This window comes from Ammospiza nelsoni, chromosome 10 (assembly GCF_027579445.1).
Source record: "Ammospiza nelsoni isolate bAmmNel1 chromosome 10, bAmmNel1.pri, whole genome shotgun sequence".
Classification (NCBI taxonomy): domain Eukaryota; kingdom Metazoa; phylum Chordata; class Aves; order Passeriformes; family Passerellidae; genus Ammospiza; species Ammospiza nelsoni.
In genome coordinates this window covers 14,468,258-14,726,967 of record NC_080642.1, presented here as the reverse complement: position 1 = coordinate 14,726,967, position 258,710 = coordinate 14,468,258, and the positions used below count along the sequence as shown (strand labels likewise).

The 258,710-nt window shown below is 39.5% G+C and overlaps 8 protein-coding genes across 17 annotated transcripts; 4 read left to right on the top strand and 4 right to left on the bottom strand.

The window, feature by feature from the left end:
• Positions 1-3,042: 3,042 nt before the first annotated feature.
• On the bottom strand, positions 3,043-37,834 carry XRN1 (5'-3' exoribonuclease 1). Its single transcript, XM_059479011.1, has 43 exons — positions 37,672-37,834; positions 34,811-35,043; positions 33,442-33,539; positions 32,990-33,099; positions 32,775-32,885; positions 32,467-32,549; positions 30,285-30,372; positions 29,994-30,162; positions 29,713-29,780; positions 28,300-28,434; positions 27,278-27,341; positions 26,431-26,536; positions 25,706-25,795; positions 25,393-25,549; positions 24,955-25,074; positions 24,236-24,405; positions 23,320-23,440; positions 23,129-23,227; positions 21,928-22,031; positions 21,301-21,432; positions 19,885-20,047; positions 19,631-19,744; positions 19,066-19,164; positions 18,792-18,907; positions 17,772-17,918; positions 17,369-17,458; positions 16,267-16,402; positions 15,483-15,539; positions 14,724-14,856; positions 13,572-13,641; positions 12,301-12,526; positions 11,542-11,643; positions 10,802-10,897; positions 10,460-10,574; positions 9,869-9,933; positions 9,378-9,488; positions 8,919-9,044; positions 8,448-8,604; positions 7,905-8,080; positions 7,581-7,694; positions 7,383-7,500; positions 6,237-6,388; positions 3,043-6,036 (listed from the first exon to the last, which is right to left on the bottom strand). Exons 1-43 carry the CDS (start codon positions 37,744-37,746, stop codon positions 5,746-5,748), a joined length of 5,307 nt encoding a protein of 1,768 aa, XP_059334994.1. The 5' UTR covers positions 37,747-37,834; the 3' UTR covers positions 3,043-5,745.
• A 1,084-nt stretch (positions 37,835-38,918) lies between these two features.
• ATR (ATR serine/threonine kinase) lies at positions 38,919-77,827 on the bottom strand. The gene is made up of 47 exons (XM_059479146.1): positions 77,769-77,827; positions 77,025-77,116; positions 75,975-76,118; positions 74,525-75,414; positions 73,373-73,560; positions 71,968-72,162; positions 71,520-71,746; positions 70,645-70,797; positions 70,304-70,496; positions 69,455-69,714; positions 68,866-69,056; positions 68,660-68,760; positions 68,171-68,342; positions 67,348-67,515; positions 66,551-66,745; positions 66,022-66,207; positions 65,472-65,564; positions 63,938-64,068; positions 63,602-63,745; positions 62,662-62,755; positions 61,818-61,943; positions 60,161-60,367; positions 59,842-59,955; positions 58,809-58,924; positions 57,816-57,936; positions 56,802-56,939; positions 55,568-55,775; positions 54,899-55,077; positions 53,873-54,037; positions 53,423-53,514; positions 52,760-52,851; positions 52,206-52,383; positions 50,829-51,005; positions 50,284-50,443; positions 49,591-49,770; positions 48,148-48,290; positions 47,652-47,749; positions 46,347-46,579; positions 45,494-45,628; positions 44,680-44,880; positions 44,216-44,359; positions 43,404-43,554; positions 42,575-42,731; positions 42,296-42,449; positions 41,244-41,395; positions 40,888-40,993; positions 38,919-39,592 (listed from the first exon to the last, which is right to left on the bottom strand). Exons 1-47 carry the CDS (start codon positions 77,825-77,827, stop codon positions 39,419-39,421), a joined length of 7,977 nt encoding a protein of 2,658 aa, XP_059335129.1. The 3' UTR covers positions 38,919-39,418.
• A 19,862-nt stretch (positions 77,828-97,689) lies between these two features.
• On the top strand, positions 97,690-119,522 carry PLS1 (plastin 1). Its single transcript, XM_059479159.1, has 15 exons — positions 97,690-97,799; positions 100,018-100,181; positions 101,295-101,424; positions 102,941-103,073; positions 103,966-104,047; positions 104,931-105,096; positions 105,192-105,334; positions 106,381-106,476; positions 107,754-107,949; positions 112,578-112,656; positions 113,703-113,817; positions 114,548-114,681; positions 115,566-115,689; positions 117,726-117,850; positions 118,306-119,522. The coding sequence occupies exons 1-15, from the start codon at positions 97,730-97,732 to the stop codon at positions 118,439-118,441; spliced, it is 1,893 nt and encodes a 630-aa protein (XP_059335142.1). The 5' UTR covers positions 97,690-97,729; the 3' UTR covers positions 118,442-119,522.
• An 847-nt stretch (positions 119,523-120,369) lies between these two features.
• TRPC1 (transient receptor potential cation channel subfamily C member 1) lies at positions 120,370-138,323 on the top strand. The gene is made up of 13 exons (XM_059479334.1): positions 120,370-120,626; positions 121,759-121,913; positions 123,131-123,232; positions 124,070-124,272; positions 125,030-125,161; positions 126,417-126,612; positions 127,560-127,896; positions 129,408-129,547; positions 131,594-131,737; positions 134,312-134,487; positions 134,630-134,831; positions 135,352-135,546; positions 136,404-138,323. The coding sequence occupies exons 1-13, from the start codon at positions 120,491-120,493 to the stop codon at positions 136,629-136,631; spliced, it is 2,346 nt and encodes a 781-aa protein (XP_059335317.1). The 5' UTR covers positions 120,370-120,490; the 3' UTR covers positions 136,632-138,323.
• A 2,347-nt stretch (positions 138,324-140,670) lies between these two features.
• Positions 140,671-163,129, bottom strand: PCOLCE2 (procollagen C-endopeptidase enhancer 2). The gene is made up of 9 exons (XM_059479245.1): positions 162,932-163,129; positions 161,983-162,091; positions 154,338-154,593; positions 152,639-152,763; positions 149,600-149,736; positions 148,159-148,313; positions 145,365-145,448; positions 142,840-143,007; positions 140,671-141,233 (listed from the first exon to the last, which is right to left on the bottom strand). Exons 1-9 carry the CDS (start codon positions 163,021-163,023, stop codon positions 141,097-141,099), a joined length of 1,263 nt encoding a protein of 420 aa, XP_059335228.1. The 5' UTR covers positions 163,024-163,129; the 3' UTR covers positions 140,671-141,096.
• A 20,663-nt stretch (positions 163,130-183,792) lies between these two features.
• PAQR9 (progestin and adipoQ receptor family member 9) lies at positions 183,793-191,304 on the bottom strand. Its single transcript, XM_059479394.1, has one exon. It carries the CDS (start codon positions 191,302-191,304, stop codon positions 190,084-190,086), a length of 1,221 nt encoding a protein of 406 aa, XP_059335377.1. The 3' UTR covers positions 183,793-190,083.
• A 7,220-nt stretch (positions 191,305-198,524) lies between these two features.
• On the top strand, positions 198,525-241,515 carry U2SURP (U2 snRNP associated SURP domain containing). 10 transcript variants are annotated; one of them, XM_059479192.1, is made up of 29 exons: positions 199,397-199,446; positions 206,333-206,380; positions 206,804-206,821; positions 209,140-209,238; positions 209,858-209,972; positions 210,369-210,502; positions 211,682-211,723; positions 212,501-212,568; positions 213,833-213,927; positions 214,012-214,044; positions 214,147-214,229; positions 214,612-214,777; positions 215,192-215,403; positions 216,339-216,382; positions 219,630-219,734; positions 220,922-220,988; positions 221,078-221,241; positions 222,336-222,498; positions 222,996-223,075; positions 224,100-224,187; positions 225,767-225,889; positions 226,789-226,945; positions 227,288-227,383; positions 227,952-228,018; positions 228,980-229,142; positions 235,101-235,211; positions 237,667-237,785; positions 239,582-239,749; positions 241,005-241,515. In XM_059479192.1, the coding sequence occupies exons 1-29, from the start codon at positions 199,402-199,404 to the stop codon at positions 241,141-241,143; spliced, it is 3,012 nt and encodes a 1,003-aa protein (XP_059335175.1). In that variant the 5' UTR covers positions 199,397-199,401; the 3' UTR covers positions 241,144-241,515. The 10 variants fall into 10 exon arrangements, with proteins under 10 accessions (XP_059335180.1, XP_059335176.1, XP_059335179.1 ...); XM_059479191.1 differs by having other exon boundaries at positions 214,012-214,047; XM_059479197.1 differs by lacking the exons at positions 199,397-199,446; positions 206,804-206,821 and adding an exon at positions 198,525-198,737 and having other exon boundaries at positions 214,012-214,047.
• Positions 241,516-253,066: 11,551 nt separating this feature from the next.
• Positions 253,067-256,168, top strand: CHST2 (carbohydrate sulfotransferase 2). Its single transcript, XM_059479533.1, has one exon. It carries the CDS (start codon positions 253,067-253,069, stop codon positions 254,354-254,356), a length of 1,290 nt encoding a protein of 429 aa, XP_059335516.1. The 3' UTR covers positions 254,357-256,168.
• Positions 256,169-258,710: the final 2,542 nt, after the last annotated feature.

Below are 258,710 nucleotides of genomic sequence, written 5' to 3'. Positions count from 1 at the left end.
AGAAAGAAAACATGATCCGGACACTGTCTTGATATTTTCTAGGACCAGATTATTAAATAAAATTTACAAATTAACTGTATTTTGAATAGTTAACTAGTTTTGGTTTTTTTTTTTTATAAAGTATTCTCAGGTGCATTTCTGTTGTGTTGGAGCATCTTCATTCACCTAAGGCTTCCAGTATGAATCAAAGTTGCCAGTGGCACTGCTAAAAGGAATCTAGATACTGAAATATTACAGAGCAAGACCCAAAATTTGCAGTGCATGGGGGTTTTATCTTCTCTTCCTCAGCTGTTTTTTTGGTCAAGGTGCATCTATCTTCCTACTGCCTCCTCAAACTGTGAGTTACCCTTTTACCCACTTACTTAGCTCTATCTTTTTAACGAGTTTTAGTATTATGAAAGCACTGACATGGGGCCCTTTGTCAGTTTGCACACAAACAAGAAAGAGCCCACTAATTTCTGTTGCTCCATTGGCTGGTGCAGCCCACATCCATCATTCATTAAGACTCATCTAAAAACTTAACAGACCAACTAAAATGAAAATGATGATTTTTATGCAGATGTTGCAATAATTTACCATATGACCCTTTCTCATCAGTTCCTCCTGTACTCCTGCAGAAGTTACCACTCTCCTCGAAGTCAACACACAGAACCACATGCAATGACATCACTTGATGAATAATGTTAGATTTGTGGGTCATTTGAGCTTTAGGCAGTCATGGGATGTTTCTTAAGGGGTTCCATTCTTGCTAAATCATCCCACACTCACACTACAAACTGTACCAACCCAGCTGTTCTTGGGGCTCCATCATGAACTATTATGAAAAATAACATACAGGAGAATGCCAACCAGATTAATTCCTTGATAAGGTTCATAATGTGGCAACACAGTTTGGCATGACCCAGAGGGAGCAAGTAATAGGAGACTGGTTAATCCAGGATTATCACTAGAGATTGCACATCAAATCTGTGCCCACATGCAGGAGGATTTGCACTGTGCCTCAGGCACAAGTGGTCCTTCCTTTCTGTCAGCTCTGCAACACAAGTAAACTCTGACAGGAAATGAGGTGGACTTTAGGAGAATTAAGCTGTAAGCCAAGAATCTATCTACCAAAGCAAGTGAAGTGAAAACTGGTGTACTTACTCTGTTAATGTTTCATTATTTGCCCATTATTTTTCCTCGGCCTAAAGAATATCTGCATTTGGAGAAGAGCAATGTCTATTAACAAGACAGTGTCCATCATCCTCTGGATGTCTCTTAAAGAATTATTGTGTGGACTGAAAATGACATAACTATGAATAATTTTAAGAAAATGAGTGATTGAGTTCCTGTATATATATATGTGTGTGTGTGTGTGTGTGTGTATGTACATACATATGATGGTACTGTGTAACTAGAAAATTCAGGGCTGAATAGCTCTTTAAAAGAACATTTATTTCAAGTCTAGAAATTAATGAAAAAATATTAAAAAGAGAGAAAAATGGCCATCAATGAAGCTTAATTAGAACAAGAAAAATGGATATACTAAAAGCTAAAGGGATGAAAAAGCACTTAAGAACCATTGTTTCAGTAAGATCTAGCCATTAAAAATAACTGCAATTACACAAAATACAGGACTAAGTGTGATTATCAACTTTCATACATCACTGCCAATGCACTGATGCTTTATTGACCAAGTTTTACCAGAAAAAAAAAAAGTTTTAATGAAAAATGCTTTTTCTGTACTTTCAAATAACAGGAACCAGGTTTACTATATGCACTTGATGACATTGTGACCATTCCTTTGATTTGTAATGTATTTCAAAGCAGAAATAAAACAGAAAATTTGTAAATTATAGAAAAATAAAGAGTAAACATCCACTTAAAAACTGACAGCAATAAGGAACTGTTGTTGGAACCATGGATTCTTTTAATAAAGAATAGCCACTTACCTCATGATATCAGATTCTTCAAAACATTTATCAGTTACAGTCTCAATATTCAAGGGTCCTCATGCACCTGAATTTGAATTCTTTTGGCCAAGAGTGTGTATTCAGACTGCCCTTATGCCCTTGATGTCACTGTGTCCCCTTTCCAGATACAGAAAGAGAAGAACATAACTGTCTCTCAGTAGTAAGGAAGGCGGATTATGGAATACATAAGGAGTTCACAATTGCAAATAGAATTAAAAACATCCTTATTGCAAGTACCAATTACTTCTTTGAGATTCCTCACCTTCAGGGGTCATCTATATAGTAGTTCAGATCAACTCAATTAAATTAAACAGAAGTCCTGTAATTTTTGAATGGGAGCATCCATGCAAGATTTACTCTGCAATAACTGATAATATTTTCAAGTTATCCCTTCCTTTAAGTTGCCTGAATTTTCTTTAGTGCTATATATTGAGATGGCAGAACTCACCATGCAGGGTAACAGCAGTTAAGACTTCATTGACTTATCATTTGAAGACAGTTTATGAAATCTAAGATTTTATCTTGGTGTCTTTAAGTTGAGCAATATGACCTGAGTGTTTACAGCAGACTTGTTCTATACAGAAGCACCAAGTTGCATACACACTTACATGAATTTGCAGCAGCTGGTCATGCTAAGAGTGTACTCCAGTCTTTATGTTTGTTGCTTTAAACAAGCTAATTCATACTAAAATGTGTAAGAAAGACATTAACATTGTGCTTCTCAGCCACCAGCTGGTTCTCCACCTTGTTAACAATCACTAGGACTGAGCTTACTGGAAAATAATGACTTTTCTATGGGGTTGGGTTTTTTTAATCTATTTGGTGACAAGGCCAAAAAATTTTTGGAAGATCGGTATCCTGTTAAATGCTTTTAATTGCAAGGTGACCAACAGCCTTTTGAAAAAAACTTTGTATTTTGATCACAGTTACAGTTGAAAGCCATCAAGAAACAGTCAGGAGGGCAGGTCCTACTTTTGAGATCACAGAAACTGAGTTTCATGAGATTTGATTCATATTGTAAACTTCTGGGTTGGAGCATACACAAGTTCCCACAAAGTATTTGGAAATAAAACAGTGAAAATAGGTAATGTTTGTTGTTTCAATATTTAATCCAAGCAGACACAGACAGTTTATAAAATTACTCTATTGCATTAGAGTTCTATATAGCATTTAAGTTTTATGAATGCTTTTCCTTCAGTGTAGCATATATTCATATACCAAAATATCTTTGCACAGTCTTTGTGCAACTACATGCTAAAAATCTGCAAATGCACACTTAACACAAAACAGCACAAAAAATACATTCTGTATCCATTCATATGCAAATTTAAAACATTTCACTTGGCAGATAAACAATGAAAAGTTATTTTAAAAAAATCAGAAACTACAAAAATGCGCACATAAAAGTCTTCCCTTTTGGATTTTTAGTAAAATACTGCTCTGTATAAGATCTAATGAAAAACTCCAGTGCTTAGAAAATACTTTATATCTATGAGAAAAAGAAATGCCTAAATTGATATCTGTATGAGCTAAACATTATGACCTTGTTAAAATATAATAATAAAATCAAAGGGGACATGGCAATGATCAATGCAGATGTCACACCTACCAGGACATGTAAAACTGTAATTAACTGGGCACCAGGCAGTCACTTTCATAGAATAGAAAAACTAAAAATTAGGGACTAATACAATATGCAGCAGTTACAGAATAAAGGGTTTAACCACCTAAATATACTACATATAGCAATTCCAGGGAGCAGAAATCTTAGTCTGAAGTAGAATAATTAATAAAAATTGCTGTGTTCACTGGTACATAAGAGTATAGTATCCTCCATAACTTTGTTTCTCAAAAATTGGCTGTAGAGACACATCAAAATGCTGTGATGCAGAGTCTAACACAGCCTCATCTCTGTCACGGAAATTTTCAAATAGATATTTTCTCTTCTGATCAGATCATTCAGATAGATACAGTGGACCAATTAAATGTCACATAACCACTTGTAAAATATTGGCATGGCAGCATCATATCAGTCTCATGTTGCTAATAAGGGCAAAAACCCCAAAAAAGACAACTTTTCCTTCACAGAATATGGCTTTGAACCTCTTGAGATTAGATGACTATAAAGACAACAACAAAATCAGTGTGATCTCAGACTATATGTAGTCTATTCCACAAGTTTTGTGATATTAAGTAAAATAAAATTGCTTAATCTTGTTTCTGCCTCTGTGATCCTTTTTATAGGGCTTGCTGCTATTCTACAAATACTGCTGAGCCAACAACTGTTTTGGAGAAATGAAAATTAAGGAACACCGTAACACAGTAATAATGTGAAACTTCATACTACACCAAGAAATGGAGGCAAAAAAACATATGAAAGAAAGTTTATGGACTTGCAGACCCAGAATGAAACCTGTTCAGAAGCAACAAAATAAATCACTCAAGACTGCTTTACTTCTGGTTCCTGGGCCTTAGAGAAAAAATACTTCGTTTTCTAGAACAGATGAAAAATGAAATTTAATCGATGCCAGTAAGCAGCACCAACAGAGGTTTCCAATTTTTTCTTAAGATGAAGATTTTATATTAATGTCCATAAGATTGGTACATGTGGGTTAAAAAGAATACAAGGAGCTCTGAACCTTCTTTTTTTCCTATATGAACAAAGAATCCCATAGTTCTGTCCAAAAATTCAAGTCAGCTTTTTGTCTGAATATTCTTATGGAACCAATAGCAACACTTCCTGATAATTTAATTTTGCAACACAGAAATTCTCTCAAAAAACTAAAAAAAAAAAAATATTAAACGTCATTAGTAACAAAAAATAACCTACTATAGAGAAGGGTTCAGGGCACAAACTATTAGAGGAAGAAATGGACTTTGAGTAAACATAACTTTGACAGCCATTCAGCAAAATGGGTTGTCTTTTTGTCTGGCCATTTTTATAGTTTAGAAAAAAAAACAAGCTATCACTAGCATTTAGGAGGCTATGCTATTAGATAACTTAGTTATTTTATCATCAGAAAACAAGTAAATTGGTAAATTAAAAAACAGTTAAATGTACTTTACCAAAAGGATCTCTACTTTGCAAATATATTTTTTTTTATTCAACACATCCTATAAATTAATCTCCTGGAACAGATTGTGCAAGAGCAACCAGTTTTGCCACTCCAATACCAGACGCACAATAACACCTATGTTCTGAAAGCTGTAAAGCTGTTGCTCGCTAGTACAAAACCCAGCAGTTCCTACTTAGAGTGGATTTGGCAGTTTCTTTGTAGTCAGCTTTTTGTTACACTGATTCAACTCAAAAGGACCTGGAGTGCCAATATAAAAACTGCATTTAAATAATTTTTACTTTCTGTCTTACTACACTATTTAAAATCAAGCTAGAGTACAAAATGTCATGCTAAACACTGTTAGATGCCCAACTTATTACTGTTCCACATCCCTCCCAAAAAGCACATCCAACCTGAGTTAAGGCTGCCACTGTTATTGCTCCTTACCCGATATTGTCTGTAAGCCACTGTTTAGAAACCTAGGCACAAGGGATGGCATGGCAACCCTAACTCAGGTTTTCCTGGCTTTTGCCATTCTAGGTGAAAATAAAACAAGTTTTTAACATAATTTTTATGGTTTTACTGACAACCTGAAAACCATAGCAAAAAAAAATGTATTTCCTTCTATATTATACTTAAAGTGGCTGGTCTTTTTAATAGAGATTTCTGATTTTTTTAAATGAGAGAACATAACAGTGGGGAAAGAATTAAAGATAAAATACACCTAGCTACCAGATTTATTCTGAAGATTTTGGAGCGCCAAAATTGACAGCCAGTTTTCTTGGCTTTCGCTTGCTGGAAGTGTTTGGTGTTGATTTGTTATGAGGAACACTTGGAGTAGCCACATTGTCTTGAAATGAAACAGTGGACTGAGCAGCTTGAGGAGATTTTAAAGGAGCTGAAGAACTATCTTGCTGAATGTGGTCAGAAGACATTGGCTGTTCATTCTTTAGTGGTGCAGCTTGAGGGGAACTCTGAAACTCCTTGAGTTCAAAATTTTTCTTGCTAGCAGCCCTTTTTTTAGTTACCTTTAAATTAAATAAATATTATTTAACAGAATGCATTATCAAAAACTGAAAATATTCCACTTTCAGAAAACATGCATACGTATCTTAACAATAATTTTCTAACACTAAATACTACTTCACAATGGGGGTGTTGTTGTATTAATCTTGTAGTCACATTGTTTTACAGAAATACAACATTAAGACAAACCTGCTGCTCTTACCTGCAGAGGTATAAACTGGTTGTGAGAACCAACTGGTATAGTTCCTGCAAGAGACACATTTCCTGGGTAGGTGCCAGGATAATAATGCTTAGGCACTGGAGTACTCCAGGACACTGGACCAAACATGTGAGATGATGGAGGCATCATATTAGCTATGAAAACAAGAAACTTTTAGCTCTCTTTCCTCAAAAAAACCCCAAACAAACAAACAAAAAACCCAAACCTGCCAAGAGCCCAGGACTACTCCAACTACAGCTGTCTGCATGTTGTTTATCTTTCCAGCAAAGCCTCATATGCTTCATATTTACTTCAAAATAGCTAAGTATTTATTTATTTATTTATTTATCAAAAGCCCCCAAACAAAGAGAACTACACCTAAATAACAACACAAATAAGAGCAGTAAAGTCATGGTATCTGCATTCCAGAGTGCACATAATGTGGGATCTCCACACTTCAGCTGAGCCAACTGTATCAGCAGAAAGCTGCAAGTTTAGGCCATCATTTTGGAACACAGCAACAACAGACAAACCCCATGGAAAAGAGATGTAGCAGCTGCTGTATGGGTTTCTCATTAACTGCTAGTTGTGATGGGAACTTCAGTAAAATAGAAACCAACTGGGAGCCAGAATACAAAACAACAGCAGCAGGACTTTTAGCAGTTTTTGGGGAGTTACTTACCATGCTCATGTTTGGTAGTGTACAAATGTGATGTAGCACTTGAGTGAAAGTTGGTAATAGATGAATAATAACAGTATTGCATGGAGAAACATTAACTACATGGCATGAGGGGAAAATCCATGTAAAAAATCAAGGAGGCTATTTCTTACTAATTCTGGACTGGGACTACCTACTTTCAAGTAATTACTGTTGTTTTGAAAGAAAAAAAACTGGAAAAAGCACCTAAGACTGAATAGATCAATACATTATTGAGGAAATCATTAACAGGGATGTTTCTTCACACTGAATTAGTCTGCACATTGATGCAAAGAGGATCATGAACTGTTTTCAAAACTGTTCAGACATACAAGCACACTTGAAGACCAGAAAATGGGGCTTTCTGGAGAGCATTAATTTTCATATAAAGAACCACCATAATTAGAGGATATATTGATATTATTTGCAATGTGTACTGGTCAAACACCTACCAGGGGGCTGTGCAAATACTGGAGGAATTGATCCAGGGGGTACAGGAACTCCTAGTGGCTGGTAATTTGGAAACACTGCTGGAGGCGGAGGCGAAGCAAAGTTCGCTCCTATAGAACCCTAGGAGGAAGGAAAAAGAGGTTTACCAACAGATGCAGTGCACAGAGACAAAGATTTGCAGAGATTTTTCCCATCCTCACCAAGCGCTGCAAAGCAAAAAGCGCAGCTTTCTCCTTTGCCTCGGCCTCGGAATGACACTGCGGGCCGTGAACCAACAAGCCATTGGACAGCTTTATGTGGCAAACTGTCATGGTCTAGAAAAAAGACAGAAGATTTTTGAGGCAATGTGTATTGCTAACAAACTGTGAGACAGAAACAGAGATTTGTTTGTTTGTTTTTAAAAAAGGCAACAAAGGGAGATAAGGTTTATTTTCAGATAGATTTCAGCAGTCAGTCGAAATATTTAATATAGAACAGTTGACAGAAAACTGAGAACTTGTACTTTTGCAGAAAAAACATTTTACCTGTGGTGTTTTTAGGAAAGAGAAATCTGGTTGTGACATTCCAAGAAGAGAACAAACACGAGAAAGCTCAGAAACAGTAGAGAGTGCAGGCTGTGGACAAGGGAAAGTGTGACCTCCAGTTTCTATTGCTGGTGTGTTCTGGGGCCCTCCAGGGCTATGCTTGTTCATATAGGCAGCTGACAAAAAGAAAAAAAAAAAAAAAAAGCTGTATCAGAATTATTTCCTTCACTGAAAGGATAGTAACTTGGTTATTAGCACAAAAAAAAAAAAAAAAAAAAAAGAAAAAAAAGAAAAAAAGAAAAAAGAAAAAAAGAAAAAAAAGAAAAAAAAGGCTTACTTGATTTTTCCCTGGTATTTTCATATTGTTTAACAAAAACCAAGAAACTATAGCTGAAGAAAGTTTTAGATTCAAATATAGAAGTAGAATTAAAAAATATGAAAATTTTATTACTATATTTTGATAAACAGTACCCTGCTGAAACTGTGTTCTAAAATGTCACTACAAGGTGAAGCTCTGAATTATGAGCTGATGGTTACACATACCCATTTTTTTGGTTGGTCTGTATTGCACAGCAGCTCCATGGCAATCCTGTCTACTAGAGGGAGCAGGAACATCATTAACTTGTGATTTCACTTCATTCTTTGTTTGCAGATCTGAGCCATCTATCTTCAAAATCTCTTTCAGCATCTGTGTTCCTTTCTTTAAAAATAAAATAAACCACTCAGGAACATGCTGGCATCCAGACAACATGACCTTCTAAACATTGATTATCATAATTGGCAACAGAATCTGGCTTTTTATTTTCTAATCAGTTATATTTTATCAAAGCAAAGGTAACAGCATCTTAGCATAAACAAAGATGTTTGCTAATTTTCTTTGAGAATAGCTAATTAAAAATCATTAAAACATTTTAAAAAGCAGTATGAGGTTTCATGGAGATTCTTTAAATAGAAGCACTGATGCTAAGACACAGATGCTCAACTGCAATGTAATGATTCCTGCAGTATACAGACCATAGCAAATGACTGTGGTGACAGATGTTCCTCGTTTGTAGCTCTTGCTTCCTTGGAATAAGTCTGCACTTCATTTTCTTTGGGAATTTTCAAGGAAGCTAGAAGCCTTTCCAGTTCATTGTCCTTCTAAAATTAAAGAAGAAAAAAGGTACATCAACTAAGTGTGTTTATAAGCAGATGCAAGAGGAAGGGTATATCAATTTGAGGTTCATTTTATTCTCATTTAGATTTTTCCTCTCAGGTTGGGCAGGTCACAGTCATGTCTGTTCAGAGTGTGAACAGATACCAGAGACTGCATCAAGTTCTGCATATTAAAACTAAGAACAATTAAATCACACAGGTTTGTTGCATTTTTTAAACATGAATTTGCACTCAAACAACTAGGAACAATTGGAACAAAATGGACTGGAAACTGAATTTACTCAAAGAGCACAAGACAGTCAACTCCTTAGATCCTACCTTTCCACCTGGGCAGGGACCATCAACTGCAGCCTTCTGAATTAAAGGCGTGTTGGGACTTCCATTCCTCTTCAAAAGCTTGACATTGTACTTATTCACACCTGTAAAATTCTGAAATAAATTGCAGCCATTATTACTGAATACTCTATTATTCATTATAACACAATCATATTAGAAATGCAGCTGCAAAGAGCTTTCACAAGCTAATATTCTTAGAGGATTTCAGCTTATTGAACACCTAGAATTTGTGTTTTCCATTACAGCATAGCTTTTAGAATCTAAAAGGAATAGTAAAGTTGTTTTGTATCATCATATATTTATTGCTCTCTCATATTCTGTCTATAAACCTCTAATAAAAAAAATATCTCCAAAACAAATTTGTTGACTAAAAGAATCAACTAATATGACAGTTAAAGACAAATCTGTAACATGATAAATCACATCAAGAGTAAAATGAAAAGAATAGTTTAACTCAGTACAGACAAAATTACCTGTTGGTTTGACATTTTATTATGTGGTTGACTTTCACCTCTTGTAGTTTTGGATTCTTCTTTAACTACAAAAGAATGCATTATTTTAAAATGCTCTTAAAAACAGTAATAGTCAAGACATAAAACAATTAGTAACTCCATACAAATACACAGAGTTGCATTAATGAGAATGGTTTTATCAAATGTTTAATTTTTACTTCATAGGTAATTTGGTGTATGCTTTTCTTCTAGGATAAAGTAAAATTAAGTACATCCAATAATATATCTAATTTTCTATTCTACAAATATGATCACAAACAGATTTTCAAAGACACACATGGTTTTTGTTTGGTTTTTATATTAGATAGGTGGCAAGTCAACAGAACACAGGACAACTTACCTAAAAGGCTTGGGATTATGTGTGGAACAATCTAATATACACACCAGGGATATCATTTGACAATAGCAAGTGCAAAGTAGTGTTTATAAAACTAAAATAAATTATTTCCTGTCAGTAACTACAAAAAAAGAAAAAAGCTCTTCAGACAATTCAATGAAGGTCAAATAAAGCAAGCAGTTCCCCTAAGCAAAGTTTCTAATAACAGTACTTACATTTTTTATAAGGCTCCTGTTTTCTTTGCTGACATTTAAAGCTGCCATCATTGAAGCCTGGCTTATGAAACTGATGGCCAGGTCCCAGCTTGATTTCCTGAGGTAGAACTGCACCCTAGGGTTTCAAACATCAAAGCTTAACCAGAAAACTAAGTATTTATTATTTACATAGTAGTGCCCTATGATCACCCCTTTGCAGAGCTATGCATACTCCATGTAACACCACTTGCATCCAGAGGATTTATTTGTAACATCAAGTTTTCTGATACAATGAACTGATGTACGAAATTAGATACCTCCATATTTTGAATGCAGAGATCTGTTAAAAGTTTCTATACAAACCTTCTCATGCATGTTTTGTTGAATGTGATGAGACTTCCCAGAACTCTGCAATGACTGCCATATGCTGCAGAATTCATCATCTTGCTTACTCTGTGCCTGACAAAATAAAAAAACAAGACCCCAGACAAACTCAGCAGCGATAAATTCAACTTTTGAACAGCCAAGTATATACCAAGACATTCTGGAAATTGTAAGGTTCAAGTTTAACAGTCCTCAGATGACAGATATTTTCATACTGACACTAGTGCAAGTTTCAGGTAATTAATTATGAAACAAGCTGTGGTAGTGGATTGCAGTTACAATTTTTACCAAGAATCACTACTAAAGTGAAATGAAGTTAGTGTGATGATTAAGTATAATGAAACTCAGGTAACAGTTCAGAATGGTTTCAAAAGCATGCTTTCATACTGGGAGTATTCTTGGATTGTATTATTAATGATTTATTTTGTAAGGCCTTGACAGCAAGGTTCAATTACTTCATTACAGGTATGTTATTGCAGAACTGAAGCCCAGCTATGCAAAAAACACTTTAAAAAATCTAGTATCTAAACAAGGATAACACAGGATATTATATTCATTCAACAACTGTGAGCATTTCTGCTCCAGTCTGTATCTGAACTACAACATGTGATGTACTAAAACAAAGCAATTTATTAATCATGAGAAAATGACACCCACCCTGAACAGAGGGCCAAAACAGAGACATTTGGGTCCGATAGTAAATGAATCCGAACACTCACTTTATTTTTCTGATTGCCACTCAGAAATGATCCTTTCTGGGGTGAGTTAGAGTTGCCCTGATTTTCAGCCCTGAGATTGTAATGCTGTCTTCCATTCAGTTGCTAAATCATTGAGAGAGAGAGAAAAAAAAATCAGAAGTGTTTCATTGTCCTACATTTTCTTTTGGAAAGTACTTTTTCTTGTATAGACTTGAAAAACACGAGATAACTGTTTTCAAACACACCTACAGCAACATGAAGTTATTAATTAAGGTTTCTTTAAAGAAGCCTCTTGTTAAAAAAATAAAGTGTCACTAAACCACCAAGAAACTCAATTCAAAACTTGTAATTTTTCCTCCTTTATTGTAGTTTCAAAGTAAATTATAACCAAGAAGCAAAACTGATAGGGAAATCATGTCTTCCTTTTCTATGCATGGACAAAGAGCCTATAAGGAAGCATTAACTGGATCAAAGCTTTAAGGAAATAATTGCATCTCTGTGCAAACACACTATCTGACACCAAATAACGTGTCACTGCTCCACACTAAGTATCTGTCTCTCAGAAAAGCAACTGGAGTTACTCAGAGCAAAACCACTGTCAATAAGGAAATTTTAGTCCTTTTCATTATTAGATTAATTCATTTCTCCAGCATAACAATTATTCTACTTTTAATATATTGACATAAAAACTAAATTTAGTTTGTACCAATGAAGATAACCACGTCAATATTTCAGATTCTAGGGAAAAACAATTGTGTACAAATGCGAGAAAAGTCTTACTTGGGTAGGAACAAAAAGGGAACGAGGAGAATGGTTGAGGCCTCCCAGATGCACTTTTTGTGAGCATACAGATGACAGATCAGATGCATATGAGTTGTAGTTACTCACTGCTGGCTGAGGTTTAACTATGGCCATCAGCTTTTGATTTCCCATTTCTGACCGACTACCATGAGACAGGTTAATTAAGGCACTTGAGGGCAGGCGATAACCTCTGGCAGGTGAGCACCTTGAGAAAAGAATTCCACAGTTGTTTCATGCACTTTAATTGTTGCCAAAAGACAATGACTCAAGTCTGAACAACAGAAGCTGGAAACTATGCAATATTGAAATCTAGCAGCATTGCAGACAACCTGAAACCCATGGCTCCCCTTTGCCCTCTGGCTGTCAAACAGTAACTAGCACTACTCTCAGTTTATATTGTACCTTTCAGTGCCGAGCTTAAAGAAATTTTTAAGATGAGTGAATTGTTATAGCACAGTTCTGTAGTAAATATTTCTGTAAAAGAACCAGAAAACAATATTCTTTTATTTTTACAGAAATGAAAACTGAAGTTTCAGGTTCAGTAGCAGAATTACAAATTGAAGTTAAGCAGCATTTCTGAACACTGAGTATTATCTGTGTTACAGGACATGCAAGGGCTGTAATTGCTGAATGCAGGTAGTAGGGAAGAATTCCCTCTAACTTCCATCATTGAAACCTTAGGTAAGAACAGTAAAAATGAAGCTGGCTGGGTATATCTGAGCACTTAGAAGATCAGGTGTTTACTTCAATACAGAAGAGTTATCACACTTACAAAAACAAAAGCAGCTCCACCTCCTGAAAAACAGGTCAGGTTTTTAATGGTAGGAATTTAGTGTCTAACTATCAACTATTGAGTTCAGAGTCCCTCCTTCAGAGGAGCAGATGCCTTCTGCCTGGTTTTTAATCTACATGTCAAATACATACTGGTAAGAACGTATTTTCTACATATTTTTTTAGAAAGCCATCTGGATCTGGTGCTTTATTCTGCTGGTTCATATTTTCTTTCTGCAAGTCAGAAGTTCATACACCAAAAAAGCCTATAGAGCATTTCCACAATATAACACGCTTCACAAAAAATTATCACTACTCAAAGAGAATCAAAAACCACAAAAGAAATAAAAACTGACCAACACTGCCAAGAAACAAAATTTCAAGAAGAGGCATTAAAAATACTCAACCAAACCAAAGCCAACAATTCCATGCCATCTATGCCAATAGCATGAATTGACTCCGAACTCTGCCACACAAACCTGATAGTGAGGCCTCCAAGGAATTCTTCATCAAACAAAACTTCAAAGAGCACATCTGTTTCTCTAGTAGCTACAAAAAACAAAGCACAACATCATCCTATGCAGTTATGGCCATCTATATTATGTAAATATCTATCTATACTAGTTATACAATAAATAATGAAAAGACTAAAAATGAACAACAGACCTCCAAATAATTTCTGAATAATTTCATTAACAGGAATTTGGAAATGCTTCCAAAGGTCTCACATGTCTGCCCTTTAAGACAGTGCATTCACCTTACCCATGTGCATTTAGAGAACTGCACTTTATAGCACTATGTCACACTTGTCAGAAATTGGCAGAAAGAGAGGCAAGCCACTTCTACATTCAGGCAGTCAGAAACTAACAGCTATAATATTAACTTCTTGCATAATGATAGACTAATACACCTTCAAAATTATAGTAGTATTTAGGAACTATGGAGAAAAGAGTATTTTTTTTAAACTGCACTCTAGTCTAGTCTCTTTGAAATTCTGTTAGATGCAAACCGAATGAGAAAGCAGCTACTGAAATGGCAGGTAAGAAGACCATTTTTAATACTCCATCTGAAACTGCTACACTCTGTAGGGATCAAAAAATCCTTCTTGAAATAGATTTATGGTTAATTTTCTTGTCAAACAAGCTATTAATCTATGCCAATTAATGGAAATGGAATATTACAGAATAAAAATACAAATTCAAAGTAAAACTATTTAAGACAAATCACATCTGATAAAGCTTTATGTTTGATGTAAATATTAAGGCTAACACTTGGTGTTATGTCTACTCCACTTAACTTTGCCTATGTTTTCCCATAACTTCATTTTGTTCTTTTTCTGATCTGCCTTCTTTATATTAAGAAGAAATGAGGAGTAATTTTTAATTCATATAGGAAGGATCATAGGGTAAGTAATTTCTTTGTCAAATAACAGCTGTGTAACACATGAAATTAAAACACAAGGTAGGTTTTATTCAAAACAATAAATATGTTATTAACAGGTTCAAGTTGCATATGCTTCATAGCAAGAAATATGTGCACTCACAACCATTACATTAAGCACTACCCTGAATCCTGCTTTCCTAGTACTAGCTGAGCTGTTATGTAGTTATAATCATGAAGAAAAAAATTACCTCCTTTAATTCCAATAATGGTGCCTCGTAGCCCAACAGGAACAGAAAAGTTCTCTCTGACATTGACAACTCGGTCAAACAGCCTGTACTCTGCATCTCGATCTGGAACAACCCCCTTCTGCTGTTCTAATGGCTGCCAATAACCAAGAGACTGTGTTAATGTATGCAAAACAATCAGAATTACAATAAAAATGCATTTATAACAATATCTGAGACACACTGTAAACTTTCTAGGGAAAAAGAACCTAGAACAAAGCAAACTTTCTTTTTCTCTTCTTGCAACTCTCACTACTGCTTCTGCCTGAAAATGTGTTGTATGCTAGCTGATGAAGAGGATCAATTCAGACAGAACTAAAACATCACATGTAACCTGCCTGTATCAGTAACATGGGCAAGAGGAACAGTTGGTCTTACGTGAAGAACTGAATAAAAAGTAAAACATGGGAAAAGAGACAGCAGAAAGCACATTTTATTTTGCCTTCATTACAGAGCCAGTAAAAACTGCATAGATATAAAGGGCAGGAGGTAGAAAAAACCTTTAACTCAATGCCTGACATAACAGAGTTTGTAGTTACAAGAAATTCTCTCTCCTTGTAGAGACAGACTGCTGTTTCCAAAATTATTTTCTAGAAGGCATAACAAAATGTTTCCTTTTGTCAATACTGTCATAAAATTCTATTCTCCTTAAGTGGGTAAGCTTAGGTAAAATAAATTTGATCTGGAGAACTTAAACCCCCCCAACCCGTTGATATCACTTACTCTGAACAGCAAATGGGGTTTCACAGTTACTCGCACCTTCTTGTTGCTCTTCCTCTGCTAAAGGAAAGGAACAGAAAGTCTTTACAAACCAGTGTAGAACAAGCACTGGAATATGTAAAACAAAACTCCTGAAAAGATCATGTAGAATTCTTTAACTTCTTTTAGATAATGGTATAGAGCTTTAATGAAGTCTTTAGAATAAGTCTAGTTTTTAAAGCATGTTGGATTCCATACCAAACCATTAGTTGTCTAATTCCAGATTTCACACCAATTTTCTAAGATGTCCTTGCAAGTTGTTTCAAAAAACATCAGCCCATGATTTCATTTGGCTTTGTCCCTAGCTTTTACTTTAGTAATTTCCTTGGCCACTTTTTTCATCGGTGGCCTTCAGAAAAAAACTTTAAATTTTGTGCAGACCAAAGAGAAACTGCAAGGGAAGAATAGCTGGGATTTCAAATAAAAAGATCATTTTAATATTTTTCAATATATATATATATATAGTGATACGTGTTCCTTTACAAAACCACCAAAAGGCACAGCTCAGAGTACGTACCACTGCTGATAAATCATCGCTAAAGGAGTGAATTTCTCACAAAGATTAATAATGAGCTCTTCTGAATTTCTGGGATAATACTACAAATCCAGATTTTACATTATATTCTGCGTCCTTTTTCTTTGGAATGGCAAGTAATCTTCAATTGTCTTATTTAAATTCAAGAACCTCAAAAATAACGAGCACTGCTTTTTGGTCCACCCCTGCTCACAATGACACCAAGCTGTGTACCTTGCATTTCTCTACTTCTTCTTCAATTTTCTCAACAATGGCTGCATCCAAAATTTGCAAGTCACAGGATGAGCGAGACAAAGCAGACACAGGATGTCCTTTTAACCAGGCAACAATTTCTTGCACTTTCTCAGCTCTGAATAAAAAATGGCATGAATGAAAGCTTTTAGCTGCATGAACCAGGCATTTTACTGTGTTCCCTAATTTAATCAGTCAAGTATTATCATACAGGCACACTGATTGTAGATATTCATTAAGTAATCGAATCTAAAAGTTCTGTATGACTTAAGAAAGAATTACACAGTACTGTTTCAAAACTATAACACAAAGCTTTGTTTCAGGAAAAAAAATTATTATAGTAATTAAAAGCATTCAGCAAATTAAGCTTGCATCCAACCAACCAACAGTGTCCAGATGTGATTACTGGTTCTGTGACCAGCTGTTTCTCACAACACAGGAAGAAAGAACTTCACAGGGGAAGACTCTTTGGTAAAATGGAATAAAAATCTGAGATTCTTCTACAAGAGGAGTCCCACAATGGTGTATCATGAGGTAAGAGTCCTGTAGATTTACTGACTGAAGCCAATGGATTTGGTTTTTTGTCTAATAACGAAAGCTTTTTCAAGTTACCATACTCTGTCTGGAAACAAGGCTGCTATTTTTCTCCCATGTAAATGTATACTAAAAATGTAAATGTATACTAAAAATGTGCAAAATACTTCAAACTCTGTAGAATTTATTTTTCAAATTCCAAGTGGTTTTAGACAATTACCACAATTATTGGTTATTTTAAAAACACATTTATGACTGGTCATAGCTGTGCTTACTCTAGGCTATTTTAAAAGCAAGAAGTATGAAATAGCCACTGAAAATGATATTTCTCATGTACAGAACTTGAGGTTGAAGTCTGGCAGAAACTTGGACTCCATGACTGAAAAGTACAGCATTCAAATAATGCTTTCAGCCATCACTGAACAATCAAGCTGCTGGAGGAACAGCAAGGTTTCATTTACACAGCAGCCAGTGCACAATCATTACCAATTTCACAACTGTCAGTCTTTATTCTCCTTATTGTAGAAAAGAGATAAGGACCATGGCTTACCCATTCTCATCCTCTCCAGGCCAAATGTCATCTTCATAGCAGATATCTTCCTGGCTGTTCTTGGCTACATAATTAAATAGTTCAGGCACCCTAAAAACCCCCAAATATATGGAAGATAACTTTAGTTTCACATCAGCATAGACCACAAGAAAGCCTCATCAAAATCAAGTCTGCTGGGCTTCAAAAACTGTAAAGCCCAGATGGGTTATTTTTTACTTAATTTAGTATCATACTACTAAATTTCCAAAGGCAAGCTGCTAACATAATTACTCTATCCCAAAATAGAACACTGGAATAAAATAAACAAACTCATTGTTGTTAGAAGATCTGTGACAAGAGGACAAATCCCTACAATTGATACAAAGGTGGGTAATTTGGATGAAGCTCATATCCAATCATTTACCTTTCTAAATACTCAGCAAGTAGTTGTTCTACTGCAGAAGAATACATCCATTCATTTCCAACTTTCTTAGTATAGCCAGGAACTTCTTCATTTTTCTTGTTGAACTTCAGGTTTAGCCCCACATTTGCTTTGTGATCACCATGAGGACTGGAAAGAAGAAAAAGTTCATTAACTTGCAGTATGTGTGTGTATTTACATACATTTAAAAAAACCTCATAAACATGCATTCAAGGCCTTAAAACACAGAAAAATTAAATTTATTGTATTGTTTACTTGTTGACATTGTGTCAGCTGTAAATGTCACAGGGCAAAAGCTGTGCTATGCTAGCTGTCCACCTGTGTGCCTATACTTCTTTACAGAGGAGGGTAGGAAATATTTTACATTTCTTCCTTAATTGAGATATAATCAACCACAATCAACTTAGCACTTCCCAAGGTGCAGAAGGATGTCCTTGAACAATCCATCAGGAAGAAATGTACACATTAGATCACAAGAAGATGCTAAGGCATCCATCAACCATATCTTTACAGAGGAACCACAATTTGACATTCACAGGACTGCATGGATTTTATGTATTTTATGTAGTCTCCTTTATGTATTTTAAGCAGTCTTAAGTAGTTCTGAGAAGAAGCTACAGGTAAAATTAATCTCCCTTTATAGTAGCAGTAATAAATACAATTAAATGAGATCCTGATTCCACTTTTTTATTCTCAGTATGGCAAAGTCAGTTTAAACTCCTAATTCACTTTTGCAAATGGCTAACCAGGAAAGTCAATTTTATGTCTGTCTACAATATGAAAGCAAACAGAACTGCCCAGTAAACAAAAAATTAACACATGCTTCTGATAGAAAAAAAGCACTGCATATCAACTTAGTTTACAGAAAATATACTTTAAAGAAAGCTTCAAATCACAAGAGTGTGCACTTGAAAAAAACAGCACTTAAACACAGCAAAAATTCTGTAGTTATGGCAGAATTTAGAAGCTTCTCTACAGTCAAAATTCACAAAAAGAACTTACTTCTTCTTTGATCCTCTTCCAATAAAGATACTCCCTGTAAATCTGGAGACAAGATATCCACTTACTCCAAGACGGCTGGCCAAAATATATGCAGGATTGTATTTCACAGAATATTTCTTTAAAACAAACAAACAAAACATATTGGCAATGTCTAAAAGAGTTTTTATACAAATGGCAAATTAATTATATGGAAACATCCCTGAAAGACATTTACCACTGCAAAATCTACTTGATACATTGTTTAAGCTTTTACTAGAAAAGCAGAAGCACTCACATGCTGGTTCTGTATTAAAGTATCAAGCTGGGGTTCACAGGGAATATTAAAAACTACCCGGATTCTGCCTTCTGGGATCACATCATGTGAATCAAGAACCTTGGAGAGAAACACAATAGGTTACAAATGCTAGAAAAATGCTATTTAAAAATAGCAGTCTTTGGATAACACACCTCATGTTCTACTTTATCAACAATTCTGCTGCAGTAGGCACAGGGATGCTTTGGGACTCATCACCTTGCCTTGACCTGTACCTTGCTTCCTCATAGAGCCAATCAGTCAGCCTTAAACTAAAGGAATTCATGACTGAAAATAACACAAATGGGAACTTTATGTATTATCCCAAAGAACTAATAAAAATAATCCTGCATTCAAGTTCTTACACAAGAAGAAGAACAGGAAAAACACAAGATCCCTCTCTTGCTCAGACTAAACCACCAGGGAATCCCAGATTAAAAATTTCAGCTAGCAAATGGTCACTACTGTCACACAACATCTTAGATTATTTTAGGTTTACAAAAAGAAAAAATCTACAGGGAAAAATTAAGAAATTACTGGAACTAACTTCTCCCATGCAGCCATAGTAAGGAGATCCCAGCATGAAGGCTGTACTTCCAGGAGGAAACAAATCATCCAAAGTTTTGATGCTTGAAAAACGTGAGTCAAAGGCTTTGATATCCTACATGAAAGAGACAATAGTGGTGATCTTAAATATCATTCAGTTCCAGTAGAGTAATTACAAAGTTTATATAAATAGACAGTTTAAACATAGTCTGAGTTTGAAATAATTCAGAGATTGTACTGAACTTGTATATTTACCTTGACAACTGTTTGGTAAACGAAGGGAAGAACTTGTTTAGACCACTGCTTCTCCAAATAAACTTCTCCATTTTGGTTTAGTTGATACCTATTACCAGTGAGTAACTGAGCATATACCACTACTGATGTTTCATGGATAATTATTCCTTTCCTTCTCTGGTACCTGAATACAAAGCAGAACATTTAGCTTGATTACAATAAACAGAACTGAACTAAGAGGGTAGAATTAATTTACTGAAGTAAAATTAAATTTAAAAAAAAAAAACACTCTTTAAAAGAGGCTTCTAATAGTTTTCTTATTTTACAAAAAATACCCAGAATAAATGGCTTAACCAGTTGTTTACCTGCTGTTGCACAGCCATCACTACAGAGCTCAGAGTATTAATTTAAGCACATTTAATCTTTACAGTAGAAGAGTTAGGGGTAATTAAATCAGTTGACTCAAATTCAAATGACAGATAATGAAATGCAAATCTGGTGCCAGATTGATTTTTGCCTTTTTGCTTTTATATATTCTCTATAATCTTTACATATACTTTTGTAGCTCTCTAGCCTGTCACAGTATTCATAGCTAGCCTTTCACCTACTCTGTTAGACAGAAAGACAAAATAAATTCCTGGGCAGCTCCAAGCTGGAGGTCCAAGGTTAGATTCTCTGGGAAGCCAAGGTTGAAACCAGCTCTCCAAGACACATTTTCATAAACAAAGTTTAGTTCCTGTCTAAGGAGGGTGGGAGGGAGGAATTCAGAAAGGGTTGAACTGAGGAGGAATTGCCTCATCACTTATGACTCTAACTGGGGATTCTTGTCAGTTATGCTAATTGGCTAAACACAACAATTGTGTGTGCTTTATGCTCCAGGTGCATCTTCAGCTGCTTTCCATCTAGTGTGCTGTGCACCTAAGGATCCTTAGACAAGTAACCCCTTTTTATCACATAACTGTGTCTGGCTCGTGATTTTAGGACCAGCAAGGAGGCATCAAAACCACAGCAACTAATTTATAGTCTACTGAGCACCCACACTCTAGAAGAGCAAGAGCTGTTGTCAAATTTAACAAAGCTAAGCTAGTTGAGTTGCAAATTGGTTCTGTATTGCTTCATCCTACATGCTTCCTACAACTGAAGATTGCTAACACCAGAACAGAAAATTGAGAGGGAGAATAAATACTGAAACTCATTCACTTTAGAGTTCTTTTGCAACAGCATCTAACTTTAGTTACCTCAGAACAGACTCCATATATTCTGAAATTTCAACATAAGCTCTTTTATGTTGTTGTTTTAAATTTAAGCAGACTTGATTAACCTTTATCATCAAGTATGCAGCAACTCTTCTGTGCTACTTAGGTCTGCAATACAGGAACAAAACACAGGCCAAGACATAAAATGCAAAGCTACACTTTAATTTTTGAAGTTACTTACTGCTCTGAAATGCCTTGAACTTCTTTTACCCACATGCTTTGCTCCTTATCTCCAACATAAGCCACTTTTGTTGGGGGCACTGCATTTCCCATGTAAAGCTTCTGTGTGCCATGTGGTTCCTCCAAATAAAACCTTGAGAATATTACGACAGATAAAAATTTAACCAAGTAAGATTAACCTAGACATAACCAATTGTGAGCAAAACTGAAAACAGTTAGAAATTACTTGTTAAGGATGTGAAGACTTGCAGCATTGTTTTCTGTATCCTTTCCACAATGGGCCACAGCATGTTTTTAATACAAAATACCAGTATATATGTTATTTATAAAGGAGGATTGTATAGAAATGTTCACTGTGTGGATTTCTGTGCATGCCTTTTTCCCTCAGAACTAAGAAGAAGCTCTTCCCAAGCTTCTACATCTATGACAAACAGTGAAAGACTAGACTGTTACAGAGGCAACCAAACCTCAGAACAATGTTAAACATTCTTCACCAAGCAGCTTTGTTACATTTGGACTAACTAGTTGTTGGTTTTACAATAAAATTAAAATTTCTGTGCAGCCCAAGGAACTTAACTTGAACAAAACCAATAAGACAACAAAGAACTACATATTATGTAACTCTTACTTAGTTTCTCCATCTGACACTGCAACAACTCTGGCTTCTTCAAGGTGGGGCCAGTTAACAAAAACTCGCTTTCCAAGTATCGAACTGGCAACATTTTCTACCATCTGAAAAAAAACCCAGAATTATTATTACTAATTGTTTAACATACTAGAAGATTTTTGTTACAGTATTTTCAAGCTGCTTTTGCAATAAAAACTGCAGTAGTTTAATAATAGATTTTCTTGCAGAATAAAAAACTCATTTTATCTTACTAAAATATATTTGATACAGATTACATAATCCCTGATTAAAAATGTGGCTCTTAACATGTTGTATGTGTTATTTGAAAGACCTGGCATAATTTGAATGTCTCATAGAGGTTTGCTAAGTACTTCTTTTGTTAAATGACTTAGAACTATTTGTGTCTCTGGGACACAATAAATATAACGACTATTTGAGATTACCAAAGTATTTTGTATGATATATTTTACTTATATATCACATAGAAAAAAAGGAACAACTTTTATGTCCACAACTTGCTAGCATCTGTAAATTCGGCCTCACGTTATGTTCTTTTTTTCTAATGAGTCTCTGCTATTTTTTAATATATTAATTGGGCCCACTTTATTTTTCTTGCCATGTATCTTGAATATGTACTCTCCCTATCCCTCTACTGTAAAATCATATCATATTATATTGTTTTCCTCCTCTCTCCTTTATTTTATTTACTTCTGAATTTTTTCTGTTCTGCACTTGTCATTTGCTACTTTGACTCTTCTCTCTGATTCCCCTATCAAAGAGCCTCATTAGAGGGGAAGGCATTAAGTCTGCTTTGTTGATTAAAAGGAAACACTTTTTCTTTTTAAGTGGCCATCTCTTCAGGCAGACAAAAGAAAAACACCACTGCTCTGGAGACTGCTTCCCTGCATTTATACCATTCATTAGCCACCAGCTCCTTACCCAAGAACACCTAAATGCTACCACAGAGAAAGGCCAGAAACTCAACTAAGGACACTGATCCTTCATACTGTGAAGTCTGGAAAACAATAAATGATTTTAGCAGATAACCAAAATTCCAGATTGTTTCCCACACAAATTCAGCATTTAAACACCTCAAATCTGACCATTTAACAAATTCAGACTTCTTAGCAAGTATTTTGTCCAGCTGTGGGGTTTTTTTGTTTGGTTGGTTTTGGTCTTTTATTAGGAGCTGAATGCTTACCTGGTCCTTTGAGTTCTCATCAACTATGATTTCCAACATCATGTTCTCTCCATGGCTGCTTTGCTGAAACACTTGCACACCACTTTTTTTAAGATAGAACTGGGTAAAAACAAAACAACATATAAAACTTAAGTTCTAACATAGTTATCTACTACACACAATTGAAATGCTGGAAGAGAAAAATCGTTTACCTTATGTTTAATGTGCTTTAAAGTAGGAAATCCACAAAAATACAATGCACTCTTGTTGATTTTAGTTATCTTATTATGGGTTATTTCTACATGCCAAGCATCCAAAGGTATTGTTTTATACCTAAAAAAGAAGTGGCACAACATTTGCTCATGCAGATCGACCTACACCTCTAGAAAAAAATCATTACTCATTCACTCATTAATTGACAATCCCTTTGCTTTCCAGCAACTAATTCATGTCACTTGGAATATAGAGAAATGACTATAAAATCTCCATGCTACAGAGACACTATTCATTAGGAAAAAGACAAAACTTCAGGATATATGGCAAACTCACTCTTTTAAATAATTGTAATTACTGAATTCTAACTAGCAATGGTTCTATATGGTATCATTCATCTTCACAACTGTCCATTCTTTACCAACTGTAATCCAGCAACAGGCCTTCCTCCTGTACTCTGCTTTAAGTCTGACTACTGTTAAGCTTATGTTTCCCTTTCATCTTCAGTTTGTGTGAACTAAAGCTGGCTACTCTCAGTGAGAAAGTGAAAAACAAATTTGTGTTTAATTCTCTGCACTGGATCCAAATGCTTACATTTAAAAAAAATCACTCTGGAATTAGCATGCCAGTAAATGATCACTATTTATCAGATTTTCATCCTCTGTCATACAAAGTTGAGTCTTTCTCTGGATTGCTCTTGACAACTTAGTACTGGTTCATCTGTTTCGCAAAGTAACATCAGAAGGGACAAAAACTTTTACTGTACCATCCAAAGCAGGCAACATCTAATTCAATATTTTTCATTTCTCAGTTTACATATTGACATATGCAAGGTTTGGTTAAAATGTTAGTAAAAAAATCTAAAAATCCTCCAACTACTTTTAGCCTGCTGTAGAATAGTTACTCCAGCATTACCTCGTGTGGCATCGTTCTATTGCAGGGAATTTCTCTGGCCATGGTGACAGGTACTGGAAATCAGCATCTTTGTCATACCAGTACATCAAGCAAGCACTGTGAGTGTTTCTTTGTTTCTCCTCTTCTTTTAGGCCCTTATTACAGGATTCCATGGCCTGCAGCAGTCGTTTCTAAATTTGAGAGGAATTAGTACATGTGAAACTGGCAACAAAAGTTAGCATGGAGAAAACTACACTGGCAAAGTAACCCAAGAAATCCAGATACCCTATGTGCTCAGTGTCCAGCTGCAGCCTTGCCCTTTCTCATGTCCTTGATCAAAATGCTCACAGAACAATTACAATGGAATGGCTTTGGAGAATAATCACCTTTCTGCAAGCCTGTTTCCAAAGGCTGGCCTTGTTTAACACTGTTAGCCTATATGCAAAGTACCCTTTTATTGCTCTCCATTAATGCTTCCCTATTACTGGTGTTTTAAAAACATTAACAACACCAAGTCCACAGCCATTACTTAGGACTTCTGCTCCCTAAAACTAACTTTGGTTGTGATTACTTAATCTAGACTTACTCCCCAAGCAGCAAACATTTATATTTTTTTCTGTGGTGCTATAAAGTGTTAATTTAAACTTCCATTTAACTGCATGAATACCTGTTGATAAATTAAGAAATTCAGAAGTTTTGTAATGCAGCTTTTATGGATAGCAGATGGTGAAAGAACTTACCTCATCAATAAAGGGGATTAATACTACAGCTTCCCATTCCTGCTGTTTACCATTTAGGTCAGTTTTAAAATCAGGTGGGTAATATTCTATAATAGGAGAGTCTTGACTAGTCATCAAATGCTAGGAAAATACAATAGAGATGATATCAAAGGCAATTTAGCAGTAATTGCAGGAAGTGACAATGGAATGCTGTACAAGAATGAAACATTTAACTGACCTAGCTGGAAATTGCTTAGCAAATGTAAAATTCTGTATTTATTACTAACTTGACAATGCATTACATATAGTAACAAGCAGAATATTTAGCCGTACTTCTAAAATGTAAAAATTGAATTTAATTAACAAGACACGCAAAACCACCAAGAACAGAGTAAAATAAAATAAAGCAGACAATGAGTAAGCAGTAGATGGATAATGCAACTTAATTCTATATCTTACCTGGTAACATTTAGGTAGCAGATCTTTGCTAGCTGCTGGAAGTACAGCAAGAAGCTGTTCAAATGGCATGAAAGGTTTTCCAAGTTCAAACTTGATTTTGAGTTCACTGATGTTGTGAATATCTGACAGGTAAGGTGCATAATGATAAGGGTAATACCTGCAGGTTAAAAAATCCCCAAAGTGATATGACTAAATTAGAGCACAGCAGTGTTCACAGATCAGAAACAAACCAAACTCCATTAAATGTTCCCAGCATAGAAGATGAAATACCACTCTATCTTTCAGCAGTCTCCCATTTAATGTTTTTTCTTACCAGCTCCATGATTGAACTCCATGGTAATAATAATGCAAAATCCATTGTATTGCCTGGACATAACATTCAGCTTGATCAGCTAAGAAGGCACTTAAAAGAAAAAGGAAAGATACCTATTAGTTTTCTCATTTTCGCTGGTATATAAAAAGTACTTAGCACCTTGTACATATGAATGAATGTAGAACATTTTGAGAACCTAGTAATATCATGATTTTCTAGATTCATGTCCTCTCTGGTCCTCAAATACTTATTACAGAAAACTTGATTTGCAGCTCTTGCTGCATTAGGCAAAATCACCATTGCAGTACTCTGCCAGGTGTTCTCTGCTTTTGACATGGGATGAATATTCTGTCTTTTACTAGAATCAATGTTGAAGGTTGGCAGGGACCTTACAGATCATCTTGTTCCAACCCCCTGCCCACCTTCCTTAGACCAGATTGCTCAAAGCACCATCCAAGCCCCGGCCTTGGACACTTCCAGGGATGGGACATCCACAACTCCTCTGGTCAACCTGCTCCAGTGCCTTGCCACTCTCACAGTAAATTTCTTCCTTATTATCTAAATTAAACCTACCCCCTCTCAGTTTGAAGCCACTATGCCTTCTCCCATCACTACACACTCTTGAAAAATGTCTCTAATACACATTTACAAATGTATGCCTCGAATACATATCTACAAAGACTTGTCTTCAGCATTTAGGAATAAAAAAAGAAGTATATACTTACTCAGACACTACTTCTACACCCATTTTAGTCATGTAGTAAGTTCTTTTGTATTGCCTAAACTCAGTTTCAAACAGATCATCATCTTCTGGTTCATCTTCCAATGTGGCTGGAAAACCACATTGAAAAAAAAGGATTAACATTCACTTCTCTACTACAGTAAGGTTTGAAAAAATTCACTTCTGACATTAAGCCTTAACTTTATTCCTCAATTCAAAACTATAGGTACTCACACCTTTCTTGCACTGAAAATAACATGAAAGAATCAAACAAAATCTTTACCCACAAAAATTCTGGAATTTTTAAGACAGGCAACCCATTTTTTCGCCCAATTACAAGAAAAGAGAAGATAATATAAGCTGTCATAAAAAAGTCCGAGAAAACATTAAAAAGAATTTTAAAATTTAATTATGTTTAGCAACATCACCTAATATCATGCAGTAATTTTCATACATTTTTGACAATAATTTCAGAACATGAGACAGAAACATTTCCTACAAGTAGAATGAGTTTAAAACCAACCACAACCAAAAATCCTAAAGCTATACAAAAATCTGTTCCCTTGTCCCCCCATCTAAGAAAATACCTATGCATACAATTATCAAATCCATAGTATTGTTGAAGGTTTGTTCATTAATTCCTTTAACTCATCATGGAAATACAGGGCAAGGAAGAAGCACCTCTAAAGCTTTAGCCCCACTCTCTCACCAGAGTAGTTCCACTTCCAAACAGATGACTGCATGTCTTGCATTCAGAGTAAGCTCATCTCTGACATGCAATTCTTACAGTTCTTTAAAATCTATACACATATTTTTTGTTATGTGTGCATGGAAAAATTATTTGCACTTACTTTTAGAGGTCACTTCACCTTCATTTTTTTCTAAAGCAGCCAAAGATATAGAATTTTCCTGAGCCTATTAAATTAAGATTTGAGATAATGTAAAAATACAGGTTAATATGCACAAACCCCATTCAAAACTTGCAACTCAAAATGCTACAATCAAAATGTATACATATTATTTATTTTAAAACCCATTTCCTTCTCTTACAATTGCTTCAAGAAAATTATTTAAGCAGACAAGAAGGACAGATCAGACAAAAGGAGCAGTGTCAAAACGTTAACTGCTTCTCAAAAAATACCTGAATATTTGTGTTCCAAAATGCTACTCTTTCCAAAATTGCTCTGTACACAAAGAACAGGATAACAATATACAAAGACAGACTGCATGCAGAGGAATTTTCTCCTGCTGCTCTACAGTCTGCTGAAGCATATAGTGAAGGGCAGTCAGTGGAAGTGGTGGTGGGGAACTCGACACTGAGGCAGAGCCAGGATGCTGTTAGGTAGTAGTACACATGTATACAAGGTGCTGTTTCTTCTTAATTGGTGATATCTAGAACTGCAAGTTTAATACTGATCTGAGAGAGCTCACCAATTAAATTGCTTGCTCCCTATTTGCTGTCCAGTGGTTAGCCAATACCAAGACATACATGAATGTTCTATCAGTGTATCTGAAATACATGGAACTTGCAGCAGACTATACATTAAAAATTAAGATTACAAAGCATAGCAGGTTTGATCATAACACACACAAAAGTTAAGTTCTGCTGTTTGTGAAGAACAGCAAAGCATTAAATACAGGTTTACCAGACTTTTAAAATCATGAGCACCTGCCCCTGACTGACCCATTTCATCACCCACAACCAGCAGTGCATACAGGCAGAATGCAAACTATTACAATTTACACTACCTTTTCTGGTTTGAAAAAAAATCTCAAAACAGAGGCTTATACCACTTAATTAGTCTAAGATTAAATTACTGATTTGCAAAAAGTAACATTCTTATTTCTGATATTGTGCATATAATACACTGACCTTTTGTTTCTTTTGTTTATTTTTTCTGGCTTCCTCTGCTGCAATCCCAGCTGCTTCATTGAGGTATTTATTGCCCACTTTACTTTCAAACCATTTTAGGTCAACAAAGACTTCACTGAAGTGCTCACGATCGAACTGTGAGATTAAAGTAAATTGGCAAACATTTGAGGGATATCAAATTTAGAATGACAGATTAACAATGTCTTTTTAGTACATGCATTAGATTACATCTAGAGTAATCTGTACAGAAACATTTTGCCCTAGAGATACAACTAAACAGATTAGATTAATACCAAAAATCCTATTTCTCAGCAATTTGTAACACACAGCCAAGCGATATTTTGTTTTCTTTCAGTATGGCAGCAAGGAAAACAAAACAGAATTAAATAACAAAAAAGAATTAAATAACTTCTACACTTCACTATCAACTCTAGCAGTGCACATATAAGGTCTGGTTAATACAGCCTTGTGCCACAGATCTAACACTTTCCCAGCTCTATCCAAGAATCAGAAAATAAGGCTGAGGCAGGGCCAACAGATGATCTCTCTCTTTGCAAGTTCAGCAGAAGGTTTAATCCTTTCCATTTCTATATGGCTATAGCCTACCTCATCTCTAGGATGGATTACTGCACTAACACTTAACAAGATTACCTTCTGTACACTAACTAGTTAGTTCATGAACAACACTGATGTCTGTCCCTCAGATGCTCCTTGATCTTTACCAGTGATTTTCATTAAAAACTTGGAAACAATTCTTCCCCTCCAAGACCTTCAGACAACTTGCTCCCCAGGAAACTACAGCAGGGGAAACAAAGAATATCACTGTGTTCAGCAAGCTTTTAGAATACACAGAAATCACAGACAATTCTGAGCTGGAAGAGACCCACAAGGATCACTGAGTCCAACTGGTATGTGAGCAGCCCTAGAGGGATTGAACCCAGGTGAATTACTGGCATCTGCTCCAGAGGGACTGAACCCACATCCCTGGCATTACTGGCACCTGCTCCACAGGGACTGAACCCACATCCCTGGCATTACTGGCACCTGCTCCACAGGGACTGAACCCACATCCCTGGCATTACTGGCACCTGCTCTAACCAGCTTTGCCTGATACTGCCACACACTTTAATGGGAAGTGAGTACCATGACTCTACTGGTGAGTCTTCGTTTGACTTGCAGTACCAAAAGCACTGTGCTGGCTAAAGCACAGATCAAATGATTCAATCTTTTTCCTCTTATGCTCTAAGATCCGACAACAACTGATAGGATTCCATCTGTTCAATGCTATAACAGCTGATTAAACCACCTGTAAATCACAGCCATTTAACAGTTCATTACAACTACAGTATGGTGTATTTTAGGGTACCATACTGAGTGTAAGTTCAACACTCTATAAATTTCAAAGTTACTTACATCTGACAATCTTGTAAGATATTTCTCAAAACGTTCTAAATTCAGATGCCCATTTTCATTGATGTAACCTGTTGAGAAAATTAAACATGTTTTTGAAGTAACGATTCAACAATTTTAAGATTTGCATTTAAATGATGCACAGGTAATAAAATGTAATCTTGCTGCTTCTCTAAGGAAAGTGCATTAAATGCTAAACATTATAATGTGAAAAAAAGGTCAATAAATACAAATACATCAGTGTTAATGCTTCTACTTTCCACAGCTGAACTTAGTTTTCTCACCTCCCAGTTCTGGCAAAATAGCCATGTATGTTCTATAAAGTAGCGGCAGTGCATCATGATTAATGTGTAAATGAGGTAGATGAGGAATAAAATCATTTCCTACAAGGAAACCCATTAAAATCCAATCATCTATTATCCTTTCAATATCATATTCAAAAGAAATCTTGTCCTGGAGGAAAAAGAAAAAGGATAAAAGAACAACACTCAGGAGTATACTTTTTGTTGTCATTTTTGCATAAAGACTTCACACATTCACACATTCTTTCCCATCTCAGCTCCATTAGAACTTACTTTTACTGGAGAAAATTCATAATCAATATATTCTCTCATCAGTGATAAGTGCAGTAAATGAAACGTGGTTTCCTCTGGTGCACACACTCTGTAAATTATTCAGACCACCAAGTTAATTATTTATAAACACACTTTCAACATTAATATTAATAAGTCCAAGGTTACCCAAACACAAGAAATTTTACTAGGATTCTATCTTTGTAGAAATAATGTATAAACATTTCCTTGAATCTATTTTGAGATTATATATAAAATTTTGCAGTAGCATCTTCTGAACACCAGGTGTGATTGTATAGAGAAGAACTAACTTGGAGAACAGCTCTGTGGAGTTCCAAGCTGCAGTAACTATTTCCTAAATCCTATTTCCTTATCCCATTGCTCAAAAAAGAGACAAACTAGTCTAACTTGGCACCAAGCCTCACCATTTTAGGGCATTTTCTAACTAGTCTGAATGAGAACAGAGTACACGAATTTCCATCTAAACCAGCTGGGTTACATTTGTAGTCACTTGAAATGGTTCTTGTAAGAGATGAATATGCTCAACTTGAAAATATGCTCTGTATGTATCATTTCATGGCTTCAATGCTGCCCTAGAACAACAACAAACCAACTGTTTGTTTATGGCATAGCCAGTACATATTCTGCCTTCCCTTTTTCTCTTCACTAAAACTACTCATAAAAACCCAAGCCAACATTAGCCCCAAATCAGTTAATACCTACAGCAAAAGATTAATGAGCTAAATGATGTATTTCCAATTAATAAAGGACTATTTCACCTTGTAGATACTATAACTAGCTGAGACAACCCAATGACAAACCAGCATAAATACTTGTACCTTCACACATAAAGAGGAAATTTCAGAAATGATCTCAAAAGGAACATGTGTGGGATAGCCTTCAGATGCAGGACAAACTCATGTAAGACAAACTCTGAGCTACACTGGACTTCAGAATCAATTGTGCCATTTTTAAAATGCAATTTTCATATTGGTATTAAAGAACTTTGCCAACCAGGTTGATGCCATAAGACTCTAGAGACATTCTGCCCTTACTCTTCATTGCACTGGACTTTGAAATCCTGATAAGCCAAGCAATTTCGCTCAATAAAAACATTCACGGTGAGATATAAGTTTGTAGATATTTTTAGGATTTTCACATTTCGAACTGTAAGTATCCACAAAAGTGACAGTATTGACAGAAGGCAATTCCTGTAACTTACAAAAGTAAATTCTTGTAATGAGCAAATTATTCAGAAATTACAACATGGAACAATGCTTGGGGGGAGGGAATAAATAACACTTCGCTCTTTGATTTCATACTTTCACTAATGAATCTTTCAAAAAGTAAATCACACTCTTATTTTACATTATTTTATTTTTGACAAAGGTAAAACCAAGGTTTCACTTTGATTAGATGTAAGGTCTTTAAAAATATTGCAGTGCTGCATGCCAACACTACCCACGAGTATTAGTGGAATGTTGACTGCAAAGACTGAAAAGAAAGCATATTTCTGATGTTCATCATATTGTCCTTGGCAATAAAATATTCCTTTATTAGCAAAAATTACATATTTCTCTAAACATTTAGGATTTATTCTGTGTTTTCCTTACTGTCAGAAGTATTTTTTTGTGTCTCCCCCATTTTCTACCTTTATGTACCCAATATATGCTTAAAAGTCCTTCAAAGAAGGAACCCAGCCCCAGTAACAGTTATAAATTATTCCTGTATTACTTCAGGAATAACTGAAAACCTCAGATATAAATATATATATATATACATACACATATACATATATACATTTTTGAAAGTTAATATCTGCTTAACACAGTTATGGAAACAATGTCAATAGAGCCCAGGCTGCTCCATTACTACATGAAGAAAAAAGTAAAACATACCAAAGTTTAAAGGATTAAAGGAATCAGCTGTTCTGACAGCATACATTTTTTCATGTAAACCAATTGAAATGCACAATTCAGCATGTTGATTTCTCTAATTTCATGACTATTCTAACCCAAAGAATAAACTAAATTACTATGTTTCATTAAATTACTAGACTTCATAAATTACTATGCAATCAATAAAAGAAAACCCAAATCACCACACACACCTGTTTTAGTCACCCAGTATGTTTTGGATTTAATTTCATCATAAATAAAATAAGAGTAAAGTTAAATCAATTCACCTTTGAGCCTTTTTACCACCAAATCTGACTTCTTCTCTTAAGAGCGCAAAGTGTGCCTCATGACTTGTTAATCCCAGCATTATCTATTACAAAGAGATATCAGAAAGATCTTACTTTTTAATGTCTTTTAAATCTTAAATAAAAAAATGTTGATGTTTGGTTTCATTACAAATTCAAAAGTTGGCAGGAATACAAAATGACATGCTTGTTTCAAACCATTTTAAAATCCCATGAGCTTAGGAAGATATCAAAAATGTAGATACTTGACAAATCCCTGTTGTTGTTTGTATTATTTTAATTGCACATACCAAGTCAGCATCTAAGCCATAGAGACAGTGTCTTGTGTTTGGATCATGATGGGGCTTTGCTTTTTCTGATCTGATGAACTCCATAATTTTATGCTCACCTTCCCCTGGGGTCTGGACACCAAAACAAAAAAAAAAAAAACCAACAAAATCAGCAGTAAGGATTACCCTATACAAAAAAATGTATTTAAAATATGATAATAAGAAAATATAATGACCTCATGGCCTGATAAGTAGACTGTTATTCCTTGCCAGGATTTGTCTGTGGAAATCTTCATATTTACAAAATATTTAAGATGCTCGTTCAATCTGGCCATGAATTCAGTTCCTGAAAACAGAAACATAAGTTAAAAATTTTCACTAGTTTGCATTGACATATCAGAAGTATTAAAAAATGTCAACAAATAAAACTTCTGCCAGAAATGAAGGGATGACTGGTTTCTTTCCTAAGACATTTCATTTTTTACATAGTAATCTAAAAAATTTTTAGAATGAGACAAAATTCCAATCCCACTGAATGTTACAAAAACTTCTGTACAAACTTACTTAAGCCTTTATTGATTCTGCCTTCTATTTTTTAAAAACACATGCCTAAAGATAGGAAAACAGTACCAAAATACAGATGACAAACCATAAGCACTTAATTTAAATAATCAACAAGTTATCTTACCTGGTGTAATGCAGTTGGAGTCAAATCTGGCTTCTGTAGGGAGAGTTTCTCCCTTTTCCAATGCCTTTTTTATTTTGTCCTCTGCCTCTTTTGCTGATCTAAAACAAAACAGCATTGGAGAGAGAGTAGAGAACAAATCTTCTTCTTCAAATGTTAATATCCTAGTACAGCTTTTTGACAAAATATAGTTGAATACTTAGAGTGCTTAATAAATAAAAATGAGAAAAAATGAATACATGAATAGTTTGGACTTATTTCTGATACAACTTAAGTGGCTTAAAAATAGAAATGTGAAAATCTGTTACTATTCAAATGCAGTTAGCATTTAGATTAACAAGGTGATCATACAATGGCTGATCACAATGAATGGCTATTAATGTTGAAACAACAGGAATATTTATTATCTAAACATCTGAAAATGCTACCCCAGAACAATAACTGCTGTTGAACAGAGTTAGACAAAGTTAACAAAAGTTAAACAAAGCAGCAGGTGTGGAATTCCAAGGGAGTCACGAGTGAACAATTTACCATGCCCAGTAATGGAGAAATTAAACATCATGCTAGACTTTCTCGGCCAAGAATTTCCTATTTCTGGTTTATTTCTGAACCAGAAACAAAGTAACCACCAAAGTCTTTGGTTTTTGTCTGGCTCTCAATTCGGCTACAATTTTCTATTTAGAACTCTTAATCTCTGCTTCCTATCAACCTCCTTTATTCCTTAAAGCAAAAACTACATCAAAAACCAAATCACAAAAAAAATTCCCTTGCTTTCTCTTGTTCCTTTCCTGCAGCTTGTTGATGCTGCATTTCACTCACCATCCTGGTACTGTCAGACCACTGGCTGTTTTTCCTTATAGCAATCTTTAAAAAGCCTCCAAATCTCCCAAAACATTAGTGCAATTCTTAATGTACTTGTAGCTCTGTATCTGAGCTAGCTTGGTAACTGGTATGAATTGGAAATCAGTTTCATTAGAAACTTGATTTTTTCTATGACTTCTACTACAGCTACCAAACAGGCATATCTAGAACTAGCATTCATAAATATCAAAGACTCTCACAGGTTCTGAAGCATTTGGAAACATCTGAAAGAGCTCCACTGCAGAGCTGTTTCACAGAAAATTCCTTAAGAAAAAGCTCCCTTTGTCACCAAGTGCCACATACACAGAGAAAAAATTCACATAGCAAGCAAGCTTTCCTTTTGGAATCCTGATTTTAACATTTTACAGGTAGTTACCCTCATTCAATTAAAACTACTGTCAAAGGCACAACCACTCACCATCTCTCTTACTTTGCATGGCACACATTTCAGTAAGTGGGTTCTTTTAGGTGTTTACTATTCTCAAGACAGAGTCAGCACCGATCCTCTTACCTAAAACGTCTCCCACGCTGCTGATTCATTTTTGCTCTTGGAGCTACTCCATCAACTGCCATGAAGAAAACCTTCCTTGGTTTAATAATGCGAAACAGTACTTCCAAATAGTGAAAAATATTGGCAAAAATCTTATCTTCTGAGATTCTGAAGTGGACATCGTCATCATTTGGATGTGAACACTGATGTATAATGCCATTCATGTCCAGGTACAAGTTGTCAAATTCTGGAATCTACAAATGCCACAGTTAGTATCAGCTGGTGAAGGCAGGCACTGCCCAAGGCACACCTGAGAGCACTCTGGAAATGAGCTGAGGTGGGAAGACCTCTGTGGAACCTCCTGCACACCAACAGGCAGAGTGAGAGTATCTGGGTTTGCCTGCACATGCAATCTGTAACTATGGTTTTCCTCAGTGAGCCAAGTCAGCTGAACAGATTCCTTCTTTATCCTGGCTGTTTCTTATCCTGGAACCTCAGGACTTTTGTCCCTCTGCTCAGACTATCTTCTACATTGTAAAATGGAAAAACAAACCAAAACCACTGTTTTCAGGAAGATTTTTTCTTCTTTTTTGTAAGCCTGCACATTTAAGCGATTCAAACTTTCATAGCTGCACTACAAACAATAAAAATGGAGTATGCAATTTCCAACAATATTTCCAAGCAAAGCTGGTGTAAGAACCTTTAGAGTTCTCCCCCTGTTCAGCAGCTCCTACCCCAACCACTGCACGCTGTCTCTTCAGCTATGCTTGTGAGCATCTTTGAGTCTGGAGAGTGGAAATTAGCACCAAAAGCAGAGTGGGCAATAATAACATACATTTCTTACCCAGACTTTCCAAACAGATTTTCTTTTTCCATCTAGTCCTCTGCTCTTCTAACAGCCTTATCTACAGCAGTTACACTTTCTTTTAAAGGAAAAAGAAAGCCTTCCCAAATGTACACAAGCAACATACAGAGAACAAACACTGGTAAATGTATGACACAAAGGGGTCAGTACTACCTCGGTGTTACCAAAAGGCACCACAAGAGCACTGACATTAAATAAATCTATTCCCTAATCCCCCAGTAAAACTGTTCACAAAATCCCTCCATCATCACACCTAGGAAAAGGCACTGCCAGCTTGTTACAGTTTTCTATAGCACTGCTGCTGACACATCATTAAAGTCACCTGGTTGGGCTTGCATTTATCCTCCAGATGCAAGAGAAATGTAACTGTCTTAGAAAGAGGAAATGGTGAAGAGAAGAAATTCGAGGCAGGATCAGGAATGATCCCCACTCAACTGCTGTAACTAGTCTGTTGTTGCACATCATGATCTTTAGAATGGTTAAACTCAGTAACCAAACTGCTCTCCATGCTTTCAGATGAGTGAGCAGGGCAATGCACAGGCAGCATTTTAAAGAGACAAAAACTAAAGCTTTTACATGGAAACAACAGACATAAAAGGTCCTACGTTTTCTTCAAGAAGCACAGCTATGATTTAACAATAATGCTGTTTTACATAGATAGGCCTTTCAATTTGTTGGTTTGGGTTTTTTTTCCGACTCTTAGCATATAATCTAGATGCCAATATGTGTCAGTTTGTATATTCAAGTGACCTGGAAGGGTTAAGTAATGTTTACTGTTTATCTTAAGAGCTCTAACTGCCTCTTTCAGGAGGCACCAAGGGTAGCACCCCTTCTGCCATTCCCCTGGTTAGAGCAGACACTGCTGCCTCCTCAGCTTGCCACAGTTCCTCAGCACAAGTTTAAAGATGTGTGAGCAGCCCAGGCTTCTAAGGAAACAGCAGAAAAGGCAGCATGACCTGCTGCTGCCCTGCTACACAGATAGCTTTAGACACTTCAGAGAAGGCCAACAGATCACAAGAAAAGACCTAAGCTTTAAAAAACTGCTTTAAAACTAGCAGGTAAGGCCAAACATGCAGGCTGGGAATCACTTGAGCTGGGCATCTTAGTTACCCTGACACAACAGCTATTTAATCTTTAAAAATCACAGGTGTTTAGGGAAAACGTATCAATATTCAAACACACTCTCAATTATCACCTATCTCAGACCATCCTTATTCAATCTACAAAACCACATCTGTGACACCAGCTGAAAATGATGATTAGAAGCGCTTGTATCCAACAGGTACCAAACGTGCTATCTCTGAAAAGATGACGTCTTGGTCCAACTGTTGGAAGTATGATTTACGGCTTTCGTTTCCCAGGCTTGAACACACTTCCCGGTTCAGCTGCTAACACAAACTGTCCGACACAGGCAACAACAAGGAAACGCAGCCGAGCTGTAAAACCTGTCCCTCGTCATTACCGCGCCATTGGCCGTCAGCAGCTGGAACTTTTCTGAGCCCAACAAGGAGCAAACTCCGACCTTGGGCTCCCCGCGGGTGCTGAGGCAGCACCGCGGAGCTGCCGAGGGGACCCAGAGCGAGGGGAGAGCCCGGCGGGGCAGCCACGGGCCGGGACTGCCGCGGGCCGGCCATTCCCCGGGGGAACGGGGCACTCCGGGTCCGGGACTGCTGAAAGCACCGCCGGCCCTCAGCCGCGGGCTCCGGGCACTGCCGCCCGCCAGCGGGGGGCTCGGCCCGGACAGACGGGCTTGTCAGGGGGCACCGAACGCATCGCCCGCTTCCCAGCGATCGCCCACCGCCCTCCCACCACTTTCGGCCGCTCCCGCTGAGCCGCAGCCGCCCCCCTGCGCCGCCCCGGCTGTGGGCGAGCCGGCCTGGGCCGGGACTCGGTCCCGCAGGGCCGGCCGGGGACGAGGCCCGGCCGCTCGCCCCCCTCCCTCATCCCGCCGAGGGGCCGGGGCAGGACCCCCCGGGGCCGGCCGGTGTCAGGCAGCGCCGCTCCGCCCCCAGCTCACCTGATGCTCCTTCAGCACCTGGCTGAGGCAGGGGTACCGCTCCGAGATCCACCGGTAGAACTTGGGGACCCCCATGGCCACAGCTCCCCGCCGCCCTCAGAGCCCCGCCGGAACCAAACACCGCGGGCCGCGCTCCGCCCTCCTTCCGGCGCGCCGCACTGACAGCGGCCGAGCGCCCGCACCACCGACAGCGAGCGGGCACAGAGCGGCGTCGGAGCGGGGCGGGCCCGGCCGCGGCGGGGCGGGAGCGGGGCGGGAGCGGGGCGGGCCCGGGCCGGCTCCCACCCCTCGGCTGCCTCACCGCCGCTGGCGGCACGCAGGGCCTGGACGGCGGCGACACGCGGGACCCCCGTACCCTGCCCTGCCCCAGCTTGGGCCCCGTCCCCCCGCCCCGGGCAGCAGCTCTGCGCCCCGCGCGGTGGCAACGCCCGCTGCAACAGCTCCCTGGGCAGCTCTCTGCGCTCCCATAAACTGATAAAAACTGAGAAAAACAACGTCAGCACTCAAACACAACACCGGAAAAGATCACTTTATGTTCCAAGTATTTCACTAGGAAAACTCGTCACGTTTGTGGGACAGTGACAACACTTCTAGATTACCCAGTAAATAAACAGAGAAACAAACGCCCTAGAAGCGGTTGCAAACCTATTATTTTACTTTCCCAAACCTCTGGATTTCAGCTGAAGAGAAGAAACAGGCGAGTGTCACACCACCTTGTGAGCCTATGTTCAAAACCTAACAGCACTCTTTTGTCTCTCAGAATAGCAGAAACAAAACCACTGTACAAAAATTCTAATGATAGCCTACTGTAGGTTAAAAGGGTATAATTTTTCCCTATTTCCCCCCGCCCTTCATTTCCCTACAATTTGGATGCCTAGAAAGCAAGCACTTATGTAAGACAGCATTTGCCTTTCAACCATATTTTAGTCTACCCCCTGTGCTAAAACACCTTTTCTGAAATGGAGTCAAAAAACACCCCTAGAGCTGTGCTTGTTCCAGGGGAGGAAGAGAGGCAGAGCAAGGCTCTCAGGAGCTTTGAGAGTCACAGCTCCAACCACCTGCCGGCTGGCCTGGCCTCACAGCCACACTGACAGGGTTCCTCCATCTCCCAGCTTTGTGCCTTGTCCTTCAGGAGGGTTTTTAGCACTCAAGGGCTAAGGAAACAGGTTCAGAACATAGAAACAACTTTACCAGTTTATTCATGCTAAGATTTAAGATCACAGAAGCTTTCCTAGAGATAACCAGGCAACATGGAAGAAAGTTGAAGAAAAGTCTACTGCTGGAAAGAAATATTAATAATTTTTAGAAAGCCCTTCTGTATATGAGTACAAAAGCTGAAATAACCACTTTACATCCTATCAGTATAAAACTTCATTGTTTTATTTTCTAATCTAAACCAAATGAGAAATGTGTTTACAAAAATATACAGTACTTTATAGTGCATCTGTCAACATCATGAAAATCTTTCATATAGTCAGAGCCTTGCATAGTCTAATTTTTAAGCAGTTCTTATGTATTGCCTACTGTGTGTGTTCAAAAGGTAAGTCCTTGCACCTTACACATCTGCATTCATAGCATCCGTGCAAGGGCACTGTACATTTTACACAGATTTTGGAAGACCATAAACCTGTTCTTCTCCCTGCAGCCAAAAATCAACAGAAGTAACCAGGTACCACTGGCTGATTCCTTCCCAACAATATTATAGCTTCAGCACTTGTGGATGGTACCATTCCAAAGGGAACAAATATCACATATATGGAGCCCAGCCCATGTACATCTGGCAGAGCAGGTTGTCATCACTTGCTTCTTGAATGAGGTAGTGAACATGCCCTTCAATAGATAAAGGTAATCCTTTGATTCTGTTCCTAGTCTTAATGACACCTTGCAGCCGTTGCTCTATATCAAGGACATGGGTTTTGGCCTGGAAGGAAGAAAAAAAAAATTGTACTATTCATGAACTTCCACTTCTCAAAATAAAACCAGTATTTCTTAGGATGTGTTTGAAATCACATTATAATTTAATACAAAATCCAGATGCCTATACCAGCTACACTGAAAACAAAGGTTACTCACTTTTACGAACAATTCTCCAGAATGAATATATTATTGGTCAAGCTATAACTTTTGCCTTACATTTTTACAGTTTAAAGTTACCAAAGGAGACTGAAAGAGCTATATCTTTATATTTGGGAATTGTTAGAAAGCTTTATTGCATACAATTAATTTCAAATAAATGCAACATTTTCCTAGCCTTGTTCCTGGAATGCTGGTTAAAATTTAAGTCTGGGAAATTTAGGTTAAAATTTGAGCATCTCAAAATGAGCTGTTCCAAGGCCCACTGGAGTTGCTAGTTCATACCAATTACACTCACACATTTGCTTTTAAAGCTCAAGCATAACATTGGCACTCCTCCAGAAAAAGCAGTTAACATATACAATTATGTGGGTGGTCTTGTAAAAAAAATTATTGTAAAAGAATGCAGACTGGTTAGTAACTGTTTGAAGACCAGGAGATTTTCTGTGCTAAAATAGACCAGGTAAGTTCTTTGTTGTCATACAGTTTCAATGATGTAATTTTTCCTTATCTTAGCTGTTGTGTTTGTCAGTGCTCCCTAAGTATTGCCTGTTATTACACATTTATTTTCATTAAATAGTCCTTAAAAAAATAGAAAGGGACAAATCAGAAATTTTGCACAGAGGGAAGATAATAAAAATTAAGCTATACTTTGGATCAATAATACAGTCTTCAGCAGCAGCTAATAAAGAAACAGTATGAAATCTTAATTTTAATCACATAATTATTTATATGTACCAAGGCACATATTTATTCAATAATAAACGTCCACTCAGGAAAAGCATAAAAATACACATGGAAAGGACTCCAGATGTCACCATCACTGTAAATCTGGAGGACTCTGCAATGAGGGGTAACAAGATCCATTGCTTCTGCTGATGTTGTCCTTGATTTACTAATACCAACAAGAGAATTACAGTCTTTTTTGTTTGGTTCTTCAGTAGATAAATTACATTTTTTATCAGTTTAAAAGAATCTCTTTATAGATAAAAATTATGAACAGAGAGATAACAACAAGCAGAGAAATTTTTTAAATGGAAGAAAAAAAAAAAAGATGAAGTTTCAATTAGGAAATATGTAATTTGTAACAATAATGGATATTTGATGTTTGAATACTTTAGGTTGTGTTTGTTTTAAACTCACCTTTTCATTGACAACTTCTCCAGTTTCATTCACCTGGGCTTTTGTATTCCCTTTAACAGGCTTACTCCATTCCACAAGAGGATCATGGAGAAAAGTCTTTAAGACACTAAATAAATAAAAAAAATAGAAAAGGATATGATACATAAAATACATTTAATTTTCAAAACACAAACACTGTCAGGAGCCTGTAGTTAGTGCTGAATATTTCTACTGCTTTATACTGAGCTCCATGCCATGGTAAGAGTGAGCTGCAGGACAGGCCCATGCTGGAACTGGCACATTCCCCAGCAGTTGCTGTTGCACACATTTACACTACAGACAGCTCTGAGGAGTTTGCACAAAAGCAGCGGCCATACCTCATCAGAGGCTCCCTCTGGTCTCGCATCAGCCTCAGGGTGACCTCACAGGCTCTGCGGAACAGCCCCTCCGTGCCCATGGGGCCCATGCCGTTAACCATGTTGTGGGTGAGGCGGAAAGGAACGATCTCTGGAACTTCAAAAGTTTCTCCCTTTACATTGGGGAAAAAAGAGATGCCCTAAGTGTTTTAAGCAGTATTAAAGAGTAACAATTGCATTGGCTTTAGCTTTTTTCTTCCTTTTTCCATCTTTGTCAGAAGCAATTTCTGAGCTAGCAAGAGATGTTTGCTCAGCTCACAGTACTACTCAGATAAGGGGAACTTACAATGAGTAAAAGATAACATTGTCCAAATAACCTCTTTTTCCCTGTTTGAACACACTAATACAGGGTATAAAATTTCGTTCTTAAATATATATTTATGCTCTGTAGTCTCATTGCAAAATGATAACTTTTCTTTTATAATATGCAAGTTAGCTTAAAAACATTTTAAAAAATTGTTATATAGGACAATTTAGACTTACTAAAAAGAAACCAGAAGAAATAACCCAACAATATTACTACTTATTGTATCAGAATTAAAAAGGCCACATGTCCCACACCAAAAATATCTTTCAACTGGAACACCAAATCTTCAAATCCCAATCTGGCCACAATTTCTGCTATTTATTTTACAGAACTGTTGAAATTTTTCTGCTGAATTTGTGTGAGAGAGAACAAGAAATTCTCCACGGCAGCAGAATTCTGAATGTAGCAATTACAGTTTTGTTTGGAGGGTGATAGTGGAGAGAGGAGAGTCACGAACAGTGATTTGGGCTGTATCCACATCAGGTTATCAGATACTGGCTAAATCAAAAAGGTGGTTTTCATCGAATGCAGCACACAGAACTATCACATCCCAGGCTTTTTTGGGATATAAATAAAAGACAAAGTGAGACAAAGAACACAATGGATATGTTAAAGTAAAAACTTGAAAAAAGCCTCGAGACAGCAGAAATTTATAACTTATATGCATATAATACACAGAGCACATTCAGCAAGTGGCATTTCTCACCTTGTTGAAAAGGCAGTTGAAATCCACGTGCACACACTCCCCAGTGAAGGAGTCAAACAAGATGTTCTCGCCATGGCGGTCGCCCAGCCCCAGGATGTAGCCCACCATGGACATGACGGCAACGGAGCGGCAGTAGGCTGACCTGCTGTTGTACCTGGGAGACACAGCAGGCAGCTCTGAGGCACTGCTCACCTTGCTGGCCTCATCCTGGGCTGCCACTAACTCTTAGGGAAATACACAAACTGAATGTTCTTGAGCTGACCCAACCCAGTCACTCACCATGAAGTAGGGTCAGGAAATGTTCTAAGAAACCATTCATGAAAGAGAGGAGGGTGACGAGGCAGAAGGACCTCTTTGAACATTTTCAGCTTTTCAGCCAAAGGTGCTGACTTGGGAAGCATGTGCTGCCGCAGCTCTTTCCCAGTCATATAGATACCTGCAACACAATTCCTCAGTTAGGGAGAAGGAATCCCCAAATACAAAACCTTACATGTACTATTACAATATGGTAATTTAAAGAAAATAAATGTCTCTGTAAAGTTGAAATAAATGATCAAATGAAAAATAATCTATAAACCATGTTGGTTGTGGGGTACAGGGAAGTTTTTCCTCAAACTTCTATTGCACTGATCAGAAAGCTGCTTTGTTAACAAGAAATTCAAAATAAACCTGATATTTTCTCTGTAAAGCTGCTGTATTCCTAACCTTGACTCAATTGTATATTAATTATCTCACATAAATGTAACAAAAATGAAAAATAGCAAATCAAATCTAGAGAAAAAGTTCAAGTATTTTTTGTTATTCAGTGCTGCACATCCCCATGCTGCTGAAACAATTTACATCACTGTATGTAGGAAAGTATTAAGATGCCTGTGGTATCAGTACTTGTAAGGAACTTGTTAATTCCATGCTCCAGCTCTCTTCCATTTAAGAGCAAAAGTCTACCACACATATGAATAATAATACATTGCTGATAGATAAAAATACATGTGACTACATCTTCCTAGAATTTAGCCTGACTCCTGCCATTTGCTTCATTTCCTTAAAAAGATACAAGCCCATTAAAAATATCTAAAATATTTTACTATATTCTAATATATTTCTTTACCTTTTTCCTTATAAAGTTTTATCAGGATATTTCTTAGACCAGCAGTGTTATTCACCCACTCAATTATGCCACATTCATCATTTAATGGAATCACTGCGTAGGTGCGGATGTGGAGCTCTCGCCTACGAGACTCTGCATCTTTTCTTAAGCACTATTCACAAAAGGAAAATGAGATTAACACTGAACACAGATAGGATCAAAATGGATCTATAGCATTTACATTCTATCTATAACTACTTTCTAATCACACAATCTAGAATTTACAAATCTAAGCTTCACAGTCTCCAGTAGGTCAAATGAAAGCAAAATGTGCATCTGTTCACCAAAGTAAATTTAAAAAAAGAGGATTTTGCAATAAAATAGTAAAATTGTATAAATTGTACATGGCTTAAATCTCTTAAATGCAATATTTGAAATAAATCTTTCAGAGATGCTGTCATTTGCTTTAACTGCACAGAGGACATGGTACCTTAACCTTAAGCATATTGCTGAAAAGCAAAACAAAACTAAAATAAGAGGTATGGAGACACTTTAGTATGAAAAAATTAATTTACCTGTGTTTTATAAAATATATTAGAAATTAATAAACAAGAAATGCTGAGCTTGACAGCAGAAAGTCTGCAGATACTTATTTATTGTAAATAACCTGTCCTGTATATTGTAATTTGTTATTGTTTTCACAAGCCTGTTAGAAGTCGTACAGTATCAATTGCTACTGTTTTTTTTGCTTAAGCTAAATTGGATTTTTTGTTAACTCACTGTTCTGTTCTGGTCAGTAAGTGTAATGCACCTGATTGTCTCATTCATCAAACCTTATTAATAAGGGAGTTGAATTCCATCAGCCGACAGTCTTTTCTCAGATCATCTTTTGGCTTGCACATCATAATGTAGGATTTCCCATCTGAACCTTTCAAGGTGATCTTTTTTGGCTTTTGAAGCGAGGCAAGAATTTCCACCTAAAGAAAAAAGAACTTCTTAAGTAACATCTGTACCAGATTATCCAAAATAAAGTGTGTAATTGTAATAAACCATTGCAACCAACTGTGTTAGCACTTCCACGGTGCTGCAGCACATTAACCTCAGACCAAATCTTTATCTGATGCCAAGGGGCCACAGTTCCCTCAGGCTGCTGTGGCAGAAGCCACTCAGCTCAGCTTCCACAGAAGTAATTATGGAATTTCCTACTTCCTCCTCCCATTTCTAGAGAACAGAGATGCATTTGCAGCTGTGTTTGTTGAACATGAAGTGAAAAAGCAGGTGACAACTAGAGCCTTACCGCATCATCAAAGCCTGCGATGTAGGCCCAGCAGCCAGGGAAAGGGTCATGGTTAGCATGGGTACCAGGAATTGAGGGAAGAGTTGGTATCATTACAGATTGCAAGGGAATGAGAATTTCACTGAAGGTGTGCTCTTCTACTAATCTTTTCAGTGTTTTGAAATGAATACTCATGCTTAATGTTGAGTTGTTTCCATCAACCTTGGAAAAAAAGATGACCAAAGTTAGAAATAACCTTTAAAGTTAACAAACACTTAAAATAATACTGCTCTTTCATATTAACTAATAAATGGACTAGAATAATAAATGCTGATTGTAATAAGAACAGCAAGCTACATTTCAAATTAAATAATCAAGAAGTAAGTATATCTGGCTGATATGACAGACATTTTTCACTTTGAATATAAAAACAGAATAATGAAAGAATTCATTTAGTTCTACCTTCATTATCAAGTTGATTTGTTCATAAAAGTACAACTACCGTATTTTTACAATAAAACCCTGAAAATTAATGGGCATGAATGATATGTGAAAGTACAAAACAATGTGAAGTCCATGCACTGTTAAACAAGCCATTATGCACTGAAAGATTTTATAGTGTGCTCAATTAGAACTATTTTAAATGTTTTACAATTTTGTGCATTTTCTGCAAAGCATTATGAATTAATAATGATTATTATTGGTATATTATTATTCATGTAATAAATTATGATATGATTATGAATTGGCTAATGAAAGCAATCAGAAGCAGCTTTTGCATGACATTCTTGACTAATCCCCCGACATGCAGCCATTTGTTTGTTTCTGTGGGTACCGGTTTGTTGCACAGTTCCAGCAGCTTGTCTGTAAGGCGTGTGGCATCTCCAACAAATTTTGCTAAAGATTCCTTCATGTGAATAGCTTTGTTTAGAATTTCCTTACATCTATTGACTCTCATAGGGTAAGAAGACTGAAAAAAAAGCAAAGTTATAATTTATTAAACAAAGATTTGAAGAATCCCCCCCCCAGTAATTAATATTCTTTCCATATTGCTTATCATATTTAATGTCTGGAAAAGGATTGAAATTGAAATTGAAAAGTTTCAATTGAAAAGCTGAAGTGGTACTGTTGGGTGTGTGGGAGTTACTTCTGAAACCATTCTTGGGAGTCATACGACATAAAGGCCAATATTCAAGGATATGTCAGTGTATCCTGAATGTTATTTCACCATCCTCAAGAAACAGTATGCAGCCCACTTCCCAGTCTGCTTTGGAATGACCTTACTGCTAAGTAATTACTTGTAATCACAGATATCTACTAAGTTGATTCTTTGATTATAGGACTGAAAGTACTGTAACACAATTTGTAAATGCAACAAAATCTGTTGCCCATAACTACACAATTCATCAGCTATTTGTTATTCAAATTTCCTTTCCTAATTCACCATACAAGTTTGGATGCATATTAGCATTCCAATTTGGAACATTTAAACTGTAATATATGAATTAAGACTGCAATAAAATAATTTGCAGTGATGGCACTGATATCCTCTTCTACAACACTGTATCATAACAAATGAGCCTCTCAAATCCTTCTTATCAGCTTAGAGTAAAATGGGTTATATTTACATTTCTGAGAAAAACAGTTTTGTGAACTCAATAAAGGTGTAGCTATACATATCAAGGTACCTTGGACACAGCAGTCATCATCCACATTGCTTGCTGTGGATAGGCTAAGAACACCTTAGCAACAATCACCATCAGAACTGCAAAGACTTCATCATGAGAATGGCAGATTCGGGAGATGAGCTGAGAAAAGGCTGTCAGGAACTGGTAAGGTGCCAGGTGATTTGTGTGCTCTGTAATCACCTTGTTTATTTTAGCCAGATCATTTTTCATTTGAACACGTTCTGAACGACCTGCTGAAAAACGAAAAGACCATATTCCTGGTTCTCCCCACTGGAAATGGAAAGTCATTTAAATCAAGGCTAGAGAATAATATTTTGTTGGCAATTTCACGAGCCAAAAAAAAATTGAAGGCAACTAAAAAGTTCCAACTGTAAAATTCTTTTTAACACAGCATACAGTGACTGAACACATACGCTATTTAACTAAGCAGAATACCAGGAAATTGAATCCCCTCACACCCCTAAAATGACTTCTCTAAAATGATACAGTGGCATAGAACAGGCTAAAACCACTTCATGTATTTGCCTTTTAAAAGGATTCCAATGTTCTTTAGTGGAGAGGAAATGAAGAAAGTCTTTCCATGGGATGAAATTAGTACATCTGCTCCTATCTCCACCCCTGTCCCTGAGGAGCCAGCTTGAGTTTCACAGAGAGTGCAGGATCTGATGTGCCTGCAGCCAACAGTGGACCTAAGTGTGTAGAATGAGGACAAGATCAAGGAGCACACCTGTCTGCTTCACTCCACACCTGCAAGCAGTATTTGCAATTTTCATTTGTACCAGAATCTCCCACCCAAAGTGCATCTGTGGTGTTAGTTTCTCATGCCTTCATGCTATTGCCTAAAAGATTTTTTTTCCATTTTGTTACAGTAAAATGAGGTGGAAAATTTCAGAAAAATTCCTTCAAAGACTGGAACCAAAACAAATTGAAAAAAAAACCTCCAAGGCCTAACACTTTACTGTAGCAAGTGCATACAACACTATTACTAACCACTCATGAGGCAGCTTAAAAGTGGTGACCAGGGGCATGCAACGATTTTCCCTTTATCTAATGCCTTGATTTACCCAAGGAACAATGTTGTCTCACTATATACTTGAGAAAAATTCTGGAATATTTAATTGAAATAATTAATACTCTCCTGCATATTAACATCCTGTATTTTACAAGAATAGTAGTACTTTCTTGTTTCCATGTAACCTCAGGCAGTAAATCTAAACAAAAAACTGTAAATCTACTTCACCGTTCTTTCAATCATCTATTCAAAAGAATGACATGGGAACTATGTACTGGGAAAAAATGTTCTACCTTTATCACATTCATATGCTTTTGCTCCAAAGTCCAGCCATAAAGACAGCATTCTTGGCATTGACTGATAAATGAATTGGTTTCCATACTGTAGAGACCTGTGATTAAATGTTTAAATCAAAGAATGATATATATTAGAAGTAATACAAATTTTACATTCTCATTTGTTTAATATTCCATTCTAATTTTAGAAATTGATGTCAGCATTTTAATGCATCTGCAACAACCAAAAAATATACAAAGGGTTTTTTTTTTATTACTCAAAACCACAGATTAAATAATTAACTTTCTGACAAAAGACACAATTGGTTGGTCAGAAGTAAAATTAATTATGTATGAAAACAAAAAGGAAGGATGTAGTACTTTGTTTTACAATCATGCAGAAAAATTGGAGTCAGTCTGAATTGGTGAAAGACAATATATTCCTACAGAAATGCTTTTTTCCCCAGGATAATTGTCATCCTTTTACAGAAAGCAAGCCAAGTTCCCCTCTAACCTGCCAAAGTGATGAACTATGTATCTAATCAGATCTCCTTGTTTTTCCATCTTGTTGTCAGTTACCATCGGCATTAATTTATCATAGTATTTTGCAAGATAGAAATGTCCATCTTCCCATTCTGGTAAGAAAACTGTAACATCCTGCAACATCAAAATGAGACAATTACTTCTGAGAGGATGCTAACTTAAAAATAATAAATAAAAATAAATCTTTTCAAGAAACAATCTTGTATTAGTTATGTTGTACGGAGTATGTACACAATAGTTATTAATTGTTAACCCTGTAACTCCAAAATTCTAATTTTGCCTCAAGATAATTGCCTCTACAAACCAGAAGTCCATTTTCAAAATACATCTAGGTTTTGAAGACAGACAATTCATGATAAGGGATTCCTGAACTAGGAAAGATCATACTTTCTTTAAAATCAGGTTCCTGATCCTAATAACTCAGTACTGGGTTTCTCAGAGCTTTTTGAAAAGTGAAACAGTGTGATGTTACCAGTTGGACTCTATCATCTTCCTGACCTTAATGAATCTATGATTCCATATTTTTCACATTTCTCTTTTCCTTCTAAATCATGATGTTTGAAAGAAAAACATAAAATTGTGTGACGTATTAGAAAAGAAATAATTGGTGAGACGGACTTCCCTTATCTAATACTGGCTTCTTTCCTGTGCCAATACTTAGCAGAGATTACTGAGTGTTAGTGTTTTCATGGAATCCACTGAAATTTCATTTGTTTACATTATTTCAACCTTCATTTGAGTATGATACATTTACATTTTTCCCTAAATTACTTTTACAGACGTATGTTATCTAGTAAGACAGCAGTAACTCTTAGCAGTATCAAATACCAAAACTTGGACAGGAGACATGCTGCTTTTAAGGAAGCATAAACATCTGCAGCTCCTACTGTTTTAGAAGGCAATATTAATCAATGCCAAAAAGTGTTTCACAGGTATCACAAGATGAAGCATGCAGTGTTGTTTTGTTTAAGAAGATCATACCAGTTGTCCCTTTTCCTAGTTCTTCAGAGACTGGAAGCACATTTAAATCACACAAGTCACCACAAGAGAGAGAAATAACACTGAAGAGTAGTGCAATGGATCACCAAGTCAACTCTGAGTATTTGGAGTAGTCCATTTTAGTGAGGAATTCTAATCTGTGCAACCATGAGGAAAAAGCCATACTTCTGTAACTTGTTTATTCAAAAAGAATTATATGAACTGCAGTCTTCCCTGTACTCATGTGTTACATTAAACCTAGTTAAGACAGGTAAATCTTAACAAGAAGAATTGCTTCCCTGCTACAATGGATGCACTGTTTAATCCCATCTATGTTATACTTGGTTGACACTATGAGGAGCAGAACAGCAGCTTACTTAAGGAATACGTTATAATTCAAAGCTCCTGCCTTGTTAACGGCAGTATTCCAGATTACCTTATACTTTTTCATCACTGCATTGCTTTCAAAGTTAGCAGTTTCTTCCATAAATCTGCCCACCAGCAGCATTGCCCGACCATGGATGAGCTGATTTTTGCTACTGCAAGGTGCTTTATTTTCAGGGAAGCACAACTCAACTCCTTTCTGGAGAACAATTAGTGCTTCATGAACTTCACCCTATGGGAAAGACAGAAAACATTTGATATACTTTAAATAAGAGAGATGCAAAACTTCCCTCTAAGAGTTGCTTTAAGGCAAAGCTGTGTCCCCAAATGTCTTCTAGGCCATTCTGGCTGTGGTAACTGAATATTAATTACTAACTTCAAATGCTTCTTGTATTCCATGTTATCTCAGCATTGTTGTGCCTTTAGGTGTACCACAATAATTTCTATCATGTTTGCTGCCTACTTGCTGCTATTAGTTAAAAGGATGCAAATTAAGAAGAGGTGTACTATTAAAAGAATGTAAATTTGCCAGGTAATCCACCAGTGTTATACAAGGGTGCCAGGAAGGTCAGTGGATACAGAACAGGGCTGACCAGCACCTGGAGATCAGCTGCAATGTGCTGATAATCCCAACTGACATATCTTGTTTTACATATGCTGATTGTGTGCCTTTTTTTCTTGAAGAAAATTAAAAATATTATTTTCTTGCAGGTAGAAAACGAAATTCCATTTTTGTTTTCCTTACCTTGGACCAAAGCCACTTTGCTCTTTCTACATAAAGTTCTGAGAGGGTTGATTCCCCAGCATTCAGCAGAGCATTATAGGCAGTCTGGTGATGCCCAGCTTTTCTTGCAACTCTGGCACTCTGGAGCCAACACTGTCCAACAAGCTCATTGTAATCCTGGCTGCAGGGACATTTTTGCAAAAAATAAAACATTTCCATTTTGAATGCTACTTTAAAATCTGAAGTAAAAATCAATGTGTTGAAACACAAGTTGAATTTCTCAAGAAATTTTATGCTACATAATGATAATTTAAAACTATTTTAACACATTTGTTTCACCTTTTTTTCCATTTAGGCCTAGAAATAAATACACTTTCTCCCTGTTTCTTGCTTCTCTTGCCTTTAGAAACTGCTTCTCCTCCTTATTTTGAAGGTACATAATGCTGGAGGACTGCTTTTGTCTAGAACAAATTCCCTGAGTTTTATTTTCTCTCTTCTAACATATATATGGAAACCCAGAGAATCACTGAGAGTACAACACAGACAAGAAACAGTCATGTCCTCACCTTTTACTGAGACTAAGCAAAGCCCTTCTCAGTGCTAAAATGGGTTCTTTTGCTCTGTAGGAGTTTTGGGTCATTTCAATCCGAGCACACCAGTTCAGGGCATCTCTGCTGTGGTCACCATCTGCTTGCTGAAACATTGGCCCAATACTGTGTTCCAGCTCACACAGCATATGCAACCTGTGTTAGCAAAATAAAGGCAAGAAATTGGTGAGAACTGATTGCTGTTTGAGATACATGCAAATCTTACAAAGTTTTTTCAATTATCTTTCTAAAATTTGGTCCTGTAAATAATGTCACCCAGTAGGATTTATTCCAAAAAGCAAAAATGCAGCAAAAGCAAGCACACAAAATCCAGGATTTATCAACTGATTAGTTTTTTCCTCAATATTTCTTTGTCAAGCTGGCGAACAGAGAGACAATGTAGATCACCCAGAGAGGAAGTCAATCTTTAGATAGAGTACTTCTATCTATTACTTTCAGCAACAATTCTTCAGAAAATCTGACATTTTCAACAAATCCCATTTTAAAAGCAATATACTTTTACCTAAAGTGAAGTTATTCCATTTATTTTAAAATACCATTACTGTGAATATCTGTCCGTGTAAAGATGGAAAGCTGAGTGGCTGTAAATGTCCCAGTTCTCACTCACTGGCAGAGAGAAGTGGCTACAAATGTAGTGGGTACATCTGACAGAGAAAAAGTGATCCTTGAAAGGCTCCCAAGTAGCCTGGATCAGTGGCTAAAGGAAACTACTTTGAAACACTTCTTTCTCAATTCCCAAACTTAATTTCCCAAACAACACTGCAGAAATTACCAACAGAAAAGAGAATTAAGAAGTAACTAAAACATGCACTTCAACTGGCTTCAGCCAGTATCTTGCCATAAGGATGCATTTACAGTGCAGAGGAAGCATTAAGTCTTTTTTTCAAAAAGGCTACTCACTTTTTAGTCTACTGCAGCCAAATTAAAAGTTAAATAAGAAAGAAAAGGGATGGGGTATAATTCTTACTGCTCTTTCTTGATAAAAAAGAGTTTTTCAGCCTCCATACAGATCAAAAGCAATGCTCTTAAGTTAATGGAGTTACTGGCCTATTTGTAGTACTCCAAGCATGGAATTAAATTGCTGGTTTTTATTACCTGATGTTTACATTTGCTTGCTAGCTGATTTGGCAAGACCATACCACATAGTTTTATTTGGAATGTTTTTCACGGAGGATAAATACAAATTCCTAATTAATCAAAGGTTTTCAGCTGGATGAATATAAAAAAAAGGTGACAAAAAATGTACCATTTACTGTAGAAATGCAAAATTCTTGCTGCTGCATACTTGATTACATGGTTTGTGAATTTAAAAATAGTGCCATGAAAATGAGAAACCTGATAATGTGTTCATATCCTCGCTGATAGGATCCTCTTTCAAAGCTTGCTGCTGAGAGGGGCACAATCTGCTCTGCTCGAACAACCTTGAGCGTCTCGTAAAAAGCTGCTTCATTTTTCTTCTTGGCTGATAACAACAAGTGTCCCAGTCTGACACTCCAAGTAGTGGACTTCACATCTTTGGGGAGAAAAAGAAGACTCTGCTTCTTTAAGCAGCTTAACCTGACATGTTAATTTGTCTTAACATGCTACTGGAAAAATAACTTTTTCTCAGAACTCAGTAACTGCATGTTATTAACACTGTATAATTCAACTCCACAATCCAACCAGGCAGATAGACTCAAAAACTGTCACTCAAAACTTCTGCTCAAAGACTACACAGGTTACAATCAAATTAAGTTACAAAATCCAGAACAGTCAAAACCAACCCTCCTACCAGTGAAATCCAAACCAAATGATAGTAGCTGCCCCTTGATTCAAAATGATTAAACTAAAACATACAATTGTTCAGAAATGCAATGAAGTATGAATGCTTTCATGTAATGATAAGTTACCTGAGGCCAAATAATTTTCCAGTAAATCCCACTGTGATAGTTTCCAGGCTGCTTCCACTCTGTAAGTGTTCAACTCTGAAATCCATTCAGACCTATTAAAGAAAACAAAGGCAATACAATTTTGTGCTGTCTCCTCTCAGTATGTTAATCCTACATTACATTAGCAAGTGTTCTTTACATAAAACTTCTCTTACTTGAAAAGAGGCAAGATAAGCTTGCTTCTAAAGGAAGTCAGTAAAACCAAAGGACATGCACTGATTACAAATAAGATCTGTACAACATGATCCCACAAATACAACCTCCAAAGTATTTAACTTCTGTGGTACATCAAAAACTACCAGCTTTTAATCTATCTACCTATTAGACTACAGAATACCAATGGAATCAGTGACATAGGAAACAATGCAAAAATCCTATCTAAGAAATTAAAGCACATACCAACACTGCTCACAAAGCAGACAAGAACTATGAAAATTTCTGGACTTCCTGAAATAACTAATTTATAGATAAAGCACTCAAAGTTTTCTAGCTTCACACTGCTAATTCAATTATGTTTAATAAGCCTCAAATATTTGATAATGAGCAGAAATGGCTACTGATGCAGAGATTTATACCAGAGCTTCATATTATTCAAATGAACTGTGTATTAGATGCTTACAGTACCTGTTTGCAAGCACTCCATTGACCTGAGTTATTACAGCAGATAACTGACCAAGGCCTAACATGGACTTCACTGCACCATGATAGTGAATGATCTAGAAAGAGGAAAAAAACCCAAAACAACAAATGAAAACCCTACATACACATTAATTAAACTCATGGCAGTCTGAAGGAAGAAATATGCTCATTTGGGTGCTTTTTAGAATATAAAAAGGCATAATTAATTGCACTGTAAGATAAATGAACATTCAAAAAATCCAGTAAGAGATTTGTTTCAGTTCGTAAGCCACCTCCAACAGCAATAATTATTTAGCAACTGGCACAATAAACACTTAGATTTCTATTTTACTTATATATTCTGAAGAAGTTTTTTTTCCTTGGTCATCTGTGAGCTAGAAAGATTAAAAATAATAATGATATTTATTAAAAAAGAAAAATAAGGTTTTTATTTACCTGATCAGGTTCCAGTTGGATAGCCCTATCATAGCAGGCTGTTGCATCTCTCAACAAGCCAATACTTTCATGCTCAAGGATTTGTTCTTTGAGAGATGGCTCTGCCTTCCGAATGGCGCTCACCCCAGCCACTCCATCTGGCTCGTGCATAGCAGCATACAATTTCTGTACACAAACAGAATTGGATGTGGCCATTAAAAACACTCAGGTATTTCACTGATAACCTGCAGAATCACAGAACTCCTTAAACATGGGGCACACACTACTCTGTAGGACTCATTGGCAATCAATTTTTATTGAAGATGTCAGTTTTGCCAGGCTCTTTCCAAAGTTGAGCCCTAGTTCTCCTTAGTATACAGTAATATTTATGATCTCATGCTATTGATAGACTACCACATGAACTTACCTGAAGCCATCTGTATAAAGAGTAAAATAAATATCCTATTATTACATGATAGCATAAAGATGATTACTTTTGGTGAAAAAGCAACATACTAGGTTTTTTTCAAATTTGAAGTGTCACTGACAAATATAAACCATAGGGAACCACAAACAGGATCATCCCACAGGTTAAAATACTTCTTAAAAATAATTTCTATGATTTGCAATACCTTTAGCATTAGCTCTTTTTCTACTTTAGAATAAGCCACTTGGAATTTCTTCCAATGTACTTGTCACTTTTTTTTGTTAATATATTTGGCTGTATTTTCTGGCAAAAGACACAGAGCCAACTTCAAAGCAGTAAATACTATCCTATCAACAAACCCACATTTAATTATTTTCAGGAATTTACAATCTTTTATTATACAATAGAAAGCTATTAATTCCTTTTCATATAAGAAGCATGCCAAGCAAGAGAACATACTAAATATTGCTGAAACACAGATGACTGAACACTTGTGTTTAACAAGTGCACAAATAAATCTTTTCTTCTTCCCGTCAAAAAGGAGAATTTCACCAAGCTTTATTTATCATACACATTTTAATTTTAAAATAAAAAACATAAACCAAAAAGAACTTCAGAACCTGAAGAAATCCAAGATGTTCCTGAATATTTTGTTTCTTCTCTGTTATAAATGATTCAAAGTGCATCACAGCCCTGGTGTAAGCCTTGGAACGAAAGGAGGCTACAGCCAGTGTGTCCTGGGGAATGAGGTCTAGAAAACGTGTCACATTTTGATATTCTCCATAGTCCTCACTTGATGCTGTTGAAAGAAAGACATATTAAAAAGTTTGTCAACTGAGGTTTCATTTATAAGAATTAGCTTATGCATCAAAATTCAATTAACTCATTTAACAATTTAGTGAGATAATTGTACTAATTAAAGAACACTGTTTTCTGTCAATAAGAATTCATTTAAAACAATTCTGGTGAACTTTCTGCATCTTGCAAGACAGCACAGAATATTATATATTATATACATAATATATTAAGTTAAACAGTTAAACATATCAAAAAATTAACATTTCATTTTTCAAGTTTTAAATCTGTATTTCTTGCAACAGGCATTCAGAACAATCCCTTTGGGGTAGAAGGGGTGGAAATCTCAATATAACATTAAGAAATCATAAAAGAGATTACATATTATATTAATACAGCATTTGTAAATGGTCACAATGTGAAGCTGTAAACATAAATAAAATACTTCTTTAAATAATGTTAATGCCATTTTAAATAAAATAAGCATCCCATACTTTTTAGATCACTTCTGTCTTTGCTAGACTTGCCAGCATTTTTCTCAGCAATGAGTGTTTGAAACTTATGTCTGGCCCACTGAGTGAGATGATCCAGCATGGAGAAAACTGTCTGTGTGCTCAGCTGGCTCAGGTCAGATGCGCTGTCCTCGAGCCTCCTGCTGGACTGGTCATCGTGTGTCAGAACAGCCATGATCTCCATGTAAACCTACACAAAGGCAAAAGACACAAGTGAAATGGCAAAGAAATGGCAAACTAAGCAGCAGCTGTTGCCAAGGGACTCTATACAGGGACAAAGTCTTGAGGTTTCAAGACACAACAAATGCTACTGCATCTCTTCTACAAATACAATACTTGAAAATTTGGTAAGAATAAAGTTATCTACTAGTTACAAGATTACAGATCTATTTTTTTGCTTCTGTTTAAATAAATGCCCTGACAAAATATCTGTTTCTGTTTGTTTTAGTCCATAAAATATGAGTTAACATAAATAACAGATGCTCACAGAGGAAAAATCATCACACGCCTCTACACACCCACAATATTTAAACACAAATATTTTAGCTGTGAAATTTCAAATTAATGGAATGTAAGTTATACTTTTCAGTATCTTCTAATCCCTTCATTCACCCAGGACATGCTTACAAAGAGTCCTTGCAGACTTGCATCTCTCTGTACATACCTGTGCTGCTCCCAGTACAAATGGCAGCACTTGGGCACATGCACTGACAGCTCAGGCAAACTAAAGGGAAGCAGGATGACTTCTCCTCCACCCCAGCTTTGCTACAACACATCTACAGATTCTGCTCCCCATGAATGTGGCAGCTGAATAGTTTATCCACTGAAACTATAATTGTATGCAAAGAAGAGGAAAAAATTATGAGTGTGAATTCTTGGAATTATAAAAGTTCAGTTTACTGGCTGTTTGTGTTGCACACTTCCTCTTTGTACCACTCCAGCTGCTGCTGTTACTGCAGTCATGATCAAACACAAAATATCTCATCCCAGGCCCAACTGATGGAAATCTGCCGAAAAGCAGTTCCAACATAAACTTGTATGAGGATATTCAAAACCCTGTCAGAAAATTTATATTATTATTTCTATTATTAATACACAAAAAGGAGTTTAACACCTGAACAATTTATTCATGTAGGCCTACAGAGCTGAGCAGCTCTCATGAAGAACAGCTGCTGACCATTCCTGAGAAAAACACTACCATCTTTACACATCTCACCTCTTGTTGATCCTCTTGACTGCATCCCAACAAAACATAGACAAGGATGTGTGGAAGCAGATAAATTGTCACTTTGTAGTCATTTTTCATCATAATGCTGCAGCAATCAAAGACTTTTCTGGCAAGATCATGTCGCACCTATAGAAAAAATATTATATCCAGGAAAAGCATCATTACAAAAGTGCAAATACATGAACAATCAATAGGTTTCCTTTGGTTGATGAACACAAATTCCAGTCCATTAAATAATTTTAAGATACCTGTCTTCTACAGAAGGTTCATTGGACTTAAATCTGCAATACAAATACCAGATGGCAGCTGCTATTACATGTAGCAACTGCTGACAGCACAAAGACAGGCAAGCACTGCTTAAATTTCCACTTCTCCACGTGTTTTACACCATTGAGAACTTGCACTGGCTGCAGAAACAACCTTAAGGCTGAGAGTCTGCCACCACACTCAGCCTCTCTTCCACAATTAAAAGCCTGCAGAAAGTAGGATATTATGAAGACATTCAATTGTACTCTGTCTGAAAGAGGACAGTGCAGTTACTGAGCTATTGTAATTCAATTCACTTCTTACAATGGCTGATTTGGAAGTGACATTTTCAGAGGGTCACTTAGATATTGGAAAGGGAAAAGAAAAGGAAGATACAAGTATATTTTATGTGCTAAGACTGTGGAGCTACAGGGAAATCTTTCCAAAACTGAGAAGATAAATCCAGAAGTATTTCAGAAACATCTCACAAGCATTTTTCAGTGCCCTCAGTTTCACAAGAGTGTCAGGTCAAAGACAAGTTTCCTTGATTTTTAGCTTTGCTACTGCCTGTGAAGCCTTGGCAGGAAGCAGTGCTGGGGAAGGGGGAGTGCAGTACCCTGCTGTAGAAGCAGGAAAGTCCTGTAAGAGGCCTGCAGCCAGCACCCATATTCTCCCATCCACCCCTGACCTGCAGAAACTGAAATGATGTTCAAGAACTGTCTTGCAAAGAGTCTGCAGAAAGATTTCTTTTCTTACCTTTGTTATAAGATAACCTGCCCAAGTTGCTGACCATTCTGCAAAATTATCACCTAATTTGCTTAAGTAAATTGGCTTCTTCACCTTAGACCAGTTTACAGCCTTCTGATAACTCTTGTACCTGTAATTTTGAAATATTCATTTAATAAAACTAACTTTTCATGTAATACAGTAAACAATAGCACATTGTTAGTTATGAAATTCCCTCACTGGAACAATATGAAATCCTGTCTTCTGACTCTTTAAAAGTAGAATTAAAACCCCCAATTTCAGTAGTCAACATCTTTTATTCTAGAGCTCCTTAAAATGAAATATGAAATAAAAATTCTCATAACTTGATAGGTTGTTTGTAAGTATATTTTAAAGTGCTATTCGTAATCAGTTTTAAGAAATGAAGTTTGATAAACATCTGAGTTCTTGACAGGAAAAACCCAGACCATACATGAAAGCTGAGAAAATCTGTTTTCTAAAATGGTAAAGCTTATCACAGGTGAGCAAGACTGTCTTCATGAGGAAATAGAAGGGGAAACATTGATTATTTCTAGTTGAGACAGCAACATAATTTGAAGTTTATCATTACTTCAACAAAATGAATGTGAAGAAAAAGTCCAGTTAAAACTCACTGAACTCCTCCTACTTCTGTAGAAGGTAGGACTAATAGGATGCTAGTAGATTTGAGTAGAGGGGAAAGAAAAACAAAAGCTTCAAAACATCATGTAAGTCAATGCTCTAAGGACAAACAGGCAAACATGAGCAAAGTATGAGCTCCAAGTTTTGCTTGTTAGATTTAGAGAGAATTACATTCAAGTAAGTAATAATTCAGCTTTTAGTAGAAAGACCTTATTCCAATTTTGTGTATATACATACACAAAAGAATGAGAGTCACTCATACATGAAGAGTGAGAGTCACAAAACCATATATGGTTAACACTATCCTGGAGAAAAAACCCAGCAGATGTGTTAAGAAAAGCCATTCCTTTAGCTGTCATATACCTTGTGTTTAAGTGAGGTTCCAAGATCTCCTGCACATGCTCAGGAAACCTCCTCCAAAGCCTGGAGCCAGGGCAGTCAGTGTTTGTCTCTCTACAGTCATAGATGGACAGTAACTCCTGAAAAAGATGGTTTGCATCACCAAGTTAGCACTGAGGATTTTCATGACCACAGTACAAAACCCTGTGCATACACCCAAAACCCCATGTACATGACATGATCTTTCCAACCTGAATGAGTCTGTGATAAGTAATGAGAGACAAGTTATGGTATGCTTAATTCAGAAATCATAACTGAAAAACTGTTATCCAACACTGTTAATCCTCTGTTACTAGGCAAGTTTTGATTTCAACTATGGATTCCCTAGATTCTCCAGATGGTGTTTGGACCACATTATCTTGTATTCTTCACATCTGCCAATAAACCAGGACTAGAATTTAGTCTGATTCCTCCTTGTGCAGGAAGTGCACAATCTTGTGCATATGCTAATAAAACTCTTACCTGCTGACTACATAGGACCACCTATTTTCTCCTGGACTAAAGAACTATCCTGAAGTTTTCATAAAGATATTAAACACCAAAAACAGCAAGAATGAAAAAGCAAAAACCTTCATCTGCTAAATAAAACCAGCACAAAAGACTAGAGCCTGAAAATAAGGGTAGGTTCCTTTTCACTTGCTTCTTAAAAGTGTTAGCAGAAACAGAGTATTCCTAAGAAACAGTCTGCTTTTCATTTCTGCCTATGCAACCTGAACTAATTCTAAGCCACTCTCAGGATTAGTCCTTAATCCCTGTGTATGGACTGCCAGTTACCTCTAAAACATCAGATGTCTCCTATAATACTGTGACATAAAAACAAACTCATCTATCTTATCTGAGGACTAACCCAGAATACTAAGTGTACTTTCTAATTTAAACCTGTTACAGGATGAAGTTTCAAATACTTAAAAATGAAAAATTGTATTGCACGGTTCTAAGTTCAATGTTACAGAAAATAATCTGTGAAATAAAAGTAGGATCTAACCACAGATCTTACCTGAATTGCATATGCTGCAGAATCCTGAGCACGAACATTGTCAGCATAAGCAAGGAAAGCTCTGGTCAGTTCCATTAACAATCCATAGGCAAAATTTGGATCTTCCACTCCAGCCTTAATCACAAACAGAATGCCAGTTTTACTAATACAGAGTATAGCTGTATCTCTAAATAACCACTTGGAATTGTAACTCGAAACTGTTTTAGGTGAGACAGCAAGTCCAGATTTTCAAAGGGCCTAGAGAAAAGAGTTTCCCTCCTCCCAAGGACTTTTGGAAGACTCCTAATGCTAAACAAACCACTACTGCAATGCTTCTTACCACAAAAGTGAAGTGTTTTCCTTGAGTTTCACTTGTTGAAAAATCGAGCCTGCCAGGATCTATAGCTCCCAGTTCACCCAAACATTCTCCACAGAGCAGTCGTGCCTGGGAATTTGCATCCTGGCAGCCGATGAGAAGCACTGTCACCAGCTGTGAGATGACTGGCTCCACAGTTTCACTGTCTGTGACATACTTGATCAGCTTTTCCTGGGAAGATGAATAATAAAGATGAGCCATTCTCCAACCATATTTGTAAATAATCTCAGAAATCTTCAACCTGTAACTCACTTCCAATTTTTCATTTAGCCACAAGTTCAGCTTGTAACTACAGTCCAATTGCACTCATCTGCTTCTCACCTTAGGAAGGACTAAATAAACGTGTGAGGAATTTGGGCCTCAGTTAATGCTGTCATGGCAAATATTGTATTTCATTATCATACACCTCTCTACTAACTTCATTTTTTTAATTTGTCTTACCAAGTACCTTTTTTTCTTTTCTACATTATCTATATTTTTCACTTACTTATGCCTCCTCTCATGTGTTCCAATACTTCCTCCCAACTTCTCTCATGCAACTGTTGTGATACCTCCTGGGTTTCCTGCCATTTCTATCCATTTCTATTCTTATTATTTGCCATTTCTTGGACATTTCATCACTATCAAGTCCTACAAAGCCCAGGGTTTCAAGTCCTTTGATCAATGTCCATCATTTTAATTGGGTGTTCTTTCTTTTTTTGCTTTGACCCAGCTTTTATTCCTTAGTTTCACATTTAGTCCAAATACAGAAAAAAATCAAGATGTTTGTCGTTGTTATGCTTAATGAAAACTGAAACCACAGCCAACATAACAGAGCAAATAGTTTCACAAGCTGTGGAACTAATTAAGTTTGATTTGCCTCAATTATTTTGCTAGACCTCTAACTCAGCAAGACACAGCAGGATTTTGCTGACCTGAGCTGCAAGAATTATTGGTTGGCCAGGAGTACACACAATGATTGTTTGTTCTTTTAGCTGGGCTTTTTTTTTTTTTTAATTTCTGGCTAAAGAGCATCCCACAATCTTATAACTACTAAGGGTACAGATTTATTACTTTTTCTAATGGGTCACATTCACCCTTTGGGCTAATAACCACACAGAACTGTAAAGCAATGTTTTCAGCTTGTACATAGCTATAAAATGCTTTTGAATATGATCAATGGATTCAAAATTTTGAGGGTGGAAGACAAAGAAGGAAGAGAAAAAAAAAGGTCTAAGGTGTTCCAAGCACATCTTAATTCTTTCATATATTACACACACACACACTTGCTTTTATGCATGAGGCTTCTGATGCAAAAACCATACATGCCCTAAATAGACAATGAGCCCACACAACAAATTGCTGAAATGGACTTCTTAGAGACATCTTTCCTCAGAGTTGAAAAAAAAAAAATAGTACACAAGCCTTGCTAAATCAGCATCACAGCGATTTGAAAGATTTGAACGTCCACCTACACAGTGGTGTCATGAAAAAGAATCCATTTGCCCCATTATATGAAGAAACAGCTTAATAAACTAAGGAGAATAACCCAGCTCAAGTGAACACAACTAGGAGTTCTAGACTTTTGGTCCAGATGCTAATGTGATTTATTTTTAGTTCTGCTGAAGGAGGTTTTCTATACCTGGTTTCTATACAGTGTTTCTTTCAGGCTGGTAAGTGCATGAATCCGAACATCCACATTCTCATGCTGAATAGCTCTCATGGACAGCTGCAGGGCTGTCTGCAGGTCTGTGCTTTTGGAGGATTCCTGAGCAGGATATAAGAAGTTCAAGTTAACTATAACAGGAATATGACTGAAAGTATAACAGGAATATGACTGAAAGTATAACAGGAATATGGCTGAACAGCATCTCCGAGAACACAAGCAAGAATACATGGAAACAACTGCCTTTTTGCTTACATTCTCACCTATATCTATATACCGTTGTCTTCTTGCCCATTTCTAAAAATGTTTTAGTCAAAAAGCTGCTATATTTTACTTTTGGGTGAATATAATGATGGTGTAAATAAAAGTATAAAATCATAAGAAAATGCTTTGCTTAAAGTCTGTCTAAAATTAAATTATTTCTACTTTTGTTGCATCACTCCCAAAAATAATTGCTACTTCCCATCTATTTCCTAATCATTCTGAGGACAAGCAAATGAAATGGACCACAGAGTACTCCTAAGAAGAGACAAGCTTTGCTCCCTGTAAAGATAACATGGCCAAAGCTAAAACTGTTGACTTATCATTCTAAAATCTGTCACAAAAGAGAAGAAAAGTCTGGGTTCAGGAGACGCTACAGAAACAGGAATGTTGAACATATTCCTTAACCAGAATCAGAACATGCTTCAAACTATGCCTGTGATACATAAAACCAATTTTGTGTATCACAGGCAGATAAATATATTTCACATGTTTTCCTCAGTTGCCATGAATTCATTTCATGCAGTAAAGCCAAGCAAATAAATAAAAGAAGCTGTACCTTTCTGTATTCCTGAAGGACAACCTGAACTTCTTTTAGTTCAGGAAGGTCAGGTAGAAAATATATTTCATGTAGAAAGTCTCGTACTGCATCCCTAATAGTTATTAAAAAAATATTGCAAAGAATACAGCAAACATTAGTTGAATCCAAAAACCCCCATCCAAATAAAGCAATGAAGAAATCTCTTTCAATATTGCTACTATGGCCTTGTACAAGAGCCTTATTATTCATATTGCTACCTTTTATTGTGAAAACTGTTGATATGATACAATGCAAGAAAAATGAAAACCCATCAAAAGTAATCAAGCTATTAAGTAGCAACATTCCTAAAATACCCTTTTATGTTACAAAATGTAAGATGAAAAAGAATTATGACTCAACCTTATCTTCAAAAAGGTTAAGCATGAGAATGAAAGTATTTTGTATTAAACTTTGATTTTATTTTCAGTTGGTCTGACCATTTGAATGGAATGTATGAAACTTTACTCAACATAATAATCTGTGCACTTTATAATTATACATCTAATTATTGAAGAAAACAAAGAACTAATTTCCTCCCCATTTCCAATTCTGTACACTTCTCTTTAGCTTAGAGCAAATGTTAGCAATCATCATTATTCTGCAGAGGGAAGTAATTTTCCATATCAGCACAATAAACACACTGAAGAACACCTGGCAGGCTTCAGTGTCTGAATGGGCTGTAACTTGGCCACAGCATCATATATATTTATAAGGACAATATAAAAACCCCTTTTCAGATGAGGCTTGTTACATTTCAAGACCTCAACACAATTTAGAGAAGGGGCAATTTTATAGAACAGCAACTATTTAGTAGAAAAATATGTTTTCTGGTCTCAGTGCTGGATGACTTTAATTTAGGGTTATCCCCATTCCTGTTGCAGGATTTAAACCATCTAACTGAAAATATCTTGTGCAGTACCTGTTCTCCACTATGAGGAAGTGGAATATTGCTGTGGTTTCCTTGGGTTGGATATGTATGAGGGGCAATAGCACCACTATCACCTGGCTGAGCAAGGAGCCAAGGTAGGAATGGTCCAGACTTCGAACAAAGCAATCCCAGGCTCTAAACAAGAAAAGGCAACAAAAAATATAATCAATGATTCTCCTCTGCAGGAAATATTTCAGGTGAGTCGTGAGAAGCACTTTAAGCTATTTCAGCACTGTGGTTTAGATTCCTGTCCAGAACAAAACAACACAGTGCATCAAAGGACAGAAATAGCAGGGATGTCACTGTTTGGGTACACCATCAGCTCACCTGCAGCACAGTTCTGGGAAGTCATCCTTGTATCTCAGAGCTGTTCTCAGCGTGGTCATCATCTTCACTCTGACAGAACTGATGTGCTTGGGACCCATGAGTGTCATTAAAGACCTCAGGCTGTTTAAAGCCTAGACAGATGAAAATCATTTTAATGTATTAGATACTCAGGAAAACATGTAGGAGTTATATTTTCTATTAAAATCAGGCTAGCCTTGCTTAAGAAATCATACTCTAAGATATCAAAATTAGTTTGATGTTTTAATAAAGAACTTGGGTTTAGAAAAAAAAGGGGATGAATCTCTAATGACAAGATTGTAACAAAACCCTGCATTATCTAGGCTGTTGACAGATCATGAGGGAAGAACTGCAGACACCAAGGAGTTAATGATAACAGATGTCTATTATAAGACATGATTAGCTATATATCCCAAGCTGAAAAGAGAAGCCTTAGGAAATACAGAGGAAATAAACAAATTTGCATTTAAAAGAAAAATCAAACCAAGAAAACCCCAACAGAGTTGACATACAACTGCTCACAGAAGTGACTGGCAAGCATCAGGGAACAGGTAATAGCTCAGTTGTCAATGAAAGACAGAAGAGAAATACTGAGATGCAGGAGATATTTCAGTCACTGTAACACTACACCAAACAAGGTAGTAAAATGTCCAGCATGGCAGATCAGTAACACAGAATAAACCTGAGCTTGAGAAAAGGTCATGCAAGGGGAAACTCACCAAGAACAAAAACAGAAGATAGAAACAATAGCAGGTACAGCAAAAGAAGTGCTGTACAAATTAGGAAATTCAGAAAGCATGCAGAAAAGGGGCTATGAAAATGAGAACATTTTAACATGAATATCTGAAAATCAAAAAAACACCAGAGAAAATGCAGTCTGTCAAAGCAAAGGTTATGTACATTCTAGCATTGAAAACTTCCTGTAGAAATCATCTACAGTCACTCTGTGAAGAGGCTAAAAGGCCAGTCTTGTGGTTGGAAGCACTGCTTCAGTAGAATTTTCACTTTGTCTCAAGCTGTGAGCTCTAATTTCTCTAAATGCACTCTACTGAAAAGCTTAAAGGAGCTGTTCTGTGGGAACCAAAACTAATCTCTTGGATTTCCATCTTTTTACTTTACCCTTTGGTGTCCTTATATAACCCCATGCAGTAATTCCAGTTTCTCCCACATTCCCTCATCCTCCCACTGGTGTTTGTTTCACACACTAAAAATAATACACTTGGATTTCTCCCCACAATTCCTGGTTGATTGATCCTTGCATACACCATGTCTGACTGAAATATGTCCCTGCCATTATTATCTGATCATTATCTACCCGAACATTAAAGAAATCAAGAACTTTTAAGCTTACACAGAAGTCCTACCCTCAGTGAGACCACCAGTTTTAAGGAATCATTTTGGGACCCTAGTATCTTTGAGACTCCCTTGACAGTTGCATGATCACACAAGTAAATCTGGAATATTATAACAGTGCTTGCTTATTTTTGTTTTAATATTCAGAATTAAGTTTACACACCATTTTTTTATCCTCAATGCCAACACTGGAACTCAGTAACTGCATGTTAAAAAAAGCCAAGATACCAAGCAATTTAGGTTGCAGATAATCAGCCTATGGAGAGGAAAAATAAAGTTAAAACCCCAAATAATTACAATAAGTTAAAACCCCAAACAATTAACACATTTCAAAGCCTAAGAAATTAAAATGCAGGTATGAAACGCAAATTCTGAAATACATATGAGAAGAATCCCAACTACGTAGCTACTTAAGAAATACCAGTGTTATTGACAGACATCCCAATTAGGCTGTGGGTCTTGCTATTTTGTAAGATGTTAGGATTTACATGTGTGTTGTTGGTTTGTTCAGGCACTTTTTGTTTTGATTTGGTTTTATGCATACTTGGTATGAATCTCTCTGTTACAAAAACACTTCATAGGAAATCTCAGCCTTTCTTCCACTTTTCCCCTGAAGTAAGTGCTGTTTAGAGAATGGCAAATTGTCCACACTCTCACAATGGCCAAAAAGAAATTACTGAAAAAACTGAGCATGAATATTCTGATGTCCTTACCATTTGTTCTGGTGAGGTTATTTCCCTAGGTCCCTGATAGGGATCATCCTGGGAGGCAAATGAAGCCAGTATGGACAGACCATTGAAGACTTGCTGGTAGTGCTCCCCGATCCGCAGCAGCAACTCGTTGTGCAGGCCCTGGTAGTCCTGCCTCAGCAAGCTGCCCAGCTCTATCTCAGTCTCATTCTGCACTCAACACAAAGAAATATCATTTCATTTCATCACAATGTAATTACAGCACTGAGAGACAGGAGCCAGTGGGCTGGTTGGTTTGTTATAGAAGTCAAAGCTTTCAAACAGCTCAATGTTAGACAAACCAAGCTTTTAGAATTTGCTAAATTCATAAAATATCTTAGAAACATTCCTCAGAGCTAATGGAAGTGATTATAAACAATAAAAACAAAATTTCTGCATATGCAATTTCCCAACCTCTGCTTTGCAATACCTTAATTTAAATACAGCAGAAAGCTCACTATGCATCAGCTGTTGCTCCTAATCTGCAGGTGTAGCAGAGCAAATGCCAATTTACCTTGAGGTAGTGCAGTGCCCGCTCCAGCTCATCCTTAGTGCAGGAACAGACCAAATGAGAGAAGATGTATTTGAAGTTATTGATTAAAATCTCTCTTCTGTTCACATTCAATTGCTTTGCTATGGTTCTGATAAGTGTGGAGGCTGCAGGACTGGCCTTGGCTGCAAGGTCAGGAAGCAAAACTTGCAGGGTCCGCTGGTAAATGAAGAACTACAGTTAATGTAAGAACCAAACAAACAAACCCTCCACAACCCCAGGGTTAGGTTAAGTTCCATTTGAGTCAGTACCACAACATGTGTCTGGTCATAATTATCACCACAGGTATGAACAGAGAGAAACTTTCATAAAATGCATATACCTAGCAAAAATGCAGATAGAACTAATTACTTCAGGAGCTGCTTCATATAATCCATACTAAGAAACTTGTAAACAAAAATTGGGCTAGCATTTTTTGTGTCAATCTAGATTCTCCACAAAAGAATCTTAAAAAACCCCAAAAGAAGTAAAAAAGGTAGTTTTCATCTTTTTAAATAAGAAAGCTGACACCATGCAAAAATCACACCTTACAAAGGATGCCTCCAAGTGCACTAAATCATTAATATGCTTAATGAGCATTTTAAACTTTAGCTCCTTATCCACCATACTTGAATTGGCACTGTATTCATCCCTCTAACCCCCCGATAAAACTGTTCTTCTGCATGTGCTGTCTCACTTGCAGCATTCCCAAGAGAAAGTGTGGATTAAAATTGAACTTCACAAGCACAAGCACAAAAGATCAAAAGGAATGACCAACTTACTGAGAGAAAGCGATTTAGATCTGGAAAATCAAATACACTGGCAATCTCAGATAACATGTCCAGAGCCATTTCTCTCTGGTGAGCAGCTGTTTCTTTCTGCAGCTCATTGCCCTGGCATGGAGCACTCAACACCACCATCTGGCTGGAGTGCAGGGATTCCACTAGAAACTAAGCATGAAGAAAGAGGTATTTAGTATTATTTGCCCCTTGTTCACTCCCTAAAACTAAACACAAAAGTTTCACTGGTCTTTCCATGCATAATTTTTCCCTCTCATTTATTGCACATAGATCTATGATTATGACATTGCAACAGAACTGGATTGTAATCCACTTATTAATTACATTCAGTTTTGCAACTCTGGATTCAAATATTGCATTACTAAAAAATATTCAAAGTTAGAAAAGTCTGCTTTGACAATTTTCTTTTTAAACAGAACTTGTTGTCGTTAGATAATGGATAGAACAAAAACCCTAAATCAATCATGGCACAGAATTATGCCTGTGCAATGCTGACTTCAATTCCAATTTTAAACCACAGTGTCTTGCAGCAATAGTACTACAGAATGCAAGAGCCTCTGTTTCAGAATGAAGCATCTAGGGAATAAACCAGAGAAGCAACACTATTGAGGGGAGATCACAACAAAATCAAAGATTTCCCATTCCTTCCTGAATGTTGGTAGGGCCTTTTCCTTAAAATCATTTCTTTCTTGTCCTATGAAATTTCATCTTGAGAAATACTGCAATTTTGACCTTGAATTCCATTTTCAAAATATATACAAAGAACCCAAAGACATGCACTTTCTAAACCACCTACTCTTTTTACCTGACAGATTGGCTTCTTGTACTGACTGAAGAAAGCCTGCAGCTTTATGGCCTTGGCTGCTGCCAGGGCCCGGATCTCTGTGTACGCTGCTCCGGCCACCGAAGGCGACTTGGACAACAAACAGTGCAGCAAATGCAGGAGGGCAAATGGCACCAATTCTCCTTTGGATGCCCTTACAAAGTAAGCAGAAGAAAAAGGATTAAAAAGCAAAACCTGAATTGTTGCATTAATAAAATGACTTAAGAACATGCAATTGCCATCGTGCAAAATGAGTCATGCTTGTGTCTGCATGGCTTAGCTGTAGTTCCTGTGACAGGGCAGAAGAAAATGAGAAAATGAGGAATGTTCCACAGGAATCAACAGCTCTGTACAGTTGCAATGGACTGGGAAAAGAGTGACTTCAAAATAAGTAATCTTACACTTAAAGAAAGGGCACTTTGTATCACAAACTGACACAACTTGGCAATTTTCAAGATACTATCAAAATACCTTCCAATATCTCCTGTTGTGAGAATCAAGGTGTCTTTAAGCTCATTATTTCGTGACATTTTGGCATTTGTGTAGGCTTCTTTCATCCTTGAAACAAACAGCTGACACACGGGAGAACAAAAGCACATAAATGTTAGTGTTTGACACTAGTGAAACAAAACGCATAGTAAGTTAGGAACAAAACCCAAAAATAAACATGAATTCACCTCTTTTATGAATCCTTCTTCAGAGTCTAAGGATTCTAGTATGTTCTTTATACAGTTACTGAAAGCCACTCTTACATCTTTGTCTGGATCTTCCATTAGATTTAATAAAGACCCAACAAGAGTCTTCACACTGGACTCATCAGTATTAAAATCCAGGTGTTTGCAAAGATGAGGTATGTTTTCTATAAATGCTGGATTGGAGGAGGGAAGAAAAACATGCTTTTAATAGTTTTTCAAAATCTACTGAAGTGCACAAAAAAGTGAGGCAAACAAACCATAAAGCACACTTAACTTTTAACCAAAAGAATAAATACTGTGAAATCAGAGAAGAGATTTAAAATTCAGATTTTATCATGTATTACACTTTTAGATATAGCCATAGACCAAATTTAAGCCAAGGCAGCTTAAAAAGAACATCACTGGCAACATTAAATATCAGCAGTGATATCAATTGAAACACAACACTTCAATCATCAATAGAACTATTAAAAACCCAACACAGAATAAAAGGAATGGAGAAAGGTACAGATATAATGACTTAGTACCTCAGATGGAAGTGTAAAATGTTACTAAAGGTAAAGCCACATACCTAGCTTTACTGAACTGGGTGCTTTGCTCTCAAGTAGAATGAAAAAGGGCTTGAAAACACAGGCTTGCACAGAAGAGGTTTTTCCATGAGCAGAAGTCACAGTAAGGCTGCTACACAAAATATCATGAGTAACATCCTTAACAGCAGAGTCTGCTAAGGAAGGTTGTACATGGAATGGACCAGAAAGACAACAAGATAACTTCCCAACTATAGCAGCACAGGCCTCCTTGACTAGCTCAGACTCATCTCTGATTTGATTTCTGAAATGGAAACAAAAATGAAATTGTTTTAATAGGTCCTTTACCTAGAAGTTTGTTTTTCTACATTGTCTGAGTTCTCTAACTACACTGGCAGTACTATCGGGACAGCTTAAGGATCTGTCTCACTAAATCATCTCTGTCCTTTTCAGATCACCCTCACGTTCTGTTAAATGTTTGCAGCAGCACTGGGCATGGTGAGGCTGGCATGCTCTAAAGAAGAAACTGAAGACTAACACAAAAGGACAGAAGACACCAAGACATCTATAAAAAGGGCAGAGAAGCTGCAAAGATTTGAAGAGACATATGGACAAACACAAAATGGATTTTACTGACAAAAATATCTCCCTTCCCCTCCTAAATGAGGGTCTTCAGCTAGCAAAGGAACTTGCATACTGACATACTAAGTGAGCACTGTTTTGTCACACAGACATCATCATGTGCACTTATCCTGTTAATATCTCATGATTTCTGAAACTAAGATCTAATGAATTTCATTTGAAATGAACATTTCTTTTTGTGCTTATGCTCCATTTATTATATGCCCATTTTTCTTCTTGCACAAAGACAGAAAAGCTGCATTAATACATACAAAAGAGCTCTGGGAATCACGCTGCAGGACTGCACAGGTTGAAGCAGGAGAGAGAATCCTTTAACACAAGTAGCCCGAATTATTTCATGGTGACTTTGTAATGCCCAGTGATAAACTGATTTTCTCCAGTCCAGATGAATGTTTTTTGGGAAGACAGTCAGAAGGAACACACAGTGTGACTGAGTTTGGGGTGCTAAAGAGAAAAAAAAGAAAGCAAAGAGTTACCTGACCTAAATTTCTAATACCATCACTCATCATAAGAAGGCAAATAAAATAATTTTACTTTAGAATAATAATCATTCCAAAGTGGAACTAGGCTTTATATACTTTAACATACTTACAGAAACTCTGTGCAGTTTTTTGACTCAAAACTAGAGGACCAAACCCCCATATAGATGGCTTAAAAGAAGAATCATCAGGATGGCTGTAAATCCAGGGCAGAGACAGCAATCCACATAAGTCATCAAGAATCTGATCACTCAGTGGAATTTTCACTAGGGGAAAGAAGCAGCAAAACAAACATTTAAAAAACATTTATAAAACATTTTATGTTCTTAATTTGTTACAAAATATTACTCTTTCTATCAACAAAGATTAGTATCACTGTTCCCCCATGTTATCATACTTTTTAGGCATGGAACCTAAAAATCTCATTAAACAGATGACAGAATGTAACACACGAGCAGCAGAATTAATATAACTTTGGTATCTCTGGATTTGTGCAAAGATTTTCAGATGGACTACAGGGTGTCTGGTAAGCTGAACTCACAATAACATTTTAGTCTTGGTAACTGAGTCTATCCTCCATCCTAGCAGTTACTTTTAAAAAACCTGGAAGTACTCAATATTTTTGGTACCACACATGCCATGTTTGCTGAAGCTGGTCACAGGCTTTGAAATTGTTGAGTGGAAAACTGACAGCAAATTATGCTGCCTCTGTGTGCCTTTAAAAGAAAACTGCTGAAGTTTTTTCCTTTTTTATGTATTTTCACTATCCCCATGTACTCTCTTCATCAGATAAAAATCAATACAAGTACAGCCAAAGAGAAGTAAACGATGTTCATAAAGCAACGCAAATGAAGGTCTCTAAACAGAAAATAATGATTTTTTTTTTTACTTAACCTTTTTTGTAAAAGAGTTGGAATACTAGCACAAGATTAGTAACATCAGCATTCCTAATTTACAAAATACAAGACAATCTTAAAGGGTTTCTTACCTTGAGCATATAGCAAAGCATCGAAGATTTTAACTATTCTGTCAATCACTTGTTCTAGATTAACAATCTGTGTAGCAGCCTCTAACAGGTTTCTGCAGACTTTCACTACTCTTGTGGTAAAATCAGAGGAAATCCACTTGAACTGTACATTCACCATTGAATCTGAGGAGCTTGGAGTATTCTTACACGTATCAGAGTTACATGGATGAGACACTCCATGCTCTTTACTGTTAAAGCAGAAATCACATCAATGCAACAAATGCAACAAACAATATTGAATATTAACTGCTTGTAAGCCAACTTAGTATGGAAATGGGAAATGTACTTCTTCAAAATGTAGAGACCCATCCAATATTGATCCTGACATACAGGCAAGCATTAAATTACACAAATTGTAACGAGAGTTACACAAACTGTTGGTCCCACAGTTTCCCCTTGGTACTTTTACCTGATGAAATCTGCTGGGGGAGAGCAGTGAACGATGCACAGAGCAGCCAATCGCAGAACCACAGCGATCCCTTCCACAGGCTGGACAACATCCCCTGGCAGAACTTCTTCCTCAAGGACAGATATTAAGGAGGCTGCTTTCTTAGTGATGGAATTCCACAGAGCACTCCTCAGTTTCATGTTTACAGGGCTAAGTCTGTAATTTGACCATATTAATTATTTTCCAACACACACTTTATTTCAGAAAAGATAAATAATCATAGCAAAACCAGAGCTAATCCATATTTTACATAGGATTGGGAAAATACCAAATGAAGCTTTAGCTTAAGTGTGTTTTTAGGAAGGAAAAGATTCTAACTCTGAATTTTAGTATGACTCATATCAGACTTATCTGAAAGGCTATAAACATGTAACTCTACAGTCCTTGGAAGGTCTTGGCAACCATAAAATGGCAAATGTTACACCCATCATTGAGAAAGGCAAAAAAAGAGAATCCAAGGAACTATAGGCCTGCCAGCCTAATCTCACTCCCTAGGAAGATCATGAAAAAAGTTTTCCTTGAACCCATTTCTACCTGCATAAGGGACAAGAAGGTGACTGGAAACAGCCAGCATATATTTATGACAGGCAAATCGTGCACTTGATTCCCTCCTACAAGGAGACAGGCAGCTCTGTGGAGAAAAGTGGCTGCTTCTTCACACAACTTCAACTGTCTACAAAGTTAGGCCGACAAGAACTTTGTGAAGGTCTGTATGAAACGTCCTGCAACTGGCAAAAAACCCCTGATGCAATAGAACAGACTGAGAGCTGGCTAATTAACGAGCAGCTTTGGAGAAAATGACCCAGCAGGCTTGTGGAAAAGTGGAATATTAGAGCACTGTGACCTTGTTTTAGAGAAAGTCAACTACACCCTGGGCTGTACACAAAGAGTGAAGGCTGATCACAAGCCCACACCTGGAGCGCAGCATGCCCAAGCCAATTCTGAGTGCCCAAAGACAAGAAAAAGGTCAACTGCTGGCACAAGTCCAAGATAATCAGGGAGCACAGCACAAGCAGAGGCTGAGAGAATTTGTTTTGTTCATCTGAGCACAACTTGACTTAACTAGACCTGCTTTAAGTACATCCAGTGTAAGACCACAGCCACACACAATCCTGTCACACTATGTATGCTCTCAGCTTTGTTTTCAGTGTGAAAAAATGAAAATCATTTTCATTGAACCCATTCAAAACAGCCTCTTTAATAAAGTTTGGCTTGAAAATCACCAGTAGATTTTGATCCCTCAAAATATAATTTAGATTTTTTTCCCCAGAAGCTCTTTCAATCTGTTAAGAAGAAACTGCCTCAAGAAGTTGTCATTATTATTCAATATGCAAATGACTATAAAAGCAGTTACTAAGTGCCATACATTAAAGGTGCAGGAGATTTCTTTGGATGTTTTGTGGGTAGGCTCAGTCGCCGTCTTTTCTCTGGAACTTCGTCACTGCTGCTGCTCCACCCATCAGTATCTGAGCTCTCCAGCTGGTTCTGCTGGATCTCCTCAAAGATTTCTTCTGTTTGTGTTTTTAATGCTGTATAAAGTGGACTCACCAGATACTGGGATGGACAAACAACAGAGGTACCATGATGTATGCTCTGCCTTAAGTTGTGGTATTATTGCTTCTGACTTAAAATATTAAATTGCAAAATATTGTGGTAAAAAAATTCCTAAAACCTTTCATTTTAAAAAACTGAATTACAAGATGAAAGCTCTTATGAGCAACGCAGTTTCCTGTTGTGCTACCAGACAGGATGCAGCTTATTCAGCTGGTTTCCAGTTCCTGCCATAATACCTTGCTACCAAAGCCATGACACAGACACACAAAGTTTAACAAACAGGCAGGATGGAACAGAGGCACTCAGCATATCAACAACCTTGTTATGCTTCTTAACTAAAACAGGGTTTATTTAGGTTGACTGTCAGGAAGAAGTTTTTTATTAGGAGGGTGGTGACACACTGACACACGCTGTCTGGAGAGGTGGTGGATGTCCCATCCCTGGAAACGCTCAAGGTCAGGCTGGGTGGGGCTCTGAACCCTCCTCCAGTTGAAGCTTATTGCAGGGAGTTGGACTAGATGGCCTTTAAAGGTCCCTGCCAACCTAAACCATTGACTCTATTTTAATTTAAGCTTTTCTACCTGTCCCTAACAAGCATGACTAAGAGCAAATGGTTGGAAAGTAAGAGCATCTCAAACTGCTGCACATTACTTGCAAAGCTGCCCTCATATGAGTGCACTCTGGGCCTTACTTCCATCTCATATTATGATTATGGTTATGGACAGACAGTTGTGCCTGCATAGCTTATGGACAGTTTAATAATGTGAAAAACAGGAGTCCAGCTACATCCAACAGGTTTAAGAACCCTGACCTGTACGAACATGTGACACAATTGAGAAAAAAGGAGTATCAACCTAAACATGCAACTTAAAATTACATTTCCTAGATTTTCTTCTTTGCATAGGTATAGGTTTTTGTATATGACCTATTCACACAATAAATTCAGTTTTTAAAATAAACCTACCTTTTGTTCTTCCTGAGTTCCAAGCACATTCACAAAAATTCTACATATGGTACTGATACGGGCCTTTCTTATTTGTAAGGCAGATTCATAGCCAGCTGGAACAAACTCCAGAAAATACTGCAGCATGTGGCAAAAAGCAGTTTTCAGCTTTTCACACTGAAGGCACCTAAACACATCCCCTTCAAACCATGAGCAGAGCTTCTCTAGCAGCATATTCAAGTAGACAGGTTCAATAGTTTTGTAAGAATCTGCTTCAAAAGGCAGCAATGTCCTCACCAACAGTAAGAGTGGTTCTCCAAAGAGTTCTGATTCCTCAGTATCCATTTCAAGTGTTGACTGTAGAATTGCAAAAAAGACTGAGAAGAAAACACTGGCCAGCTGTTCTGGAGGTCCTCCTAAATGAATTAACTTCACTATAAACTTCATTGCCAAAGTTTTAACTTTTGGACTGCCATATTCTAACAGGGAGCAGCCTATCCCCCAGAGAATAATATCCTGTCTTACAAAAAAGATATCTGCAGCAATATTTGTCAGAATAGACATTAATACAACTTCCAAATATTCTATATTTGGCATACCCATCAGCTGTAATGGGGCCAGTCTTAAATATCCCACTTTGTCACTCATATTGCTGGAAAATCTCTGTACAGTCACTGGCCAGACCAGCCCATCTCCCCAGAGATGCTTCTGTGCATCTCTTTCATGCAAGATAATTAAGTCTTGAAAAAGATGTAGCAAGTCTTCAGTTAGTGCTTCAAAAATGGAGCCACTCTTCATTTTAAACAGAAAAAGTAAAGAGCAGATGACATCACAAATGTTCTTGTGCAATGTGTTGCAGTTTGGAGCTGCAGCAATACGGAGAAGCCTTGTTATGATCCAGTTACTAAATTCTAGGACAATAAAAGAGAATTTTTATTATTAAGATAAAAATTAAAATCTCCAGTTGAGGACCTCCTTAAGAGCAGATTGCTTACCACTAAATTTAAACTCCTTGAGATAAATGCTACAATTGTAGGCTCAGTAAACAGTCTTCACTGGGACATTTACTCAGCAAATCCCATTAAAAAAAGAGGAGAAGAGGGGGCAGAATATGGGGGTTGGGAATGGAGGACACACATTTTACACTGGTATTTCCAGACATTTTCCTCTGTTAAAAAAACACCCTCAAGCAATGAGTACAGGTAAAGCATATCTCATCCACACCATATAATAATGTATCTATACAATGGTAATGGATAATGTCAAAGTCTGTCCTGAGAAATTTCCATTATCACAAGTGTTAATCCATTCACAATATTCAAAGTCTATCATCATATTCACTCACAAATTTATAATGATGAACTTACATATCTGCCTTTTTCCCCTTTCTCTTCTTTTGGATGATCCCACTGTCTGCAAATTTAAATCCTCAAACTACCAAGCTTCAACATAACATTTTTAACAAACTCACCAATGCAACTGCATTTGGCTTCCTCCTGATTTCCATCCACATTTACAAACATAAGTGGGGAAGATTTCATGATATGTTGAATAAAATCAAGCAACATCACAGAACTTGGCTGTGAATCTGATTTCTTAATGAGTTCCAAGGCGACTTTAAAAAAATAAGACAATATTCAAATCAGCATAGCAATAAACCACTTAAAAAATTTTGTTCACACCTTATGAGGAATATTTTTAAAACATATATAAAAAATACTATGATATGGTATTAAACCTTTCAAATTATTTATTGTGAGTATATTTTTTAATCTATGAAGGTAATTGAGTGCATATTATAAGCCCTCTTTGTGACTCCAAACTGTATGAAGTATAAATTACTCATTAAATATCATTAATCCCAAATGCATTAGCATTCAGTTAAAATTCTATCCATCTGTGTGTTGAGTGAAGAAAAGCAAATACTTAACATTTCCCGAGGTTTACAGTCTTGCTAGAGAAACAATGTTGAGAATTGTTTCAAACCTCCAGAACAGGAAAGGTTTTAAATGGCAAATTCAGCTTACTAAAGCAGAAGGTTTAACAAAACGCCGGACATATCTGATGCTGCTCCATTGAAACAGGTATTTGAATCTTATCAGATTTATCCAGATCCCACAGGGATCCTATCCAGTGTTAATACAAGAAGGAAACTATCTGAGATTCAGACAAGATTTCAGTTCTGAGACATATGTGAAAATTAAGAATTGCAAGCTGTGTTACTCATGAACAGTGACATTCCATGGCACTCCTGCTTTTCACTGTTGGGAGCATTTGTATCCATACAACCCTGCAGCATTCACCCCTCCTTCCTTGGGGATGTGTGTGTATGGTTTATTTACATAGGGAACTTCACATCCCAATGGAAAATACTTCATCACTGGCTTTATTAAAAACTAAGTTATAAATGGTATTGTATTCAACTAAAGCTTTCTTTAGAGGTTCTTAACTTTCATTTTTGACAGGAATTACTTAAAAGTATAAAGCAGACAGTTTTAGATTATAGGAATGTAATGCTTACCAACATCTACCTCTGTAAGAATTCTGTCAATGAACTGGCACAGTATTTGTCTTGGTTTCTGCACAACTGCATTGTATTCCTCTGGACTAGCACTAAAATTAAAAAGAATGATATTTTGATGTTACCAATTTTAAAGTACAAAATAATTACTTGGAAGTCTGTCTCAACAGCTTAATGTTAAACATTGATTTTCTTCTAGAAGTCTTGAAAAATAAATCCAAATTGATTTCTTGGTGGTGTGTAGAGGTTTTGCGGGGGGGTGAGGGGGGAGGTGTAGGGAGTTCTTTTTCAATTTTCTTGTTTTAGTGACCGGCCTGTCGCTCAGCACTCAAGGCTCGTAGGGTCACAATTTCAGTACACAATTGTACCTCCATACCCGCTCGCTGCCTACTGCAGTGCAAAGCTCCAGTGCTGGTGCTGCCATTAAAACTGCAGAGCGCGGCAATTCCAGCTCACGGGGCTCTCAGGGAGCGCTCACAGCACACTCAGCCTCAGGCCGGGCCTCTGAGGCCCCCAGGCCGCTCCGGTCAGGATCTGTCAGCGCCCTCCGGGAGGGAGAGAGGGGCCAGGCCCCGGCAGGCGGCGGGAGAAGGGACCGGCTGAGGTGACGGCCTGGCCCCGCCGCAGGACACCTCGCACACCTCCTTCTCCCCTTCCCCGCCGCACACGCCGGGCGCGCCTCCCCCAGTGCAGCACAGCCCCGCACACACACGCCCTGCACGGCGGCCGCCGGGCCCGTCCTACCCGGCGAGCTCCCGCAGCGCGGGGATCATGGAGGCCATGCCCAGGCCCTGCTCCGCCATGGCGCCGCTTTGAATCGGGCGGCGCGGAGCGGGGCGGGCACGGCGGGACGGCGGCCGGCACGGCCCAAATCTCCTCCCCCGGCGCTGCTCGGCTTTAACCGCTTCGTCCCTGTACACGGAGCGGCTGCTCCGGGTCGGTCCCTCATGGCTCCCGCGGACACCTCGCCGCCCCAGCGGGGCTCTGCTGCACGGACAGGCAACACCCAGCAGGGGCCGAGCGCTCCCCACCGAGCCTCGGCCGGTCCGGCAGCAGCACTGAGGGACCACCCGGCCCCAGCAGGCGCCTGGTGGAGTACGGACGGGGGCTCCAGGGGATGGGCGAAAGGAAGCGCCACAGCATTGAGAGTGGCTTGGGCGAGGAGGGGCGGTAGGGAGGAAACTTCGGTGCCAAGGGAGCGCCCGGTGCAGCTCCCTCTCCGCCCGCCGCGTCCGGGCGCAGGCGGGACGCACCTGGGAGTCAGGTGTGGGACAGCCCCGCCGAGAGCGGCCCCGAGCGGTCCGGCCCGCCCCCGGCACCGCCCCGCCCGCCCGGGCCGGCCCCGCGGCAGCAGGTGGCGGCGGGACTGGCGGGGCGCCGGCGCTGCGGGACGGGCCGCGGGCAGGTGGGCAGTGAGCGGGGCCGGGGGCTGCCGGGGCCGCCTCTCGGGTGCTGCCGTGTCCGGAGCGAGCGGGGCCGCGGCGAGAGGGAGGGAGGGCGGGCGCGTTCGGCAGGTGAGCGGGCTCGGCACTCCTCCGCACAGGTAGCGGTGCGCAGCGTGTGTAAGACTTTCTGTTCTGTTATTATTGTTACTTTCTGAGCGTATGTTGCTTTACGTTATGTTTCTTTTGCGAAACGTTTACGTGTGCTAAGTACGGAAGGCGTTGATGGGATCCCCGAAGGGACGCGGTGGGCGCTGAGCGGGAGCGTGCGGCCCCAATCGGGCAGCGAGTCCCGCGCGTTCGGGGGAATAAAGGATAAAACTGGGGGTCATGGGCAGGTGCGAACCGCAGAGAGAGTACGCGAGGGGACACTCCACCCTGAGCTTTGTTTTTGTCATTAGGAGCTCCGGCTATTTGTTTATGAACTTCGCTTAGCATTCTTTCTGGGTTGAAATAAAATCCTCTTGCAGGATAATTCTGATGCCTGTTTCCACTGTGCTAGGGCTGTGTCGCTTGCATGTAAAACAACCCACGTGTCTTTCAATTACTTGAACCATTTCAGATGAATGCTCTCGGGAACCTATTGCTAATATTTCTTTCAGAGATGGTTGGTTTTGTCCTGCAAAATACATGTTTGTCATTTCAATGAAATTCTGCTGACCTTTTAAAGGCTGGTAACTTGGCAAGGACCTAAAATACTTTAAGAAACTTTATGAAACTGGGTTTGGTCTTAGTTTGTTTTTCAGCATATATTGCAATGTTTTCTACCAGCTGCCTTAATAAGATGTTAGTCCTTCTGGAGCCATTCATAGAGAAAAAGCAGGAACCATGTAGCTATATGTGGTGTGTTAAGTAGAACTTTAATGCTTAAGAAAGAACAAGTAAATCTGGGTTTTGTTATCAGTGTTGTTTTGAACACAAAATTTTCTAGACTATTTCAATTTAAATTATCTATTATTGTGAAAACAATGTTCTGAGTGTAAATTTCCAAGACTGAAATGACAGTCACACTAAGGAAGGTTTAAACTGTACTGCTTGACAGTTTGATGTAAACTCCTGTGTCATCCCTGAGAGAACAGGATACTGTTGGTATGTTAGGAAGTTCAGGAAGACTCTGTTATCCTAAAAAATAAGCTTAAGTACACTGAATCATAGGGTGATTGTTTTTGGTGATAAAACATAGGTGTGGCCCTTAAAGTGCTTAATTTTAAAAAGTGCTTTTGCATGGGAATGTTGAGTCAACAGTGAAATCATATTAGTATGGTTATTGCAGAAATACTTTCATTTGTCACAGGTAGAATGCTACATAAATTTCTTGTGCGGTTTCTGTGAGCATTTACTGAGCATGTAATTCAGGCTTTCTTTTGTTTTGTAATAAGTACTTCTAACAAATCAGGAGAGAGATCTTCTGCTCCCCGTTTTTCAGCTGAGAATTTTACTTCCCAGTTGCAAAGCCCCATCTACTGACTTCATACCATCATATTTCCCCAGCTGCCTTGGTGTTGGAAGACTCCACATGAGAGTGCCCATAGCACTGCACTGGGCTGTGCAGATGTAAGGAGTCTCACTCACACACCCTGGTGTTTCATAGACCCTCCAGGGAAGCAGCACCCGAAACACCTGCCTTCATGTCTTGCTTTTCTTAAGCACAGGATAAGCATCTCCTTGTTTCTTTCTCATGTCATTGTGTTGCACTTTTGTCTCTTGGCCCCAAGGAGAGGAGCAGACAAGTTACCAGGCATTTGAAGAGAGTGGCTATTGCTAATGAAGATAGTGTGCCTGGAGACTTTTCTCCTCCAATGCAGCTGATTCATGTTGGTGAAAGGAATCTGAGATGAGCAGAGCCCAGCTTGCAGAACTCGGGTCAGGGGAAGAAATTCATGCAGATAGGTACAACTAAGTGTCAAATTCAGTGTATATAGCGCTACCAAGATTTCTACCAAAGCTGCTGTTACTTTTTTTATCTTTCATTTTTTTTCTGCTCTTCTCCCTACTTAAGCAGTCCTCTCACTGTATATAGTTGCATGATTCTTCCACACTCAGGCCTCTCTCTTTCTTGGCTTTCATTATTTATTTACCACATGCCTCTGCAGGACATTGTACTTATTGTAAGGCACTGAGTGACTTTGCATTGGACCAGCAGGTCTGAGAGGACATGAGCATGTTAATTGTATTTTTTTTCCCCCTGTTGTTTAATCCTGAGGCATAATTACTGTTCTGGGGGCTCATGTGCTCTGGGGATGTCTGTGAGCTGTTCCCTGAACTGCATTCAGTCTCAGCTGTCCTGCAGGCTGATGAAGGGAGTGTAAGTGCAGGTGTGTGTTCCTTGGGCAGACAGAAGGAGTGTAAGTGCAGGTGTGTGTTCCTTGGGCAGACAGAAGGAGTGTAAGTGCAGGTGTGTGTTCCTTGGGCAGACAGAAGGAGTGTAAGTGCAGGTGTGTGTTCCTTGGGCAGACAGAAGGAGTGTAAGTGCAGGTGTGTGTTCCTTGGGCAGACAAAAGAAGTGTAAGTGCAGGTGTGTGTTCCTTGGGCAGATAGAAGGAGTGCATGGAAGTGCAGGTGTGTGTTCCTTGGTGCCTTCAGGAGCTGAGATCTCACAGGCTGATAGCGGTGCTGAAGGGAAATGCAGCTGAGATGGTGCCTGGGGCTCCTGTGAGCTGGACTAGGGAGCTTCACTCAGTGTCAGGATGTGCTTATGGCTCCTCATCTGCAGGAACACCAAGAGGCTGTGAGTGCTCCAAGCCACATTTCCCTGTGCAGTCATGCAGGTGCCTGACCTTTGGACGCAGGGCGCTGCTCCTCTGCACTGCAAGAATGTGGATTTCAGCACTCAAGCCTTTTATCTCTGCCTCTGTTGCTTAGTCAACTGGGCTGGAATGAAGTGGCACAGATTAAAATGATGTGTCACCCTGAATGTTCGTCTGATGATTAAACAAAAGAGTAAAAATGGAAACAGTAAATGGTGGTAAGGACAACAGGTGAGCCAGAAATCTAAAAGCAGATTATGTACTTCCAACTAAGCAAAAACTAACAGGTACAAAAGGGGAAAAAGTGGAAAAAGAAAACATATAACACTAAAATCTATTTGGTTTCTAAATATAGTCCTGACATGTCCTAGTCCTGCAAGCCCTTATTCATGTTTTTCTATGAACAAGCCTACTAATATACTACTGATAATGTAAAATACAGTATCTAGAAATTTGGAGAAATGGCATATTAGATTATACATGCCTTTGGAACCTAGTTTTATTATTGGTATAGTAGCAATTACTGTTTTTTGTTTATCTGCAACTGCTACTTTTAAAAATAGTTGCCTATATTTTTTTCTTACTTGTTTCTTGCTTTCTAGTATTTCTAGAAGAGTATTATTCTTGAGGCTAGTAGCTGTGGAGGAAACTCAGAGATGTATTTACTACCAGTATCAGTGTATATCATCAAGACTTTTTGAATGAGAGTTAAAATTCCTGGAATCTATTTTCCTAAAGAAAAATTTACAAGATCTGGAATTTGCTCTTTTAAAAAAACATGTAGCCACAGTGATGCTTAAACATCCCTTAGTGAAGTCTAAAACTCTGTACTAGTCATGCTAGGAGAAAATTGTGCAGTGTGCATTTAAAATTTCATTTAAACTACATTTGAAAATTCTAACTGTTGAAATTATGTAGATTCTTTTATTCTAATATTTCTTCAATGAAAATCTGAAAAACGGTACCAGCTACCATTGTTCCAGTTTTCATAGGAGGAAGTTGTTGTTTTCTGAGACTTATTAAAAGCTACAATTTTCCACCTGATTCTGTGTTCTGTACTGATAAAAACTGGAGTAGAGTTTATGCATGGGAATATTGATAAATGTTCACTTTCCCCATTGTATTGCTTACTATAAAAATCAGAGCAATGGAGGAGGGAGAAGGGGAATTCATATTCTTTGTCCTTTTTCCATCTTTTTTTGGAAAGCAAATCTATATGCAGTGGAGCACTAATTATCACTTCTTTGTTCATTGGTGAGTATTTTCCCAGTACTTAGAGCTTCTGCTGCTCTGTGAGGGTTTTGTCAGTAGAATAGACACCAGCTTAACAGCCTGCTGTATGGAAATACCTGAAGTGAAAATTATAAGCATAATCTTACATGTAAGACTTCATGTGAAGTCTCATTGTAATGTTCCATCTTTTTATTGCAGTAATTAATTAAATAAAATACTTTTATAGCATTCATCATGGTGTCTGAAATACTTCACATCCATGATAACTGTTTCCATAAAAGCTCCAAAAGTCACCAGGTCTACATAAACAGATTAAATACATGTAGGACAGGACTACCAGCAAGTAACAGAATCTGATCCCAGCAAACAACTCTCCCTGAGCAAGGCTCCACTGTACTGTGGCAGAGAATAAGGAAGCAATAAATTGTAAATGTAGTTCTGGCAAAAGATACTGAACTGAGCAATTGCAATTGTCCAACCTGCAGCCTGGGTTTGAAGGCTTCTGTGGAAGGTGTTGCCTTCTTAGTTCATTTTCAGCCTGACATTCAAGGAGCAAACAGTCAAATGGTGATGGTGGTGTGATTTGTAAAGCAATATTAACAATGAGAATAGCAATTGACATTGGTCAGGTCAGTATGGATCAGGAATTCAGGTTACTGACAGAACCCATTCTGCATTATTGCTCTCTTTATTAAGGTTTTTAATCATTGGTGTTGCTAAATCTTTCAAAAAGGGCTTGAAACAGAAACAGTAGAGATGGTTTCTCTATTGTCTGATGTATAATATTTGTGATAAAATACACTAATTACATTATTTCAGCTTTGATTGATCTGATCAAATGCAGGGAATGCTAAGTGTTAGCCATGGCCTTATTATTTACATGGTTATTTTGCTACTTCAAAATGTAACCTGCTGAACACCTAGGTTTTTATGTGGAGGTGTGTACTTGGTTACTGCTCTTACATACAGGTGTCCAAGGAGAATAAAGGTACTGCATCACAATAGCTCATCAGAGAGACTGGTACTGCTAAGCCTCAGAAATAAATTATGCATAAAGCAAAATGTGTGCTTCTCCATGCATGCTTTTGGTGGGAAAAGGATTATCAACCCACTTTCAGGGCTTTCTTGGCAGATGTTTCCTAAATAATAATAGTCACTAGAGAGAAAAAAAAAAGCTGGATCTACTATTTCCCACTTTTGTTCAATTAGCGTATTCATCCTTTCATCTTGTTAATAATCGGTGCTTGAAATAGACTGATTAAAAGCACTGACATGCAGAAAAGCTGAAATACTGTGTCATATCTTCTCAGCAAGATTATATTTATTTGAATGCAATTTCAAGAGTTTGATTCTGTTGAAGATTCAGGACCCACTTGTTTCTTTCAAACCAGGTGTTCTGATAGCTTTTCTTTTCCAGAATTTTATAGTTTGGAATGTTTTTGTCTTGCTGATTTATCAAGCTCTCCTTCTAACTCCACATCTCCTCCCATTGTGTTTGTACATGCCCCGCTGCTTCTCTTTGCACTAATTTATCACCTTATAACAAAGAGAAATGAAATTCTTTCTTTCATAGCCTAAAGGTAAGGCAGTGTAAAGTAGTATGAAGTTACAATTTTCCATTGGGCTGATTATTTTACTCTCGTCCTTCCAAGCTTGATTCATAGAATCAAGATATTTTTAATTGAAGCTAGTGAGGATTTCCTCCTCCCTTTTCAGGCAATATGATGTATTCAGTGTGAAATAACTGAATATAAAGATATATTTCATTTTACTTATCATCACTCTTATCAGCCACTTAATTGTGGCTGTGTATTTAATTGTATGGGGCAGAATATTCTTCACATCCCAAATTACAAAGTATTAGAAGCACATAAATTTAGATTTTTATCAAAAATTTCTTTTTTTAAAAAAGAGAGTTAGTTATCATTTAAATAATACCAAAAATTTACTCTTATTTAGAAGAGTTAGTTGTCACTTGCTTGATGTTGCATGTAGGAGGTAACTGCTTCACTAGTGCAAGCCCTATTGGACAAATTCTTCTAAAAGCTGGTATCTTGTTCATCTTAATTATTGACACGTCTATATCTTTGATTTCTCAAAAGAGATTCCATTATTCTGCTATTGCCAGAGATTTAAAAAGTAATTAAAACCAATGTGTGCACTCCTTAAAATTTCCAGAATCTTTCACCATTTTGCTTGAAACTCAAACCTGAGATTGGCCTCTGTATTACCATGAGCAAGGTGTTTTGGTCAGCTCCTACCAAAGCTGCTCCCAAGAGAAGCTTGGCAGCAGCACAGGACTTGTTTTTTGTCATGCCAGAGCAAATCCCCACTTCTGGCACTCGTGTTGTATTTGTTTTCATAAGGTGCTTGTACCCTGACATGGCAGCCCTTGTGCTGTGTGAAGACAGCTACTGGGTCAGGCACCCTGGGCTTGTTAGTGAGCTTCTGTCTGATAGACTGACTGCCTTGGGGAAAGTAGAAATTAGCTATAATAATGGAACACATATTTTGGTTGCATTCCAAAATTTCTTTGTGCTTTCCCTCTTGAATTTTTTTTGTGTGGTAAATCTGTGGAACAGACCCTTCTGCCATATAGTTTATTCTTTAAGCTGCCATTCTGCATTTTCCTAAGTAAATGAAGATGGAGGCATTTAAACTCAATGGGATTATTCGATATCAGCTCTCCCCAAGGAAATCAGCATATGTTGGATGAGTGATTGACCAGAGTCAGTGTGCCACCTAAGAAGTGCTTCATTAAAATGTCACGAGTTGTGCTGCTTCCCACTGGACTCCTCACCCAGCAGGAGACAGAGCAGCAATAGGGGAAAGCTTGGGTGGGTAAGCATGGTACTGACTTGCTGAGTGACAGTAACAGCACAATGACTATTTCTGTGTCATGTTTAGATACTTAAAAACAGGGATTTAAATATAGGGTCGTGTTTAATGTTCGAGAGCATTAATTTTGGAGACTTAGAAATATGAGTTATTTTTCATAAATTGCCATCATGTAAAGTGACAGTAAACAATGTGACAGAGTTACTGAGGTTTTATGAAGGTCAGCAGGAGTAGGATGATTCCTTTGGTGTAGATTTGTAGCTAATTTAAAATCCAAGCCATATCCGTTAAAGTATTATGTGAAATAAAATGCGTATTTTGTATGATCTCCTCCGAAGACGTTTTGTCCTTGTGAAAGAGCTGATTTAACAACAAACTGATTTATCTGTTGATCCCAGTTGATCATCTTATCATCAAAGAGTCACTTTTTAGCTCTGGATTTCGTTTGCCAAATATTGAAAATCTGCTCTCAAAGCCTGAGCAAGTGTTATGACTGCAGAGTGGTGTAAGAAATTTAACATTTTCCCTTGAAAGTGTCAGTTTGGAAAGGCTCTGGTCTGTAATCTGGTAGTTTGGAATCTCACTGCAGGCTGTGAGTAAACAATTGTCGCTTAATGTGGGACATCTAAAAATGGCTAACACAAAACAAATGTGAATACACACAAATAATTATATTTAAGAATACTCAGTGTTTCAGCAAAGAGGCTCATTACAAAGGTGATCCAGCTTACAGTATTTTCTGTGTTGTAGGTATTGTTCCTTTTAGCAAGTACATACTAGATAACTGTATAGATACAATTATATTGTACTTTACCTTATGGGACTTCAGGTAATTAATTTTAAAGCAACAAATAATTTTTTAACTATTATTTTTTGTTTTGTTAAGGTTTTTATAACCTAACATTGATTGGTAAGATGATTTTTTTCATTATACTTATAAAAAGGAAACAAAACCTCTAATTAACAAAAATCATGAACGCTTTTATGCATTGTTTTCCAACAGATTAATAAAATGTTACATTTTCATTGTTTTAGTAGAAATGCCTGGATATATCTTTTGTTTAAACTTTTTTTTAAACAAACTCATTACTTTGTTGCATAATTGCAATGTATGGTTTAATGCTTAGGGATGTCTGCTCCTGTTGCAAGCTCAAACTATCAAAAAAGATAAATTGTTGTAACCCAAGATTTTGATAGGTTTATTGTTTTTAATTTTGATTTCTGATATTTGCAGAAAAGATGGCAAAGTTTTCACCAAAGCATCAGAAGTAGTTTTCATTAAAGAATATAAAGTTATCTCCTAATCATAGGAATCCTAAGGCTGAGATTTTGAATAATTTAGTTACAAAATAATGTGCTCAGGAATTTTGTTCTTTTTCATCTACAAAACATGATTAAAAATGACAGTTGGCAACGACAACTGTAGATGTTTTATTCTGGCCTAATTATTAAGAACTACAGCACCAGCAAATGAGCTTCCTGTGTGCCCCAGATAGTCTTCTAGTTTAGAAGGTATGAACAATACTCTATTTAGCTTTAGTTACTCAGGTTTACTAATGTGCTTCTTTTATCCTCAGCACTTGGGCAAACATAGCTCCTTAAAGCCATGAGCTGGCAAACAGGTAGCACTGGGGCATCCGTGGTTCTGCACATTGAAATTCTGCCAGTTGCTTTGGCCATGTGTTGTGGAGGACCCTCCTTTTCCCTCTAGCTGCACCAATGAAAAAAGAAACCCAAAAATAACCTATGAATTTTCCATGACAGAAAATCCTGGCTTGCTTGCAGTATAGTAGCTGATCAGTCTAATCTAATAATCTTTTGAACCATGTGGAGCTGAAGGAGGCATTAGTGGGTGTCAGAAGGCCATACTGCCATCTGACAATTCATGAAAACTGGGAAATATTGTGGCACCACACATCTATTCAGTACTACCTGCAATTAGCCAGAGTGTGGAGAATATGTGGCTGTAAATTCAACTGCTAAGGGCAGAATGAATGCATTTCTATTGTTACTCTTAATGATATTCATGTGATTAACTTCTGGGGTGACCTTAAAACTAAGTTCATTAGTCAGAGTTAGCCTGTGTCTCTGTTGGAGTTTTACTATTTGTAGCAAGCTGAGGTTTCCTACTTCAGCTACCAAGGAGCAGGCACAGGGCAGGATAAAGGCAGTTTTGTGGAGTGTTTCAGTTTGCTGTTCACCACCTCCCTCCTCTTCTGCCTCTCAGGCTGTTTGTTCATTGCTCATAGTTCTGCTCTTCCAGTTACCTCATAACTAAATGTTATCTTCATGCTCAGAGAAGAGAAAAATGGTTCATAATGTTCTAGCTGGCTTAAGAAAAAGATCCTTTTATGAAGTTATGAGTGCCATAGAAGGCTAAAGCCTATTCCTCAGCAAAAATAGGGAATACAATATGTCTTGCCTCCAGAGTGGCACCGAACCTGGAAGAAACAGAGGCTTGGGACAAACACTGACAGCCTTGCAAAAGATCAGTGACATTGTAACACATTAAACAGGCGAAGGTGAGTACACTTTGATTGGAGTAGACAGAATGAAAAATCCAGCAAAGTCTCAAAAACTGCGAAGCTCATAACTTAGCTGTAATTTGGCACAGTTTGTGGAGTTAAGAAAATACATGAGAATGTGTTTAATTCTAAAACAAATTTCAAGTCTTTCCAGTTACTGCAAAGCAGGGCTTAAAAAGTTAATCTGATAATAATGTGAAGTATTTGAAAATTGAAGACAGGTGTTATTCCATATTTCATGTGGGTTTTAGTTGCTTAGGGTCTAATGTGTAGGGGTTTTTTCGAAAAGTTATTTTTGTAATCCCTACTGTTGCTTCTCATTAGCTTTTCTGTTTAGTAATTAACTAGCAGTGCTATAGTTTATTAAGGAAGTGTATTATTAAAAGAATAATTAAAGCATAAACTTTGACCTATGAATCTTATTTGAGAGGACTGGGATACCCAAAAAGCCCTACTGTCAAATGAGGGTTCTGTCAACACATGAGCTCTGAGTATGAGGTTTTTATTGATCCAGCTATTTCAATAAGAATTTCAGGATGTTTTCCAACTGAAATGTCCTTTAAAAATAATGCAGCTTATATTTGTCATGGTAGTTGCATGCTAACAAAAGCTGCATGTACCTAAACCTAGGCAGAGAAAGAAAGAGATTAAGTATCATTTGTTGGTGTGTCTTTTAACTCTCTCTTTTGGTGTTGTAAACTTGATATGTAATGTCAGCCTAGGCACAAAAGAGTGACTTGAGGATGGAGTTCCTGAATGAACTTGCTTTTAGTAGTGTAGCCTTTCCATTTATATTTTAGTGTAGTTTGCTCTGATGGAATGTCATAGAGGCACCAGGTTTGGACTTAAAAAATAATTATGTTCTTCAGAGCAGTTACTGGTAATCAAAGAGGTTTTATGAGTAAACTCATAAAATTTTCTCTATGTATTGGTGCTCTTTCCTTCTAACATGTATTTGCATGCTGAAACTGCTGTGATGCTTTGACCTTTGTAGGAATTAGTTTTGCCACAATTCCTTTGTTTGGCTGCTGTAGTTTTGGTTCAGCCTGTATTTTTTCCTTGCTTTTGGTCTCAGCATCTGAGGTAGAAGCTTCCAGTGTTAATTGGAAAGCCTGATCCTTGCCACCTGTGGCCCTCCAGAGAGAGGGCATTTTCCTGGTCACTGTGGATGCATGCAGAAGTGATGCACGAGCAAAGATACAAAGATATGGGGACAAGGTTTGTGAGGCAAGGGAAGCCTTTGGAACAGGAGGAGTGGGAAAGGTGCTTGATAGGAGCTTGAACAAGTTCCCCAGGAAGGAGGGTCTAGCACTTTTGTGAGGGAAGCCAAATGATGAGTCAGCATGGGACATAGGTTTCAGTATAATAAACTGATACTTGGAGAGTAACAAATTGGAGAAGTTAAATTATATTGATGGTGAGAAGAGATAAGAATTTGTCAGATAAATGGACCAATACATTATATTGATTGAATTTTCTATTCAAGGCTCAGTCAAATGCGTCTTGGACCATTGTAAACATTTTGCTGTTTACACAGGTAAAGAAGTTTCTTGTACCAATCCAACTTAATTCTGTTACTTCCTTGCTAATTAATTTGATTGTATTTCTGAAGTCATGAATTGTTTAAATACATTGCCATGTGTGAAATGGAAAAGCAGGAGTTTTGCTTTCAGAATGATGCCTTTAAATGTGTAATTCAAAACTCCAACTTCAGATTCTTGGATAAAAAGATGAGGTGGTGAGGTTGCTTCACTTTTGTTAGCATTATTTTTTGGGTTATAGTGGGCAGTTTAAGTAGTGTTCTTGAGCTAAGAAAAACCTGTTAATGACTAACAAAAATGACGTTTTTAATTGAAAATACAGGTGACTTTAATGACAAATAGAAGTAGGCTATATATAGTTATATATCAGAAACACAGAGATGAAAATGGATCTCTCAAGCATAAGCCACACAGCAGAAATGGGCAGCAAGGTTTATACCAGGACTTGTGAATTTCCTTTGTAAGGACTAGTTTTAACTGCGTCAGTAAAAGGTAAAAAATATTCTAGACTCTGGACAATAAGGTAGGAGCAAAGCAACAGTAAAATGATTACATTAGGAAGGTTAGAACCACACCCACAAAGGTCACATGTACTACAAACCTAGTGGTTTCTACAAATGTCCATTTTCCAATAGGCTTCAGGAGACACTTGTTAGAGGATTTGCTCGACAAATGGAAGGTCTGCTGAGTGATCTTGAGTCCTCCAAGAGAATTCTCTAGTCCCACTTCTCACACTGTTTTTGCCCGTTGTTTCCTGTCCTTGTGTTACAACTGTGTGTTATTAACAGCATGTAGATACTGTTGCTGGATGCAATACTTCCTTATTGGAAAATCAAAGTATTATTATGTCTATGACATTCTGCTTTATGAACTATGAAACTGAGACATTGAGTGTGTACACTAGCACTTGTATTTCCATGGCAGCACCAAACAAGAACTGCTTCTGTCTCTCTCTTTCAATGCAATTGAAATCTCTTGGAAGGAGATTTCAATTGCATTACACTTATTTGTTTCCAAAGTTTTTCATTACTTTATTTGTGAGATGATTATTAGAGATTCTGAAAATCCGTACAGTTGAAGCTGTTGGAATGCAATTGAGCAGGATGTCCTCTATGCCACAGTAACTAATCTCCTTTAGGCCAGCTGTGAGGCTTGATAGGATGTTCCAGAGCTGAACTGCTTTAGGTTGGTGGCACACCTTCTGATGTCATCCAGGCATTCAAACTTGTGTTCCCAAGCTGTTTGCCTTCCAAGTGAGAGGCTCAAACTTCTTGGAACCAACCTAACCAGACCATCCTTTTCTACTGTAGAATGCAGTAACTCAGTTCCTGTTTATTCTATTTCATAAGCTGCTTTTATTCACAATGGATTCTGAAAACACTTTTTAGTGGAAACGGTCATATTGGTGGATAGTCGGTATGTTTATGTCAAAAATTAAGTTCTTATCCCTTTTGTGTTCCTTTTATTGACTAAATATTTGTGTTGTTGTGAATGAAAACCATGAAAGACACTGAGATAGCATAAAAGGTAATTAAGATTTATGGTAAGAGTGTATTCAGGCTCTTCCTACACTTCCATTTTCCTTATGTCAGTACTTCTCCTGACATAATTTGGATACCAGCTACATGCTTTTATTGAACTTTCACCAAGCTAAAGGCTGTCCATAATAAAAGTGAGAGCAAGTGCCACTTTAGCGGATTCACTGTATCAGACTTTTACTTTGGCTTGGATTTTTTTGAATCCAACCATGTTACAAAAAATCCGTGGGAAACTTTGTTTTTGTCCCTTAATTTGCTGCTGTATTATGGCACAGGTTTATTATTTTGTATTGTATACTTTGATTCTGTACTCCATAATTTATTGGAAAGGTAATATATTTAAATTACATAAAAGATGAAGATTGTTAAGATACTGAATCTTGACATTTTCATCACAGAAAACAAATCTTATCTCAAAAGTAGAATGATTTTCCTTCAGATTAGGGGGTTGCATTGTTTTTGTAGACAGTCTGATCTTGTGTTCTAAAAAACAGAAGTGTTATCAAGAGATGTGTAAGAAAAATCTTGTTTCTGTTTTTTCTAATACTGATTTTCCTGGTGTTCTCAAGTCCTAAAGAAAAGCTGGTTGTTGCATGGAAGCAGCTTTGTTTATGTATTTGCCTGGAAATGGTTTGCTATCAGGTAGGGAGCCTTGGACACACTGTATTACAGAAATAAAAAAATTAACTCCTTTGCTGTTCTGTTACTTGCTGAAGAATGTAGTAACTTGTGTGCACAGCTCTTCAGGGCTGGTGTTATTGACTTGTGTCACCTCAGTGTCCCTCTCTCTCTCAGTTTCACAGAGAATGTCATATTTCAGATTTGCCCTTGATGATAATACTCACAGCTCTGTGCTGGAAGCAGGTGAAACTTGAAGAAATGTTTAAAAAATAACTTATTAACCAAAGCAGAATGGGTCACATGTGATCTGAGATAATCCATTTGGTCAAATTCAGCCCAAAATGTTGGTGTAGCTAGACTGTAAAGAGGTTAGGTTGGCAGGACATTTCATGAAAGTTTTTTGCATGAACTCAGTGTGCAACAGCCCTTTTTCAAAATTACTTGCCTGTGAGTGGTATAGGCATAGGTAAGGTTTCTGTTGCTATATTTTATTTGGAGTTCTGAATGCAACAACACAAAGCACAGGCAGTTTGAGATCCTCCTGAATGATGCATGCAAAGGAAACTGCATGAAACTGATACTGTTGATAAATTTGCATGGCTAGTCTGTACACCCAGCAGCCAAATGAGGCTGGAGGCATTTTGTTTGGATGAAAAGGTATCTTACTGAAGTGAGCTTTTATCTCCTTATCAGAGAGTTGCTCTTAATCCTGACCTGAGCCTCATGAAATTGTTCTGTACTTACACCCCAGTAAGTGAACTCAGAACAGGCCCATGACCAGTCTAATAATCAAATATCTCAGCTTGTTTTACTTCTTATTCATCCAGGTTTATCTTAAAGGCATAGAGGAAATGTTGATTCTGTTACTGACCATAGTTACTGTACTGTTGAATAAATTCCCATGGAGTGAGTAATTAATTTCAGTGTACATCTAGTCCTCCTTTCATGACATACATGTTTTGTAGACACAAAATTTATCACTGTGGCTGGTTTGATAGCCTTATTTTAGCAAAGGTCAGTGAAGTTAAAAATACTATTTTTCCCTCTTAAATTGTACCTTGTTCACAGTGTAATGTCATTCCTAAAAGACTGAGGAAAATTCCATGGATTATTGGTTTATATGTTGAATATTGGTTTATATATTTCTTCATTGTTATCCTCTAACTTCTAGTTATTAAATACTTTTGATCCTCATAAATATATCCAGTCATGTTTATAAGCTAGGCTGAGAAATATAATTTCTGAATGTTCCAGGTTGTGAAGCTTCAGACTGACTGTATCATATTGGAAGAACTTTGCTCTTCATACTCCTCTGCTAATAACTGTAACTGATACCATAATTGCACCCATCTCTTCTTTCAAAAATTACCCGTGTGCTTGCAATACCTTATATATATATATATACATACATATATATGCATGTATATATATATATTGTATCTAAATATATGTGTATATAGCTAATTACTTTGACCTTTTGGTGCTCTCTTTGCTGCATTTAGAGTGGATCTCTTTTTTTTATCTTTTTTCTTTATGAAGCCAGTGCTCATCAGTCTACAGGTGTGCTAGATTAGTTCTTTCTGAACCAATTAGAGAGCTGGCCACACCTGAGATACTGAGTCCAGTTTTGATTTCTGCTGCAAAGAAAGATGTGGACAGGCTGAAGAGGGTCCAGAGAAGGGCCACAAAGATGATCAGAGGGTTGGAAGCTGCCATAGAAGGAAAGACTGAGAGAACTGGGTTCGTTCAGCCTTGAGAAAAGAAGATCTTGTTCAGCCTTGGGAAAAGAAGGTTTAGGAGAGACCTTATCACCATGTTGCAATATTTAAAGGTGGTTACTCCCTTTTAAAAGAAGTCACATGGAAAAGAGGAGGGGTAGTATCTCCAGGTTGCTCCTGGGGACACTCAATTGGTCACAAGACAATTTTTTGCTAAGAGGAAGTCAGCCATTGCAATAATCTCCCCAGGGTAGTGGTGCATTCCCCAACATTGGGCACCTCTAAGATTTGGCTGGGGAGGCTGCTGGACCATCTTGTCCAGAGAGTGCTTTTGCCAAGAAAGGTTGGACTGGCTGGTTCTCGCTGTGCCTCCCAACCTGGCATTCTGTGATTCTGTGACTGTTCCACAGTGAAGGCTTTTTTCACTTTGCATACCAGACAGTGCAGTTCTTTCCTCATGATGTCTCCTGCAGCCTTACTAGTGATACAGAAAAGATAAGTTATCTTTCCATACCCTATACCAGGCAAGCAACAACAACAATAAAATTGTAAAGCCACTGAACTCTAGTGATTATTCATTTTGTCATAAAGATTGAGACTTATCACAATAAGATAAAAAATTACCTTTTCCTAATTTAATTCAGATTAATCACCACTGCTGTTTTATTGCAGACCACCAGTGCAACCCCTAAAACAATTTGTGCTTTCATGTTATTAAAGGATCGATTCAGTTGGCCCCTAATCATCTTTTTACTTGAAGGACAAGAATAATCTTGGCATAAATAAGTTCTTTCAGTCTAAGATGAGTTGGGGTAGGGAAACCAAAAAATAAACAGAACAAACAAACCCTGGGTAGTTTTAGCTTCTTGAAAAACATCAGAAACCTCTGTGTGTGTGTTCATATCAAGCCAACATTCTGTATGTTACTTCCATTGCTCAAATCTTTATTATATGCAGATATTTCCAGTAATTTTTAATTAGCATTTCCTCTTTCCTTACTGTCTAAAGGGAATATGTGATGCATATTCTTATTTTAAAGTTTATTTTGTGTGTCTTATACCTTACAATGCATTATTTTCTCACTGAGACTGGACAGAACTCCTAGTTTATTAAAAGACACTAATAGTGCTTGAAAGCTATCCTGTTCTCATCACATTGACTTAGAGTCCTGGATAACTAACACAGGAATACTACAGGTTAAACTGTGTTTTGGGGGTATTTTTTCCCGTTAAAATCCGTAGCAGATTCAAAGCCCAATAAGAGGAGAATTTTCATGTTTTGTAATTATAGATAGTACATAGTAATAACCAGCTGGTTGTTGATATAAAAGCACAACCTGTATATGCAAATGATGCTCTCTTGGCTGTAATTAGAGACAAGAGCTTTAAGAATGATGCAGCAATAGGCAGTATTTGCAGCAGGGATGGAGGAGGTGTGTCCCTGATGCAGACAAAAAGAGCAGCAACAAAAGAAAAAAGGCTCTCGAGTCAGCATTCTGAACTCCATTGTCACTGCAGTAGCAGCTGCGTGTGGAAATGAGGCAAACAGAATTTGAAATGAAGAACTGGAAAAGAAATTGCCACTTGCCTGCATGGATGGAGACAAGTATTGGGCATGATTGCCAATTAACTGCTCTGTTTTTTCTGACAGCTTTGATAACAGGTCAGAAATGTGGCAGGAGCTCTCTTTGACCTACTCCATCCTTTGTGGTTGCTCAGCCATAGATACTCCTCTGCACACAAAGAAATACCACAGTGGTACCAACAGTAGTTTGTATCTGTCTTATGTTGGATGTGGATGATTTCCAGCAGTGTCCAGTGAATTATCTTTAGATTAGAAAAGCCTTCCAGGCATAGGAAGCGGGCTAGGACTACATAAATACTGTCAGTTCATACTAAGCACATTTCAAGGACTAAAAAAAGGATCAAAGGTGTTTGTACCTACCCTGTCCTGGAGCAGCAGGAAATGGTTTGTTGTAGGTGGAGACTACAGAAAATCTAAGTGCCATATGAACATCCTCAGAGTACAGAGAAATGTTCTCTGGAAATGAATATACCTTTGAACAGGTAGTCATAGTTCCAAGACCCAGATACCTCTGAGGCTAAATCTTGTCAGAATTGCCTGTGCCTTGAGTCATCTTGGCTGGTGATGAGTCTGGGTGTGCAGGGTATTTATTAGCTTAGATAGAAGGTCCCTGTTTGTGGACAGGAATTGTCTGTAATGTCTGACTAGTTAAGGTGTTGTCTCTGAGTGTTCAAGCTCTGACTCTCCTGAATGCCTGAACCATGATTGCAGCGCTTCTGCCATAATTTACCCTGTCAGGATATCATAGGCTATTCAAGGCTGTCTCTTTAGAGCAGTTATTAGCTTTATTTTTCTGCTTCATTCAAAAACAGATGTTTCTACTGTGTAACTGAAATAATCAATGTCTTTGGAAATCAAAGATTGCTATTTTATTAAATGGAATATGATGGAAAATCTGAATTACCAATTATAAAAGGGCAGGAGGGAAACTAATTTTATGCAACTTCGCAGAAATTTATAAGATCTGAGTCATGATAATGGTAAATAGTTAACTTCAATGGTGCCAGCAAAAATGATGGTGTCTTTTATACTTGCATAGCTAAATATTTCACTTATGATATGTCATGCCATTTCTGTATTTCAGAGGAGTGTCATCTGTTTGGTTTTTGTTTTGTTTTTTTTTTAGATTTAGAGCCGTTTAAGTTTCCTTTGTAATTTACATTTAAATCTTGCATTTTTTTCATCAATTTTTCCACATTAATTGTCACATCAGGTTCCCAGTGAAGGTACTTGCACTTCCAGAAATATCTGTGTGAAGAGTTTTTTCTGAATATATATTTTAATTTTTTTTTCTTTTGATTATGGACACTGGTACATGCTATTAGTAAGCTTAGCAAAACGGGTAAGAAGGATTTTAGTACTTAAATAAGATCTAGTGACATGAAGGAAAAAGACTTAACTTGCCACCCACACTCAAGGCCTTATCCTGTGTGACCCATAGGAGCAGTCCCAGTGAAGACACAGAAAATACTAACCCAAGTAAAGTAGGCAAGATCTATTTAAAACAACCCACTGTTGTTTAAGAACTCTGTTTATACAGCATTGTGGGAGAAAAATTTTCCACAAAAGGTGGGGAAGCAAAAGTACAGCCTTTCCTAAGGGCATCCAGCATGATTCATGCTAAAACTGATGGTTGAAGTCAGGTTTCCTCTTCTAGAGTCTTGTCCAGTGGGTAACAGCCCTGTTCTGCTGGGATGCAGGAGTTTTGGGGAAGAAGCAGCTGCATTTTGTAGACCAGAATATATTTATTATGAGCTTGGTCATTCCAGGAATGTATTTTTTCTTGCTCTAAAGAAAAAGCACTAAACCAGAAGGAAAACTTGGGCAAGTTTAGAACAACTTTGATGAAAATATTTATGTGAGGTGGATTTTTGTCACTTTCGGCTTATATAGTAAAAGCAAAGATGCAACTTGGACGTTTAGGACTGGCACAACCCCTCCTGTAGCAGCCTGTGCTCTCTCTGTCTCCAGCCAGGTGCACTCAGAGTTTAGTGCAGGCAGGGCTGTGCTGCCCTGGGCTTGCCTTGTGTGTGCCAGTGGCACTGCATGGTGGAAAATGACAAATACAAATATAAACTTGGGTGTGGAGACAACTGCATGGGGCTTCTTTACAAAGCTGCACTTACTGCCAATAAATCTGAGTCATCCTGTTGTAGTAAGGCTTTGATAAGAGGCAAAATCTTTCATAGGAGTTTACCAACCCCTTTGAAGGTGCCTTCAGTTTTGTTCTGCTTTTCTAAGAGGTCAGTAGAGAAAGGCTCACAGTGAGACTCCAATCTTTGCACAGCAAAAGCCTTCATTCAGCTCTGACAGTGTTAGGAGACAGCAGGGTGTCAGAAGGGTGGTAGAGTTCAGCTGCTGGTGCCTCCTGGAGTCATGGAAAGGCTCCCTGGTGTTCACTGACAGATTGTGGGCAGGTCCTTGGAAGTGTCCCACTGAGGTTGATGTTGTGTAAATGTTGGAGTGCTCAGTGCTTTGCAGGGCTAGATTCCAGCACTAAGCACTGCTTGGCAATGATACTGCATCTCACTTAGAAATTAATGTTTCCAGAAATTTTTTTTTGAAGTATGAGAAGATTTTAATGCTAGAAAACCACTTAAGCAGTGGAGGAAGGTTGTTGGCCAGTGTTTATTCTATGCAAATGAAACCATCAAATGTATGTAAACAGGGGCTGCTGTTGTGAATTTTCACTTACTCTTGCAGTGAAAAGAATTTCTGTAGGTATCTGATGTACTTTAAAGTGTTGTTTGTAACATTTTAAGTGTGTCAGGCCTGGACGTGTCATTCAGGTCTGGTGCCTTGTGTTGAATAGATCAGTAACTTCTATGTGTCTGGAATTATAGCCTGCCTGGTATCTTACCTCTTTATTGTTTTTATTAGGTATTAGCAGTTGAGGACAACACTTGTGCTGGCTGAAGATGGAGAACAACATAACTACTATCTCTCGTGAAGAGCTTGAAGATCTACGAGAGGCATTTGGCAAAATAGGTATGTTTTAAATAAGGAGTCAAAATTCAGGTTTCTGAACTCCTTAATTTGGAAAAACTTTTGATAAGCTTCAGGTGTTCTATATTTTCATGTTAGGTTACTGACACTTGGTTTTTGCTTTATTTGCATGCTTTGCTGAACTAATAATTTCATTTATTGAATCCGATTTTATGTTTTAAGGGAACTAAACTTGAAGATTTTTTGATATTTTGTTAATAAGATCAGCTTTGTTACACCAGTGTTAATAAATAACTGTACAGTTTTGTATGCTTGAGAGGATGTTTAGAGATTAATCAGAGCACACAGAAAGTGTAAGAAATTATATAGCAGCTCACCCTTTTTTCCCAGATTGCACTGCTGTTGTGAATGTTCATATCTGCTTTATTTCTTACTTACTGAGGGGTGATGTGTAACTGTGCAGCTCAGGAAATCAAACAACCATGATTGTAATCAGTCATGATGGGGGGGACAGGATCATTTTAGGCAAGAACTCTTAAATATTAGGAGTCTTTACTTGGTAAAGAAACTATTGGGAAGCTGTGTGTTAGAGATTTGGAAGACCATGAGTAGTATGAAGAAGTGAAGAGGGAATTACTTAGGATATGCCAATACAGGTATCACACGATGCCCACTAGAGAGTCAGGAAATTAAAATTAAAAATACTAACTTGACAATAAATAGCAGAACAATGAACCCATTGACTCAGGATGTTGCTGAGACCAAACAAAGAGTAGAAATTCTACAGGGAGTATGATACATCCATGGAAGATAATTCTTGAGTTGCTGTTAAACAATCCTCAGGACATCTATAGCTCAAGTGGTTTATATCCTGCAGGTGCTGGGATGAGAGACCAAGGAGAAGAGCACTGTATACATGTATCAGTCTGCTAAGAGATGTTAGCACAGCTAGAGACTCACTGGTGCTGTCTGACAGCTTTTCTATATGTTTGGTTTTCACCATCTGTATTTCTTCTTTATCTCCATCCTCTACCTGCATCTTTTCCTATTTCAGCTTGAAGAATTGTCTGTACTGCTCCTACTCCCTGAAGAGCATTTTTTCCTTATGCTTTCTGTAAAACATAAAAATTAAGCATGATTGGTTTTAATTTTTTTCACATTTCTAATGTCTTTATGGATAAAGTACTTGCAACTAAGTTGGTAAACTGAGAGAAGGCATTTATTTAACTCTCAGCTTGTCATCATGGAAACTTACCCTCAGTGAAAGATGAACCTAGAGAAATAAAATAGCTGGTAATCTGAGCGAGCTCATGAGTATGTCCTCTGATGGTTAGACCATCCCTGTTATTATGTGTGGTCTTACATGTCTGCAAGCCACTGGATGAATTAGTGCATATGCAGACATCAAGTTTGTATATTGTTTTGTGAACTTTTGATAGTATCAAAACAACAATTTTTTTTTTGCCCTGCGTTTTTGGCCTTTTGCCTGCAGTGAAATGTGGTTGCCTTATGAAGCTGTACAGAAGCTACATAGTGTAGTATGGATTACAAAAAAAATTACTGTGTAGTAATTAATTATGGCTGGAGATGAAAGCATGTTTCTCTGCTTGCCCTTCTGTAATGGGAGGCATTCATCCACTCTGGTATCATTGACTGAGTTCTGATACTAAATGCAATATGAAGAGATGTTTTTAACTAGTAAATGAAAAAAAAACCAAAAGTGGGAGCACCTTGACAAGTCAGAGAAGTGGCCACATCATCTGCTTCTGTTTCTGATTCATTGTGATGTTCTCTTAAAATTCTTGCAAATAGATCATTCATAGAGCTCTTGTAATCACAACATGCATCAGATTTGAGCTTACTGATTGTGCTGATTGCAAATGGTTTAATATTACACTTAGCATATATTAATTCATGTCCCTTTAACTTGAATGTTTATAGATAATTTTGTTGTGAGTCTTAAAAACAAATAAGAAAATCTTGAACTTCACTATTTGCAAATTTGCTATCTTGTTCTATCTGTGCTCTGGGATCAGAAGCTAAATCCTGAGAAAGCATACAACAAGATGGCACAAGTCCTAGATAGTTATGCCTCCAATCCACAAGCATTCCTTCATACTTATCTATATCAGAGAAAGAAACACTCATGTCCTAGAACTCTGTTTATTTTGCTTCGTTTATTCTTAACAGTTACCATAGCTTAGTACATGAATATGCATGAGTTTGCATGAGTATAACAACTTGTGCTTTCATTCTACAGATATTGACAACAGTGGGTATGTCAGTGATTACGAGCTTCAAGACCTGTTTAAAGAAGCAAGTCTGCCCTTGCCTGGTTACAAAGTCCGGGAGATTGTAGAAAAAATCATTTTGGTGACAGACAGCAGCAAGGATGGGAAAATCAACTTTGAAGAATTTGTCTCTGTAAGGCCTTCCCTTTGGATGTTTCTCTACTGTGCTAAGTGCTATTTTTATATACAACTATTATTTTGAGTTTTCTGTGACAACCTAGAATATCCTATATTGTTATTTTCTAATTTTTATCTTTCACACTCCTATTTAATGTTGCATGTGAAAGAACAGTAGTTGCAATCAGTCTTGTTTTCTGTTTCCTCCAAGGTGAGGGGAAGGAGTACATACTGTAGGAACTGTTGGGTCAGCCCTCACTCTGACAAAAGAGCAGACAATTGGATAGCAGCCTCTGAATCCTCTTAGCAGTGCTTCACTATACTTAATCTCTATACTAATGGTTGTTTATTACTGGGAGTGAGGTACAAGTTTTCCCTTTCACTGAGCAGATTTCAAAGCTTTAGGCTTTTCTAATGAGAATCACTCACTGGTGCATTTTAAAAGAAACAAGAACTTACCAGGCTGTTGGTTGTGGGTGCTTGGGGATGATGATGTTTTGTTTTGAAATTAGAGTACTGCTGCTAATTGCACAAGGTTGCTTGTTGAATTAGGGATTGATCATTCTTTCTGAGATTCTAAACATGCAAGTATTTGCTTCCAGGTATTAACTGTGTCTTTTACTTCATTGTCAGTCTGAGACCTCTGCAGTATTTGGGCAAACCTAGGACATACTGATATATTCAGTGTGGGTTACATTGCAGGCAGGTGGAGAATGGTATTAGCTTGATAAAGGAAGGGCATGTTTAACTGTCATGTTATAACCTTTTACATGCAAAGCATGTGGGGAAATCAGTGGAAAAAATATACCATCATCATCAAAACTGTGTGTATCTTTAGTTGTGTTCTTCAGTTTACCAAAATATCTATGGAAAAATTGTGTTGATCTTTGCATGTCTATTTTTTTAGATAGCATGGCTTAATAGAGGTATTCACTGTGAAATAATATGTTAGATATCCAGTATAGATACAGATATCCAAACAGTAGTTATTTCTTTTTAGACAAGAAGTCATTTTAAATATCAAAGAAATTCAGACAGATTAACTACTGACTCTAGACTACCTAGATGATTTAACAGTTATTTGAAGGTACAATCAATCACAAAATGCTGTCTATTTTTTATATTTCAGATAATTCAGGAATTGAAAAGCAAAGATGTTAGCAAATCTTTCAGAAAATCAATAAACAAAAAGCAAGGTATTACAGCAATTGGAGGAACATCAGCAATATCTAGTGAGGGAACACAGCACTCTTATTCAGGTAAGAAATAGTCAAACATGGGCAAATTTTCCGTGGAGGAGGACTCTTTGAATTTGCACTACAGATAAAACAGAATCTAACTGGAAACTGTTGGCAATAAAAGCAAATTAACACAGCAAAAGCTTATGGAGATAGACAAAGTAAGTGTGGGTGGTAGTTTATTAGCTCTGTTCAGTTGTTGCTTAGTTTCACTCTTAGTTGCACTTGGAGGCAAGTTGGGCATCTGTGTGAGAACAAACGAGGAAAACAAGCACTGACACCTTGTGGGGGAGGAAAAGCCCCTTTGGTGTACTTCTAGTAAAGCTAGTCAACTTTTTGCCTTCATTGTATGGTAATGGACTCTTATTCCTATATTCAGATTAAAAAAATGAATGAATCCTCATTTTCATTTCCACAGTGTTAACTAACATGAACTAAAACCCCTCTAATGCCACAAATCCTTTCTGGATGGACTGCCCTCCTCAGCTGTCTCTGCATTACAGAATTGTTCAGTCATACATGGCTTTTGCATAGACTGTCTCACACTGAAGAAGCTGCTTTTAATATTTGATCTGTTTCTTTCTACCTCTCCCTGCTGCATGTAATTTAAGTTGGTAATTGTGCCTAATTGCATTGCAGCTCCTGGCCAGAGTGTGAGCCACCTTCTAGGATCATGTTGCAATCAGCAATATTGCAACTTTTTTGATTGACTTAAGTCTGGAATTTGTGTCATTCCAGATTGTGTTAAGGTTCTGTATATGAGAGAGATTTACTTTAAATAACCAAAGGTGGCAATACCCTCTCTTCCAGTAGGATTCCAGCACCAGGTATACCTGGTACATCCTTAAAGCAGGGGATATGCTCCATCCCAAAGGATGCCTGTAGGGCATCAGAGGTGATTCTTTAGCTCTAGTTTTATTTTTGGTGGAGAGAAACAAACCCCACTAGAGCACAATTCACCTGGCCTGGCCTCACCCAGCATCTCGTTTATGATGAGGTGAAGTGTGCTCTAGAATTTCACATTGTTTCCCATTGACATTGAAAGAAGTCAGGTGCTTCTAATAACTGAGATATTAAACTTCTTAAGTTTCTCAAAGCTAAAGACAGCTCAGCACTTCAGGTCAGTCTCAAAAGGCTGCCAGTCTCTGAAGTCCAGCAGAAGGCTGAATCAAACACTCATTTTAAGCAAACAGTGCATGGAGTGAGATGTTGCATATTTCAGATGAGATGTTTTCACCTCTTCTTTGTAATTGCTGAGAAACCAAATTTGAAGTCAGCCTTGAGGACACCTTTTCTCAGATGTTCCTATGACATTCATGTTATCCTTCAGAAAATCACCAGATACTTAGAGGGTGCAGTGGGAGAAAGGTCAATCTGTACTTACCATTTTTTGTGTTCTTTCTCATTGATCTGATTTTTTTAATAACTGACCTCTGTGAAATTAAGGGATTTTGTGGCAGATGACCCAAGTATGGTGTTACTAGTATGTCTTCATGGAAATGTTCATCTTTTATTTTAATGATGTCTTTCTTTTCAGAGGAAGAAAAAGTTGCTTTTGTTAATTGGATAAATAAAGCTCTACAAGATGACCCAGACTGTAAGCACCTCCTACCAATGAACCCATCAGATGCCAGTCTGTTTAAATCCCTTGCAGATGGCATCCTTCTTTGGTGAGTCCAAGGCTATGAGAAAGAAAGGAAGTTAATCTCAAAGGTTAAATGCTGATCACAGTGACATGAATTGGAAAACTTTAGAGAGGCGTTAAGATCAAGACCCCACTCTTAAATATTTCATTTGTTTGCCCATAGTAATGTGATTTTTAGCATGTTTTCTATGTGACTCTGTGCATACATTATAGAAGCATTTTTCCTCTTCAGACCCATAATTATTCATGCCAGATATGTGCAGGCTGTTTATAAAGGAGATAATTAAACAGTTCATAAATTCATTACTTCAAATAATTAGAAAACTTGACTATTTTAAATATTTTTAAAAGTTACTACTTATAGTCATTAAATCATGGGATATCAGGAAAAGAAATTTGAATTTAAATCCATGGCAAAACAGAGAGCATATAGTAGATCCCTTAACTTCAGTCTGCTGTAACTTTCTAGTTAAAGTGGATTACTAGTACTTACTGACACACCATGGTAACAAGGGATTAGCTGTTAGTGTTGATGTGAATTAGTCTGAGATCCACGTAGATACAAGGTACTACAGAAATGCAGTGCAGGAATACACTGATTATACTACAGTTTTTCAGTAGAGACCATTTAAGTTACTTTGGTGTACAGTTTTCATCTCAGGAGCTTTCTTTGACTGTTATAAATATGATCTGTTAATTATAAAAGGAAGATACAATATATTATCTGAGGCATTCTGAATGAATGTGCAGTTATTTAATGGGAGAGAGGAGATTTAGACAATGGTCTTTTTTTTTGTTTTGTTTTTTTTTAATCTTGTCAGAAATGTGTGCAGCTAGTTGAGTGTTGGTAGTTTATAACCAAATAATATATTTTCTGAAATGGAAGTTTGAATAAACTCTTGACTTTTCTTTCTTAGCAAAATGATCAACTTTTCACAACCAGACACAATTGATGAAAGGGCTATTAATAAGAAAAAACTCACTCCTTTCACTGTTTCTGTAAGTACTGCATGAATAGTAACTTGCCACAAATGAGAAAGTATTTTTCTGTTTTAATGACAGTTCTTCTGGTGGAAAAAAAAAATTAAAAATCATATTTAATAAAAAAATCCTGAAGCATGAGATTATATTTTCTAAAAAACTCTACTGTATTCTCCTATTTCTTAGATGATTTACAGAAAAAATAGTTTTTTCTTGTTTTCTCTAAATCTTTCCCTATTAGCTATTTTTGTTTTGCCTTACTGAGTACCTGAAGTAAATAATTTTAGACTTTGAGTGGATGGCCAGGTTGTATTTCAGCCATGTAGAAAGTATCTGCATGGCTGCATATTCTGTGATAGGATGATGCACTTTCAGTACTGGAGAGTAGCTTTGACAGAGGATGAGGAGCTCTATTTTAATTGTGTATGAAGTCATGGAAAAGTTTGACAGCAACAGTTTTTAAGAACTTAGTTTGGGTTTAAGAAAACAGGGCTGGAAAGGGAAGTAGATCCATAAGTTACTAACCCAGTGAGAAAAAACTGCTGATAAAAGCCTCAGTTAAATGGCAGATTTTATTTTAGGCAGTGGTGTTAAAATATGACAAGTTAAACCACACTATATTCTAAATCCTTTATGTGGGTAAAAATATTTTTATTAAAGTATTCCTCAGTAATTCCAGCTGCAGAAGGTGGCCCACAATTTTTAAGTGGGTCCATATTAACACTGTCATTGTTTTCATAAAATTTTGGTAAGATACAAGGTAGTTAACAAAAACCTCCAGAGTGCAGTCTTCCATTCAAAGCCATTGAATTAATGCATTTTTTCTTCCAAAGTTTAATATGAACAATTTTACTAAAAAATACAATCTCCCAAGTTTGTTAAATGATGATATTCCAAATAGGAAAACTTAAACCTGGCTCTGAACTCAGCGTCTGCCATTGGCTGCACAGTTGTCAATATTGGATCACAAGATTTGCAAGAAGGAAAACCACACTTGGTATTGGGACTCTTGTGGCAGATCATTAAAGTTGGCCTTTTTGCTGATATTGAGATCTCCAGAAATGAAGGTAAGAGTAATGCCTGCTATAGCAATGGCAGCCCCTTGGAATTAGCTCAGACCACAATAGCAGTGATCTCAGCTTTCTTTCAAACTTGCTTTTAGCTCTTATTGCCTTGCTAAATGAAGGGGAAGAGCTGGATGAGTTAATGAAGCTCTCCCCAGAAGACCTCTTGCTGCGCTGGGTGAATTACCATCTGGCCAATGCAGGGTGGCAGAGAATCACTAACTTCAGCCAAGACATCAAGGTATGTAGTTATTTCTTCTCATAATTGAACACAGTGGTATTAAAACACACAGTGCATAGAAAAAAATTGTCAGATCAGGAGAATTTAGATACAATAGTAATCTGCTTTATCTGACTGCAGGTTTATCCTGCATTTTTCAACACTGAAAGAGAATTATTTTGATCTCTTCTATCCTATTTAGTTGCTCATCCCCTGTATTATCATATCACAGTGCAAAGTGAACGTTTCCAACAGGCTGATAGTCAGGGAAGTTCTAATGTTGTTCGGTGTCTATTAGAGTTATTTAGGATAATTTGCACCGCATTACTAGCTGCTAATGACTGCCAGTCACTGCTTTGCTGGTGTGTCAGCTGGGTGACACAGGGGCTGAAAGGTTCCTCCTCTCTTCAGTCATTCTGCAAAGGCAGGCAGAGCATTGTAGTAGCCCTGCTGAGGAGAGAACACAGCAACTTTTAAAAACTGAAAGCAAAGGAAGAAGACTGCCTTAAGGTGGTTAGACCTCCTTTCCTTGGACAAAACCATGACCTTAATAGTTTTTGGCTATCTGCTGCACCACTCAGCAAGTTACATCATTTCAAATGCTGTCAAGAAGGCTGTTATTAAAGCAGACTGTAACTAGGGTTTTATATGAAAACTGCTACTATGGAAAAAAAATTATATGGTGCTTAAGAGTAGTAGTAAATACTTATAGAACTAGTAGGGATTTATTTTTTCTTCTAGTTTGTTACTGCAAAATTGATCCTTTTGTGACCCCTGATAAATTTGCCCTGAACATCTTAATTGCAACAGTCTAGATAATATTCAGCAGAGTAAATTTAACTAGTGTTGTCCACAATGATTAGCAGATATTCCTTTTCTCTGTCATCTGGCTGATTAAGTTCTATGTGAAACAGGGTAGTAAAATGGCTGCATGACTTCATCCATATTCACTGAAATTAGAGAGCTGTATATTTGACTCCTGTGGCTTTTGGATTGGAGTATTACAGTAATAAATGTCTAGGAAAGGCTACAAATGTGCTGCTTTTTTTTTTTTTACACTGTTTTAGGATTCAAGAGCCTACTACCATTTGTTAAATGAGATTGCACCCAAAGGAGATGACCCTGAGCAATTGCCTATTAAAATTGACTTTACAGGATTTCATGTAAGTATCCAGAAATGTAAAAATAGACTGGAATTATCTGAGACCTATTTGTATGAATCCAACATTCTGGTTACCAGGTTATCCCTGAATCCTCTTCTGTTTCCTAAGGTGTGCAAAAACTCAGCCAGATTGCTCAGTGTTACTAAAGCTTAAATGAGCAAAAACTTGAGCCTACAGTGCTGCTGAAACAGGATAATGCATCCTGCAGTCAAAAGTTTGGAGCTATGTTTCACTTGGAGTAGTGTATATTGATTTTCATTTGGAATAGTGTACATTGTTGGGTCATCCAACATGAATATTAGAGCATCCTGCTCAGTTCTCCTGTTCTGGAATTCAGACAAGGAAGAACAGACTTCACAAACGGTTGTTCCTTCCTCTAACCAAGCAGCAATTAGAAATAACATGTGAGCTCTTCCAATAACCAGCAGCAAAGTGTGGCATCCATCAAGCTTTAAGGTGTAAAGGGACAGAGGGTTTAAGACCAGCCTACATTGATGTGGAAGCACTTGTCTAAGTGGCTTCATAATGCCTGTTGGAAGGATTATTGTGGGAGTGCATTTGCTCCAAAGTTGAACTGCATGCCTGAGATACTTATATATTAATCAGAATATACAGTAGAATCTCATTATTCATTATAAGCATGAAACCCATGTGCATGATTGTTTTCTTACATGCTTTAGTTCTCTTAAATTCCTTTTTTGCTTTGTTTGCTCTTGTTCGGGTTTTTTGAGAGTGAGAAGGAGTAGAAGTAAATTTTTTCCACTGTAATTTCCTACAGTTCATATGATCACATTTTTGTAATGAACCAGTATATTACTAATAAAGACTAACAAACATAAGTTGCCAACTTATGATTATTAAGAGAAAAAAATATTAAAAGGACAGCAAGTTGGAAGCATTCAAACTCTTACTGGTGGTTTTGTGGGCATCATCTGGAATTACTTGAGAATATAATTTTAAAGCAGTGATGGTGAACCTTTATTACATGTAGGAGGATAAGGAATATGGGAATCAACAGCCTGGAAATAGAAATAGCATCTCTACACTCCTGGCTGCAGTTGCTGTGATTCGTGAGGAATGTTGTGCTGACAGCCACAGAAGTGAAGGACAGTAGAAGGCAGAGAGGAATTGTCCTGGGCTGTAAGAGCTAGCTCAGGCATTGGCAGAATGAGGGAGGAACTGACATGGGTCATTTAAAGATTTCCCTAGCTGATGATTCAGTAAAATCTAGTACTAGACTTAACTGTAAATTAACTTTTGTTTGTTTTTCTTTTTAGGATAAAAATGACTTGAGGAGGGCTGAATACATGCTCCAACAGGCAGATAAATTGGGCTGCAGACAGTTTGTAACTCCAGCTGATGTGGTTGCAGGCAACCCTAAACTCAATTTGGCTTTTGTTGCAAATCTCTTTAACACATATCCAGCCCTGCACAAGCCTGACAATTCATCTTATGATCTCAATTTATTAGAAGGTACTCAACTTTCTAACTGTATGGAAGAGAAGAATATTAGTATTAGAATATTTGTAGTGATTTCTACTTAGGTATTCCTTCTAGGTTGTGATTTAGGATCCCTGTGTGCTGGTGCCTGTGTTTACTTACTCACAGCCAATTTAAGCCTTAGTGGAAAACCCCAGTAGTGTGTATATTGTTCACTTGTGTTAGCCTGACCAAATGGTCATTCCTGAATAACCTTCTGTCATCCATTTGCAGGAGCAAAAACTGTCCTCCTACTTTCCTTTCAGTTTCCATGCTTCTTTCCATGCTATTTAAATTTGAGCTGATATACAAATTCTGGTTTTTCTTTGAAGTGCTATATTATGCAACTGTAATAGTCTTTAAAAGTATTTTTCACATATTTTTGTGCATTTGTATATATGTGTGTGTATGTTTGTTGCCTTTTAAAGTAGGAAACATTTTTTTTTAAAAGGCTTCTGTATCAGCAGCCTATATAAATCTATTGCATCAGCAGCCTGTGTAGATCCTGTCATAGCAGGGAATTTGGCCTTTAACTGTACAGTTCAGATCCCTAATGCCAGACACAAAGGGATAATTGGTAGCAATCTTTGGCTGTTGCCCTTGCTGTGGACCAGCTAATCTAGGATAATGGAGTGGCTCCTGCCAGTGTATTTCACAGTTGTTCACTGATCTCAAAGGAGTGTGAGAATCAGGGGTGCTGCACTCGGGAGAATCATCAGCAATGTTCACATAGTCCTCTGCACTGCCTTCTCGTGCCTTCCTCTTACTGTTCCTATCAGGTTTCCTTTCCATCTAGGTGAGTCCATCTTCCTTTGCTCCTGTTTTCTCATGATTTGTCTGTGCTGCTGCATCTCTGTGTCACAAATCTTGTATCCCTCAGAGCATTCCTGTTTCAGGCTTCTGGCTCTTCTAGCTTCAGCTGGGTGCCAGCTGTGATAGAGGCTTAGAGCACAGGACCTTGTCTTCCCTTTCCAGCTGTGATATCCCCAGTCACTGCAGTCCCTGCTGGCCAGGACAATGACTGAAGGAAAGGTCTGCTCTTCCTCTGCTTCAGTTTTGTTAGAAATGTCAGCTCTTGGAAATGCATACAGGAGCTGGGTGGAGGTGGAATATGCTCAGTTCACCTTCTCTGCTCTGAAGATAAAATTGCTGGTGTGATTTGAAATACCGAAAACTTGGTTAAATTTGGAAGCATTTTCAATGGCATGGGAAAAACCGGTTGAATTGGTTTCTGGACTTTCCTGATACCTTTAGATGGAGATGAAAGTCTCAGCCAAACCAGTTTAAAAAGTTACAATCAACTGAATGCTAGGCTATGATTTTGTAATTATAAATACTGGCCAAATTTAACTTACTACTTACAGTATATATTTTTGAGATGGATAATCATGCCAATGTTACCTATTCAAAGAAAAGTAGATGACTCCTTTTTGCCCTCAAATAATAATTGCTGTGGTGTCAAGTAGATCTAAACCATCAAAATAGTTATTTCAGCCCAAAGACAAGGTTGTTAATGTTTTTTTTCCTGTTAATGTATTGTTTGTTTTCCATTAAGTCCTGTGTTTATACCGATGTTTTCTCAAGCTAGTGATATAAAATATGACATTGATTTCTTTATAGTTTCATCATAGATTGTCTGTTGAAATCTGACTCATAATTTATAATGCTTTCCTGTTTTGCTTCATGAAATGCAGATTTGACCCCTCCTAATGTAGGTACTGTATTTAGTACTTTTCTGTACTCCATAAAAGTGTTTATTCTGCAATTTTTCGTTCTTTTTTTCCCCCTATTGTTTAATCATCTCTGTCCTTTTCTGGTTGTTTTTTTTTTTTTTTGCATTGTTCTTACATTTTTCTATTGTTTTAATATGCCATCATAAGTAAAAGAGATGGAAAAAAACCCACAGCATATAAAATGAGGGCAAGAGTTGCAGTAAGTCAAATGCCATCCAGGTATTTTGGAGGGTTTAGCCAGTGAGGGCTTGCCATGAACTGAGATGTCGAGCTGTAGGTATGTGTGGGTGAGTAGAGCTTCCTGAAAGTTTTCATTTTCCTGCATAAATTCCATCTTTTCAGGGACTGTCCCACCTCATCAGCATGGTGTGGCTGTCCTATTCAGTTTAAGACAGTTAATGCTGTGCATAAACTGACATCTGCCCTGATAATACATCTGGTGATGTGCACTGAAATATGAGATTGTGTCTCTCAGGAATACTGACACAGCAAAATGAACATTTGAATATTGTGTGGGGATGGAGAGGGCAGTCCTGAGCTCAGTTCTTGCACCACCTTTGCTGCTGATCCAAGGAGGCCCTGGCTTGTGGGGAAAGCAGCAATTTGGAGTCCAAGTCATGAAGAGAGCTGAGCTCTTGGGGGGAGGAAGAGGAGGGACTTGTGTCCACCCACTTTTCCTCCACTGTAGATGTTCTGTGCTGTTGCTTAGATTACTGGCAGCCTTCATGGCTGTCACCACAAGAGGGTTAAGTACTCCCACTCAGGCTGGCTGAACTTTGAGTGCCACTGTATCTTGAGCTCAGTTGTGTTGCAGGGATTATTTTAGGTTTATTCGGAGCTCTTTGGATTTTTCATCCCCTCCCTATGGCTACTCTCCACTCAGTTCCACAGTGTAATGATCTCAAAAAAGAGATGGCAATAAATATAAAGGATACTACCAAATTTGCTCCTCTCTCTTTTGTGTAGCTCTGCCCCCTTTCTGCAGTTTTCCAATGATTTTGGCTATCTGCTGCACCACTCAGCAGAAGATATGCTCCTGATAGGATCACAAGGTATATTTTGAATAAAGGAATAGAGAGAAAAAAACTGGTCACTTCTCAGCCATCTGGAAAACTTATGAACACTCATGTATTGCATGATAAAGGGATTTGTTTAGAGTGGCATATTAAATATAGTATGCTGGGTTTAGTTCCTGGACTCCCACTTTCCAAAAGGGTCCTGCCCAGCTTGCATGCTCTTGCTCCTGCTTGGCTGCTTTGGATTCTCCTGACAATCTTGAGCAAGCATTTTAAAATCCTCAGTCTGAGTGCAGTTGCTGAGAATCTGTTTTTGTGGCTATGCTGTTTCTTAAGAGTTCACTAAATAACCTTGGTACTGTCTTTGTAATGGACAAGTGTTCCTAAAAGCACTTTGCAGTCAGGATTTTATGTACTGCAAATCAACTCAAAGCTCAGTAACCATAAAATCATTAAAAAAACCACAAGGCACTTGCTTCAAAATACTATAATCTCAAAGGTATTCTTTATAAACTTAAATTATATATAATTCTTGAGTTATTATTGTTTTTTAAATGGAAAAACTGATATTTTTAATAACTTTGTCATAAAGTGTGATTGTTCTTTTAAATTTTTATGTGGCAAGAAATATGTGAAACAAAGCTCTCTGATGATCTTGCAGAATAGTATTTTTCTTTGTTTCTACTGTTTCATGAGTGGCTCTGTGGTTATTTTTACAAGTAAATATTTGAAACAAACAGTAATTCGAATTGCATATGAAAAAAATAATTTAGAAAAACATATTGGTAAGATGAATATCAACTATTTCATAATAATTGGAAAGGAAAGAACCTGGTAAGGTGGCTGAAACTTTAAAAATAAAATTTACTCTGTTAGAAACTGTAAACTACAGGTGAAATTTCTGAAGTCCAGAGCTTTCTCCCTCCTCGGTGTCTTCACTGTTTTCTGAACTGTGGATTACCAACCCAGGGGAACAAAGTTATGAAGTTATTCCAAGCTCACGTATTCAGGCTAAATATTTTCTCAAATGCTCCTCTTTGATGCAAGAGAAAACAGCTTATGCAGCACTGATTCACATGTAGATGTCTACAGAGATGTTGTTAAAATTTAGGTAGTGTTATATGTAGAAAATTAATGAATTTTTGCAATCTGTAACTTTATAGAGAACGAGTTAGGTTAGGACTCATGATTGCAATAATAAAAGCAACCTATGTCAGGAAAGTGAAGGTTGGGATTTACTGCCTAATGAATTTTCTGAAGTTCTTGTAAGTAGAATTGCTGGTTAAAGCTGTGAGGATAACTGGCCCCCTCAGCAATATAAATAGCTCCACAAAGTTAACAAATACTACACTGCCTCTCCATGTTTTCAGTGCAAAGAACTAAAAAAAAAAAAGAAATCTGTTGCTTTGGGGAGGCCCTTTGCAAATTAATACTGTCAAATTCTGTGAGGGCAGAGTGGAGTTGTAGTGCCTCGTGTGTTAGTACTGACTTTTAATAAAAAGATACTATTTCTCTCAAACTGTTGAATGCAGTTTCTGCTCATTTTAGTTTCAGGAACTTATTTTTAATCATCTCCATGATATATTAATTACGTGAAATATAACAAAAGTTTATTTCTGTATTTTATCAAATTGTATTTACTCAGATAAATGTAGTCTAATGATACTACTTCATGTAGTCCCCCTGCCTTGTGCCCAGAACTGAGTGGGTCTGAATTGGATAGGATTGCCTTGTAGTATAGACTATTGTTTGGGAAATTGTGAACTCTTTTTGGGGTGGGAGGGGGGTGGTGAGGGATATGAGAAACATTTAAACATTGCTTATTAAAGTGTGTTCTCCAATAACTTATATAGAATTGTATTTGTCACCATAGGAGAAAGTAAGGAAGAAAGGACTTTCAGAAACTGGATGAATTCACTGGGTGTGAGCCCATATGTTAATCATTTATACAGGTAAGGTTTTTTAAAAAGAATTATTTGACTTCTCAGGGGTGACAGGGGAAGAAAGAAGGAAAGAAGAGGGGGAAGTTGTATTTCTACTAGAATAGTGATATCTAGGTTTCTTCTTCAAAACTGATCTGTAGGACCACATTAAGCAGTATCTGACTCAAATATTCTAGTCATAATCTAGATAGACTAGAAAACATAAGAAGGTTTAAATCTCCCTCCCTCACTCACTTGTATGTTGAATTATGTTTTTATAAAAGTTGAGATAATTGTGTTTTATGATGTATAATTTTTATTTTTTTCAGTAGACTGTAAGTAGCTCTGCAGTGTAGTATTCCCTCAGATGAAGGGCTTTATAACAAGCTTTTTAGATGCTTCTGGTCACTTTCAAATTATGCCAGAAATTGATTCAAATTCTGCCAATAAAAGATGAGATTGAGGGAGCAAATAGGAACCCCTGCTTGTATTTATATTTACTAATTGGTTTCATTATTTCAGTTTTCTGATCTCTGTAAAGTGATCTTAACATGGAGAATTTCATTTATTAAGTAGTTGATGGGAATTATCAGTAATGCAAAATATAATTGGAAAATAATACTTTTCCTACTATTCTTCTTTTGCAAGATAAGTTAATTGGTTTTGATTATTCTTTAGCAAAATTCATCTGTAGGCATCTGCAGATAAAGCATGAGTATTTAACATTTGGGAAAGTCCTTAGAGAACTAAAACAAAATCAATAGATTAAAACTCTTTTAGCAGCTATTTTGTCTATGCCTGCCTTATGAAAGTAATTATTTATTTGAGGCCAGTGACTGAGATTGCTTCAGTTAGATTTGTGATACTAATGAAATTAAATGCAGAATTTGGTGTACATACTTGCAGGAATCAAGCAATGGAATGTAGGCTAGTTTCTTTACAGAACCACACCAGTTTTTATTTACGTGTCTGAAATTTTTCAGCAACTTAATTACACTGTGAGAAGTCTCAAGTACTTACTTTCATTGTCAATCTGTGCTTTTGTGCTGAAACCCATTGTTTTGCTCTTGATTTAGTGACCTTTCTGATGCTTTAATCATCTTCCAACTGTACGACATGACGCGCGTTCCGGTTGACTGGAGCCACGTTAACAAACCTCCTTACTCCCTGCTCGGGGGCAACATGAAAAAGGTGGGTGATGCTCTGGGGGCAGCCCAGCTCCCCTGGCTCCCATGCTGCTTCTGGCAGGCTGTGTTGGTGAGACTTCTGTGCTACTGAGACAGCCCTGGGAGAAAAAAAATGAAAATCTAATTTTCAGTTATTATCCCAAAGAATAAATAGCAGTAATAGCACATATCACCTTAGTCTCTAAATGTGGGCACCTTTTAGCAATATTTCATTTATGGCCTAATTTAGCTCTTATAAGTGAAAGCTTCAGGCCTGACCTGGCTGTTGTTGCTGGATGCTCCTGTACTGTGAGGCATTTCCTCCCAGAGCAGTTTTATATGCTACCCAGAGGATTAGGGCAAGACTTGCAGGATCCAAGCTTTCACATAGTTTTGTGGTTGTTGTGAAGCCTAAAATGTAGAGGATAAAAATTACTGCCTGTTTAAGAAGAACACATTTCAATATCTTTCAAAGTATAGTTTTGATATAAATATATTTTATTCACTACTTTAGTGGAAACTTGATTTTCTCAAATGTGGAAAAAATTATCATTGGAATCTTGCATAATTGCATTTATAGTAAAAACTGTTATTTTTTTTAATCACAGTGTAGCTAGACTGGAAATCTTTTCTAGCTTCAGATCTCACTGTAGGTAACAGTAAGCCAAAGTAATTTAAAATGCACATAGAGTATATGTCTATATTGCAGAAATATTAATATGTTTTCATTATTTGCACACAATATTTATTTTTAGATTGAGAATTGCAATTATGCAGTAGAACTTGGGAAGACAAAAGCCAAGTTCTCACTGGTTGGTATTGCTGGACATGATCTAAATGAGGGTAATCCAACTCTGACTTTGGCTTTGGTGTGGCAGCTGATGAGAAGGTAAGTTAGGCAGTGTATGATGGATGTGTATAAATGTGTCTGTGCATGTGTGTCAAGGCAAATTAAGGGTAGTATTCAGGTCACCCAACTGGTATTGTAGAGAGAAATCTCTAAATATCCCTGTTCTCAAAGATAAAATTGTATATGTGTTTTGTAATCTTACATACTTTGCAGTGATTGAAACCACAATTTATAGTGCCAATTAAATTTCTTATAAACTAGAAACTGTGACTAAAATATAGATCCTGCATCAAGTAAAAAGAATTCACCTTATTTCATGTTGATTCCATGTGTCTTTCTGTAAGTATAATAATTTAAATATTTTAAAACCCAAGGCAGTGGTGATACATACACTGTAGAAGTTGAAAGGGTAAAAAATTGTAGGCCATTACAGCTATAGATACCATAAGTATCATCAAATCAAAATCTTGCTACTGTATTGAGTGAGAAAAATTATTATAAAGTGATTTGATTAAGGAGTGTTTTACTGCAAATGTTTTCCTCAAATTAGTTTTCTTAGACCTATCCCAAAACATTTAGTGGTTTTTGTTCTCAGACTGCTGTGATTTAGTTTTTTCCCTACTAGGATGGTAGGGAGTCATTTTAACTTAGAAAGTATAATTTATTATGATGTACTGAGTAAAACAAATGCATGAAGATGTTACCATGAATATTATGAGGTTTGGGATATTATTTCATTATTTTATTCAGTAACCACTGAAAAAGTGGTTTCAATTACTATATAGTTTGTAAGGTAAGTGTACCCTATGAAGAGTACTTAGCATTGTTACTGTGATGAAGTAATATTTTACCTTTGCTATAGCTTTGCAAGAAAAGTTGAGTTCCAGCACTCATTTTAATTTGGGCTCTTGTTTTTGTTGAAGGTATACTTTGAATGTACTGTCTGACCTTGGAGAGGGCGAAAAAGTAAATGATGAAATTATTATTAAGTGGGTGAATCAGACACTTGCAAAAGCAAATAAGAAAACTTCAATTACAAGTTTTAAGGTAATAAATTTTATTTACTTTTCTTTCCACATATAATAGGACCTGGGATTTTTAACCTGATCTGTTAATGATTTGGTTTTAACAGCAGCTCTGCCATCGACTAGCAAAATTGTTTATGGAAATATTTCTGACAGTCTTTGAATCTTCAAAAGTATTTTTCAAATATATTGAAAAATAAAAGAATTTATAGTAGCTGTAGTAAAATACAAAACAAAAAGCCCAAAAATAAAGAAATGAAAAATAACTTTATACTTTCAAAGGGTCTTCTGTCTGAAATTACCAGTCTTTGGGCCTGGCATGTCGTATATTTTCCAAATATTTGGATATAGGCACTGTCATGCTTACACAAGCCATAAGAACGATTTTGGAAATACGGGGGGCAGATGATCACTTCTCCTAGGAGCTGGTTAAAGGATTTTCTCACGTGTGACACAGCCGGGAGAGGGAGCCCAGGGTAGCCAGCGACCCCTTGTGTCCTCCTTGGCGCTGCTGATGTGCAGCAGGCCGGGGAGAACAGGAGCTGTTCCGTTCAGCACGAAAGAACACACCGATAAAGGAACCTTTCCTTCCACGTTATTTCAGTGTTCAAAACAAAAGAAGCCGTATGTGTGTCAGGTGTGTTATTCCGTGTGAATCTCTTGCTCTAGAAATGGCTGATTAATAATTGCACACAAATGTAACATTCTTGTACAGGTTCATTTTATAACCTCAGACAGTTATGTCTGTGATTCAAACAGGACAGCCTAGCAAGTTAAATATTTGAGAGTTCACCATGTTATGAATTTTAATTAGATAAGCATTATTAATAAAAAAATTAAGTAAGAATATTTAGTTTTCACTTTAGAAGGTAACTTGAGCCTTCATTTTCTTATGAGATGTTGCTTCTCTTATTTCTACATAAATTGTTATAAAGGTGATATTAAATAAGCTGAAAGTATGACAAGAACCTGTCCCAATATCTTGCCTTTGGTATCCCTGTGTCTTTGAGGGTACATTGGTTGTGTTTTTAAGGCCATTCAAATGGTGTTTTTAAGATAATTCAACTGCTGGTTGACCAAAGATAAGAAGGTACTCATGTAAAGTGACACTATTCAGTATTTGGTTTTTTTACTGCTAATTTTTTACAATATTTACATAAATATTGCCTTTCACTGTTTGGGTTTTGGGACACTGTGGCAAGCAGACCATAGAGAATGCAGAAGTGCCTTATATTTCACTGTGGACTAAGAAAGCCAAGTTCTATAGTACTGCCATTATTCAAACAGTCAAAATAACAAAGGTGTGTCTCACGGTCTTGGGGACTGCATGCATTTCATGCCTTGAAGCAGAATTATATTAGTATTTTTCGATGTATAATTAATGATGGCTCTGTGGGACTCCCCTGAACTGGCAGTCCTGGTTCTGAGCTGGTGACAAAGGCAGCTGTGCCCCGTGGCTGTGCTCAGCCACTGCAGCCCCACAGCACTGCCTGTGCTTGCTTTGGCACCGGCAGCTCCTGCTCTGCCCGGACAGCTGGGAGGGAATGGTTGCACCAACAGCAATTGCTCTTTTTAGAATCTCTCTGTATTAAATGTGAAACACAGACTGCTCACACTAGCTCAGAACACCATCTGAGTTGAAATATTACAGAAAGAGTGAGCCATTAACTACTGGAGAAAATAGTTTCATGGCAAGAAAACAAGGAAAATATATGTATGGGGGCCTGGAAGGATCTTTTTTTGTCGTCTTGAAAGTCTGGCCCTTGAACTTATGACATAATTCCCTTCCTTCCTTAGGGCTTAAGGAGGGAAGTTTGATGAAATAAATTTAAACCATTTGTGCAATAATGATACCAGCACGGTGAACATTATAATACTGATTGTAGAAAAGATAATTAGAATTCATAAAGGGTGAGGAGAACCTTCACACTATGAAATAAGAAAACAGGCTTCTGTCTTTGAGTATGCATGCAAGATGTACTGTAGGGTTTTTGCATTTTGAAGATGGAATAATCAAAGCAGATTCCTTTAAACTAATCCTGAGTCTTTTTCTTTTAGGACAGATCAATTAGCACTAGCTTACCTGTCCTAGATTTAATAGATGCCATTGCACCAAAAGCAGTTCGTCCAGAAATGGTCAAGAGAGAAGACCTTTCTTACCAAGACAAATTGAATAATGCCAAGTAAGTTTTAAATGAATGCTTCATATTTTCCTGAAATGCAGGAAATGCATTAATTCACAGTGTAATGCATTATTTACTGATTTGTTAGGAGAAAGATAATACTAATTTATTTTTTTGAATAGAATATAAATTCTAATATTATTTATTTTTCTAGTTCATCTGAAATAGGAAGTCAAATTTACAGCTGATATGACCTACCAACACTGCACTGGAATTGGTTTCTTAACAGTTTGCCATAATTCATACTGTTTTTGACCAAAAGAAATGCTTTGATAACCAGTAGTAAAACATCTGCCAGTACATGCTTTCTTCACCATAATGTCCATTTTCTGGTAGAGCCTAAGTACTGTTAAACAGGCATATCCTGCCATTAAAATCTGATTTTGTTGTTGTGAATTTTGACATATTGGTAGAAGCCAGAAAATAATAGTATTTGTTTTCTCTTGTTTTCCAAGGTATGCCATTTCAGTTGCTCGAAAAATTGGTGCTCGTATTTATGCTCTCCCAGATGATCTGGTTGAAGTGAAGCCAAAAATGGTGATGACAGTGTTTGCATGTTTGATGGGAAGAGGACTGAACAGAATAAAATAATGCAGACATATAATAACTTTCTGCCATGTTAAGCACAATGAATGCCTCGCAGTTTACAGAGTTCTGAAACTTAGTATGAGAAAAATTGTATGCACAAATATCAATTATCTTTTAATCATGTGTTTGTATTAGTTAATTTTCTTCGGTTTCATAACACATGAATTATTTATGGCTAATACCATTTTCAGAACATGTTCATTAACAAATTAACATCATAGATTTGTATTGCTTGGAAAAACCCATATGAATCAAGCTTCATTTGTATTAGTTTCCATAGCACTGTGAGAACCTGCATTGTTTTACATATGTTGTTTCAGGACTAATTATGAAACACTGTTTGATTTTTGTGGGTGTTAGTTATATGTAGTCATACAAGTCTCAAGGTGCATTCCAGTCCTGTTGGATTGGACTCCAAACTGCACAGAAATTATCATCCTTGCCTTATTCTTGGAGAGCTTAACTCTTGTTGGAGCCAGTGGGAGTCTTGTCGTTGACTTTAGAGGAAGTAAAGGCCTATGATAATGTCTGGTAACTAATGAATACTGATTAAACTGATGAAACTTTTTTTGTGGGAATTATCTTCAAATATATGTAGTAGTTTTGTTCTGTTACTTAGCAGAAACTTTTACAAACCATGTTGTATGAAAAAACCAGCAATAGAAAGCAGAAATGTTCTGTCATTATTAGGTCTGCATATGTGCGAAGTTATGCGGTTGGACTAAACAGCTATTGGTTTTTTTAACCTTTTCATAAAATACTGTGTTAAGAAAACAATAAAGAGCTGGCTAGTCCACTATGGATTTTCTCATTACTGTATTGCATTTCCTTATATATCATTCCTTTGATTTTTCTAAAATGTGTATCATGTGTGCAGAGGTTTGGTGTAGAAAGACTGGTGCATTCTCTGGAAGAGATGAAATCTGTATTTTTGTCTTAGTAATTTTAAAGTAACTATTTGTACTCCTTTTTCATCCGTGTAAATTTTCACTTATCAAGCTGGAGCTGTACATTTAATGAAGTTGTTACCAAAAGCCAAACAATACGGAAACTAAATCAAAATTAAAGACTTCTTTTTAAAGTATGAAGCTTCTACTTTCTCTCAGGTCCTGAAACCACTCTTAAGTGTGAGAACAGGAGAATCCTGATGAGCAAGCAGTTGGACTGAGTTTGACATCTTCACTGTCTTACACACAATACAGCAATACTAAGGGATGCATCCATCTAGTTTCTATTGTATAATGGGATAATGGAGACTGAAGGGAATTAAGTTCTTGGATTTGAAGCCATTAGCCTCTGTCTATTTACTGGTTTGCATTGTTGGGACAAGACTTGATTTACTTGGTTTCTATTCCCAGTCCAAGGTGATGACAGAGCTTTGTACAGGATTTGAGTTCTGGTGACAACTCAGTCCAAGTCCTCATTCAGGAGAGGCCAAATGGAGACAAGTTAGTATCTATACTGTAAGAATAAATGATCTCTTATTAAATTATAGAACCGTCATGTATTGGATTTACCTGCCAGACACTTGGTACCTTACTCCATAAAGGCCCCTATTACCTGTTTTATGAACTATTGCTGTAAGTGTCCAGAATTACTTCAGAGTTGCTTTGAGGAGATTTTCACGGGCAGCCCTCTGATGCTGTGATGAGCAGGGCCGTAATTACTATACCGGCTGGGAGAAAACAGATTTAAGGGCAGACGCAGGAGCTGCTGCAGCGCGCTCTCCCTCACAGGCCCCTGCCGGCTGTGGGGAGGGGCAGGGCCGCGCTGGGAGCAGCGGCGGCGGCGCCTCAGGGCCGCGGACCCCGCGCTCCGCCCGCCTGCGCTGCCCCGGCGGCGGGCCCGGAGCCTGCGCACTGCGGCGGGAAGCGGCCGCCCGGCCCGGCCCTGCCCTGCCCTGCCTTACCAGCCCCGCCCGGCCCTGCCCTGCCCTGCCCGCCCGCCGGGCGTGACCCGGCCGGGGCCGCTGCCCCGCTCGCCGGCGGTGCCGAGGGGCAGCGGCGGCGCCGCCACATCCCCCGCCCGGGTCCGCATGGGCCTGGCGGAGCTATGGCCGCCCTGTACCAGAGCGCGGACCCGTCCGCCTCGGCCTCGCCCAACAAGCTGCTGGCGCTGAAGGATGTGCGGCAGGTGAAGGAGGAGACGACGCTGGACGAGAAGCTTTTCCTGCTGGCCTGCGACAAAGGTACCCGGCCCGCCGCCCGGCCCGGCCCCCCTCAGCAGCTCGCTCCGAGGGCTGGAGCCGTGGCCGGGTGCCAGCCCTGCGCTGCCTCCCCTGGCCCGCCGTGCGGTCCCGCCTGCGGCTGCCATGGGGCAGCGCGGGGTGAGCGGGAAGGGAGGCGCGGGGCCGCTGCTGCGCGTTCGGGAGGCATTCGGTTTGTGTCGGAGGAATGTGGGAGGTGTTCGCTGTTAAAAGGGTCTCTGATTAGAGAGCTGCTGTAAAACTGGGCTTATCTGGACATCCCCAGTATACGCGAGACCAGTATGCTGCGATTTGCACCACTGGTGGCGGATGGGAAGAGATTTGTCTTTCTAAAACACGCTGCTTGCTTTAAGCCTATGTTTAGTTACTTTTGAGTCGGAACGTGGCCTTAAATCAAACTGATCTGAAAAGGTTCTGAAACGTTGGATTCTAGGGTATGCTTATAATGATAATGCTTTTAATGCGTGTCTGGAGCATGAGCAGGGCTGCCGGAGCTCAGGTTCGCTCACAGCCGCAGGGCCGTTCCTGCACTGGCGTTTGCCAGCGAGCTCAGCAGTTTGCTCTGGGACCCTCGCTGGTGCGGTGCCTTGCATCTGCACAGCCCGTGAGTCTGTCCTCAATATCGGAGGAAGCCATGGCTTTCTCTCTTTAACTATAGACAGAGGTTCAAGGAGCTAAATTCTGCGTCATAACAAGAAAAGTAACAAAACCCAGTTGTCTGTAAAAAAATTGGTTCAGTACTCTTGGTATGTATTTTACTGTATTCTACATATACTTCTCTAAGTATTCTACACTGAGATCTGTCTTGGCCGTAGTCTTCTGTGTTGTAATTTGTTACCCTAGAGACGGTTTTGGAAAGCACCCGTGCTTTTGTGTGTTTGTTTTTAGGACTGAAACTAAAGGGGTGGATTGAAGTACATGTCCAGTGCTTTCCTGAAATATCTTCAGTTTTCTGAGAATGCTTATGTACCTTGACTTCTTACTTGTCTGATAGACTCAGTTACTGTTGTCATCTATGGAATAGTCTCTTGTTTGACGGTAGCTGGTACTTAAAATCATCACATGCTTTTATTGCTTTATAATATGAAGTGATATCCCTGCCTTACTTCTGCAGGTGACTATTACATGGTTAAGAAACTCTTAGAGGAAAACAGCTCAGGTGAAATGAACATAAATTGTGTGGATGTGCTTGGACGAAATGCTGTTACTATAACGATTGAAAATGAAAACTTGGACATACTACAGCTGCTTTTGGATTATGGCTGCCAGGTATCCAACACACGTTATTAAAAATGTTCAGTGTAGTCATGTGTTTTCTTTGTTAATCTGGCAGAGTTTGGACATAAACGCAGTCTGCCTTTTAGGCAGTACATTTCCAGTAAATTGGAAAAAGTAATTGTGAAAGTGATTTCTTGTCACAACTTGACTTTTCTAGTGGAATTTTATTGGCTCATGGCAAATGTATAAGTAACATTTGCTATGATGTTAACAAGTTTGAGTTTTATTTTAAATGTTACTCCTGCTGCTGATACAATGCATGCATTATCCTCAAGAAAAAAAGAACATGGTTTGAGTGCCTTATATTAAAAAAGTGTAAAATGCAAAAATCCTTTTGGCTAGAGTATATTAACTTTATAAATGGTAACACAGAAAAATTCACATTATGTTAGTTGATTTTAAGTTAAGGCAAACATGCATTTCTCTGGTTACTTGTTAGACTTGATCTGTGCTTGATGGCAGGGCAGTTTCCTACCAACAAGACTTCCTTAGATGTATGTAGCATCTCTGCTACTGGTGGGAGAGGTGAAGCTGTGATGGATCAAATATGTAAGACAGGGAAAAGTAGCATCTTTTGTTACATTGTTTGATATTGGGCATGAATAAAACCACAATCTTTTCTGCACCTGAATTAGTGGCAGTAATAAAAGCTGTGTCTTTTATTCTTTTATTTTTTTTAAGTAAAATTCCAAATTTTTGGAAATGAATCAAGAAGAATAATATTATTTGTAGGGAAAATGAAAAGCTGCTTATCTCAGTGTAATAGAAGGTGCAGAAGTGGTTGGTTACCAGACAAGATGGAAAAAGCTTATTTTTCTAGCTGTACCCCAGAATTACAGATGCAAGGCTGAAGCATCCCATAGGCCTGAGCTGTGTTATGTTTACACTTGCTTTTAATCTAATAGACCTGGTAAATTGGGTCTTTAAACTTATTTTTTTAAGTCTTTTGCATCATCTTTGCTGGAAAGTAATTTATTCAATTGATTCCTCTTCTGTTGGTGCAGTGATGCAAATTGTCACTAATGCTGTGTGAACTCCTGCAATGGCAACCTGAATTTGTATCCTGATCATATACCTGGTGATAGTACAGAACATCATTTTAGTACTTGGAAATAAAATTTTAAAAATGCAGTTTGGCTTGAGTTTGTCTCTTTGTGCTGTTGAAGTTACTGCATATCATTTTCACATATGATTTGTTTTCTTTGTAGTCCTCGGATGCACTTTTGGTGGCTATTGACTCCGAAGTAGTGGGAGCTGTTGACATTCTGCTTAATCACCGACCTAAACGATCCTCCAGGCCAACCATTGTGGTTAAGTGTTGCTACTCCTCGGTTTTTGGTTGGGGCTGTGAAGGCTATTGCTTTTTTGAGTACCTATAGTGTGTAAAACAATGTTCTTAAATTCTGCATCTGTAAGAAGATGATAGAGTCTAGACGCCAGGGATTCTTTTTGTAACCTCTTTTTGTCTTGAAAGATGACATACATGATTTTGCTTTTTCACCTAAGGAGTCCAGTGGCTTTATACCTGCCAAACACATGACTAGTTCAGAGGAGAAAAAACTTAGTGGTTATAAATCTTTTCTAGTAGTCTGTTTGCAAGGTAGTTAGCAGCCTTGACTTATAAAGTGTTTATTCATGTATTGAAACTTCACAGATTTTCAGAGCAAATCTATAAACATCAGACCTTCACCTTGAAATTAAGCAATTGAAGCTTGCCTTGTCAATGCTTCAGTACCAAAAACTCCTAAAAACACAAATTGGAGGTGGAGGCAGGGAAGGAATAAGGTGTTGAGTAACAGAGTATGGGACGTTCAGGATATTTTATCTGCACTTCAGTATTAAATACAGTCTTTTTTTTTTTTTTCACAAACTAGAGCAAAATAACAATTTCTGATATCCCATGTCTATTGGAAAACTAGGCAGTATTTCTATGTAAATAAAGCAGAAAAGTATCTGGGTCTGTTCTTCTTTTTTAGTATTTATCTGACAAGTGTTTGAATGTTGTTACGTATTTTTCTTTCTGTTCCTGTTATGAAACACTGGCAAGTGTTTTAAAGGAGAAATTCTTGATTGTACAGTCAAAAACCCCCTTACATGTGGTAGAACAGTAGGTAATAAGTGTAGATACTTCCTTTATTTTTTTCCAGAAATTAATGGAACGCATTCAGAACCCAGAGTACTCAACAACCATGGATGTGGCACCAGTAATTTTAGCTGCTCATCGTAACAACTATGAAATTCTCACTATGCTGTTGAAGCAAGACATATCATTACCCAAACCTCATGCTGTGGGCTGTGAGTGCACCCTGTGCACTGCCAAGAACAAAAAAGATAGTCTGCGACATTCCAGGTAACACTTAGCAGTTATGAGCCATAAAAAAGGTTCTTCATTCTCTGGCATTGCCTGGGTCACATTCACTATGTTTCCTATTTCTTTTTAAGGTGAAGTTTGAGTGGATTCCTTTAATATATTGTAGCTCTTGTTGTGAGAGGTGGTAGTTCTTGGGCATGAGTTGTGCCTGAAAAGGCTGGTGGGAGGCAGTGGCTTTTTTCCATTTTGGTTTTATACTTTTAGTCACTGTGCATAGTCACTGTGTGCCTTTGCTTTCTAGCAGGTGTGCCTCAAACATTCTAGCTACCTTTGACTTGGGGACATAGGGACCATGCAAATAAAATTCTTCTCAAAAGTTATTTGAGTTTTTGGCGTTGAACTACAACAGACACGTTCTGGTATCCATCCTATTCCCTATATCATTAACTTCAGTATGAGAAAAGATGTCAGGGTATCCAAAGCAGACAAATAATAGAAATATTTGAAGTAGCAGCTCTTAATTTAATCTAGAACTTCTGCTGATGTACTGATAACAGTGGAAGTAGTGAGGAAAAGAAGAGGGAACCAGATTGGCCGATTTTGGATACTTAAGGGTTCTAAATATGTCATGTATCTTTCAGGACATAATGCAGTTAATGCTTGTAGTGTCTGATTTGAAAAAAACATTGTTTTGTCTTTCATCTGGCCATTTTAGGCAAACCTTTGGAACAGGTTCTGGTTTGAAGGTGCTAATGAAATAAAACATCTTTGTTTTGTTTGCTGTTCTTTTGTCCAGGTTTCGTCTTGACATTTATCGGTGTTTGGCCAGTCCTGCCTTAATAATGTTGACAGAGGAGGATCCAATCCTAAGAGCTTTTGAACTTAGTGCAGACTTGAAAGAATTAAGCCTTGTTGAGGTTGAGTTCAGGTAACACAAATCAATTGTAATATTTTTATGTAATTACAGGTGTAGAAATATGTTTGCATTAGAAAAAGTTTATTCTTCGTTTTGTGTAAATGGAGTGTTTTAGCTGATAATTAGACATAATAAGTTACATGATATAATTTATGCCTCCTTAGTAGTCATTTCGACAGTTTAATTACTTTAAATCCTTTTAGGTATAGACACTTTAATGTGTCTAGTTGCACCAACAGCTCAAATTTCAGCTCTACTCTGCAAAAATAAACAGAAATTATGCTAAATGCTGACTTAGTTGGAAATTATACACCTATTAATCATACCAATATCTCATTAGTACTCTGCACTTTTTTTCTGTATTAGGGTAGAAGTATGCAATACCTTATTTATACTGACCTGACTCCTGTTGGGAGTTGTTTTGGGTATTGTTTCTTAACTTTGCTCATTATAAGACTTTGAAGAGCACATATGTGTATATATTTAAAACATACATATGTGTGTAGAAGACTTCATGCTGAAAATGCTCTATATGATGAACAAATGCTCAGTGTAATTTCATGTTTAAACAATGCAGATTTTTACCATTTTGTAACATACCAGCACAAAAGCTTTCCAAGAATGTGAAAGCAAGTGTTTATATAAGGTAAAGTTCTACTTTCCTAAATACGTGAATTTTCTATAAATGTGAATTTTCTGCATTTTAGCTGCCTATCTTTCTTAATAAGAGTTCAATTGTTGCATTTTTGTGATACAGCGTGGCATTAAAATGGACTGTGTGCAAGGTGAGACAAGGCAATCATGTGGTTTCTTTTCATGTGTTTAGTACATTAATACATAATATTTAGTGAATAGATTTTAGTTTTCAGATGACAGGAATAAAGCAAAACCCCAAAGAATTTCCTGTCCAATTGGAAAGTCCAAGTGATTAATTACCAGTGCCATATTTTGTGACAAATGCACTCTCATGTCCTGGAAATAACTCTAATCTTCAACTCTGTGTATGGACCTCATGACATAGAATTTATGTGCTGTAAGTGTGTGTGCCAGATTTTCTTTAGTGATCTTGCAAGCTAAACAGAAATGGAAATGTCTGTATATTACATGGTGAAAACTACTCAGAGTTGTCTTAGGAATCCTTGGACCTTGACATAGGACTTCTGGAGTGGTTTCTTTTAATTTGTCTCAATCCCAAAAGTGGCTAGTTTGTGATTGAATGGGAAATCCAGGCCCAGTGTAAAGTCCATACTGCTTCTGTGTGTTTCAGAAATGATTATGAGGAGCTCGCTCAGCAGTGCAAAACCTTTGCTAAAGATTTACTTGCACAAGCACGGAATTCCCGGGAGCTGGAAGTGATTCTGAATCACACCTCCAGCGATGAGCATGTAGACAAGCGAGGATTGTTGGAGGAGAGGATGAACTTAAGTCGCTTAAAACTTGCAATCAAGTATAATCAGAAAGAGGTTTGTCTTTGCAGTAACTCGATAGACTAATTAAATACTTTGTTGTTCTGCCTGTGGGCACAGAAGTGGAAATAAACATGCAGGAGTTATAGAAGATATGGTAATACACAGGTATCAGTATGTGAAACTAGGATGCTGCAAGATACTGAGGGATTCTTCAGTGTTTGCTGTGGAGGTGAATGTATACTTCTGTGTTGAAGTATAGGCCACTGCTTTTTTATGAACAGCTCGGGCAGTGGTAATTATTTATTCAGTTCCTCATTAAATCCTTGCCTAGAGAGGCATGGATCCTTAGGTGCCAAACATGATTTATCATCTTCTCACTGGTCATTGACTGTTCAGCTTTGTCTCAGGCCTTGCCTGTGCTGTTCAGTAATTAGATTGGACCTGTGCTAGTATAACTGAATAGCCCCTCTGTTCCAGAACAGCAGCACTTTTTATGCCATCAATGTGCAACTTCCTCCATGCAGTAGGTTATTGTAATTTTTGTCCCTTCATAAATTATAATTCTAATTATCTGTGCTGGAATGTGAATATTTGTGGGATTCTAGTAGAAGGATCAAGGACAGAGTGGAAGTTTCCTTTTCAAGCAAAATTCATTTTTAGTTAGCATTTGCAAAAGGAATTACATAATTCTGTCTGTTCTACATGTCTAGGCTTAAACTGTTTGAAATGCACACCTTTTGAAAGTCATAAGCTGTAATTCTGGAGTGCCCTACAACCAGTATTACACATTTCTGGCCTGCATTCATCAAGCACACTGAAGTATTTTGGTGATCCTCTGGGTTTGAGCATAGCTTGCTTTTATTACAGGGCTTGGAAAATAATGACTTTTTTGTATGGTATACATATAGTTAGAAAATTAATTTTAATGATGCAACTTAGTAATGCGTGTGAAGAAATCTGAGAGTGATTCCTTGTTCGTTTCTCCCCCTCCTTCCCCCCAGTTTGTTGCCCAGTCCAACTGCCAGCAGTTTCTGAACACGGTGTGGTTTGGGCAGATGGCCGGCTATCGGCGCAAGCACACCTGCAAGAAGATCCTGACTGTTCTCATGGTTGGCATTTTCTGGCCAGTCCTGTCCCTCTGTTACTTGTTAGCTCCTAAATCTCGAGTAGGTCGAATAATTCACACTCCTTTTATGAAGTTTATTATTCATGGAGCTTCATATTTCACATTTCTGTTATTACTTAATTTGTACTCCCTTGTCTACAATGAGAACAAGAAGAATACAATGGGACCAGCCCTCGAGAGAATAGACTATCTTCTGATAATATGGCTTATTGGTAGGTATGATTTGAGTGGATTGGATGACAGTTGCTAAATATATAAAAAACATATGATAAATATATTTTAAAATGCCATTTTAGTGGTGAATCAGCAATAAGTAATAATGCAGTCTTTCATGATCAGTTCTGTAATGCTGGGTTGGAAAGTAGTTAACAAAATTTGGGCTTGCTGCGCAGTTGGCATGTGGTTTAAAGAAAGAAGTATATGTTATGTGTGTTTATGTATGCATGCTCCATCTTTAAAGACAGATTGGAGGTGTGCAGTTACCTCATGCTTGTTTCAAAACACAAAAACAAGTATTATTTTCCCATGTTACAGTTTTCTATGTCATTGTCACCCATTATCATAACTGTAGCAGAAAGGCTGCATGTCACTTCTGGTTGATGCAGCAGAGGGAGCACAGGTATCATTTTTGCTGAGTTCTCAAGAACTTTTAGTTAAATGTTCATAATTTTTACCTTGTTTTTGATTGTCTGGCATGCAATTGTTTTGACATTAAAATTTATCTTTCTTAATGAAAGGTAATTAGATATGTATCATTTGTTTAATTGGGCTTGTAAAAAACAGTGATATGGTAAAAAAATAACAGTTTTTATTTAAGTAATTCTGAGTGTGATTTATTTGATATTTTAGGGTGAGAGGATTTTTGTGTAGTAATGATCCCTTTCACAATTGAGCTATATTAAAACTGTGGAGCAGTTCTTGCAGATTTTGGAAGTATATAGTATCCCACACACAAACACAGGCAGGTCTTAAAAGAAACTTGAAAACTTCATATTTTGAGTACAAGTCAGATTCCTCCATTGCTTTGAAATTAAATATTATAATTTTATAAATTCTTTTGTTCCATCAAGTCTGCTGGCAAAGTGTGTCATTAGGTGGTCTTGGTAATTTTAATTAAAGGCTATAGAAATTTATTTTTTCTGCATGTAATACTGTAATGTGGATTTCAAGTAGGATTTAAAAATTATATCTAAGCAAACATGGTCATTAAAATGGAGTTATTTTTCACATCATTGAATCTCAAGTTTTTTAATAGTAATTGCATTTATAGTTTAAATGCTTATTTTGTAATGACATTATATTGATTCCTTGTAAATAGTCTAAGTTGATAAAAAACATATTTAGAAAGTATTCTGCAAAATCAACTGGAATTAAAAGAATCAAGTAACAAAGGTTGTCTTACATTATTGTATTCCACAGTCCCATTAAAATACTCCCTAAAAATCACTGTCAGAATGGCCACAGCAGAATTTGTTACACTTTGGGCTTGTAACAAGTTTTGTGTTGTTCTGGGTGAACTTTCAAAATCATGAATACAGATATGTTCCATGGGAAGATAGAGCAACAGAACTCCAGTTGTTTTGTGTGTAAATATCTTCTTCTGTTTTTACTGATTCTGTAACAAATTCAGTGTAAAATACATAGTGGTTATATGTAAAGTAATACCTGTTCAGTGCAATGGTTTCACTTGCCTGGGCTTTATTTTTTCCCTTTTTCCCTGCAGGAATGGTGTGGTCAGATGTTAAGAGGCTCTGGTATGATGGTTTAGAAGATTTTTTAGAAGAGTCCCGCAATCAGCTTAGTTTTGTCATGAATTCCCTTTATTTGGCAACTTTTGCCCTCAAAGTCGTTGCCCATAACAAGGTGAGCACCAATCTCCATAGACCAAAGCTGCTCTCGGGCTGACTGAGCAGGTGTGGTTTTATACATTGCTGCAAAACACCTGCAGATGTGTTCCACATGGTGTGCTAGAAGCAGGGAGTTGTGGTGCAGTTGCAACATCAGTAACAGCCTGGGATGGGGTGCAGTGTGGGTTTGGGCTGAAATGCTCTGTGTGGGACAGGCCATGGAGGGTGGCAAGGCAAGGGTCACAAGGAGGTGACAAGACCTTGGGTCTTGTTGCACCTTGGTCTTCATAGCGCCATTGATCAGGCAAATGGGAGTTAAAAACACATCAGGACATGTCCAACTACTTGGAGACCCCAAACAGAGCTACTGTCTTCCTGTAGGAGCTGCCTGGTCTTCCAAATGGCTTGATTTTTGTTTAGGGAAATGCATCTTATCAGATTGGGCATTTGAGCTTGCCTGACTCCATTTAGTACTATGCAGAAAGCTAATAATAGTCTCTATGTTTGGATTGCCTGGTGCATTTTTGTTATAGAAAGTTTTATTTAGCTTTTGATTACATATGCTCAAGTGTCGTAAGTGCTGGATTTTAATTGGTTTTTACTTGGTGGGGCTTTTTTGGTTGGGGTTTTCTTTGGTAGTAGGGATAAGAGTCCTGAGACCACAGAGGAGCCTTGTCTTGTCTCTATGAAAAGCCATCTGGATTTGATGGAAAATACGAGTTGTGAAAATGATCATTGCCATTCTGTTGCATGTATTGTTAACCACACAGCACATGGCAAACTGCCAGACCAGTTGAATGTGAATATTACAGCAAAATCCAAGCCAGTGCAGTAGCACCATTATTGTGTCTTAAAAACTACAAGTTGACAGCTGTCTGGCATTTTGAAGGAAAATAAACTGGTTCATTTCTTTCCAACTTGGTGTTTGGCTCATTTTTCTATCCTAGCATTCATTCAGAGGCTGGTAATAGTTTGGAAAGGAAGGCTCCATTTCTTGGAAAAAAATAGAGGGAGAATGCCACATTGGGCTGCTTTCCCAGCCATTTGCTTTGCAACCAGCATGTCTCTAGTAGTAGTTCCTTTGCTGAGATAAGACCCATTGTTGCCAATTTAAATTGTAACCTTTTTGAACATGCAGGACTCCTGTCCTATACAATAGGCATATAATGGGGGTTTTTCCCCTTTTATATGTCCAAATTTATTTTTATAGTTTACTAATCATATGGCAAACCAAGTAAAAATGTTTAATTTGCATCTTAGGTCCGTTATAGGCCCTAAAGCTGTAAGAAATAAAGGAAGAATCTGTGTAGCAGAAGGATTTGTACACGTGCAGTTGCAGTGTGCGGGAAAATACTATCCCTATTTCTTGCCATCTTTGTGCTGCAGACTTTTGGGTGTTACTGTAAAGCAGCTCAGAGTTCCTTGATTTTTGAATGTCCATTTTGAGACAACAGAAGCTGGTAATATAAATGCTGAATGTTCTTAGCCAAACCAAAAGTTAGGAATCTGTGGATATTCTCTGAATAAGTTGAATAGTAGTACTTAGTGGGTAATACATCAAACAGCAGTTTACTTGTGACTCCCATTCTCTGTAGCCGTTCATAAAATCTGTGAAAGTTCTAAGTCTTTCCAAAACTGTTTAAGATCAGCTGTCACCACATTGCAATTGCATGTGTACCTTGGTTTTCTTTGTAGCATCTCAATATTGTTTTTTACTGAAGCCTGTTACACAAGGCAATGCACATGTTTATATAATAAAGTTCCCAAGTCCCCGTTTCAATAGACCGTGCAAAACAGAGTAGAAGTGAAGGCAGAACAGAGAATAAATGGTTTGAACAAGTGAGTGACAGAGTTAGGTGTTCAATTTAAATTCTCTAAATTCTGGCTCCCTCTGGAATGGCTTTTGAAATGCCTTTGAAACAGGTATGACACCTATGAGTGACATATGTTAATTTATTTTATGCTGTTGCCTGTTTTGGAAGTAGAAGTAGGGAGAGGTGTATGGGTACATTTCTGTATTTATAATGTTAGTGATCTCAACTTGTCCTTTTTTATGTTGCAGTTTCATGATTATGCTGAAAGGAAGGACTGGGATGCATTCCATCCTACTCTAGTGGCAGAAGGGCTTTTTGCCTTTGCCAATGTTCTCAGTTACCTGCGTCTCTTCTTCATGTACACAACCAGCTCCATTCTGGGACCACTCCAGGTGAATATCATTACTGTTTGAAAAAAATATTAAACATCATTTGCTAATAAGAGTCTTATTTAAAATAGGAAAAAAGGTTAAAGTAAGAAAGTGAAAAGTAGAAAGAAGTGATACTGCATTGAAGTTTGTTGTTTTTTAAATTAATTTCTTGTGTAAAACATTAATTCAGATGGGGAAAGGTAAGAAAAAGAGTGAAAGACTTTGTGTAGTTCTGTTAGGGTGTTTTTCCATGATAGCTGTACCTATACTGTCTTTTTGTTTTCATCTGTTCTAAGCATAACATGCCAGCTAAGTTTCCACAGTTTGGAGGGTATAAGGATTAGGTTCTTCCTGCAGTTTTATGAAAATAATTGCCTTAGCTTCTTGTTTCTAAAGCAATAGATGAATGAGTGTATAGCAAGGAAGAGTAATCAGAAGCCTTTCTGTTTATGTCTGTCATCTCATTAAAGTTGCACCTCAAGTTATGCAAATTGCTTTTGTTTGAAAAATATAAATCTGTCTAGAGTATTGAAATACTCACCTATTTATTGGCAGTTATAAGAAGGGAGAACAGGTTTCTTCTTACTTGGTATTTGTTGGAGCCTTCCACTAATGATGACAGTAAAACCTCCCACATTTTAATTATCTAATTTTCTGTTACACATTTTAAATGGAAATGTACTTGCACACTTTGAAAAAAGTACTGAAGTCTTGATGTTGCATTAAGCGTTAGGGTTGTACAAATTGATTAAACACTGAAGTCTTTCCACATTTTAAAGAGATTCACTGTTTAATGTGCAAGTTTATTTATGTACTAGATCTTTCACAAGTTTTTTATTAGGAGGCTGTGTTGTGAAATTTTCCAAGTAAATAAAAACAGTCAACAGTCACCCCATTCAGAGGCACACAGGAGCTTACGTTATTACTGCTGGCCAGTAGGGCTGGTGCAACAACTCTTACAGTATTTTCTGAAAGTAGGTCACAAAGTTCAGATGGTGGTAATCAAATATGGGATGCAAACCCAACAGTGGGGGGCAAGGGAAGGCAGCTACTGTGTTCTCTTGGTTCTTAGAGTTAATTTAAGCCTTCAGTTACTTGACTCATAGGCTAATAAAACCTGTAATAATCCAGATTTGTAAATTGGCAGTGTGGGGTGGATTTTATTATTAACAGAAGGTAGAATAGTACTTCCCTAGATGAGATAATTAGATTTCAAGTGCTTAGAAGTTGTAAATACTTAGAGAGGGAAAGCATCAAACTATGAAGAAAGCAACTGGCATTTGGGATGGGTTGTTACACTCTCTTCCAAACAAAATAGTTTTGGGCATTTTGCACTTTTTGTGCATTCCTATTTCATCTACTTTGTCTCTCTCTTGACAGGAACCATGTGTTAAAGGGAAAATGTTTTGTTGTTGGGATTTGGGTTGGGTTTTTCCATTGAAGGGTCAGATGTGATGAAACAGTTTGATGGGGGTACAGTGATCCTCTGAGCAAACATGCACAGAACTGGTGCAGAGCTCTGCCCACAGCTGCAGAGTCTCCATGGCCATTACAAACTGTACAGACTCTGAATGTGCTGTGCTGCATGAGGTACTTGGTGAGGTTCCAGCAGCAAAGGAGGGAGCAGGAATTCATCTCCCAGTGAAGCTGTACTTGCAAAATCTGGCAATTGTGTTACAGTTCTGGACTGTGAGTTGGTACAGATTTTGATTCATATAGGTCTGGGCTTTCCACACACTGATTTATATAGATTAGATCCACCCAATCCCACATTTCATATATTTGCATTCTTTATAATGGTACATTGTTCTGAAGAAGTTTATAAGAAGACTAATTAAATTATATAAGTAGTTTATGCTGTGTCTGTGTAAAAATTAGGGTTTACGTCAAAAGCAAATCAAGGTCTTTCCTGTGTTGGAAAAAATCACAAGCATATGATTCAGTTTTTTTAAAGGTGCTGTATTTCTAATGTTGCAAAGTTCTGTATAGGATATTTTGAATTGGAAACTAATGATCTGAATTTACTGTCATACCTTGTATGCTTTATCCTTCAATTTCTGTGTGTCTACACACATGTTTATTTAAAATCATACATAAAATGTACAGTGAGCTAATTTTGTATTCTGCAGATGGGCTTTTGCATACTGCTTTTTTTTTAATTAGTGATAAATTATTCCAAATGTTTTGATTAATTCAGTGTTCTTCTAAGTGTTTTCTTATATTTCTATGATGGCATTTATGGTAAAATTCATTTCATTTACTGCTTTTGTCTGTTGACCTGTGAGTTTCTTATTACCATTGGTATTGCAAATAAGTAACAAGGTGTACATGCTATTGCTTATGGTTACTTGGAGGACATTAATTTTCCAGGCGATGTTAAAATTACTTATATATTATTTTTAATATCTAGAATTTTTCTCTGAAAAACAATACAAGGTTGTCTCCTGACCTTAAGATCTGTTTAGCATATCAAAATTTAACTTAAATATTTAAAATGTAAGTAGATCTTTTTTGTTGCTCAAAGGCTGAAGGAGACAATACAAATAAAAAATAACTACATGTTTTACTAAAATTAGAAATAAATCTATTTCACAGATTTCAATGGGGCAGATGCTACAAGATTTTGGAAAATTTCTGGGCATGTTTCTTCTTGTCTTGTTCTCATTCACAATTGGATTGACCCAACTTTATGATAAGGGATTTACTGTAAATGAAGAGAAGGACTGTGCGGGCATTTTCTGTGAACAGCAGAGCAACGACACGTTCCATTCGTGAGTTTGAGATCTTAAAATAACTGTATTGTTTTAGCCTTAAATCCCAAGTAATTAAACAGAACTGGATTTTTTCACTGATCTTAAACTGACGTTTACACTTCTGGCGTTTCCCTAACCAGATTTTCCCTTGTTTCTGTAGGTTTATTGGTACATGTTTTGCTCTCTTCTGGTACATATTCTCCCTGGCACACGTCGCAATCTTTGTGACACGTTTCAGCTACGGTGAAGAATTACAGTCTTTTGTGGGTGCTGTTATTGTTGGGACCTACAACGTGGTGGTTGTGATAGTATTAACAAAACTCCTTGTGGCAATGCTTCACAAAAGTTTTCAGCTGATAGCAGTAAGTGGTGTCTGATTAATTACCAATTACCTGTATCTTTGGATTTTACACAAAATGTCTTCTGATGGTGTGTAAACTCCTGGTCTGTAGACCTCATGGATGAGCTCTGTCTGTGAACTCATATTTTTCCTTCAAATAAGAACCTTTTATTTGCTTTGATTAAAAAAAAAAATTGTAATTTCCATGTTGAATATATATAGGGCTTTGGCCCCCTGGTAATTGAAGACTTTCTTGATACAATGGCTGTTCAAATGCTGATTTTGATATGTGTGGTGCTTTAGCATTTGATCTGGGTATTGATCTATACTTTCAGATTGTTATACTAGGAATTGAAGAAAGATATACTTGTTTTAAGTATTTAATGTTAGAATATTCAAGCAAACCTATGTTCTATCCATTAAAATGCTATATAACCAAAATTAAATAATGGTCAGTTTTTCAGGTATGAGCAAACTAAACTTAGAAAATAACCTATTAATATTTGTGTTTCTTTTCTCTGTTAATTTTTCTGATGTTTTAGAATCATGAAGATAAGGAGTGGAAGTTTGCTCGTGCCAAGCTTTGGCTTAGCTACTTCGATGATAAATGCACGCTCCCCCCACCTTTTAACGTTATTCCCTCTCCCAAGACCATTTGTTACCTTTTCAACAGTCTCAGTAAATGGATCTGCTCTCATACATCAAGTGGCAAAGTGAAACGTCAGAACAGCCTCAAGGTGAGGAATGGTTGGGCAAGCTCTGAGCTCGGCAGCAGGAAAAGTGCTGCTTACTGAAATGAAAACACAGATTGCTGCATGAAGCTGCCTGTCAGAAGGTGAATGCTACAAAGAGAAATAGGAACTGCAGAATTATGGGTGTTGCATTCAAGATAAATATGTGTTACTTATTTCTACTTAAGTAAGGTTTTATTAACTTTCTGGTTTGGAAATTTCAACCCACTTCCCTCCAACTCCCAATTCCCCCAGAAATAGTCTGAAAAAAAATGCTTTGATTGAATGAAAACACACAGAAACCTCAAGGAAGTATGTGCTAATCTCAAAAACGGTGAGGTTAGAATATTCTTTGGAGAATGTAATTGGTTTTAAACATATTACAGAAGTGTCAGAATAAATAGCCAATAAAGATCACTGAAGCCTCTCATTGTTGGGCAAGGGATTTTTTGTTTGTTTATTTTATAAACATTTTTGCACCCTGCAATTTTGCATACTAATTTTGCATCTTCTTGCTGATGAAAATAGCGCTAAATAAACAAATTCAAGCACTTTATGGAATTTGCACTGAGAGACATTCAGGGTTATGGAAGTCTTGATTGCTCACAGAAAAATTAACCAAGCCAGGTAGATAAAAATTTTCAGGTTTGCTGGTACAGAAGATTATAATATAATGTGAATTTTGTGGACAATCTATATGTGTTGTATATTTGTGTACATCAGGATGTATTTAAAAAATAGCTTTGTTATTTTGCTCTCATTTCTTCTCTGTAGGATTGTATATCCTACTGTGCTCTGTAGGATATACAGGCTTTAGGGCTCAAAAATCCCTTCCATAGTAAATATGCTGTGTTTGTTTAAAGGAATGGAGAAATCTGAAGCAGAAGAGAGATGAGAATTACCAAAAGGTGATGTGCTGCTTAGTGCACCGTTACTTGACTTCCATGAGACAGAAGATGCAGAGTACGGATCAGGCCACTGTGGAGAACCTCAATGAACTGCGGCAGGACTTGTCAAAGTTCCGCAACGAAATGAGAGACCTGCTCGGCTTCCGAACTTCCAAATATGCTATGTTTTATCCAAGAAACTAAGACCTAACCTTTAAACAAAAGGTGTGTGCTTTTAAAGACACATAGGTGAAAGTGTTGACCTAATTCTGTTGCCAGATCATATAGGTAAGATCATTGCACAAAAATACATTTGAAAATGCATTTGTGTGAGTTGCAGCTCGGTGCCCAAGTGGTCAAAGTGAATGCAAAAACAAATACACTAATTTTCTTAACCTCTTAATCTTGGTATGTATATAAAATTTGTATATAGGAGTTTTTTAAATGTTCCTCAGACTGATTGTGACTGTCAGGTGTTAGAGCTTCAGAACTAGCACAATGTGTTTCTTTCTTCTATTTTTGCCGTTTGTTCTTTTTTTGATATTGTTTTTCAAGTTGTGGGAGAAGATAGGCTTTTTAAAATGAAAATCCAGCCTGTTTATTTTTAATAGAAAAGTCAGATAAAGAATAATAGAAAATTTCCAGCACAGCTGGAAATGATGTATGACTGTAGGTTACAGTGCATGTGAAGACTGTATGGCTCTGAAAGAGGCAGTTCTAGTTTTGTATGATAACACTGACTGTAAACTAACATTTCTAGAATACAGCAAAGCAAATCATCAAGACTTTTCACTTCTGTGGGAACATTGACATTTTGAACACAAAATTGACCAATCATTTCTTGAATGTTTGTGGTTATGTGTAAGACAATCACACCCTGCTTGGATTTTTCAGCAGTGCCTCAATAGTATATTTTAATATACATGTTAGCATTGGGAACAGAATTTAAAAATTAATCTGTGAACATTTAATGTTTAGTATCTTGGGTTTTTAAAATCTAGATAAATTATGTCAATTATTAAAACCTGTAATTTCATGAGAATGAGGTGAAGCACATGACTGCTATTGTTCGCAGTGCTGAACAATTCCTGTACACTATTCAACTCTTCTTTCTGTGAGGTCATTGAGTCTTGCCATTGGAGAGATGTACTTTAGAAGGGTCTGCTTGACACATATCCTACTTTTAAATCTGGTTTGCTTTTTTCCTATTTTTTTACCAGGATTGTTGCCAAGCTAGACTTTTTTTTTTTTTTGTCAGGTAAAATGTGTTTTCTGAAAATAGTTTATCTGACTTTGCTTACAATGGACAGTAAGGGCTTTGTGGATTTTCTGTGCTAGAGGGTCCTATATGGCTTTATATGCTTATATATAATTCAAGCTGACAAATTGTAACTGAGAAATGTGAGATTCCTGTATTTTTAATTACAAAGTAAGTATATTTATGACAGCTAAGGATTGATGGACAGTTTTGCTGTTATGGTGCTCCTCTGAAATGGTTGTGTGTCCAGAAGGCTCAGGTAGCCATTGTGGTCTTTGACTGCAGTTGATTTTGGGAGATTGACAGAGTGGGGGCTTACATGAATGTTTACTTTTTTGAAGGAATTCTTATAAAACTCTTTCTTGTAAAGGTAATATATTTTCCATACTATGAAATTATGTATTTCTGAGCTAGGTTTTAATACTCCACTTTCAGAAGTGTTAGAGTATAGAGGGATTCTGATCTGTGTTGGCTTTTAATGGGAATAGGAAGTTAACCTCCTGGTTCAAAGCAAAGAGGATCTCTGAGTTTTGTATTTGAAGAGATCTCATGTTTGAATAATGCACCAACATAAAAACTATGTGCTGTGTATGTTATGTATATTCAAGAAAGGAAGCAAATAAAAGCTCTTTGAAAAATACGGTTGTATTAGTATTTGTCATATTGCAAACACATTACATCAGTTACCACACTGAAAGTATTTTTTTGGTCATGTTGAGGTAGTAAGTTTAAGGAAGGTAGCTGGTGTCAGTGTGTTACTGCCTTTTTCCTTCTGGGCCCATCCTGTTTGGTTCAGTGAAATGGCTTCATGCAGCACCATGAAGTGATGCTGGTTCCAGACCAGCTGGTTGGACCCTAGATGCACCAGCAGGTGTTTGGCACTGGGATGGTTAGTGCTGGGAACTGGGGGTATTGACAGTGAATGAAGGAGCTAATGGAGCTATTTCTGAGTGCTTTTCATACATTGAGCAGAGTCCATCAGAGCTGGCTTGGTCGGTGTCTTTGGTGCTATGTTCTACTACAGTGTAGATGGCCTTAGGAAGAACTAGGGCACTTCAGGGCTCTCAGGGGTTTTGGATTGGGAATTCAGGAGTTTTTACTTGTCACTGAAATACAAACCTGCAGAATGAGAGAGACAGATTGTTCTCTGCCATACCTCAGTTATATCATGTTATACATCTCTGTTTTATTTGAAAAGTGCTGTGCTCTTCCAAGCTTTGTGGCTACTAATCGGTACCAAGTGCTCTGTACTGTATTTTTTCTCATAATTTATATGTTTCTAGTTCACCTGTGTTAAATATGCTATTGCTTTCTCATTTGACAGTTTAGTACAGGCTGTTCCAAGGTCTCCCTTATGCTCACTGACAGAATACTTCTAGACAGGCACAGAAACAAAATTTTACCTGTGAAAAAAAAATTGGGGAAACTGGAGTTAACTTGGCTATAGGATTCAGAGTTTCCTTGTACAAATGTTGCTGCAAGTCTTGAAAGGACTAAGTTTTTTAGATAACTGGAAAAGGCTTTTTCTTCCCTTTCATATTAATGTTGGTTTTGTCTTAGAGCTAGCTTTACCTTGATAAATGAAAAATGGAGATGAAAATTTTCATGCATGCATTTGGAGCAGGAAGGTCAAAATCAATGATGATTGAAAGCTTACTTTACTCTCTTGGTGAACTATGGTCTTGTTATTTCTGTAGAAATCATTTCAGAAATTGTGATTAGATCATTTTGATTCTATTTGGTTGCAAGTTGGATTTAAAATGTTTTAAGTTTACAGTTGCTACAAACTGGGTTTAAAACTTGCAACAATTGTTACCTGTGTTGTACAACCAACTCTTACTTGAGAAAACTGGCGCTGCTCCATGTTCCTCTGTTCCCTGTTTCAGGCCTACTGCTACCAGTGCAATGACTGGGGAAAGGAACTGGTGTAAAGGGAGCGCTGAGAAGAGCAGGCAGGAGCTCTCCCTACCTTCCATTTGGCAGATGATGAGTAAGCTGCCAGTCCTTTCTTGCCTCACTGAAAAAAGCTGCGTGACAGATGGCCATGTCATCATAAATAAAAATAGATTGTTGTAGTTCAAGACAGCTCAGAGCATGATTTCCACATTGCTTTTCCCCAGGCTGCTGCCAAGAAATGCAGAGAGCACTGTGCATAAAATCCCTTAGTCTGCATAGGAATTAATGCTGGAAAATTAAAAATCTGATTTATAAGTTTTAAAATTACAAAACTACATCTGCTTTGCAACCAAATGTTGCTGTTGGTTCCAGAGAGAAATGCTATCTGGTTTGGTCAGTGGGGCAGTGCAATCTGTGAAGTGTGGCTGCAGCACTGAGCTGTTGGATGTGAGCTGCCAGCGGAGCCTCTTTGTACCTCTGTGCCCCCCTCTGATCCTTTTGTCCCCAGCCCAGCTAGCCAAAAAGCCTTTGGAGGAGAGGCTGCTGTGCTGCTGAGCTGCACACTGGGGCAGTGCCTCTTGGCATTACATGTGAGAATCCATCAGTGAAGGGAATGGCAATCTGCATTCCCCTACTGGAATAAGCAATGGGTACTTCAGTAGGGACTTTTATTGCATTGGTTTCCTGGTCACAGATCATCCAAAGAACTCTGCTCTGGTATTTATATACAAGAAAAACAAATAATTAAAGGGATCTTAGATTCTATATGCACCTTACCACAACTAAATTAATTCCTACCTTCCTCTACCTTATTACCTTACAGAACTTAACACTGACATTTACTAAGCAGATGGTCATCAGTGGAGAAAAGTGTGGTGCTGGTTTACAGCTGTCTAATTCTTTGAAGAGTTCCTGTTCTGATCAATGATTCACTGACTTCCATGAAAGGAAAATCAGACCCTTAATCAGCAAGGAAGTGTAGTGTCAGTTACGATGTGCAAGGCTCAAACCGTCAAAAGCATGTAAATGATCAAAAAACAGTTTCTATATTTAGCTGCCCCACTTTATAAATAATTAATAACTAGTTGGTGGATGATTTAATCTTAAAATATTTTATTAAGCACTGATAATAATGCAGAAATCCATGTAATAAAACAACTTTAGAGAAAAAAGCTAAGTTGAACTGAGTTGCTATAAATATTGCACTTAAAATTCTTATTTTACGTACAAAATTCCTTAAAAAATTGGACAGTTATAAATTAACATCTTCCAAGTAATTGGAATTTTTCTATGAGATCAGATGGCTGTGCTGCAGATCTTCGGCTTTCAGCCTTAGGAGGGTCTGTTCTCATCTGGTACATGGAATGGATTTCACTTTGTGCCAGCTGTCCTTATGTGGACAGGAGAGGAGGAAGGGTCAGCATGGTTCTACTGTTGGCAGTCACTTGTATTTCCATGACTTAGGCTAAGTTAAAATGATTGTTCAAGACAGATGATAGAACACAGCTGCAGAGTTCAATTTTGACATGTTTTGTTTTTCAAGGCATTTAGGATCTTTGAGTTCTTAGTCTTAAAACTCATGACAAAGCTGTTGGGATAGACTTTGCCTCTGCCATCTTCTTCTACCTGGCCCATGATGATGTAGTTTAAACCTAGAAGGGAGAGAATGAGATTACAAGACAGAAATCTGGGACATCATTTGGTGGTAAGTACAGTTCTTGACCTGTGGTTTCTGTTCATTTCAGTGTTTGTTACCAATGCCTTCCAACATTTCTTCCTTCCTACCTGCAGCATTTACTCCCTTACCCATCTTTGCCATACTTGTTACACCACAAACTAGTAACATAAAAATCAAGCAGATGCACAGCTAAGTGTCTACTACATAATTAAACATATAGGGGATACTCTTTAAACACAGACTGTCAAGTCTGAGAGGCAGTAGAAGTGCCCATCAACACTGGATAACCTAACCACTGTCACACAGGGTGGAATATGTTTCAATTTTCAATATTTTCACATTTGCTCAGCTTATAGTTACTGCCCTTAAGCAATAATGCTCTTAAATCCTCTCATTCCCTTTCCCTCCTCAGAAATGTAAACATTCTCTAGGTACATACAGAATCATTCAGGCAAGGTGGACTTAATGAGTATTAAGACCGGGCTTTGGACAATTCAATTCGATCTGTGTATTTTTATGCCTTAGAAGGGTTGGGGATTTGCAAGGTCTTGGGTTGGAAGGAATGGTAGCACAGGGATATAAACAGAAAAGTTCGGATATTATGTAATGGCTCTTAAATAATTCATTGAGATTTAGGATGAGAAACAGAAGTGGTTTGGAGCCAGAAGTCTGCCTAAAAGGAGACAGTTTGTTTCACCAAGGACATTATTATGTCTCCCAGTGTGCTGTTTTCAGATAACTAAAGGCAAAAGCTAATTTCTGATCATGATTTTTCACTTTGTTATTGCCCACTTTGAGTTAATATGCTTAAGCACTGGTAGTATCTGGAATGATATCAGGGTTTTTTTGATGCTTATTAAATTACTTTGACTGTGTCCTGCTATGACTGTTTATGTTCTCGTGTTCTACCTGTTTACTTATGAGGCAAAGCTAAAAACAGATTTATTTTTTACTTAGTTACTTCAATAAAAAAATGCTCTCGCTATTTCTTTTAACACCTTTACCACAATTAACTGGAATTTATGTTGGTTGATCTCTGTATATTACTTAAGGTAGCTTTTAGCAGTACTGGCTCTTTGCAGATACAAAGTGGGCTTAATGCTATGAGTATTTCTGTGAAGCTATAAATACATTCAGGAGATCCACAAGAGTGGAACTTGATTTTCTGCCATTTCCTGTGAGATACTGCTCTTCCAGGTTTAGCAGGCTGTTGTCTTTCCCTTATAAACAGCTGTGTATAAAAACCAACTCCAAAATACATACATGTAAACACCAAATCTATCCCAGCTTCATCTGAGAGATAAAGATGAAAATCAGATTTTATCTTGCATCACAAGGCTTTTAAAGAAAAAAGTTTTGCAAACTCCTGTTATCCACGTGAGCCTAATCTTTTTCCAGAAAAACAGAAAAATGCAATAAACCTCTGGATTACTGGTTATTTTAAATTTATTTTAATACTAACTGCTGATTATAGAAAAAAAATGGTAATTTTACTGATTTTTGTGTCCATATTTCTAATAGTAGTTTTTATAACTGTTATCTTTTATAAACACACAAAGCAGTTATTACTGTGTACTTACCTCTCCTGATGAGAGGACACTGCTTACACATAACAAGAATTTTGGCACTCATATTCTTGCCAGCTTGCTGGATTGCTAAATTCCCCTCCTTATATACATTAATGATGGATATTGTTGCATGCAGACTGCCAGCCCGTGTTACTGTTGTGATTACAGTTCCAGTTATTACTAGAAGAAAAGACATTTGATATATTTGGTACATTTTTATTATTTTTAGACAAAAATGTTGAGGCATCATAAAAATGTATTAGGTATATTAGTGCCTAATACGGAAACAAACAGTACTGGGAACACTTACTAAAAATAGGAGTATCACTGCTAATAACTAACTCACTACTGTCAAATTTTGGTGGCACCAACTATGAAACTGTTCTACAATGTGTCAGTCTCATGCAAGCCCAGTTCTCTGATTTCAGTTAAACTGTACAATTTGATACTACTTTTAATGTGTCATTTTCAAATTGTGCAGCAGTTGAATTGAAACTCTTCTAGGCAAAATCAGAATTCCCAGCGCTCTGACACTGCCATATGAGTAGCAGGGAATAGTTAATGCCCTAAGAACTAGATTTTGGTCTGCCTGAGGCCTAATAAAAACTTACTTATTTCAGCTGAATGTATTTACAGATCTCTAGTTACCATCATATCTCCCAAAGACCTCTCAGTATGAAAATCAAGACACTTTCTTTTCCCTAGGATGACTAAATTAAATGTTAAGCCATCTTTATTTATCCAAAGGAAATGGTAATTGGTATTAACAATTTGGTTTCTTCTCAGGTCATCTTTTTACATCAGATAGTCTATCCTAGAATAAATTTGATCTTCAATTACCAAGTAGGTACAGCCAGATTTATTTTACAAAACTGCATCCACATTTTGCCATTTTGTAAATTTTTACATTATCTTCCTCTAATGCAGAGCTTTTAATTAAATAGAATGTTCCAGGTCAATCAAGAAAGAACTGTGGATGTTAAACTGCTGGGTATTGCAGCTATATTTCTAGGAACAATAAAATAAAATGCATGATGAAAGAGAAATAGTTATTATTTTCTAAAATCATAAATTCTGCAAATAAACTTCAAGTAAATAATATTCTATGAACAGACTTCTTATTCCTACCTTAGGATATGCTCGCATTCACAGTAGCATATAAAGTATTTTTACTCTCACTCCTGTCACAGAAAAGACTGAAAAATGTCAAGTATTTGACAGAAGATGGGAGAGAACAATGTGATTTCTTACTGTGATGCTAGAGGAAAAAAACAAGCTTTATGTAGTGTCATTTACCATGAGCCACAAAGCTGGGGTGTGGTCAGTAAGAGGAGACCATTTATGGTTTGGGTTTTTTTCCCTACCTGTTTCTGTTGTCTTGGACCAGCCTGAGGGTTGGAAGGGGCTGTGGTCAGGGCTGGGAGGGGCTCCCTGAGTGCACTCTGAGTGCTCCCTGCCTTGGGGCACAGCCACAGCTCCCCTGCTGCTGGGCACCATCAGGGCTCTCTGAGTCTGCCCTGCCTTGGAGCACAGCCACAGCTCCCCTGCTGCTGGGCACCATCAGGGGCTCCCTGAGTGCTCCCTGCCTTGGGGCACAGCCACAGCTCCCCTGCTGCTGGGCACCATCAGGGGCTCCCTGAGTGCTCCCTGCCTTGGGGCACAGCCACAGCTCCCCTGCTGCTGGGCACCATCAGGGCTCCCTGAGTGCTCCCTGCCTTGGGGCACAGCCACAGCTCCCCTGCTGCTGGGCACCATCAGGGCTCTCTGAGTCTGCCCTGCCTTGGGGCACAGCCACAGCTCCCCTGCTGCTGGGCACCATCAGGGCTCTCTGAGTCTGCCCTGCCTTGGGGCACAGCCACAGCTCCCCTGCTGCTGGGCACCATCAGGCAAAGCTGCCCTCAGATCCCTCAGATCTCATGGGATTAGCAGTGCAGTAAGAGGGACTCAGCTTAAAATGAAAATAGGGTAGTGGCAGGGAGTTTTCCCATCAAATTGCCAGGCATGTTATAGGGCATTAAAAAAAGATTTCAGTATAATAATACGGGGAAATACAGACACATAACTGAGCAGATCAGCAGTGCCAGTGCCATGCTAATGCACAGCAGACACTGTTTTTCCTGATTGATTTATGTCTGTGTGCAGAAAGCAGTGCTTGGAAGCTTCCATCCCTTCTAATTTCTTTTCAAAGCATTTTGGAAGCACATACACTGTGTTGTGGAACAGTCTTGGCTGGTTACAGAAAATGGAGATGACAATACAGTAACTGAATCAATGAATCCTGGGGTTGTCTTACATTGTCATTTGCTTCTCAGATTGAGAAGTTAAGTTTGTCTCAGATATCTGTGCAGTGCCTATTTTAGAATATCTCCAAGAATGTACTGAGTGAAACACAGATACTGATGTCAGATACATAGATAAGTTGGTGTAAAATTATTAGCCTATATATTAATGGAAACCCAGAACTCCATCTGGGAAAATTTCCTTGAGTGTAAAAACACAGTAGAGAATGGATAAATAAAAAGAAATTGCTTCCTTACCAAAGTTGCTTGAACAATAATTGCTTTCCAGAGTCCCACTCCTTTTACACTTCTGCTGGCACAGGGCAACTGTAGGTTTCACAGCTTTTTGAAGGGAAAAAAGTAAATTGAAACTGAAATGAAGCACTTGCTACAAATAAAAAGCACTATGTTCAAAAAAGACAAGAAGAAAGATTAATAATCCTGATGTATGCATGAGCTAGACCTGGCATTTCAGGGATAAGCACCACGGTAACAATATTCCTTTTCTCTGCTGTCACCTCCTGTCATTGTCTATTCAGGTGTCTCAGCTGTGTCTGTTCCAGCAACCTGAGAGAATGGGATGTCACTCAAGATTTGTGTGGCATCTGAAGCCTGTCACTGCTGCTGCTACACAGCCCTAGTAGAACACCTGGAATACCACAACAGGATGTTACAGTAACACTTCCCTGGGAGGGGGTGGCCTTTTATTGGATATTATGGCACTGTGATGAAAGGGATCAGAGTTCAAATTCCTGACCCTTTTTTCCCAAATTTTTCACATAGCTTCCTGTCAGGTAGTGTTGCATAGTTTTTCTTCATGACATTTTGAAACAAGATGTTTGAAGTATGGAGTTAACATTAGGGATGACATTTCCTTTCTGAAATGGAATGCTTTGTTTATAAACAACTGAATACACCTGGCATCTTTCTTATTGGTATTTGAGTCTTTAGAAAGTTAAATGCCTCCCACAAGGAAAAGTGTTTTAAAGAACAAGTTACTATGGCAATGATACAGGTCTGGCAAGTGCTTCCTATCTCAATGCTACACACAGCACACCAAAAATTTAGAATTTAATGTTTCTTGATTCTTTAAAGTTAGCATCCATAGTAGCAGGTTAGGAAATTCAGCAGGTAGATGAGTCCCAAGTGTATGCCATCATGGTAGCTGCCAAAAATTTACTGAGGTGCTCTGTTTTTTCTAAATTTAAAACTAGGATTATGTGTTACAAAGTATCTTGTTTGGTCCTTTTAGGGTGCTTTTTTATTTCATTTTTTTTCAGTTTAATAAATTTTGGTTGGTGACCAGCTTTGCTATGACTTGTCAGCAGAGGCTGTCTATTGTTTGTAAGGTACTTTAGCAAAACTTGAACTGGAGAACTGAAATAAAAGTTTAGTTGCCTACAACTTTACATGTAGGCACACTGACAGGAAAATGCATGACTTTATGCATTATGACTTTCAGATATGAGGAAGTCAAATACCTCACCACAGGTATTGGATTAATCTTCATTACTTTTACAAATTTATTTATAGCATTTCTTTATTTATTTCTGCAACTACTAATATTTGTATGTTACATAAAGACTGATGTAATTCTTATAAGAGCTTACTAAAGTTTAATATTTTATTCATGCCTGGAGTTCTGTGCAAGTTTAAACAGATCTGATCTGCAAGATAATAAGATGAGTCTCTTTGAACTGGACACTTCTGGATGCAAATGATGGCTCAGAAATGTAACTGAACTGTAGAGGTTTGGTTTGCTGCGGTTTGTTTTGAAGATCAGAAATGCCTACACTGTGCAAAACTGATCACACCTTGAAAGGACTTCTTATTTCTGTCTGCCTGACAAGTCTTTTGAACTCTTTGCCTCCGTTGCCCTCTCTAAGATGAAGCGGCATGTTTTCATTTTCTAACACTGATGCTGTCATGAAAATTGATTTGGAATTAATTGGTAAATTTCACCTCTCTTGCCTGTGCAAAACCCTGAACAGGGTTACTGACAGCCTGGATTACTTGAGACCAAGTGTTTCAACCAACAAGGTCGCTAACAAGTGCTTTAGAGTGAAGAAGAGCTGAATTATTTATTGTTAGAGTCACATCAGAATGATTTACAGGTCACTGTGGTTTCATTTTTTTCATGTTTATTTTCATCTATTTTGAATACCTTCATTAACAGATTAAAGCACCACAGCTTCTTGGTTTCCTGCCAACAAGCGATTGCTGCCCTGATTTGTGATGTGTTTTAAGTACAAATCAGGTAATGTCTTGCAAAAACATCATAAATAATTTGGTTTTCTGCTATAATTGTATCTGAAATGCTTCACATTCAGGTTATAGAAATTCTAAGAATTAATCCCTTCAATATCTCAGTAATGAGGTATTTTTGGCAAACCTTTAGAGAAATCCAGCTCTGATCTTTCATATATGCTGTCTTGTCTCATATACAAAAGGAGACTGACTTTTAGTGAGACATATTTCTCTCTGAGTTCCAATCACTAAATATTTTCAAATAAAAATTATTCTAGGAGAGTGTCATATTGACAGGGTTTTGACAGAACCTGAAGAGGGCTCAATTGGCTTCCATACCAATTTTGCTTGATCTTAAAAACTGTATGAAGAAAAACACAGTAAGATTTTTACATATCAACTTGTCTAGAAGAAAGAGTTCCTTTAAATAAAGCTATTTCCCAAAATATTCAGAAATTTTTATTAAACAGAAATTAGCTTCTTCATTCTTCTATGGAATGTGCTAGTTAACTGTCCAAAATTGAAAAGAGACAGGAAAATTCTCTCAGGTGGGGTAAGTTACTTTTACACTAAACTCTTGCCTGGATAGATTTCCTTTAAGAATGTCGAGTGCATTGTCTCTTGAGTATATTCCAGTACTCCCTTGAGTATATTAATTTTCATTAATTCCTTCAACATTTAAAATACTAACAAACCGTAAAACTTGAATTTTTAATATAATTTCTATCTTGTATTTCTGTAACTCTCTCCTTGTCCTGGAATAATTAATTTTTATAGGAAATGAAATAGAGCCAGTAAGACTTACTTGAGGTAGCAGGGACTGTTGTGGTTGTAGGCAGAGCTGTAGTTGTGGGTAACTTTTTTGGTCTAAATTTGTAATGGCCAATAAAGCCATCAGCTGTTAAGCTTAAATCAGATAAAAACTGAACGAGCAGCTCATTTTTCTCAGACAGAATAGGCCTAAAATAGAAAAACAAAATAAAATATTTCCATTCTTTCACATGTCAAAGCCAAAAAGCATTAATAACGTTCTTAAAAAAAACCCCAACACTCCACACTAATACTGAAAAATACACAATTCTTTGCTGGCATGTCACACACTGGTGTTTTGAGGATGAAACTCATTTCCACTAATCACCTAAAACTCTTGATTCCTGAAGTTTATGTCAATATGAGTATTGTTCAGTTCTTCCCAGTGACTTCATTGCAAACTTCACTTCCATGAAATGGAAGGGGTCAGATTAGGAAAGTGGGAAAATACATTGAAGAAATCCTCTGTACACAGGGGAAGTAAGTAAATGGGGTGTTTTAAAATTTGGTTTTGTTTAGTAAAAAAGATATTGCACAATTGGAAAGGCTATGAAAATTCCTTAAGTACTGGATGCTGCAACTCTTCAAGAAACCCAGCAAAAAATAAAATGTTTTGGGTTATTACTTCTGTGGACTCACTTTTTGTCAATTATTAGATTTTGATAACCCAGGATTTCTTTGAACCCTTAATGAGGTCTTTGAAGTAAAAACTTGTCATTGTTTTCCTTTTTTTTGGCAGATTATCAGAAATCAGTTTACTCTGATGGCCAGGTCTGACTTAACCAAAAGTAAGGGGCTGATTCTGGAATTCTGGAATTCTCTGGATTTACAGCTGCCATGGTGGGTGCCCAGATCAGACTTTCCTTGCTGCAGTATCAACACAGCCTGTGGACATAGGAGGGCACTGATTCAATGATTATCAGCTGCCAAGAGCTTTGTTCTGCTTCCTGAACACCAGGACTACAAGGCCAAATCTGAAAGATCTGACCCAGTCTGCGTATCCTGTCTTTTTAAAAAGGGCTGAGAGGAAAGTGAGTCAGATAAAGTGAGGAATGAGCCAAGGGGCCAGAGAGCTCAGCTGGGTCCTGGTTCTTCAGTATCTATAATCCAAACATACACATTATGTTCATGTTCAGCTGCCACTACTATTGGTGCCACACCAGTATCAGGAGCACTGGGGTTGTTACACAGTGGCTGATGAGGCTTGTGGGACAGCAGAGAACACGGGCTGGGGCCAGGGTTAGTCATGGAGAGAGAGAGAAAATAGAGAAAACCTAGAGAGAGACAAGATACTAAGCAATTTCTACATGCTCTGTTGGAGGTACAAAACACTGCATTTAATTTAAAAATTAAAATCTTTTAGAAGCCTTGGACAGAGCTGTTGGCAAAATGACACACAGTGGCAGTGAAGTCCCCAACTGGAGGAGGTTACTTACGCTGGTGGACTGTCTCCACAGTACTTCCCAATTCTTTTGGCATCATTGATCTCCCCACCATTAAACACTGCAACGTAGTCATATCTGCAGTAGTTGTCTCTTTCCACATCAAATTTCTCAAATTTTAACTCTATTAGCTAAAGGGAAAATGGAAATAAATCATTAAGGTTTTGACATGCAGAATTTATTAATACTTCTTGTAGTAAGTGACATCTTCATATAAAGTACTATTTAATTTTTCTTTCAATGAAGGAAAATTCCTTAATCCACTTAATTCTGAAGTATTTTAATCCACATGATCTCTCCAACTAATAGTTCAGCATATGACTCTAGTATTCTGTAAAATGTTTTCTTCTCAAATGTATGCAAGTTCAATAACTTCTGATAAAGCTATTTTCATGAGTGAATGTTAGTAGGTGTTAGGTGTTACAATGCTCTTAAAATAACTACAGCAAGTGTAAGCAACAGAAAAGGAGCTTTTAATGTCACTGCATCTTTAAAGATACACTAAAGAAAAAGCAAAGGCAAAGTTGATACAAGGCATTTCACTGACTTCATTAACAGCAGGGCTTAAATCACTGTGGTTGCCAATGCTGTGTATACTTGATGCAGAATTAAAAACATTAGAAATTAAAATGTTGATAGAAAGAAAATTAGAAAATAGTAAAAACTAAACCCAAGAGACAGTAAGTACTGAAAGGAACAGTGTTTCCATGTCAGATGCCCATAATTGTTGAGGCTTTACAAGTCATAAATGTGAAATAGTATCATGCTGGTATTTCAGTATTTATGCTATTATCTCCAATTACTTTTATTTATGGAATTTTCTACTTAAAGAAAAAAAAAAACCAACAATGTACAAGAAAACAGAAATGGAATCTACTACTCTGAAATGGAGTTCTGCAGAATGACTCTGTCAGTCAAGTGGGCAAGGAAGGGAAACACAACCCAACTGCTGCATGGAAACAGAGGTAATATATGCATTTAGGTTGCTTCTTTAGATGAAGCACAACAGTATTTAAATCACCTTCCCATAAATAGCACAAATAAGGCTTGAATGACAAGACTGATTTATGCTGATTGTAGATCAACCTTTATAAAGATCTGACTCAAAAAAAGATGGTATTAAATCTTTTAAGATTGCATTAAAAAAAAGAAGTAATTTGTACATGGCATGTACTTTATTTGATTACTGACATAGCAAAAGTTATCTTGTTCTACATTCATAGTAATGATAGCCTGTTATCACCTGATGTCTTAGTTTTGCTTGGATATAGTTTTGCACTATTAAGATATTTAAGGCATAATTTTGTTAATTTTGTTTCCCATGAAGTATGAGTAACCTTGGGGGACTTGATTTCAGAGATGACTAACAGGCTTGTTTCAAAACCCTCAGGATCATGATGAAAAAATGCACTTTAAATGGAATACCCATCTGAATAACATGCTTGTGATCAAAAAACATGGTAAAGAAAGAAGTAATGCAACTGGGAATAGAAATGCTAAATTTTTCCATAGCAGGCAAAACACCAGGCCATAGTATCTACTTCACTATTGTTCAATAAGTGCACTTTGCACTGATAAGTATATCATGATAGAATACAAGCTCTTCATGATCAGGAGAAGCTCCTTCATCTTCTGTAATAAATTAAGTAATTATTGGTTTGTATTTGAAGCAACAAAACAAGAGTGCCTTGTTTTATTGATCACTTGCTTATGAAAGGGAAATAGAGAAAACAACACCTAAATTCTGGCAAATGGAAAACTGGGGAGCTTTTTCTGTGCACTTGAAGAGAGACACTTATTCACTACTTAATGGAAAATGGCACTGTCAAGATTCTGCCTTTTTTCCATGCAAACAACCACTGTTGCAGTACATGAATAATATATATTTGGAAACAGGTAGATTTGTGGAATAGAATCATCAAAAGGCACAGGATATAATGCCCTTATTTTTATGCTGATATAGCCTTTCTCAAATCATCTCTGTAAGCTTAGGAAAAGTTCTTACGCTTATCTAGAGACATTTGGACAGCACCAAAGTAATCTGCAGTTTACAGATAAGGGTTTAAAAATCACTGCCTATCTATAGGACTGTTAAATGGCCTGTATCTAGCAAACAAGGAACATGCATTAAAAAGGAATACAGGCAAGACTAAGCTGACATATTGCTTCAGTTCAAGGGAGGAACTGTCTTGGTAAATGCAAAAGTAGGAAAGATCAGAAGAATATATTTATCTGGGGCAGCTTTTTTTATTTCAAGGATTAGTCATGAGCGGAAGATGAAGAGGAAAGTCATCTTTATATGTAAATGAATTTTAAAAGCTGAATGTGGCAAGAAAAGCAACCTACCAAACGTGATTGTCAACCAAAACATTCAATCACTGTATACCTCCTGCTAAGATGCAGAGCAGATGGCTCAGTAGCAACCAGAAAATGTGCAGCTAGGATTGAGATTTGCCCTACAGTGTAGGCAACACACTTGTGTTTGCCATGCGTGGCACAAGAGCCCTCTCAGTCTGCAGGCACATCTCCTCAGCTCCTAATGAAGTGGGAACATTTGCTCTCATGGCATCTGGCTAATAAAGCAAGCATGTTATGCGATGGAGCCTTCAAAATACGAAATAGAATAAACTGCTTTTATTAAATTCAATCAGCTCCACCTGGGTACCTCAATAGTAAATGCTCAAACGTTGTTAGACTTAAATGCAGCACTGATCATCATCACGTTTGGTGCTGAGATGATCACATGCCCTGACTTCATTTGCATGGTATTTTTTGAATTAAGAAAATAATGTTTAAACCTTTCTGGGCTTAAAAGCCTCAACAGTCACAGATGCTTTAATGGGTTTCATTTAGGGGAGTGTACCAGCGCGTGGCCCTGCTGAAGAAGCACAGGAGTCACTGGGGCGAAGGGGGAGCGGAAGGCGGGACGGGCGGAGCGTGGCCGTGCCTGTGCCCGCCGTGCCATCGCAGTGTCCCGGGCCAGCGTGGGTCCCTGCAGGCGCTGGAAGCTGAGCTGTGCCAGCAGGGCCTTACCTGGTTCTTCGGGGCCACGATGTGCCAGGAGCAGGTGACTCCCGCGGGGTAGTCCCGCTCTGGCCAGTTGGGCGTGTGGAAGGAGCCCGAGGGTTTCTCCAGCCGGCCCCCGCAGTACTGGTCCCCTGCAAGGCAGCACAGCGGGGCCCTGAGGGCGGCGGCCGTGCTGAGGGAGCCTCCGCCACAGCCCGCCCAGACACGGCCGAGCCCTCCGCCCCTGGGGCACCTCTGGGAAAACACAGCTAATAAACGGCAGCAAAACAGAGAGAGAAAAGCATTCCTGCAAACGCTGGAGGAGGAGAAGCCGCAGGTACTGGAGGAGCCATCCCACAGCCCATGGCAGCAATGGTGGGGCCAACATGCACTCCCAAAGGAACTGCAGCCTGGGGAGTGTTCTTGATGGAGAGGGGTCTTTTCTTCCATATCTCCTGCCTTCAGTTCCAAATTAAAAACTCCATCAGGTGTGTAATCCTTATCTACAGTATTACTATGAACCTTCTCATTAAATGAACTATATCCGGACAAAGTTATTTACTGTATCGTTCAATACAAGGTTACAACTGGTAGGCCTGATAAATTACTCACCGCCTGCACTGCCTCTGCCCAACAACCTGTCCAGTCTGGTATCATATCAATAGCAAAAGCCTTGTAAAAGTCACTAACTCGGGCAATACCACCTTCCTGTGACCTCCCAGCCTCTCACTATTCATACTCTTCCCAAGCACCAGGCAATACCTTTATTAATACCTGATGAATTTTGCTTTGATATGTTTTTGTAAGTGGTTTTAAACCAAGACAGAAACAGACAATCCACAATATCCCCTGGTACAGTGTTCTACTGCTTCACAGGCCACAGAGAAAAATCACCCTCTCCTTTCCTTTGCAGTCACTTGCTCATCTGGTTTTTATGTTGAAAGAGATGGACCGAGGTCCATCTTCCTCCACACCACACTTCCTCCCCACCAGGCATGATTTCAAAGCCCTCTCCTACAGTCCCTTTGACTTTCTCTTTTCCAGCATGAAGAAGTTCATGCTGTGCAGTTGATATTTATGTTTGTGGTGCTCCTTTAACTCTATCTTACTTGTTGTCTCTGATTCCTTACTATAATTTGATCATATTCAGTTCTGAGATGGGAACATCAGAAAGGCACACTTTATTCAAGATGTACATGCATTAGGAATTTATAATGGCATGGGTTTTGTTGTTGTTGTTTGGTCTTTATTTTCTTTCTAAAAATTATTACGTTTATGCTTCGTTTTGGATACCCACTAAGCACTGAATTGATGCTCAACTACTGTATTCATGAATTATCTACTTTAAACCTAAGATCTCATTCCAAAACAGTAAGAGTCAATTCAGAACCTGCTGTACTGTACACAAAGTTAGGGTGTTTTCCCCTTATGTGCAACATTTATCTATTTTGAATTTCATTTGCCCTTTTAATGGCTAGTTATTACCAGTTTACTACTAGGTACAGTTCTCCCACTACTCTTAGACTGTCAGCCTTTCTCCTTACTATGTGATGAACTAAGATGGCTAAACAGTTACACTTTGCTATTTGCTAAGCAAGGTAATTAATAAATATGTTAAATAGCACAATCCTTAATATCTCTGGCACCAAATCTTTAAAAGCATTAATGTGGCTCTGGATAGAGCCGAGTAATATTTGTCTTCAGCACATATGTAATGGTGAATTACCTCTTTCGTGTGGTTCTGCTGCAGAAAACTTGGCAATGAATCCACTCCCAGCAGTATTGGCATCTGAAGTCATCTGCACCAACATTTTATTGCTGCTGGACACCAGGGCCCCTGGTTTGACGGTGCCACAGAACCTGCCGATGCGCTGCCCGTTGGCGTGGCCACTGTAGATGTCCACAAAGTCATAGCGGCACAGGGTGTCGCTCTCCAGGTCCAGGTACCGGAAAGAAAGCACCACCACCTTTCCCTCTGGGACCTGCACAGACAGGGAGGGAGGGAGACATGCATCTGCAAGTGTGACCACATATCTATCAGATCCACTGTTTGCAAGACTGCTTTCATACCCTTCACCTCCTGGTCAGATGAGCTCTTTTTGTCAGCTGTATTCCAGGCACAGCAGTTTCTAAAGTAACTGGGACCAATCCTTAATACAAGGCTCTGGCCATCTCTAGCCATTATCTTATTTCTGATCCAGAGTATCTGCTAGTCAGGCTCATGCAGTTAATTATAAACCAGTTCAGCCTTGTGTGTTTCTCTTATTTTCTGCTGAAAGTGTAGAATCAGCCATGCAGCTCCCTGACACTAAGCAAGGTGAGGAGGATGAGATTACCATGAAAAAGATATGGAAAAAATATTTTACCATTTTAAACAAATGAAATGGCCTCTCTCTCTGATTTGTGTTACCAAGTTTCATAGTTTGAAGGAGTTTTTTAATTTACTGACATACATCTCACATTTATAAATAAAATTGAAAATTTTATGGATGACACTTTAAAACCCTAATATTTAGTTACTGGAGTGGCTGCAGTGAAATAATTATATTTGGAAAGACAATGTAAAACTATAAACAGAGAATTCAAAAGAACCACTAGTGGGTGTCAATACAGAAGAGTTTTGTTTTCTGAAACATCTGAGGAAACATAAGTCAGAACAAATCTTGTTACATGTCTGCATGTGGACATTGCAAAAGAGACAAGACTACAGAGAAGGATGTAAATTAAGACAACATAATCGTTTACAAGGAGAACATTTCCTGGGATACAGTTACAAGCTTTTAAGAGAAAAATAAGCATACTGAGAAGTGAAAACTATTCTAACAAAGCACTTAATGCTGTGTAACAGAACTGAAGAAGGGAAACAGTATTTTAAAGTATAGAGGGACCCTAGACAGGCAAGTGTAATTATCTGCATTCAATCCATATCATGGTAGAGTGGTAAGCTATTAAAATAATTGCAGCTGTTCTGCTTTACTGAGACACTACTATAATTTTCTGCTTTAAACATACACTTAATATATCTGCATTAAGTTCATATTTAAGCCACGTTATTTAAGAGTTCATGAATTTTTTTCATTCCTTAACAGTGACTCATTTTAAAACACTGGTTTGAAATAAACTAAAACTATACTGTTCCTATATGAAATTGTCAAGCTGTTTTAACATTGAGTCTCAACAGTTAAAAATTGCTTGTCAAGTATAGATGGAAGTGTTATAAATGAAAGTGACTGTTTTAACCCACAGAAGATACTGATAGAGGCAGCAGCTCTAGATGTACTGGAAAATGTGCTGTAGGTGTGTTCAGGTTCCTCTCTCATGTGGCTGCTTTTATGCCCAGTGCTGATACTGATCCTGCAGTAGGACAGACTTCTGCTTGAGCTGTTCTCAGCTGCCCAGGGTCCATGTGCACACTTCCTGACCAGCTCCACTGCAGTTCCTGCTGCTGCTTTCAGGGAATTTTCCTTTGAAGTTCAAAGTTCTCTCAAAAATGCATTCAGGGCCCCTGTGCTGATACACATCAGTGCTACTACTACAAAACCACAACTCGTCTAATCTTGAATTTATTCCTTGAATCACTGCTCTCATATCTAAATCTCTTACTACATTTACTTGTCTTCTGGTCTGAATCCCTAAGGAGAATAAGGCTTGGTCATTTTAACATAAAATGAGCTAAAATGAATTTGGTATTCCTGCCAGAAGATCTGAATATTATTTACAGTTATACTACAAACTCTGTGTGACTGGACAAGTCAATTCAGAAATGCTGACAGTAAAATTAGTTAGATAAAGTCAAATTTAGGCAGTTAGATGACAGAAGCCTTTTTTCCAGAAGTATGTATGTAAAATAGCATATGCTCTTTTGGGGTGGAACAGTCATTCTCATGTTTGTACAACTGGTACGACAGGATGCAAATGGGGTGACCTTTAAAGGTTATCACGTTTTAAAATAAACGATCATGCCTACAGTTAAGTTTGTCCAACATATCCCACAACAGTGTCTTGCAGCTTTGGCTAAAACTTGCCCGTCTTAAAGATATTTCCCCTTTTCCTTCCCCTGTTTTTGAAAGCTGAGCAGGAGTTGCTCTAGCATATTAGATTAAACAGTTTTATCAGTGCTTAGGAGATTTTTCCCTATCTTCTCAGCCTGAATTCCTTCTTTGAATATACCTGCTCTCTCCCAGAGTTCAAAGAAGGAAGTGGAAATGTGAGAGGTGGCTGGTTCTGGGGTACAAAAAGGTCATTTTGCTGTCCTTGTAGAATCGCACTCAGATTTAGCCAAGTGGTCAGTGCTCAGTAATGCTGATGGTGCTCACTGACAGCTTTGTTCCAGGAGTGCACTGAGCCAGCACTGCTCTACTCACACCAGCCCCAAGGCACTCACTCTGCCCCTGGGCATGCCACTCTCTTGGGGACAGAGGGAAACAGGGCATGGGACAGACCCCTGCTCAGGAGGGAGAGGATGCTGGCAAAGCAGCCAAGTCCAAACTGTAGTCAGCCACTCACTCAAGCCTTAGGTTTTCTGGTTCATGGTATCAGCCACTCTGTGCAGTGTTCTGCTTCCTTCTCCTCTCCCCACCACTGGCTATACTGTACTGTACTATACTACACTTTCTAATTATATTTTATTGTAGCTTTTAATCTCTGCTTCTGTCAGTTTAGTCTATGTGAACTTGGTCAAGACTGTTCCCCACAGATGTACTGACTTCTGTTTCATGACAGTCTGTAAAAAAATGTGTTGGAAAAACTCAGCCACGTGGTCATAAAGGTTTAACATGTAGCCTGCTGTAGGTTTTAGTTGTCAGAATAATCCTTGTTCATGTTTAGCTGAATTTTGAGAGGTAAGTCATTTAAAGAAACATGGCAGGCCCTTAATTACAGTCATTACTTACTGCTATTACTTTTATTTTTACAATATACTTGCTTATTAAAATAATTGTCATTCACAAAAATAACAAATTTGTTCCAGTATGTTAAATCAGTTAAAATTTTGTGGTCTGAGTTGATGACAATGAAGTGCAGAGGATGCTGGTTCCACATTCTGGCAGCAGCTGTTCCAGTTTGCAGCAACTCCCAAGAAATCTTGTGCTAAATACAGGCATCTTTGCATAACTGTGCTTTTCTTTGATTTCTACCATTCTCTTCTTTAAATGCTGAGAACTAATGTGCTAAAATCTGCCAATGGTTGTCCCAGGACATTTAAAATATTGTTCCATGAGAAACAGGGGGGAGCAAGCAAAGGCCAGCATGACTCAGTATTGTTTACTCTGAGCCACATCTGTGCCTGATGCAGTACGATGGGATACCTCAGAGGAAGAACTGGAAGGAATTCAGCTCTTAAAAGAAAAGGGAAAAAAAAGAGGGAGGAGTCAAAGGAAGAATGATGTGATGCTTCCTCTGCAGGGTGTGCCTTATTTTTGTTTTATCCATCCAGCTGGTATCTTTTACAACAGAGGCACTTCATCCTCTGCCTTTCCTTGTCACAAAGAGGGCACTGACCCATACTCGCTCTCTGCTTCCCTTCTTATTTTAACTCTATGAATTTCTTTAGGTTCAAAATTATGATGCTGAACTAATGCCTTACTCTGATGGAAGGCTAAAGAAATTTTAGAGGGAGTCTGTATAGAGCATAATTCCCTAAAATCATCTGTAAATTACTAACCTCTTCAAAAGGGCATGATTATTCCATATATACAACACACCTCAAAATAAGGTCATGAGATTGTTTTTGTTTATAATTCATTGCAGATATTTCATATAATGTTAATCAAAGTTCAGTTATCTTTAAAGTAGTGATGCTGTTTTTCTATAATTCTGACTGAATACAAAGCCTCTTCGTCAAAATTACATGGTTTAGACTATTTACTTTGAAGGGAAGAAACCCCTTAAATGCCAACTTTCACAAATATATTTTGTCTAACTTTTAAACCTCTATTGGGTTGAAGAATATATTTTGATATATGTTTAATACAAAAATGCTGATGTATGCTTTGCTATAGCAGTCCCAGGTAGAGTTGAAAAATACATCAGCTACCTGCAAGCCAAATGTATTATTTCTCTCTTCTGAGAATGAAGTAGAAGTTATTTGGAGTCACATCCTGGGAAGAACTATGATTTCTGCCTAGTTGCTTGTCTATCTCCATCTCCAATTTTAAAAATTTGTATTAGCTTGTTCTTCCTGACAAGGCACTAGATCCTGTTCATCTTTTTCTTTTCCAGCTATACAACCAATGTGTAAAGACCTGTTTTCTACTGGAAGGGCAGTTTTTCAATGACATAGGAAAATGAATGCTTAAAACATAGAAAAATTTATGTAAAATATTCTGCTCCCTCAGGGCAGATTCCCAACTGCCCTGATAAGTAAATTTTTCAAACTTTGCCTATTGTCAGCAAACCTGCTGGAACACAGCTCCTGAACCTATAAAAACATAACCTTACATAACTCTGACAGTTTTCAGTATTATTGTTGCACATAAAGTTGTTGGAGTTTTATGGGAACTAAGCAGCCTGCCAGAAAAACACAGGACAGCAGTCCAGATTCTCTGACTATGTGACACATTTATGTGAGGTGATGGCCAAGAAGGATTACAGAGTATTAAAACCAAGTGTATACGACATATTTTAGATAAAACTATGTACATTACTATAGGAAAGGAAATAGCTGTACAAATGACTTCTTAGCAAAGCCAGTGAAAAGCTGCTGGGTAGTCTGCCAAGGCAGTAATAGAACCATAAGCATGTGCTGAACGCTTCTTAGAGCTCTTAGAATAGAGAAGCTGTTTTCTTTAGCCAGCTGAAAAAGTCACAGTCTCTTGAAATAACAGAACCATAACTGAGTTAGACTCTTCCAGCTTTAGCAAACTAGTTGGAAAGATTTCAGATGATACCTGAATGCTACATTGCTTTATCTGTATTACCTGTAATGTTTTCTAAACCTGTTTTCCTCTAAAGAATGAATTAGGTCTCATTCTGCCTTTCATCCTGCATTTCTTGTGCAGATGATGAAATTCTGCAGTTGAGAAAACAAGAGCTTCATGCTTCTCATGACCCAGACATAAAGTAAATCAATGTCTCTATCAGTCTTGCAGGCTTGTCAGATCCTGCATTAGGAGACTGTGTTTCAGAAAGGTGTTCACAGCCCTTGGCTAAAACGGACAGGCAAATGTCTTAGTCACTTTCTAAGACCAGATGCTAAATGAGGAAGACTAACAGTAACTACAGAGTATTTCTTCATGGCAGTGTAACTGGCTTACTTACTTGGGTGCTATTACAAGCTATTCTGAGCCTCAGCAATATTTGGTGAAAGGATTTTATTGTATAAATTCAGGCCAACCAGACTCTTGAGCGTACCGTTTTGCCACAGTTTGGTAAACCATGGTCTTTTTAAAGAGACTGCAGGCTTAGTTTTGCAGGTTTATTAGTCCTTGCCCTCCCTGCATCCTTCCTGCACACCCAAAAGACACAGAGCATTCTACAGTTGATGGGGAGACGAAATCAGCTTGGCTTAGTGAACGTTATTTTTAACAAAACAGGCGTTAAATGGGCTGAGGGCACAAGCAAGCCTGAACTATGCAGTTGTGCAGCCCTTCTCTGGCTTTGGGCAAACTACAAAGGACAAGCAGGAGGCAGTCAAATGGCAGTGCAGCAGAGCACTGGGAGTCAGGGTGATCATGAAATGACAGAAGCAATTGAGTTCCTCCCATGGTCAAGAAAGCTCAAGTGCAGACACAGCTCTGCTACAGCTCTGTAGAAATGCTTCTCACCGTGCCCAGGCTCACCTGGATGTTGGCATCTTGTTAGCAACAGCCACATAAAGTCTGCAATTAAAGCACTCTGTATGGACTTTCTAAGTACAATAATTTGTTCTCTTCTCCCTCTACCCCCCATATATGAAGGGCAGATACATGGCATGATTCAGTAATTGCTTCTTTAGTGCTGCCTCCATTTGTTATCCAAGTTTTTAGTGGTAAAAACTTCATGCTGTTATAAGCAAAATTATTATCCCCCTCCAGATTAAATTTTGAACTTTTGAACATCTAATACTGAGTTACACTGGTAAAGTAATTCTGTGTGTTTTTCCCTTTTATTTAAGGCATGTGTGTATGATTCCAAATGCAATTTGCATCTGCTCTTCAGACTGCAAGGTGGGCCGTGCTGACTGCTGTCACCTCAGCCCCTCAACAGCAAGGAAGCAAGTTTATGGGCATGCACCACGCTCCACATCCTCTTTGGGATGAGGTCAGACACGGCTCAAAGGTAACGTCTAACTAGGCCCCAATAATGACACAACAGAACGGTGCAGAAAGCAGCTCTGCAGCTTCACTGGCATCTTTCAGATAAAACTATTAAAATCACAGCGCTCATTTGGAATGAGAGTTGTTTTAAACTGAACATTGTAAACAGATCAATGTCTCCTGCTCCGCGTCAGCATCTCTATAGTAGCAGGAAACAATTATCCCGTGACATCCTATTCTCCTGCCAGCACCTAGCCTGTGATGCAGTCTTTCAACTGAACTTGTCTTTAGTGATCCTGTCAACGCACAGACAAACTTATTTTTTATGCCATCCTATTTTTTCTGTAGGCCCAAATGTCAGAAGAGTTCTTGGTGAACTGTGTCTAAAAAAAGACAGTAAATTTGGTTGGCAGTTTCAGAGGGTTTAATTTGTGCAGATGTGAGGAACAGTAATCATTCATTCACATCCCCTTCTCTGACTCCAGACCAGATAAGGACATCCAGACCAGGAGTATTTAGCCCTAGTTGTTTCATGGAATCTGTTGTCCATGAATATGATATCTCTTCCCTACAGTCTCATTTCAGCATCGAAATATCAATTGTACCACATGGTTCCATTTCACATAGTCATTTATAAATGTAACAGCACTTCCCTACTGCTGTCATCCTGCTGTATGACAGACTCCAGATGTCCTGGCTGGCAGAACTCTGCTAGCAGCACACTTCAAACAAACCTGCCTGATTTTTTTTGGGTTTGACTGAAACTTTTTTATATGTCTTTTTGCCAAGAAATTTTGCTTTTCATACTCACAACCTCAAATCTTTTCTTTGATAGAACTCACTATTGCTTTCCACAGTGACAGAAGGGGAGATGTTTGCTTGTAAGTGGGTTCATTTAAAACAATTAGAGGTGCATCAGGGAAGTCAATGAAAACTTGCTTCTGATATGAGGTAAGGCCAGTTTGGTTCAGCCACAATTATCATATTACATCAACCCTAAAAAGCTCCAGATAGCTGAGCTAGTTTGAGTTACTGAGTTCATTATTACACATATGTTACCCCATGTAAAACACAGTTTCAGAACAAATTGCTGTTCATTGTCTTCAGCACTGATTTTGTGTTATTAAAAATTCTTACGGTAATTTTCCAAGTACATTTGCTGTTTGGTGGGTAGACGCCAGGAAATCCTTCACTCCCAATAAACCCTGACTCTCCAGATACAACTCCTCCACATGTAAATGTAGGCCTGAGAATAACAGAAAAACAAAATTCATTTATTTTTGGTATAAGAGGCACAAACTGTCTCAACAGCTTAAATATTTAAAGCCATTGCTAACATGGAATATGTTTAATCATTTACATAAAATGTAATGTAATGTAATTGACATAGAATATGCAATTTAATGTGCGAACTTAGGTGTAGAAAAAATTAACTCCTTAGGCCTTAATTCTGGTCAGCACAGACTGTTATGTCTCCCTCCTTTTTTACTTCCTAAGAGCAGTGGTGTGCCAATGTGATGTATCATTGCAAATTGCTATTATAATGGAAAAATAATTATTGAAAAATCATTAGCAATAACTTTTTATAGTACATATAATAGTAGTTAAAATAGCATTGATATAAAAATTACTTCTCATTCCTTTCTATGCTTTGAATTTATATGTTTTGATCAAGGAAGTCTGTGGTACTTTTTTGTACCTCAGTAGCAGAACCCACCCCGTGCTGAGCCCCGCTCGTGGTGCTGAGCCCTGTGGCCCAGCTGTGCTCAGGGCTCAGCTCAGGTGCTGGTGCCGGCTCCGGACACGTGAGAAACCCAGGAAAACCTGCATGGAACCTCTGCTACTGCTGAGCACACGAGGGTGAGCGAACTCCCTGCAGAGCTTTAGACACCGGCACGCCTCACCCTATCCTACTGTTATGTTAGAGAGCTTACAGACTAGCGGGCACCGGGCTGCTCTCGCAGGGTCCCGGGCTCCGTGGGCAATGCTCCTGCCCTGATGCAGTCACGGGCACTGAAACACGGTGGGAACGCGACTGCGGGGGACGAAGGGAGGGGAGGGGACGCGGGGCCAGAGAGCGCGGTACCTGTGCGGGGGGGCGGCGGGACGCGCCGCCGCCAGCAGCAGCAGAGGCGGCAGCAGCAGCAGCGGCAGCAGCGGCGGGACGGCGGGCGGCATCTCAGCGCGGCAGCGGCGACTCGGGCAGGGCTGGGGCCGCGGAGCCGCTACTCCGACCGCCGCCTGCTCCTCCTGTGGCTGCCACGGCCGGGGGAGGAGGCAAAGGCTTCCGCGGCCCTCCGCCCCCAGGGCAGGGCCGCCCTCTCTCCCGCGCGGGGCGCGGGCGCTGCCCCGGGTGTGCCCGGCCCCGCCCCGGTGCCTCCCGGGGGCTGCGGGCTCGGCCCGGGCAGCCCCGGCCCCGCGCACTCTGCGCCCCCGTCCGCCGGCCCGGGCCGAGCCCGCAGCCCCCCGCGACGCCCCGCTGCCGTCCTCAGGTGGCACAGTGCGGGGGTTTGTCCCGGGCATGAATGAACTCAGTGTTACCGGCGGTGCGATCGTCTGCAGCTCCGCCAAAGCCTGAGAAATAGTAATGCTGCTTTGAAATTTCTTCTTTATTTAAATTCTAAAGTAAACTCGAAATGCTTCGTTTTGTTTACCAGTGGTAAATCCTGATCCATTTAGTAGCCTTTTCACTCTGGCTGTGAAGGATACCCTTTAAAAGGCTGTGGCTGAGCCTGCAGTGATGAACTCAATACTTGGGTGTTTTACAGAATTTGGGCCAAAGTTGTTTGACTGAGAAAAGAAATGAAAAATTAAGCCAGTATTCTTATTTTGAACACAGTATTCTTATTGAACATGACATTTGAAAAACACCACATTGTTAGTGCTATTGAACAATGACATACAGATTATCACATCGATAAGTGATAATTTATGTTCTGAGTATTGCTTTATAAAGAACCTGTTCCTCTTACTGTTTTTAAGTACTTCTTCCCATATGTGTCTCTTGCAGGAGAAGGAGGTAAGTCTGTAGAAGCGTTCAGGCACAGCCAATTGAACAGACTTGAGGAACTAAACAGAAATTCTCCTGCATATAAGGCAGAATATAAGCCTATTCTCTTATTTTTAGTTCATTTATTGAGCACTTAACATTCCTATTCCTGCAAAATACAAAGAGTGGTCTCACTACCAAAACTTTAAAGGAGTGCTCTTGATTAGAGAGGATGTTGTGAGGATTAAACAGAAAGTGGATGCTGCAGTTCAGCAGTCATGATACCTGTACTCTGCTTTCCGCAGTGCTGGGTGAAGGAGGCAGTAGACTAAGCTGGATTCATGCTTGTTACATTTCCAGGAGGGATTTTGTGGGAGAGGAGGTGCAGCTGCTGTTGGAGTGTCCCAGACCTTTGGAGGCAGCCTGCAAGAGGCTGGTGAGTAAGAGACGCCAGCAGTGTTCCTGTGTGCACAGAGGCACTGGAGGACAAGGAGCAGCAGAGGCTGGGGGCTGTGTGGGTTTGGCAAGGCCCAGGATTTCAGGAGTGCAAGTTGTGTGTTGGCAGCCAGGTGTGAGGGCCTGGCCTGCAGCCCTGAGGAGAGGCTGCCACATCCCCCCAGTGGGACTGGAGGAAGGAGCAGGACACATCCAGGCAAGACTTGGTGGAGGGTTGGGGCAGGGAGTCCAGCTCACAAGAAGGGGGTTGTGGAAACAGAGATCATAACATTGTGAGAACAGAGACTGTGCTTGCATCTGGGTTTTGAACTGATCTTGAGTGACAGAAATGGAAAGTAAGAAAGCTAAAAAGGAAACATTTACTTACACCATGACCAATGAGATGCTGGTTGGCAGCTAGAAGTTTAACTGGTGCCACTAGGTATATTGGGTGTAGTCATGAAGGTATAATAATGGTATAATATATTACATTAGGTATAATATATTACAATGATAATAAAACTTGTTACATCTGGAAGTCAATGTGTATGACAGAAAGCTGTGTAATCCTCACAGCACAGACACATGAGTTCCTTGCTGCTCCTTTCGGTCAATGATTTTTAGTCTAGAGAAGACTCCATTTTATAAGAATAAGATTTCAGGCCTCATATCAACTGAAGAGCTGTGCTCCAGGCAAAACCACCAACAAAGGCTGTCAGATCTCATGGATTGCATGTTCCAGGACTCCTTTTATATGTGGTTGCTACAGATTTTGCCTCATCTAAAGGTAGTTTTAAACTTCTGAACAGTTAACACCTTAACAGGTTCTGCATTGCCACTCAGGCATATCTACAGATCTGTGCAGCAACAGGGCAATTCAAGCCTGTTGAGCAAATTGAGGCGATGAGCAGGCTGCTGGGAAAGCTCCCAGCCCATGCAGCCAAGCTCCTGCACCTTTGCCAATCAGCAAAAAACAGCAGCATCACTCCCTGGCACTGCCTGTCCAGAAACACACCCTAAATGTGTATTCCCCAAACACCCTCAGTCTGGTGTGCTCAAGTACTTCTTTAGTGCCCACTATTAAATAGATTGCGAATACCACAAGTAGTAAATGACAGCCTATAAACAAGGCTCTCAAATTAAACTGCATTTACCAAATGTAAATGATGTTGCTAGAGAGAATTCATCCATGAACTAACCCAGAGATGTCTGGCTGGTTTCCATCAATGGCTGCAGAAGGAACAGAAAAGTAAAAGGCCAGTAAGTAGTTACCCATAAATAAACCTGTTAGCATTGACATTAATCTTCAGCTAAATTATGATCTGTTAGGAACACAGAAACAGGAGTGACCTTTCTTCTTCACCAAGCCCAGTCCTCTACTCTTGCAGGGAACCAAATAAAATAAACCCTTTCATATACTGATGATATTTCATTTTTGAAGTCAGGAAGCTGCTCAATCAGCATCTGTTAGAGTCCCTGTCTTTTTGGGATAAAACCATGGAATGCACAGTTAGAAATTGTTTGTAGGTAGTAGGTATAAATTCAGCTAGAAAGGTTTAAGCTCAAACCCAAAAGATGGCATATTTATAATCTCATGCAACCTTAATTATGCTGCCTTGTGTATGTAATCTTTACACAAATGATGCATAGGTTATGTGACAAAAATAGTATGGAGTTGCATAAGCAAAGGGTCTTTCTTAATGTGGACAAAAATGTCTAACTTTGGACAGTTGACATTGCAGCAAAAGTTTTCTATAGTAGTTTCTTTTTGAAGGTAGAACAAAAACTATTTTCTGTCATGTGTCCCTGAGGTGACAGATCTTCAGGCTTGGAATGATGAATCTTTAGTGACAGACATTTAATGGATGAACTACAGAGCTAGTGCCATAGTAATTATAAAAAATACCTGGTGTCACAGGGTGTCATTGCCTCCTGCAGCAGTCTGGCAGAAAAGCCAGCCTGAGGGACCCCTCTTCCCCCACCAGCTGCTGCCAGCAATGCTGGGCTCAGCTAGTGATGCTGGGGATCCAGGGGTGAGGGATTCTCCCTATCAGGCATTGAAGAAAGATATTTTGTACACAGAGCTGACAAGAGACAAATTTCCTAATGAATGTCTGGCAAGTGAGACCTTGTCTGCCTGAAAATGAGACAGCTACTGAAGTGGAAAGTGGAAACCTCTTCCTGAAATGTAACCCTGTGTCAGACTGTCCCTGAAATGTTCTTTGAAAAGACTGTGTAAATGTTGGTGCAAACCTCCTGTGCCTCACGTATCCCACATATATATTCTCCCTGACATCTTCCCTGGGACAAAGTTAATCATAATGCTGCTGTGCAGCAGCCAAAGTGGGCTGATGACCTGACTTGAACATGAAGCTTAGCTTATGCTCCAGCTTTCAGGCTTCTCACCACATCTTCTTTTCTCTGTGGAGAGTCACCTAGACAAAATACCTTGGCATTTTGTACCACGGCAAAAGACCTTGCAGTGCTCTCTTGGTGTTTCTGTATATGTCCTGTTCAGCTGAGACTGTGAAATTAATTTAAATTTACATAGATACTATCAATAAATGTGGAGGGTTAGAATGTAAGAGAATAGTGCAGAAGGCAGTCTCACACCTGAGGAGTTGCAGCTGTACCAATCACCAAAGATTGGGGACAGGCCTGCCCTTAATAGGCCACAGGTGTGTTCAATAACAAGACGAGTGCTACAAAAGAGTGGGTGAGATGGAGTTTGTTGGCTGTGCTGTGGAGAGAGATGCAGTTTGATGGCTGTGAGGAGCTGTCCATGAGAAATCACCAAGAAGGTATGGGACTTTTGCAGTAAGATGACAACAAATAAACACACTTTATTTCATTTGAATCGTAGAATGGCTTGAGCTAGCAGGGACCTTTAAAGGCTATCTAATCCAATGATAAGCCCTGCAATAAGCAGGAACTAGATCAGGTTGTTCAGAGCCCCATCCAATCTGACCTCAAATGTTTCCAGGGATGGGGCATCCTCCATTTCTCTTGGTGTTGGCACCCTCATAATAAAAAATTTCTTTCCTCGTATCTCATATGAGTTTACACTCTTTTAGTTTAAAACCATTGCTCCTTGTCCTATTGCTACAGACCCTATTAAAAAGTAGCCCCCCTCATTGTTTGAAAGGCTGCAGTAAGGCTTCTCCTGAGCCTTCTCCAGGCTAAACAACCCCAGCTCTTTCAGTGCACTCTGAAGTGCCAAGATCTTGATATTTTCGCTTCCAAAAGAACTTTGGTATTTCCTGTAATTGCAAGTTGTCCCTTTTCATAATAGCATTGGAAAACATGCAATAGAGATGATTTATCCCTATTTTCTGGATAATCCAAGCACCTAAAATGACTCTTGCAAACTGATATGCCCAGCCAGCTCCTAGGATTCCCAAATTTGCTTAGATCTGTAAGACAAAGAGTTATCCATATGGCACCTTTAACTGAATCTGCTACTTCATAGAAATAAAAATCCACACAAGAATTGTCACTGGAAAACTTGCAGAGCCTCCAGGCCAAAAATTTCACTCTTCTCTCTTTTCTTCTGTCAAGCTTTGCTCTTGGCTCATTTATCAAATGACAATATAGTTTCTGGCTTAATATAAAAACTGACTGTGATGAGCCATAGACCTCCCTTCCCCTGGTTCTTCTGACTCTGAGATACCAAATGTAATATTGACAGTATTACCACACCCTAAGAATTTAGGAAATTCTTAGGAACTAAGCTTGCATTCTTACCTTTTATTTTTTTTGTCTCTTTGCTCGTTTTACCTCAAGTATTGTCATATTTAATACTGTTCAAAACTTCATATTTCATTTTAGCATTTAACAGAGAGCAGACATGATGCATTAATCATAAAAGCAGTAGAGTTTTTCAATGTGGCTTTTCTAAATTACCTTCTGGTGTTTCCATTTGTCAGTTTGGGTAATTCTAATATCAGTTTCTACTTGCCTCTTTTCTTTATAGGAATACAAACTGATATTCAATAACATTATTTTTTTAAAATGTTTTACCTTCTATTGTTCAAAGTCAGTTGCTTATTTGCCAGCATAAGAAAATATTAAGGAGAATGGTGCTGATTCATCATTACTTGATAAATTACATCATTAATTTATCATTACATTTATCAAGTAATGTTGATAAATGTTTTTCATCATAATATAAAAATTGTAAATTAGATAACTACTGCTAAATTGCAAACATTCATCTAACCAAAGAGATCCAATAAATATCAAACAGGAGCAGATATTCCTTCATAGTACAAGATTGTTTCAACACTTCTAGTGAAGCATCCCAGGGTCTATTGTCCAAGAACAGGCACTTACAGTAACCACACAGCATTCACACAGCAGGTGTAGAAATGGCTAAAGTACCAATCAGAGGAATGGATTCTAAAAAAACCCGGGTTTAAGCAAGTGCTATGTCCCTAGCAGTGCATTTTAAACATAATAGTCCAAGACAAATATTCAACATGTAAAAGGAACAGGAGCATAAAGTGTGGAGTAGAGGGCCCTAAAATAAAGAAAGGCAGAGCCCCTGAAGTGCCAGCAGGTACCTGTGAATCAGGCAGCCCCATGGCCAAATCTTCCAGCAGCAGACAGAGAAAGAGAGGAGAGGAGCAAGACACCTCAGTCTCTGCAGGTCAGCTTCTGAGCTCCAGCACAGGGCAGGGCATCAGCAAGGGTCACAGGGTGCTATTCTTATCTAGATAGCTGTAAAAGCTAAGACAGATCAGCTAGCTAGTCTTGATGTAATCTAAATCAGCAAATCTTCAAGTGGATAATATTATGAAACATAATTACAAAATCGATTCCCTTAGCTTTGGTGGATGTGAGAGATAAACCTGAGATCATTAATTTTGTTGTTCTTGTGAAAGAAATAGGACAGCAGCTAGAAAATTGTCACAAAATGGAAAAATTAGCCTTTCTATTTCTTGGTACAAAGTAGAATTACTTTAATGAGGGATATATATGTATATAAATCATCCTTGGAGCCATTGTTCTTCTTTAATGACAAGAGTCACTTATGTCTGTATACGAATAAATTTCTGGAGATTTAGATCAGAGTCTGGTGTATAGATTGAGACATGAAAAGAGCTGATATTTTGAACAATCTACTATACAATAGCGTCATTTCCCTTCCAAAAGCACCACCTCCACTAGACACTGTTCAACTCAGCTCTGACCTGAATGAAGAGACAGTGCAGTTACATGACACAGCTGATGGTAACAAACTGGTCATGGCCACAGCCACCTTCCCTTCGAGCTGGCTACAAGTGACACTGGAGGCACAGGGTAAAGGCACATGGGAGTGCCCTCAGGAGTGTGTGCAGTGAGAGGCTCTCAGGTGCTCTTTGTGCAGAAGTAGGGAAAGAAAGGTTGCAAAAGATGTCAAGGGTGCGCCAGAGAAGTCTCTTTTGGGATGAGAGTGGGCTTTCAGCAAGAATGCTGTCAAAACCAAAACTGTAACCTCAAGCAAAGAAGGAAACTATTTTTTGTGTGTGTGCTTTCATTCTCTGGAGTTCAAGAAAGAAAGACTTTTACATCATCTATAAGTAGGTCTGTATTAAGGCATCTAGCTTCTAGTTCCCTCTCCCCATGTTTGTTCTTTCCTGTCTTCTGTATGCTGTAGTTGCAGGATAGAGATGTTTCTGAAGAGAATCAGATGTGTTGTGGTGTCATACTCTATTGCACAGGTGATACCTGGGTTTCATGGTGCAATTTCACATGTAATTAGTTTGCTGTTACTGGCAACACAGATTTGAAATCAGAACTAAGCCCTCTGAGAAACTCTTTCCTGCCAATGCTTTACTTTTCCTGAATTTCCCCCTACGTTATTTATAGGGCTGAACAAAAAAAGGAGAACAGTTGGATCTAATTTATTTACTGCAAATACTCTTAGGAAGAAAAGTGTTGTTCAGCCAACTAAAATCCTGATTTCCTACTTTTATGGATAAGAAAACTCACTATCTGGTTCCAAATTACCATAAATGGGACAATGAGAAAAAAGCACTCTACAAAATATGCAAATGATATGACAGCCTGTGCAACAAGAGATGGGAGAATACAATCAAATTTCCATCAGCTGTAATAATTCTTGCACTTGTTTTCTTGGCTTGAAAAGGAGTCCCTAACTTCAATGAGCAGCTCAACAGCTACATCTGAATGATAAACTGGGTGAGCCTACATCTGAAGGACTTCCTTCCTCAAAGATGAAAATTCAGAACAGAGAGAATACCCTTTCTTTAACAAGCAGATTAGGCCAAGGCAAAAAGAGCTGAAGTAATTGTGAGGGAATATCTTGAAAAAGTCATTCTGTGCCAGGTGCAGCATCATATTGATGGTGCAGAAAGGCTTCCTGGGTTCCTCCTGCTGTTCATGCTGTGCTCTCAGTTGTCCTTATTCAGCACAGAGTCCCTGGCAAGAAAGTGGGTGTTGCATCACTGATGTTTCTGTGCAACAATAAATTGTACCAGGGCTGGGCAGTTCTGGCTGCAGGAATTACAGACAGTCCCCATGGCCTACTTCCCATCAGAGTACAGGGGTCATGGAATGCAAAACTGGGGCCAAATTATTTCACTCGTGGCTGGAACTCAGCTATTTGCCATGTGCATTACAATAGTGAGTTTACTTTTTCTAAGTGCTGAATTACTGCCCTGGGAGATGCACACACTTCCAGACCAGAATTCAGAGTTTAGCCTCATATTATGTTTTTAAACACATCTGTGATCTATTATGTTGCTGGGTAATGATTTTCACAGAATCCTTGTTTTTTAATATGCAAAGAAATGTCACTATCAATATCAGTCTCAGCATGGTATTGCTGAGTACTCAGAACACATCTGAGTACTAGATAAATGCTTCTTGCTATGGAAAAAATATTACAGGTCATTAAAATGTTAAAGAATTAAGGGGGAAAGTTATAAAAAATGGAGGGAACAGACATGGAAATTTTAGGAGCTGGGATCAGAGACTTCTAGATAGTAGTAATTTTAGTTACATAATGTATCAGAAAAGTAAGCTAAACACTGGAAAAGAATTGTGGAAACGGCATTATATGCCTAAATTAGATATATACTTGGTATAAAAATGCCAGAAACTTGTATTCAGTTCTGACTCCACAGCAGTCATTTAGTCCATTAGGAATCATAAGTGCAGTGCCAGAATCAAGCAGCAATTTATCCTTTCTTTATTCCAGGAGTTGCTTGTTTTAATTCTTTCAAGAGCCTCAGACTGTTTTTGCTTTAACAGTCTCTGAGGAAATTTCTTGTATCCACCAAACAAAATAAAGGCCAGACTGAGTAAGTAACATTGTAATTTAATTTCAATGTTCCTAAACTATACTTGACTTCAGTTTGCACATGGACACTTGAGCACAGGCAACTGTTCTGAAAGAGTCTTTATGTTTAAATCCTTCTGCCCACTTACTGAAAGGGTACTTTGAGGTGAGAAAAGCCTTTCCAGAATCTAAGCCTGGTCTTTGTACTTATTCTCGAGATACCAGCAAAATTTCATTTTAATCCCAGCAAAAAAGGAATGAATACTGCCTGCCTCTACCATATAACATTTTCTTGTGGATGGGGGAGCATCTTTGAATAGGAAATCAGAGAATTTGCAAGGATTGGTGAGTATTTATTTAAATTTCTGTTGTTACCTGTTCTGCAGTTGCAGACCTGCACTGCTGTAACTCTTCCACTTCAAAGCAATTATGCCTGGCTTCATCAGCATGAGAGGCTGATGCAGCTCTTGTGCTGTTTTATGTAATCCATCCTTCTTTAAGAGGTGTAGTGCATGCCTGAGGTATGCTGAGCCAGCATTCCTTCATCTTTCCAGATGTACTGCAGTGCACTGATAATAATTATTCTGTGCAGTGTCAAATAGCAAGGAATTCCTGCTGTAAATAGGAGCAGATGTAGATATGTGATGTGAGGTATATAGATTCTTGAAAGGGCATGAGAAGAACTCATTCATATGGAGCCTATGTGCAACCAACAGGCCATGATTGTTATTCTGTCTATCCAGTACATCTTTGGATTCAGCTTTGCAGCTAAGTTTTCAAAGCTCTGGGCTCCTAGGAATTTAAACCCTGCTAACACTTCTCTCTGCCTTGACACGACTCTAAATGTTTGCTGGCCTGTCTCTTGGTTATCACCCATCTCATGGTTACAGGTTTTACCCAGGGAAAAGTGTGACTCTGTGGAGTCCTTAATCACTTTCTGTCCTTACTGACACCAGAGTCTCCTCTTAAGTACCCTTATTCAATTATCTCCTTTTAATGTAAGCCCAGTACATCTAATTCAACTAAGTAGTTTCTGAATTCAGTGTACCATCTCTGATCTGCCCTGGATTATTTTCTGATTTTATATCTGTTTTACATTTTCTGTAATGTAGAATAAGACTCCAGCATCCATTTCCAGTCAAAGTCTAATGCAAGACTTAGACCCAAAAGGGTTTCCACTGTAAGAAAGTGATCAGAGCTGTGATCCAAACACAACAGGGCTTTTGATTTTACTGCATCCTCGTCTTCAGAGATTATTGTGACAATTTTGACTCTATTTCCAAATTCTTTTGGCAGCTACTTTGTATCTGCCAGATCTGCCATTTGATTTTGGATAGTTTAGCAGTCTGTTCCACTCCTAATCCCAGTTTATCTGTTTTGGTTTAGTTTGGTATTTGAACTACCCTTAAAATAAGTCTATTTGTTAAACTGAAAGTTTTTCAGTTAAGGAAATTGAAGTTTTCCTGGCTGTGGGTTCTCAAGGTACCCTGCCTTTCACAGAGACCCTTCACTCTATGACAACAAAAAAATTCATAAAATTCCCAGTTTTTAAAGCAGAAATTGATCTATCTGACCTTTGATTAGACTAAGATAAAAGGCATAGAATTTGTGGAGCTCATACTGGTAAACAAGATGTTATTAGAAGACTTTCTAACTTAGGATGAGCTAATAATTGACTGAATACTTGGACAAGAAAAAAAATCCCAGTACACAGGAGCTGAATATGATTTTTCATATTTGTAAATGAACTGAAGTTTCCAAATTCAATTTCATTTGGTGCAAACTATTCCATTTAATGCTAAAGAAGGATTTTTAATGGAAGTGGTTGTCAAAACAGTGACACGAATTGATGTTTAACTCCCACAGAGAAAGTTAGGATTGCATTAGTGCTCCTGAAGAAGTCAGTGCATGCCTTACAAAATCTTACTCCTCCCTGTGTTTGAGAGGAATTCTCCTCTGCTCTGCAAATTCAGGTTTCTGCCTCACAGCAGTGACCTGACCATCAGCCCCTTTCACTGGAACAGTCCCACTTTGTAAAAAATACTTAAATATTCATGGAGCCAGCTGGTGAGAGAAAAACAATGCTCTAGTCTGATGGTTCAGTAACCCTCCTGGGGAGGGTGGAGGTGTTAGTCCCAGTCCCAGTGAATGTGTAATTATTTATACAAAGTAGAACAGTGTCAACAGGAGAAATGACAAGTCCCATCTCCCAAAAAGTTTCCTTGCAGGAATGGAGAAGTCTAAAGGAACAATAATGCATTTGCCAGAAATCTGCCAGGTATAGTTAACAACACTTGAACAAACTCTAAAAATAATTTACAGATTATTCCTGAAATAGCTAAGCTTTTGGATGAATAGATGTTCTTCCACATCTCTGAGACAGACCTTGTTCCTCATATTAAGTGAACAGGCTTTTCATCCTCCAAAGCAAAACAGCTCTTAAAAATAGAAATCATTCAGAACATATTTTAAGAACTTAGCATCTCATAACATCATACCTTCATTCTTGTTCCTATTGACATCAATGGAAGGAAAACCAGTATTTATATGTCCCACAAGCAGATCTGTCTCTTGGAGAATGCTGCTCTATAGTGGTTTGTGTCTGGCAGGAATAAAGAACTCTTGAGACCTGCCTGCCAGTTGGATAGCCAGGGCTGTATGGAGCCCCAGCAGTAATGTTTGTGCAGAGTCCTGCTGAAAGCATCATGTGAGGTACGGCTCTTTAGCACAAATGAGTTTTCATTGAGCCAGCTAGAGGACAGACAATGTTTCAGGCAACAAATTCTTGTTCAGGGCTAAGGCAAGGAGCAAGCTTTAAGTTATGTGCAGGCTGAGGAAAACTGCTCTCACTTTATCTCAGTTTGTGAATTAGTGTGTCACAATTTTCTAATATCTTACAGTTTTATGAATTTCTGTTAGAGAACTCAAGCCTAGATAGTTCTAGTGCATATGCCTGACCTACAGACACCCAGCTTGACAAAAATGGCATCAGGAATTAGAAATTCACTCCCTCTGGCTTTAAAAAATGAGTAAAAAAATCCTAAGATGTTTAAGCTTTAGTCATCAAAACCAGAGCTGCCTGAAAATTGTTTTTGAAGCTCAGCTGTAAACAGTGTTGTAATAATTCATATTACGGTAAGAATAAAGTCATATCCCTTTTGTTAGTCATATGTTTTGCCAATAAAATTACTTTCATGAAACAGAAAAGAATTCGTAGTGTTAAAGGCCTTTCAGAGGAATGTATAATTAAAGAACAGTAGTTTCTGACATCTGGAAAGAAGTTCTGGACTGCAGAGGGATAAATGACCTGTAACCTTTAAAACATATTTTCAGATGAAAGATTTTTCAAAGAAAATTTTGAATGTTAGCTGCTGCAAAGGCAGAGAAGACTGTCTTGAAACTCAGAGATGGATAGTACACAGCTGATTTCTGCATCTACACATCTTATGTAAAAGCTATAAAGAACAGGCAGCTGTCGGCAAGAGGTAAGAATCCACCAAGTGATATTGTGATGAATACTCAAAGGTTAAGGAGTTGAATATTACATAGGCTCTGGCAGATGAAAAGAGAATGACCAAGCAGCAAGTACTGTATCAAATCTAGTGTATGTAGCTGATGCTTGTAAACTACAGCATTGTGTCCATCCGTGTGTGGACAAAACTAAGTGCAGCCATTGCAATGTGTACAGAAACACTGTGAGCAAGTGCCATGGGTGTGTGCATTTTTGGAGGAAGCAGCATTTCTCTGTTCCACTCACTGCTCTGCTGTGTTCACCACAGCAGCAGCCACAAAGCCCAGCCCAGGAACAGACTTTGGGTTAATGGGATGAGTGTCCCTGGCCTTGGGAAATGAGTGCAGTGAGCCACTGCCTAGCTGAGGCTGAGGTGTCCTGCAGTCTGTCCCTGGCCATGTGCTCACAGGAAACAAGCTGTTGTCCTGGCCCAGGATGTGCAGGCAGTGCAGAGGTAAAGCTCTCTGCAGGTTTAGTTTGTAGCTGCCTGTCCTTGGGTGTCTGATCTGAGTTTTCAGTCATGACTTCATAACTCTGTCCAGCCCTGCTCCTGCCTGTGGGCTGTGCTGTGGCACGCTGAGTGTAACCTGTCTCCCTGCCTCAGCTGACTCTGGTGGTGGCCAAGGGTGTGAGGCTGGGATGGTGGCAGGGCACAGCAGGGAGCACGGGCCTGGGGTCCCTGGGGAGCTGTGGCTGTGCAGCTGCAGGATATGGGTCCGTGAAGGTTTTGCATTGTAGCTCCGAGACCCCTGAAGCCTGGCACCTCTGCATCATTTTTATCCTTCCTGTTAAGCATGTGGCTGTCACATGAATTCTCTGGAGGCTTAAGGTAACTTTTAAATGAGCATTGGTGAGAACACTGCAGTGTAACCCCTGCTGGACCAGAGAATTACTGCCCCCAGTCGTCAAAGCTGAGCAACAGCTTACAACTATGTTATTTTATTTTGTTGACAGCTAGTTCCAAAGCAACTGATACTTTTGCAACTTGGTCTCTTCATGGAACTAATTAAGGGAATGTGAGAATTTTCAAGAAAATTCTTTCAGTTAAGGGATAATGTGGAAAGTTTTGTTTCCCCCATTACATTTCTATTTCTTCTATTATGTTCCCATCATAAAATAAAAATCTTTGAATATACAATTATAAGTGAGGTCTGAAATTAAAGATCTAGCATCTGTATACCCTGGAGATGGTTGTACTTCCCACCTGTAAAGAGCCATATTAAACCCCCAGAGTTCTTTTGTAATGTGTGTAAGAGGAATTGTAAACATATCACTGAAACTCCCCCTGCTAAAACCTTCTGAAGAGTGTTGTAGATGAGAAAACTCCCTGTCATGTGAAGCCTTTCTATTTTTACCATGTCACTAGGAAGAGTCACTGTTTACTGCATTAGCTATAACCTAAGGAGATATGTCCTGTGGCAAATCCAGGACTGGAATTGCTGGACAGGTTGTGGTGATTCTATTATTAGAAACCTGTTACATTTGACATTGAGCATAAAAGATGGGGCTTGTACTGCAGAACATTTCTTATACTCCTGAGAGCAAATCCCTGCAGTTATTACCAGAGAAGATGCTGAAGCCTCTGAGTTCTCATTGATTGGATTTGCAAGTCGATCAGTCATGTTGAGATAGGTAAAATCTGTTGACAAAGAAATGACTGATATCCTAAGAATAAAATCTAATGATAAAATCAGTAAATCTTGGTATTGCCAGAGCAAATTCCTCAGAGACCAGAATTTTACTCTCAAAGGGTATTTTGTATCTAGACAGGTTGTGTGTTGACTTAGTTTATATAAGGTGTCTGAAACATCCAGAAAAGCTTTACCTATACCTGGGCTGTGTGAGGAAATAAATGCATTTGGTTTTCAATGGCATGTCAGAATAAAATGTGTTATTACTGGATTTAACTGAATGTACAAGCATGATTGCATGTTGCCACATTTCAACTATATTTCAAGTGGGATGTAGAGTTATTTACTCTTTAGTGCTAATACAACCAACAGTAGAAGACAGAAAGAGAAGACTACTGAAAGGCCACAGGCAGTAAGGAAGTCACTTGTAGGTCTTGCCTGTGTGGCAGCAGCTCATGGAGCTACAGAAGCCTCAGGCAGGGCAGCAGTGTGGCACTGACACAGGGAGCTCCACCTTGCTCCACCTTGGCTCTTCTTAGAGAGTTTCCACCCACATTCAAGGTAGTTGTCAGTGTTCTGCTTGCATAGAAGGAGTCAGATCTGAAGAAATTCAGCTTCAGGTCTGAAATTTGTAAAGGGAAACAGATGAGATAGTGAAGTTGGGTCAGAGAGTGGGAAGAAATAAATAAAAGGAAGAAAGTAGTAAAGACAGTTGGAAACACTTTGATGAGATTCTGCATCCATCCAATAAGGCTACTGACTTTGACAGCTTGTGCCAACACAAGAAGTAGGGATCCCTGAGCAGCTTGCACAGGAAGTCATAATACAGTAAAAACATTTTCCATATGCTGGTGTTAAATAAGAAATGAGTGGATCAAACTTGCTTATATCCCAACTTTGACAAGGGCTGTGGAGATCATCTAACAGCCTCAGATAGCAGCTCTGGATAGTGGCTGTGCCCAGGAAAGACTTATTTGAAAGATGACCAGTGGACAGGAAAGCACAGCTGTCTGGAAGGTGCTGTATGATCTTTGGCATAGGTTGGGAATGAAGTGTCACTGGCCAAAATGAATGGGAGTTCCCCAGGAGAGCTTGAAGGTCATGGCAGGTGGGGAGCTGGTGTCTGTGTCTGTCACTGAGACTGAGTGTCAGCTCTGCCCTACAAACGGCACAGCCAGTCTAACAGCTCCTGCAGTAAACTACCACACAGGGACTGAATCATGGCACTGCTGCAATACTCCAGTTAACACTGCAATGTTACAGCCAAGAAGGGGACTGCAGCATTTTGGAAAGTACAATTGAATGCCTAAGGTGTTGAAAACTGTAGCGTGAAATATATGTGCATTGTTTGACATCAGTTGGGAATATGGTAGGCAGGTTCAATGAACATGGGTGAGTCTGATACCTGGGTAGCAGAGTAAAACAGTTGTTCCTATCCAGTAGGCAACATGCTGGCTGTGGCAGGGTGGTCATAGCATTGTGCCAGCCAGGTGAGTGCCTCATGGCTACCTTGGGCTTTACCAGGGCTCATCCACCTCACTGGGTCTGGGCCAGGAAGGAGCCATTGCTGAACTGATGACTTTCAACTGCTCACCTTTGAAAGGTACAGTCCTGCACAGGAAGATACTTTCAGATTATCTTTTTTATTGCTTGCCTGTTTTGTTTCTTTGCTTGCTTGTCACGCTGGTTTTAAACTACTATAGAAGTCTAATAGGTATGTTAATCTGCATTTGCTGTGGTATGCATGTGACAAAGGAAAATAGATCAAATGAACTTATTTTAGTCACTATGTTTAAATAAATAGCCAACATGGCAAGCTGCATACTCTCACTCCGACTGACTTATGTTCAGTTTAAATTCCAGGAATGTCTAAGAGAGTGGCGTCATCCCCTTCAAAACAGTTTTGGTTTTTTTCCCTATTGGATTGTATGAGCAAGCAGCTGCCTCTGAGGCATTATTTTTGCCAGCCGGCCAGGTCTCTGTGCCAGCTTCTCCCTGAGTGTTCCATGGATGGGATCCCTCCCAGACCAGCCCCGGGGACAGTAGCGGTGTCCAGGCGAGATGCCGCAAAGGGCAGCGCTTCACCAGCTGTGCAGGAGCGAGCGGGGGTTCCTGTGCTCCCTCCCGTGCGCTGCAGATGAGAAACGCGGCCCCAGCTCCCCTGGCGAGAGCGGGGCCGTGCCGGAGCCCTCGGGCCGTGCCCGCCCCGGCCGCGCTGCTGCGGCTCCTCCTGGCGGCCCCGGCTCCCGGAGCTCCGCGGCGGCTGCATCCCCGCGCTCTGCTGCCTCCGTCCCTGGGCCTGTGCTGGGGCAGATTAAAACAATCTGAATTACCCCTTACTTTTTCAAAATATGTGAATAATTTGTTTTGCCTTGTTCATTTCAAACTGAAATTGAGGATTTGATCCAACTCAGACCTCAGAGCACAGAAGATCCTGAAATTCGCTGGAATAATCTTTCTAAAACATTTAAAGCATTAGAAAGCAGGCATTCTTTACCTGTGCAGGACACACAGAGGATATATTTTTTAAATTCTGTATCTGTTGTGAGGCTTTACAACAAGGTATTTATCCATCATAATCATACATATTCATTAAAATGTGGTTTTTATTTAATACATAAACATTACTTTCCTAGAACTAATTTGTATGTATCCACTTCTCACTGGAAGTCCTTTTTTGGTCCTGGAGAGTCATAAAAGGGGACTTTAGTGGTTGCATTCACTGAATGCTTTGATATTAAAGGTGAATTTTCCTTGAACTTTTCCTTTGGGCATGTGCTGTTGCTTCTTTGTTAAATGACTTGCAAAAAACCACTCTCGTCCTTTTTATCTGTTTGTCCACTGGTTCCAACTACCTTTATCCTCCTGCGGTCATATTTTTACATCCATTTATCTTTTTTTTTTGTCATTTAGTCTTTAAGCTCTATCCAGCAACTTCAGGGAAACTAAAAATTTCTATTCTCTGTATCATTTATCATTGATGGCTAACTTTGAAAATGAAAGTTTGTTTTCTTAAAACTGAGTAACACCAAATCTTGTCTAGGAAACTCCTGCTGGTTGACCTCAGTGTCCTCCATGGGTCTGCTGGGCACAGACTAATGTTGCAAAACTTGCTTCTGAGCAGCAGGCCTGGATCTCTTTATTCTGAGGTTCACTTGGCCCAGCAGGCAGGCAGGGCTGTCACTGCCAGCTTCTCAGGCTGCTCTGACTCGTGTGTGGGAGCTGCCCTGGTGGGATCCTGTGGCTCTGTGCCACGGATGGGCTGGTGCAGCACAGGGATGTGCTGTGCCACCCTGCATTCCTGCTGCCTCCTCTGTGCCAGTACTGCACACACGGATGTGATTGGGGAATAGGAGGGGAAAAGAGCTTTTCACAAGTCAGAATTATTCTCCAGCCTGCTTGAGCCTTCCGGGCAAAATGCCAAGGGAAGAGAACTGAGTCTGGTGCTTGTTTGTGAATTGAGCTCAGGAATCACTTGTGAAAGGAACTGCACTGCTGCTGACCTATTATAGTGCACATGGGAAGCTGTCACCTTAGAGACTTCATTTACCAGCCTGTTTGCTGCAGATTGTTTCTTCATGAGCTAGTGGGGGACTGAAATGGCTTTTGGAACAAAGAGTGTTGAGTAATAAGTTGGAAGTCACCCATGTCTAGGACATACCTGGCAGTGTTGCCCTGACACTGAAATTAGAAATTATGACAGTTCCAGAGCCTGAAAATCATAATTATTTATTAGCTCTATGTGCATATTTGGCTAATAAATAACATTCCTTGGGGTTATTTAAAAGCAGCAATGAAGTGTGTTGGAAACTGCTAGGTGAGCATCTAGTACTTTCCACAGAGGACTTGCACTTCAAGCTACCACTGCTGTAAAGGGGAGAGGGCCAGATCAGATTCACTGAGGGTCTTCAGTAGCTCTGCTTGGAGTCACTGTGACTTTCAGAAGAGAAAGCAGTGATTACTTCACTTGGTAATATTTGTAAGTCCACCAGTTCATTTGCTTTGTGCAAACCCATGTAAGAATCTGCCAGCAAAGTCAAAATCAATACAACTTTTAAACTCTGTCATGTATGTAGAGCACCACCAAGGTTTTCATGTATGTAATTCAGCCTTATATCTGAATACAAAAATATACTCATCACAGATTAACTGTAATTGAGGTATCTACTATTTGCCTTTCATTATATCAATTCACTGTATTCTTTGGAATTATGGTCATGCCAGTAGAAGCAGATCTGAAGATACACTGTATATTCCCTCTGAGGTGATAGGTCTGCTAAGCTAGCTGGGACTTGAAATAATATTCATTTAACCTGAATATTGCATTTTGAGCAGGTTTCCCACTCTTGTGTATGTTCTCAATCTTTATCAGTTCTCCGTGTTTTACTGAACGCAATTAAGTAAATTTTTTTTTTTTATTGTCCAAAGAACGTCTGAACTTTAGAATAGAAGAGATGGCATGCTTCTGTTAGGGCAGAATAAGTTATGGCTTGAAGGAACTTGCTCTATTGCTAGGAACAAAGGTGTTCTTCACAGAATATTTGCCTTCTCTTTTTAAGTTTTGAGTCCATATTCTACAAACATAAATATTCTTTTTAACTATATTGGCTATTGAATATATTTTTCAGTGCTCAGTGGTTCTGGTTACTTACTGTTCCAAACTGTTTCTCTTCAAGCTATGATTTTCTACATACTAGAAACAGTGTTTTGATGTTGTAATTGGCACAAACTCTGCAGCTTTATTTAATGACTAAGTTGGTGCATTTCTGGCTATATATATACTTTGCTCTTTGTTTTGTATTAAAATTTTTCAGATGATGCCCTGAGAGTGTTTTAAAGTGCTATGCTAAGGAGGGAAAGTGAGTTGGGAGTGTAGGACACTGCCTTAGGGCTGGATGGCAGGATCTGCTGTGCCAGACTCTTGCTGGCAACATTTCCCTGGCACGGTCTGCTCATTAGGGCTCTGCTTCTATAGCACACTGAAACACAAGGAAAAGTTCACCCCACCAATGAACAAAGATAAATATGCAGTCCTATTAAAGTTAAGCATGTGCTTATGAGCTTCACTAAATTTTGGATAATGAGAGATGATGTCTGTGAGTACAAAGGTATCAGAGAAGCTGCCCCAGGGACCTGTTTACCTTTTGCTCATTACTTGTATTATTTCTGAGGGCTGCAGATTCTGCTGCTTGTTATCCACTCACTGACATTTCCTAGTTGTCCTTCCAAGTGCTGCTAAAAAGAAAAGCTGAGATTTTGGAACACTAGTGAGTGCCAGTGATTGAATTCCATAGCCCGAGGACTGTGGATGTGGAGAGACCAGCATATAAAGAGGGGGGAAAAAACCCAAGGATTTTTTTCTTGTACATGTGGCATTGCCCAGTTTCTCAAGACAGCAGAGGAGAGTGAGAGAGAACAGACGTTTTCTAGCAAACAGAGTATAATATTGAAAAGTATACTTAACACCAAAATTTAAAGAAAACTATATTTTCATGTTTCATCAGTCAGAAGGGACAGGAAAGGATTAGACCTTGGAGGCAGGAGAGACTCAAATTAGAAAACTCTATAAAATGGCTTACTCTCCAAAAAAACTGTGTGACATGGTCTCTCATTTTGCTTCTGTACAGCATGCATCATGTACCCCAAGGCAGTGCTCCCTGGCAAGAGAAGTATTTCCAGCTCCCCAGAACAGAAGTGTACTGCCACTCTTGATAAGAGATCTGCCTTGTAGTGGTAGAGGGTTTCTGATGCAGAAAGTGCATCTGTAGTGTCTGCCCCAAAGGCTCTTGTCACTGCAGCCAAGACTGAGCTTTAGCAGTAATACTGATTTAATACTCTATGTTTTTACCAGCTTTTAATTTTTAATGTGTTTCATCTCCACTCGCAGATCCTGCTAGCCTTACGTGATCCTATGATGAGAGAATAAAATCTGAATGTAATTGTTGTGTGTCAGATGTTTCTTTGTTCCTCCTCAAATACAGTCCTGAGTTTTAGGGTCATTTGTCAGAGAAGTGATGTCATGGTAACAAAATATAGATTGCCTTCAGATTTCCAGTAGATTATCAGAGTAACTATGGATCCACCACAGCTGAAGGCTGAGGCACTGACCTCAATAAATTACCTGTCCTAGCAGCTTTTTGTTGCTTACCATTCTGCTCACTGTTTTGCCATCTTCACTGGCTTCATCAGTTTTGTGAGGTTTTCCCCCAGCCTGTTCATGTCCAGCAGTCAGATCCAGAGTTTACTGATAACATTATGAAAACCCTTAAGTGTTAACAGGAGGATGCAGTCTTGTGAAGTATTTGTTTATTTGCAGGATGTAGTCTCTTGAAGTATCTACTTCTAAGAGGGTAATGGAGGTTTTTGCTGGAATCATCAAATCCTTTAAGTCATTGCCACATTTCAAATAGGATGTACAAAGTCTGTGAATAAGAATCTCAAGAATTTTAGAATTTTGGAAGGAATTCTGCACACCTTAACTAGAAGATCCTACAGTTTTCCATTGTGTTCCTATAAGGGGGAACCTGCAATTATGCTGGGATACATCCTGTCCTGCTGAATTTTGACAGAAAAGGCTTAAGGCAAACACTTTATGTAATTGCAGTTCACCGAGTGCTTTTTAGTGCCTGACTTGGACTGAAAACAGTATTTTGCCATCCTACTCTGCCAAATAGGAAACTTTACTTGATGCCAGAGACCTCTTCATTTTGCAGTCAATATTTTGCTGATTCTATACACTGCTATTGCTACCAATTTCATGATTTTTCAGGGAGCACTGAACACTAATCTTCTAATACATATTAATGTATTAGACCTTAATGTAACAGGGATGTCTATAATTAGTTAGCAGAAAACTGAAATGGCAAAGCATGCTATTTTATTGCTTTGAAATATTAAAGAAACAAAATGGCAATGATACTTTTGCTAGTATAGTTTTTTCAGAAATACCAACACCCCTATGCCCCTATGTAAGAACTGAAGGTTCCTGTACTCATGCTAACATCACCTGTGTTTGAAGAGAACTGCATTCAACACATTTCTGATCCTACAGGTGTCACAGTAAATTATACAAAGAAATGAGAAAAGCCTTTATAAATGCATTTCTGCAAAAATGAATTCAGAATCAACTTTATTTATAGATCACACCCTTTTTTTTTTTGCTAAAAATGCATAGTCATTACATATACAGTAGTCAGCATCCAAAAGTGTACAAAGAGTAAATTTTCAAACCCTCCCAACAGAACCACACGAAAGTCACACTTTGTTCATTGCATGCACAGCCCCTTAAACATGATACCTCCTACTAAAGCGTGCTTGAACCTCTAGCAGACAGAATTGACTTGCTATACACTGTTTCTCTGTACTAATAACCCCCAGCTACAGCCACAAATCCTAAGGCATTCCCATGAAGTAGCAAAGCCCTACTTCAGAATCCTCCATGTTCTGAGTACGGCCCAGGAAGCAAATGCCCTGAAAGCAGAAGTCTGCTGGTGGTGTTCCCTTCCAGGCAACTTCAAGCAAAAGCCTGCTTCCTTTGTCTTGGTCAATAATTTATTACTGAATTCAGTGGAATGAAGCAGCATCTGTCTAAGCAAGATGTGAAAATTATTTAACTTAATTCCACACCCAGCTCCAAGACACTAAGTGTCTTGAATGGAGGTCAGTGTCTTTCAGTGCATGTGACACTACCATCTTACATCTCATCTGAGAGAGTAAAGTCTCAGCTGTAACTTGAGTGTTGGTGATACAGCCCTGACTCAGAGGTGTCTAACAGAAGCTAGGAACATACTTGGATATTGGGAGAATTTCTAAAGGTACAGGCCTTGACTAACAAATCACTCAAACCCTTTGATGTAGTCTTTTTTTTTTTTTTCCCTCAGCTACTGCTGCCAGTTAGAAAAGCTCTAAAAAACATGGTCCTCTTGTCAGTGGTGCTTTTTGTATCAGCCCTTCCAGCTGATGGGCAGAGTGGGATAGTAGAATAATTATTCAGGGCTTCTTGACGGAGTACATATATGTGGTCAAAAGATCTCAGTTCAGATTTCACTCAACCATAAGATTAACTCCACGTAGTTGGTTTTGCAGAACAGGAGGGAAAAAGAGAACGTTGTTTGATCAATATAATTTTATATTCTCAAATTATTTTTTTTTCTTAAAAGCTTCATTTACTTCAGGTCTTTTTACTCTGGTAAGAAGTTTGACGTAGTTCAAAATTCCCAATGGCAACTGAGACATAATCATAATCTTACAGACACTGATGGGAAATCCTGCTCCATTGTTTCATAGTAACTGGAATACAATCCATGGCTAAATGAACAAGGAGGCCTCGTGGGTGTTACAATGCTCCTCAGTACAAGTTACCAGTGAGAATTTCTGAAGAAAAGCATATGTAAGTCATTTATGTTTTCTCTTTACTCCTGACCCTAGAGCATTTAGTCAGCCTGTTTAATACTGCCTGGGTCTTGATTGCCCCCCACTTGAGCCAGTGGAAATTTCTGGAGCCATCAGCTCCAAAAAGACACAGGATGTGAACATCCTAGGAGTATGGCAATGACAAGGGTTTGTCCCAAGAGTTCACAATCTGGAAACGTTCACGCTCCTCTCCCTGTGAGATGACGGAAAATATAACATTCTCTCTGCTGGAAGATTTCTTCTTAGCACCTGGGAGGGTGTTTGCATTTTTAAGTGCTTTACAAACATTTGCTAGTCTTCAGAGCAACCCTGCGAGGTAGGTAAGGTATATTCTCCCCATCTTACAGATGTGGAAACTGAGACACAAAGGGTCAAATTCAACCCTGGTACAATTCCAGTGTTTCACATGAATTAAAATTCATTCAAAATGAACACAGTTTAAACAACCTGCCCTAGATAACAGAACAGATAGTGGCAAAGCAAGGATAAGAACCCAGGAGTGCCTGACTCCTCAGCTTGTTACTGGCCACTTGGTCATTTTTAAGCTCATAGGCAATGAAGAAACAGTTTAATCTGGGCAATCACTACAGGTATGACTTGCTTCTGTAAGGCATGTGGATGGTAATCAACTGAGTTTAGTGCAATAATGCTCCATGAATGTGCTGCCTCAGAGTTTACTTAAACATGAAGTAAAACTTTCATACTGTCATTTCCTGCAGGTGCACTGTTGACAAAAACCTGACACAGTAGCTGGATTCAGCAAATAAATAATAAGCATAACACTTGGACAACTAAGCAGAATTACCATTTTAGCAAAAAAAATGAACATACTTCTACTGTTAACTGCTACATTTCTACAAGTGCAGCATGCAGATGAAACCTTTCCCTTTGTTTCCAAATATAGATTCCAGTCTTGCTAATGAGGCTGCTCAGAGCTTCACAGATTCCCTGGATAGTGACATTCAAATACACACACTGCAGAAAAAATACTGTATCACCACAGAAAACAGGGTAGTGATTACAGATGAGGTTCATCAATCTTACAGGAAGATGAGCTGGAAGCTCACAGGCTACTCAGAAGTGCCCAGAAGCCAGGCTTACTGAATATATGCCAGTGTAGATTGCAGTTCTAGGCACATGCTGAATGCAAGGGAGGGTGTCTATGCCACCAATACTCTGGGAAGTGGCCCCAGCAACAGTCACTTCACATCAGCACAGGTGTGTCAGTCTGAAAGTCAGTGCTGGCCAAACACAGAAAGACACCCAGGCATTTACAGGCTACCTCCCTGTGCTCCAGTCCCCACCTTGCGCTCCCATCCCTGTACAGAATCTACTCCAAAAGGACTGAAAAGCCTTTTTGGTTTTAAACATGAGCTGTGGAATCCACAGTGTAGACCTTATGGCAGGTTATAAAAACATTATGACACGTACTTCTGCAAGCAAGTTAGTTTTCTAGGATTTCCTTACGCATCTAGTCTGCAGGTGAGACCTCTGAACATGCTTACACATGTTCTTCAGTCATGTGCTTTCACACCAGAAAGTTATCCTGCACCCTTACAAGTCACACAAATGCTGACTCACTTCTATATGAGCAAATTCAAGCACTATAATTATAGATGTCTTGTTCCAATTTGAATCTTTTTATCTCAGATTAGTTTTGTCCATTGGACACAGCAAATGGAACTATTATCTGCATGCATGTCCTTCACTGAATAGACACAGACACTCAGGTAACATTTCCCTAGATATTCTTCACACTTACTGTACCTTTTTAATTTGTAGTCACATTTTTTTTTAACAAAAACCAGACAAACAAAAATCCATTAATTAGAACTCTTAAATTGTAATCACATCTCCCTGTAGCCATTCACTCAGGATTCAGCAGCCTGCTTACAGTGGCTCAGCCAGCAGTGCTTGCAACCAGCTTTTACAATAATTCCATGAGGTGCTCAGGCCCATACACGTGCCTAAACAATCTGCCAACAGAAACTTCTGAATGAAGCAATATTCTTAATATCAGAGCCAGGTACCAATCTTTAGTGTGACTGAGGCTCACAGGCAACTCTTGTAACAGCAGTTAAGAGTCCAGTAAAATTGCAGCTGGTTGCAATCCAAACTTTATACTGTTATCTGTTGTTGAGATATATATAGATGACCCTGGGTGGCCTAACTCCAAATATCAAATGTATTTTTACAAGTTAGCAACAGCCATTTTTGACATTGCCTCTTGAGATGTCCTCTACATTGTGACTGACAAGCACAAATATAATTCATTATACAGTATGCTTTGAAAGCCTGGTCTTTTACATTTGGCTTTTACTGTTTGTTTCTGAGCTGCCTTCTAATGCTGAGGTTTGCTATCTCTAAGATTTATTTCTTAGTTTTTAATTGCTGGTTGGATGTGCTAGTGGCATCTCCCAGGCAAACCCTTTCTACATAATTAGTTTGGATGAGTCATTGGGCTCTAACTACTATGCCTCTATTATTTTAACTTGAATACAGCCCATCTCAAAGATTTTTGGCCTCTTTTTGCAGTTGTGGAAATTCATAGCTTGACATGGCTGAAGGTCTTGATCCACTGGCTTTGGATTGTGAGTTTTCAGGATTTTCACAATATTAAAGCACATTTCAAGGAATAACTGTTGTGAACCAGCCTCCTCTCCCAGTGGTGCAGATCATTTTCTGCTTTGTTGGCAGCAATGAAGAAAATAAAGAAAGCAATGCTACATTTATGACAAAACTTAGTGAAAATAGGTAAAATTTTAAATACTTCGTGTAGTTTCCATTTTCTTTTCATGCAGGTTGGTAAATTAAAACTGAACACAGCCACTCACACAGGCTATGCAGTTTTTTATGCCCCAACAGCAATAACTCAAGAGGCCACACTTTGGGAACTGCTACTCCAGATAATTCTAGTCAATCTCCTTAAAATACATCTGACCCTTCCAGAAATGACATACTAGCAGAATTGTGGCTGGCAAAGAGTATTTGTTAGGCCATTTTCATCGTTCGCTAAGAATCTAAAATATTCAAACCATTATACTTTAAATGGGTTGAGATAAAAGCTAAATTGAATGAGTGTAATTTTCTTTTAGCTTATGCACTTCAATTGAGAAATTTTCATAAAGCTGTTACATTGATAGAGGGCATATCAGTTATTGGGTCTGTGATTACTCTGACCCATGTTTAAGGATGTGACTTTATAATCCCTGGCTACAGTCCTTCCTATATTCCCATTTTAAACAAAGGGGACTTTGTCTTACAGAAGATGAGAACTGGACTCAAAACATTGTCTTGGGATTCAGATGCCATGTCCATGAAAATGGGAAAGACCCAAGCAGAAATACACTTCTACAATAGGAGCTGGGTAAAACAGCTATTATGCTATTATGCAGTCTGACACAAGGGTTTGCTAAGGAAGTACCACCCTTCTTTAGACAATGGGTTACACAAGCAGTTTCTCACCTGAACTTCGCTTGGTAAGCCCCTTGTGTAACATTATTGCACTTGTTCTGTCACACAAACGCAAAATGCATCTGCTTAAAATCTGCACAAAAATGTTTCTAGAGTAAATTCAATCTATACTTAGCTCTTTGTCCTGTGACAAGGATAATACATGGGTTGCTCTGAAAAGATACTGCTTTGGAAAACACCTCCTAATTCTTGTTTTTGAACTCCCCCAAAGCTTCTGAAAGATGACTTCAACACATCCAGCTGCAGCCACAACTAATCAAAATAGGAAAAAGTGGGGAATGACAAAAAAGTGCCAGTATCCTGTACTTGTAGAGCCAGATTTTAGGTGCTGAACTCGGATTCAGCAGTATCGTATTCTGCAACTAATTTTAGGATGGTAAATATGACAGTGCTCTAATTAAAGAGCAGCAGAAACTAGTTCCATGTAGTTTTTTTAAAAGATCCAGAATGAGATCTTATGCATCAGTTACTCTCTTTACATCCACAGAACTCCCACCGAGCTTGGCAGGGATTTATAGAAAGTCTGGCATCTGACTTTGACTCTAGAGGACTGGTTTGGGGGTGATTTACCCAGGAAGATAAAGGGGCCCCTTAGCAACTCCCTCAGCACAACAGATGTTCCTGACACGCTGAGGGAAGAGCCATTCCATTATGCAGGGTCCTTGTTCTTCCTCTGCCCCCGTTCCAAACCAGTTTGACCCCTTTCTGGTTCGGTTATTTTACATATCCTTCTATTTTATTTTAGTATCCGAGTGGCTACACCAACCACTTACTGTCTGTCTAATTAAGGTCTCTCCATTAACTGGTAATTCTGTAATAATTCACAGCTGTTTTTCCTCTCGCTCTTAAATCTATTGTTCCCTGGCTGAAAAGGCTGCAAGACCTTAGAAACTATGGATAGCTATTGATTTCTTTGCATTTAAAATCCAGTATGTGGCTGAAAAGGCCTGTTACAATATCAGAGAGGAAGATAAATGTCAGTGCATAATCTGCTAGGAAATTTCACATAGGAGTTGATTAAAAGTCTATGAGAAATCATTGCACAAATGTCTTCAGGTGTATACATATATATACACATATATGTAGCTAATAAATATATAGCTAGATATATAAATATATATGTATATACAGAGCTAGTTTAGACCTAATTGTTATGAAATTAGTAAGTGGCATTCACCATTCATGCATTCTTCCTAGTAGCAGAGCTAAATTATTTCAGCTTATACTCTAAGCAGCAACATACCAGTAAGCATTTGCTTGCTTCCCCTGGTAACCTAGTAGCTTAAAGAGCACGAGCAGTTCTGCCATGGTCATTTTCTCCAGCAAACCTCCAAGAAAGGGACCTGGCTCTTCCACAGGTGTGTTTCCCCAGGTGTCACAGCTTCTTCAGGACATGGTGGCTCTGGACTGAGGGTCACCAGTCTGAAGGTCATCGGCCCAAGGACCTCCAGGCCAAGGGTCACTGGCATGGTGGTCGCTGTCCAGAGGGTCACCGGGCTGGTCAGTCCTGCTTGCAGATGTCTGCAACGTTGAGGAACCTCCTGACGACAACAGCAAGGCAGACGGTCAGGAGCAGCATATAGCCCACGGTGCCTAGGTAGGTGGGGGCGGCTAGGGGTGCCTTGAGAAACTCAGCCAGCCCGTCCTCCACGTAGTGTACCTGGTCGTAGATGCTGAGGAAGGTGAAGATGTGGAAAAGCTGATGGCTATGCCCCACGATGTCGAAGAGCCCCGGCTGAATCCGCTCGGGGATTTTGCTGACGTTGAAGAAGGCGGCCACCAGCAGCCAGAAGTAGCGGCGGTAGAAGTAGACGAAGAGCGTGGGGTTGCGTGCGCGGAGGTCGAAGAAGAGGCTCTCGAGCATGATGGGGCAGGCCATGCTGAGCGGCATGGCGAACACGAAGGTGCGCACGGCGAAGGGGTATGCGCAGCACGCGGCGCGGCTGCGGCAGCAGGCGGCCGTGCAGCCCACGGCCAGCGCCAGCGCCACGGGCAGCACCAGCACGCGGTAGGCCGCGATGGGCAGGCTGCAGTCCAGCTGCCAGCCCAGCCGCTGCTGCACGTAGCGGCTCATGGCGCCGGCGTCCAGCAGGCTCAGCCCCGGCAGCAGGTAGTAGGAGTAGGCCACGGTGCTGGCGAAGCCGTAGTAGCTGATGGAGGCGTAGTCCAGGTAGAAGAAGGTGGCGCGGAGGCGCGGGGAGAGGCAGCTGAAGAGGTGGGCCGTGCAGCTCATGGCGAAGGTGAGCAGCACCCCCGAGGCGTAGCACCAGAGGGGCAGCAGGGCCGGGTGGTGGAAGGGCACGTCTCCGGCGCCCCGCAGCAGAAGCAGCCGCCCGAAGCGAGTGAGGAAGAGCAGCAGTGGGATGAAGTGGGTCCAGAAGTTGAGGGTCTCGTTGGTGGGCTGCAGCACCGAGGCCAGGCACTCCTGTGCCGAGCAGTGCAGTCGCCGGTAGCCCGAGAGGATGAAGCACTCCACGAAGTCCTCGGGCACCTCATCCCACCGTAGCAGGGTGGCAGGGCGAGGCGGCGGTGGCGGCGGCGCCGCCTCCTTCTTGTCCCCATCGCCCGCCGGCATGCTGCCGCTGCCCCGGCCGGCCCCGGGCCCGCCGCCTCGCCGCCGACCGGGCGAGGCAGAGCCGCTGCGCCCGCAGCCGCCGGCGAAGGATCCGCGGTAGCTCTGCGCCTCTCCGCCCCCGCCGCCGCCCCCGGCAGCATCACTCATTGCAGCAGGGGCAGTGGCAGCACCGCCGCGGCTCCTCCCGCCCCGCCGCCCGGCATCGCGGTAACTGGAGACCGGCGGCGCATCCAGCGCTCCCGAGGAGCGGGAAGAGACGCCCCCGCCGCCCCGGGTAGGGTTTCCCGGGGTGGGAGGTGCTGGACACCCGAGCCGCCGTTAATGATTGATGCGGCCGCAGCGGGGGGGCGGGTCCGTGAGAGCCCCCGCAGCGAGGCGTGTGGCCGGAGCGGACCCGCGGCGCCCCTTCCCGGCCGCAGGGTCACTGGCACCGGCACTGCCCGGTGCGGGGCCTGCCCGCGGGGCTGTTCTGCTGTAAAAAGCACAAAGGGGGCACCGGGGCGCCCGCCCAGCCCCGAGCGCGGCTGCGCCCGCGCGTGCGGCGGGAGCCCCGGGAAAAGGGAGATGGACCCGCGGCGCTGGGGGATCCCCGGCGGCGCGACAGAGCGGGGAAGTACCCCCAGACAGGGGACGGGTGGCAGCTGGGTGGCGGTCTGTCCTGTGTGCTTCGGTAAGGCCGCTGAGACCTGATTTCTTTGGTGACATTGTCTCATGCAGTGAATGCAAACGTTATTTTAGGCTAAACCTTCCCGGCCGGGCTGCATGGGGTGAGCGTCACTGACACACACGGCACCCACCTTATCTGCGCGCTCCGAGCGGGGCGGCTGGGAGGGACACTCGGGAACGACTGGCAGGAGCTGCTCCGTGTTGATCCTTGGACAAATCCTACACTTATTGTCGCGGTTATGCAAGCAGCACAGTTACATAATCGGAATATAAAAATACGGGGGAAAGCGCTGTACGGATGTTACTTTTCCTTGAGACATCTGAAGGAAATAAAAGGTTAATGCACCTGCACCAGTAATGCAGATACAGGTAGGAGGCAGACTAAGGGATTGCTCTCTGCTGCTTCAACGTGTTTCCTTTTTGTTTGTTTTCAGATAGTCTTAAACATCCAATAGCTCTCGGTTGCCAAAAGTACATTTTACGTGGTGATATTCAGATACGTGCATGGTCACATGACATAAACTGAGGTCAAGTGTAATTAGAACGCTTTGTCCAAAGATTTTCATTAAAATCTTCTATTTGGTAGTGAATCACAACAATGTGAAAAATCTGAACAAGGGGGCAATCAGAAATAAGTTTTTTAAGTTAGCAGAAATAAAGTCTTAAAAGTGTGTTGCTGAAAGTGATTTTCAATGCATTTTTCATTAAAAAGTAGGGCAGACTGGTGACACTGTTTATAATCTTTATAAAAATTACACAGGAGACCTGCTAAGAAAATAAGCATAACTGAACAGTGCTGAGAAGCCAACATAGGGAGCAAAATATTAAACAAAAGACATTTTTCAGACCGCAGGCCTAATATGCTCTGGTACCCGTGTGTTTTAGAGGGGGTGCATGCTGGAGTGCAGGGACACAGCAAGCAGACACTCCTTGGGGAGGGACTGACAGGGCTCTGCCTGCAGGGAGCCTCAGGAGTGGGCAGGGCCCAGCTCCTTGTGGGCTCTGCAGTGTGGGATTTCAGGAGAGGAAAGGCTTTTGGGGATTACTGGAAGCTGCTCTGCCTCTGGTAGAGGTCAGGCTTCTCATGGTGCTACTCTCCACTAGAGAGGCCACAGAGGAGACAGGCCAGATGCTGGACTGGGCGCTGCATCCCTGCAGAGGCAGGCAGTGGGGAGGGGGCTCTTTGCTAAACAACACCCACCCCTGTCCTGCTCCCAGCCCACTACACATGCAGGCACTCCCAGGAGGGCTGTGGTGATCCTGTCTCAGTCCCATATGGCAGTGAGACTGCCAGTCAATGCCACTGCGTGCCCTGTGGTAGAGGGCCAGAGTGACCATGATCTTCAGTCTCTCTCATGAAGGTTAGATAAGAAGGGGTGGTTGACTGAGAGCAATCGGTTTCAAACCTGCACTAAAGAGGCTGTTGGAAAGCCACCAGCAGCTGTTGCAACAGATGGTGTCTAGAGAACGACAGCATCCACTGCTGATTGGGAACTGCTGGCCTTGCAGCAGTAGCAGGGCTCGTTTGACACGTTCTGAGTTTGCTGCAGCCTCCCCACGTTCAGGGATGTGGGAGGCTTTCAGGCCTCAGGGAGCTCTGGGCTGTGGCCTGGCTGCCTGGGAGACACCCACTGGGTTTATGGCCCACTGGGGCAGCCCACGCTGGGAGGAGCAGGTGGGCTTTGCTTGTGATTCAACACTGACAGTCCTGGTGCACACTGGACTGTCTGGCTGTTGGTGGAGTACACACTAATGCTTTAGCAGCCACTTACATGGAACTCATTGCTAATGATCTAAGTCTTTTGCTTATTTCCAAGGCAGACTCCTCACAGGGAGAATGATCTCTGAGGACAGCCTGGGCTTTCATAAAGACTGCTGCATACATATTACATTGACTTGAGTATTCTCCTCCCAAGCCAGCTGTGGGATAGTGTGCAGGGAACCTTACAATTTGAAGCACTTACAACCTCAAAATAGCCTCTTATTCATATGTAGTCCATCAAGGTTAGTATTACATGACTATTATGTGGTGAGCCAGGGAGAATCAGGACATCTGGAGGTCACAGAGAGGAGTCCACGTAATGTAGTGCATGAAGAGCCTCTCCATTTCTCTAACCAGAGTTTATATTTAGAAGGGCATGGTCAGCATATACCATGGTTAATCCTACCATGTGTAGAATTTTCTGCAGGCTTTATCTCCAAATAACCTTTTAGAAGACTTTTAAAGCACCGATGAAGGTGCTGCCTAATGAGGTAAGTAATGGAAGCTAATGTTAATCAGAGCTGGATGAAGACTCAAAGGAAAAGATGTGCTAAAATACCAAATGTGAGTTTGTTTCTACATTATACTTTTGTTTTATTCAATGTTGAAGTCATTTCTGAGGCGTTATTTTGTCTGAAATATCAGAAGCCCTAAAAAATATTCTAAATTACTTCAACCCTACCCAGTGAAATTATGCCTTTTGATTAGGAAATGAAGAAATAAAAGCTAAATGCATGTTTTGCACTCAAACATACTCAGCACACTAGGGAAGAGGTTGTACTTAGCCCTCCTACTATACACAGCTTTTTTGAATAAATAAACTAGATTTAAAAAAACTTAAAAAGAGAGAAAGTCCTAATGTGAATATGCAGTGATGGAAGATTCAAGATGCTTTTGAAGATAAACCTTTAGCCTCACCCAATTCAACTCATGCTGGCAAATATCAGTCTTAGTAGAACTTGCTTGACTTAATCCTCCACCATACAATTCCACCTGTAGAATACCTTTTTTCTTTTTATATCTTCACTTCTAGGACAGATTTTGATGATTTCTTTCTCAGTAACGAGTTTTATCTGGGTAGAAACACTTACCCTCTTTGTTTCCTCTGGAGTTTTTTTCTGCACTGAAACCTTTTTAGTAACTCTGACTCTGTTGTGACATCTTTCATGCAACCCCACTAAACCAGAGAGAGGGTAGAATTTGGCTCTATTTAAAAAGAGTAGCTATTAAAGAAAGGGAAGCTTTGGCCTCATCTAACTTTGTTTGCTGTACCTCATGGTTGCAGTTTCTCTGGGAGAACATCTGAAGAGATACACAGACATACAAAAATAGTCCTTTTGTTCTGTGTTGGTTTTTTTTATTCTTTCTTGAATGTGTATCAATCTCTTGCAAATAATGGTTTGATGGGTAACTTTTCACTGCAGTGATTGCAATACTTTGTAATAATTGAGTAGACACTGTGCTTTGATCTAATACTTAAGTGATTAACTTGCCTTTAAAGATTCTGCTCCGCTGTCTTTGTAAGACTGGATAAACAGGAAACCTTGCATCACTTTCTCCTTCTTGACTAACTAACTAGGGTCAATTATACTCTATAAAGCTAATACCTTGATAGATTAAAAAAATGGGAGTGATACCTATATTTTAAAGCTTCAGCTGGAGGAGAGAAAAGGTAGATGTTGTGAATGGGAATAGTAGTAACCAACATCATAGTTGCACAGCAATGTTCATTTTAATGTCTCGGTGATCAGGAGCTTGTAATTTTCTGCCCTCTTTACCTTGAATATCTACAGGTTTGTATCCTTTATGCTTTAAAAACCAGCAATGAAACCCATCTGAAAAAAACACCAAGCACAGCAAACTGGCTAAAATACTTCACATTTAAAGAAAATTTCTCTGGAAGTTTAGTTGTTGTCTTCATAGAGTTTTGAAAGATTTGAGGTAAAACTTGCCTTTTTCTTGACAGCAGCAAATCTGAGCGTAAGTATTGCTGTGAAATTAGTTTCACTGTGATGAAGAATAACGTATCGGATGGGTGCATATTTCATGTTTTCCATGGTCAAAATCCACCACTGGCCCAGATTCCAGGGGCTTGTGGTAAGAGCAAAGTACAGCTTGTCCTTTGCAAGGGTTGCAGAACTGAACCCTCACTTACAAAGTGCATAACTAAGAAATTGTTTTGTTTGTATGTGCAGAGTGGGAGTGTTTTGCAGAGCACAAATTGCTACTCACTGTTAGTAACCTGACAGGAGGGACTCTCAGTATGGCGAAGGAATGACTGGCATTGCACTAATCTTGAACTTCCGTGCTTTCAAAACAGCTGATAGATGTGCACATCTGGATTCTAGCCACGTAGGCTAATTCTCTCTGACAAGAAGCTGCAGGAGAACTTTTGAAATTAAGCCTTCATTTGATACTTGCACTAATGCCTGCAAACTACACCGCAAATGACCGACCCTTCTCAGCCAGACGGCGCAGGTCAGATGCTGCCCCTGTGACTGCTTTGCGTAATGCCCCTCTTTGCTTGAGGCATCCCAGGGGGAGGAAGAGCCCGGGTTCCCTGATAACACGCGTCCCAGGAGAGAGCAGCGAGGTCCTGGAAGGGAGAGCAGCTGCTGAATGGCAGGAGTAGAGCAGCAGTCACAGCTTAGGGAAGGTAAAGCACTAGCACTGAGAGATGGAGTAACACAGAGATGGCTCCTGCCGGGGGACAGAGAGCAGACAGAGCAGTGGCAGCAAGACCAGACTTGCTGAGAGGCGAAGTGCCCTCTCCCAGACAGCCCCTCTAGCTGTTTTTCGTTATTCCGGTGGTCCCTGCTAAGGCATCTCAATTGAGGCCAGGCTGAGGGCTGCCCGCCTCTGCTCGCAGCGCTCCCTAGCAACCCGCGGGGCACGGCGGAGCTGCCGCCGCCTCTGCTGAGAACCCTCGCTGGCGGAGGAGGCGCAGGGCGGAATGAGGGAAGAAGCTGCAAGACGGCTGCCTAAGCACTGGGGAACACACACACAGGCGGTTGCTTTTAGGGATCCGTGAGCCACTCTGCGAAACTACACAGCAAAGTGTGAAACTACAGAGTTACAAACCTGTACACCCAGCAGCTGCACTCCTGTCCTACTCACTATCTGCCTGCCTCATGTCCTCGAACGTGCTTCCTTTGCCACAGGCTAGGGAACTTCCACAGCACCCGAAATCCTTCCTCTCCCTTTCCCTCACACCCACGTTTGATAAAGAATTGCAGCAGTTCTGTGCCCTGGTCTGGAGCGAGAGCAATGGAGAGCTTTCTTCTGAAAGTTGGGAAAAAAGCAGCCAGAAAGACAAGTGTAACACAGTGCAGCATGTGGTTTACTTAATGTAGCTTAGTGTTAATTATTTATGATAATTCGTGATTTTCCCAAATATATTGCCTAATGATACTTGTCATTGTGACTACAGTTAATAAACAATTCCCAGGTCTGCTGGCAACCAGACCTACTGCATTATAATGAAAAATGCCTACAATTTGCTTTTAAATATTATTATTATTATTAGCTACCCTTTCCAGCATTAATTCTCCATGGATTTCTGCATCTCACTGTTTCCTTTCCTTTCCTTCCTGCCCTCGCTTTCCCATGAAGCCCAAAAGCGTGACATGTGTTCTCATTCACTAACTGTATACAAGTGCTACTGTACTATTGCAATGTGTTATAAATAGCACAGATTGAGGAGTACAGTTCATTCTGAAAAATTATCTTTAGAGATGACCTTTGAAACTCTTAGCTATTTCTTTCCTGTTTTTCTCAGCATGCTCTGGATTGTGATGCTCTTAATTTGGTGCAGTTTATTAATTGCAAAAGAGCGTAGAGGCTAAGCAGTAAGAGGACTTGAACAATGAGGTGGATAATTAAAATGGATTAATGAGGTGGATAAAATAAAGGGATTGAGGCCAAATGGAGCACAAATTTTCTAAACATTATTGGCCCCGAAACCTCTTATCATCCAAAGGCACATTCCTCTTTCCAGCTAGATGTCTGTTTCTCATCCAGAAGTGTCAGTCATCTTTCATGCCAGGTTTATTAACATGGTGCCAGCAGAGTTGAGCATCATCTCGTGTCTTCTCCTGTAGCCTTCTCCAAGTTCCCTAGCTAGTTTGCTTTCAACTCATTGCTGCACCTGTTTGCACTAATATGGTAAAAAACACCCCAAAAGCAGGTCACAGATTATACTAATCCTGTATCTCTGCAAGGCAGTGAAATGGTTCTCAAGTAAACAGGGGGAAAGATGGGGGAAGAGAAGGGCTTGGCTTGGATTCTGAAGCAGTAAATCCTGCCTAATCCATCCACAATGCTCCTTGACCAACGGCATCCCTTCATGTGGAAGGACTCCTCTATGGGAACGTTTGGGGCTCAAAATATCCTAAAAAAGACTGGTGGAGTTGTGCCTGTCAATGCGTGGGTTTGATATCCCTCTCCTTCCTGCCAAGCCTCAGTGATTCCTCCTCAAATTTATCCAAGAGAGCCGTGCAGGCTCCTGCAGGCTGGAGATGGGACCAGTACGCGCTTATCGCTGCAGTCGCTCCGGTGTATTCGGTACAAATCCTCCCTCTGTGGGGCCTCGGCCGCCCCGCCGGCACCTTGTGTGGCGGAGGGCGGCGCCAGCAGCCCGAGAAACGCGTGGTGCCGTGTAACCTTTCTCCCTGCCTCAGCTGCAGCTGCAGACTGAACTGCGGAGTAAAGCAGCTCGTACCTAAGGAACGATGGGGAGCGTTATTTTTTATTTCGCCATTTTTTGTGTAACTTCGGGTGGAGTCACCTTACGTGGCACGGGCCGCCTCGGGCGGGCGCTCGGCACGGGCCGTGCCTGCCCCCTGGCGGCGCCTGCGGGGTACCAAACCCAGGGAGCTCTTCCTGCTGCCCGCCCTGCTCTTCCTGCACATTGACCCGCGTCCTCCGCCCTTCAGGGACAGAGACTTCCCTGCCGTTCTCCGGCCCGCCGTGAGCCTCGCTGCCGCGCCGCTGTGCCCTGTCCGCCCTGCCCAGCCTGCTCAGCGCTGGTGACACGCGGTGACATTGCCATGGACGTGCTCGCAGCTGAGCCGTCACCCTGACACGGCTGCGGGCAGAGCAGCGGCTCTCAGCAGACCATGTCCCTGCACACTTGGACGCACATCTGCAGCCGGTGAGGTTTCCTGAGAGTTTTGCCCTCCTCTATAAACTTCCAGCCCTCTGCAGTTGCCTCTGCCGTCTTCAACCTTTCCTTTTGCTTTTTTTTCCCCCCCTTCCTTCTGGAACTTTCATTCTCCGCTGCCCCAGCGGTTGTTAGCACAGGCCCTGCTCCCTCCCGCCGCTCACAGGGCAGTGCGTGTCGGCAGGTGGTGGATTAAAGCTTTCATTAACTTCTCTGTATCTTCCTGTCTTTTCCTTAAGTATTATCTCAGCCCCTGCATATTCCACTCTGAAAATCCATGAAAGCACGGGGATTCAAGACTCGTGATAGATGTGACGGCTGGTTATAATCCCCAGTTAAACAGCCTTCAATACACTTGCAGTTGTAGTGTGATATCAAACCCAGTAAGAAAGGATGTGCTGTGTTAGCCTTTTCAGTACTGAAGGGCTTTTCTCACTGAAGTGCAGCATTTCGGGTTGTTCCCAGCGCTGTCCGCTCCGTTTCCCGTCGCTGCCGTGCGGGCCGAGCGCTGCCAGCAACGGGGCGGCCCTGCCGCGCGGGGGGGCGGGGGGAGCCATCGGCGGCTCGGCCATCGGCTTCGCGCCCTCCGCTCGCGGGCTCGGTGGGATCGGCGCTCGCTCGGCCGCCGCCAGGGCTGGGCGAAGGGAGAGGCAAGATGGCGGACAAGGCGCCCGGCGGCTCGCAGAAACCCGCCGGGAAGGTGAGGCCGCTCCGCCCCGGGCCCGCGCCCGCTCCCTTCGCCTCGGGAGGCATGGCCCGCGGCCCGCTCCGATGCGCTCGGGGAACGCGGCCCGCTGCCGCCGCGGCGGGGCCCGGTAGCGGCGGGGCGGCGAGGCGCGGGCGGCGCGGCCTGCTCTGAGCCCGGGGTGACCGCGGGCCCCGGGACGGGGTGGGGGGCGGGATGGGGGCTCGGGGTCCCGGGCCTCTTGCGGGGCACGCCCGCTCCTCGGTAGCGGCCCGGGCACGTGTCTGTCCCCGTGGCGTCCCCGTGGCCCGGCCGAGGAGGGCGCGGGGCTCGGCGGCGGCGCTGTGCCGGCCCGCAATGCCCGAGCCCCGCCGTGCCCACCGACGGCTTCCATTCCATTGCCCTCCCTCCCTCCCTCCACGTGGGCCGAAGCCCGCGCAGGGTGAGTTTCCAGCTCGCGGGTGGGAAGGAAAACCACGAATTGAGATGGAGTGGGTTCTTTTGAAGCGCGGTGAAATTATAAGTTTCATAGAATTGCTGCGGCGTTCCCCGCGCTTTTCACGGAGCCCTCTGTACTTCCTGTAGGTGCTGCTGGCTGGGTTTCCAGCCCAGGAGCGCAGGTAGCGCAGCAGCTCTGCAAAACCTGGCCCAGAGCTGTGCTCTGGAGCAGCGGGCACAGCACGGAGCTGCCTGCGCTCCCGGCATCGCTCCTGCCCGAGGGCGGAGGGTGAGACACTTTGGGGGGTGCACTGGCCGCTGATGGTTCGAGGATTGCTCCCTTTCATTCACTTTCGTTTCAGGTTTTAGGTCAGAAATATATAAATCTTCCAGGTTTTGGTGTGTGTGTGTGCAAGCCATTTAAACGGAAAGCCGTGTTATGGCTCAGGAATTACCAGTGCTATAAATGAATAATTTTTGCCCGTCTTTTTATTAAGCAAGACCAGGATTATTTAGTTTTTTAAAATTTTATTTTGCTGCCAAGAAACTGTAGTAATTAATGTAGTTGGTAGTGAAGTGTAGTTACTTAAAGTCTTTGCATGTTTACTCAGTTGTTATTAGAGTAGGAGCGTTTTATTTTTGCTTCCCTTTTATGATCTGTTCCAAATATTGCCAAGAAATGTTTTTTTATCTTGCTTTTGGCTTGGAATGGCAAATAAGAGCTGGACAGAAAACTTCAGTAGTAAAATAGATCTTAATTTGTGGGCAGTGCCTTTCAGGGAATAGGACATTTTGGGATTTCAAGTATAATTAGAAATAGAATATTTAATTATTGATGAGTGCAGCTGATAGCGTGGTACAGAACACCAACCCAGATGTGATTCCTTTCTTTTTGCAGTTACATTGTAGGCTATTTGTGTCATTTGCTATTTCTGTACTGATGACATTCTTTCTTTCAATATACACTAATAATTAATTTATAGGGATTGTTTTCTATCCTAGATGTCAGTCCTGCAGAGGTGTGTTCAGGCAGTTAACTCTTCCATCCCATGGAAGCCACCTAGGGAATGTAAGGTCAGACTGTTCATCTGCCAGGGCCTGCTGAGGACAGGCTGTACCTGCACTGCCACTCTGTGCGCTCCCCTCACTCCTCATTTCTCAGACATCCCATTTCTCCAGACATCCTTGCCATGTTCCACTTCACATTCTAGATCTGGCTTGTTCCTTCTTGTCAGTATTATTGTATGTGCCACAGAAAATAGGGGTAGTACCTACTTGGATCCATGGGAATGTTTCTGTTGAAAAGTGAAATAAAATAAGACATCCTTATCTCTTGGGATTTATTTCTCAAAAACAAAATCTTGGGAGATCTTAGGGGGCTGAACAGTGTGTGTCCCCTTTGGTATCTTTGTTTTATTATTCCATAAGTGCTGGTGATATACATTGAGATACTTTTCAGATGTCTGCAGAAAGAAGTGGTATTGAAATTATTAATATTTGTTTTAATTAGTTTATTCACACAGGGATTAAAATGTGGATTTTTAGTTGAGCGTATATGAGAATGTTTATGGTTTAACAGTTGAGCAAATAACCATTTTGCTAGATTTTACGAAGTAATTATTTATCAGACATTTTGATTTTTTTAATAACTTTAGGATTCATTTACTTACATAATTAAAAGTGAAGTTGCAGGCTTCTTTTGCATTTACATTTGTTTTGCAAATGCAGTAATTTATGTACCTCACAGACTCATAGAATATGTTTCAGTGGCAGTTCCAATTCAGTGCCTTTGCTGGCTTCTAGATACCTGCTGGAAAGACACAGTGACCTTTTATTTTCTGTGCTCTGTGAGGAGCTATGACCTAGTGCCTGAAATAAAATAAATTCTCCCCTTCAGAATGGTTGGAATTTGTTCTTCAGTCTTGTTGTCCAAGTACCAAATTTGACCCAGTTTATATATATATATATAGTGTAAAATCCCATTTTTTCAGCCAGGCATTGTTTGTTTGATTCACTGGAAAGCGTTGCTGGAGGTGGTGCAGGTTCAGGGAGCCCCCAGTGCCTGCACTGCTGTGGTGGCAGCTGCTTTGTGTGATACTGGCAGCTGCTAAATTACTTTGAGAGTCTCCCATGTGAAATGTGTTGCAAAAGCATTAACTATTCCTTTGGCACTTTGAGATTAGAATAGCAAGATTGGCGCTTGAGATTTCCAGAAATCCAAGTAGGAAAGAAGGATAATAAAGAATAGAAAATAGACATTGCAAAGACTGCACAGCACATCAGTGTAGGGCATGATTCTGAAATGACAGATGCAGATGTTCAGTTATTTATGTAAGGACATTTTAGCTGCTCAGTGACTCTTTGATTTTGTTATTGTATCTTCTGAGAATAGTTACTGTCTGGCAAGGCCACTGCTCTTACATAGACTGCTGTCCAAATTGGGTGCCATATGCAGAAGAAATACTGAAATACTCCACTTGGACCAGGCTGTACTTTTCCCTTTTTCACCCCAAAAGCTGGATCTGTTACCTGAGTTGAAGGTTCTAGTGGAATACAATTCTGTACAAATACTTCTGGAGAAAGCCACTGTCCCTTTGCTATTGTGTTTGCAGGTTATGACTGCTCAGGTAGGAACTAATTCTAGCCTGCATTATTGCAGTAACTGCAAACACTAAATACATTAGCTGTCAAATAATTGGCAGGTGTTTTCAAGCACTTATTTTCTAGAAAGAAAGGGAGAATAAAAACTATAAGGCAACCTGGGAACCTCCTTTAGCTGAATTTTGACATCTTAATTTATGTGTTCCATTTGTTTTTCCTTGCTGTCGGTGCTGGCACAAGGAGTCTCAGCCTTCACTACTCCTTCCCTAGCAAGCTTTGGTTCTTCACTACTCCTTCCCTTGCAAGCTTCTCTGGTTGCTTTGGCATGATTTGGGCAGCAGGCTGCTGCTCTGAGTTGGGAGATGCTTTGGCTGAAGCTCCCCATCTCCCTGTGGTGGGTGATGAGCTAGACCAGGAGCAGTCTGGAGTTCAGTGTGACCACTGTGGGGGCAGGATCAGTGGAAGGTGTTAAACGGGGCAGGAGTGGCTTTCAGCAGAGCTTCCTGTAAACATTTCACCCTGAAGCTATTGGTTCTTTCAAGGACAGGGCTTTCATTTATGTTTTAAATTGTAGCAGTTACAGTTGTAAAAATACCATTCAGCATTTATAGGACCACAGATTGTCTCCTGGGTTCTATTGGCAGCCTTTGTGCTTTTATTGCTCTTTGTTTCACTAACTGGCATCAGTATTAATTAAAAAAAATATTTATTGTATACAGTGTATTTTAAATACTTGTGAAATAACACAATCATGCCAGGTCTACTGAGAGATCTTTAAGTCTGGAGAAACCATGAAGAGCTGGATTTGTGGGCAGGAAGAAAGATGTTGGAAGAGCTATTCTCTTCTCTGTTTTCCTTGGAAGCTTCCATGAAGCTAGAAGAAAATCAGGATCTCAGAGATGTCTCTGCTTTGTCATTTTCATGGAAGTTTGTCATAAATCTCATTTGTCTGGTCCTTTGAAGTTTTTGTTTTTTCTTTTGGAGGTTGAGTGAGGTTGGCTGGATTCAGCTTTGGGTGACCTGAGCTCCAGGACTGGGCTTTGACAGGGCTGTATTTTAATGCAGGCTGCTGAAATGACACTTCAGCTGTGCTGGCACATGCTTTGACAAATGTGCAGTGTGAAAGTGATGGAAAAAGTGATCCAGCTTAAAAAAGTCTGGGTGAGGACAAAAAAAAGGAAGATAGTTCTCATGCAGAGATGCAATGAATTGGGGGTAAAAAGTTATTTGTCAATTGTGCTGGCAGTGACTGGAAGTTGGATTCACTGCATTTTTTCTGTTGGCATTTTGAACAGGAGGGAGCTGTCCTCACTCGCATCTCATGTGTAGGGCAGAGCTTTGTGTGTCTCTCAGCAGTTAAATTCAGTTGGGCTTCTTGACATGATGAGAACAGAAAAAACAATCCTGCTCTAGATTTCAACACAGGTGGGCAACATCTTCTGAAATGTTTCCCTGTGTTAGACACCGATTCCGCTGAGTCAGAGCAGCTGGTCTGACTCCTAAGGAAACAAAATGGCCCCTTTTGTCAAGGCAGTGCAGATGGATGCAAAGTGCAGTGCTGGGAGAATCTGTGATTTTTTAAAATAACTGCTGTTTGGAAACTGGCAGATAGCAATGTGTAGTTTTGTCAAGAGCCTTTTCATCTTGTGCTTTGTCAGAACAGTTGCTTGGTTGGTCAGGAGCAGTATCAAAGGTAGAACTAAATTTATACAAGGTAGAACTAAATTTATACATAGGAAAAAGAAGACCTTAAAAATAAGAATTGTTGAAGGAGGAAGATGACATGGCTCTCCAAAGCTGCTAGTTATTGTGGGGTACAGTTGGTCTGAAAGCTAAAATTGCTTTTAGAAGTTTTCTGAGTGCACCTGAATAGAAATTGTGCTGCTCAGCTTATGTTGAGTGGCTCTGCAGTGCCATGGTCTCTGTGGGTGGGTTGGGAAGTGCCACTGGACTCCCACAGAATCTGTGTGTGCCACCACACACTGCAGCCTTTCTGAGCAGTATCATCTGCTTGCTGCTGGAGAAGCAGATATAGTGTCTTGCTTCTTTTTATGTTCTTCCTCAGGACAATCTGTGTCTGGTACTGAGCATTGCCACTGTTACTCTGTAATGCTTTGTTTGTGTCCCCCCTGTGAGCAGCTTCAGCACCCCCCTGTTGGGAGCTGTCACTATCAAAACTTCCATCAGTGAAACAGATGTGGGGACTCAGGAGGGGCTGTTCCCTTGTGCTGCTGCCAGACAAGCTCCTTTCCTGGAGCAGCACAGCAGGGCAGACAGCCCTGTACGCTCCACCTTTGGCACTGATGTTTTGGGCTGCAGCTCTCACTGTTTGTTGGAAGGCTGAATTGCAGCTGGGTGCTGCTTGCCGCAGGGTGGCAGCTGGCAGCAGGAGAATGCTGCTCCCATGCTCTGCAGTTCTTTTGTACAGTGTACATCTTTTATCTGTGTGATGTTGGGCTACGCTTTCCTAAAGTTTTGAGGGGAGGACAGCTTTCTTTAGGCTACATTTGTGCAGTCTGGAGACCTGTGCATAACAGATTACTGATCTGAGTGCCACGGGCAGTTGGAGATCACAAAAAAATCCAGCACCAAGTACACAGGAGGAGAAGTTTGCAGGCAGTGGCATTAGTAAAAAATGCTTGAGATATTTGCTTCCATGTGTATTCTAATGGACTGCTACTGCTGCATGTGAACTCAGCTTGTTATTGGCTTCTGGGCAGAGTTGTGCTTGTGAGTCATGTACAGTGCTGCAAGGAAGGGGATTTGGGAGGTCCTTGAGAGTAAGACATGATTTTTTCCCCCCATTTTTTTTCCTGCCCCATTTATCTTTCTTAACAAAACCTCCAAACGTATTCCTGGAAGCCTTTTGCTTCTCCCTTTCTAGGGCTGTATCTGTGTGTTGCACTCTGCCTTTGTGCACTTAATTCTGGTTTCTGTTGAAGACCATTTCTTTCTAAATTGATTTTACTGTATAACATAGGAATACACTTGTTAAAAGAGAAATGTCTTTGTCTTAGCTGATGAAAAAGCAGCATGCACAATAAAAACAAGGCCTAGTAAATGATCTTCTAGAGTAGTATTTGGTGCTTGTTGGTTTTGAAAGACTGGAAATGAGCATCATATATTACTATTTCTGGTATAAACTATAAACTCCTGGTAATGAGGAGAAATGCTAATGTTCTGTAACTAATGAACAGATTTCAGCTAATGGAAATGTGTTACTTAGACTTAAATTTCAGTTAAGGTATGAATTGTGCATCAGGCAATAATACTTTAATTTTCTGGAATTTGGGCATTACATAATTTAAAAGTGTGTTCTCCATCACTTAAGCTCATTTAAAGTCTGATTTTGTGTATATGCTGGTTTAGGTGTTAAAGTTCAGCTGGAGTTTAAAGTAACCAGTTAGTACCTGGTCACAAGTTGTGGTTTTTGAGGTGGCCAGGTTCCATCTATGCACAATATAGTAAAAACAGTTTTGGAAATTATTTTATAGGAAGCCAAATGTAATCAAGCACTTAATATAATCTTTGACAGCCTTTAATGACAACCCTTGAAGATGCAATGTAACTAACCTACTTTTTTCCCCATTACTGATGTATTTATAAAATCCAGCTGTGGAAATTCAGATTTTTTAATGGTCCATCTTTAGGTCTGTCCCTTATTTGCCTTATATTGACATTGCTCCTGAGGTGACCTAGGTCAGATAGATCATTGAAATGCATTATAGGTATCTTTGTTCTTTTGTATTTGGATGTTGAAATTGAAATGAAAATTCGTATTCCAAGAACTGGGAAACCCCCCCCAGAGGTTGTGTGTCTGTTTCTTGTTGTGTTCCTCACCTCCTCCTCATTCTCTCCTCAGGTCAGAGGGCCAGATGCAGTACATACCACTGGATCTGCTGATTCACATGTAAGTCCAAAACACTTAAACAAAAAAACAAAAAAATTCCAACCAAACCCAAACTAGGCCTGTTTTTAAAGAAACCTGCTTGCTACAGGCAGAGTCTGGTGCATTGGGTATGTAAGCTGTAGGTGTTTGCAAATGAACCAATGATTTCATGTTTAAAAATACTCCTTGAAACTTTCAAAACAAGCAGCAATGTAGGAAGCTGTGCTGCATGGCACTGCATCCATAATGGGTACTGGAACAGAAAAAAGCTGCAAGGACTCTGTATGGGTTTGTCTCTGACACTGGGGAGTGCTTGAGGATGCAAGGTGATCAGTGCTGGGAATCATGGGATATTCAAGTGCTTTTTCACATGCAGTTGGCTTCTCGAGGCTGAGACAGTGTGGCCCTAATTCCATCCTTTATTTTTATTTTTCTTTCTAATAGAATATGATAAAGGAAAAGGTAAGAAGAATAACCTGGTCCTGCTGTCCCCCTGCCCCTTATCCCCTCAGTGACGAGACCTTTGCCTGGTTGTGTGGTTGGTATGTTGCATGAAGACTTACCTGTTTCTGAGCTAAAATGAAAACAGGCTGCAAGAGCCAAACTGGGAGTTAATACCAGACAATTCATTCTGTGGTTTGGATTTTCTTCAAGATTTCAATTTGATTTTGTACATGCAGAAGTCAATTATCAGCTGTTAAATTGCTTGTAAGAGCATTAGTTGAGTTGTGGTAGCAGAAACTTTTCATAGAGAAGTAGCTTGTTTTATTGATTTCTTTTACTTGCTACAGTTTGGGCAATTACTCTTAAATCTCTTCTGAGTATTTTGTACTGATGGACTGGAACTTTAGTGCTTTGTGCCACTTCACAGTCAGTGCAGTATTCTGGTTAAACAGAAGTTTGCTTTCATACAGAGATTTGATTACTCAGCTGTAAGTTTCTCTTTGCTTCTGTCATTTGCTTTACCCTTTTCACAGTATCTTGCATTTTTGGAAGGAGGAAGATCTTCAAGTTTTGTGTAGTTCTGTTGTTAGGAATTCTGTGAAGCTGCATATGGTTAATGACAATGTTATAATTGCCCATTGGAATCTAACTAGCAGGCATAAATTAGTTCAATCTTAACTTTATATTGTTCCTGCCAGTTGGCAGGTGTTTTTTTTTTTCCTGAGACCCTTTCTAAACTGAGCAGCTCTTAGTGCCAGAACTCTTTATCTTGCAGCTGCTTCCTTTATGACACTGGAACAAATATTCATGTGGCTGACCTGCAGGTATCCTGTGACATTACTGTGAGAGATTATTTTCTGATGACAGGATAAGCCTTGGGTAGGAGTGTGGTATTTGCTCTGCCTGCAGTGCTGTGCCATTGCTGTGTGCTCATGCCAAGGTTGTATATTGTTTGACATATTGAAATAGAAGCTGCTTTTCAGACATCTGGGAGATGGGATTTTATTAAATTTAAAAACACAGAGATGAATTAAAAGCTCCTGATAAGCCTGTCACAGTAGCTCACGTTGACAAACATGGTGTCATAAACCAGATAACTTCACAGAGAACATTGCATAAATTTGTCACTGATAGCTTTACTTTCAGTGATGAAGAGGGAACAGTTTCAAAGAAGTATGAACTGCTTGGTCCTATGCTTAGCACAGATCTGGGAGTGATGCTAAGCAAGGATTATAAATTGAAGATATTTCAAACAGTTTGTTTTCAATGGTGCTTTTTTATGAAAAAAAAATTAATAGGAAGCTGATACTAGAAATAAAACTCTTTGCAAAGAAAATTAGTCCTAGAGGAAACCCTTTCCAGTTGGTATCAGAATATTTTTCATGATATGACATTTAAGTTGTTCACCTTATTTGACTTGATGTTGCGTTGAGTTGATTTTTTTTTAAGAACTGTCATTGCAAAAATCATAGTTTTAAGCATCACTGTGTGCTCTGTGTAAGAGCAGCACAAATATTTTGGAAACAAGACTAGTAGCTTCTGGGGCTTTGTTGTTGTGCTGGTTCTTCATGAATTACTGTGTTAAGGCAGGAGTTTCCAGAGAGGTATCTTTTCTCTCTTTTAACTTCCCACTGCCCATGTCTTTGGAACATGCTCTCCATCCAGTTGTCTTTCTTCTCTTGATGCTTTGCTGCCTATCAACTACCAGAATAGAGTCTTAAGAATTCCAGAAATTACTGTTATGTGGAGTACTTCCTTCATCAGGGTTTTGGAAAGAAATTAGAAACAGTCTAGGAGCTGAATGTGAAGTTTTTGTGTGAGGTTTTTGTATAGCTGAAAACCTCTAGAATGCATTTTGTTGTTCCAGCAAAGCTGTTAATTTTTACCTTAAAGTACAATGGAAATTTAGCATCCATATGGTTGTTCCATTGCCTGTCCAACCTTGCACAAACATTATTCTTGCCAAAAGAGTCAGAGAAGCTTTTGTGAGGGAAGGGGGAAGAACTGTAATGCAAAGCATGTATTTCTGGAGGTTTACAAACTGCAGCACTGCGCAGTGATAAATGTCCAGGCTCTTACAGCAAGTGTCCTTCAGATTTCAGCTGTGTTTGAGTGGTGTATTAAAAGCTTCCTCATTAAACCAAGGATAATTTGTTTTACAAAAGCCACACTTTTTGGTTTTTTTGGTTGTATTAGATAATGAAAACTTCACAGATCAGTACAGAAAGGCTTTTTTTTGTTTTGTTTGAGTTACTGGTGTAGGCCAAGGCCAAAAGTAGCATTATTTGCATTGTTTTGTAAACAGTTTGATGTCTATTTTCTCACTCCCTTTGCAGCCTCTAATGGAAAGTAAACTTAAAGCATTCAGTATTGGCAAAATGAGTGCTGCCAAACGGACACTGAGTAAGAAGGAGCAAGAAGAATTAAAAAAGAAGGTAATGGTGTACAATGAAAATTTTACTTTGTACGCAGAGCTCAAATAAATTTGCTGTTAAAATGCAACCAGATATCTTAATTTTGGTAATTTTAGCTCTCTAAGAGTGAAAGTGAATTGTATTTTACATGTATAATGTATTTTTGGCATCCATGGCTTTATGATACTGAGAGGCTTACTCTTTCCTTCTCTGTGAGAAATCAAGTTCTCTGGCTTCCTGAAATAGGGAAGGGTGATCCTCTTGTGGATCTCCTTCAGCCACGTGGGTTGGTGGTAAAGGCTGAGATGGAATGGGCACCGTTCTCTCATGCTGAGGCCAGCAAAGCTCCAGGCCCATAAGCCTTTGATTTGAGCTTTTCTGTTTGGCATCTTTTGAATGTTAAATTGCCATGTAAACTCCTGGAAAGGAACACACAGCCTCAGTGGATTTGTGTGTTATGTGCTGTGTTCTGCCCACATTTCTCAGAAATTTGAATTATCCAAAATTAAAGCTCCTTTGATGCTGTTTGTAGCTTGAACTCTAGAAAATAAAAATGAATGTCACATAGCTAATTTAAGAGTAACTGTCTAGTGAAAGTTGTTCTGTGATGATAGTAAATAGATGAACATTTGCTATGTAGGAGGATGAGAAGGCTGCTGCAGAAATTTATGAAGAATTCCTTGCTGCCTTTGAAGGAGGTGATGGTAATAAAGTGAAAACATTTGTAAGAGGAGGAATCGTTAATGCATCTAAAGGTATAACTAATCTTTTTTTGGAGGTGGTGGGTCATTTGGCTTTGAGTAAAGATGAAGATTGGCTTTGAATTGCATTTCAAAATTAGTATGTTACATTAGGAGCAAAAAAAACTTGATGCTAAAATCTACTTTATGCCTTGATTGAGGTAGGCAGTGGTGTGATTTGTGCTTTAACTATACAAAGAAAAAATGCCTTGGTTTAGACTACCTAATCCATGTTCTTTTCCTTCATATTAAAAGATGTTAAATTATATAAAATTCATATTGTCAGCTTTTTAAAAATGGGGTAATATATTGCATTGAATGACCAGGACTACAAATCAGCATTCTTTCTAATGAACAGTGTTGTGCAGCATGAGTTAATAAGATTTGCTTTCAACTTATCTTTCATTTCAGAGGAGCATGAAACAGATGAAAAACGGGGTAAAATCTATAAACCTTCGTCACGATTCTCAGATCAAAAAAATCAGCCAAGTCAGCCATCTAATGAGAAACCTCCATCCCTCCTAATGATAGAAACCAAAAAGCCTGTAAGTTTCTCACTTGAATCTTGACTCCATCCTGATGTATTTAGAAGTGCTTAGCAAAAGGGCCCTGAGTGCTTGCAGAGTGGTTTTATCTGCGTGTGTCACATCTGAGAGAACGTGGACATTTGGAGTTTCCTGAACCAGTAGCAGACACAAAGGTGATGAAATGCAGAGGCCCAGGAGCCCTGCATGTGGCACAATACACCTGGTGCTGCACTGCCCTGGCATTGTGTTCCTGCTAAGGTGCACAGACTTCTCATGGATGTGGGTTTAGTGACTGTTGCAAAGGGATAACTTCTTCAGTCGTGAGAATTTCTGGGTTTAGGTGCAATTCTCAATTTCTATCGCTACTATCTCTTTTTGATTTTTTTTTTTTTTTTAACTTTAAACGAAAAAATAAATTGACCTTTGTGTTGATCCAAGTTTTTCTTGGTAGGGTTCTTTGAGTTTGTTTGTTTGTTTTGGTTTGGTTTTTTTTAGGGGGGGATGAAGTTTGAGAAGTTCCTTTAGAAGTCCCTCTTTGAGTTCCAGAACTTGCACAGTTCAGAAGCTGAACACCTTGTTTTATTTAATTTATTTTATCTTCTGCATGATTTGATGGAGGTTTTTTTTTGTTTTGTTTTTAGGGTTTTTTTTGTTTTTTTTTTTTTTAATCAAGGTTTGTCATAAAAAGTATTAAAAATATTAGAAATATGAACCAGCAGTCTTCAAGTCAAGTGATAATTGCATATGATTACTGTTACTACTGTGTATGTGTAATGAATGTCTTGGATGTCTTAAAAGTCTTTTAATAGAGCTTACTACAATTTTAAAGCTTAAGTGAAACGTGGAAGATGCTGCCTGTTAGGGTGGGAAATGAATGTAATGTGATAATTGTGGGCAATTCCATCATAACCTCCCTCCAGGTTTAAACAAATGTCAGTGTAGAGCAGTGGGGTACTGCTGGATGGCAGTTTTGATTTTCATTGTATGTAAAGCTCTACATATACAGAAATGAATTGTAGCATTTTTTTGTTTTTCTGAGCTCTGTTCTGTCATATGCAAGTGTTTGTACTGTAAGACTATTACTGCTTTTCAAATTTTTCATAAATACTTGTGAAGTAATGCAATCAGTTTACTCACTTGCCATGTCCAATGGTGATTGAAGATAATGAGGTAAAAATGATTTTATTTATTTGGCAGACCCTCCCCAAAAACAAAAACAAACAAACAACTTTGCCTGGGGTGAGTAGGAAGTCCAGTTTTTCCAAAGCTGTAGTGTGTAACACAAGTATTTTGTATGTCTGCCTATTGGAAACGTTTTCATTTAAATTTGATTATATAAAAACAATGTTGTTGAAGATAACATTTCACATGAGTTAGTTAAGGAACATATATTACTGTTAAAAAAATATATTGCAGTATCCATATTCTTCATCATTCAAGAGCTTTTCCTGAGGATCTTGAACTATTTAAAGTAACTGTTTTTTCAGACTATATTTACATCCAAAGGGAAGCAAGAGAAGGAAATAGAAATTCTTTTCAAGTAGAACGTTTGTAGATAAAATAATTGAAAATATATATGTAAAACAATTTACATATGTATGCACACACATCTATCAAATTCATTAGAGCATGATGGTATGCTAGGGGTGTAGTCAGCATCTAGTTTCCAAATGGAACAAAGTGACAAAATACCTCACAGTTATTTTAAATGTTTATGTCGTAGAGAGAGTGTTTGATCATATGTGCTGCATTGTGAGAATGAGAAGTAACAAATTTATTTTCAACTATTCTGAATTTTTATTTTCTAGCTTTGTGTTTGATAGCGCTCAGTCTGAATGTTTCAAGTCTGTTTGGTTGTTGCTTTGGTTTTTTTTCATTGTTTTTTTCTCCTGTAGTTACTTGGTTTGAAAGCTGTGGGTAAAATATGCATGGAAATTATCTATGGTTTTGTTATGTTATTTTTAATTCTGTTCATTTTGTCTTCTGAAATGTTGTTTTATATATCTTTAATTTTAGCCTTTGAAGAAAGGAGAGAAGGAAAAGAAAAAGAGTAATTTGGAACTTTTTAAAGAAGAATTAAAGCAGTAAGTTTGCTAGTTTTTACTGTAAATAAACAAAGTCCAGGGTTTTTGCCTTGCCAGTATTTAAGATCATTCTTGCTAAGTTGTCTTCAAAGGAAGGTTTTTATTTTTTTTCTTCCTCAAATGCCTGGGAAATGGTATAGCTAATTAGCTTAAAAGAACTTAGCTAGGCTTAATCAATGCCATTGCTGATGGGCTTGGCCATTGTTGGGTCCATCTTGGAGCTGGCTGGTGTTGGCTTTATCTGCCAGGTGGAAGCTTCTGGCAGCTTCTCACAGAGCCCCCCCCTGTATCCCCCCACTACCAAAACCTGCCCAGTACAGGGGTGTAGCAGAGAGATTGGTGCAGTATGAAATGTCTGTCACTCTTGACAAGAGTGAGCTTTGTCAGTGTTTCTAAACTGTATCCAGAGGAATTTGTAGGAGAAGGCTGAGCTTTTGTATAATGCAGAAATAAGAATTGTGCTTCAAGTCTAGAGACTTCAACTTAGATAGTATTAAAAGCAAGTTGGATAATGCTTGAAAAAGCAGGTTGTTTCACTTCCATATGTGTTGGAATACAACAAAGAGCATCTGAGTGCCATCTATTTATCCTGCTGCTAGTGATGGAAAACAAATGAATCTCTGTGCATTAGAAAGCAGTAGGTACAACATTCTAAACCCACGTGTGGCTTTTGTGAGGAGTGCCTGAGCCTCACTGCTGCATGTTCCTTAGTTGGTGTAAATGAGTTGAAGGAACATCGCTGTATCCTGGGATTCAGTATCTTCATATCCGGATTTAAGGCCAGACTGCAGGGCACCAAATACTTGTGAGTACTGTCCTCAGAGTTAGAAACTGAGATGAAATCCAGTTTATTCTGGAAATAGTCATGTGGATGTGCCTCTGAGTAAGGCTTAGAAAAGCTGGAAGCATAACTAGACACTGAGGAGTTGTGTGCATCTTGAAAAGTCCCCTGAGTGGTCTGTGGATCTCTGGCAGTTGGATGTGGAATTGGAGTCGCTTTTTCAGAGCACAGTTCTTATTTCCAGTTTTGTTTGAGAATGAAATACCCTGACAATATGAATGAGGAAGCATGCAGCTGGAATGTTTCTGGTAGATATATTCCAGTTGATGAAACAGAAGTTCAGACATACTGGCAACTTGGAAGTTCTAACAAACTCATTGTTTCATATTGAAAATTCTCATAATTTTTTGGTCAACTCAAAATTTTAGAATAAAAACTTCAGAATGGTTTTAAGTTGTTGCTGACTTTAAACTTGCTTCTTAGAATCCAGGAGGAGCGTGATGAAAGGCACAAAACAAAAGGTAGATTGAGTCGTTTCGAACCACCCCAGTCTGACTCAGATGGGCAGCGGCGTTCAAGTAAGTAGATGTTATTTTTTTATGTTAGTCTGGGCTACAAGATTTGTAGACTAAATTGTACATATTTTTCTTCTCTATATTCAGTGGATGCTCCTTCAAGAAGAAACAGATCGTCTGGTGGTAATACAGATTCTTTTCTTACTCAATTTAATGTTGTCGTTTAAATGCATAGCAGGGATTATGACTTCTTTTTTTGTTTGTTGTTTTCCTGTATTTTAGTACTGGATGATTATGCACCAGGGTCACATGATGTTGGAGATCCAAGCACAACAAACTTGTATCTGGGAAACATCAATCCTCAGGTGAGTTTGGAGCCAGGGAGTGCAGTGTTAGCATTTTTGGGCCCAGACAAATTTTTTTGCAATATTCATTGGAATAAGTGCTCTGAACATAATGCTGCAAACTTCAAGTTTAGACTGCCAATCTCTAGCTCAGTTAAAATTTTTTTTCCATTGATATCCCTAAGCGAGGTGGATCATACCTCAGACATTTGAGTGTGCTCAGTTAAAAGTGCAATTTTTTAGATTCTTGTTTCTGCAGTAGATTGCATTGGGGAGCTATCAGTGAAGTTATGTTATGTCAAAAAAATAAAAAAATGAAAATTTTGGCATTTGGACAATAATGCAAACAGCTGTCACAGAATTACAGTGGCAAAATGTTAATTTTTACCTCTTTTTCATGTAGATGAATGAAGAGATGTTATGTCAAGAATTTGGCCGCTTTGGACCATTAGCGAGTGTTAAAATTATGTGGCCAAGAACTGATGAAGAAAGAGCAAGAGAAAGAAATTGTGGCTTTGTTGCCTTTATGAACAGAAGAGATGCTGAAAGAGCATTGAAGAATTTAAATGGTAAACAGGTTTCTCAGTTTAGGGCTGTAATTATCTTTGCAGACTGTAAGCACGTTTTCAGGTTGTTTTATCAGCCAAGTGAGATGTGTTCTGTAACTCCAGTAGATACCAGACCAGTAGTGAGTTTACACTTGACTGTTCTACTGGCAGCTGAATATTGCCAAACAATAGTAATTGTGTACTGTAGTGTCCTGAAGACAGACATTGGGGGAAGACTAATAAAACATTTTGTGTAATAGGCCTTCATTAGCCTGTGTTGTAGTCTGATAGATGTAGTAACAGTAATCAACAATGTAAGCAAAAGGTAAACGGTGGCAGGCAAACCTAAATGTTGCACTTAGCAAGGGGAAATCCCAAGTGATGCAGAACCAGTTTATAACATGGTAATGAAGGGGTTTTTTTTCACTTTTTCAGGCAAGATGATAATGTCGTTTGAAATGAAGCTGGGCTGGGGCAAAGCTGTTCCTATCCCACCACATCCCATCTATATTCCGCCCTCCATGATGGAGCACACCCTGCCGCCGCCCCCGTCAGGACTGCCCTTCAATGCCCAGCCTAGGGAGAGGTTGAAGAATCCCAATGCTCCAATGCTACCACCACCAAAAAACAAGGAGGATTTTGAGAAGGTAACTTACAGTACCCTGGGCCGTATCTCATTGTTAAATACTACATCTGTGACAGTATTTCAATGGCTTCATAGATTTGCATTGTTCACGCTGACTTTGGCAGCCCTTAGCCTGCAAAATCTGGCTCCCTGCTGTAGCCCAAGGGAACCTACTTAATTCCTGAAGCTCTGTTTCATGTCTGTGTTAGGGTACAATATATTGGCTCTTGGTTAATTTAGTGCTGCTTAAAATCTGGCTATCATTTTCCCCCTCCAGGCTCCCTGGATTTTTTTCTCCTACGTCCCCCCATTTTCTTGGCTGCCAAATTGCAGTATCTAAATTGTTTTCCTTATAGAAAATCCTACATTTTAATTTGGGTAGCATTATTTTTACCCTAGAAGAGTTGATGTATTTTGTATAGAAGGTAATTAATCTGGACATTGAGTAAGTATTTTATGCTACTTATGGAGTCAGTTTTCAAACTTTTCTTTTTGTGGAATATTAGCTGATAAAAGGGTAAGTATCTTGAAATCACCAACTTGATTTACATTTGTAAGAATTTATTGATTCTTTGAATGACACTTTAATGCCAGGGCTGTTTTTTGTAAGACTTGGGAATAAAGTAATACCAACGTGATCCAAGTCAAATAGTTTAGAATCTTTTCATAAACGTAACAACTCCTTTCTTATATATTCAGCATAGTTCCTATTCAGTGCCTCAATGTACATTCTGACAGGAATGTTCTGATACTTTGCAATTGGTGAACCTTCATGGTTCACTGCCACAACCATTTGAATTTTGTGTAATTGCTTAGTTATAACTTCACAGCAGTGATTGCCTGCAAAGTTTGTGATAGATGTGTAGTATTTTCATTGCATATGTATATTTTTGCTTGTTACTTGTTAACAATACTCACATATTCTATGTTTATTATCTGATGTGACTTCATATACAGACTCTGTCGCAAGCCATAGTCAAAGTGGTTATCCCAACAGAAAGGTACATGTTTTTCTTTATTATTACTGATCTAAATATAGAAAATTTCCCCTTCGGAATTTTAAAGAAAAATGGTGATGTTGTGGAAAAGGTAATGGCTTGACTGAGCAATGGTTATTTTATAACAGTTAAAAGAAATGTGTGTGGTTTGCAGTCTAACTATTCTTGTCTTATTAACTGCTTTTGGGGTTTTTTTGAGGGTAGACTTAAGTAATTATCTTTTGCATTTAATTTGATCCCTAGAAAGTGATGCAGGGTAATTTTGTGAGTGAACACTAGGGTGAAACACTGTCTTACAGATGCAGCCTAAGCCCTGACATTAACCTCTGCATATGGGGATGCAGCTGTGGGATTTTTTTTTTAATTTTATTTTTTCTTGGGTTTTTCTTTTTTTCTTTCTTTTTTCTTTCCTTTTTTTTTTTTTTTTGACTTGTTCATTTTTTAACCACTTCCATTGAGGCCAGTTCACTTTTGATTCTGCTATTTTTTTAAATGTAGCAGTTAATAATTTTTGTCACTTTTGTATTATTGCAAGAATATTTTTCCATTTTGGTCCCCATCACTGTTCCTACCTTCACGCTAGTCTAGGTATACTCTTGCTCAGTTAAGCTAAAGCCTTTTCCCAAACATAGGAACACAACACTGTTTTAAAAGTAAAGAAGCACAAAAGATTACCAAATTCTCTTTGACATTGGCCTTGGTGAGCAACACCAGCTGAACTGTCTGCGGCAGCGGGGGACCAGGAAAACATCATGGGATGGATTGGGAAAGTATACAGTTTTTGACCAGACATTGGTACGATCGGCTCCAATAAATGTGGTTTTATTATAACTGAAAAACCTTTTTTTGTTGGCCAACTTAAGCTAAATGACCTTTTAAAATAATGCACTATGGGTTTTTTACTACATTGTCTTAATTGTCACAAAGTCCCTTTTTTCTTTTTTTCGTGTGGGGGGAGGGGGAAGAAGGAGATTTCTGAGCTGGTTGTTGTGCATTAACAAACTTGTCAGTACATGTCCAATGTACTGCGTTTTTGATGGAATTTTAAGACAGTACAATTTTTGTTGGGTAGAAACTTGAATAATTGGGGCGACCAACCAGGAGTCTTGATTTGAGAAACATACTGAGTAGCAGAACAAGTACTTGTAAAACTGTACAGTGCTCACAGAGTAGCTGGCAGAGAAAAATTTTTAATTTTCCATGTCCATTTTATTTACTGTAGCATTTTAAAAGCCTACATGATAAGAACTCATGTTAAATGAATTGTATTTGAAAACACTTCTAATAATTCTTTTCCTGCTGATTTTGGAAGTTGTCAGTGATAATTGCTAAGACCATTCCTTACTCAGTGCATCCCATCATGCAGAAATTTTGACTGACTTCAGTGGGATAATAGGTTTAATTATTCTCCTTTGATTAGAAATTTTCAATACTATTTTTCACATCTCTTTGTTCTTAGTAAACAGCAAACCTTGAGTATGTATAATAATTTTTTTTTTTTGAGAAATTCACTTCCAAGTAGTCACATCTTGCATACCAAAATGCCTGTAGCATTTCAGATATGGGATGAGCTGAATCTATTTTCATACATTGGAGGTCTTATGAAGCAGATGTTCTTCTTCAAGCATAAGCTGCTCTTACACAACTAGATTTTACTTGATGAAGGAAAAATTAGATGAAAACCAGTGATGATTTGCAGGAAGCCAGAAGTGATCACACTGGATTTGCCTTAAAATAAATGAATGCTGTCATAGCTCAGAGGCTTGAAAGCTATTGTACATTTGTTTCTTGCTGATGTTTTCAAATACAGTTCATATAACAAGAAGAGTCTGGCTGTTCAGACTTTCAGAACACTGCTGTAAATAAAATGGCTACAGAATTGATGAAACTATCTCCTCTTTGCAGTGTTTCTGGGATTATAAAAAGCAGACAGGAAAATTGAACTGGTAGCTGTTTGATTTTATTTGTGTAGTATTTAAGGCAAATGTAGATTCAGTGCTAGATGGCTTAAAAGAGCACTTGCAGATGGCTGGGGTAGGATTCTATTACTATTCTATTATTACTATTTTTTAAGTTGATTTTTTTTTTAATCTAGTGCATTATATCTGTGGCAGAACTTGTAATACTCATGGTAGAAAACAGTCACTTCAGTGCTAAGAAGTAATAGAAAATTCTGCAACTTTACAATGTAAAATTTATGGAATTTTAGTCATTTAAAAAGTGCTATATGGAAATCTAATGAATTACATGTAAAAATCCAATACTCATTTGTTGCATCTAAGAAAAGAAATTTAAAAATGCAAAAATCTGTATTTTTTTGGGCTTGCATCACATTCAAAGGACACGTACTGTGAAGCTTTTGGCATGTGTAGGTAATCTATTTTAAAAACTCAGGACACTGTTTCCATAAAACCCCAAAGGGGTGGAAACTGGCTATCACTGTTTTTGATAAAGCTTTTCTGACTGTCTCCTGTTAGCATGGTTAGAAGTGACTCTGCATTGAAAAATGTGCACTTCACATCCACTTCTTGCCTGTCTCAGGATGTAGTGCTGAATGAAGGAATACAGATTTTTATTTTTTTTAAATTGTGATTTAGTTCTGTTGTGTGTCTGAGGGAGGGAACATGGGATGCTATGACATAAAAGAATGGACAGTTTTGTTCTATGCCAGTAATCGAGTCTTGACCAAAAAGATAAGATCTAAATTTAATAAATACATTGCCCTGTTTTGCATCAAGAAGGCTATTTGCTTTTCCTTTCATACTTGAATAGTTTGAAAGCTGAATTCAGATTGTATTGAACATTCAGAAGCATGTGTGTTTTATTTTGAGCAGAATATTCAGCCACTAGTTCCCCTGTGGAACTTCAGCTAACACTTCAGTCTTACTTCTAGACAATGTAGATGAGGGCTTAGTTTTTGATAGCTAATTGTACTTTGGTGCTCAAGTGCCCATATTTGTGTGTCAGGTTTCTGCTAAGCAAGACTTGGTTGTAGGCTAAGACATGGAAATTCAGGAAGGAGGTCTCTTAAATTCTTACTCCACCACTGCTAGGCATGGTTTGATTTTTTAGAATGCCCGTGTCTGTGATGCAAAGCTATAATATGTTCCATGTTGCCTTACCTTTTATGCAGATTTCTTAACAATACAGCAAAATAATCTCCTGCACAGTTGTAGTATCTTAGGTGGAGTGTAGTTTTATATAGTGTTAGGTCTGAATCAATTTTTCTTTAACTGTGTTGTTGTTGTAGGAATTTGCTCGCTTTGATCCATCGAATGATAGAGTTTGTGGTTCGGGAAGGGCCCATGTTCGAAGCCATGATCATGAATCGAGAAATCAACAACCCAATGTTCAGGTGCTTATTGCATTGCTTCCCTTGCAAATAACACCTGCTGGTTTCACTCTTGTTAATACTCTGCATTCTCCAAATACTAATAAGACTGACTTCTGCTGGGTCTATCTTTGTGTGCAGATGCAAACTTTACAAATCACACCTATGGCTGTACAATCCTTTTATAAGGCAGAACACACTTTTATTCCAATTGTTACTAATGTGTACATACAAATAAGTAAAATAGTACACTCACTATGTAATAAATTTCTATATATTTTAATAAATGCCATTCAACACATACTCTTTTGAGGGATTCACAGTCAGTTGAAGCAGTAGCATATGTTCTAAAAAAAAAAAAATCCTCCATCCCCAAACAGAGAAACTCAATGTAAGGTCTGTTCTTCCTGGAGCCTATTTTGTAACCTTTAGCAAGAGCTGGGAGTAATTTTTCTTCTATGTCAATTAAAATAGCATTAAACTTCAGCTGACATAGGGAAGTTTTGAGAATTTTGACCACTTGTCCTTAATGGAATACAAAAGGACCAGTTTCTAAATTTCTTGTGAAGTGCAGTCTCTCAAAAAGGTTTTGAGGGAAATGTTAAATGACTTTTTAGCAGTGTTTTGTTTGCAGTAAATTTGAAGTGCTTCATTATGATTTTTATATGTAAAGTGAGAAGATATGCAGGTGAAAATATCCTGGCCGTTAAAAATGGGCTGCTTGTTCCCCACATCCTCCATCAGATGTTGCCAGTGCTCTGCCAGACAATTTACTGGTGGAAAACTTCAAGTCATTTAGTATTTGATGACCTCACTATGCAACTGCAAACTCCTGCATCACTTGTGCTGAGGCTGCAGCTGCTCCTGTAGTGTCTGCACTGATGATTCTTCTGCTTTGCTGTGAGGTTGCACAGTTGTTCTTTCTGACCCTCTTTGTTCTGCTCTTGAGTTCTGAGCAGTGCTGTGCCTTTGGGGAGCTCTGCTCTCTGCACATGGCATGTGTGTTTGTGTATGAGTGTGTGGAGCAGTTGCACATGTTCTGCCTGACTGTGCTGTGGGTGTACATGATTTTAGCTCCTTGTGTTCTCTCTGCAGCTGGGGTGGGATTCTGAACAGGGTTTGGTTGGGGTTTTTGTTATTGTTTCCTTTAAATTTTTGTCAGTTCAAGATTTGTAATATGCTCTATGTATTTTCTTTGCTCTTTGGTTTAGGTTTTTATTTGAAAACCAGACTCCAGCCCATGTATATTACAGATGGAAGCTTTATTCAATTCTTCAGGCAAGTAGAATTTTCATAATAGTTCATAGCTTCAAGCATAGTGAAGTGAAATAACACCAAAGTAAAAATACTTCTGTTTTTTTTCACAGGGGGATGCTCCAACCAAGTGGAGGACAGAAGATTTCCGCATGTTCAAAAATGGATCCTTCTGGAGGCCACCACCGTTGAATCCATACTTGCATGGGATGTCAGAAGAGCAAGAGACGGAAGCGTTTGTGGAGGAACCAAACAAGAAGGGTGCACTCAAGGAAGAGTAAGTACCACCATTGATGGATGGTGCTGCCTTGATAGCAGGGCTGCCTGGGTTTGTCCTTTGTGGTTTTGTAGCTCTGAGGTGTCATCCCCTGAGCTGTCGTACTTGTCATAGTATTCTGTAAGTGTCTCTTCGCCTCAGTGTTTCTGATCATACCTGTAGCTGATACATTCTTGATTTGGTTAGCTTTGTCATCACTGAACCTTTCATTCCAATGTTATGAACGCTTAATTTGAAAGGGATTAGGAAGATGAGAGTTTTTCCCCTTTTTCTGCTGCTGTCTGTAGCTGAGGATATGTAGCATCTTTCTCAACATTGTTAGGACCTCACAAACTAAACTGTTGCTGTAATCTTAAACTCACTGATACTGTTAATCAGAAATTAAAATTGGGAGCTGTTGTTAATAAACAGGAAGAGAGAGATCCATCAGAGTTCTTTGCTTTTAAGTATACTGGGGGTGGCTGTGGCACTGGAAATAGAGACTTGCTTTTCCTAATTTTGCTGTTGTTGTTACAAATGTGTTACTAACATGTGGAATTTTTTTTCTGTTTTATTCTTCTCATCATAATTACCACAACAGTCATGCTTCTGTAGGTTTTAATACACAGTTTGTTTCTTATACCTTCTTTTAGAAAGGCTCAGAAAAAGATTATTTTAAAAAATTTCTCTCATATGGAGGTCAGGAAAAATGTGAAGAAGTTGTTTATTTACTCACTTTCTGAATCTAGTGTTTCTTATTTTGTAGCAGAAATGATTTGCATGCTTTAGATTTATCCATTTGGTTTGAACCTAAACTAAATCCAGAAAGAGAATTACTTTATTAGTGATACTGATGTGCTTAATTAAGTTATTTCTTAGGTATTTTTCCTTAATTTCTGTATGTAATCAAGACTTGAGTGAGAATTTTTTGCACTTTATGTAATATGGACATATAAATTCATGAACCACTTAAAGAACTCAAGCAAAAGAATATAAAAATATTGAAAATTGCTTTTCTCCTAAAGATGGAAAAACAAAATAAACATTGTTAAATGGAAATTCACAAAAGTACTTTTCATTTCATATTGAAAGTATTAAAATTCCTGGTATTTCAGACAGAGGGACAAACTAGAGGAAATCCTGCGTGGGTTAACACCTCGGAAGAACGACATTGGTGATGCAATGGTCTTCTGTCTAAATAATGCAGAAGCTGCTGAAGAAATTGTGGACTGCATTACAGAGTCCCTGTCCATCCTCAAGACTCCTCTTCCTAAGAAGGTGTGGAGATTTTCTATAATCTTGTATTTTGGGGGCAGAGCTCACTTAGCAGCATGTATATGTAATTTACAAGCATTATTTCATAAGTTTCAGGTAGTGTCGAGATTTTGTACTGAAGTGTGGTCTTGAATTCTAGTATCATCTCTTCCTGTGGAATTTTGTTACATATTTTTTATTCTTTCTGAAGTTGCTTGTAAGTAATACTCTGCCTTACTGTGAAATTAAGATGAGTGAAATGATCTATTCAAATGAGAAAATTAAAAGAGGAATGCCATGATTCTCCTTTGTAGTGCTGTGGTGATATGTTACAGTAGTTAGTACTCTACAGCATTACAGGGGCATAATTGCCTCTTAACATGTTCATTAATAATATAGCTGTGCTACACTTAATTCTCATTAGATAGTTTAAACTGTCTTGTATTCTTTCAGTAAAAAAGGTTTTTATTTTCAGAAAAATTTAAATTGGAGTTACCTTAATTTGACCATTTTTATTGTAGATTGCAAGATTGTATCTAGTGTCGGATGTGTTATACAACTCTTCAGCTAAAGTTGCCAATGCTTCCTACTATAGAAAATTGTAAGTATATTTTAGGTGGTTGGCTGTTAAAAAAACCTCTCTTACATTCATCTCTGTATGTACATCTCTGGATAAACGTGGTTGTGGGAAATTCAGACTTTTCTGTGCTACTGCTATTACAGACTGATGATATTTATATCTGTTTGCATGAAAATGTGTAAGATGTAGCATGTTGGTAATGCAAAAAATGTATGTGCCCTATGCAAGGGACCCTTTGCATGGAGCTCCATAAAGGTGAGAATGCCTCTTGACAGAAAGAGCTGTAGATAATATTCAAGATATGCTATAGCAGATAGTTCAAGAAAAGAAGTACATTTTTTAGCAGATTTATTTTAATTAAAATTAGTGTGGTGTAACTTTCCATAAACCTTGAATAAGCTATAAAGGGATATTAATGCAGTTTTTTCTAAGTTGCAGAGAAGAATTTAGGAAGAATGTCCATGAGACAGTATCTTTGTAATATTCAATGTTTATGTCTAGTTCCTGGAGTCTCTCTAATGTTAGGGCAGCATGGTGGGAAATACTCAGCATGTTACAAAACTAGTGATTGCAGTTGATGTTTCCTGTTGCAATGTGTCCGTGTTGTGCTGGTGTATTTTTTGCACATTGTGAGAAGCTCAAGGGAAGCCGGGCAACTGTTGCTCACTGTGCTTTCATTGAGGGCCTCACTGAATAAATTAGAATACAAGTATAACTAAGATTTTTTTAAAATACAGATTGAATTTTGAGACAATTCTTTCATTTTATTTAAGGTTGTAAAACTCCTTTTATCGTCCTCCAATCTTTCCAGGGTGTATAAAGAGACTGCAGCAGATGTGAAGATCTCCCTTCACAGTTCTGTTGTTGTCCAAGGTGATTTAATATATAGTAATCATATTTGCTTTATAGTTCAGTTCATGGCTACTATAAGGATCAGAACATTGTGCTTTTGAGTCCTATGTCCCAGGTATTTTCATGAATTGTGTATGTCCAGAAAACATATATTACGAAGTTTAACTAAAGAAATGTATATGTTTAATTCTAGTTTTGAAACAAAATTATGTCAGATATTCTCTGATCTCAATGCTACTTACCGTACAATACAAGGCCATTTACAGTCTGAAAATTTCAAGGTATGTATTTCATTGTTATTTACATGACATAGAAGTCACATAAATAGATGTTCCTGCACAAGAGATTACATACTATCAGATGGCTTAGACATCAAGGTCTCTATTTAGGCTTTTAAAAGAATAATTTTTAAAAAGTTTTCTCTTTTGCAAGGATATCCTTGCAGTGAAGGAAGGAAACGAGCATCTGCCAGCTGAAGTGTACCAGTAGGTTACAGTTGTGGAGTTGAGAGGATATCTAATCTATCACTTGAATTGCAAACAAGGCTTTCTAGCTTTCTTACTGTTCAGGGCCACCTGTATTTCAATTTCAGAAGTGAACTTGTGTGCAAGTGCTCAGTGTGGGAAAGAAGCTCCTGGGCAGAACAGCATAAAGTTACTTCTAAACTTTTATTTTTTGCGTCAGGCTTTATTTTAGAGTTCTGATAAGCAGTCTGACCATGGGTACTTGAAAGTGGTTTTGGAGGTCAAATGCTCTCTGCTTCTCATGCTTGACCCCTGTCTTTCTCTTCATGATGTCTCTGCACTTTTTTTCTTTTTGTTTTTCAGTCAGAAGCTTTAAATACATAGCTTACAGAGCAGTTAGTTTGTCTGAATCAAGGTCTTCATCCTGGTTGTCCTCCTTCTGCTCTCAATTGCTCTAGATTGAGAATCAATTTTTAGTTATCTGCTGTTTTAAAACTTTCTTAAATTATATGTTAAAGAGAGGAAGATTTCTTTAATACATATACATCTTCAGTTACATTTAGTGTGTCAAACTTGAACTGAAACACATATTTTCAAATATGCTTTTTAAAAAGGAAAATGATAAAATGATTTGGTTTTGGAAGGGACTTTAAAGATCTGCTGTTCCAGCCCCCTGCCATGGGCAGGAATACCTTTCATTGAACCAGGTTGCTCAGAACTCCATCCAGCCTGGCCTTGAACACTTTAGGGATGGGGCAGCCACAGCTTCATGGGCAACCTGTGCCATTGCCACAGCTCCTTCACACTGAATAATTTCTTGATAATAGCTAATCTAAGCCAACCCTAAAGCCGTTCCCCCCTTTTCTTGTCAGTACCTGTCCTTGTAAGAAATCCTTCTCCAGGTGTGTTTTAGTGACTTTGGGTGCTGGAAGGGGCTCTAAGGTCTCCCCAGAGCCTTCTCTTCTCCAGGCTAAATAAAATGAAAGTAGGAACACAATTTAAGTTCAATAATATGTATAAGCCAATGTTAATTTTAGTTATTTTATTTTACTAACAGATATCTTCTCTTACATTTGGTAGAGGCACCTGCTTTGAACATTGGGGGGCAGAATGAAATTTACTGTCAGGGTAGAACTGGCAACAGCCAAAATGGATAATGTAACAGGAATTTAAAGGGAAAATGAAACCCAAGTGAGATTACTTAAAATGTAGTTCCTATATACGTATTTTTGTAAAATTACTAGTCTTCCCCAGTATGGTATCGTTGCAATATACTTCAGTATGGAACTACCTAAGAATAGTTGCCTACAGTAGTAGTTCTCTGTGATCTTTTTCCCATCACATAAAATTTCTCAATAGAAATGTTTTAGCATTTATTTTTTCCTCTTGCTTCTAGCAACGGGTGATGACATGCTTCCGAGCGTGGGAAGACTGGGCAATCTATCCAGAACCATTTCTGATCAAACTACAGAATATTTTCCTGGGACTTGTAAATATCATGGAAGATAAAGAAACAGAGGTGAGTGACCTCAGGAGTGATGCCTGCAGACGGCAGGGAATAAATGTGTTAATATAAAATAGAGCTAGCAAGGATTCTTTTGCTCTCTCTTTTAGGGTGAATAAGCCTTTCTTTCTTCCAAGTCCTTGCTCCTAAATAGAGGTGTAACATTTTCAGAAGCAAATACTGTTTATTCTGTTCTTGTGTTTCTTGCTTGTAGATTAGGTGCTGTGGTGGAGTTACATTGTGAAAGTGTTTCAGAGCGAAGACTAGTGCAGAATGACAGGAATTTTCTTTGTGCTGGAAATGCTCTGTAATACCTGTCTTTGAATTCTGAGTGGAGTTTCAGGCCTTGTAACTCTGTGGAAAGATACCTCTCAGAGCAGTGGGAGGGACACCTGCAGTATAATTTAACTAAAGCTGATTTCTTGGAGTGGAAAAGCAGGGTGAACACACACATGAAGGACAGTGCCTGTACCTAACAAGTTAGAATACACAGCTGTATTTATAATTTGTGTGTTCCTTAAATTGATGTTCCTGCTAAATGGTCCCTTTGTGTCTGTTGTTCATTTTACTGGTCTTGGGGAAACTTTCATATCAAGGAAGTATGATTTATCTAATTGATTTTGAGCTAAACCTCAACTTAATAGCTCTTCTTTTGAATATAGGTATTGGAAAGCTTCCAGTACATTGTGGACAAATTAAAGTTTTTGCCTATAATTTTTTAAAGGAAGATATTGTTGTGTTATTTTCTCTACAATAAGCAACTATACTGCTTAGCAAAAATTGTTGATAGGTATTTTGGAGGTTTCGGTATTTATAAAAGTGCTTCTTTAAAAAGAAATTATTTGATAATTGGGGAAGTGAAGAAAAGCAGTATAAATTTGTGCTTGAAATAATGACTTATTATTTGCTTTCAGGAAGTACCTGATGATCTTGATGGTGCTCCCATTGAGGAAGAGCTCGATGGTGCTCCACTAGAAGATGTGGATGGAATTCCTATTGATGCTGCTCCTATTGATGATCTGGATGGAGTCCCAATTAAATCTCTGGATGATGATCTGGATGGAGTTCCTTGTACGAAATGTTTCAACTTTCAGATTGCTTCTTCAGTCTTGCATCTTTTCTTCCTGTGTAGTTTTTAGAAATACAGCCCAGAATTGATCTGGCATTGAACTTTGTAAAATGTTGATTAATTTCAATATGCTCTACTGTCTTTGGATAGTAATTGCTTCAGAAATACAGGAGGTGTTTTCTGATGTAACCCAGCAAGATCTAAACCCTAGTTTCTTTGCTTTGCAAATACTAAGATTGTGTAATCTGTTTCATTGTTTAGTTCTGACTGTTATCTTAGTACTTTTTAGTTTCAACTTCTGAGAAGCTTTCTAAGCTATTTTTCTGTGTCTCTTTCTGCACCAGTGGATACAGCTGAAGACTCAAAAAAGAATGAACCTATATTTAAGGTTGCCCCTTCGAAGTGGGAAGCAGTGGATGAATCGGAACTGGAAGCTCAAGGTTAGTTCTGAAAGTATCTCTTCTGAAGTAAACTGAAAGCATAATGTCACTTATGTAATGATTATTTTCAGCTGATCTGTATTAAAATGCTAATAGGATTCATGTAACATGTAGCTTGTTCACTGAATTTTTAACCAAAAAGGAAAATGGTGTGTTCTGTCATAGTTATTCTACTTCAATAACTGATCAACCTTTAAAAGTAATTTCCTGTTGATTAAGAATAAATACTGAAAACAAACAACAAAAATGTGAGCATGTGGCTGGCAGTCTTTTTAAATCTTGGTTTGAAAGATAATGTTGTACAAACTGACAAATGCTTGTCTGCTTTTGAAGGATTTACTGAATACGATATGCAGTGGGAATTAATAGCTCTGTGAATCATAGACATTCTCATAATGGGGTGGTTGAATATTTCTGTAAAGTGCTAGATGCTGGCAAATTTTACCACACTAATTCTTATTGTATGTTATATACTATGTATATCTTACTATAATTATGTTACAAATACTAATTTTCAGATTAAGTTGTAGCTTTTTTGTTGTTAAAATTATCCTACTGTCTCTTGTAGCCGTTACTACTTCTAAATGGGAGCTTTTTGACCAACATGAAGAATCTGAGGAGGAGGAAATTCAAAAGTAAATACTTTTTCATTCTAATGAAAGCGTACTTATTTTATGTATCTAAGGTTGAGTGTCTTTGGAACTACTTATAAGATATATATGTTATTTACTACATGTGTAGAACAAAAATGAAATTTTGAGAGTAGGAAAATTAGAAAATGGAGAAAACTCAGGATTTTAGTGCAGCATACTTTCAGCTCACATGATTTTTTTCTAAGCTGGTAAATGACATCTTTTGGTAGAGTTGCTAACAATAATCATTGAATTTATGCTGATTTGAGAATTCAGCATCAAATAATAAGAGCTAAGATAATAGTATGGAAATCTTGCTGTCAGGTATATATGAATGAATCTAAACCTCTTTCTTCTGCTGAGAGGGCACAGTGAGTCATGTTTTGAGGTGTTTCACTGGATGCTGATGGGCTCCATGCCAGCAGAAGGTGGTTTGGAGTTCTCTTTTACTTTGCTGAGAGGGTCTGTTAATGCTGTAAATACTTCCTGCATTGCATGTAGTCCTGCAGCACTCTAGTGGCCAGCCTGGGAATATAATTTTGGGTATCTGCCATCTCTCAGGGTTATCTCCCAAAAGCAAAAGTAGTAAATATTGTTCTTCTGTTAAACCTAATATCCCTGGAAAGCACCATTACAGCACTTAGAGCTTCTGCTGAAGGAGTGGGTTTCCTTTTGTAGCTGAGATAGATATGTATTTAATGACTGTAAATTTAATGAGTTCTTCTGCACTCTGTTTCTATGAAAACTGTAAATTGTGTGAATCATAAAAACCAACAGTTAATTAGATGAGAAAGATCTGTCTCACAGATGGAGACTAATTTGTAGCTACAGACTTACATAATTTAACTTAACAGATTTCAAAACTAATAACTAATCCTAGAGACTAAGTAAGAGAAATAGTACATTTCATATATACTTAAGAGATCTGTGACATCTTAGTTAATTCTGTGTGTTTTCTGTAAAGTCAAGAAGAAGAAAGTGAAGATGAAGAAGACACACAGAGTTCTAAGTCAGAAGAACAGCACATGTATTCAAACCCTATTAAAGAGGAAATGCCTGACTCCAAGTCATCAGTCAAATACTCAGAAATGAGCGAAGAAAAGCGTGCCAAACTCCGAGAGATAGAGGTGAGCATGGGGTGTTTTGTGCCACCCTTCTGTACCTTTCCAGTTCTCAGCCCACCCTGAGTTCTCTACATACAGCTGGGAGGGGTTTTTTTCTGCAATAATTATAGTCCTATAATATATAGTGGATTTTGTTGTAGTCTGGTGTATTTTTGTAAAGGTTTGTTTGTTCACACCCTCACCTTGCCTGGTTTTGATGTTTAAAATAATGAAGGAAAAAATGAAGAATAGAGTCAGGGCATATTGCCTGTTGAGAATGACTGTTCTTTTTAAGTGTTCTGTTTCAGTACCACTGTAGCTTTAGATCACTTGGATGCCCTTACACTTTGCTCCTCTTGGAAAATTAACTTTTGGGATTAACTTTTGGATGTAGCCTTAGTCCTGTACCTTTCTTGTTTTTTCTGTTTCTTGCCTTGAAGTATCTGTATTTTATTGCATTTAAAAGTGTTTCTTTTCACTGTCTCAGCCATCAATCAAAGAAGTAGATAGAGCTAACCATGTAGTCATGAGTTGGAGGTATTTTAATTGAAGTCCTACATGCAGTTCATAGGGCTCAGGATTCTCTCCTTTCTCCAAGCACAGGTGTTAGTGTAGCTGTTCAGCTTAACCAGCAGAGGTTGTTAAGGCTTTGTTCTGGCTTCTGAGCTTGTGCTTAACTGAGAAGGCAACTAGAACTGGAATTTAGCATGAGCTCTGTGTAGCAGTGAAGCCTTTCTGCCATACACTGCCATGTAAAGTCAGGTTTTAAATTGTACATGACTTCCTGGCTTGTATTCAATATTCAGACCCAGGGGTACATTGAATATTGAAATTGTTCTGTTCAGTGCATTAAAATGATATTAAGAAGTTGCTAAATGCTTATTGCAGTTGTAGCACCTCCAGCTGACAGGTTATAACCTGGGTAATGTTTGGAGGGTGGAATCGTGGCTGCCTACTGTGCTGGTTGTCTAAAATCAGACATTAGCAAAGCACCATAATATTCTTCTGAAATGTTCAGCCAATAACATTTTAGAATGTCACAAATGTTGTTTCTCTTAAATATGCCTCTTTTTAACTATTCAGATTTTATTGAAATTAATAGACTCTCACTAAGCACTTAGGAATCTCTTGCTTAGCACAGCAGTGTGATAGTTCCTGATACACAGCCATATTAGGTGAATAAATTCTGAATGTGAGAAGCTGAATGGGATTTATGTCTGACCTGACTCATGGTGGCAGTATCTTTGTAGGAAATACATGATGTCAGACTAATGAAAGTACAAGTGAAACTAATTTTCACGTTGCTGTAATATTGATTGTAGCAGTTATGGAAAGAGCTCCTTTCAGACTGAGTATCTGTTTTACTGACATTATCTTGGCAGTTGTGGAGGCAGATCAGGTTGTGATTTGCTTTACTATTGTCAGTTTTACACTGCACAAGTGTTTTATGTTCTTTCAGCAGTGTGTTCTGTCAGTAAAAGTTTTAGGTGGCAAATATTTGAGTTTTTCAAGTGCATGCTTGCATTTTATTCTTTTTGGTAAGTAAATTACCATTTTGGTTTCAGACTTTTGGAATTGCTGGAAGAGGAGAAATTTTTTTTTTACTTTTGAGAACATTTTAGACACTATGTAGGAGCACTTAAAATTTTCCTCAAGTTTGTCATTGACAGGAAAGTACTCCCTGTACTACTTCAAAGCATTTACACTCATGGTTTGTTCTTTGTATGTACCCAATCCCTGCCAAAACCCCCGTTCATTATTAAATTTGAGGAAAGGAGCTGAGGAAAAAAACAACCAATTACAAGCTTTAACAATTATGCCATCTAATATGCGTTATAAAAAGTGTTGTCTAAAATATTTGGCAAAAAAATTGGTGAAGTTTAATGCTCCAGCTGCACAGTCTACACAGTGACTGCCAGGGAAGCTAAAAACCATTTTTTCATGCATTTTTTGGAAATTCATTAATAAAGGAACAGTTCTTTCTCTTGGCACAGTTAGTAAATTAAGCTTGTTAGCTGGAAGGAGAAAGTGAAGTAAGAAACAAACTTTGGCCTCAGCCATTAGATTGGTGCCATCAGAGGGGGCAAGTTAGGAACCTTTTGTTTGCTTCCCTCATGCCCCTGTTAATCCTTCTGAAGTGTGAATTCTTTCCTGAACTTAGCAGGAGCAGAACCTTTCTTATAACATTGAAGAACAGTGATTTTTAACTGTTTTTTTAAGTGTGGAAAGACTGGCACTTTGCTGTATATTATAACTCAAATTTCAGAGTGGTCTTTATGGTGCTTTGTGTGTCTTTCTTCCTCCCTGAGACATGTAAAAAAACTGTATTCCTCTTTGTAAAGAGACTGTAGTGCTATAAGTGGTGAAAAAAATGAGAATTTATTATTTAAATTGTTCATTAAGCATGTTCCCTTAGAGTGTAGGTAAACTCACAGACAAAATGAAGCAGCTCAGTCCTCTTTGGACCTTTCTCTCGGGTATCTCACTTCTGCCTCCACCTTGCTGCACAAATTTTGATAATCCTTCTCCAAACAAAAATGCACAGCACAAGCTTCATCTGCAGCAGGAGGCAGGCTCATCACAAATTCAGACATATTGGTGCTTCCAAAAGGGTTAAACAGGATTTTAGTCCTTTTTAGTAGCTGGCTTTACTCACCTGTGCTGGCCACCTGAAAGCAGAGTTTGGCTGAGGGAGGAGGTCGGTGGTGTGGAGGGTTCCTGCTGAGCCTTTCTGCTGACTCCCCAGCTGCAGGGGGGCAGGGGTGGATCCTGTTACACCCTCCTGTGGCTGTGCTCTGCCAGTGCCTCCCTGCACAGACACTCACACCAAACACCCCCTGCCCCCTCAGTTGGTATTGAAAGTCCATTCATTTTTCTACCCAGAGCCACAGAGATTTTCCTGCCTGTCACAAAGGACAGGTGCTTACCTTTGTCAAGAAGTTCCATACAGTTTCCATTATTTCTTTCTCTGGATTATGGTGCTTAGTGCAGAGTACTCAAATTTTGGGTATTTGTTTGTTAGGTCACAGGAGTATCTGGAATTATAACTAGAACAAAATATAACCCTTTGGTTTTTTGCAGTCTGTGGAGGTCTCTGTAGCTGGCTTCATTTAACTGCAAAATGGCATAAAGATACCCTATTAAATAAACTATTAGGCCTCATTGTGGCTTAATAACAACAGATGAGACAAATTGGCTTTTGCTTAACCAATAGTTTTGCTATTTATAGCAGTTTTTTCTTGAAGGTGATGACTACTCAGAAGATTCTGGTCTATTTTAAATCTTTGACTCTATTTCTGTTCTACATGAAGCCAAAAGCAAGGAAATGCTTAGCTCCAAGACACATGGCAGCCTGTGAGTGTGATGGAGCAGGCCAGAGGGCTCTGTGGCAGAAGAGATACTTTACATGAGTATGTCAGTATGTCTGTCATCTGTTGTTAATATTGTAGCTGCAGAAATGCCACTACTTATAGACTTGCTGGAAAAATCAAGCTTTCGAAGAAATACTTTGCTCTGCTTCTGGGGAAAGGAATAATAGTTCTTTACTAGTTTGTATGTATAACAAGGCAAACAAACAACAACAACAGCAGCAACAACAAACAAAACCAGAAATCCAGTAACAGCATTGTCTTGGCTGTCAGGCACCTTCCCCTCATGATCCTGCCATGGCTGGAGTCTGGGGAGTGTTGAGTGACTTGTTAGCACAGTGCAGCCTTTGCTGTTTTTCTCTCTTTTCAAGGCACCTGCTAATGACCACCTTCAGCCCCCACTCCACCCTCAGTTTCTGGAGGAGCTGCATGCAAATAATTCGTCTTGCCATTTTAAACTTGCTGCCAGCAGTAGGTTGTGTGCCATGCATATCAGCATCTTTTGCATCTGTTGAGCTTATTAAATCAGGTGATTTAATAATTTGGATTGTTAAAATTGTTGTTTGGATTACTAGTTTCATCTCAGGTTACTTTGGGCTATAGATTTAGGCTTCTTTGCTTTCAGAATATGATCAAATAGAGATTGTCACAGCTTTGTGGCTAAAAATGTAAAGAAACACATCTTATGAGGATGGAGGGGTTTTGTGGACTTCAGTTGTTTTTGATTTTTGGTTTGGTTTTGTTTTGTTTTTTTAACTATATGGGTTATTTAGTTGGGAAAACAGAGTTAAAATCTTATGGGCATATTCATGCCATGACAGCCCAAGAGGCTTCTTGGATCAGCTGAGCCTCCCTGCACTCCTCCTCTCTGGTACTGAAGGTGCTGAGCAGCTGCTGAGCTTGGAGTTTATGTGCTGTAGGAAATGCTATCCTGATTTCTTAGCAGAACAGGGAGTAGTGACACTGAGTGTATGGTTCCAAAAGGTATTTCTGCCTTTGAAACTCTGCTTTTAAAGTGGGGGAAGAAAAACATGCCTTTATAGAAGATGGTATGTGACAAATGATGGTGACAGTTTTCCATTGGCTGAATTGTCAGAAAAAATGCTCAACTGCAGGTAGAGCAGGCTCTGTGAGTGAGGGAGGAAAGCAGAACACTTGACAGAAATTTACTGTGGTATGAGATAATAGTGCTTTTTTAAAATTTTATTTTATGTCTTTTTTCCCCAAAGCAAGTTGTTCCTTTACATTTGAAACTAAAATGAAAAATGTGGTGTTGGCATAAACTCTGTAACTGAAGGGAAAGGGGATCTTGTTCAAAGTAGTGTTATCCTTGCTTGGGTTTTATGTTTCTTAACATGCTCATGATTAAGTTGTGATACCTTTCCTTTCTGTCAGTAATTGGAAGGGCTGATTAGATCCAGTCTGCTGGATTTTTGAGAGGGAAGAAAAAACCTGTAGAGTTTGATTTTGTGAGTACTTCATATTAGGGAGAATGAGAATCCTTTCAGTTAATCAAAATGGACACAGTTGCAAAGTCTTTTCCTTTGTGTGTTTTCAGTGTGGAAGAATGAAATATTTTCAAAGAGAAAACAACTTTGTGTGTTTGCTAAAAATAAAAGCTCGAGCACTGAAAAAAATCTACTCATATATAGAATGCCAGTGTTGGAACAGGATGTGCAGGAGGGTCAGAGCATGAACATTTGGAAGAGGGAAAGCTCTTCCCTCCTTCCCCTCTTCCCCAGAAAAGAGACACCTTCTCCTCCAAAAAAATTGAATGATTGTTTGTACAAGGACTTGTCACTAGGAAGAGAGAATGACAAATGATACGAGATGTGAGTGAAGTTTCATTATATGAATCAACTTGGAGAAGGTTTTAGTTCATCTAGACCAAAAAAAAAAACCCCAAACAAAACAATACCAAAACAACCCACCAAAAAAAAAAAAAAACCCACATGGAGAAATTCTAACATTTGCTTAACTTTGTGACTGCCAGGGATACTGCAGCAAATTTAGTGTTACATTTAGCAGCACTTGGGAACTGAATTAGCTTGCTGAGCTTGTTAGCACATGAAAAAGTATTATGTTAGTAAAAATCAGTTCTTTCAAATCAGGCACTCTGTGCAAACAACCCTGAAGAGGAGGTGCATTGTTTTATGTCCTAATTATGTCAGTCATTTGATTTTAACTTTCAGGGTTAAATGGAAAAAGGCCGTTTCCAAAGGAAACTTTGAAATAGACAAGAGAAGTTGAAAGAATATATTGACACCTGCAGTAAATGATTTCATTTTGAAAGAAAAAAAAAAACAGATAATGACCCAAGAAATACAAGGGTGCAATGTACTAATGATGAGAACAGAATTCAGTAGAGTAACAGAAAAAAATTCCCTCTATTTTTAGTTCTCACTATGTCTGTAAACAACTGCAGGTGCCTGCAGATGAGTGTGTGGTTTTGTTACTTTGATCCAGTTTAAATAAATTTTGTATCTCTGTGCACAAGCTTGTATAGAAGGAATGAAGAATACAGATTCTATGTAATGGAAATTTCATTTTCAGCCACCTGCCTAACTTGATTATAATAAGTCAAATAATCTAATGGTCAGTATTATTTTCACAGCTTAAGGTGATGAAGTTTCAGGATGAGTTAGAGTCTGGGAAAAGACCCAAGAAGCCAGGCCAGAGTTTTCAGGAACAGGTTGAACACTATAGAGACAAGCTGCTCCAGAGGGTAAGAACTGTTCTTTGTGTTTGCCTCTGATTCTGCGATAGGCTTCTGTTGAGTTTATTGAATGTGAGGTGGTTGTAAACATAACAACACATGGTTCTTGTTAAAATACTGCTGCAATGTCAATCTGCATTGATTGTCCTAAGTCCCAGTGCTTTCTGCAGAATACATACAATCTCCTTTTTTAATCCAAGTCCTGTCGTGTTTCCACTGCACAGCTGGGTACCACAGCCTGTACAGAAACCTTAGAGACCCCTCTGCATCTACTGCATGAAGCAAACTGTTAGTGTGGGAAAGGAAAGGACAGCTCTCAATTGAAGATGCTCATCAGACTTCTGCTTTTGCTTTTAGTAATTGATCTGCTGCACTAAAGGCTTCCCAAGGAAGGGAGAAAATAGTTTGAAGCAGTGTATCTGTTTCTGATTCTCCAGTGTCTGAGCTTCCTGAATAATTCCAGTTCATCCATTCACCCAAATGTGACTAATTCTGTACCATGACCATTTTTAGGAGACCTCTCTGGACTGTGAAGTCAGAGTGATTTTAAAAGTTAACATCTTATATGTGATGTGATGTGATCTCAAACCTTTGAAACATAATGAAAGAACAACCTCTTTGGACACTGTATGTGTTGAGGGAGGATAAATGACAGTTGCTTTTCTCATCTGGTTTAGAGCCTGACAGATCACTGATGGAATTAGGTGCCCGTGCAGTTCCTTGGAAGTTAAACACAAATGAGCAGTTTCCACCAGGGGTTCTTCTGTCACTTGTTATTTGCATTATTTGGTGCTCAATATCTGACTGATTCACAGTACCTTGAAGAAAAAGACTTTTAAAAATTAGGTAAACTGATCCCTGAAGGAGATGCACACATTGAAGGTTAATGTTTGCAGTTAAGACTTTATAAGGCTTTTATAATTTTCTTTCTAAATGTAGTTGTATTGTAAAACGTTCTACTTTCTTGGTGGAAGTGTAAGTAAGTTTTCTTACTTTTCTGTAAAATTATTTGTACACTAAGCACAGAATGCTTAGTGAGACAGTAGCTTAAACAAACAGAAATTGATAATAACAGTCCTGATAAAATTTTAGATGCCTTGTGTTGAATTAGTTCAACCAGCTCACTATATTTTTGATTTTTAGTAATTGTCTCTTTTACTCTCAAGAAAGAAAGAAATATTTCTAACCATCATTGAAAACAATGGTAACTCTGTTGTTAAGGGAATAACTTCATCTTTTGCTTTAATGCCATAATAAAGTTAGTTTTTGTAACAGGAATGTAATACTGATCCTGATTACATTTCCCATGAACTTGGTGGTTGGTTGTTCTTTTTTATCAGACTTACAATTCCAAGAGTAATTTCCCAGCAACATTGTATATTGTTTGGAGTCTAGAAAGTTAGAGCTATTCAAAATACTATTTATGCTTATTTATCAAGATGAAATACATAGTTATGCTGTCAAATAAACCTGGCACATCTTGAGAGTGCAGTGATTTTAGAGCTACCTAGCAGCAGTTTGTAAGAATAGGTGTAAGGATAAGGACATTTGGAGGTTTTACTGGTAAGCCTTCCCAGTAATAAGAGCTTGAGACTAGATGAGGTTTAATGTCCTGGTATTTCGGTATTTCCTGCATTTAGGTTACCTCCCCTCCTTCTACTGTTTTTCTTTTTTTTTTCTTTTCTTTTTTTTTTTTCCCACCATCCCTCCTTTATTCCATTGAGCTAAATCACCCCTTCTTTCTCTTCTTTATGGGGTATGCAGGGAATATCTGTTTATTTTTTGCCATGGAATTGATTTTTTTTAATGAATGATCAGTACTAAAAACCACAGCATCTGATCTCTGTGTTCAGACTTGCTGATGAGCTTTGTTTTTATGTAGTTAATTTTCTATTTGACAGACAGACTCAGTGTGCTCAGGGGTATGTATTTTCTCTCACAGTGGTCCTGTTGATACCTAGAAATGGACTATAATTGTTTGTTTTTGACAGAGTAGATGTTATTGCAGAATCTTGTTTGTATTTTTGTTTTGTCTTTAGATAACTTCTAGTTATGAGTGTATATCAATTTTCAGTATGGATTAATATGGATGACTGCGCATGTTTAAAGTAGAAAGAGGTTCCTGGTATTCTTCCATGTTTAATTTAGTTTAGAAAATGTGTACAGCTGTAAGACTGCCCTGAAATTGGTAACACTGAAGACTGTTCATTTCCAGTTAGATACTCAGATTTCTCACCCAGGCTGATATCCCTCATGTTCTGGTTAGTTTGTGTTACAGTAAATGTTTGTGCTGTGTCCCAAGCAGGAGGAAAGGCCCAAAGAGCTGGGAGGGTGTGACCATTAGTTCAGGTCATGTGCTGTGTTCCATCAGTGCTCACTGCTTTTATGCTGTTTGTCATTAGCTTGATTGCCTCTAATAATTATTCACACCTTATCTGAAATCATGATCCTTCTAATAATCTAGGAAAAAGAAAAAGAGATGGAAAGAGAACGGGACAGAGACAAAAAGGACAAGGAAAAGTCTGAGACCAGGTCCAAAGATAAGAAGGAAAAAGAGGAATGTACACCAACACGAAAAGAGAGGTATGGCTCTTGTTGGGCTGAAGTGGATGGGAGGAAAACCCTCACAGTATCTTTGCAGGCAGTGGCAGCCTTGAAATTACCTTGTATCACACATCTGATTTTAAAAGAAAAACACAGAACCACCCAACAAAACAAAAAACCAAACAAAACCCATGCTTTGGCTATTAAAACATGCTCCAAAATGTTAAAGGAATTGTCATTTTTTACAATTGACAAGTGGGGTCCCTTTGAACAGAGCTGCCCTTTGGCTCATTTATGCCCTGGGGAAGCATGTTCAGATGATTACCAGCTGCAGATGGGGTTAGGTGTCTTGTGGCAGTGAATTGCCTGCAGTGCCTCAGTCAGAACTGTCCTGAGGATGGGCCACAGATGATGGCAGTGCTTTCAGTGGTACTGCACAGATGGTGGCAGTGCTTTCAGTGGTACTGCACAGATGGTGGCAGTGCTTTCAGTGGTACTGCACAGATGATGGCAGTGCTTTCAGTGGTACTGCACAGATGATGGGCAGTGCTTTCAGTGGTACCCCTGCACAGATGGTGGCAGTGCTTTCAGTGGTACCCCTGCACAGAGGATGGCAGTGCTTTCAGTGGTACCCCTGCACAGATGGTGGCAGTGCTTTCAGTGGTACTGCACAGATGGTGGCAGTGCTTTCAGTGGTACTGCACAGAGGATGGCAGTGCTTTCAGTGGTACTGCACAGATGGTGGCAGTGCTTTCAGTGGTACTGCACAGAGGATGGCAGTGCTTTCAGTGGTACCCCTGCACAGAGGATGGCAGTGCTTTCAGTGGTACCCCTGCACAGATGGTGGCAGTGCTTTCAGTGGTACTGCACAGAGGATGGCAGTGCTTTCAGTGGTACCCCTGCACAGATGGTGGCAGTGCTTTCAGTGGTACTGCACAGATGGTGGCAGTGCTTTCAGTGGTACTGCACAGAGGATGGCAGTGCTTTCAGTGGTACTGCACAGATGGTGGCAGTGCTTTCAGTGGTACTGCACAGAGGATGGCAGTGCTTTCAGTGGTACCCCTGCACAGAGGATGGCAGTGCTTTCAGTGGTACTGCACAGATGGTGGCAGTGCTTTCAGTGGTACCCCTGCACAGATGGTGGCAGTGCTTTCAGTGGTACTGCACAGAGGATGGGGGCAGTGCTTTCAGTGGTACTGCACAGAGGATGGCAGTGCTTTCAGTGGTACTGCACAGATGATGGCAGTGCTTGCAGTGGTACCCCAGCACAGATGATTGCAGTGCTTTCAGTGGTACTGCACAGATGATGGGCAGTGCTTTCAGTGGTACTGCACAGATGATGGCAGTGCTTTCAGTGGCACTGCACAGATGATGGCAGTGCTTTCAGTGGTACCCCGGCACAGATGCTGGCAGTGCTTTCAGTGGTACCCCTGCACAGAGGATGGGCAGTGCTTGCAGTCGTACTCCTCTCCTCCCCCAGTGCAGATCCTGAGCAGCTGGGCTTGGGGCAGCTGATGGGACACTGATCTTCTGATGCTTGCATAGCCAAACTCTGCCGTGGTTCTAGGTGTAGCCATGGTAAAAGGCCTTGCTTTTCAGGGAGCTGTGACAGAATGTGTTTACCGTTCCACCATCATTATTACCAAATGCCTCACAGGCCTTCATTTTTTTTTCAAGCAGAGAAAATCTCTTGCACACGTTGCACTTGATTTTTTGTTTTAATAATAAAAAGCCTACAATCCCGTAATTACTCACCAGTAACTGACATGCCCTTGGCTAAAGCCCGTGCCTGCAGAGGGGAGCATGTCCTGACCGTGTGTTTCCCTGCCCTGCAGGAAGAGGCGGCACAGCGCCTCCCCCAGCCCGTCCCGCAGCAGCGGCAGCCGCCGCGCCAAGTCCCCCTCGCCCAAATCCGAGCGCTCCGAGCGCTCCCACAAGGAGAGCTCCCGCTCCCGCTCCTCGCACAAAGACTCTCCCAGAGATGTCAGTAAAAAAGGCAAAAGGTGAGCTGGTATCTTCTCTGGTTCAGGGAGCTGGTGGGTGTGCTTGCCTGGGCTTTGGGGGGCGAGGGGGTGTTCAGCAGAGCGCATTTGATACTCAGGTACTTTCTCTCCCAGGATCTTTAGTGCATGTTCCTCATTAATGCCTTTGAGCACTGGGGTTGGAAGTCCACACAGCCTCCTGCCCTGATAATCAGCTCCAGATTCTGCTCTGCTGTGGTTTTTTTACCTGTTTATTTACCTGTTTACTGGTGATTTTAAGAAATGCTGCTTTAAACCAGAGTACCTTGCTGCCTTCTTAGCTTTTTATTTTCAAAGGATAAATCTTCTGTAGTCCTAGAATTCCTGAAGCCCTTCTGTAGAACCTCTCAAATTGGAGTGACCATGCAGCTTGTCACTGATGATCAGCTTCCATGAAGCTCCTCACTCCCATAGTTTGTTTTCTAAGGGAAAATAAATTAGATACTGCTTATGGGGTTTTGTTTCCAAGCTAGGTATTTCCTAACCTCTGACACAAATATTTGTCTTCAGTTAATGTTAAACTTGAGGTGAAATTTTATTATTCTGCTAAAGCTGCTGTATCTTGAAAGTTCCACCTTCCACTTCTTTTAGAGGTACAGAATATCTTACTGATGTAAAATTCCTCAGTCAGGCTGAGGAATACTCCTTTGTTGGTGTTGAAAAAATCATAGCACATAACTACATAACTGTTCTTGTGCTTATATAAATAAGGATTTCATATAAAAGTAGAAAAGTAGTTGAGATTTTTTTTTAGAGTTAATATGATGCTCATTCAGGTTTCATTATATTAGATCAATATACTAGGTGTGGATTAGATGACCGTAAATTTGTGTCCCTTCTTTTTGTGTAGGGTTGCATCACATTGTGAATATGCTTGATGAGAATCAAAAGTATTTCACTGTAACACAGTAGAACATAGTTTTTCGTTTCTCTGTGGTTATAGGCTGCAGTTCATACAAGAACCAAGCTTATGTGAAAGGCTGTGAGTTCCTGATGTGGGTTTAAGGACATGAGTGTGTGTTATTATTCATGTGGGTCCTAAGCACTGAAGTTAAGCCCAAATACTCTCAAAACCTTGTAATGTAAAAATGGCCTTTTTCTCAAAAGCAAGATATCATCCTGTTACTTTCATTGTTAGGGAAGATCTTTCTGCCTCATTTGGCTCAATAAATGAATACAAATAACTTCAGGAAAAGGTGCTTTCTCTATTAATATTTGACTTTTTTTTTTTTGGCAGGTCGCCCTCTGGCTCCAGGACACCCAAAAGATCAAGAAGATCACGATCCAGATCCCCTAAAAAGTCAGGGAAAAAATCCAGGTCTCAGTCCCGTTCTCCTCACAGATCTCACAAGAAGTCAAAGAAAAGCAAACACTGACAATGTTAATATTTTTTATGATGCTGTCACTTACTGGAAATGCAGTTTTGTTTTTGTGCCTGAACAGTCTGTTTAAAAACAAAAAAGCATTCCTGATTTTTTTTTTGTGAATGCACGTGTATACTCATGAGTATCGGCATCTGTAGACCTGTCATTGTTTTATATTGTACAAAATATCTTCATTGTGACTATTTCCCAAAAGAAACATTTTTGTGTTTAGAAGTTTCATCAGAAATGTGTGTAACCGATCTGCTGGCAGTAGTGATATTTTGTTTTTAGAATGTTGTGACATAGCAGAAATAACCCAAATGTTCCCCCTTTTTGTAGCTTTGACAATTTGAATTAGATTTCAAATAAAATCTGAACAGAAAATGAAGATGTTGTTTTCTTGCCCCGGTGGTGATGCAGATCCCTGAGGGGGTGCAGGGTTTGTTTGGGAGTGCTGTGCATGGTTCAGTGCAGCGTGGCTCTGTTCTGTTCTCATGGTTTGGCTCCAGGTACAGGCACCTTCTGAATCCAGTGGATGGGCTGTCTTTCCTGCTCTGAGATTTTACTGTAAGAAGAGTCCAGCAGTCTGGTACCTGCCCTGATAAGCTTTACAGGTAAATCTTTGCTTCCTATGTCTGCATTTTAACCACACGGAATATTTATAACAGCACTGTGATGTTTTTGTTCATTTTTACAAAAGGGCCTCTGCAAAGACACATCCTCTGGGGCTGTGTGTGTAGCATATGTGTCACTGATGTCTCAGTAACAAGCCACCTTTGTGGCACTCATGGGGAGCACCAAAGGACAGCAGGCCTGAGGCTCTGTGATTTTTTACATATAGATACAATAATTGCAGCCTTCAGTACTCTTGTTTTCTAAAACTGATTTTTCCTGCAAAAGGACAGCTTTTACATTATCTTACTGAATTTATTCCTCTGTGAAAATTCTTCAAGATGGGAAAAGTTAAATTTTACTACATATTTATTGATATTTTTGATTCAAGAGGCTGTTTGACTTCTTTTTTTCATGTTAGGATTTCGTTTCTCCAAACCTGTTCTGTGTGTTAGGCATTGATGTGGCTTTGAATTGCATCACCTCACCATGCAGCCTTTCTGTGGGTGGGAGAGGGGGAGGGAGGAGAAACGGGGATGTTTCAGTGTTTATATGTGGAGGTGTGGGGAGATGGAAATAAAATTCTAAAATCAAAAGGGACTTGGCCTCTGGTGAGCTGTTTGTAAAAGCCAAAGCTGTGCTTGGCTGCAGGCACAGAGTGCTGCAGGATGACCTGCTGCTTCATTGGTGTGTCCACAGGCTTGTCACAGTTAGAGATTTGTAAATGTGTTGGGGAAAACCTACTGGACATGTAAATAGCCTCACTGGCTGCACCTCCAGAGGCAGGATCTAAAAGGGCTTACAAAAAAGAAAAAAAAATTTTCTTTTTTCCCTGATGAGAGACATTGTTATAAGTTTATGTAAATTGTTGCATACGTGATGCAGCACATCACATATGTGATGTTTGCTAATGAGAACTCTGCAGTGATTGGAACACTGAAAATATGAAGAGTGCATGCATACTGTAAAGACTTTCTTAGAATGAGTATGGAATAGGTGCATTGGTAATAAGAAAAGAATACGCCTTTTATCTGTTTGTAATACATTATAAAGAATCTCTTTTGGAAATATGCAGAGTTGATTTTTTGTGGTTTTTTTTCTCCCTGTAACATAAGATGTTTCAGGATAGGATTCAGCAGAGATTTTGGTTGCTAAACTATTATATACCAATTAATTTTTTTTTCTTAAATGCTTATATTTATACCTGGCACAGATTAGATGAGGCTTTCTAGAAAGAAAAGTAGGTACTAAAATCAGTTGGGGACAGGGAGAATCCTAACTGTGCAGTGGGAAGATGATCACTTCAGATCCAATTAACTTCATTTCTTTTATCTTGTAGCTGTTTATAAATGCAGGAGTGATAAATGTCAGTGTTCTGGGTCAAGTGGGACTAAAGATGCTTTGCCACAGAAGTATTTTATCTGCAGAATTGATTGTATATTTCATTTAACAGCTAAAACCCCTCAGGGTAGAAAATCACTTAGCATTTCAGGTACTTTTCAATAATTAATTTTCATTTCAGCTTTTACAAAATTCTCATCAGTGATTATGGAAAGCTTAAGCCAAGTAGCAGGAGAGCTAAAGGAGCACACACATTAAGGGTGTATTTTGTAACTGCTCTATTATGCAATGCCTTTTTTCAGTAATCTGTTCTCTCAATACCATTGCCATACCTCTTGTTCTTTGCTTCATGTCCTGGGCTCAAACAGCTGCTCTTACCCAATAGTCTCATAAGAGCAATTAAGAATCTGTATCTTTTACTGAATTGCCTGGACTTTTTTGCCCTGTAGAAAAAAGTATCTTTTGATCTTGCTTAGTCTTAATTTCCTCCTGCTTTTGTACTTTTGTTTATAGCTTGGCTTTTCCACAAAGAGAAGCGGGAAGGGGATGGCATCTGCTAACAAATATTTTGTAAAAGATGCACAGTATTATTGAAGACTTAGAATCAGGCTGCTTATGAAATTCATTTTTCTTTAGGTCACGTTGCGGTGACAGGGTACAGTCACCGTGTGCCATTACTATGGGACTTGTGTTCTGCAGCATTTTGGGGTGAAGTGCTGAGTGGGTAATGTAAAGAACTGATCTGGGATTCAGGAGGTAGCATTCAGATGAAGCCTTGTGAAATAGTCCTGTCCTGAGGAGGTGTGGTCCTGTGTCTCCCGATGGTTTCTGTGGCTGTAGAGGAAGAGGGAGCCCATTATCCTGTGAGAGCCCTCAGAGTGTGAGTGTCCAGCTCTTCACTTTGGGAGGGCGTGGAGACACGAGTGGGTGATAGGCTCCTCTCCTGCCCTGCCTCAGGGAAACCAGAGGGAAATGTTCATGCTTCAGTGTTCAGGCTCGTCCAAAGCAGAGGAAGTGAGTGTAGCTTGTACAGCCTGGTTCTGCCTGGCTGGGAGCCCCCATGCAGCCTGGAACAGAGTGGGGTGTCCTTGGGAAGGGAATGTCCCTGCTATGTTCCCAGATCTGTGCTGATGAGCTCTGGTGAAGCCTGCCCTGCCCTCCTGCACATCCCCATGTTTACAGGAGAGCCTTCAGGGGACACAGCTGTGGGTGCATCTGCTCTGAGCCCATCCTGCCCCGGGAGTGTCCCCACAAGGCTTGGTCAGCTCAGTGCTGACTGTGGGCCCTGTGCTGCTGCAGAAAGCTCCATAGTACATAGAGCCTCCTTGCAACAAACAATTCTTCCCAGTGTTGCAGAAGTGGTTTTCTCTGAACTGCCTTTTTAAAATTCTGGCTTCCTTTGATTTCCCTGCACAACAGCTGTGTGTATTTTTTCTAATGGTGTCTGAGGAAGAGTTGGTTTCTGAGCATCAGTGTCAGGTTATTATTCAGACACTGTACATGTGCATATGGGCCCCCCCACCTCTCCTTTGCAAGTAATGAAATGTAAGAACCAACAACCACTTAGGAACAAGGGTAACAATGTTTCCCAAAGCATCTATTTAGAATTGCAGCTATTGCTGATGTGGGTTCATCTGTCCTGGTGACACGAGAGCAAAGAGCTCATGAAACACCTTAAAAACCAGAATCTTGGGATGAGAAAAGCAAGGTCAGCCACAAATGGCAAATCTGCTCTGACTTTATAATCACTTGAGGCAGTAACAAAAATGCAAAAAGTACAGATAACAACTAAAATGCTAATTTAATTCTGTCCAAATCTCTTTCCCCTGTAGAATACATTAGTCTTAAACAATTGCATACTGTTTTTTCCTCCACCTGCTTCTGTCTGTGCAGTGTTGGCTTTCGTGGGTGAGCCTGTGCCATTTGCCACTTCTGATGTCTGGTCTTGTGCTGGGATGTTCTACAGTATGACTCTGTCATAAGCTAGAAACTTTTCTGTTTGTGGTTATTTAAAGAGGAAATGGTTATTTCACAGGGACTTTTTTGTCTTACTTGCTTTTGGGTTTGTATTTTATACAGAAAATTTTCCAATTGACCTGGCAACAATAAAATTGTCAGTTTGCTGATTGCCAGAAATGGATTTATTTTTAACCTGGAAGAGAGCAGTGTTGGTGCCTGTTCCACATGAGCAGCTCCTGGGCCTCAGCAGCTCTTGTGCTGCTCGGTGCTGTTCTGCCTGTGTTGTCCAACCCTGATGGCTGCTGCTGTTCCTCTGTCAACAGTGACCTCTGTGCTCCTCTCACTCATTACTGAGGCATGGGCTGCTGCTCTGCTTGTCTGTGTGCATCTCCCTTGAACAAAGCAAACTCCCACCGGGGGCTGCTGCTGGACAGGGAGATGATGAGCAGCTCGTTAGCACTGGCAGAGGTTTGCAGGAGCCAGGGAGGGCGTGGAGCTGCGGGGTGCTGTACTGGGACCTTGAGTGCTGTGGCAGGGCCACTGTCACCCCTTGGTGCTGTTCTGGGCCAGGTCCTGTTCCAGCCCTCCCTGTGCCTCTTGCTCCCTCCTTCTGTCCTTCCTGCTGCCTTGTTTGAGAGCTTGCCTTGAGGAAAGGGTGAGTGGGCTCCCAGGATGAGGTGCAGGGCAGGCAGGATGTGCAGAACTGGGGCCATCCCTTAGCAGCCATGAGCTGTTTCCTCTGTGCCTCTGTCCTTGTCCCCTTTGCTCCAGGGACACTTGAACACAGCACTCAAACATGAGTGCAGCAAATGCCTCCAAGGTAATTTAGGTTCTGCAAGATCTGTGAAAGATGAAAAAGAGGAAGGAGACCTCAGATGCCCCCACAAGATTGGAAAGGCTGGGATATGAACCCTTGATGTTGGAGGCCAGAGTATTCCTTTGGGATAGATTACAAATCCCAGTTACTGAGATCTCTGCTTAGAGCTCAGAGTTCTTAAACATGGGATGTTTTGAGATCCATGGACCTGCTCTATTTTTACTCTTGTGTGGACTGGGGAACTTGCTGTAGCTGTTGGTCTTAAATACAAACCATCAGTTTGACCCTTCAAGACCTTTTTAAGAGGCTGCCTGCAAGCAAGCATGGAATGTGTTTCCTGAATCTTTCTTGGCCTCCTGAGGCTGGACCTAGGTCTGTGATCAGAGCTTGTGTATGGTAGCTATGCCTGTAGAGAGGTGAGCAAGGAGAAATAGTAAGCATAAGGTCTTGTAAAGGTCTCAGAAACCTTTCACAGAAAGACTTAATCTTACAGAATTTCTTAATTCTGTATGACAAATTGTTCTTGTTTTAAAATTTAGCTGGCGTGGGAAGAGGAGTTGATGAGGAATTGATGCATACAATTTGGATTTGTGGAAGATGGAGCAGCCTCTGCCCAGGATTGAACTTCCAGGATCATTACCAGCAATCAGAATCATCACCAAAGCCATCACTGGGAGTAGAAACCAGTTTTCATATTTTTAGAGCCATGCTAAAGAGGTACAGCTCTGGTGTTTCAGGAATGATTTAGCCAAATGTTTTCACCTCCTGGATTCTGCTGAAGCAAACACTGACCACATTGCTGCAAATAGAGACTCAGGAGGGTAGAGGTGAATCTTCTGAACTTGTTATGGTACAGAGGTTTGCACTGCAGCTGATACTGGGCATTTTCACCATGAAATCTGCATCTCTTTAATTGCTGGTGATTTTTTTTCCTGGCTTTTTAGGTTATCTACCCTGTGCTATGAGAAAAGAACAGACTGCTGATTAACTGAATGGAGACTTTTGCCTTGGGCAAGTTCTGGAAAAGAATTTGCTGTAAACTTTTAGGCATCAGACTGGGGTTGGATTCTGACCATTGTGTGAACTATGAGGCTGGAGATTCTCATTCTCTGTTTTTGCACAGGGTAATTGTACTAAATCAATAAATAAAGAGAGAGAGAGAGAAAGAAAGAAAGGAAGAAGATAAGTTTGTAATAAATCCTGATTTCCAGGCAGTTCCACCTGGGGAAAACTCATCTTTCATGCCAGCCTGCAGGAAGTCTTCACTGTGGTATGGAGTAGAAATATGAAAATGCTACAGATAGAGTCTCTTTTTCTCAAATCCTTGGGATTTTCAAGAGTAATTAGTGAATGATTTATGTTACTTTGAGTTTTGAAGAGATGCAATGGATTAATTTCAAGAACCTTCCTAGACAGTCATTTATAGCACATTGTATGTTACTTATGAGAGAACCTGAATTCTCACTCTTTGTGCCCAAAGCTCTGTGTTTGAATTTTTACACAAGGATTGGCAACTCTCTTCCCTGGTATTTAAAAATGTGTCCAATCTCTAGTCAAATGAGGACTGGCTATTTTGCTCCATCACCTGAGAGCTTAGATCCAAGGGAACATTGCTGTGTGGCTTCTGCCTGCTGCCCTCGGGGCCAGGAGAGGCAAGTGAGGCCCCTGGGACTGTGCAGCAGGAGGTGGGGGGTGCCAGGCAGAGCCCCTGGGACAGGGATGCTATGGACTGGGATGTTACCCAGCCCTGGGACAGGGATGCTATGGACTGGGATGTTACCCAGCCCTGGGACAGGGATGCTATGGACTGGGATGTTACCCAGCCCTGGGACAGGGATGCTATGGACTGGGATGCTATGGACTGGGATGTTACCCAGCCCCCAGGACAGGGATGCTATGGACTGGGATGTTACCCAGCCCCCAGGACAGGGATGCTATGGACTGGGATGTTACCCAGCCCCCAGGACAGGGATGCTATGGACTGGGATGTTACCCAGCCCCCAGGACAGGGATGCTATGGACTGGGATGTTATCCAGCCCTGGGACAGGGATGCTATGGACTGGGATGTTATCCAGCCCTGGGACAGGGATGCTATGGACTGGGATGTTATCCAGCCCTGGGACAGGGATGTTATCCAGCCCCCAGGACTGGGATGTTATCCAGGGACAGGGCTGCCCTGAGCAGCTGAAGGGCTCCTGGGCACCCCAAGCCCTGGGGGTGAAGGGTATTTGGATCATGGATTTGAGTTTCAGAGATGCCCAAATGTGTGGGGCTGAGGTAGCTGATAGGTGTGACCTGCTAAAGGTTTGGGAAGATGTGATGTGAAACAGTGCATTGCCCGTTGTTTTAAAGGTGTGTGGCTATAAAAGTAGAATCTTAATTTCCTTAAAAACTTGAACCAGTTACACAACAGCTGAAAAAAAATCTGATTTTAATAAAAGTCAAGTAGAGACTGATCTACACTGCACTGTCCCCAGGACATTTGCAAAGTTCTGGAATTCCTTCAGCTGCACAAACAGAAATTTATAAATATTTATTGAAAAGTAGTTTATTGAAAATGTCACCTGTGCAACTGGAAATGAACATGAAAGAGAAACTGGGGTGGCAGGGAACAGCTTGTTGCAGACAAGTTGTCCACTTGGTTTTGTGTTTCTGGTTTATGAGTGGCTGCTTTAATTTTGGTCTCTGCCAGCTGCTCCTGCACACACAGTTCAGAAGGAACATCCAAGAGAAAATGGATTCTTTAGGAGGCACCTTCAATTCTAAATGCTGCTGTAGAGACTATTCTCACCCATCTCCAGTGGTGAGACTAAAATAAAGTCTTAAACAAATTTTGGGTTTCCCAAGTTTTGAAAACTACTCAATTTTATATAAATTTTGTTCACATTTTGTAGTCAATAATTTGAGCTTTAGTTTTAAGAATCTTGCTTTTGGGCAATGTTTGAGGAATTCAGGATCTCTATTTATCCTGATTAGTCTAGATACAGGACTATTTAATCAGCACCAGAATTTATCTCACACTAGGTTTATAACAGCACAAACCTCCATCTTTAAATTTCTTTTAAACGATAAAATCTTGCTCAAGTTTGACTTCAGGAAAAACTTATTGTGCCCATTGCATGCTTGTGAACATGAGAAAGGCAAATCTTAAAGCATGAGAAAATAGAAAGTGGGAAAGTGTTCCAACAAGGATGAAACCTTTCTCAGCCCCATTGCTTAAATCAAGGGATGTCGTGGAGGGGATCTTGGAGAATTCTGACTGGAGCAGTGTCACTTTGAGGGAGGAATAAATTCAGCTAGTCGGGATTTGAGTTGCCTAAATATTACATGTAAGATTCATAAACATAGTTTATAAAATACTAAACTGTAACATAAAATATCTAAGTATTGAATGAAAAAAATATTTTCCTCTCATTTTTTAAATTGGGGAATTTTAATTGCAGGTACTTATCCCTCACTTTACACATTTCTGGCTGCAGAGTTTGAGGTAAATACAGCCAACCTACTTCTGAGTTTTGTAGTTTGTAACAATCTGCACTGGAAAAGCAGCATTCTCTTCTGCTCCTCAAAGCAAACTACATGTAATTGTCAAAAAGTAAAGCTGGCCTAGAAAGAAGTGTTGGGGCTTTGAATTTTACTTTTTGAATGATGAATTTTGCTTTTTGAAGAAAGGAAACTTTTTATTACTTGACATGGGTGATCTAGTATACTGAAATTAGTGAGCCTAAAATAGATTGACATGAAGTAAAATAGAGGGTGGAAAATGTACACTGAAGTACCTGAATATATTTGTGAAGAACTGTACTTGTTCAGCTGCAGAATGTTCTTCTTTCACACACTTTCTGTGCCTCTTACCATTTTTTAATACTTTTGTGTTTCTTTGCCATATATGTTGTATACAGTTACATATAACAGATATATAAATTACTAAAAAAACCCCAACCAAACAAAGCTCCAACGTTGTGAATTGAAAGTTGGCTGTATACATCTCTTCCATATAAACTTATTCAATATTCATTGGTGTTGAGTTCTTCAAGTGCTACTTGACTACCAGGTCTGAAACTTGTGGGAAGATCAGCTAAAGCAGCTGCACTGAACCTGATTGATCACAGTTGTGTTGTGTGTGGGCACTTGGATCCACCTGCCCAGCATGAATACCTGCATTGCTCCAGTTCTGAAAAGTAAGATTCTGTTTAGCAGCATGTAGGTTGAACTAAAGAGCTGCTGGCCTCGTGTTTTCCTTGTTGAGTTGGAGTTTGATGAAAGCAGTGCTGCTTTCAGTTCTCACTCGCTGATTCAGAGAGATGTAACCACTGTGTAGCAGCAGGGAAGGTGCAGAACCCAATTACAGCTTTTCATGTTTGGGTTTACTGATTAGTTTTACTATTTCAGATGTTATACCTGCAGTTCATGTTTGCTTATCTTTATTTGTTACTTGTTAATTTTTAAATGCTGTAAGAAATGGAGCTGGCATTGTTGGTTTTTTCAGAAAATTTCATATCTCTCTTCAACCAAGTGAAATGGAAAGAAGGGATTAATTTGAACTTCATGGAATTGTAATGATTTTTCACTGCTGTGAATTGGTTTTGCTCCCTGTAGTCTCTGTCCTTTATTGCATTAGTGCTGCAGAACAATAGTGGTGGGAGATATTGCTTTATGAACTCCAGCATCTCAGTACTGCTGTTGTCATTCATCACCTAATATAGGCTAATTGATGCTACTACAGACCACTCCAGAATGAAAAAGGAACATTTCTGCTTTAGCTAGGTGATGGTCACTTCATCTGTAGTGAGCACAGAAAGCCAGATAAATATTTGATGTGAACCTTTATAAAAATATATTAAAAAGCAAAAGTCTTGTTTTATGTGAAGAACTCATGGATTAGAACTAAAGAACAAAATAACTGCAAGAATTTTATGCTACAAGATGCTCCAGAGGTTTATTTTTCATTATATACTGTGTTTCAAGAGTTACGAGTGAATCGTTTTTAGCTCATTTAAGCTGCACCTTTCTTTTGCCAACTAGATACAAATAATTTGTACACAATGTGGTTTTAAAGATGTACACAATGTGACTTCCTCTGGAGCACTGTAGGGTAAAAAAATGGCTTCCCCTTCCCCCTCACTTTGATGAAATAGAGACTTTTTCTTGAATGTTTAATGGCTATTTAAAGTCTGCGATTAACGAATTACTTCTGTGTGAAAGGTCGCAGTGACATTGGAACGCTGCCGCCAGGTCAGTGGCAGCCCGCGGGACGGCTCCGAGCTGGCCCGTGCGCTGCGGTGGCCGCAGGGCGGCTCAGGTGGCACCGGTGTCGCACACCAGGGCAGCTCCTGCTCCCATCCCGCGGCCACCCTGCCCTGACAAGGCTCGGAGAGAGGAGCCCTTCCCTTTGAGGCTGGAAGGGGCTTAGAAGTTTTCCCAGAAAGGGAGCTTGGCTGTTAAATATCCCTGCAGAAAACGTGGGAGGAGTATTGAAATGTTTTAATGAGGGATACCAACATTGCTTACACATTTAGCTCCTTCATCTCTTGTCCTGTTTTCTTGCATTTATTTGCAAGTGTCCTACCAGGCAAGGCACACACCGGGTGAATTTGTGCTTTATCTGCTTTCTGAGTGTAGAAGCTTTTGCAGTAGTGTCATATCCGCGCTGTTAATAAACCTTCCAGCAAAATCTCCCCAGTGTCATCAGTTGTGGAGGGATTGGTGTGAGGCAGGGGCAGCCCCCAGCTGCCCGGGGAGATGGGCCGTGGGTATCTGTGCGTGGTGGGAAAGGCTGCACCAGTGCGAGAGCTGCCGGGGAGAGAGAGCAATGGACAGGAGAGAGCGGCCGAATGCTTCTGTAACTCGTGAGCAGCCCCGGAGTGCTCCGAGCTCGGTCGGGGGCGGAGGAAACCGCTGAGAAAATTCCCTAAGAGTCACTGAGCTTTGCCGAAGCCCCACGAGTGCGCTGTCCCCTGGGACCCGCCGCTTCTCAGGCGCCTTTTGGGATGTGTTCGGCTTTAAAGCACCGCTGCTGTCTGGAGCTGCACCACGGCTTGCGCTGCCCTCCCCACAGCGCGGTGTCTCAGGACACAGGAGAAAAGCGAGCGCTGCCCGTTTCCATTCCCGCCCGGGGCAGGGAGTCCGGGGCCCATCACCGGCCAGCTGCCGGCTCGGGGCTGCTGCAGCCGGGGCGGGAGCGGGGCCGCGCTGGGCTCTGCCCGGCAGGAGCGGGGCTGCGCCGGGCTCGGGGCCGCCGGGCCGGCTGCCCGTGGGCCGGGGCAGCACCGAAGGGGCCGCCCGGTGACCAAACACCGGCTATAAAAACAGAGTGAAGAACTGCGGGCGGATGGATTTGTGCTGAGCTCTGCCAGGAAGATCCAGTGTGAGGGGTTTTTTTAAACGTTTTGGAGAACCTTTGAGAACTCCGAGTTTCCGCACAAACCAAGATAAGGGCGGCGGGGCTGGCCGCGGAATCCTCTCAGGCCTTTCAGGGATCTTTCATTCCTCTTCTGTTTTTCCCGTTACCGGCACGGCTCCGCTGAGCGAGGGGTCCCCGGTGAGGAGCCTCCCGCCGGGCTGGGCTGACTGGAGCGCCCCGGCGGAGCACAGAGGGGCTCCCAGAAGCGCCCGCCGCCCTCCGGCGGTGCGGGGCCCGGCCGGGCTCGGTGCCGGTGTCGATCGGTCCGGGCTCCCCCCGGGAGCGGGCGGTCGGTCCGGGCGGGGCGCTGCAGCCCGAGGCCGGGCGGCGGGGCCGCCAGTGGCGAGCGCGGGGCGGGGCCGCCAATTGGGGCCGCCCCTCGGTGGCGGCGGCGGCACCGGAGCGCTCCCGGCGCGGCGGGGGCGGGGCGGGGCGCGATGCGCTCTGTCGGGGCGGCGCAGCCCCCGCCCGCCCCTCGCCACCGCCCCGAGCTGTGGGGCGGAGCGGAGCGCGGTTCCGCCTCGCTCCGGCGGCCGCCGAGAGCTACGCTGCGGCGGCGCCCGCGGCCGCTCGGCGATGGCGGCGCGGGAGAAGCGCGGGGCGGGCGGGCGGCCGTGCCGCTGCTAAGTAGGGCAGGGGCGGGGGCGGCGGCGGCGGCGGGGCCGTCGCGGCGGCTGCGCTATGCGGGCCGGGCGCGGGGGGCCGGCCGGGAGACGGCGCCGGGGGCGGCGCGCCCTGCTGCCCGCCGCGGGCCCCGGGGCGCCGGGGCGCTGAGCAACAGTTGGCCCCGCCGCCGCCCAGCATGAAAGTGTGCCGGCGGAAGGCGCTGGCGCTGTGCCTGGGCTACGCGCTGCTGCTGCTGCTCGCCGCGCTCAACCTGCTGGAGTACAAGTGGCGGCGGGAGCCTCGGCGCTGCGGGGAGCCCCCGGCAGCCCCCCGGCACCACCCCCCGCCGCCGCCGCCGCCGGCCGGGAGCCGCGGCCCGGGGGGCGCCCGGCGGCAGCTGGTCTATGTCTTCACCACCTGGCGCTCGGGCTCGTCCTTCTTCGGGGAGCTCTTCAACCAGAACCCCGAGGTATTTTTCCTCTACGAGCCGGTGTGGCACGTCTGGCAGAAGCTGTACCCCGGTGACGCCGTCTCGCTGCAAGGGGCGGCCCGCGACATGCTGAGCTCCCTGTACCGATGCGACCTCTCCGTCTTCCAGCTGTACAGCACGGCGGGCGCCGGCAAGAACCTCACCACGCTCGGCATCTTCGGGGCGGCCACCAACAAGGTCATCTGCTCCTCGCCCCTCTGCCCGGCCTATCGCAAGGAGGTAGTGGGCATGGTGGACGACCGGGTGTGCAAAAAGTGTCCCCCGCAGCGCCTCAGCCGCTTCCAGGAGGAATGCCACAAGTACCACACGCTGGTCATCAAGGGCGTCCGTGTCTTTGACCTGGCCGTCCTGGCCCCGCTCATGCGGGACCCGACCCTGGACCTCAAAGTCATCCATCTGGTGCGGGACCCCCGGGCCGTCGCCAGCTCCCGCATCAAGTCCCGGCACGGTCTCATCCGAGAGAGCCTGCAGGTGGTGCGGAGCCGGGACCCCCACATCCACCGCATGCCCTTCCTCGATGCCGGCCACAAGCTGGGCGGGAAGAAGGAGGGGGGGGGCGGCTCGGACTACCATGCCCTGGGTGCCATGGAGGTCATCTGCAGCAGCATGGCCAAGACCCTGCAGACCGCTCTGCACCCCCCCGACTGGCTCCAGGGCAATTACATGGCCGTGCGCTACGAGGACCTGGTGGTGGAGCCCATCAAGACCCTGCGGCAGGTGTACGGCTTTGTGAACCTGGCGGTCAGCCCGGAGATGGAGAAGTTCGCCCTCAACATGACCAGCGGCCCCGGCTACTCCTCCAAGCCGTTCGTGGTGTCGGCCCGGAACGCCAGCCAGGCGCTGAGTGCCTGGAGGACCGCGCTCAGCTACCAGCAGATCAAGCAGGTGGAGGAGTACTGCCAGCAGCCCATGGCCCTGCTGGGCTACGAGCGGGTGGGCAGCCCCGAGGAGGTGAAGGACCTCAGCCGAACGTTGCTCAGGAAGCCGCGGCTGTGACGGGGCAGCGGCGCCGGGGCTGGCGGAGCCCGGGCAGAGGGGCCGCTCCGGCCGCCCTGAGTGAGGGAGGGAGCCGGGAAAAGCAACCTGGGCTCCGATTTCCTCCAAAGACTGCCGAAGGGTAACATACAGTAATGTGATGATTTCGTGGGGGTTTTGGGTTTTTTTTGTTTGTTTGTTTTTTTTTCTACCCGCCCCTTTGCATTGGGTTAGATGCGATTTAAAAAAACAAAATCACGTGGAACTGAAAATATGTGTAAAGCCCCTTCCTCCTTCTGTAAAACGCCAATATCTTGTTCATGAAGCTCTCGTGCGTTTGAAGATGGTAACAAAAACTCTTGCACAATTCCTACACATCTTTATCTCCCTTGGTGCGGAGGGGATGCCCTTGGAAAACATAATGCTGAAAATCAGACTTTTGTATGAAAGCAAATGTTCAGACATGGTAGTAATAAAAGAAAATAATAAATGATATTCATTTTTATAATTACCTCAATTGTTTGGGAAATACAGTGTTGCTTATGTACAGCTGGAGGGGATGCTTGCTTAAAATAACAACGTGGACTTCTTAAAGGGTATGGGCGGAGGGCTGGAGTGCAACATTTGATGTGTTCAAAGATCAGGAGCTGCTCTTGCAGAAACAAATACAGATCTTGCAAGTGTAGTGCAGGTTTCATGGCTGTGTCAAAGCAGGTTTCTATTTAACTATTGTCTTTTCTGTTATATTTAAAAAGTCTTTCAAGTGCCACTGTATTGGTGTCCTAAGAGTTTAAAAACGTTTGCCATCGCAGCAGTATTTATTTTTGTCTTGACATGTATGTCCAGGAGTCACTGTCACATAGAAGTGGATCTACAGCGTGACAAGAAATGCAGGATTTAAAAAGACATTTATCATACTGGAAATATTAGCATGTGTGACAACAAAAATAAAATTATATATATTCTATAGTGCTAACAAAACATAAGATGTAAGATATTTCTTGACACTGATTGGTAACAGGCAGAGCAGGGAAGCATAGAAAATGCATAAGATGATTTATTTTTTCCCTTTGTCTGTGTCTGAGGGTATATTTATGTACGAGGAGGGAGGAAATGTACAGCTGTGTGTTCATGGCTGTAACAGAGCCCAGTGTTTGATTTCAGAGCGCTGGTTGGAGACTCGTTGCCTGTGAATTGTCATTGCTCTGTGATGGAGCCAGATGGTGGTCTGGCTCTTTCTGGGAGCTCTGCCTAGAGTCTGTCCCATCGTTAAAACTTGATGATTAAAAAAAAAAAAGAAAAAAAAGAGATTTTACTACTTCCGCCTTTGTAATTGCTTGGAAAAAGTCCTGATTTATTAAAGGTTAAGTGGTGTGTTGCATATGAAAAGTGCAGACACCCTAAGTAGTTTTTAATCTTGGTGTTCTCTGCTGCTCTTTGAAGGCTCATTTTGGAACCTGAGTTTTTAAACAAACGTAGTTTTGCCAAACTGTTCTCTTAGGAGACTACAGACTTTTCTACAGGAAGTACATTTTACATTGCCTATTTGGGTGTTGTGCCTTCAGAAAATGTGAAGAGTATGAGTAGGAAAAAGGAGATTGATTTGTGAAAATAAATTAATATAAACAGGATTGATATGTGTGTGTGTATGTGTGGGTGTACGTGTGAAAATTTTAGTGATGTGTAATATGTCTATTTCTTGTAACTCAAGTTAAACAGCTGATAACTGGCTACTAAGATTTTTGAGTTCTTGATGAAATTTTGGCATTAGATGTTCAATTTATTCTGAAAAGGAAAAACATTTAATAAACTAGTTAAAAGATTATTGCATAAGGTTGCCTATACACTTGCTGAATGACTGCATTACATGTTGGTTCCCTCAGCTCATTTTCACCATCAGTGAAATAACTTAAAATCTAGCAATGGGAGACCTGTTAATTGGCCTGTTAGGACAGGGTGCTAGAAACGGGAGGGATAGTCAATTTGATGTTTCAAATACAGATTAAGGTACTTGTGTTGTTGTGGAATGATGTGTTTTGTATTACCACGTGCATGTTCAGTGCAGTGCTGCTGAGAGGATTTTGGGTGTTTGGCTTTGGGCTGTACCCAGCGGGGTTTTTTATTTTCTCTGGTTGTTGTGTCCGGGGGCAGTGCTTGAAAATCTGACCTGTAGAGCACGGTGCTTGCTTTATCTCCATGGCAGCGTTCCGAGGCTCCCTGCTCCCCCCGAGCCGCGGGCAGGGCTGGAGCCGGGAGCCCCCGGAGCTGCCGTGGAACGCCGGCCCCGCCTCAGCTGCCCGCAGGGGGCTGTGCCCGGGGCTCCGCACGGGGCTTTCCGTGCTGCAGAGAAAGCTTCTCGGATTTTGGGAGATGGTGCATGGTCATTTCTGCGTGCAGAACTCCTGGGTAATTTTTGGGAAAGTTTTCAGGATGAGTAAAGTGAACAGGAATTGATTGCCTCTGGGAGTGTGAAACAGATGAGCCCAATTGACTTAGCTTCCAAAAATGTCCTTTGGCTCCTAATTATGTTAAAAAGCTCATCCTGTCACTCTGAGAGAGCACTTGCTGCTCTTCTAATAGTGGTGCAGCAAGCATCTGCTTCACTTTCCCGGTACCAGCACTGCCAGCAGAGTTACAGCATCTGAATCTGGTCCATAGTTTGGGCTCCACCTACTACATTGCAGCAAGGAATCACCCAACATGCTGAACAATTGCACCCCGGTGAGCTTTGGTGAACAGAAGAAATAGTGCAATGTTCATTCTGTGAAAATAAAGCACTGCATGTTTGTTCAGGAGAACTGAATGGGACCCTGCTTGTGTAAAGTGCTGGTGGGCTGAGCCCTATGTTTAGTGCTGCTCTATTAAATACGTATGTGAACAACTGGCAATTAAAAGACGATTTTTAGCCCTTTTTTGTATTCAGGAAATAGAAGTAGAGGAACTTTAACAAGCCAAACAGAGTTGAAAAAAAGTTTTAAATGTGGAAAATTACAGGGAAAAATGGGGTATCAGAAAGATGAAGGACATGGTTACAAAAGAAGTTTTCCTTTTGTGAGGAGGGATAGCTAGCTGTAGTCAGAATAAACTTGACTTTTAAGCTTGAGTATAGTCCTGGGTTTGCTTTCTATCTGATTTAATAATTACAGCATGCTTCTTCAATGCTTGTATTAATGAAGGATCAATAGCATAAGCAAGGTGCAGAGTGCACTCAGTTGCATGGGAGGGAGATGCTTCTGAAGACTTGGCACGTTGGTTTGATGGAAGAGAAAGGCCAATGGGCAGCTACGTGTTGCTTTCTGCTGTGAACAAAGCCAGAACAACAAACAGGTGTGGTAAATTGCAATGATCATTCAGTGCATGAAAACAGGAAAACCCTCTGTCTTCCACTGAATCAACTAAACCACAAGATGTGTAAAGCTGTGCAAGTTGCTGCTGCTAAGCTCGGAGCTGACAATGAAAAAATATTAGATCAAGTATCTTTCACTCTTTCTTAACAAAAGGAGGAAGTTCCTTATTTTTCCAATCACTTTGTAATTTGTCAGACATTAAACATCATGTTGTGACTGGGAAGAGGAACATAATTTAAACCCACAAACCTTGTATTTCCATTATGATTAGAACTTGGGTCCTCAGAGGTGAAATACTGATGGTTATAAGCAATCCTGAAACAAGGGTTTCTCGTACTGTAGGCTCTGAGAAGAGTTGTGAGATTATTTCCCCCTTCATTTCTATTTGCTAATGGTGTGTTGAAAATGAAAAGTGTTTAATGTGAGCCCTTCCACACCTCACAGGTGGTCTAAGAGTTGGTGTTCCAGCTTTGCTCCTGTGCATCCCATAAATGCAGGCATGGGTCCCTTTGGAGAGGTGGATGCCAGCTGTGTCCAGCTGTGTGGGGCTGCTTTACATGAACAGACTGAACATGGGGCAAATGCTGCCTCTGTTACTTCATTGAATGGATCACAAATGTTCTTATATTCTACTGTCATTTCAATTAAGGGTGTTGTATAAATATTACTCTGCTGGAATTATGCATATGAATAAGGTAAGCAGATTTAATTTGGAGGCTCTGAGAGAATGTGAGACTGCTTGCCATTGATGTATCTGACTTCAACTGTGCTTCCTGCTAAGTTATCCTGGCAGTCAGTACATAGGGTTTGCATTTTGTATCAGAGATCCTCAGCAAGATCTTACGAAAATATGCATGTTTCATAATTAAAGAATACATAGGATAACATTTCAGCAGTACTCATTATATTGTGCACATTTAAAGTAAAAAATAAGGTTTATTTGGGTTCCCTGGCAACTAATGAATTTTGTTAACGTGTCTAAATAACAGCTCTTCTCTGGGATTTGAATGGAATAGGACTTCATGCTG

Bases quoted from the DNA above. Each gene is read 5' to 3' on its own strand.
- TRPC1 (XM_059479334.1), top strand. From the start codon at position 120,491: ATGGCCGCCCTGTACCAGAGCGCGGACCCGTCCGCCTCGGCCTCGCCC. The intron at 120,627-121,758 runs GTACCCGGCCCG...TTACTTCTGCAG, and splicing joins CCTGCTGGCCTGCGACAAAG to GTGACTATTACATGGTTAAG. The intron at 121,914-123,130 runs GTATCCAACACA...TTTTCTTTGTAG, and splicing joins TTTTGGATTATGGCTGCCAG to TCCTCGGATGCACTTTTGGT.
- U2SURP (XM_059479191.1), top strand. From the start codon at position 199,402: ATGGCGGACAAGGCGCCCGGCGGCTCGCAGAAACCCGCCGGGAAG. The intron at 215,404-216,338 runs GTAACTTACAGT...CTTCATATACAG, and splicing joins ACAAGGAGGATTTTGAGAAG to ACTCTGTCGCAAGCCATAGT. The intron at 239,750-241,004 runs GTGAGCTGGTAT...TTTTTTTGGCAG, and splicing joins GTCAGTAAAAAAGGCAAAAG to GTCGCCCTCTGGCTCCAGGA.
- PLS1 (XM_059479159.1), top strand. From the start codon at position 97,730: ATGGAGAACAACATAACTACTATCTCTCGTGAAGAGCTTGAAGATCTA. The intron at 107,950-112,577 runs GTACTCAACTTT...TTGTCACCATAG, and splicing joins TGATCTCAATTTATTAGAAG to GAGAAAGTAAGGAAGAAAGG. The intron at 112,657-113,702 runs GTAAGGTTTTTT...CTCTTGATTTAG, and splicing joins TATGTTAATCATTTATACAG to TGACCTTTCTGATGCTTTAA.
- ATR (XM_059479146.1), bottom strand. From the start codon at position 77,827: ATGGCGGAGCAGGGCCTGGGCATGGCCTCCATGATCCCCGCGCTGCGG. The intron at 69,715-70,303 runs GTATGTATTAAT...TTTCCATTTCAG, and splicing joins GTGATTCCCAGAGCTCTTTT to AAATCAAATCAGAGATGAGT. The intron at 60,368-61,817 runs GTATAGAAAACC...TCATCTTCCCAG, and splicing joins AAACACTGTATAGAAACCAG to GAAAAGCTGATCAAGTATGT.
- PCOLCE2 (XM_059479245.1), bottom strand. From the start codon at position 163,023: ATGCCGCCCGCCGTCCCGCCGCTGCTGCCGCTGCTGCTGCTGCCGCCT. The intron at 154,594-161,982 runs GTAAGAATTTTT...CTGTCTGTGCAG, and splicing joins AATGTACTTGGAAAATTACC to GTCCCAGAGGGAAAGGTGGT. The intron at 143,008-145,364 runs GTAAGGAAGCAA...CTTTTCTTCTAG, and splicing joins TTATTGTTCAAGCAACTTTG to TAATAACTGGAACTGTAATC.
- PAQR9 (XM_059479394.1), bottom strand. From the start codon at position 191,304: ATGAGTGATGCTGCCGGGGGCGGCGGCGGGGGCGGAGAGGCGCAGAGC.
- XRN1 (XM_059479011.1), bottom strand. From the start codon at position 37,746: ATGGGGGTCCCCAAGTTCTACCGGTGGATCTCGGAGCGGTACCCCTGC. The intron at 25,550-25,705 runs GTAAGAAAAAAC...TTTAACCTGCAG, and splicing joins GGAGTTCAATCATGGAGCTG to GTATTACCCTTATCATTATG. The intron at 6,389-7,382 runs GTAGGTGTTTGA...TTGTTTTCATAG, and splicing joins AGTATTTGCACAGCCCCCTG to CTAATATGATGCCTCCATCA.
- CHST2 (XM_059479533.1), top strand. From the start codon at position 253,067: ATGAAAGTGTGCCGGCGGAAGGCGCTGGCGCTGTGCCTGGGCTACGCG.